Source organism: Mytilus californianus, unplaced genomic scaffold (assembly GCF_021869535.1).
Source record: "Mytilus californianus isolate M0D057914Y unplaced genomic scaffold, xbMytCali1.0.p SCAF_5, whole genome shotgun sequence".
NCBI lineage: Eukaryota > Metazoa > Mollusca > Bivalvia > Mytilida > Mytilidae > Mytilus > Mytilus californianus.
The window spans coordinates 4,252,785-4,521,535 of record NW_026262701.1 but is presented as its reverse complement, the minus strand read 5'-3'; the positions used below and the strand labels follow the sequence as shown (position 1 = coordinate 4,521,535).

The window sequence follows — 268,751 nt, the reverse complement described above, 5'->3', positions numbered from 1 at the left end:
ATCGTCCAAAAAAAGGTGGGGTTCCAACCCCCGGACCCCCCCTGGATCCGCCACTGCTATAACATCGGCCATGTTCAGTCAGGGTGTGAACATTTTTTCTTTAATTATAAATTCACCCAATTAGTCGACCTTTACTTTGTTTTTCTATATGCATGTTTCTGTTTACCATTTGATCGTTAAAGTATTATTTTGATAATAAGGGGACTTTAGGGTGAATAAAAACGATATGCACAAAAAAGTAAGGTAGGCCCTATACGTCCATGAACCCGCAAATTTTCTAATTTATTGTTTAAAGCGAGAATAACATGGTAAGGTAATTTTTCTTCATTGCAATTCTGTTCAGTATGATTTGGAAATTTCACACGATCATATCTTGACGTTATTGCATGAAATTAATTAATGACAACATGGTTTCATATAAAAAAGTTAAGGAGGTGTATAGCGGTTTGTTGTGTCCGTCTGTTCGTCTTGTGTCCCACTTTCGTGTCCGCTACTGCATCTGGACCGCCTGGCAATATTTTCATAAACTTTCACAAAATATCACTTACATGATTCTTTAATTATACTATCCGAATGTTATAAGTTTTTAATTTGGCATAACTTGGACTGTTGTTTTGTTTTAAAAAAATAATTATTATGAATATTTATTGCTAAACTGTTATGAACAGTCATGGTCCTACATTCTATCGAAACTATGAACGTATATTTTGGCATTGAAACAATGTCATACTTTCCCCTGACTGTTTATGACGTATTTGCACTAAATTTAATGGATGTGTACTGATTGATACTTTTATCTTGGAGAACATAATTGATATATTAGTTCGTAGTATTTGGTGTTGAACTAACTTTTAGTAACTGTAAGTACTCTTAGATGAGTACTTTATATGAATTTGTCTATTTTTTAATTATTTGTTTTGCTTGTTCCAATCTAATGAGTCAAGCTTCTTTCATCTAATTTGTTAACAGTTTGTTCTTATGTTGTGTTTTTACACCATTGTCACATGCAGGTTAGATTAGGGCTGAGTGCTCACAAACACGTTTAACATCCCACATTCTTTATGTGTCTGTCCAAGGTCAGGAGCATTCAATTCAGTGCTTCTATGTAATTTGGTCTCAGGTGGAGAGTTGTCTCACTGGCAATCATGCCACATCTTCTTATTTTTATATTTGTCGGTTGTTGCATGCCATATTAGTTTTTCGTTAATTGTTTTGTCATAAATCAGGCTGTTGGGTTTTTCGTTTGAATTGTTTCACGTTTTTCATGTCGGAGCCTTGTATAGCTGACTGTACAGCAAGGGCTTTGCCCATTGTTGAAGGCCTTGTGATCTATGGTTGTTTACATCCACGTCATTTTAACGGTGATAGATAGTTATCTCCTTGGCAATCATACCATATTCTTATTTGTATATCATATCCGCACACTACAGTTTTTGTACCCACTTCTCCTTCTTAAATCATACTAAAACATTATAGGAAAACTTTCTCAAAATCTTCACCATATAATTCAATTGTGCACTTTCAATTTTGTAATTTGATCCGAATTATTTTGTAGGGTTTCCCTTAGCAAATCATGATCCTTAAATTGCTATTGCCTGACAGATTTACACATGTTCTAGCTGTGAAATAGAACCACCTTTAAACCTAGATACACGCGCAAAATTAAATATATTCTCAATCTTTTCAATTTTATTCACGTTTAGAAACTCAAAATATAAACCCTTTTTTTAAATGAGCCCATAAACTTGTCTTAGGTAGGAAAATTTAGAAGGACTTTACACATGGTATTGTACCTTACTGGTATTTCAGAATTACAAATTACAGATTTTGATATCGGGGCAAGTAATATAAATACAATCATGATGTAATGAATGTTTTAGAGAAAAGAATAAATTACTTGAATGAAAATAAAAACATTTATTTACATAAAGTCATCGCGATAAACTTGAATTGTAAATATTTTACCAAGATCACAATAGTTTTAAAATTGTTGAAAAAATATTGGAGAGAGTGAACACACTCTTTTAAAAGAAAAGGGCAGACATTTAAGATCCCTAGTGATCAGAGATGGGAGACAAAAACATTTCTTCCTATATTGCAAAACATAAAGAAAATCGAGAGAACTTTTTAAAAGATATAAAAACTATAAACAAAGTCTTTTGAAAACTTTGGAAATTTATATGACACAAATCAACTAAAATTCATTTAATAGATATAAAAACTATAAACAAAGGCTTCTGTTAACGACAAAAAGGTGAATTCTTTGGGCACCCATTTTGTATCCGCATCAACCCCAGAACAGCGTTTTTGGAACTTATTAAACTTAGCCCTACAATTAACCATTTTGCTTCCCTTATTTGTTTTTTTTTTATCTTAACTATTTTTGTGGTTTCTTTTCGCAAATGATTGTCTGTCCCATTGCATTTACATGGGTAAAAATTCTGTATTTGCAACTCATCTTAAACTCCTAAATTTTACAATACCTTAAGTGTATTATTGCTTTGCTTGTACTTGTTTTGTTATGTCAAAGAACGTCTCGTCCTTAAAAAGTTCATCGGAAGATACCAAGACCTTGTTGATAGATATTCCGTATCAACTTCACAAATACTACACGATGGTCTTCAAGTATATAGATTCTAAGTACTGTCGTTGTTTATCATTTTAATTACAGGTTATAGTTTTCTTTTTATTTGTCTTTGTATATTTTTAACATTTATATTTTAGTCCATTTTTGGTAATATATTTTTAGCGTGTCTCTGTATTTATACATCCCGCCATTGTGTTATTGCACTATGGATATTTTTGTATTCTTGTCTATGTACTTTGTCTATATGTCATTTTGTTTTTCTTTGTTGAAATAGTTATTTGTTTTATAGTGATTAAGATTATAAAACAACTGCACCCCAATTTTGACAATTTTACCTATTATGTCTGTTTGTTTTGCTCACACATTGTTGCCAATATAATGGAATTCTATGCGACTGTCATACAAGTGAGTGGGTTCGCTAGCTATAAAACCAGGTTTTAACAACCGTTTTCTACATAAGGAAATGCCTGTACCAAGTCAGGTGGCAGTTGTGTTCCATTCGTTTAATGTTTTGCCATTTGATAAAGGACTTTCCGTTTTGAATTTTCTAAGTGTTCGGTATTTTTGTAATTTTACTTTTTCTACTACACCGTTATTTTAATGTTCCAAATAGGGCATTTCACGTATTGAATTTCATTGTGCGTCTTTTTATGTACCCTTCCATTGTCCGATTGACCCAAAGATGTCCTAACTCTGAAATACTGGTAATATTTGTTAGTGAGGGAAGTATGACCCGATGTAAACCCAGTATGGAGTTTGCTAGAGGTTTTTTTAGTGTCGTTGGAATGCATTCACATTGAAAGTATACTACACACTTTTTCTTCATACAGAACAGAATCTAGACTGTTTCAAGAACGAAACTATTTCAATCATGAGCGAAATGAAAAACCAAGTTGAAATGTCATTTTCAAGCTGAAACTTTATATCTCTATTGGAAACTTTACGTCTCCAGCGAAAGACTTTGAATCATAATTCGTGGTATGACACACTTTAATTTTGAAAACCTATATATTAATATGCCTTTATAATTTTCAATGATTTTGTAAAAAGAATCATTGTAATATGAAGTCATTGTCAATCACAGGAAAGTGAAAAGCTATGATAAATTTGGGTCATTTTATAAAACTTAGATCGTTTTTCATTAAATTTTACCTATCAATTTCATAGATGATACGGACCTTATACACTGTCAACATACCTAAATAAGAGAGAGAAAAATTGAGGCCAAAAATATGCCTTAATCATTTGTATTTCGTTAAAACAACAGAATTCAAAGCACACCAAAGGATATAAATGTAACACATGTTATTGAATGCGTCATTAAATTGGTTGTTAGCAGGATTTTTTGTAAAGAATGAATATCTAAACGAACCCATATTATATCATTATTATATAAGATCCTACTATAAATTCAAATTATTTTCAGACTTGAGAACACACACCAAAGAGATGTAAAATTCAAATGTTATAAGAAATAAAATTTACACTAAAAGATTTTATAACATCTTATATGAAACTTTATTAAAGTTTACTACACTATAACAAGACAGAAATCAGCGCAAAGATGGAAAGACATGAGTCCCAAAGACAAAACATTGAGTCGAAATTACCTTGCACTTAAAAAGAGGCATCACAAAAATACAGTTAAATGAAAATGACATATGATTGAAAATATTAATCGATTGCAGCCAACATTCGACTGATATGTGTTTAGGCTTCCATTTTTTATTTTATTCACTCTTATTACTGGCAGGATACTTTTAACAGCATAAATCACGATTGTTGAAATGTTTGCTTTGGAATAAAGATATGGTAAAACTTTCATATCATCACGTAAGCACTACGAGCATACAACAAGGGGGGTAATAAAAAATATGGAGGATAAAATCCGGCCTAATGACTCAGATGCCGAGGATAATATAAACCGAGATTTGTACAGTCAATCAACAAACAATTATAACTTACAACATCAGATTGAGCACATCTTTTTATGGCATTTCAAATCACAATTATTGTTGGACGGTTTGGATATTCTGTAGATTGTTTTCCTCGGCTGTAAATGTTTTGCTTATTTCAAACTGTTCTCATGCTCAGCTTACCCAGGTTGTAGATACTTGTAAACGGAGTAAGTTTCCCACAAAATTTTCTAAAATATGGATATTAAAGACAGAGAAATGGTTGATAGGTGTATGCGAACCTTTAAAGTTGTTGATGCTTGTTGTTCTTTGAATGGACACAAATTAATCTTTTATCTGTTCGAGTTGAACACAAATTAATCTTTTATCTGTTCGAGATGAACACAAATTAATCTTTTATCTGTTCGAGTTGAACACAAATTAATCTTTTATCTGTTCGAGTTGAACACAAATTAATCTTTTATCTGTTCGAGTTGAACACAAACTAATCTTTTATCTGTTCGAGTTGAACACAAATTAATCTTTTATCTGTTCGAGTTGAACACGAATCAACCATTTTATAGGTTCGCATACATAATTTCTGGGTTCGCAAACACCAATCTCTAATTTCTGGGTTCGCACTTTTAAGTAAAATGACTTGCTTGAATAACAAAGTAAGAACATGCAGTTAACTAAAAATAAACATTTATATTACGCAATTTGCATGTTAGTAAACAAGATTAATATGCTTATATCAGTGACATTTATCAATTCTGTGACCTTTGTTTTGTTTTGCAGGTTGCATTAAGAAGAGCAGACTGTTTAAAATAGAATCTAATCAAGATGAGAAGCATGCACTCTTCAAAATAGAGGACGTCATTGTATTGTTAGTTCTGTTGTTTAAATTCTGTCCGAAGGCAAATTTACACATGTGAGGTTGTAGCTTAATTTTAAAGCTCGTTAAAGAATTTTAATTGTAAACAGATTTGACGAAGGAAAACAAAATATGAAATAATGCGTTGTTAACATACCGAATTTGCTATGTGAAAAGTACTTTTCTTATTTAACATCCTGTAGTAAGAACGATTTCAAAAACTTTGAAAAGTCAAGATGTATGAATAAGTAGGAAGCTAAACTATTGTCCCATTCGTCCTCCCTTAAAACACCTAACCAAATAAAAAAAAAATGAAATCCCCTGTGTTGAAGCTGTGCGGACGATACCCTCAAGTTTTCACACACCACCAACAGAGGTTACGACCTAGCACAAGACATTCCTTGGATAACCCAAGACGGGGTACAAACCTTTTGTATGCTAAATATATAAGACAGTCGATATTTGTGTCTTTGATATTATACACTTATAGCCTTTGCATGAGTTCGATGCGAAGATATATCGACTTGAAAGAAGTATATCGACTGAGAAATTCATTTGATTTGTTGTTACTATTGACTATTGCGTCACAAAGTATTGAGGTTTTTTATATTTCTATTTTTAGATATGTTTAACACAATTGTGGAATATCACTTTTCTATCTCCAGGTTTCAGTTTACTTTTGAAAATACAGTTAAACATGTGTTTCTATCTGAACAAACCAAATTAGTTAGCATATGCAAAATAATGATATTAAACGCTTTAACTACCCTTAAGGAAATCATTGTCATTCTGTAGATAAATCTTTTGTTGATAACAATATATACTTTTTTAGTATTAAAAAATCTTTGGAAGTCTTTTTGAAGCTTAGGAGTTTAGTGTCATTTTTCCTTAAATAAAGTTGATTTTTAGTATTGAAATATTTTGGGAAGTCTTTGATAAACGTCTTCATCTGATGATGACTTTCTTGACGCTGACAGCTTGAATGTTTCCACTATATATTACACGAAAATTGGAACATTTTCTGATAGAACACAAGACAAAAAAAAGTCAGAAGATTCAAAGATAAACAGACACTACAATGACAAAAAAGAAAACGAAAAAACACAAACATGTCTTCAAAAGCAATACACAGAAAACTAAAAGATTGAACAGTAAAAAACCCACCAAAAAACCGTAGGCGAACTCTAAAGCTTCGACAGGGTGAGTAGATCTTATGGCACCCGCCCCTGTTGCTCATGGCAAATAAAAAAGTCGATAATAAGTTGCATTCGGAAAAGAGAACGGGATTGTAGTTAAGAAAGTTTGAACATACCCGTGGTAATCTTTGAGATAGATATTCCAGAATCTTTCTGAAAAGAAACGGAAAGTTCACAATTGGAAAGCTTAAACTATCCTTTTATCGTCATGTTTAGTTCTCAACTGACCTTCATTATCAATTTCGAAATGTACGTCAAAATATAGAGACGTAACTGAGTTTGTGATATCTTTGATTTCAACTTGAAGTATACGTTGGTATCATCAAATGATTGGTGTTCCGATGAAAATTTAGAAACTTATTCAGATTCTCTTAAAGTTGTTTTTTACTGTTTTGAAAACCAATCCAAAAATTTTAAATGAACGAATATTCCTGGTGTATTTCGATGAGACAGCAACCATGTACTTGCTTACAGTAATAAACTGTCCTAATCACGGGGAATTAACGTATATATGTACCATGAAAATTACTGTAAGGTCAAAAGAACCCTGTCAGACGGACGCTCACTTTGAAAGAATTCCATACACCAAACTTATCAAGAAAACTTAACGATGAACAATGAAGCCTGAAAATGAAGTAAAGGTTAGATGAACCATTTCCGACAGACACATACACCTCGCAAACATTCTGTTATATGCAAAAAATCAGCATCTCCGCTGTTGCATGATAAGTATCCCATAATGCTATAAAAAGCTTACGTCGCCGCGCCGAATTAGTACCCCTTCTATAAAGCATAAACCGCGTCCTGGCATTATGCTAATTGATTTATTACTATTACATTTTAAATGTATATCTGATATGAAAGACCACTCTTGAAGTAAACATTTCTTTTTAAAGACATCAATAATGAACTTGATCTTTTCTCTTGAAAAATATCAAATCGTCAACCGAAGAATACGTTAAGTAGTTACAGCGGCTTATTTATTGGACCTGTCTATTTTTACCCATATACTATCAGGAACTGGAACGAGTGGGAACTATTTAGAGCCTGAAATTTGTATAGAGACCTGTAATGTTGAACAATGTTTGTTGACCTCTAGATGTTGTATGAATTGTTTGTGTTGTATGGTAGTATATGTTGTTTGTGTTGTATGGTAGTATGTGTTGTTTGTGTTGTATGGTAGTATGTGTTGTATGGTGGTATGTGTTGTATGGTAGTATATGTTGTATGTGTTGTTTGGTAGTATATGTTGTTTGTGTTGTATGGTGGTATGTGTTGTATGGTATTATGTGTTGTATGGTGGTATATGTTGTTTGTGGTGTATGGTGGAATGTGTTGTTTGTGTTGTATGGAAGTATGTGTTGTTTGTGTTGTATGGTAGTATGTGTTGTATGGTGGTATGTGTTGTATGGTAGTATATGTTGTTTGTGTTGTATGGTGGTATGTGTTGTTATGGTAGTATGTGTTGTAAGGTAGTATGTGTTGTATGGTGGTATATGTTGTTTGTGTTGTATTGTGGTATGTGTTGTATGGTAGTATGTGTTGTTTGTGTTGTATGGTAGTATGTGTTGTATGGTGGTATGTTTTGTTTGTGTTGTATGGTGGTATGTGTTGTTTGTGTTGTATGGTAGTATGTGTTGTATGGTAGTATATGTTGTTTGTGTTGTATGGAAGTATGTGTTGTTTGTGTTGTATGGTAGTATGTGTTGTGTGTGTGTTGTATGGTGGTATGTGTTGTTTGTGTTGTATGGTAGTATGTGTTGTGTATGTTGTATAGTGATATGTGTTGTTTGTAAATGTTGCATCAGAGAAAATAATGGTTAACATTATAGATTACATTTGATGATTTATAGTTTGTGTTTATGTGCGTATTTATATTAAAATATTTTATTCTCGAGTAAAGTTTTAGAAGTGTCACGATATTCTAATGTTAAGTACAATCTTTATAGACATATAGATGTAAGGTTATACTATATGTCAAAGCAAGGTCAAGGATTAGCCCGTCAACTCCGTTTTTTTCTTTTCGCCTTTCATATAATATATATTTCAATCAAATTATATCCAGTATTTACAGAATTCTGAGAATATGATTAAAATGCATGACGATAAAATCATAACATTCTACTTTTCTGGTCGATGTTTAAAAGGTTTATCGATGCTTTTATTTTTTTACGCATACCTTCCTTGTTTTATTATTTGAAATTTTATCTATAAAGCAGCACCGAATATCTGACTCCAGGACGAAAATGAACACACATTTACTGGTGCATACGATCATTCTAAGACATAATATTGACTCCATGTTAGTAAACTAAAAATAACACCGAGTCAATATCATTTTCAAACACTATTTAAATATGTAATATAGCAAGCTGTGATGACATTGTTTAGTATGGTATCATTTAGTATAGCATGCAGCTATATCTTGTGGTTTTTAATTACGTCATTATTACTGATCAAATTGAAAATAGAGACGGGGAATGTGTCAAAGAGACAACAACCCGCCCAAAGAGCAGACAACAGCCCAAAGCCACCAATGGGTCTTCAACACAGCGTGAAAATCCCGCACCCGGAGGCGGGCTTCAGCTGGCCCCTAAACAAACATGTATACTAGTTCTGCGAAAATGGACGTCACACTAAACTCCGAAACATATAAATGAACCAAAAAAAACATACATACAAGACATGACAAAGAAAGGCCAGATGTTCCCTACTTAGGACAGGCACACAAATGCGATGGGGTTAACATGTTTTGTGAGATCTCAACCCTCCCCCTATACCCCTAGGCAATGTAGAATAAACAAACACACAGCAAGTGTTTAGATTTTTTTACTGCTTGTTTGTCTCTTTTTCTTTTGCTGTTACATCAAAGAAAGTGGAGGAGTTCATGTACTCAGAATATGTTTAACAAATTCATCAACTCACTGTGTCATTCCCAAGTCAAGAAGCTCGCGAGTAGTTACTTAGAGTACATTGTCTATTTACGGATTTGTTGATAGTTGCTGCTTAAATAGTTCAAAGACCAACAGACTACGATGAAAGCAACTACAGGTCAATGGATGACCTTCAATAATGATCTTGTTGATATTGTTTTTATTTTGTTATGTTGTGTCACATGCTATAAATGTATATGTGTAATGACAATACAAATTTGAACTGAATTGAAATTATAACACGTTTATTAGGACGAAACTCAGAAACTTCAATAGCGTTTTAATAATTTACAATGTGCTTGCCTTCCAAAAATAGTGATATATACGATGTCTGTATTCATAAGCAATTAATCCCGTTTTTGAATCGTCTACAAGTGTATGTCGGTATGTGGGAATCGGCAGTTGATACCATAAAACATCCAAGAACCATGAAATAGTGATGCCATAAATCTTTGAAATAACCAGAGTTTTTGCCTGAAGCGAAATGTGTAAGATATTATTGTGGTACATATAGAAATACCTTTACCCTACAAACACAAGGACAACTAATAAAAATAAATAGACAGAGGATTTAAACAGTCGCATGTTTGAATGAAGTTGATATTATGAATACATTAAATATGATATGTATCAAGTCCAAGGTTAAAATATTTCAAAAACAAAAACAACCAAAAAACAAAATAAAAACATATTAAATTATCATGATAAAGGAAAATGGTCATTATATGTTATCGTTTAGCGAACAATTTGTTTTAGATATTTCACCAAACTGATCAACATGTAAATAAAAGTAATTATAACACAAAGTAAAATACATATTCGTTTAAGATTAAGTTCATTAGGATGAAAAATTTTGTCCTGCATTTTTTTAAGTTGTAATCTCTGTCCTGCCTTTTTATTTTTCACTCTATTCGGTCCTGCCTTTTTTTTTTTAAAGTTTATCCTATCTTTTTTTTACCTAAATTGTCATCCTGACCTTTTTTTTTTTTGCAAGTGTCTCATCCTGCCTTTTTTTTTACTCAAAACTCCTGTCCTGCATATTTTTTTCAAATTTCATGTCCTAGCCCCCCATAAAAATCAAATGGTAGCTCCCTAAGAACATGGCTAGAGGTTATTGAATAAAAATTCTTTTGTTTTGTAGTATTAAAGATATATAAAGCACTGTTCATTGTGAAGTTGTTAGGCCACGGTGGGGGGTCTCAACAGCCAAATTTGGGTACAGACGTACGACAAACTGGGATTTAAAAAAATACCCCGTTCATATATTGATTTACGCGAAAATCCCTACCCATTCATAATCACAACCCATCAATATATGATATTTCCCAGCTATCATGACATCTTATTTAGACGTTAACCACATGGGGTCATTCATTATTATTAGATAAAAGAATCAGAACACAGATTTAACACACATCTTAACTGAACATGCATTTTTATGACCCATTGACATCTAAATTCATACCCATTGATATATTACCCCGTTGATATATTTGAAATTCCAAAAATTTGGCACATACCAGCGGCACGTCTGTGTAAACCTTTATATAGGAAGAGACCCCCATGTGTGTAAGGCATTTGAATCAAAGTTGTTTGGAAGAACCGGGACTTTGCAAATGTCCGTGTAAATACTGACCACCTGTTTTAATCAAAATTAATTTCAATTTCAATAATGACCAATTGTATTGAACAAAGAAAAAGGTGTCAGATCTCAACTGTATCGAAACTGTGGTGAATTGAGCGGAATCACAATTGTGGTGTAATGAACTATTTGTTTGAATGTTAATTGAAGAATGGTTAACAATTGTATTTGAGGAAAAAAAAAATATATATCCGAACCTACACTCGAACGAACCTAGGAGTTCTTTTATCATCTATGGTATTATCTCCAACAATTATACGACAGATCGATTTGTTTTTAGCTTATTATACGACAGATACTAAACAACCATTTGTTATCAGTAAGTTACACAATAGATGCGATACATTGATTTGTAACAATTCATTACACCACAATACTAAACAACAATTTTTTATCAGTAAGTTACACATCGATTTGTTATTTGTTCATTACACCACAGATACGAGTTACTGATTTGTAACAGTTCATTACACCACAGATACTATACAACAATTTGTTATCAGTAAGTTACACTTTAGATGCGATGCACTAATTTGTAATAGTTCATAACACCACAGATACTATACAACAATTTGTTATCAGTAACTTACACAACAGATGCGATACACTACTTTGTAACAGTTTATTACACCACAGATACTAAACAACAATTTGTTATCAGTAACTTACACAACAGATGCGATACATTGATTTGTAACAGTTCATTACACCACAATACTAAACAACAATTTGTTATCAGTAAGTTACACATCGATTTGTTATTTGTTCATTACACCACAGATACGATTTACTGATTTGTAACAGTTCATTACACCACAGATACTATACAACAATTTGTTATCAGTAAGTTACACAACAGATGCGATACACTAATTTGTAATAGCCCATTACACACAGATACTATACAACACTTTGTTATCAGTAACTTACACAACAGATGAGATACACTGATTTGTAACAGTTTATTACACCACAGATACTAAACAACAATTTGTTATCAGTAAGTTACACAACAGATGCGATACACTTATTTGTAACAGTTCATTACACCACAGATACTATACAACAATTTATATAGGAAGAGACCCCCATGTGTGTAAGGCATTTGAATCAAAGTTGTTTGGAAGAACCGGGACTTTGCAAATGACCGTATAAATACTGACCACCTTTTTTAATCAAAATTAATTTCAGTTTCAATAATTACCTATTGTATTGATCATAGAAAAAGGTGTCAGATCTCAACTGTATCGAAACTGTGGTGAATTGAGCGGAATCACAATTGTGGTGTAATGAACTATTTGTTTGAATGTTAATTGAAGAATGGTTAACAATTGTATTTGAGGAAGAAACATATATCCGAACCTACACTCGTAAGGAACCTACGAGTTCTTTTATCATCTATGGTATTATCTCCAACAATTATACGACAGAATGATTTATTTTCAGCTTATTATACAACAGATACTAAACAACAATTTGTTATCAGTAAGTTACACAACAGTAGCGATACACTGATTTGTAACAGTTCATTACACCACAGATACTTAACAACAATTTGTTATCAGTAAGTTACACATCGATTTGTTATTTGTTCATTACACCACAGATACGATTTACTGATTTGTAACAGTTCATTACACCACAGATACTATACAACAATTTGTTATCAGTAAGTAACACAACAGATGAGATACACTAATTTGTAACAGTTCATTACACCACATATACTTTACAACAATTTGTTATCAGTAAGTTACACAACAGATTTGATGCACTGATTTGTAACAGTTCATTACATCACAGATACTATACAACAATTTGTAATCAGTAACTTACACAACAGATGCGATACACTGATTTGTTATGAGTTCATTACACCACAGATACGAGACACCGATTCGTTATTGGTTCATTACATCACTCGTACGATACACCGATTTGTTATGAGTACATTACACCACAGATACGAGACACCGATTCGTTATAAGTATATTACACCATAGATACGATACACCGATTTGGCACAGTTCATTACACCATAGATACTATACAACAATTTGTAATCAGTAACTTACACAACAGATGCGATACACTGATTTGTAACAGTTCATTACACCACTGATACTAAAAAACAATTTGTAATCAGTAACTTACACCACAGATGCGATACACTGACTTGTAACAGTTCATTACACCACAGATACTATACAAAAATTTGTTATCAGTAACTTACACAACAGATGCGTTACACTGATTTGTAACAGTTCATTACACCACAGATACTATACAACAATTTGTTATCAGTAAGTTACACATCGATTTTTAATTTGTTCATTACACCACAGATACGATTTACTGATTTGTTATTAGTTCATTACGCAACAGATACGATACACCGATTTGTAACAGTTCATTACGCCACAGATACGATTTACTGATTTGTTATTAGTTCATTACGCAACAGATACGAGACACCGATTCGTTATTGGTTCATTACATCACTCGTACGATACACCGATTTGTTATGAGTACATTACACCACAGATACGAGACACCGATTCGTTATAAGTATATTACACCACAGATACGATACACCGATTTGGCACAGTTCATTACACCATAGATAAGATACACCGATTCGTTATAAGCTCATTACACTACAGTTTCGAAACTCTGGTTTGTTATCAATTCATTACACCACACATGCGATACATCGACTTGTTATTGGTTCGTTACACCACAGATACGATACACCGATTTGTAACAGTTCATTTAACCACAGATTCGATATACCGATTAGTTATCAGTTCATTACACCACATATGCGATACACCGATTTGTTATTAGTTCATTACACCACATATACGATACACCGATTTGTAACAGCTCATTACACCATCGATACGATACACCGATTTGTAACAGTTCATTACACCACATATACCATACACTGATTCGTTATTTGTTCATTACACCACAGATACGATACACCGATTTGTAACAGTTCAATATACCACAGATGCGATACACCGATTTGCTTTTAGTTCACTATAACACAAATGCGATACGCCGATTAGTTACTAGTTCATTACAGCACAGTTTGGAGACACCGATTCATTATTAGTTTATTTCATTGTTGATACGATACATCGATTTCTTAAAACTAACTTGTATATGTTTCAGCAAAGTCGATCGATCCACTTCCACTTCCGTTTTATCCTTCTTTCATTCAATTGTTTGAGTCTTAAAATCTCAGAAATCTATCAGTCTATAGCTTTTATTTGAAAATGTTATTGAATTCCCCTTTTGGTAAACTGTTTGATAAAGTTTATTTTGTCCTTGGAGCGTTTGATTAGTCATCTAATTTAAAACATTTTACAACAGATGTTGCATCGAATTATCAAGATAACGGTCACCAACAGATTACGTGAATGAATCATTTCAACAAGAGTTAAATTAAACATGTTTTAAAAGGTAAATTTACGTTGAATCCACATAATTAATTGTTTAGAAAGAAGAAAAAACAATAAAAAGGGTGGCGGGGGATGGCAAATTACAAAATGATACCGAAGAGTTTTAAGCTATATAAAGAGTGCTGTCTAACGAACTGAAACAAGTTAAAGAACTTTGTTCTTATGTTGTGTTGTTATGTTTTATTTTAAATTGTGAAACAGAAACAGTCACTGTTTAAAAATAAATCAAAAATTACATAAACGTAAGCTTTCTTTTTCATTGAGCAAGACATTTGTTTCTGGTAAACTATCAAATGGCACCTTAAAAAAAAGATGTTGAAAGCCAAATGAATAAATCACTGAACCACTCATAAAAACCATTTAACCCCAAAAGCTTAAACAGAGCAGCCTAAATTTTGTAAGGGAAACTTTCTCAAAAGAAGTTGCAACATTGGCCTTATTATAATTACATAATTTATAAACTGAAAATCGTATTTAAAGTTAAGGCAAATCATGAAAAAGAAAGAACTTTCAAAAACACCGTCTTAGTAATCTGGTCTGTTAAGTGCGTGGACAGATTTTGCATCATGAATTTATATGCCGTATCAATGCATGAATTAAAATCATCACAGAACATTGTTTATTTCTGGCATTAGGCTTAAATAATAATAAAACAAGATATGATTTGCATGCGCACAACAGTTGTTTCTGTGTTTATATTGAATAGTCACAGTCACAAAGATTCGATAATCATCATAGTTTTTTAACGACATATCAATCCCCACCACCACCACCACCACTACAACCACCACCAAGATGCAGGCATATTTGAAAACACGAAGTCATTCTAGAACATCATTTGTTACATAATTAACCACAAATATATCAGTGTTATTTGGTGCAGACTAATAACCATAAATTCTGTTCATTAAGTGTGTCGAACCATGTTTACCTTTTGCACATTTAAAGAAACATAATTTTCACAACTGATTGAACAAAGAAAGTAAAATATATTTTCTGTTTTGTTAGGACTTTGTTTAAATGTTTTCTTTTTAAAAATATGCTACGGGGAAACGGTTTTAACCAGCATGGATCTAAATTGCATAATTTAGTTTAAAGTTAACAGAGTACAAATATGAAAACTTGTAATCGTCTACGGAAGATAAACATCTATAAGCCATCCAACAACATAATTAAAACAACAAAAAAAAAAAAGATCATCTAAGGCTACATACACGTAGATAAATATAGATTGATCATTAGCCTGGCATGTCTATAAGGACCGGAATGCTGTCGTCAATCCAGTCATAATGAATCAAAGAAAGTATGTACAGATATACCTATGACCACAACCTTACCACTTGAGCGTGGAAATGACATCAAGGTCAGATGAGAATGATTAACTTATGAAACATAAGCTGATCACTTGGGCGTGGAAAGTAGATCAAGGTCAGATGAGAATGATTATCTTATAAAACATAAGCTGACCACTTGAGCGTGGAAATGAGATCTAGGTCAGATAAGAATGATTATCTTATGAAACATAAGCTGACCTCCTGAGCGTGGAAATGAGATCAAGGTCAGATGAGAATGATTATCTTATGGAACATAAACTGACCACTTGAGCACGGAAATGAGATCAAGGTCAGATGAGAATGATTAACCTAAAAAACATAAGCTGACCACCCGATATCGTTTGAAGTTGTTGATATTTCCGCAAAATTGCAGTCTTCCCATATTGGCTGATTTTTTATAATTGCAGGTAAAACGGTAGAAAATCAAGAAAGTTTATGTTGGACAATCAGGAAAACTACCTATTAATTGTGTTTGCTTATATCCATTTTTTATAGATATTTTATGATGCTCACCGTTAAGTTTTCGAAAGCATATAATTGCTGTCTTGTCAGTCTTTGTATCCGAAACACTTCTCTTTATGTATCTGTTTTTTTTTAAGATATTATGCAAAAACGCAAAAAATGGTAAAAATAGACTTGAAAGGGTTACAGCTCCAATAAGAAGTTGTCAATCAATTTCTTCAACCATGTTGACTTATTTGTAGTCTTGTCTTGCTGATCATTTTTGCTTATTAAAGTTTCTATATATCTATAATAATTTTTCAGACATTGAGCAATGACGACAAAACATTTTCATTGAAGGGCAATTACTCTAATAAGGAGTCTTCTAACGATTTCAAGAATGTTGATTTATTTATACATCTTATTTTGTTATTAAAGTTTCTCTCTTTCTATTATGATTATCAAGACAATGGGTAAACTTGAAAAACAAATTGGTAAAAATCGGCATTAAAGGGCAATAACTCTTGTAAGAAGTAGTCTTACAGTTTTGATGTAAACAAACAATAGGTAGATTTCATCATTCTGAACATTTCTGACCCTGTCAGTTCTTCCCTTTTTATAGCAGTTTTCACAATAATAGCCAAAACTTGCAATTTTACCCGTTTGTTCTATTTTTATCTACATCATCCATGTTGGTTGACAGCGGGGCCATCGTGTCCATTTTTTAAACTGCATACTCTTTTGACGATTTTGGCCAAGTTTGGTTGAATTTGGCTTCGTAGTTTCAGAGAAGAAAATTTTTGTAAAAGTTAACGACGACGGACGACAGATGTCAAGTGATGAGAAAAGCTCACTTGGCCCTATGAGCACAGTGAGCTAAAAAGAAATACAAAAGATGGTTACTTGAGATACCACCGGTTAAATAGAAAATAAACTTATAAAAAGATGGAAGATATATGGATATGGAAGAAGCCTAAAATTGTTTGGTTCAATAGGTAAAAGTTCAAGGTCATTGTTACAAAAATATTTTTTTTAGTGAAAATGATGTCCATATGGTTATTTGAGTTTTCCTTGTTTTATTGGAAATGGTATCTGTATGTCGAGGCTTTGAATGAAGTAATAATTACAAATAACAGCCATAAAAAAGATTGAATTAGAATCTTGAATAAAACAATATCAATGGACATAAAGTTTTTCCCAAACCACTATCACTTTATTTTTCTAGTTTTCCACGAAAAATCCTTAATTCTTGACAATTTTATTAAGTACGTTTCTCTTTCATTCAAATTCAACAGGGAATTGTTCTGATATTCTGAAACACTTTCCTTTAGATTGAGTCTTATGATTTTCAATTGGAACAATATTATAAATACGATACATAAATAAAATAAGACTCCGTAAAATCAAATTAATTTTAAAAAATCATATATACAAAAAAAAAAAAAAAAAAATAAACGTAATTTTCAGTACTGCTGTTTTAACATTTTAGATATAATAATAAGTTGTAAACGTTGTTTATGATCGGTCTCATATTTTGTAAGGTCCAGAATGAAAATGTGTAAAAGTGTATAAGTATAAATGTGTAAAAGTGTATAAGTATAAATGTGTAAAAGTGTATAAGTATAAATGATTTCGTTGCTTCTTTACTAGTATGGTGTATATTTGAGCAATGTATAAATGTGAATATGAATCAACTATAATAATAGGTGTTATGTAAATGTATTTAATCATATATATGATTTTTAATGTGTCTTCATATACAAGTTCATGCAGAGTTCAAGACTATTCGTCATTATATGAATGCAATTTACTGTTATAGATGATTTTAATGTTTGACTCTACTATTGTTAATTTGATACTTTTATGTTGATCTCAATGTAGACAGATATCAATAAATAAACAAACAATCATTGAAGAAATAATGTTAAGCCTATCATTGAAACTTGCCGCCGAACGAAAACATGCACTAAAGATCCATATGAGTCGTTTGATATGAATAGATAGAAATTTGGACAAGTGAGACACAACCTAACGATAAAAGGACCAAGCATACACTAAGAAGTCACATACAGTATTGTCTTTATGTTACATCAACCCTAAATTATGCTTTTAAATATTCAAAGGGCTGCATTTAACTTCTTTACATATATATTTTACGAAGATATGTTTTTAAAATTTAATATTTTGAAGGCTTTAGAATATAAGAAGTTTAAAAGGTTCTTTTTAAATTCTTGATTTGCTGCTTTTCTCTTTTATCTATTTGAACGATTATTCATATTTGTTTTTTGGGGAGGGTATCTATATGCCAATGAAAACCCTAAATATATATTTTTAATTTCCGTGTTAGTAAAAATACCGAATCATTCAAGCTGACAATGAGGTACAATTTTCAATTATCAACTGATACTTTATTCCCCCTTTCGTTTAGTTGCAATATTAAGTGGAATTTATCAAATTACACCTATCTTTCAATATCAAAATTAATAATCACATCACAAATATATGCCAATTTATACAGCTAAAATATATTTTTATCATACCCTTCCATCCGGTCTTCTTTTGTTGTTGTTGTTCGTGTTTTTAAATGATTATTATTAGTGAAGGGGTATAAACATAAATTTGCTTCATATTCATTTCTTTTGTTCAAATAATAAAAAAAAGAGAGAAATACTGATTGTTTACCTTCCTTTAGACCATGACTATACCATACATAGATACACCGATTTTGCCGATGAATTAAGACTTATACACACCTTTGGTTAATATATGCATTGATAAATACATTACTTTGAGGCAAACTAGAACAGGTGTTTGTACAGACTGTACTTTTAAAAGTCCATTGATGAAAAATATACTGATCAAATAAGTCACGGAGTCGCGACAACATAAAAAAATAATATAAACTACAACCGATAAGAAGATCAAGGATAAACGAAGTTTACAAAACGTAGTAACCCAATCCCCGAGAAATCAGCTTATATCAGTAGTTAACACGGGTACAGGTATACCAGAGAAGTTCCGTTTTCTCTGTATTGTTTTAGTGGGTTTTACTGTCATCGTTATTTGTTTTGATGAAGGCGTTGCCTTTGTACTTTTTATGGTTGTAGTTGCTCCATTAGTGTTGTCACTTCTCTCTGTTCTACTGCATTGTTATCCCTTTTGCTTATGTAAATTATCCCGTATTCATGCATATTTACATTCATAGACCTAATATTAGGCTGACGTAGATTCTGGAAACGGAAATTGCGTTTAATAAAAAGGCTGGCGTAACAGCAATGGTTTAATTAATGTAAATTTTAAAAACAGGTAAATATTTCAAACAGGAATATGTGTATCAAACTGAATAATATGGACTATACTCTCTGAAAACAATCTGTATGTTAGCACAATAGAAGGTATAGGTGACCTACATGTTGACTCGGAAGATGTAAAATCTGAAAAAACGGATGATAACAAACAAAAAGCTGAAATATTATCAGAGTATTTTATTAGTGTATTTACAAATGAACCCCAAGGCAATATCCCGGAACCTAAACATATCACAATACAATACAAAATACAGGAATTAAATATTGGCACTGATTTAGTATTGAAGCACCTTCAGAAAATAAAAACAGATAAATCTCCATGCCCTGATAACCTACACCCCAGACTGTTGTTTGAAGTCAAGGAAGGTATAGCTGAACCACTAGGCATAATTTTTAGCCAATCATTAACCCCAAAAGTAGTCCCAAAGGATTGGAAAAACGCCCTAGTGAGTGCAGTCTTCAAAAAAGGGAATAAACCACAAGCAAAAAACTACCGACCAGTAAGCCTTACATCAGTGGCTAGCAAAATTATGAAGAAAATTATAAGAGAACATATTATTAGCTATATGAAAGAAATAAATTATTTTCAAATAAACAATACGGTTTTATTTCTGGAAGATCAACAACACTACAACTACTAGAGGTAATAGATAAATGGACAGAAGCTATATATAATGGCCATGAGGTTGATTGCATATACACTGATTTCATGAAAGCCTTTGATAAAGTACCACACAGGCGACTCGTAAAGAAAATTGAGAAATTTGGGATAATAAATCCAATCTTAGACTGGATAACAGATTTTCTGTCATATAGAAAACAAAGAGTTTCAGTGAATGGGGAAACATCAGAGTGGAAAGATGTAACATTTGGAATACCCCAAGGCTCAGTACTAGGCCCCCTGTTATTTGTTCTATACATAAATGACTTGCCAGATTGCGTCACATCGGATGCCTACTTATTTGAGGACGACACTAAAATCTTTAAAATCATTGAAAACAAAGCAGACCAAGCTATACTGCAAAACGACTTAAAAAATTTAGAACAATGGAGTAATACATGGCTCTTGAAATTCCAAGCAGAAAAATGTAAACATATAAATATAAGCAGAGGGGTAAGAGATGACAGCACAACTTACAATCTATTAGGTCATGATATTATCAAATGCAGTGAAGAGAAGGATATTGGAGTAGTTATAGACGAAGATTTAACCTTTGAAAAACACATATGCGAAAAAGTGAACAAAGCTAACTCAATCTTTGCGGCAATTAGAAGAACATTTAAAAATTTAAATGCAAAGATCTTCATACCACTATACAAAACATTAGTGAGAACACACTTAGACTTTGCTAGTTCAGTATGGGCACCTTTCAAAAAGAAACTCATTGACAAAATCGAAAATGTAGAAAAAGGGCGACACGCCAGATACCTGGATTCAACAAATCAGGTTATCCAGAAAGACTGAAAAAACTTAAGCTGCCAAACATTGTTATATAGAAGGGTCCGAGGAGACATGATTGAGACATACAAGATACTAAACGGAAAATATGATCCAGAAACTAGTACATTTCTCAAACTAATTTCAAACACCGAAAATAGGCATAGCACAAGAGTTAATAGTAACAAAATTATTCACCAACGATTTAAAACAAGTCTGAGGAACAATAGCTTTACAGTAAGAATTGCCATAATTATGGAATAAATTACCAGATAAAATAACAAAAGCTCCATCTATAAATTCGTTTATAAATAGATTAGATAATTACTGGGAATCCGAAGAAATCTATTATTCTGATTATCGAGCTGAAATAACCGGAAGCAGCAACAGAAATAATAGAGATAATAATTCAATATATGAGTCTGGTGAAAAAGAACCTGTACCGGAAAACGTCATTAAGTATCATTAAGTAAGTACAATGAAAAATGAGATTCGGTACTATTACCTATGAGACGACTATCCACCAGTTAAAATGATGTGGTTGTTAGAAATTACTAGTATAGCTTGGCGTTGACAATACAGTTTGTTTAACATTTTATGAAAATGGGTTCTTCAGAAATCATTATCAATATGAATTGGCTTCTTAATGTATATGGTGACTTAATAAAATATTTGTAAATAGTTTTTAGTACATATATGAATTAATTTCAAGTCAGTTAAGTGCATAAAGGAAACGATTGACTTAAGACACCGCTAAACGTGTTTATTGGTTGTCTTTTAGTTATTCACCAAACTAACCAAGTCAGTAGCATGTATGTCCGTAGTTGTCGTTTGCTGATGTATATCATATTTTTTTTTGTTCATTTTTTGTAAATAAATCAGGCATTTATTTTTCTCGTTTGAATTATTTGTTATTTCGGGGCCTTTTATAGCCGACTATTTGGTATGGGTTTTGCTCTTTGTTGAAGGTCGTACGGTGGCCTATAGTTGTTAACTTTTATGTCATGTGGTCTCTATTTGAAACGTTTGGGCCCGCTGCGTTTGTTTGCGCCTGTCCTGGTCCAGGAACCTGATGTTCAGTGGTTGTCGTTTGTTGATGTGGTTCATAAGTGTTTCTTGTTTCTCGTTTTTTATATAGATTAGACCGTTGGTTTTCCTGTTTGAATGGTTTTACACTAGTAATTTTTGTGGCCCTTTATAGCTTGCTGTTCGGTGTGAGCCAAGGCCGTACTTTTACCTTTAATAGTTTACTTTTACAAATCGTGACTTGGATGGAGAGTTGTCTCATTTGCACTCATACCACATCTTCTTATATATATATTTACTGCAGGGTTTGTTACTCGTGCTGTGTGGATACAGTAGAATGTGTCCCCGTGCTTGTGGTGTATGCCCTTATATTTTACAATTATGGGTTGTTTGCCTGTTAGAGAGCTTTCATATGTTTATTATATCTTTGTTCTTAATTGTTAATTAAATATTATAGTGTTTGGATGTATAAATACTCATCCACGCTTGCTATTTCTATTATTGCCCCCTGCTATGGTTTTACTTAGATTTCTGACGATCTCTGTTTTTGTCCTGTGTTTGTTATATGTCTGTTTTGTATTACTTAAGTCTTTACGTCGGGCTTTTTATAACAGTTTTTGTAAGAGTTCTTTTACTGCTTTGCCAATTATTTCTTATTCCGTGAGTGTGATCCTTATTCTATGTTACAACCTCCGGTCTTTTATATTTTGCCTATACCCGTATTTAAATTATCACGATTTTACGTAATGGAAAGAAATTAAATAACAACATAACTTCTAGGATATCCACGTGATTAAACAAACGTATTTGTAATGCCTCTGCAGCCAGATTGTTAAAAAAAATTTCCCCGTGCAATGCCAAAAAATTACTTACCTGTTTTAGATAAACTTCACAAAATACTGTTAGGTCAACTGTGAACGGGAGAGCTTTTTCACTCTCCTTTTCCTGTGACATTACCTGAAAAACTCAAAACCTTATATATGTGGTAACTTGAACCCAGCCTAAGTGTGGTATTCAATATGTGGGACAGACGGGACGAGAATATTACAGAAGTTTGATAAACCAACATTTAGATAAGCATAATCATAATCTAAAATTTATAAAATTCCAACCACGTTCAGAAACAACCAGGACAATCACACAAGCAATTTGATTCGCGAACTATTTTGGATAAAAAGACTTCAAACAGTTTATCCTCTCGGTCTCAATGACAAAATATTGGGACAGGGGAACATATCTAAAACTTCTGTCGATGTCATTAATATTGTCGATAAACGACTAAGAAATAATAGGTCTCATGGTAAACGCAAAAACCGTAATCAACGCATTAAACATCGTATAAATTATACACTTGCTGATCTGTTATCTATATAAAAAATAATGGTAGACATCAAGTATTATGCAAACTGGAGTAAATTATATGCTATTTTTCAGGAGTGGGATAAAATTTCATTTTTTTGCCCGTTGTATGAATACACCCGTATTATTACAGCCTTTGTTCATCACAGGCTGTTTCCTATGATCGATAAACCTGAAAATCACAAACGGCATTTTCTTAAATTAAAATATATAAATAGAGGACCAGACTCAAGCTTGCGAACAATAAGCCAGCGAACAATAGGGTGTAGCAAGCTAGCGAACAATAAGCCAGCGAACAATAAGAAATACGCGCTAAACTGATCACGCCTAAACACCGAAGACTTATATTAACATGAAACGTCCTTTGCAAATCTGATGACAAACATTTCCAGTAGGAAGACGAAATGCTACACATTTTCACGACGAAATTGATTTTTGATTGGAAAGGGGTATGTTACTGATGAAATTTGGAAAGTTGAAATCAACACGTTTATCATATATTCTAGTTTGAAGTCGTCCTCCGTCTGTGTCATTATCGTAGAAAAGGTCAATGTATGAATTAGACCTTCTGCTTTCGGTAGTATCCTCAATCTCAAGTTCTTTTGAAAGTATGAGATGTAAGCACTCATGTGAAAACACATGTAATTGTAAAAGAAATTGCTTTAATATATGATTTTAGGAGAAAATTATAATCAAAGTGCCAGAGTGTAATTCGAAATGATTGGCTGATTTAGAACTTGCATTAAAAGGTTATCCGAAAATGAACACATTATTTGGGGTATATTCATATCTTACACGAGCGAAAAACAAATCAAACGGAGCAAAATCAAAGATCTGATTTTAATCAGATTGAGTCTTACTTGTCTTGTTATCATGGACAGTTTCATCTTTTTCTCCATGTTGTCGTCGGAGGGAATGACGCGAGAAGAGAACCAACACATTTTGCTCGTGACAGTCTTTGTCACTTTCTTGACGGCGACTGATCGTAGCGCTGCATTAATGTCGGAAAAGTGCACGAAAGTCAGTTTATGCTTTGACCCATAATCAGTCCTAAGATGGTAGTAGCAACAAATGGTAGAGCATAAATGCTGTTCAGGCAGTTTTTAGTCGATGCTTTTGAGTAATTACAATATACCATTGTTCATGAGTGTCGCTTAATCTGCATCAGCATGCGCCATCTCGTCGTTCTTCTGAATTCGACCATCTACAATGATATAACTATCTGACGAACAGTCTTGCGTATCGATGCTGTTTCGTATCTCCACATCAGAACTAGAACTGGTAACGGGATTACCGGATAGAGGCTCGTATAGGTATACATCGTCCCCCTGAAAACATTCGATAGATGATTAACTTTCTGTGATCATAAATAAATAAGTAGCTGAATCCATCTCAGTCAGATTTGCATACAATGTATTTAGTGTTTTAATTTTGATTTTCAAGTTTGACCCCTGTGGTCCTGTGCTCTGCGTCGTTAACCAGTCCCGTACTACCATGCGGGTTCAAACAAAAATGCATGAAGTTTTCAAATATGTAAGACATCATCACGTCGACTCTAGATAAGGTTGTGATAGTTTTAAACTCGAACATGTCAAGTACTTTATAAGCATGTTTTTCGTTTGGTTTTTGTAGTGTTCACCATACATCTTCACATATTTTAACTGATCCTTTGCCAACTTCTTTGTCAGTTTCCAGCGAGTTCACCATTAACTTGAACGAATGATGCATCTCATATGTAGTCCCCACTATAACGAGAAGACGATGTACTTGGCATTTGCAATTTGATATGCAGTTGAGGTTTCCTTCAAATAACCTCAATATGTCCCATCATGACAAGTGCCGGTTCTTTAAGAACAGATATATGCATCGAACCCGCTCTACTAGAAAAATTAAAGACGATGGGCACAAATCTCAGGAGGTGATACTCTAAATTACGATTGTTCAGTGGATCCCGAAATATTTTTTCAGTAAGATGATCGTGATCACGACGGTGTTATTTTTAAATGGTTTTCGGTAAATGTGACAGTCTATTCTAGAGTCTAATCGTTTCTTGTCTCATTGGTTATAATTCATATGTATTTCTGGGTGCGGTAAATCTTCTAGATGTTGGATCGTTCGAACTCATTCTGTTGATAACACCCTTTGACATTTGACGTTATAGCAGAGGCGCGAAGGTGTGTGATGTTTGTACTGCATTGTTTGGTAAAAATTGACATTTGACAATCTTCCACAAAGGATTTGAGCCCGTGTAAGAGTGAAATGGACCCTTATTGATCGATGATTGTCATGTTTATGATTGTTTATGTCCATCCCGTCTACAACTTGATGTGTTCTGCTATTTGCGATGTTTAGAGACGTGATAAGTATTTCACACCCAGCAGTAATCAGTTTTGGGCGTTTGTCAGAATTATGCGGTCCGCATGCCTTGTACTCACATTCCTTGATATCCTCGAAGGATACACTATAACTGTTGTCTTCACCTGTGTAAAAGAATACTTTAAAATTGATATATCCGTTCAATACATCACCTTCAGTGAGACTGGTAACATCGAACTTAAACTCGTTCTCCCTTTTCTTGTACTTGTCATTTCGGTTAATCAACTTCTGATCCAAATCTTCATGATGATTAACTGATATAAAGTAATCCGGATCCTTGTTCACGTTGAAAATTGATCCTCTTGTGTGAGTTGTTGTAGAAGTGCAATGGAGACTTCATGCTAGCAATTTAAAATTGTTCAGTTGAATCTCTAGATACTTATCATTTCCGAACATCTCCAACTGCCTTTGCGTTGGAATTTTCGGACGTTCTCTTTAACCCTTCTGTCCAATAAACGCCAATCTCATTTAAAAATATACCTTATGGATATCATTTGATCACAAGATGTTCTTCAATCAATATAGGATATCCATCATTAAATTGATAAAAACTACGTAAAAGTTGCTTTGTCAACATCGATTACAGACAGACTTACAACTGTAGAGCTTTTCTTTGGGATATCAATAAAGAATTAAAGGATATTATACAATCAAAATGTAATACCCTAATCTGTTTGAATTAGGATATCATTAATGATAAAAAATATCTAAAAATATTTAAAGTTGAAAAAATAAATTTTCATTTAAGGATTTACAGTACTCATCTACCATCTAAAATATTTTTTGAAAATGAATAATCATAAACCCTATTGAAGATAATTATGAATATGCTGTAATGGAATAATGAACACATTATGTGATTTAAGGATATTCCTATTTCCTTACAGGATTTATTAATTTTTAGAATACACTAAATCAATGCACGATATCCTTTAATTTTTTCAGGATATCACAAATTCCTGATTAGGTACTATCCGTTCTCCTTAATTTGTGGGTATTATTATATTATATAAAGCTATCTTTAAATGATGAAGTGACTTGTGGATATCCTTTATTCGTTTTAGGATACCAATAAATAATTTAAAAAAAAATAATTATACACTTAAAGATATACCTACACACACATAATTCCGTAAAGGATACAATAAATCATTGAAGGATATCCATACATAATTCAGGATATCCTTTTACTATTTCAGGATATCGCAAATTCTTGCTGAATCAATTTCCTTAATTCATATCCGTGTTCGTATTCATTTGAGGATATCAATACATCATTTAAGGAATAAAATTATACATGTATATTAATTGATATACCTAAATGCAACAATACTCCATTTAAGTATATCAATATATGATTTAAAATATCTTTAAAGAATGCATTTATTGAAATCCCATAATGCAACATCATTGTTATTATTGACATCCTTTAATGAATTAGTGATATTCGTAATTCGTTTAATGTCAACCTTAATTTCGTTGAAGATAACCTTGATTCGTTTGGAAATATCCTTTATTCATAAAAAAATATATCATTAAATCATTTAAGGGTCTCCAAATTAATTGTAATTAAATTTAAGCGAGGGTAGTCTGACCAGAACCAAAAATTTTGACCTCTGGTGTAGGCCTAACCGAATAGGACCTTCAGGTCCGGGCAGCCTTAGTCCATTGCATAGTTTTTTGTATATGATGTTGACAAAATTTTTGTCGTAAGCATTTTTTTATCAAATGAACTTGAAAGGGGATAGTCAAAAGAGAAGTTATTTCACCAAACTTAGCCTTTTGTCTAGCCAAACTGAAACCATAGCTTATGGTTGTTATCTAGTCTGGACATCTTCATTGTTTTGCCTATCATTTGTTCATGGTATGGACAAAAGCGTTGTCATACGGAATATTTTACGAATTAAAGTTACGAAGGGGTATGGTCTCCATACCCACACATTGGAACTCTGGTAAAGAAGTTCCGTGAATTTACCCACCTGGGCCATGTAGTCCGGGCAACTTCAGGGCCTTGCCTATCACTTGTACCTAGTATGGACAAAAGCTTTGTCGTAAGGATTTTTTCATGAATTAAAGTAGGGAGGGGGTTGGGTCACCCTACCCTAACTTTGGACCTCAGTTATGGACGATCCGTAACTTTACCCACCTGGGTCTTTGGGTCCAGGCAACCTTAGGCAATTGTCTATCATTTGTACCTAGTGTGGACAAAAGCTTTGCCTTAGGGACTTTTTTTTACGAATTAAAGTAGGGAGGGGGTCGGGTCACCATAACCCAACTTTGGACCTCATCTGTGGACGATCCGTAACTTAAAACACCTGGGTCATTGGGTCCAGGCAACCTTAGGCAATTGCCTATCATTTGTATCTAGTGTGGACAAAAGCTTTGCCGTAAGGACTTTTTTTATGAATTAAAGAAGGGAGGGGGTCGGGTCACCATACCCCAACTTTGGACCTCAGATGTGGACGATCCGTAACTTTACCCACCTGGCTCTTTGGGTCCAGGCAACCTTAATAATTATCAAAGATACCAGGATTTTAATTTAATACGCCAGACGCGCGTTTCGTCTTCCTAAGACTCATCAGAGACGCTCGGAGGACCCAAAATTCCAAAAAGTTGTGCCAAATACGACTTAGGTAATCTATTCCTGGGATAAGAAAATCCTTAGTTTTACGAAAAATTTAATGTTTTGTCAACGGGAAATTTACTAAAATTACCATATAACTGATATTCATGTCAACACCGAAGTGCTGACTACTAGGCTGGTGATACCCTCGGGGACGAAACGTCCACCAGCAGTGGCATCGACCCTGTGGTATAAATAGTTATCAAAGGTACCAGGATTATAATTTAATACGCCAGACGCGCGTTTCGTCTTTCTAAGACTCATCAGTGACGCTCGGATCTAAATAGTTATAAAGCCAAACCAGTACAAAATTGAAGAGCATTGAGGACCCAAAATTCCAAAAAGTTGTGCCAAATACGGCTAAGGTAATCTATGCCTGGGATAAGAAAATCCTTAGTTTTTCAAAAAAAATATAATTTTGTGTACAGGAAATTTATAAAAATGACCATATAATTGCTATTCATGTCAATACCCATCTTTGGACCTCAATTGTGGACGATCTTTAAATTTACTCACCTGGGTCTTTGGGTCCAGACAATCTTAGGCAATTGCCTATCATTTGTACCTAGTGTGGACAACAGCTTTGCCGTAGGGACTTTTTTATGAATTAAAGTAGGGAGGGGGTCGGGTCACCATACCCCGACTTTGGACCTCAGTTGTGGAAGATCCGTAGCTTTAACCACCTGGCTCTTTGGGTCCAGGCAACCTTAGGCAATTGCCTATCATTTGTACCTAGTGTGGACAAAAGCTTTGTCGTAGGGACTTTTTTTTATGAATTAAAGTAGGGAGGGGGTCGGGTCACCATAACCCAACTTTGGACCTCATCTGTGGACGATCCGTAACTTAAAACACCTGGGTCATTGGGTCCAGGCAACCTTTGGCAATTGCCTATCATTTGTATCTAGTGTGGACAAAAGCTTTGCCGTAAGGACTTTTTTTATGAATTAAAGAAGGGAGGGGGTCGGGTCACCATACCCCAACTTTGGACCTCAGATGTGGACGATCCGTAACTTTACCCACCTGGCTCTTTGGGTCCAGGCAACCTTAATAATTATCAAAGATACCAGGATTTTAATTTAATACGCCAGACGCGCGTTTCGTCTTCCTAAGACTCATCAGAGACGCTCGGATCTAAATAGTTATAAATCCAAACCCGTACAATGATGAAGAGCATTGAGGACCCAAAATTCCAAAAAGTTGTGCCAAATACGACTTAGGTAATCTATTCCTGGGATAAGAAAATCCTTAGTTTTACGAAAAATTTAATGTTTTGTCAACGGGAAATTTACTAAAATTACCATATAACTGATATTCATGTCAACACCGAAGTGCTGACTACTAGGCTGGTGATACCCTCGGGGACGAAACGTCCACCAGCAGTGGCATCGACCCTGTGGTATAAATAGTTATCAAAGGTACCAGGATTATAATTTAATACGCCAGACGCGCGTTTCGTCTTTCTAAGACTCATCAGTGACGCTCGGATCTAAATAGTTATAAAGCCAAACCAGTACAAAATTGAAGAGCATTGAGGACCCAAAATTCCAAAAAGTTGTGCCTAATACGGCTAAGGTAATCTATGCCTGGGATAAGAAAATCCTTAGTTTTTCAAAAAAAATATAATTTTGTGAACAGGAAATTTATAAAAATGACCATATAATTGCTATTCATGTCAATACCCATCTTTGGACCTCAGTTGTGGACGATCTTAAACTTTACTCACCTGCGTCTTTGGGTCCAGACAATCTTAGGCAATTGCCTATCATTTGTACCTAGTGTGGACAACAGCTTTGCCGTAGGGACTTTTTTATGAATTAAAGTAGGGAGGGGGTCGGGTCACCATACCCCGACTTTGGATCTCAGTTGTGGAAGATCCGTAGCTTTAACCACCTGGCTCTTTGGGTCCAGGCAACCTTAGGCAATTGCCTATCATTTGTACCTAGTGTGGACAAAAGCTTTGTCGTAGGGACTTTTTTATGAATTAAAGTAGGGAGGGGTCGGGTCACCATACCCATCTTTGGACCTCAGTTGTGGAAGATCCGTAGCTTTAACCACCTGGTTCTTTGGATCCAGGCAACCTTAGGCAATTGCCTATCATTTGTACCTAGTGTGGACAAAAGCTTTGACGTATGAACTTTTTTACGAATTAAAGTTAGGAAGGGGTATGGTCTCCATACCCACACTTTGGAACTCTGGTAAAGAAGTTCCGTGAATTTACCCACCAGGGCCTTGTAGTCCGGGCAACTTCAGGGCCTTGTCTATCACTTGTACCTAGTATGGACAAAAGCTTTGTCGTGAGGATTTTTTATGAATAAAAGTAGGGAGGGGGTTGGGTCACCCTACCCTAACTTTGGACCTCAGTTATGGACGATTCGTAACTTTACCCACCTGGGTCTTTGGTTCCATACAACCTTAGGCAATTACCTATCATTTGTACCTAGTGTGGACAAAAGCTTTGCCGTAAGGACTTTTTTATGAATTAAAGTAGGGAGGGGGTCGGGTCATCATACCCCGACTTTGGACCTCAGTTGTGGAAGATCCGTAGCTTTAACCACCTGGCTCTTTGGATCAAGGCAACCTTAGGCAATTGCCTATCATTTGTACCTAGTGTGGACAAAAGCTTTGACGTATGAACTTTTTTACGAATTAAAGTTAGGGAGGGTATGGTCTCCATACCCACACTTTGGAACTCTGGTAAAGAAGTTCCGTGAATTTACCCACCTGGGCCATGTAGTCCGGGCAACTTCAGGGCCTTGTCTATCACTTGTACCTAGTATAGACAAAAGCTTTGTCGTGAGGATTTTTTATGAATAAAAGTAGGTAGGGGGTTGGGTCACCCTACCCTAACTTTGGACCTCAGTTATGGACGATTCGCAACTTTACCCACCTGGGTCTTTGGTTCCATACAACCTTAGGCAATTGCCTATCATTTGTATCTAGTGTGGACAAAAGCTTTGCCGTAAGGACTTTTTTATGAATTAAAGTAGGGAGGGGGTCGGGTCATCATACCCCAACTTTGGACCTCAGTTGTGGACGATCCGTAACTTTACCCACCTGAGTCTTTGGGTCAAGGCAACTTTAGGCAATTGCCTATCATTTGTATTTAGTGTGGACAAAAGCTTTGCCGTAAGGACTTTATTTTATAAATTAAAGTAGGAAAAGGTCGGGTCACCATACCCTAACTTTGGACCTCAGTTATGGACGATCTGTGACTGTACCCACCTGGGTCTTTGGGTCTAGGCAACCCTAGGCAAATGCCTATCATTTGTATCAAGTGTGGACAAAAGTTTTGCCGTAGAGACTTTTTTTTATGAATTAAAGTAGGGAGGGGGTCGGGTAACCATACCCCAATTTTGGACCGTTCCCCGATAATTGTTCAAATGTGAAACTGAAATAGTTCGTATTGTTGTGATTCCAACCTTTTCTTGTTAATTCGAATCAGTGCAAGGGACTTGCCTTTTTGGAAAAGCTGTAATAATCTTGGATTTGAAGATTTTGTCGGTTAAATTAGCTAATATCTTCATCAATTCATATATCGTGCTACTTGTGTGTCACTGTCACATAAAACACATTTCCTATTGAAATGTAATAAATAAATTGTTCAATCGTACCAAAACGAACACTGTGGAGATTTATTAGCTTTTACTTCAACTAATAATTCTGGATGCAAAATTCTGTACTTGACGTTCCAAAAACGGTATATATCAGTATGTGGATTTAATTTCATCTTTACACTAGATAAGTATGGTCTACTTTTATCATGTTTTTCATTATTATAAAGACAGACGTTTGTAATCAAAGGTAATCAAAAGGGAGAGGAGTAGCTACATTGTAAAATTAATTTTGAAAATCCTATAAGAGATGCTCGGCTGTTAAGAAAAATTATGTTGTTTTAAATATCTATATAAATAAAAAAATCAATTTTGTCTTTGTGAAAATGTATAGCATTTCGTCTTCCTACTGGAAATGATTGTCATCAGATTTCAAAGGATGTTTTATGTTAAAATAAGTCTTCGGTGTTTAGGCGTGATCAGTTTGGCGCGTATTTCTTATTGTTCGCTGGCTTATTGTTCGCTAGCTTCAGTCTGGTAAATAGAGGTATTGATTTTATTAACTTATCTAATATATTCAATGACTCTACCATCCAAAGTCAAATACCTCCATATTTTGATAATACAGAACCACCTATTATTTCGTATTCTTATAAAAAAAAAACCAGCAGAAGTTTGATTTTTAATTATACGTCAGTTACAACAGACGTCAATATAGAAAATAATGCTTCTTCCACTTGAGACTGTGAAACATCTAGTTTTAGATATGTTCCCTATGGTCATGTCATTACAGGAGACCTCAACATTGTCGAAGACCGTGAGGTCAAAACTTTTCTTAAGAAAGGACCTAAATATCGTCTTCCATCTTTGATAGATTGGAAACAGTGTCGTCAGGTCATTAAAGACGCTTTGTCTGCCTACTGTAAAAATTGGTGTAAACGTGAAAAACCTGATAAAAAATCTCAAGACAGTTATTTGAATAAAATTATGAATACTGTTGATATTCGTAAATCTCATTTTGAAAATTCTGAAATTAATAATTGGGACCATGATATGTCTATTTCTAGCATAAAAAATAAACTCCAAGTACTCGCAAAGCGGTTTGTGGTCGTACCGGCAGACAAAGCAGCCAATAATGTAGTGGTGATGTGACGCATATACTACACGGAAGTTCTCCAAAACTAAATTATCAATTCGTCTACATTCAGGTCGGTACGCTCCACAGAGAGTCAAATTGTAAACAAGCATAGCACTGCCACTACCCAACTTAAAGCCTCTTCCGAACATTTGAAAGTCCCGACTATGTACTGGTTACCTAGATTACACAAACAACCATTTAAATTCCGTTTCATCTCCGTATCTTATAAGTGTTCTACTACTAATCTGTCAGTGCTTCTAACTACCTCCTTTACTACTATCAAAGGACTTGTTAATAACTTTTGGTATCAATTATTTTTGGAGTGTTAGAAATTCATTAGAGGTTTTAGATAAAATACGTGCTTTTGATGGTCCTTTTAATTCTGTTGACAGTTATGATTTTTCTACTCTCTACACTTCACTTCCACACAATCTTATCAAGAAAAAGTTTTCATATTTTTTTAATTAAATGGTCTTTTGAAAAATCTCATTGCAAATTTATTTGTTGTAACGAAAAAGGAAAGTATGCTAGATACACTTACTGGAAATGTGAAGATATGACTGAACCTTTAAATTTTCTCCTGGACAACATATATGTACGTTTCGGCGATAAAATGTATCGACAGGTAGTAGGTATTCCTATGGGCACTAACTGCGCCCCTTTAATAGCAGATTTATTCCTGTATTGCTATGAATCTCAGTTTATGACCAAACTCAGTAAAGACGTCATTGTTACATTTGGTTGATACATTCAACAATACCTACCGTTATCTTGATAATATTTTTTCGTTAAATAATCCAGAGCTCTCTAAATATACTACCAAAATGTATCCAAAGGAACTTACTTTAAATAAATCTAACGTAAACAGCAGTAGTTGTCCTTTTCTAGATTTAGACATTTCAATTTTTAAAGGGAAACCCCATACTAAAATTTACGTCAAAAGAGACGATTTTTCATTCCCTATTGTTAATTTTCCTTTTTTAGACGGCGATGTTTCTTTGGCTCCATCATACGGTGTTTATATATCCCAACTCGTTCGTTATGCCCGTGTGTGTAGTGATGTCATAGATTTTAACGAACGTAATCAATTCATCACTGGTAAATTATTAAGTCAGGGATTTTGTTACCATAAATTACTAAAAACTTTTACTAAATTCTTTATACAAAGATTTGATTAGTAAATTTGGCTGTACCTGTAGAAAACTTATTAAAAACGGTATTTCACATCCTAAATTTTACGGTAATATTGTACTAAAAGCGCGGAAATCACTATGTGATCCGTGTAAACTCATCGAACCTTTAAACAAACTTATTATTAAAGGTTATCTTACCAATGTTGTAATTAGATCTTTGAATATAGTTTACATTGGCACAAATATCGATTTGGTCGTCAGCAAATTAAAACATAACTAAACTTGTATTCTTTTCAAAGGTTTTTTTTGGGATGTATAAATACACATCCACGTTCATTTTCTATATAGAGATTACTCTATCTATATATTACATTATACATATTTATTAACAGATTAACTACTAACTATCCTACTGCCTGTCGATACTTTTATTTTGGCATTGCATAAGTCATGTTTTCTTTGACTGTCCATGACGTTAAAACACTAAATCCCTGGGATGTGTTTTAGTTGATTTTAGTCTCTGATGCATGATTTTTTATTATTAATTGTTTTTGGCTTTTAACTAGCTTTCAGTAACTGCGAGTACTCTCAAATCGTACTTTCATGTTAATTTGACCTGTTGATGCAATTTGTAATGTATTTTTGTTATTAAATGTTTACTTATTCAGTGTTGTATCTAGTCTCACTATTTTTAATATATACTACCTTTGATACGTGTTTAGTATGACGATGAATATTCATTTTTGTTCTCGTACTAGGAACAACAAAATTATTTATTTTGTAAAAATTATCTCCGTACTCCATGTATACCTTACAACAAAATTATTTTTATTTACCTGTGTACGTTGTTTTATTTGGTGGCATTTTGTCCAAGGTTATGGGTGTCTTTCTGATATTGTTTTACATTTAACCCTAATTTTGTATTTACATTGTGTCATAGATCAAATTTATGTATGTTCACTTGTTTTGTTAATATGTCTTTTGATTGAGTTAAGCCATTTCAATTGATATTTTATAGTGGCTCTTTCTGTGTTGTGGTGTTGCACTATTGTTTCAGGTGGGGTGAAGGTTGGCGCCTATTTTAAATATCTATAACATATTCAGAAAAGGTATACATAGAGTACGGAAATAATTTTTACAAAATAAATAATTTTGTTGTTCCTAGTACGAGAACCAAAGTTCATTTGTATTTGTTTTAACCTTTCGCATTCATTGAATCAAGTGTGAACTACCCTTAATGTATCACTTAGGATTTCCCAAGACACAATCAATCAATAACTATCTGGTTTAGTTTGTACTATTTATGAAGTAAGTTTATATGTGGGAATAAGAAGCATTTTCAATGTTCAAGGTGTCTATCTAAGGAAACAAGAAGCCCTTTTGAGGCTAAATTTAGATGGAATTCATATTCGCCTGTGTAAATTTAGTAGTGTTCACCTTCTTGCCAGTTCATGCATCAACATTTCAATAGTGCTTCATTTTATAGTTTCTATCTTTTATTATATTAAATATATTTAATTTTCCATTTTCTGTTCGAAAGGACTATTTGTGGAAATGACTCCTCACAAGTGACATAGGTCACTTTTTTAATAGATGAATGCAACTTTACAGCTGTGGTTTTTACATATTTAATGTCCGAAGTGTCCAATATCTTTGCCTTCATCATCTGAAGAAAGTATTTTGACTTTGTAACTAGCTGTAATATTTGAATTAATATATGGCATTGCATGGAGATTAGTATGGACAATCCGGATTTTGTGGTTTGTACAAAATGAATACTAATTGAAAGCAACAGTCATTTTTATTAGTTTAAATGGTACTTTTTACTATTCTTCAAGAATGAGATATGAAATTATTGGATACAGGTAGTTTATGCAAAACCACAGATGCGATACACCGAATCGTTATTACTAGCATTTCATTATACTGTAACCGGAGAGCATGATTCTACTTGCAAAATCGTATGTCTCCACCGGGACTCGAACCCGGGACCTCTGTGTTACAAGGCAGCGCGTATACCGACTGAGCTAAAGAAGTACTTCCTTAGCTCAACCGCTTACGGCTGACTAAGTATCTACTAATGAAGGGAAGCAATCCCGTCACACTTCTCCCACCTCAAGAGTCATCATACCATTATGACTCTCACACACATACCCTAACTAGAAATCCTCTCTAACTACCATGGGTTTTTATTGTTGGGCGCCAATGTAACCGGAGAGCATGATTCTACTTGCAAAATCGTATGTCTCCACCGGGACTCGAACCCGGGACCTCTGTGTTACAAGGCAGCGCGTATACCGACTGAGCTAAAGAAGTACTTCCTTAGCTCAACCGCTTACGGCTGACTAAGTATCTACTAATGAAGGGAAGCAATCCCGTCACAATACAACAGATTCTATACACCTGTTTGTGAGCAGCTCCTTACACCACAGTTTCGATACACCGATTCGTTATTGGTTCCCTTCACCATAACTACGATACACCGAATCCTTATAAGTTAATTTCACCACAAATACGATAAAAAGATTAGTTATAAATTCATTTTACCGTTAATAAGATACAACGATTGGTTAAAACTATCTCGAATACGTTTCAGCAAGGTTGATCGATCCACTTTCACTTTCAAGTTACCCTTCTTTCATTTAATCGATTGAGTCTTAAAATCTCGGAAATCAGTGTATAGCTTTGAATGGAAAATGTTTATTAATTTCCCTTTTTGTTAACTGTTTGATAAAGTTAGTTTTTTTTCCTTGGAGCGTATTATTAGTCATCTAATTTAAAAATAACATTTTCAACAGATGTTACATCGAATTATTTACGTAATACGTAAATGGTCACCAAAAGGTAATGGGAATGAATCATTTTAACAAGATTTAACCAAAACATGTTTTAAAAGTTAAATTTCAGTTACTGCGAAAACATTTGATTAACGTTGAATCCACTTCATTAATGATTTATTAAAAAAAAAAAAAATGAAAACGAAAAGAAAAAAAAACCCAATAAAAAGGATGACAGGAGATGATCAATTACAAAAGGATACCAAAACGTTTTGAGCTAAATAATGAGTTATATCTTACGTACTGAGACTAATTTAAGAAATGTGTTATTACGTTGTGCTGTTACACCATTGTCAGCGGTCTCAAACATAAAAACATTTTACATTTGATTTGCCTGTCCCAAGTTAGCAACTTGTTATTCATTTATCATCGTTGGTTGCTGTCTGTAATATTGGTTTCTCTTTTTTGGTGTAATAATAAAGCAGACTGTTGTTTTTTTTTTTTCGTTTAAAATTCTTTTTTTATGTTGAAGCCTTTAATAGCTGACTACTACGGTGGATAGTTTTCTATCTGGTTATTCTTTTTGTTTTTTACATATGCATGTTTTAAAAGAGATATCCTCCATCTAACAAACAATCTGGCAATCAAACAGAGAAATGACAATGTGTTGCATTTAATTATCATAGATTGTTCTCTTGCGTATTATTTTGTTAATTAGTCATTATATCATGAAACATGGTAATATTCTGATACAAAAAAATTGCAGTCCATTACCTTATTTAATAACACAAATGAACGATAGTTACCTCATCATTCTAAAAATTTCTGACCCTGTCAGGTTTTCCTATCTATAACGGTTGTCAAGATAATAGACAAAACTCGCATTCTTACCCGTATATTTTATTTCTAACAGTTTCTCTGTGCTGATTGTTCTTGCGTTTGTTTGTACTGTATATAGTGTTGTCATTTTGGCGATATTTTTCAACATTGCCAAGTGATGAGAAAAGCTCACTTGGGCCAGGTGAGCTAAAAAGAAGAAAAAAATGATTTCCAGATGATAACTTGAGAGACCACCGCTTAATAAGAAAACAAAACTTACAAAGATGGAAGATAAACGAAAATGAATTGGTGAAAGTTCAACGTCAGTTTTACAAAAATATATATAATTTTGTGAAAATGCTTTCAATTTGGTTATTTGAGTTTTCCTTGGCTAATTGGAAAAGGTTTCTGTTAATCGAGGCTTTGATTGAAGTAGTTCTTACAGATAACTATAAAAGGAATGAAATAGAATCTTAAATAAAAAATATCAATAGGCATAAAGTTGTTCAAAACCACTATCACTTTACCTTTCTTTTATCTAGTTTTCTCCAAAAATCATTAATTCTTGACAATTTTGCAAAATGCATTTCTCTTTCATTCAAATTCAATAGGGTTTTTTTTTTATATCTTGAAACAATTTTCTTCAGATTGAATTTTATGATTTTCAACTAGATAAATATTATAAAATTAAGATATATAAATCAGAATCCTTAAAATCATGATAATTATTTTTTTAATCATATATACTAATAAATAAACTTTATTTGCTGTTATAACATTTTAGATATAATAATAAGTTGTAAACGTTGTTTAGGATCGATCTCATATTTTGTGGGGTCAAGAATGAAAATGTGTAAAAGTATAAATGATTTCTTTGCTTCCTTACTGGTATGGTGGGTATGAGGAATGTATAAATGTGAATATAGAGATCAAGATTAAATATAGAGTAATATGTATCTAAATATATATATATTATTTTTAATTCATCTTTATATACAAGTTCACGCTGAGTTCAAGACTATTCGTCATCATATGAATGCAATCTATTGTTTTGGAAATTTTGAATGCTTCACTTTACTATTGTTAACATTTACCGTATACTTTTTATGCTGATCTCACTTAAGTCAGATATGAATGAATAAACAATACTATTTCACTGAAGAAATGTAAAGCTTACAACCAAAAGGTGTCAACGACAGTCGATAATGAATACATGCGCTTAAGATCCGTATGACTTGTTTGATACGGATAGATATATGTAAGTGAGACAGCAAATCAATGACACAAAGGACCCAAATACACTTAGATGTCATATACAGTTTTATCTTTACGTTCAGTCACACCTGAAGTCCAGAATTTTTTTTTATCAGATATTCTCGTAGATCAGTCTTCAACACAGTTTGACATTATTTGTTACATTAGATTCATGAACTCATTCACTTTCAATAGGCACTGCGTTATAAAATAATTTTTAGTATAAGACAACTATCCACAGACCAAAGGAAAAGATGTGAATTATAAAAGGCATTCAACAATGCCGTATAGTAAGCTATACAAGTCCCTGTATGACAAAAAATTCAACATTTGAAAGAGAAAAACAACGGCCTGATTTATACTTACAACATAGAAAGAAAAATAATTATGACATACAGCAACTAACGTTAAACACTGGATTGCAGGTTCCCTGTTAGGGACACATACACACAGAATGTAGTATTTATGGCAAATAAGATGCGTTTCAACAAATCTTTACAGTATGATTTCTGAGCAGCCGATTACGTGAATTAGAAAAAAAAATCCATCACTAAAATAACTAGATCGCAAATTTGCTCATTGGTACTTAATGCACATATATAAATTTAATGATATATTTTTTAACAGAAGAAGTTTATAAGGTTCTTCTTAAATTCTTATTTTGCTCCTTTTTCTCTTTTTTCTTTTTAATTTATTTAAAAAAAAAAAAAATTCTCGGGGAGGCGGTAGTTATCTGTCAATGAAAACACCATATTTCGCGAGATATAGTTAAAATCTCCATGTTCCTTGTTAGTAAGGAATACTGAATCATTCAAACTGATACTAAGATAGCTACAATTTAAGTATCAACTCATATGTTGTTCCTCCTTTCGTTTTAGAGTACAGTTTTATCAAAATTCATTTATTCTTCAATATAAAATAATCACATTACAAACAAACAAACAAACAAACAAACAAACAAATATTTTATTTGCTAATCACGGCGCCCAAAATTAGCAGAATAATTACAATATAATTTCAAACATAATATAAAAGTAAAGTAAATTATATAACATGATTAATTTTGATTTAATTGATTAATATACAATATCAAAGTAACTGAAATAAGTAATTTGTAATAATATAATATGACCCATTGTTTGTTATTTTGGACCCTTTATTTGACAGCACACCTCATAGCATACTAATTATTAATTAGATGTAAATAATAACTATCGTAAATGCATATATGATCATATATATCTATAACTCTATATAAAGTTATCTAATTTAATATTGTATTCCTATTTTTATTTAAAACCTCTAATAATTGACAAATTATTATCAAAATGTTTTTATCTTCATTTACCATTAACCAAATAAAAAGAGATTTGTTATCAATTTTTGAAATATTTTCACTAAATATTTTGCTAAGAAAGGGATTTCTAACATAAACCAAAGCTTTACATGTTAAAAGAAAATGCATCTCATCTTCTATTTCCTCATTACAGAGTTTGCATATTCTATTTTCTAGTTTTATATTAAAGTAACGACCTTTTTCTATTTCAAGTCTGTGAGCTCCAATTCTAAATCTTGTTAAAACACATCTCTGAAGATATGGTAATTTCAATAAGTATGGCTCAAAACTCTGTAATGAGGAAATAGAAGATGAGATGCATTTTCTGTTAACATGTAAAGCTTTGGTTTATGTTAGAAATCCCTTTCTTAGCAAAATTTGGTTTAAATAATCGATAAATTCTAAGTTTATTTCCAGAGGTCTTATTTTGTCTTTTATCATTGGATAATTCTTTTTTCCATATGTAACAATATTTTAAATATAATTTCTTTTTCACCATATTCTTAATGTTAGTTTTAGATGAGAGTACTTGATACTCTTACAAATCAAGCAATTTCAGGATAGCATGAATACAACTAGTCCAAGAATTCTTCCCAGCTTTTGATAATGTATTTGAGAGAGAGTATGCATTTGTTAATAAAATATTATTTGAAATATGAATTCTTTTCCAATATTTGATCATGTTTGTTAAAATATCTAACATTAGAGGATAACGACCTAATTCACCAAATATGACCAAATTTGTTGCGTGCTTATTCACTCCTAATGTAAATCTGCAGAATTTAAGATGCACTTTCTCGTTTTTTTTTTTTTAGATCTTTACAAAGTCTATAGAAATAATTTAGTTCTTCTGTATCATTCTTTAACTTCTTCGAATTAAAACAACCCCATATTTCTGAACCATATAATAAGACGGATTTCACTGTGTGATCAAAAATGTACATAAGAGTGGAGATATTAGGTTTATAATTAGTAAAATATTTAGTATATATAAAGAAAGCTTTTAAACCCTTTTTTATATAACATATTGTGGCTTCTGAAAAGCTGCCAGAAGCACTAAAAGTTACGCCAAGATAAGTATAATGATGGGTATTTTGGATGTATTTGTCTTTATGTGAAAGCTGTGCATCTTTAATACGGCCAGATGTATTAAAAACTATAGATTTCGTTTTTATCAAATTAACTTCTAAACCCCAATTTTCACAATAGATTTCCAGCTTATTTAATACAGTCTGTAAGCCTTTTTCAGATTCAGAAAGCAGTACAAGATCATCAGCATAAAGAAGACAATTTAGTGAAATATTTGATAGCAATACTGGGTCACAGGTTTCATCTAATAAAGATTTAGAATCATTAAACAACATTTTAAAGAGACTAGGGCTCAGATCATCTCCTTGTCTTACTCCAATACATGATCTAAGGTCAGCTGTTAACATGTTTCGTGTTTTTATACATAGTATGTTATTAGAATACATACTGTTGATTATATTATAAAAACGGGTTCCTACTCCAATTTTACTAAGTTTATAAAACAGTCCTGTTTGATTAACAGTATCAAAAGCTCTTCTAAAGTCAACAAAGCCTTTTTGTGTGTGTTTCTTTATTAGAGTTTTTAAGACAAAAAGATGGTCACTTGTCATTTTACCTTTAGAGAAACCAATTTGTTCTTAAATCGTAGGAAAAATTCCACAAGTAAGGACATTATTAAATATTTTCAAAAGGGTTGGAAGAAATGTAGAAAAGCATATTTTAACATCTCATTTGATATTTGGTCAAATCCGCAGGCTATTTTATTTTTCAAAGATTTCAGTGCATCAAGAACCTCGTTTTCAGAAGTTTTAAAATAAAGCTCATTAAATTGTATACATTTCTCTGCTTCAGCTAGTAATTTATCTAGATCCTGGTTATTTATGTTTTTTTCATTATTTAATTCCCTGAAATAGTTCAACCATTCTTCAGCTGATATATTGTCTTCTGACTGTCTTCTAGAATCTCCACCATCACTTAACAATTTATTCAGAAGTTTCCAATAAGCTTTTGGATATTATCTTTTAAAGTATCAAGCTGATTTACTAGATTTTGTCTATAGAGTCGTATCGTGGTTTTCATAAATTTTCTATAATGCTTTAAAGCACTAAAATAAGATGATCTTATATATGGATCTTTATTGATTTTTTCAAACAAATTTTCTTTATCAATAAGTTGCTTTTTAAGGACTGATAGAGATTGATTTTCCCAATTAGGTTTTTTCTTTTTCTTATTAGATTTTTTCAAACTATGACGTTTCTTTCTTAGACTTTTGTTTGCTACATCATAAATTACCTGATTAAAGTTATTAATTAAAGAATTCCTGATTCTGTTTGATCAACATGTAATTTCATGAAATTGGACAGATCATTCTGAATTTCTAATGAAGACAACACATTTTGGAATTCAGCAGAAGAGTTATCTGTCCATATATACGAAAGTGGAAGAGGTTCAAGAGGACAGCCACCAAGGTCACAATCATATTTGACAGAGTATTTCAATTTAACATCATAGATATTTGACAATGGTCAGACTTGGTTCCAATAAAATCATGTACATGAATTAATGAAACATATTTTACTAAATATTCAGATACAATGAGATAATCTATGACACTACTACCAGTAGGTTGATGTGAGGTGTACTGTCCAAAAGTATCTCCGAATGTTCTACCATTTAGAATTCTTATTTTATCTTGAATACATAAATCAATTAAATATTTTAACCTTTGAGAAAGTATATTATCTTGACTACTTCTAGAGGGTAAATCTAAATCGGGGCTGTATGAATTAAAAAGGGGTGTGTGATTTGAACTACCCCCTTAAATTAGGACAGATACATCTCTGGTCCTGGCATTAAAATCCACAGACAATATTATATCCCCATCTTTGGAGTGTTTTGAAATAACTTTCTCAATTAGTGAGAGAATGTCAGCATCTAATTGGCGACTATAAGTTGATTCCGCTGGTGGGTCATATAAGAAACATATATAAATATATCTTGATATTCCAAATTTTTTTTTATCTAATTTTAACCAGATGTAATCACTGGTTTCATGTTCAAGGAATTTTACCCTTTTTCGAATATCTTTTTTGATATAAATAGATAATCCTCCAGATCGCTTTCTACTTCTTGGAGATTTAGGCCTAATTAAGTTAAATTAAGTAATCACATCAAATTCGAGTATTTTTAGGCAATTTTGCAAATCACAATGAGTTTCCATTAGACAGAATATATCCTTACCAGAGACCAGACTAACAAACTCTGGGTCTTCAAACTTAATAGAATCTTTTGATGTATACCCATTGATATTCCAACTAGCAATATGAATTGATGTTTTTTTTCCATTTAATTTATATTATATCTAAATGTATGTGTTTTACCAGAAAAGATAATTAGTTAGTAGATTAGAGCTGTGTTGAAAGTTAAACATTGAAATAACTAAAAAATTTTGTAATATCTGCATTTGAATAAATGAATGTTCGATTTCTTAAGAAAACTTTTTTCCCCTTTCTTTCTTTCTTTTCTATCTTTCTTTTGTTTACCCTTTAATGATCTAGAATGGAAATCACCACTGAATTCAGTTTAATATAAACATGTTTTTGAAATAAAATAAAGGAATGTTAACAATACAAACTTTTCTATAACTTCAATAATAACCATCAGTAAAGACTCTAGCTTTACTACATGTACAAATGTATATATAAATAGATATAAGACGATGTGGTATGAGTGCCAATAAGACAACTCTCCATCCAAGTCAAAATTTGTAAAAGTAAACCATTATAGGTAAAATTACGGCCTTCAACACGGAACCTTGGCTCACACCGAACAGCAAGCTATAAAGGGTCACAAAAATGACTAGTGTAAAACCATTCAATCAGAAAAACCAACAGTCTAATCTATATAAAAAACGAGAAACGAGAAACACTTATGAACCACATCAACAAACGACAACCACTGAACATCAGGTTCCTGAAATAGGACAGGTGCAAACAAATGCAGCGGGTTCAAACGTTTTAATAGGCGCCAACCTTCACCCTACCTGAAACAATAGTGTAACATCACAACGTAGAAAGACACACTATAAAATATCAATTGAAATGGCTTAACTCAATCAAAAGACATATTAACAAAAACATGTGAACATAAACTGGACGAATAAAGGAGTAAGTTCGATGAGGGCCATATTTGGCCCCATTTATTAAGTTCAATGTTACAAGATAAAAAATGTTTTAAGTTGACTAAAAGACATGTGAGAAAGTTATAAAGAAATATTTCTGTCAAAGTTCTTTTCTAAGGCGTTCATTTTTACATCCCAATTAGGTCTAAATAAGGGATTTGACGAAATTTGACAAAATCAGCCAGATTTCAGCTAAATTTAGGACATGGAAACATACAGCGCAGGAGTCGACAAACTAAATATTCAAGTTAGACATGTAAAATGTCATTACAAACATTGTTTTCAAAGATCTTTTTTGTCGACATATGCGCTCTATGTTTCCTGTCCAATACTCAACGGAAATTTAGCCATTTTCATTGATTTTTCGTGGAGAATCAAAACGAGTACTATTTGTGACGTCTTGAATAAAACGCAGGAACGTTAATTGTCAAACAATAGTCTTATTTCCTATCTAGTCACTGTATTAGCTATGATTCATTGTAATATTGGTCAATAAATTCTAATTTTAAATTTAAGCTAAATAAAGGGGCCATTTTAGGGCCTTATCGAACCTTTTACTTTGATCTATGACAAAATGTAAATACAAAATTAATAAAACAAGGGATTTAGATGTAAAACAATATCAGAAAGACAACATAACCTTGGACAAAATGCCGCCAAATGAAATAACGTACACAGGTAAATAAAAATAATTTTGTTGTAAGGTATACATGGAGTACGGTAATAATTTTTACAAAATAAATAATTTTGTTGTTCCTAGTACGGGAACAAAAGTGAAAATTTATCGTCATACTAAACACTTATCAAAGGTGGTATATATTAAACATAGTGAGTCTAGATATAACACTGAATAAGTAAACATTAAAACACAAAAATACATTACAAATTGTATCAACAGGTCAAAATAACACGAAAGTACGATTTGAGAGTACTCGCAGTTATATATAAAGTCAAGCAATCTTATTATTTGTACATGTATTGGTATTCTTATTTCTATATAAGTATTTACAAATATTTGCCAAATCCTTGTCCTGATAAACTTTATTGTTGTTGTTCGTGTTTAGAAATTATTATTATCAGTGAAGAGGTTTTAACCTAAATTCACTTCATTTTTATTTCAAATTTGGAGGCACCTAATTCATAAAGGGAGAAATACAGATTGTTGACCCTCCTCTAGATCATGTTCATGCTATACATAGATACACCGATTTTCTAATGAATTAAGACTGACAAACACCTTTGATTAATATATGCACTGTAAAATAAGCTACTTTGAGGCTAACTAAAACATGTGCTTGTACAGACTGCTCTTTTAAAAGTCCATTGATAATAAATATATAGATCAGGTAAGTCACAGAATCACGACAAAACCAATTCATAAAATTATATAAATTACAACAGATAAGTAGTTCAAGGATAAACAAATTTAACAAAACGTAGTACTTCAATCCCTGACGAATCAACTATTATCGGCGGTTAATTAATAGGGGTACAGTTGTAACATACTCGGCGAACTTTAGTTTTCTTTTTAAAGTTCTACTGGGTTGTTCTTTAAACAGCGTTAGGATGGTGATAACGAACCATCCTATTTATTATTGTTGAACTGCGTTGCTCGATTGTAATTGCCACTCTGCTCTTCATTTCAGCATTTGTAGTCTTTTCTGTGTAATTAGATTTATATAATTTTCATTTAATTATATCTCTTTTGTTGACTTAACCCCGTTTAGATCAAAATATATATGATACCACAAAACAAGAAGTCTATGGTTATGGAACATGACAGTGACTTTCTTCGCTTTACACATGTACATACTGGAAATAAAAAAAAATGTGGTACGATTGCCAATGAGACAATTCTCCACAAGAGACCAACTGACATAGAAATTAACAACTATAGGTCACCGTAAAGGTTTGTGTAACAGTGGGAAATCTAGTGACAAAATATTACCTCCCCTGTAAACACTGAAAACTAGATCTTTTCAATGTTTGTCCCAATTTAGTAAAGACGCTATCAATTATAAATTCACGAGAAAACGTTCTGGTAAATAATAAAAATAGAAATAATGTGAAATAAAATCAAAATTTCCATTTAATGTTATTTCCCTCCTGAAATAGAAAACGACGAGTACAGCAGACCAAAGGAGCTTGGTGTAAAATTGGATTAAAATTTTGATATGCGAATAAATTCCTGGAGTATCAACTTCAATTTATTTTTTTACTGGCTGTATACCTCTCTGGAACATGTTTATTGTGATACTTAACCCCTAACGGGAAGGATTGTACTTGATTTTCATATGATGAAGACATAATCTTTCAATCAGTTTAATTGAGGTTTGGAGCTGGCATGTCAGTACCTGCTAGTAGTCCTTTGTTCATTTATGTATCATTGTCATTTTGCTTAATTTCTTTTGTTACATATTCTGACATCGGACTCGGACTTCTTTTGAACTTAGTTTTACTGTGCGTATTGCTGTGTTTCTTTTTTCTACATTGACTAGAGGTATAGGGGAGGGTTGAGATCTCACAAAACATGTTTAACCCCGCCGCATTTTTGCGCCTGTCCCAAGTCAGGAGCCTCTGGCCTTTGTTAGTCTTTAATGTTTTTTAATTTTAGTTCATTTATATGTTTTGGAGTTTAGTGTGACGTTCATTTTCACTGAACTCAGGGTTTAAGCTAGGATTTTGAGGGCTTTAGTCACTTTTGCGCAAGATAAAAATCAACATTATTTTGGGTAACAGCAAGGGACCAAGGATGTATTCATATTACTAGCTATACATCTTTGTCAGACTTTGAAAGACTAAGGCATCAATTTACTAGGCAATAATTGCATGATTTGACTGATGTGTCACTAAAATATGAAGATTAGAATACAAGATCTGAAAATCTAGTTCAAAATTATACTGCAATTAGTTTCAGGGGGAATTCCTGATCAACAAAAGTTTGGGTTCCTTTTCTTAAAACCAGGAATCACAGTATAAATGAACTTGTTGAACTTTGTAAGACTATTACACTGCATAATCATTATCCTTATAAAACGTTAAAATCGATATTTTGGATTAATTTCTATAAAGTTGGGACCATGGATTTGTACAAATTCACATGGAACGATTCTAATAACTGTAAATTAATCGAGAATAAATCACGTTTACTTTCGATTTTCAAATGAAATGTAACCGGAAGTGACAAGTAGATAATAAATTCAGAATGAATCCGGATTCATCTACGGATTGGTTCGTGTTTAAAAGAACTTTAGAAGGCAGGAAATTATCATTTTCTTATTTCAATTTGCTTAGTAAGAACTATATTTGTCTCTCTCATTTATTTTGGCACTAAATCTATTTGGAAGTTTTTAACGTGAAAACATTTCTGAACGTTTTGAATAAAGTTCTATCTTTTTAATCGAAATTGAAAGTTTTATAAAAAATGACGAAAATACGACCATTTGACGAAACTACGTATTGAAATTAAAAAGCGAACTGTCCGGGGGAAAACAGTTTTGTTCAAATGACGAAACTACGACAAACGAACTGCAAATTGTGGTCGTTGGCCTTGAGAAATATTGAAATTAAAATGCAGACTGACTAACTTTACTGGGGAAAATAATTAACCGGATTAGTGACTAATCCGATGCCGATAAGCGGATTAGCTGTAATCACAACTTTATAACACCTGTTGTAAATGTTAATTAGCTGAGGGCCATAAACTTGTCAGAAACATGTAGACAGGTAGAATTATAGCATTTTCATGCGAAAATATTTTTACACTTTCCAAATTTAAGTGACGAAATTGATTTGAAATACTTTCGTCATTTTGAAAACAGTTTCGTAAATTACGAAAGTGACGAGCGCTAGCAAAATCACTGCACTGAACTAGCACACAATTTTATTTAGGGGCCAGCTGAGGACCACCTCCGGGTGCGGGATTTTCTCGCTGCATTGAAGACCCATTGGTGGCCTTCGGCTGTTGTCTGCTCTTGGTCGGGTTGTTGTCTCTTTGACATATTCCCCATTTCCATTCTCAATTTTATTATTATCCGTAAATATATTCAGCTAGATCAGAGAAATTCAGGAAAAATTCAGGAATCGATTGATATGCAGCAAAGATTTACACTTTTAAAATTAATTTAATAAGCAAATTCAAACGGAACGTTTCCCGATGTAAACATTGTGAATAGATCGAGAAGACCATTTTGACTATATCTTTTCATTGCCATATACAGCAGGCACATACTAGTCTAATGCTTTTATTTTCAATTCTTTCGCTTCTATAGTTTTGTTTTCAGTCTGTAGTTTATCTATTGTACCCTGAAATTCGTTTTGATTATTTACTTCACTCGCAGTCGTTTTTGAACATGTCGATTTAAATGAATATAGACCGTTGGTTTTCCTGTTTTAAATGTTTCACACTAGTCATTTTGGGACCCTTTATAGCTTGCTGGTCGGTGTGCGCTATGGCTCCATGTTGAAAGCCGTACTCTGACCTATAATTGTTAACTTTTTATACATTGTGACTTGGATGGAGAGTTGTCTCATTGGCACTCATACCACATCTCCTTATTTATACTGTATGCAGTTTAGTTGTATTAAAACTAAAATGCCTGTTATCTGTTGGCAACACTTTTTAAAATATTTGAAGAAATAAAATCGAAATAGTTGTAACTTACATTATATATCATTTTTTTGTGTTCTTGCAAAGTATTGCGTACCTCTCAATAACTTTTTTTCTGTACTGACACCAAATCTATAAAATATTATTTTCAGGTTTTAGTACTAGTTGTTGGACTTTTAACAGTCAATTTTGACGCAATATTTATTTGTATATTGATATCCTCATGACACAGCAATGTTACTAAATTGTTATTAGATGCATAAATATTTCAGATCTTCTTACAATAATTTTAATGCACAATTCAGGGGTATCATTAAGGGTTGACGTAGCTGGTCTTTTTATATATCATTTTGCTTTATAACATGGAATACACGTATTCTGGCAATTTTCTAGAAGATCACTGGCAGTATATGTATTTTAAGATGAGAACTCAGAAACTTGTTTATCTTTGTCCCCCATTTAAGTTATCAACAGGAATTTACTTGACATTATATAACAAGGTAAACTAGTAAGGCAAAAATATTCATCGATAGGGTATCAGATCGGACCATGAATACACATACTGTAACTGTCCGTATTTAATATCTTCTCCTGTCCTAGACATTTTACGAATATAGTTCCTTTTAATTAGAGTGTATGTTTTCTTATTTTTTTTTCTTTCCCTTCCTCACTCATTTCTTAGTTTTTTGGGTGGAAATGAAAGAAGAGAGGTGAAATAAACATTTGGATGTTGTATTTTAACTGATTTTGATATGGAAAGAGTGATTAGGCCAGGTGCAAAAAGGTGATATTTACAGTTTTCAGAACATCTAATGACTTGTCCATAGGGGTATAGATGTGTATTGGCTAAATTTGTAAGAGTGATTGGTTCAATCTTTCTGAATTCTGGATATATTTTTAGACTAGTACTATACATTACACACACAAAAGATTTGACAAAAATGCATGGTGCATTTTTTTTTAATGAAACAAAACGTTGTAAAGAACTAATAGAGGAATTTAATTGTGGTCTGTGGCCAATAGAATCTTTCCCTCCATGATCAACAGGCAACCAATGAGAACCGATATGTGTTTAGTAATTATTTTCAAGATGGCGTGAATATCGTATGAAACTAATAGCTTCGCACCGTGATGCGAAGCAATGGTGCGAAGCAATTATAAAGAAGTAGAACCAAACTTCCCTGATTATATTTTACATCAGTGCTATGTTTTTAAAACAAGAGGCAGAAGATACCATAATTGACATTCAAAACTCAATAGTCGAGACAAACTGACAACGTCATGGCAACAAACTAAAGACGACGAAAAGACAAACAAGATTAATTAAAAAAACACTACATAAAAAAAGACATATTTACTCGGCAACACCAACCCAACCAAAACTGATAGTTTGCCCCGGAAGGGTAAGGAAAGAATGTCTTTTAATGAACTTGAAAATAGGTTATAAATGCTTAAAGTTGGCAGCTTTGGACGATTTTAGCAAACAAAAACCGTAAAATCGGAAATCAATAGACGTCATATTTATCTGCTCTAAGGAGACCGGGAAGGCTCATGCAATGGATAGTCTGTTCAACATGTTTGCCAACTTAGCTTGGCGATAGATTAAACTTAAAATGTGTTTATCCTGATGAATTAAGAAACACGAAGGGAGGCAACTATTAACTATAGTAAAGCTAGACAAAATGATAAGAGAGAAGAATTTAGTTAAAAATTTAGAAAACAAAATTAAATATCTTAATTAAATCTGTGATAATGAATTAAATTCACAAAAAGTAAAATTGACACAAATTGAAGATACAGAAAAAGTCTTGAAAAAATCTATGCAGAAAAAAGTAAGGGAGCCCAAATAAGATCAAGAATTAAATGGATTGAAGAGGGAGAAGAGTTCAACATACCTTCTTGGTTTGGAAAAATGTAGACAAATACGCAAAAATATTACATCTCTAAAAGATAACCAAGGCAAAATAACAGATGATCAGGATAAAATATTAGAAATAGAAAGAGAATATAATCAAAATTTATATACATCCAAGAAACAAGATGTAAAAGATATACAAAGGTATGTTGAGGAAACTAAAAATGATTACACTCTATCTCATGAAGAAAGTAATGATTTAGAAGGAAAGCTATCAATAGATGAATGTACAAAATCAGTTTTCAATATGAAATTAAACAAATCTCCAGGAATAGATGGATTAACAGAAGAGTTTTATAGGACATTTTGGTCATATATAAAAATGTTTGCAGTTTTTGTGTTTAATGAATGCTATGAAAAAAAAAAGAACTCACACACAATCAAAAGATAGGACTTAAAAATATTATTCATAAAAAAAAATGATCCACGTAATTTGAAGATTACATACAAATTACTTTGCTAAATGTAGATCCTAAAATAATAGCTGATTCATTAGCTCAAAGCTTAAATAAGTACTTCACAAAATTATTCACAGTGACCAAAATGGCTATGTGAAAAATAGATATATAGGGTTTGAAATCAGACAGATTCAAGATATGACTATTCTGATAAATTTAATTTAGATGGAGCAATCTTTTTTCTCGACTTTTCAAAAGCGTTCGATTCCTTAGAATGGAAGTTTATGTACTGTGCATTAAGACAATTTGGTCTACAAAATTCTATTAAAAATTGGATACAGACTTTATACAAATATTAAAGGATGTGTAAAAAAATTATGGCTGAATCTCTGCGCCTTTTGACATTCATATCGGAATTAGACAATGCTGTCCGGTCAGCTCGATTATATTCATGATGGCTGTAGAAATCTTAGCATGTAGATTGAGACAAGACAACAATATAAAAGGCATACAAATTAGATAATAAAACACATAGTTTAAAATTAAGTCAGCTACCAGATGATACAGCAATTTTTGTTAAATCTTAGCAAGAAATTAAAGTAGCCCTAAATATAATAGAGATATTTTGTTCTTTATCTGGTCTTAAACTGAATAGAGAAAAAGTAAAATCACAAAAATACTGAACTCCGAGGAAAATTCAAAAAGGAAAGTCCCCAATCAAATGGCAAAATCAAAAAAACAAACACATCAAACGAATGGATTACAACTGTCATATTCCTGACTTGGTACAGGCATTTTCTTATGTAGAAAATGGTGGATTGAACCTGGTTTTATAGCTAGCTAAACCTCTCACGTGTATGACAGTCGCATCAAATTCCATTATATTGACAACGATGCGTGAACAAAACAAACGGACACAATAGGTAAAAATGTCAAAAATAGGGGTACAACAGTCAACATTGTGTTATCATCTTAATCACTATAAAAACAAACAAATGTAACGAAGAAGCACAAAAAGGCATACATCAAATTTAACATCCTCATTTTGCTAATATTATACGATTTTATTTATCTATGTAAAATCCATCCATAAAGGATGGAAGGTTTTAAGTACTGGCGTAAAATCGCGCGTTTGAAATTCGCACAGGTAGACATAAAATAATTTTGTCGTTCAAAGTATGACAGGATACAAAAATACAGAGTCACGTAAAATGGATATAACAAAAAACAGACTTAACAGTAAAAATAATATTAATAAATAAAATAAAATAATTGTGTGGTACAAAGTATGACGATATACATAAGTACAGAGTCACGTCAAATGTAAATCACAAAAAACAGACTCAACAGTAAAAGTAATATTAATAAATAAAATAATTTTGTCGTTCAAAGTATGACGGGATACATAAGCACAGAGTCACGTCAAATGGATATCTCAAAAAACAGACTTAACAGTAAAAGTAATATTGATAAAGATAAATAAAAGAATACTATAACACATTATTAAGATGATAAACAACGTCAGTACGCAAAATCTATACTTCAAGACCATCGTGTATTATTTGTGAAGTTGATACGGAATATTTATCAACAAGTTCTTGGTACCTTCCGATGAACTTTTTAGAAAAAGGACGAGACGTTCTTTGACATGCCCCTGGTTCATCAACTTTCTGCTCAGACACTGGTGACGTTTTACAAAGTCTGAGTAGGAGCTGCAAGCTCTTGAATACCGAATAAGTTGGGAAATGTATATCCCATATGCAGGTGAAGTTGGTATATTGCTACTAAGGTGGGGGAAATTGATAATTTCAAAATTAAAATCGTCTCATTTGTCATAGATTCTGGTACTGAGATGACTGTGTATGTCAAATTCGAGGTATAAGTCTAAAAATGAGGCGGAGGAAGCCATGTCTGTTGTTTCTTTAATTTCTAGTTCTGGTGGATATATTAATGGAACCCAATCAGAAAAGTTCGGATTGTTAATGGAAAGAACTTCATCAATATATCTGAAAGTGAAATTAAATAACCTGGCTTCTTTGATCTTCTTGTTTTTGACAAGTGTCTGAAGGAACTCCGATTCATATGAAAATAAGAAGAGGTCGACAAGGAGAGGCGCACAGTTCGTTCCAATAGGAATGCCGACAATTTGTTGAAAAAGTCTACCTCCAAATTCAACAAATATGTTGTCAATAAGAAACTCCATCATACTGATCACTTGTTCCTCTGTGTAGCATGTTTTACCCTTTTGTTCACTATTAACAAAATATGCCTTATGGTATCCCAAAGTAATAAATTTATAGCGTATGCTACCATTTTTATGATGAAAAGCATTGTGGATTATTTCTTTTAGACGGTTTTTCAATTTCACTTGGGGAATGGTGATATACAAGGTTGAAAAATCAAAAGTTTTGATAGAACTAATTTCAGAAAAAGACCGAGATTTAAAATTATCCAGAAGTTCATTAGAGTTTTTAAGAATCCACATATGGTTAATACCACTACGCGAGTAAACAGTTTCACAGTATTTCTGGAGACCCTCTTTCATGCGGACAGAATTTTAGTCAATCTAATGGACAATTCTTTAGTGGAACATGCAGTTGAGCCGGCAATGTACCGTTGTTTGTACGGAATTTTGTGAAGTTAAGGTATTCAATACAAACAAGGTAAGTCCTTTGATTTGTTGTTCAATGCAATGTTCATTGAAGCCATGAAGGACTTATGATTCTCCAAAATCTCATCCTTGTCAAATGATATGTTTTTGTATGTGGGATTACCTGAGTGCTCATTTATTCCTAATTCTTTTACAAGACACTCGTAGTAATACGATTTACATATAAAGACAATGTTATTTGAAGCTTTGTCCGCAGGAACAACAACATTCTTATCTTGAAGAGATGATAGACATTTCACAGCCTCTTTGTCTCTGAAAACGGACTTTGGTCGATCATTCACACAGTTTTTCAACTTATGAATGCGAAATTTATCAGAGACCTGATTGTTTTGAGATAAAACAGAAGGTATTTGGCTAGGAAATCTGAAAATAAGTAAAGATAAATATCAAAATATAAGCTTGTCAACAAAGCCAATAAAATGCTTGGGAGTATACTTTGGACATAACATGATTGAATGTGAAAAACTAAACTTAGAAAAACAACTAACTAAATGAGAGAAAATTATCAAAGATATGTCTAAAAGACAACTTACTATCTTAGGCAGAATAACTGTTGTAAAGTCTTTAATAGTTCCAAACTTAACCTTCTTAGCATCAGTAATCAATATTAATAAAGACTACATATCAAAGTTTAAAAAATAATATATAACTTTTCTGGGATAATAAAAAGAGAAAAGGTTAAAAAATCTGTTGTTTGTACAAACTATGCTAACGGAGGATTAAACATGATTCATATACATAAATATATTGAATCATTAGAAATATATTGGATTAAAAGATTAGTTAACAAATTGAATGATGATATGTTACCGAACTGGAAAGTTATTACTCATTTCTACTTTCATAAACTAGGAAACAATTACTTTAATTTTTTATATGAACATAGATAAAATACAAGATATAGAGAATTTGGAAAATAATGTTACACCCTTTTACTTAGAAATGATTAAAGCTTGGGTGAAATTATAAAACAGTAGAACAGAAAATATTCCAAAAATTTTATTCAAATAAGAAAACAAATAATAGTAAGTAGTAAGTAAGTAAGTAAGTAAATTATTATAGTTTATTATAGTGACTTGTGACAATGTATCCATAAATATAACACAATCACAGATAAAATTGAGAATGGAAATGGGGAATATGTCAAAGAGACAACAACCCGACCAAAGAGCAGACAACAGTCCACCAATGGGTCTTCAATGCAGCGAGAAAATCAAGCCCCTAAATAAAATTGTGTGCTAGTTCAGTGAAAATGGACGTCACACTAAACTCCAAAACATATAAATGAACTAAAATTAAAAAACATACAAGACTAACAAAGGCCAGAGGCTCCTGACTTGGGACAGGCGCAAAAATGCGGCGGAGTTAAACATGTTTTGTGAGATCTCAACCCTCCCCCTATACCTCTAGCCAATGTAGAAAAAAGAAACACATAGCAATACGCACAGTAAAACTCAGTTTAAAAGAAGTCCGAGTCCGATGTCAGAATAGGTAACAAAAGAAACTAAGCAAAATGACAATGATACATAAATGAACAAATGACTACTAGCAGTTACTGACATGCCAGGTCCAGACCTCAACTAAACTGATTGAAAGATTGTCTTCATCATATGAAAATCGCTGGAGTCTGACGCATCTGGAAAAACCACGGTCTCAACTGTGGCCTGAAGTTGTATTCCATCGCTGCAACTCTGTTACATGTATATGTACGTCTCTTGGGAACTGGTAACTCGCTTGCTGCTTTGAGGTATCAGGAAAGCATGTTGAGCTAAAGAGTCAACACGACCCGGACCTGGCACCAAATGTCACAACTATAAACTCGGTGTTTCTTGTGACTGGGTGATGTGTGTTGGCCTGCAACCACACACACACAATAGACAATAAGAAGAGTCTGCACGAACTCTGACTCTGGGACTTACTCTTGCAACAAATGACGACTCTAGTTTCCGCGATATATGATTTAATAGTTCAGCATGGAATACAATTATACAGAGCTGGAACTGCTCAGCGTAATACTAAATCCAATCTGCCTTATCGAAATAATAAAACAGTTTATATAACAAACCAAACATTACTTGAATAGACTTGACAAATATTTCTCTAAATGAGTGACAAATACAATTAACGGATTATAGAAAAATTAGCACATAGCAAATGATTAACAATAGAACATACAGACTTATTAATCGAATTAAATAGATACAAGAATACTTGGCAAAATTGACGTAAATGCCGCTAAATGAGAAGCAAATTGAAACGTGAAATTAGATTAGCTTAATCTTCTAAACTTGACATATACTTCTCACAATAAAAATAACAAAATCCCTTAGTGAAATATTGCAAATATAAGAAAAACAGTGATTTTACAAAATCTTTTACAAAATGTCCGTAAGGTCTCAAAATCAAATTTTGTCCATTTTTCCACTGTGACAATAGTATGTAAAAATCATATAACGTATGAGTTACAAAAAGTAACAACAGAAGATATATATAATATACTCATACAACCTAACATAGAAACACCAAAAGGTTTTGTAAAGTGGAAAATATTTTGCAAGTTGAAGATATTTATTTGAAAATAAAACACAAATAGGTGGAAATTGTTACATTGGATACTGCCCTGTAAACAAATATTAGAAACTTGGAAAATAGTAGATACTCCTTTATGTAATATATGCAATGTTAAAGAGAATTATGAACATTTCTTTATCACCTTCAAATGTTTTAAAACTTTTTGGGAAAGTATTAGATTAATTATTAATAAACCCAAAATTGGATATCAGATCATAGGCTTAGAAAACCTAATACTTGGATATAAAATAATTGACGAAAACTCGAGGATGAAAAGTATTGAAATTATTTTGTTTATAACAATAGTATTATTTAGTATAAATACTACTTATCAAATAGAAAAGACAAAGAAGTAAATGTGTTCAATATTTTAAGTATGAATTTCTGTCAAGAGTAAACCACTACAAAGCAATGAAACAACAAGTTAGCTTTACGCTACAGCAAATTACAAGTATTTTAAAAAATGTCCTTTTCATTCTTAGCTAACACTTGTATAACTGTTAATACCACATGTTTCATTGACACTAAACAGCAAAAGTCAAAATCAATAATTATATATTAAAAAAAATGTAAAACTAAATCGCAACAGCATGTTTTTAGGTGGCACGGTAGTATTTACAATAAGGATAGTATGATTGGACAAAAAAGACAGTATATTCTGAACATACTTTCCCAAACTGAGGGATGAATCAGGTGTAGAAAAATGTGAAACAATTTTATATACAGGTGAAAATGATTTTTTTTAGAATTTTTTTTAATTTTGTATTCACTGCATGATAAAAGACCTAAAAGCACTACTGGCCTTAGGTTTATAAAGATAGCAAAAAAAGTAAACATATTTAAATTGATTTTTGAATATTATAATGAAAGTACTTTAAACTTAGAAATATTATATAGGACGATTTATTAGTAAATTAAAATATACGGAAACATCCTTATATTTCCGGAAATTGTAAATTGTAATTTATACTTATGTTTATAGTATTAGTATCAATAGGTAACCCTTAACCTATTATTTACAGTATATAGAGCTTCTAAGGAGAAAGCTGTATCCTTAAAAGATTTTTACACAGCTTTAAAGAAATAAAGTATTATAAATATGTTTTAAAAAAGAAAAAAGAAAAGAAAAGAAACACGAGCTTATACAAATTGTTTAAAACTTGATAAAAGTGAAGATAAATTGTATTCTGTTTTGTTCTCATTTTTAGGTGGATTATATTGCCTCAATAGAACACGGGTGTCATTCGGTTTATCGAGAGAAATGATCGTGAAAGAATACCTAACGGTGGTCAAGTATTGCGATTGGATCGTGAAAGTTCTTGTATAGGATCGTGAAGGAAATCTAATCGAGAAGACCTATGAAAGGTCAATAAATAATCTAATTTAAATAACTACACGGACAAATCTACAACGAAATAAAACTGTCTGTCAAAATGGTTCAACATTATGATTAGTATGTGAGAAAATCCAGGTTTAAAAGTACATCGTATCTACAAAACTACAAAAGGCAGATTGCTCCTCGACATTTCAATAACATGTTTTTTTTCATAATTCGAATGACTAAACTACTTTTCTCCAAAAAAGGTCATTCCATTTGAATGAATCAAATAGTTCTCAAAGTTATTTTGTGTAAGCATAATCAGAAACTTTTTAAAAAAAGAAATATTTACACAAAATTAATATTTCTGATCGTGAAAGATCACGTACCGCTTTTTGAAGATCGTGAAAAGGATCGTGAAAGATCTGATGCTACGAAGACGTTCAAATCATTCTTCAATTATATGATAATCTTTATTTGTTATCGGTATAGAAAAAACTAGATTTGCATGACTGGTCCGGGTCTCTTTTGTTGGCGAATAGGGCTATAATCGTGTAATGCCATTGAATCTAATTATCTTATAATACCACACAGACTAGGTGAATTATAGCAATATCAGTCTATCTGTCCGTTCTTCATAAATTGTCTATGTTGAAATGATAAAATGTTCAAAATCAATATTACCTGTAATGATGATTTGGTGCCACGCAACTTTCGATATCACTGTAGGACATAGTGCAGTTGCCAAAAAAAGTAAAAACCGGTACATGCACGGTAGGAACTATATTCATATTAAAGGCATTGTGTATTAGTTTTTTGAGTAGTTGGTTTACCGGAATTTAATGAGCAAATGAAACTTATACCCAAACAAAATGCGTGCTATTTTATGAAATTTATGCACTCGGGGTGAACCAAAAAAAGTATATTATATACAATATGTGTACATTGTCGGAAAATATAAAATTTATTTGTACGAGCTTTAGAAACAATACGAAAAGCGAGGCTCGCCGAGCTTTTCTCATGTTTCATAGCGAGTACAATTAAATTTTATATTATGCACCAATGTATGTATATTGTTCTTATCCTGAAATTTACACCCGGCCCTTGAAACTTTAGTTGTTAAAATCCAAATTATTATCTCTTATTTTTCAAAGAAATCGACATAGTTTAAACGTGGACCGCGAGGACCCCAAAATAAATTGTTACGCAAAAAGAAATATCCACATTATCGCTTGCTCAAGATATAAGCGGGGTAACAGGAGATGTAATTTGTACAAGTACAAATAATGCAAAAATTTATTTGTGAACATGTTATTTGTATTGTAGTAGTTGGCTGATAGCAGGATAAAGATTTCTATTGTCATGTTAACTACTCACTTATCCCGAGTTATGGGATAACTATATATGGGATCCTATAATCTACATGTCCGTCAGACAGGATTCACCTGTCCTCGACTGTGCCTCATTTCATGGATCAATGTTTAGTTTTGTGTATAGTCAAGTCCGTATCGCGGATTCGTTAAGCTATATGGTAACTGTATTTGATGTAAGTTATGATTGTAAGATGTACATTTTCGACTAGAAAGGTTCCAACTAACCTTGACCTCATTATCATGCATCACTTGGCAATGTTTATTTTATGTGGTTTGGTCTTTTGCTTATATACCTGTATGCTATAGGGCCAATGTATTTGGTGTATGTTGTACATGTCTGTCTGCATGTTTCATATAAGACGTTGACCTCATTTTCATGGTTCATTGGTCTTTGTTAAGTTTTCATGGTTTTGTCAGTTTATCAGATACTAAAAGCAATATAGTTCAATTGTATTTGATATATTGAATGATAGTAAGATGTCTATGTCTGGCTGTCGGTCAGGATTCATATACTTTCGACTTTATCTTCCGAATTCATTGGCCAAACATAACTTTTAGTTTTGTCAGTTTCTAAGGTACTGTAAGCATCAGAACCACTATATTTGGTGTACGGGATGTTTGTACCGGTCTGTATGGCATGGTTCATCTGACCTTGACCTCTTTTTTTATGAATCATTGATAATCTTAAGCGTATGTGACACTTCTAGCAAAACCCTTAATATCACAGACGTTCAACATATATACTATCATATGTAAAGCAGCCGAGACATTTCAGCATTTGCGCTCTGGTATTTTTTAGTCTGTAATATAAAGTTATCTCATTGGCAATCATTCCACATCTGCTACGTTGTATATAAAGATACATAGATTATGTTTATGTATTTATTCATTTATGTATCATTGTCATTTTGCTTAGTTTCTTTTGTTACCTATTCTGACATCGGACTCGGACTTCTTTTAAACTGAGATTTACTGTGCGTATTGCTATGTGTTTCTTTATTCTACATTGGCTAGAGGTATAGGGGGAGGGTTGAGATCTCACAAAACATGTTTAACTCCGCCGCATTTTTGCGCCTGTCCCAAGTCAGGAGCCTCTGGCCTTTGTTAGTCTAGTATGTGTTTTAATTTTAGTTCATTTATATGTTTATGAGTTTAGTGTGACGTCCATTTTCACTGAACTAGCACACAATTTTATTTAGGGGCCAGCTGAGGACCACCTCCGGGTGCTTGATTTTCTCGCTGCATTGGAGACCCATTGGTGGCCTTCGGCTGTTGTCTGCTCTTATGTCGGGTTGTTGTCTCTTTGACGTATTCCCCATTCTATTCTCAATTTTATAGAACTTAAGAAAGTACTGTTACACAAACGGTTGGTTATCGTTCAATCTCAAATTGTTAATGAAAGATGCTGTTTTCGCTATTAGATACGGTACATGGTTAACTGTTTGGTTGAAACGTTGCATACCCATATTATTGGCTAAATAGTAGCGGTAAGAAAATAGTTCTGCCTGAATTGTACTAGACCGATTCTCAGAGCTGAAATTTTCACACGCGAACTGAAAAAGGTATGATATCGCTAGACATGCCAATGCAGATTCAGTAGAAGTTGTAACGATTGAGAAAAGTACTTAAATGGTTAATTACAGTTCAAGCTGGGCATCCCAGTCGAAGTACGTTGGACGATAAGTTGGGTACAATGACGTATAGATATTGTGAAAAGACTCAACAAATAATTAATTAGAAATAATTTATCTTTGTACTTTTTTAGTTTTGTCAGCGCAGCCACGAAGTAACAATAAAGTCAATAGTATCATACTATGTATGCACGATCGACACTCCACACAACCCGTACAAAAAAAATGCGTACGCATGCATAGATTTGCAAGGATGGTGCATTTAAAGATACATATATACCTTTAATTTTTGACAAAGAACGCTCCTGGGGGTCCTTCTATTTTGGAAATCAACTGATCTAGACACGTGTTTAGTTATTTTTTTAACTTTCGAGGTAAAGTGATGAATCTAAAAAAAAATATGATAGCTTTAATGTTCGTTCTTATCAAAATAGTTACATGTTTTAACCAGTTGCAAGTATATCAAGTGTTAAAAAATAATGATTTCTGATTATTAAGTCTGGTCACGCATTGTCTTTCACTAACAAAATAATGCGTTGCCTGATCTTTCACGATCAAGTTTGATGAAAAATCAACAAAATTCAAGGTTTTCATAAACTAATGAACGGTTTCAAGGGAAGAGCATACTTTTATTTTACTGTACTATCGGACACACCAAAGACTAAGTTTCAAATACATCATGATATATTGAAATATGACCATTATAGGTACAAAAAGCATGTTTTTTTAATGAATCCAATAGACATGTATTGCGCCTTATGTGTTTTCTCATTAAGTACTGCATATTTTGTTTATCTTATTGCACAGTAATGATGAGAAAGTTGAATCATTTTGACAGACATATTTTTTTGTTCGGATTTGTTCCGCGTTTTAAAAATTTAGCGATTTTTTCACTGATTTTGAAGTAGAATTTACATTTAATTACATTCACGGTCCGATACAAGATTTTTCACGATCCAATCGCAATGTTTGACGACCGTTAGGTATTCTTTCACGATAATTTCTCTCGATAAACCGAATGATACCCGTGTAGAAGCTACACCACCACAGCCTTTATTAAGTATTATTTTCATTTGAAATGTGATTTTCACAATGTTCGTCCTTGTTTTCGATATTCTTATGTGAAATATTCTGTAAAAATTGGATCTTATTGCATATTGAAAATATGTCATCTCCTTTATCTCTAATAACCCCATCACACTAGGACACGATCCCGCTACGGCCTCAGAAATTATGATTTTTTTTGGAAGTCGTAGTATGATGGTGGTGGTCGTGGTAAGGTCGTAGTTAGGACGTGCCAAGTCTTCATGATAGATGAGGTCCACGTCCAACTTTGAACATACTCAAAACATTCGTAGTGCAGTTGTTACCAAAACTAGTCGTAGTAAGGACGTAGAAAAATCGGGATAGGCGTATATAGAAGCACCGTATTGGAAACGATGATGGTGCAATCGGGGAAGCCAATAGAAAATATTTCGCTGCGACCTTACTACGATTTCACTGAGACTATATCCCGATTTCACTACGTCTGTATTACGCTTCCACTACGATATTGATACGATTATACTATGATGAGGAATACAATAATACGCTGCTACTCAGTACGACCTCACTAGCCACGACAATTGCACGGTCTCATTCTGTTGATACCTCTACTTATAGCACCACGATCAAATAGTTTTTTTGAACCTTAAGTGGCATGTTTTCTCAAGGAAACTGGTGTTTACAATGGGAAAGTCAAGATATTTCTACGGGGACTAAGAGCATAGTGACAACGTAGTGGAGTCGTGGTTTGATCGTAGTAGACTCGTATTTAGATCGTAATGCGATCAGAAAGGTCTTGGTAGAAGCGTACAGAGATCGTGCAAGTCGTGGTAAGGTCTTATAAGACGTAGCAAGAGCGTGACAAGATCATGAGTAGTGTCCCTTGATATGTCAAGACGTATCGCACAATACTCCGTCTAAAAAGCGATAAAATTCGTTGTTTGAACTGAAAATGAATGCAGAAGTGGAAGCATTGTGTAAGAAAATGACCCAGGATCGCCTTCTGAGGCTTTTAGAAGGTCTACAAGGTACAGAACCATATATAGTTAACAAAGAAGCGACGGTTCATCAAGATGGTAAACAATGAAAAAATGGCGACCTACGCCGAAGTTACTTCAGATACACATTTAAGTCAGGGTAACACACAATCTGAACAATCCTACATTAAAAAAAACACTAATTATAGTAAACAAAATGAACCAAGTGACCCAAGTGATTATGTAAAGCCAATTTTCTTGAAAGATCAAGATGTTCATGGCTCGGTCAAACCGCCTCGGGCGCAATGGCTAACAAATGTTGAAATCTTCAAATCAATTGGTGCCAAAGTCCCTTCACAGTGTATAAAAGGAATACAGAGAATCAGAGAGATGTGGCGAATTTATATGGACAATGAGGGTGATAGACTGTCTTTGTTGGTGCAGGGGGTAAACTTACGTGGCAGGTAAGTACCCCTTCACTCACAAAACCCTCACAACCCATCTACGCTGCAAAAAGACACAATACGCATAAAGGTGAAGAACATCCCCCTTTCTGCGGATGATGGGCAGATACACCGAGCCCTAACCCTTCAAGGCTGTGAAATTCAAGATTTATTTAGAGAGAAACTAAGAATAGATGGTAAGATGACAAATTGTGAAACAGGAGATAGGCTTGTTATTAGCAAGACTCTAGATAAACCGATCCCCAGAAATCTTCCGATTGGAAAATATTTTGGGAGAATTTTTCATGCTGGCCAACCAGAATTCCAAAACAACAACACTGGGGTAATGGAAGAGAGAACATGTCACAAATGCCTTAAACCTGGTCACATGTTTTTCCAATGTCCCAATGACTGGGTGTGCAAAATATGTAAAGAAAGCGGGCACAAAATGATAGACTGCCAAAATAATTTTCAGGATGTTGATGAAACTAGGCAGCAAGCCGAGAATGACAGCAATACATCTATTGACAACAAAAATCAGGATGAAAATGTAGAGTATACTGAATTAGAAGCTCCTACAAAACCACCTACTAAAAAAAAATCCGAAAAAAGAAACAATAACAGCAAAACATCTACTAACAAGACAGTAGCACCAAAAAATGGTAAGGATGGAAACAGTGACAATGTTGACAAAGCACAACCACCAATAGACAGGTTCGTTAGAACACCACATAGGAGAACAGTAAATGCAAGTGACAGATCACCTCCAACACCTACAGAAGCTCTACATGACAAAACTAGTGGAAGTATTGGAACAAAAAACTAAAGCATAAGTCAAATGTTTACAAATCACAAAACAATGACAATGATTGTACAATAGTTTTATCATACAAAATTTACTAAAAAAAATAAAAATGACAAATAAATTACAGCTCATATCAAGAGTTTACCAATCAAATAGACAAAACATATATTGTAACTGTTGCTTAATCTGTTTCAGTCTTGTTTTTGTTTTGCTGAAATTTTATCTTATTTTGATTTCATATAAAAAAATAATAAAAATATATAACAGTTTAAAGCTCTTTAAAAGAGTTAAAAGTTGCTATGAAGAAGTATTTTTCAAATGTGAAGTTGTACTAAAATGTGAAGTATGTAACCTATTTGTGAAAATGTCAAATGTAGTGTGTATATGTTGTATAACTATGATCAGCTGTTCAATGTTTACATTATAAACATAGGAAATCGGTTTTTACCTATGCTATATATAGTAACACGATTTACACTATCAATTAACGATAAACAGAACAAGACACTTTTCTGTCTAAACCATGTAAACATTACATCGCCGATGAGGTACATGAAAATCAATAAACCATATAATAGTAATACGATAGAACAAAATAACTACTTACCTGTAGAGTACGTAAATAGTCCAACAGTATGTATTTGTCCACAACAGTATACTTTTCATTCAGAAAAAAAATGCACAAAGTATAAACCAAGTACAGATATATACAATATAACACCTGACTATTTCCATTGTATTGAATTGAAAAACCATGCTAGTAGCGTAAATCAGAAGAAATTCTCCACGGTTCAGAATATATCGAAGCAAATCCACATTGTTATATGTTTTATGTCTGGTTCATGCAGAGTTCTATATCCAAAAAAGAAACTTCTGTACAATCAAACAGGTAACGAACAAGTTACGCTTAACCGTAAGAAGTTAAAGAACACGAACGGCATTAAATTTTCCACCTTTCAATCGAATCGAGTACATGCTGTCAATTTAACAGATATTTACATGATAGTATTTTTCATTCAAACACAGATATCTAATTCTGAATTATTCAACTATCATACGTTAATTACTACACCATCAAACGATCCAAAAATAATTACACTGTGTTTTAAAATACACAAAACTTACACGAGGTTCAATAGCGGAACAATTGGTTTAAAGTCACACCAGGTGAAAAGTAATTATTATATAGGTTGTAAAAATATGTGTAACAACTATGTATTAACTAAAGTAATGAATATGTATCTCAATTGTGTATCAATTAAGTGTTACAGAGACATAATTGTATTAAATGTCGCTGAGTGTTATAAAATTTTAACTTTGTGTTGTGTGTTGAAACTTGAATATAATTATAATTCATATATTATTAACTATGACATTTACAAATACAATTAATCTATGTAGTCTCAATGTTAACGGAATTAGTTCAAGGGAAAAAAGAAATAGAGTTATAGAATGGGTTACGGCTCAAAAAAGCGTTATAAGTTTTTTACAAGAAACACATTTTGATGAAATTATTGAAAGGGAAATAAATAATAAAACGGAATATGATACTTATTGTAGTCATGGTACTACGGCTAGTAGGGGGTGTAGCTATTTTAATTAAAAAATCACTAAGCTACGAACTTATAAATAAATTTATTGATAGTGACGGAAGATTAGTACTTATCAACGTGCAGATAAATAACTCAATTTTTACATTTATTAGTGTATATGCACCTAACTGTAAATCATCTAGAAATTCTTTTTTCAAAAAGGTCAGTGAAAATTTGAAGGAACACGGTCTAGGAATACCAATACTTGGGGGCGATTTTAATGAGACAATTAAACCAATTGATAGAAAATCTATACGTCCATGTAAATTTACTCAACCCGTAAACGGTTTAAAAAACTTGATTAAATCTAAGTATATGTAAGAGAATGATAATCCCTTTCTTCATGAATAAGTACGAGCGTTAGCGAGTACTTATCATGAAGTAAGGGATTATCATTCTCTTACAAACTTAGAATATTGTAAAGTGCTCCTCAAGGCTCAAATGATATCAATTAGTTTCATTGTCAGTACAATGTTTATAATTGATGCATGACTTCCCTTTTCGGCATGTCATTTATGGATTAGTTTTAGTGATGTGAGGACTTTCTTATCATTTGGGAAATATTTAAAAAAAAATGCGTTATAGATATTAGGTGACACAAAAGTAGAAAGAAAAGGTAGGAATTGTATGTTTCCTGATTGTGAGTATGAATGTAAATCATGTAATATTTTAGTGAGGAATTATCCTTTTTTTATTTACAGTTTAAATCAATTTATACATTTGAGTTACAACTAAATTTTATTTCACAACCAATAATTTGGTCCGGCTTTTTACATCAAATACTGTTTCATTATGTCAGGGAAATGTTCAAAAATAATGCACTTAAAAGTTTTTAATATGTTCAAAACTAAATTCCTGTTTTTTTTTTTTATCGGAATACATGTATTGGAAATAACTATTCTCCCCAACCGCTGATCAAGTAATCAAAGTTTTGGAAAGCTAAAGATTTAGGTTATTTTTTATCTGAAAGATTTTTTTCCTATTTTTTTGCATTGCTTTGGTATTGTTTAATTTTATAGTAATTTGAAGTTATTGATATTTTCATAATAACATTCACGGTACCAATTTTACTGCACCAGTAAACTTCAACTTATTTTGAGATTTTTGTTTGTTTCACAATTCAACTTTTAGTCAGTTTTAATCACTCTGTGATAAATCCTTTCAATCTGATAAATGTGCTTCGGGGCAGTTGTAACTCATTTATAGAAACTCTTTGTTTTGAACTGTAAATAGACCCAAATAATAGGATAATCCCTTACTAAGAATATGATTTACATTCATTCTTCACAATTAAGAGGCATCCAATCCTACAATTTCATTGGTCGAGAGTACTTTGCTATATTCTAACAAACTGTCAGATGTTTGGAGAAACTTAAATGAAAGTAAACAGCAATTCACATGGAGAAGAAGAGATAGGTCACAAGCTAGTAGGATTGACATGATTTTTATGGGGTCAGATTTTTTACCTCTTGTAGAATTTTGTAAAATCAAACCGGCTGTTATTCGGTCTACTGACCACCAAAGTGTATTTCTAAAATTTAAGCCAGGGGTATCAGAAAGGGGCAATGGGTATTGGAAAATAAATAATTCAGTTTTGCAAGACAAAGATTACCAAGAACTGATTAATAATTTGATAGATAAATATATTTTCGAAAAGGAAACACTAGATTGTAGATTATTATGGGATGGTTTTAAAATTGCGGTAAGGGAAGTAACCACAAATTATTGTAAAAATAAAGCAAAGTTAACCAAGGGGCGAAGATGTACTTTGGAAAAGACTTGGAAGAAAAAATTAAATTAATGGACGAGACGACTATAGATGACAATGAAATAGAAAAAGAAATAAATGATATTGAAGAAGAGCTAAATAAGATATATGAAGAAAAAGCGAAAGGAGCTCAAGTGAGATCTAGAGAAAAATGGGTAGAGTTTGGTGAAAAAAATAATTCTTATTTTCTTGGGTTAGAAAAAAAAAGACAAGTAAAAAAATCGATAAGTAAGCTAATGGGAGATAAGGGGGAAATAATTTCGGATCAAGAGAAACTTTTAAACAAAATAAAAGATTATTATGAAAACTTGTATAATAAAAAAAGTTTAAACAAAGATTTAACAGAACAATATATCAGCGATACAAAATTAGAAAATAAAGTGGATGAAAATGATAAACTAATATGCGATGGGAAAATTACAGTAGAGGAATGCACACATGGTATCTTTAAAATGAAATTAAATAAATCTCCAGGTCTTGATGGACTTACGGTAGAATTTTATAGATTCTATAGACATGGTAAATTTGCCAACTGGAAGCTTATACATTTTAAATATCTAAAGGTGTCTAATAATATTTTATTTATATTTAATATGAATTTAGATGATATAAAACATTTAGAATATTTTAAATGTGTTCCAGAATTTTATAGAGAAGTAATATAGTCCTGGATTTTGACTGGGGGTGGGCAAACAAAACAACCAGATACATATTTTGATATAAGAAAGCAGACAATATGGGGGAATAAATTTATTACATTTCATAATAAACCAATTTTCTTTGAAAACTGGATTAAGAGTGGTATGATATACTTAAATGACATTTTAGATGACACTATGTCATTATCAGAAAAATATATTTTGAACAAATTAAAGTGTAAGGTAAACTGGATTGCAGAATTTCATATATTGAAACATGCTATTCCACAAAATTGGATTCACATAGTTAAACAAGAAAATTCTGTTCAAAGTACAGTTAATGTCAAGAGAAATAAGATCACATGGAAAGATCGTTATTTTGAGACTACATGTTTTTCAAATAAAATGTTATATGATTCGCTAGTGAATAGTAAAAAAGAACCGTCAGTAGGGATAAACAGGTGGCTTAAAATTCTACCAATGCAAGAAGCTCCAAATATGAATTCACTATATACTTTATTTTTAAATATTTAACTGAAAATAAATTAAAAATATTCAGATGGAAATTACTACAGTTTATTGTACCAACAAAAAAGCTTTTATTACAATGGAAAATAACTAATAATGATATGTGTAATTTTTGTAACATAGAAGAAGATTACAGTGATCACTATTTTTTCAATTGTTCTTATTTGACAAGATTTTGGCAGCAAATATACGATCTCTTAAAAAGGAGTAATATAGATTTTTTAATAAAACTACAACACCTGATATTTGGATACAAAATCACAGACAACAAGTATTACTCAATAAATTTTTTAATTACAATACTTAGTTTTTCAATATATAAGTCATACTATGTATCTGAGCAGAAAACAAAAAACATAGACGTCTACAGAATTTTTGTCAATGAATACACTAAGAGAGTAGACACCAATATTAATGGACATAAGACAATAAGTCCAATGTTACTAACAATTAAAAGGAACATAATCAGTGAATAATGTTTCTAGTATTGTTATTATAATGTTTTGTAAACAAAATGTATGTCAATTAATCTAATCAGCTGACTATTCCCTGGGTAGTCAGTGGATCATAACAGGGTACGTCAAGAGAAGCTTGGAATCTTGATGATTTATGTAACAAGCAATATTTGATGAATAAAATAATTATGTTGTTAAAAAAAAAAAAAAAGAGCATGACAAGATCGTAACTAGAACGTGTTACTGTCGTAGCGGAATCGTAGCAGGTTCTCATCATAGCAAGGTTGTAGTATGAACGTGAAAACTATAAATATTAAATATTCATGCCGACCATACCACGATCTCACCGCTATCTTATTTTTATAGATCGAAGTGGGATCTTCATGGTCTTGGTCTAGTGTGATGGGGGCTTAAATATGAAGATAGAATAACACATTATCAAACACGATGCATTTTGATATGCAATTTTGAAATAGTTCTATTTACATAGAAAAAAGACGATAATGCACATTGTATTTTTTAATTCTGCTCAATGATAACATAACTAAATTTTTTGTTGCTAATTCATAACACAATTTCTATGAGAAAAATTAATATAATCTACAGTATAAATATCAAGAAATATATTTTCTATCACAGTCTAGATACATCTTGCTATGTGGTATGGGTTTTGTCAGCCATGCGGTGACTTATTATATCTGGCTATCATAACACATCACCTTATCTGTACAAAGCTATAGTTAGTATGCTTCTTTTATGAATATGGGATTTATCACCATGATCATATTGATCTTTTATGGCTTTGGCATAAATGAGAGAAGTTCAACTGTTAGTGAAGGATTTGGCCACCACCCCTAACGATACGTATTTGTTCGTAAAAGACATCGAACATTATCAAATATAACGGTCAGAAAAGAGATGTTGAATATATCATTGTCAAGGGGAGACAAATGCAATACATTAAAACAAAAATAAAAAGCATATATATATATATGCATATAACATATACTATCACTAATATTTTTTGGGATAATTATTTTCGAGTTACATAACTAATTCGAATCGGAGTAACTGTTTTTTGCAGATGATATTAATAAATGTTTAGTTCATGTATAAGATAAGATATTTTATTTCCAATTATGGGCCCCAAAGGGCATAAACATTACAACATCAATAATAAGATATTGATCATCATTGGTTTCTGTGTTTCACCGTTCCTGTTGACGGTTGTCATTAATAAAACATTAACTGTGTACCCTTTGCAACCCTTGAGGATACTAGTATACCAAGTTCATGTTGTTCAATCTTTAGATTCTTCTGTATTGCTTTGTTGACGGCTGTTTTTAGTTTCGTGTTTTATTCTTGTTTTTATGTAAACTGTTTTTTTTTCTTTAATTGTTTGATTTTGAGTGCATTCTTAGTATCTTCTTTAGTTTTTAATAACATTTTAAATACCATTGAAATGTATCGGTGATGTAACAAAATATGTACCTAGTTTTACAAAGTGTAGACACTTTAGTCATTATTCCGTAGCATATAATAGCACGATACTGCAAAAAGAGGAAATCATGAACAAGCATAGGTCTGTTCTATGTTCCTTCGAAATTTCAACCGGAGACGAAAAACTTGACCTTGCTTTACTGTACTGGATACAAAAATTACATAAGTGTCCTTAATAACGTCATATCTAATCAATGGTTCGAAATAGTAAAGTTTAAGTCATTCCTTTAAAAAAATACGGAAGCCAACACGAGTCGGTTTACCGTTATTGAATATCTGTTTCTCAGAAATTGTCGTTGCTGCAATCCCGGAATCAGGAAATCACCGAAATTGCACTTTCCATGAATAATATGACGGGTGTAATTACTAGATTTGGAGCAGATTCTGCTTAACCTTCCAAAGATAAAAGAGGTTCCACAAGGTCTGGGGGTAGCGTTTTTTATGTGTTTTAGTGTTGAGACATTTCTAGTTTTTTGCTTTTGTCGTAATAGAATTTCAAAATTTGATCGTTGGTACAAAGGTAGTAAACATCTTTCTTTTCAAAATCTGTCAAATACTCATTCACATCTTTTCGTCTCGCAATACCACAGCAATCAACTTATACAAAGTTATTTTCTGGATCTTCTGTATCTTCCGATTCAACTATGTCTGTTCAGAAAATAGAATATAAAAGAAATTAAATCAAAGTAATTAGAACCAAGTACCTCTTTTAAACATTACTTTCCACTGTATTTTTTACTTTTTAGTTGAACCTTGTCATGCGATGTGGTAGTTTTATTTTATCAGGAACAAAACGCTTTATTTTCTTGTAATACGATAGGGAAAATACTAACATTCGATTTCCAAGTTCTGATTCGTTACCTCTAATGTTTTATTTAAAATGTATCTTGCACTTCATGGTTTAGTAATCATATTTCTATTTTTGGGCTTTCATTTTAAAAAAAATATTTTGGGGAACGGAAGAAATAATTGGCTTTTATATTCATTCGAAGTTTTTTCTATAGAATATATAGATAAATTACTGGATTTTCTACTGAATATTAATGTCAACTAAGTGTTTTCTCTCGTTTGATGTGTTATCCTTGGGGAAATCATAAACTATATTGATTTATTGTTCTTATACATTTGAAAAAGAAAGCAATACGTTACAAAGGGGAAATTAAAATGCAAAAGAAATACAGACACCATTATGAAATAAAAATACGAAAACACAAATAACAGTCGACACAATCCAATATAAAAAAAACCTTCAAATTGAGCACCAAGCAAACGAGAAAACTGGGCTGAACTTATGTGTTTCGGAAATGAAGCAATTACTGATTGACTAGTGTTTCTCGTCGTTTTAACTGATAACAACCAACACGGTAACCTGGAAAAATGGAATATGTAGTGACTTCGGTACTTTGGACAATATAGATACGGCAGCAATACACAGTTAGGATTGTGGTTTCGCAGTTTGGCCATGGCGAATTTTTCAAATATGAAAGTTATTGTGCAATAAAATTCAGTTTTAGACAGCTGATGACTAATTAAGCCGTTAAAGTGGATTTATAGGAACATCAATATTATTTTTTAAATGTTTTATGGGCTACTTTTTGTTTGATTGTCCGTATTTTCATATCCCGACCGCCGATAGGTCCAGAAATTGTTGTTATGTTTACAAACCCTTTTTTTTCACACGAACTTTTTGTCCCAATTTTACAAAAAAATAAAACGGAAGAGGTATGATTTTTATTTGATCTCTTGGTAGATCTATGTACACAGTTTCAGAAAAGGTATCAATTCAAGGGATTGAGATTCTACTTGTAAACAAATTTTGGGGACATATGTGACATCTTCGCACCCCCTTTTGCAATACTTTATTGCAAATAAAACCAGCTTGTTGCCATGGATACACCATTTAAACTACTGGGAATTAAATATGTGGAATACCATGATTACATACCTATGCACATATATGACACACATAGTAAGCGTGAGGCGAAAGATGCTCCGAATGGGAAAGCTGTTCCAGATATACTAATAGCATAAGTAGCAGCTTAACTGACCCACAAGTAGCAAAAGAGATGAATAGATACAAGATTGAAATTCTAGGACTAAGCGAAGTTAGATGGAACACATCAGGCATGACAAATTTGAATACAGGCCACACAATTATATATTCCGGAAACACCAAACAAAATGACCCACATGAAAAGGGAGTTGGATTTCTAATAACAAAAAGATCTAAAACAGCTCTGATAGAGTGGAATCCCATCTCACCAAGAATTATCACAGCACGCTTTAACTCACGTTTCCAAAAAACCACCGTGATACAAGTATACGCCCCAACCAATGGTGCAGATGACTGTGAAAAGGAAGACTTCTACCACTCATTACAAACAACTATAGAAAAAGTACCAAAAAGGGACCTATTGGTACTTATGGGTGACCTAAATGCTAAGGTTGGATCAGAAAGAAAGGGATGGGAGAGAGAAATCGGTCCTCATGGGATAGGAAAAATGAACGAAAATGGTGAACTATTTGCAGACCTCTGTGCTACCAACAACCTTGTCATAGGAGGAACACTCTTCAAACACAAGAATTGCCATAAGGTAACCTGGGTGTCACCAGCAGGAAATGCAGAAAACCAAATAGACCACATAACTATTTCTCAGAGATGGAGGTCATCACTGCAAGATGTAAGGGTAAAAAGAGGAGCAGATGCAGCATCAGACCATCATCTAGTTATAGGGTCAATAAAGATGAAACTTTTAGCCCAAAAAAAAACAGTTGTCAAAAGAAGAAAGTTTAACGTTGGGAAGCTTAAAATACCAAACATAAGAGAAGAATTTCAAATATCTCTTCAAAACAGATTCTCAGCTATAAGTGACCTTGATATAGAGAACAATGATATTAACAACACATGGGAGCAGACAAAAAATGTAATTCTAGAAACATGCGAGGAAACATTAGGATATATGCAGTATAAACGCAAAAACTGGATGTCACATAATACATGGGTTAAGGTTGAAGAAAGGAGAAAAGCCAAAGAAAAAGTCTTAAATACCACCACAAGACAACAGAAAAGACAAACACAAGACCTTTATAGAGAGAAAGACAAAGAAGTGAAGAACTGTAAACATGACAAAAGAGACTATGTTGAACAACTAGCACAAGAAGCAGAAATTGCGTGTAGCAAAGGAGACATAAAATCTCTCTACAACACAACTAAACAACTAAGTGGCAGAAGATCCAACTCAAACGCTACAGTAAAAGATAAAAATGGCAATGTTATTACCAAAATTAAAGAACAATAAAAACGATGGAAAGATCATTTTGAAGAAGTGCTAAACAGACCCCCTCCAATTGACCCACCTGACATAAAAGGGAGACAGGTCCTGAATATCAAGACAGGAGATATAACTAAAGCAGAGGTAAATGCTGCAATAAAACAACTAAAGAATGGAAAAGCAGGAGGAATTGACAACATACCCCCTGAAGCTATAAAGGCAATGGATAACATCTGTATTGATAAACTTCATCAACTACTAAACAAAATATGGAATGACGAACATATACCTGATGACTGGCGTAAAGGAATCCTTATTAAACTACCAAAGAAAGGTGACAAATCAATCTGTAGCAACTGGAGAGGTATTATTTTGCTTTCCATTCCTAGCAAAGTCCTATGTCACATCATCCTACAGAGGTTAAAGAAAGAAGTTGATAAGTTACTGAGAGATGAACAGGCCGGTTTCAGACAAGAGAGATCATGTATTGACCAAATTGCCACATTAAGAATCATCATTGAGCAAACCATTGAGTGGCAGACATCCCTATACCTAACATTTGTAGATTTCGAGAGGGCCTTTGATAGTATAGACCATCAAGTACTGTGGAACATCCTTAGATATTATGGAATACCTGAAAAAATCATATCCGTCATCCAACAGCTCTATGACGGTTTTACATGTCAAGTGAGCCATGCAGAGACTCTGACAGATCCATTTCCTGTATCAACCGGTGTCAGACAAGGATGTTTACTTTCCCCTCTCCTTTTTCTGATAGTTATAGATTGGGTGAGTCGGAAATCATACAACACTCCTCTAGGTATTAAATGGACATTACAGTCATGCCTCGAAGACCTTGACTTTGCAGACGATATCTGCCAGCTTTCCCATCGCCTTGAAGACTCACAAAACCAAGCAACCAACCTTGAAACAACGGCAAAACAAGTAGGACTATACATCAATTCGAAAAAGACAAAATCTATGAGGGTAAACGCAAACCAACTTAACAAAACCAAAGTGAGAGATGCTGAAATTGAAGATGTCCGAGAGTTTACATATCTTGGAAGTGTCATCAGTACATCAGGAGGGACAGATGAAGACATCCAATCAAGAAAAAGAAAAGCTCAACAAGCCTTTGCTATCCTTAAACCAGTCTGGAGGAGCAAAGCACTTAGAACAAACACCAAAATCAGGATCTTCAACTCAAATGTAAAATCTATACTTCTCTATGGGTCAGAAACTTGGAGACTAACAGCTGCATCTACAAAAACATTACAAGTTTTCATAAACAGGTGTCTAAGAAACATCATTGGAATCAAGTGGCCAAACACCATTAGCAACAAAGAATTGTGGAAAAGGACAAGACAAGAACCAATAGAAAGAACGATAACAACACGCAGATGGAAATGGATTGGACACACTTTACGTAAAAACAACACAAATGTAACTAGACAGGCGTTAGATTGGAATCCTCAGGGTCATCGTAAAAGAGGGCGACCAAAATCCACCTGGCGCAGAGATCTTACATCTGATCTACAGAAAATTGGGAAAACATGGGGTGAAGCAAAGAAACTAGCCAAGGACAGGAAAAGATGGAAAGCTACTGTGGTCGCCCTATGTCCCCCATGGGACGAAGTGGATTAAGTCAAGTAAGTAAGTAAGTAACTGACCCTCCCCCAGTATGACGTTAATCCTGTGTATTAAAGCTACAATGTATCAAGCAAAATGGCATGTCTAAAATGAGGGGGCAATAACTGATAACACTTTTTCCTTAAAAAAATGAAAAAATAATTATTTGGATAAGAAAATAACCCAGATATTTAGATATATTAGAATAAAAATATTTTTTTTAATTTTTTAAAAATCATTTAATATTCATCGGTTTATGATTAAATGTAAAATATAGAAAATTGTTAAGTGCTGAATAATTTCAACTACCATTGAGATCGTTTTTTTTTCAAATCTTCTTATCAAATTAGAAATGCATTTTAAAAAACCTTGGTATATCTTTTACAGTTTGGAATTGGAATTGGAATTAAAAAATGCATTTCCCAAAGAGTTTCAGGTAAAACCCCGAGAATCTCACCTCCTAGAAATTTGAAGTGCCAGGATGTTTGAAAATATGTATGAATTTTATTACATACTTGAAATTGTATAAGGAATATAATAGATTCAGTATGTTTACTGTACAAACAAACAACAGACACCAAGTGATGGATACAATTGTGGCTTATATTGTTTAATTCATTTTTACTGAGAGCAAAATTTGATTGATTGATTATTCAGTGGTTGTTTAAACGTCCAGTGGCAAAAATTTCATGCATATTCAGGACGAAAAGTCGTTTCAGAAGTATATTATGAAGTATTTGGTATTACAAATGTTTAAATTTTCTCATTATTTGGTAAATTTCATTTTCTTAGCTAATTAATTTGTACGAATCAGATTTTTCTGACAAATTATATATTTTGCTCAAAATTAACTCATACGATTCTGATAATATAAGGAACATTGTAACTTAAGTAAAAAAAAAAGATATTATGATTGTTTAATCAGTTGTTATGTAAGTTCGCTCGTGTCAGTCGGATCACTGATTTTCGGCAATATCAAGGAAAAACCGGCACGTTCCAAATATTGTTCAACTACTCATTTAATGGTGATTCTTTTTCTTTAAAAATTGGAATTTATGTAATAAAAATCTATCTATCTCTACCATAGTATGAAAACAGAGTACAAGTAACACGTCCTTTCTAGTCCTTAGTGGCATATTATAAGTCCTTAGCAGTGTTTAGACGTACAGGCAGAAAACAGTCGAAGGCCACCAATGGGTAGAAAATCCCGCACCGAAGGCGTTTTTCAGCTGGTCCCTAAACAAAAATGAATTTTAGTTCAGTGATAATGGACATCATACTAAACTTCGAAACATACAAATATTTCCTAAATTTCGGAACGTAAACATATGATAATTAATTAGTTAAGGTTACAAATTTAGGCAGATAAAAAGAAGGGGGTCAATGCATTTGAATGGGAACATATGGTTAAAACCACCCCTTTTATCCTGGGTTGAGAACCCTCTTTTTAAAAATGGCTGGAATCGCCGCTCTTTAAAACGTAGCAATTTATAAATTATTTATATTAAGTAGAATTATAAAATCGATGAGTTTTATAATTTGACAACACTCATTGATATTGGAAATACTATACTACAATTAATTTATTTAATACATGGAGTCTTTAGTAAAACTGTCGACCAATCAACACAGAAAGCGAGATATCTAAAATTTGTATACCCTTATAGATTTTCATTATCATACATCAATTTTAAATGCAATTCCAAATAAAATGGCTTTGAGAACCGTGTATTAAGCGCTTATCGTTCATTCGTCAATGAACCATTCACCGTGCTTGTATCGTGCGTGTATCGTGTGTTCATCATTCATCGTGCATCGTGCGTGTATCGTGCGTTCATCATTCATCATTCATTTTTCGTTAATCCTCCGTGTAACGCTCATCGCTCATCGTGCGTGTATCGTGTATCGTGCATTCACCGTGCGTGTATCGTGCATTCACCGTGCGTGTATCGTGCGTGCGTGTATCGTGCGTGTGGTCAGTTTGAATTTAGAAGGTCTGTAATGTATCTAAAATCATAACTTAATTTAATTTCATATATATATATATATATATATATATATATATATATATATATATATATATATATAGACCCCTCTAACAAGAAATTTGTTTTGCATGCACACGTATAAAAATTGCGGTTTTTATCCAACGCAATCATAGGTTTGAACGTTGTTTTCAATTTAAACTTGTTTATATATATATATAAGTTAAAGCTAAAGTACGATGGTCTGTGTTATTAAATGGAAGACGCTAAAGTCCGATGGCTCAATACCCGACAACAATGGAAATCAACAAAAATGAAAAAGCGGATTACCTTAATAGTGACGATGTGTATGAAACACTTTGAAAACCATATTTTTCAGTAGTTCGGTAAAATTAATTGATAAAGTAATATAAACTTATTGTTGCTTGTTGAACGTAAAGTGGCAAATATCACATGCATATACAGGACGACCATATGCATGATCATTTGATCATTTATTCTGAAATAATTTTAGTATTTCTACTATTCATGTTAAGGTTACAAAATATAATTTAACGTAAGAGGAAAAGGAGATTCTGGAGATGGCTCACTTGGATGTTGAGGAATTAAATTCGTTCAATTTTAATTTAGCAGCTTCTATGTTTGTAATCAGAACTGATGTTATGAACTTGCGTGAAATAAAGTCTTCTTTTTACTTTCTAATGGAATCATTCTATAAAACATTTTTTACAATATGGTTCGTTATTTCTGTTAAAGGTATAGATATACGTCAACTAGACAGTAACCTAACGACTAGATAGACCAAATGTCATTAATGTAAGCAACTATAGGTTACCGCATGGCCTTAAACGCGGAACATTGGATATCATCGCAATGTACCCATTACACTTTTTTTGACAACTATCGTACTTTGAATAAAAAAATGAGACACATATATACTTAAGACCAAATGTCGTTTATATATGCAACTAATAACTACGGCCTTTAACATGGAGCCTTAGCCTACGCCGCATAGCAAACTATTTATTATATATACATAGGGCCACACAATGTCCAGTGTAAACCAAATAAAAAGAGAAAGACAACGGCTTGATGAATAAACATAATAATAAACGAAAAACTACAATAGTAGGAACACAGAAACAAACGAAAACCATTGCCTGAACCCCATTCCTGTTACACCATCGCGTGCACTTTAGCGTGCTATACCATCGCACTTTAGCGTGTCATACCATCGCACTTTAGCGTTTGACAACATCGCACTTTAGCGTATACCATCGCACTTTAGCGTGACCATCGCACTTTAGAGTACCATCGCACATTAGAGTCCTACATATATATATATATATATATATATATATATATAATTATTCTAAATATCAGCACAACAATGTTAAATCTACAAATTTGCGGAAGCAAATTTTTGTTCTTCCCTCGCCGGGATTCGAACTCATGCTATTAGGATGTCGAAACAACACCGTCTGCACTGTGTCCATCGCTCTAGACCACTCGGTCACCTATACTAAACTAATAATTCAGCTTTCGGTGGCCTAGTGTTACCTTTCCTCGTCAGTAGAATCTAGAGTTGTAACACAGTACATGATATATTTGGCATGAAGATGGAATTGATTGCAGATTAGCTAAATATCTATCGTAAAGGATCGTAAGATACAGTCACAGAAATAATTATTTTGATAAGTACGTCTAAACACTTAACTCTACGACAGATCCATCCATCCATCGGATCACCAGTGAAGGTGATACACGGCTGAAAACACATATTATATTCATAATTATTCTATATATATATGAGTTATAAAAACTACAAGTAGATTGGAAGAACGCCAAATTATCTATCCTTGCATGATGTCTATACAAATTTCGGATACACTCAAATTTGATGAAGAATAAACAGATGTAATCTAAGAAGCAACACTAGTTCACGGACCTCAAAACTCTAAAATCCATTTTGAATGCCCAAACCAAGGGAATAAATGAGGAAACTGCAGGTGCTCAAACGGAGCGAGACCAGATGCGTCGACAGGGCTAATATCACCTGCTTTACGTTTGTAATTCGATATACTACTACAAACTATTTACAAATACGATGATATGGAATAAGACAAAAAACGTGCAAATACGAAGTTTTTTTTAGGCATTGTAAGTAAAAAATGTCTTTCATTCAAACACACACACATCGTATCGAACATTAATACTTGATGGTGACCATGCATGGAACTGATTAAGTTGTAGAATTAAGTATAAAAGAAAAAGGGGAAATACATAAAAGTTGAAAAATTAAACGTTATTAACCAACGGAACGAGTGAAAAACAACTGTCATATTCCAGACTTAGTACAGACATTTTCCAAATATAGTTTGAAACTATTAAGCGGTTAATAGTCTTTTTCAGACAATTTCGTAAATAGTTAATGTATTCGTCTATAATTTTATAAAGAAAATACATACTGAGGTATAATAACACATCCTAATTTTTACCGAGATAGGGTTTAACTAGCACGGAAATTTAGATACGATCCGGGTAAACTTATCGATCCTTTAAATAAACTTATGCTAAAAGGTAACATATCATTGAACACTGTAATTAGAGCTTTAAATATTGTTTTTATTGGTATAAATGTTGAGTTTGTTATCATTAAATCAAAACAAACTAAATATTATTGTTATATACATATGCACATTCACGGTTCTACAATAAGTCAATACCTGTAATTTGGCATTGCACAAGGTCATGTTTTTCTTTGACTGTTAATGACGTCTTTACACTAAATCCATTGGATGTTGGATGTGTACTGATTGATATTTTAGTCTTAGATACATAATTTTTTTTATCAGTTTTTTGTCTTTGAAATAGCTATAAGTAACTTCGAGTACTCCAAGGTCTTTATTTAGTGTCTTTTTTGTTGTGGGGATTTATAAATACCCTACCCCGTCCGTTCTGTGCTTTTGTTTCTTGTTTTATTGCTTTGTATCAATCTGATGAGTTTAACCCTTTTTCAACTGATTTTTATGGTGTGTTCATAAGTTGTGCAGTTAAACTACTGTCCCAGGTTATTGAGAGTGTTGGGCGCCCACAAACATGTTTAACACCGCCACATTATGTATTTGGCTGTCCAAAGTCAGGAGCCTGTAATTCAGTGGTTGTTGTTGGTTCATGTCTGTCATACTTGTTTTTCGTAAATTATTTTGTTATAAATTATGCCGTTTGTTTTCTCAATTGAATTGTTATATATTTTTCAAGTCGGGTCCATTTACAGTCGTTTATACGGTATGGGTTTTTCTCATTGTTTAAGGCCGTACAGTATCCTATAATTGCTTACATCCACATCATTTGAACCTTGGTGGATAGTTGTCTCATTGGCAATCCTACCACTTCTCCTTATTTCTATTTTTATATAAGCAACCCAAACTGATAGAACAGATTAATGTGACAATAATTATGATCCAGCAGTCAAAACTGTGTAAAGATAGATCACAGACATACAACACAACTGACTAAAAATTCAAACAAGCATACAAATAAATCTACCAAAGACGTCAACAAACAAAATGTGTTGTAGTTGATAGTAAAATTGACAAAGACACAACAATATTTTTGTAGTTGATAGTAAATTGACAATGATGCCGATACAAAGTTTTTGAAGTTTATAGTACATGTTGTATATAGTATTCACTTTCTCGATAAATTACACATTAAGTAAAATATAAATACATAAAAAAGACGTACACTTGAGACCCAAGCATTGATAAAAACAGATACAAATTGTACTAAAAAGACGTACACTCGAAACCCAAGCATTGATAAAAACCGATACTAAAAAGACGTACACTCAAGACCCAAGCATTGATAAAAACAGATACTAAAAAGACGTACACTCGAGACCAAAGCATTGATAAAAACAGATACTAAAAAGACGTACACTCGATACCCAAAAATTGGAAAACCAAATATAGTTACTCTTGAGAAAATCAAAACCGAAATCGGATCCACTGAACAGCTATACCCTTAACAATGCATATTGGCATGACAACCTGCAACTACAATATTCATTAACTAAACATTTAGTCACAATTTATCATTTAAATACGTATTATATCATGATATATATAAATTATATCAAGTAGGTCCTTTAAAGCATAAGTTGAAGAAAGACATACAAAGCGATGGCCAGAAAAAAAAACCCACAAAGACAAACAATAATTTGCCAAAATCCTGCTCATAAAAACAGAGTGAGAAAAACTTCAAACACAAAAAACAAAATAGGAAAAGTCGGACTGAAAGTAAGTGCTCGAATAATCTAAGCTGTTTATTCATGTTTGACAAATTCCATCCTTAATATAAACAAAAAACAAAAAACAAAACAAACTAGCAACAAAAGTTTTTGAATCGTCGGTCAATGTTAGATTAGGCAACTGTAGTTTACCGATGTTCAATAATTATGAATCGATTAAAAAGATACAAATCAAGGTGACACACAAAATCTGCGGGAATCTTATTAACTCCAAAATGAGCGTGAACCATTGGGTATACAGAGCAAACGTATCCTGCTAACCCTGCGTAGGATACAATACTTAATCGGTAAAACTACAGATCAAGCAATTGATCTGCTATCTGAAAAACCAAAGATATCTAAAGTGTCCTTCGACTTTTAGACAAGCTGTTAGGATGTGTACCTGTTCATTTACAAACAGTATATTGTCTTTAGAAAATGAAAAATAATTGATTTTAGGTTGTAGATTATATTTGTAAACTTACTTTCTGCTGATGTAGAATTTTCTTTTTTGTCTTTGCAACATTTATCTGAAATAATTATAAGTTGCATTCTGTTTCTGCTTTTCATAAAGAAACAAATTATCGCTTGACAATGAATAATTATAATAACATTCCCCTCCCACACACAAACACACACAAATAAGGGTCAAGTAACATTATCACAAAAGCCTACGCTATGAGACATACACGAGGTTAAATATTCATGAAGAATGTTGTTAACCTAGACATACATTCTGTTAATTCGACAAGGACACCCACAACAGTGGGACAAAATATGTAGTGTGTGCGGGTATATATGTGAGGTAGAATGTTATGTTCGCGAATATAATGTTATATAATTACAAAGATCGCCTCGATTAAAAAATAGATCGATTGAACTCGAATGATAATGACATCGTATGACTTTTCTATCTAGCTTGTTTTTTTCCTGCCGGATTGGAACATTTCAGATTATAATACAGTTGTGTCACAGTCTATCCTTCTGGTAATATGAGAATTGAACTCGGATTTTAATATCAACAATGAAGTTTAATACTATATCACTGAACATGGAAAAAGGATGATTTTGTTTTCATCTTATCATAGCTTATTAGTTATTCCCATAAGTTTAACTCGCCAAATAATGTTAACACTCAGTTTCTGAGCAGAGGGGATCGCCGAAGCTACAAATGTACTCCTATTGTTCTCCTCAATGCAATTAAACAAACAAAAATGGTCTCAGTAGATAAAAACATGGAGTTTTTAAGCTTTAATGTTTTAAATGCAGAATGTTAGATTATTTACAGACTTTCTCACATAATAGTTGTGGGAAATAAGGTACGACTAAACCTAAACCCAAATCTTTGATATCTCAACCATTGTCCAACACAAATTATTCATATCAAATAACTATTACCTTGTAATAATTTAAAGCCACCAGCAATTATGACACCTACAAGACCAACAAGTATGCACCATTTTCCTAAAAATATAAAAGGGTTTATGAAAAATGACTCAATTAATCCACCATTTTCTAAATGCCTGTACCACAACAGAAATATGTTTTCTATTCGATTGATGTGTTTGAGCTTTTGATTTTGCGATTTGATAAGGGACTTTTCGTTTTGAATTTTCCTTGGAGTTTGGTATTTTTCGTTATTTCATTTTTTTAAGGTCTGCAGTCACATTGATTTATATAATGAACATTAATTTAAATTTTAAACGATAAAGTGAAAATATTAAAAGTTAAATATCTTTCAATATATATTTTCTACTAGGATTGAATGTTTATGGTGAAAATAAACATATTGGGAGAAATGAAGTGTTATTATTTTAATTTTTCATTATTTAAAGATAAAAAAAAATTAAAAAAAACAAAATGTGTAACTCAAATCTTCATCCATAGGATCGAGATTGAAATCACTTATAATTTTTTCTCATTATTTTCAGTAAAACTAATATTAAGAGTTGCATAAAATTTAATGCCTTCTATCTCTGAAATCAAACAGAAAACTGTTTTACGTAAATATACATGACGGAATTCAATCGTTGTTAGATAATGTTGAATTTTTTGTGCATTTAAGATATCAATTTATTTTAAAAGTACCAAGGTATTTGAAATAACAAACATTTAATGAGAAAAATTATTACAAAATTGTTAATAGAAGTTTATAGAATTGAAAAGATGATTAACACAAAGTATCATTTGAGAGAAAAGATGAATATTCAATAACTGATAAAAAAATCAATTAAAAATTGAAAAAAAGAACATTTAAATCAATACATCGAAATCAAACTTCCTTTTCTTACTCTTGATTATTTGTGAAAATAACCTGGGATTTGACAAGAAAACATGCTTCCTGAGATAAAATAGCAGAAAAAACGTTTTCACCAGTTACTATTGTGGCTAACGATAGCTTGATGAATTTCAATGACATTCGATTCTTTTTTACATTATTTAAAGTGTGTTTGAATTGTCTCTGATTGTACAGAATTTCTCACTGTTTAATAAGTTCTCATTTACTGTTTCACGAATGACGACGGATATGTTCCAATCGTCGTTACCACAATCCCGTCCTTATTTCCTCGAATGTGACCTTCCAAATTAAGACTTATCACCAGGTTTGTACTTACATGAGCAACACGACGAGTGCCGCATGTGGAGCAGGATATTCTTACCCTTCTGGAGCACCTGAGATCACCCCGGTGTTTAATGGGGTTCGTGTTGCTCAGTTTTTAGTTTTCTATGTTGTGATTTGTGTACTGTTGTTTGTGTTTTCGTCGTTTTTCGTTTTTTGCCATGGTGTTGTCAGTCTGTCATCGACGTATGAGTTTGAATATCCCTTTGGTATCTTCGCCTCTCTTTTACTTGGCTGTGTTATTATTTCGAAACAGACATTACGTTAACATTAATGTTCATTTTAACACATTGTAACCTTGTAGTTCTATTTTTCAGTTTTTTCATCTTTCAGAGTAGTTGTTATAAAAGTCATCTAATTTTTATCTATACATTGAATTTTGAATTTTTATGTATTAAAATCATACGATTTGAATTTCTGATAATAACGAAATGGTCGGAGTCTTCAATTTTCCAATCCATAAAAGCATTTTATTAAATTATTCTGCTATAATCTTATTTCAGAATAAATGATCGAGTTTGACTTTCGTCCTTCCTATGTAAAAACAAAGCAATTTTTAAAGGATACCAATACCTTTGCATATACCCGGAATATTCATCAGGAGAAGCGGTAGTATGAGAAAGATAGCAAACGGTATTACAGATTGAAGACGGGTTAATTTTATTTCTCTCGTCAAGACATTTTTACAACCTGAAAGAAAAAAAAATGAATAGATTGTAACACGCTTTATACGGAAAAAAGAAGATCGTCATAGTATCCTTAAATACTTACATCATAACTTCCCCACAAAAACATTGTGAAAATAAGTTAAACAATGGAAATTCAACCAATTTTCATTTTGGAGTACGAACAAAGAAATTACCCACAATCTATTAGATTCTGAAACAGCGAATTGTTTTGATAGGCTTAGCGTAAATGCAATGAGTAGGACTTTAGCATAATATTTTATCAAGTTTCTAACGGTACCAACACAGCTCCTCTTATAGCAGACTGGTTACTATATTCATTTAATCCAGTTGTCATACGAGACTTTCTAATGAAGAATATAAGGATGCTTGAAATGTCGTTATTACGCTATGAAGATGGTGTCTCTCGTAAGATATTAAAAATACTGCTACTTTTCTGATCGTATCTATCCAATTGGACATGAAATAAATAATACTACAGATTAAGTTATGTCTACTTTATATTTTTCCTAAACAACTCGGGACAGTGGTTTAACAGCTAACCAGTATAGATTATTTTAGCTTGTTTTTTGTGAACTTTCTATATCTATGTAGTAAGGTTCAATCTTTAATTTTACTGTATATGTAATGTTTTGCAGACTTGTTTGTCTTTTTGTCGTTTTTTGTTTGCCATAGGGTTGTTGGTTTTTCTTCGATATAGATTTGTTTTTGCCCTTTTGTATCTGCTGCCCCCTTTTTAACGTTAAAGTTTTTCATTACACTAGTTTCTTTCTTTCTTCGACTAATTGTATTTTCCACTAATATCTTAAAGAAACGGTTGCAAATTTTTTTTGAACAACATGGTATATTGATCTGTCATTCAAAGTACCGGTCACAACGTTATAACCATCTCCTGTTGCTGACGAAAATAATCGCTGCACGTTTCAGTTGCAGATATTTTTTGTGGATGGATATAAGAAAATTTAAATATTCATTCTGTATTCCTACAAAACAGTTTATTTGAAGGAACATTGAACGTCAGTTATTCTCTGTTCACAGTTAAGACTTCTGTGCTTCACCACTACATAACTTAATAAAACAAGTTCCCTATTAAAGGAACTTTTAATAAATATTCAAAGTCGAATATCTGGAAGCCAAGGATGTATAAGAACCGAAGCATCTGATGACCTATATGATCAAAAAGAACGTAAAGTAATAGCAAAATCCATCTCAGGTCAACTTTGCCTGAGGGAGTTAAAACCGAAACCTTAGTTTCTATATAATTTCTAAATAAATTTATAAAGGACACTTTTAGAAAGGTTTGTTATACTACTGAGCTGATGATTCCCTCGAGGGACTGACATTCCATAAACAGCTATTTCACACCATTTTTTGTCGCTAAAAAGGGACATTCATAAATATAATAAATAACAACAGACAACACCATTGCAAAAATTCAAAAAGACGAAAAGGCAAACAACAATAACTGATCATTACACAGAAACATAAAGATTGAGCAACACGATTCCCGCCAACAGATGGTGAACATAGGGCATGCATGCCCCTCAATGATAATCATTTCCTGGTCCGCATGTGATACCCTTTGTGTTGCACATGGAAGTAAACATCTAGTAAATTGCACGGTCCGGAGAAAAGAGAACGGGATTGCGGTTAAGACAAGTCGACGATATTTGTCGTCATCTTAGGTCAACCAAATCATGATGGAGTCCATAGAACTTTCGAAGGTAAGATTATTCATAAAGTTTAGGAATAATCTTTAAATCATACCCCAAATCTAATAAACTGATTCAATACTTTAATAATTATTCTATAATGGCTCAGTCTTTGTGTCTGGAATTTTTTTTATGAACATCAAGTTTGTTGTAGGCTTTTTCAGTTTCTTCTCTTCCAGTACTTTTTATGACGTTGCTCTATGAAATCTTCTTTAAAGTATAACCATCGATGTAAGAGAGTAAGACGGTATGAACCAATATGATCAGGATCGGTGCTTTCGGTATATTCGATCATTCTTTGATACAGTATTTGTTTTTATTAATGTTTTCTTTACACTTGTTGTTTCAATATTTATTAACTCCTTATTGTACAGTTAAGACCTTATTCTGGGCTGAAAGATTTGTATGCTTATTTAATAAATTTTGTAGGTCCACTTATATAGATAAAAATAGGGATTATCCGGATTGAAAATGATTCGAAAAATATTTGAACGTTTGTCACAGATCATAGTTTGAAGTCGTGCCAATACCAAGAAAACGACCCAGATAATAAATCCCCCCCCCCAAAAAAAAGTTCCTATTAGTTTTTAAGAAAGTAATGTATTTTCTTATATGATATTAAACAACATGGTATCATTAATAATGTTTAAGCTTATAAGCTTATATATGACTATGATGTACTCTTATAATAAATAAAAACCCAAAACATATCACCAAAACCGAAGAACACTGAAATTAAACAGCAACAAATCAACAAAACAGAAAATTGTAAATAACAGAACTCATTGAAAGTTAAGGCTTTAACAGCCAGCTTATGACTCACTTGTAACAAGTCGGTGTTCGCGCTGATGCATTAACAAATAAATGCAAAGAAAGGCATGCGATAGACATTGATATCAACAGAATACATGAAAACAATATTGTGTAAATTTGGTGAATCCGAATCGCTGTTTTGCATTTGCTTAATAGGGAAGGCTTAAAGCTGAAATAAATGCAGAAATCAACTCACAAACTACTACTTGAAAAAATATTTGGTTCAATGGTATTCTGAAAGACCAAAGCATCTTGCATTAGTATATAATTTAACTTAATTAATGAATGAAAGGAACAATATTGCACTGCATCAGATGTTACAATTATGCCAATAGTGGTATTAATATCTAGCATAATCATATATCACTAAAATACATACAAACATTAACATGATGTTGTCCTGTCACGTTCTGCCTTTCTTTATAGAATGAATAGATCAGGATCATTATATGTGATGCGGCATATCCAATCCATAAAGGTATTGATGTGCATATGTACCCTTGATAGATGGAAACAGTGACATGTTCTTTTGATCCTGTAACATGCAATTGTTAAACAGTTTAGACAAGAATAAACCAATGTTTATTGTTTATATTTTTCTTACAAAAGTTGGTGGTAAGTATTTTCCAACAGTTTAGCCAAAGTATAATCATTTAACAGTTGGAAAGCAAGTCCTTGGAAACGTCCGTTGTCGTCAAGCTCTATCAGCAACAATAGCAGGGGGAATTAATTAGGTGGCGCTACAGTTGTCGGTGACGTTAAAAAGTCCGCGAAATTAATCGGCTAAAAAATCGACGTTTAAACTATTTTTTTCAACTTGTCATGCTTTTATGATAATTGATTTTTAAAGTTTGTAGGTTTTGTGAGCAATATTTCTTTATCTTGACCGTTCTAAAAATTATCAGCCATCTTTTTTGTTCGCCAAAAACATCGAATTTAAATAACTTGACGTTTGCGTATCCAAAGACGGAAAAGAACGGTAAAAATCTTAAATGAAATTGGGTAACCTATTTCAAATGTCTACACAATTATGAAGCCATCATTGTTTACTGTAATACAACAATTTTAGTGACCACCAGTCATGTCAATTTGTAGCTGGTTTTGGCTGCGTTTCTAGTTTAAAACAGTGAATGTTCAACTTCTTTTCATTGTACCTGTTATCAAAGTTCTCTAAAATACTGATCTTTTTAGAGATATGAATGAAATTGTGATTAAAAATTGTTGTTTTTCACAATTCCATACGATACTTCCATTTCAAAGTAACTAAAACCCTTCTTGATCCCCTACACACATTGACAGTGACATTGTTTTCTTTTTTCAACATACGTCATATAACGTTAACAAAATATGTGTCAGGGTTATGTGCATATTGAAAATTTACACATTGGAAAAGTGAAACAAAGATCATCTTTATTGCGTTTAAAACTGTACCTCTTAGAAAATTTCATTCATACTGGAAACAAATCTGACAAATCAATGATAGCCTATGGGTGGACAAAAACACAAAAAATAGCAATAGAAAATTTCTGGATGAAAAAAACATATGAAAAAAGGAAATAAAGGTCAGTTAATTATACTTATAAGTTAAAAACCTTGCTTATCTTATTATCTCTTTACTAAATAAGCAACAGTAATAAGTGCAAAAACTAGCTTATCAAGTCAAACAAGAAATTTAATTCATGGAGATGTTTTCTTACAAAATTAAATTTATTCAAATGGCAAAATCTTGTCAAATTTAACAATCCATTGATCATTAAGTAAAAGCAGTGTGTGAAACATCCGCTCGCCAACTCGCCAAATGCGAGTAAGAATCGTATTTGGCGAGTCCAGATTCAATAGAGCTCGCCCTTGTGGCGAGTGACTCTTCTGTGGCGACTTTGAATCAAGCCAGCAAAAAGATCGTTTCCCTGTAAAATCTATACTGTTATCCATGACTTCTGTTTAAACAGGAACACAGATGATACATATTATGTTCAAGTGTTCTGATTGACTAGATGACAGTTGTACAGTCTTCACGCTTAACCACAAGTCCTACAGCATTGGCTTGTAAAATTGCTTTCAGGCTTGTAAATTTTTTCTCTACAAGCCAACAGAATCCAACTAAAATTTTCGAAAAACTGAGCTTCGGGCTTGTGGACTCAAAAGTTTATCGTGAAGGCTGGTTGTATGAAAAACTTAAACCAATCAAAACGTGTTTTATAGATATATAAATTTACTTTCACTTTCCTTTTGGCATTGTAATTTTAAAATATGTTTTGAAGATTGAATCAAGAGTAAATTTCCAATAATCTGTAAATTAAAAACTTAATTCTAATAATGGATATTTAATAGACCAGCATGGAAAAATAAGATGATTATTAATTCAGCTTTTAAATAACAGGAAAGGAAGGAAAAGGTCACCAAAATAATCTTTACATTGTACATTGCTTATTAATATTAATTCAGCTTTTAAATAACACGAAAGGAAGGAAAAGGTCACCAAAATAATCTGAACAGTGTACATTGCAGAACAATTTTTTTTTTGTTTTTCTTAAAGCATAAATATTGACAAGCTGCATTAATTATGGTCAACAGAAGATGGCGAGTTCAAAATTTTAGAAACTCGCCAAGCTGGCAAGTGGGATTTCAATTTGGCGACTTGAAATGAAAAGCTGCTCGCCAATTTGGCGAGTTCCAAGAAAAAAAGGTTTCACACACTATAAAAGGCACAATATTTGTCCCACCAACTTTCATTTGTGATATAAATATCCAATAATTAAGGTAAAATATACAATACTTTGTTCATAAATATTTATACCAGCTGATACAGCAACCTGAAGAGAAGAAGTCCCATTTTGTTTTTTTTTCAAAAAGTTTACTTTCATAATCTATAAAATACCCTGAGAAATTTGGCAAGGGCTAATAGCTGTGCTAGGTAATCTAATAATTGAATTTTACAATAATAATGATTTTAAAATTCAAAATTATATCACTTATAATTTTAAGTATTAATTTTTACAGAATTTCTGCCAATTTTTTTGGTGAACTTATCCTTTTTCTGAAGGATCTTTTCTAGGCAGTACTGTACTGTTCAACTAAGAAACATAGGCTTGAGTTAAAAAGGCTTTTTTACTTTGAAGAAACTAATGTGACTCTTGGTCCCACTTTTTAGAATATAAATATATGTAGAAATGATCAGTACTATTTATTATTTTTATTTCAGAAAGCTTATTTAAATTGTATAAAGCATGTTTTATTGCATTAAACATTGTTAGAAGTATAATATTTAGAAAAAAAAATTCTACTAGGAGTAATCCCATATCCCATTTTAAAAATTACAAAGAAAATTTCATCAGCCAGAGCTAATTTACATCAATTCAAGTATGTTTCTAGGTGACATTTCTTAATTTTTACCAATTTTTTATCTTTTAATTTTTACCTCTAATCCTTCTATGAAAAGTAGAGAAGTATCTCTTCTTAATATTATAATGTCATTGTTGTAAATCGAATTTCAATTATTTTCTTCTTGATTTTTGTAGAGTAAACTCCTTTTTATTCATTTTGCTGGGTTTTTATTTTTGACTTGTGATATCAAGGGGAGATAACCACTTGCACAAATCGGCAAAATAAAAAAAACACCGCTTCGTGTTGAAAATAACTTGACGTTTGCGTATCCAAAACTCTATTGCCTAGATATTCATATCGAGTGTTTTTCTTAATGTGATGCTTTATTAAATTTAAATTCAGCCCATCATTTTTCGTTTCCTCGAAAATATTTAGATTTTTCGATCAGGAGACTTGACAATTTTCACACAAACTACAAGTTTGAAGATAAAATGAAGAATAAAGGACTTTGTTTTGGTGTTTAGTTTTGACGAGTTAAAACTACGTATATTCAAGATTATTTTGACCAATAAGTTTTTATCATGATAGTGGTATTTTAGTAAGTAAAAATGAGGTTTGTCTCATCCGTAGTTTTACTGAATTTTCAAGGTCACGTGACTCTATTGTTGTTGATAGACTTGGGGTCAAACCGTGACCTGCTTTCCAACTGTTAAGCAAGGATTTGTATAGTGTACACTATACAAATCCTTGTGTTAAGCAACAGATTTTTATCCATTTTTACATGTCCTAGTTTATCAAATCCGATTTTTGCGACAAAGAATTAATCCAAATTATATTTATTAACAACAAATAATTGAAGCATACATTTCAATGTTAAAAAAGAAAGGTTATATTAAAGTGTAAAAATCTATACAATAATAACGCTTAACCAAAATATATATCTTTAGTACTTTATTTTTTGTTCATGTTTGTGTCTAAGCATCTGTAATTTATTATTTAAAATTTTTTTTTTTTAACAACATAATAATATTTATTCACCAAATCTTGATTGTTACAAATCTCACCAAGAGTCCAAGCTTCTCTTGATTTACCCTGTTACACTCCACTGATTATCCAGGGAAATAAACAGCTGATTCAACTTATTAACAATTGTCCTATACAAAGACTAATTATTGCTGAAATTCATTTTAATTGACAATAACATTGGACATGTTGATTTATATCTATCTGTGTCTACTCTCTTATTAAATTCGTTTTCAAAAATACTATAGACATCAACAATTTTTGTTCTCTGCTCGGATACATAATATAACTTATAGATAGAAAAACTAAGTATCGTTATTAGATAATTCAAAAAGTAATATTTACTATCTGTGATTTTATATCCAAATATAAGATGTTGTAATTTAATAACAAAATCTATTTTATTTCTTTTAAAGAGGTCATAGATCTTTTGCCAAAATCTAGTCAAATATGAATAATATAGAAAATTGTGTGCATAATCTTCTTCTTGGTTACAAAAATTACACTTATCTGATAGTTATTTTCCACTGCAGTAAATTTTTTTTCGTTGGAACAATATATTGTAATAATTTCCATCTAAAATTTTTTAATTAATTTTCAGTCAGACATTAACAAATAATTTGGTACAATGAATTCATATTTAGAGTTTCTTGTATTTCTTAATTTATTATTTTTTTAATGCCCGTGTAGTATCTTTTATATATACTTTTCATCATACCATTCAATTTGAATAATCGAATCCAAATATCCTTAATCAATTTCAAATTGACCTTAAGGGGAACACATGTTACCGGAAATAGGCTGCACTTGAATGTCATCGGTTCGTTTATTTAACATTTATTTTGTCAATTTTTATGGACTTCCCCTTTTTGAAGTTACATTGGACTTCGGTATTTTTGTTATACTGTTTTAATTCTCAAACCGCGCTCTGATATACTTAAAAAAGCAACCATGACAGATCTTTGTAAGATCTTTCCTGAATCATTTCTCTTAATAGACCTCAGACAATTTAGACGTTAATACTTCATAGATATCAGTCTGTTGAAGACTGAATGTTGACCTCTAGAAATTGTATTGGATTTTAAATCGTATGTTGATTTCTCGTCAACGAATACCCCATCTCTCTTTTAACTAACATAACATACGTGTTTAATTTTTGGAATAACGTATATATATATTTACTTACGTTACTTACCTCCCGGCTTTTGTTTGGTAGAATCAACTGACACTGATACTGATGTTGTTGCATATTCGTTTGTGTTTTCTCCATGAGAACATTTCCACAGACCGTTTTCACAATCAACTCTATCAATAGTCAATACCGTAGTTTCGTTGTAAATATTTTGTTTCAAATGTGAATCACAGTGACCAGGTACTGTATGTGGTATTGGTGCAGTGCAATGCCCTCTGGTATTTCCATGAGGATCTTCAAACGACACTCCTAATGATAAGTTCTGAACATCACAAACAAAACACAGATGATTTCCATTTCTTCTCCAGGACAGAGAAACTTTGTCCGAAGTTTTACACCACAAAACTAAATAATAATAAAAAAAAATCTGTCATTACTAGTACATGCATAAAGAAAAAACTTTATTTATTTCAATGAAGATAGAAAATGTTTTGCCTCCACAGAGCTTAAACGTGTAGAGTTATACTAAACAATAAATAAAAACAAAAGAAAAAGAAGAGCCAGTAATCCCAACAAATGGCCCTGTAAAGGTGTATTTTTTAAATTTCATATGTTTGAGTTAATCTAATATGCATGCATTGATTGATTGTTGGTTGCTTAACGTATAGTGGCAAATATTTCCTGCATGTTCAGGACGAGAACAAATTAACAATAAATACAATAGGTAGGTCCTGTAATAAAGGCCATCAGGGATGAAGGTCGGGGAAATTTGGGGAAAATGAGGGTATATTGAATAGGGACAGAAATTTAGCCTTGAAATAGGCCACCTACGGATCCCTCAAAGAGTTGTTGCAAGGGTTCTTAACGTGCAAAGAGTCTCTCTTTACACGAGGCATCGGATTCAACGGTCCCATTCTGACCGGACGTGGCTGCGAACTTGTACATTCCGCACAGCCAAACGAACGCCCCACTTTGCGAGGGTTTTACTGCCCCTGTTATATAGCAATTTTTTTCCCATGCCAGTATTTCCCCCGGGGGAAAAACTGGCATGATCCAATTTTTCCCCCGGGGAAATTTTGGATCATTGCCATTCTTCCCCCGCGGAAAGTTGACAATACGTAAACATATAACCACTTTTCCCCCATGCCCATATTTCCCCCACAATATGGTTTTCACTTTATATATACATCAAAATTGCACGACCATTTATTGCATATATTTTCCGTATTTTCTTGGTCTCTTGAATGCTAAAATAATCTGTTTTTCGAGAAGAAATGTTTGATACAAATTTTGTTGGTTTTGTCGACACGCATCTCACTTAAACGGTATAGGGTCATGGAGTGGGGATTGGGCCCTATATTTTGTTACAGGGATGCTGTTTGCATTAAAAAACTCTGTCTTAAAATCCGACCTATTCGTATGGCTGACATGAAAATGTGTTCCTATTCATATTTACTGTGGTAGATAAAATGCTACTGTGAAAATTGGAGATTAACACTTTCACCGCAGGAATAAATTTATTTAATATTCATAAAGATATTTTGACCCATTAATATATGATTGTTTAATAAAATTGCCACCCATTGACATATGATAGGCTGAAATTGTATCCATTCATTTATTAAACATCCTGAAAAACGGACATCGGTATAAAACTTATTTATAGAAAGTGACCCCCGTTGTTGCAACAACACTCATTACGCGGGGCACACATTGTATTTGCTGAATATTTAGTTACACGTTTATATAGGGCATGCCAAAGAAAATCCTCATTGGTGAGATTTAATTCTTATTTGATTTTTCTCAACTTAGAAGTATTTTCACACTTTTATTTCGAATTTCTGCGGGTCAAATGTGAAATGGATGTATATGGGGCCATGATACGAAGACAGCACAAAATTACCCAATGCAACACGTAAACCGGCAAGACCTCAATTGATTTCATTATATCCATTGCGATGGGACCCTCCTATTATAAGCAGTCATCTCCAGGCGGTCCCAAACAATATATAAAGAAATCATATCGAAGGACTCATCATATATTTCAAACATTTCTACAACAACTGCTACCATCCGACCAAATTACCCCTTCATGTGGGTTTCAACAGAACATGGATTTGACCATTGGGACTTTCGACCTACTATAGAAAGTCACGTAACACATACCAAGGGTTCACAGAGGAGAATGGTTAATTGATAATTTAAAATTTCCAACTGACATCGCCGACGTTACTACAAGAGGGGAAAAATGAGCTTCTCGTTCTACAAGAGGGGAAATATAGGCCTGATCCCTGTTTTCCCTCTATCACAGTTAGGGGGAAAACTGGGATCATGCCAATTTTTCCGGGGGGAAATGTTTAAAAAAACTGCCATAAATTTTGCCAAAATATGCAAAAATCAGGTTTTAACGAAATTCACCTACATGTATGACGTCAAAAATACATCATTTAATATGACGAAATTGGTTAAAATATTCTTTAACTGAAACAATTGGACATTCTGATAAATGCCTTCATCAAATTTTCACAAAATTTTTGAAGTTAAAGAAAAATCAGATTTTTAGGGCCAAAATTATGAGTTAGTGAACCAATTCCTTTACAACAACTAAAAAAGTCAAGGATGTATTGATATTACGGAAAGTTTCAAGAACATTTTTTTCATGGAATAACGTTGTTACATGTAGCAGTTTTAGGAATAGCCGACATTACAATGTAAGATTTCATGATTTCTTGATCATCAGATTTAGTACTTTGATATGGAAAGTAGAACATGTGGTATAATTGCTAAAAGAGACAACTATCCACCAAAATCCAAAAGGACGAAGATGTAAGCAACTATATGACTTCATTTTAGATGTCTTTAGGGTTTTAGTGTTGTTGGGTTTCTATCTCATTGACTTTTATCCAACATCTCTTTTTATTTATATTCACTCAATTAAAGAATTGTATTCCACATCTCTTTTTATTCAAATTCACTCAATTGAAAGAATTGCACTTTATGCGGATTGACATACAGTGTAATAAAGTCTTGCCATCGTGTATTCAATGATACTTATATAGAATTGTTTCCATTTATGATTTTCATTTTATTGAAATCATTTTATACTAACAATCTAAGGTACAGGATATATTTAATTCACCTTGTCCGTCCATTTTTCCGTTCATCCGTCCAACACGTATTTTCTTACCATGTTAAAGCTAGCGAACAATAAGCCAGCGAACAATAAAACGATATATCTCAATCCGAAAAATTGCAACAGACGTTCGAATAAAAAAGCTAGCGAACAATATCTAGCGAAAAATAATGCAATATATCTATCAACCGAAAAATTGTAACAAACAGCAACGGTCGTTCGAAAAAAATATTTAAAATGGCAGAAGATTCCGTCCAGAAATTGCAAATTACAGCTCTGTCTTAAAATTTGATTTACCCAATCTATTTATAAAACAAGACCCATCCCTTTTCAGAGTAACAATCAATATCACGATAAATCAGCACCTGTCATCGGATTGTCTGTAGGTGGAAGACCACCAATTCACCCACTTCAATTGAGAACGTAAAAGTAGCCCTTCCCTGAGAAAAAATACTGCCTTTTATTTCATTGTTTAATTGAACTAAGAAACATATTTGCAAAAATGAAACTTTTGGTGAAGGATAAATGTTATGAAGACGATTTGGAGCCTAAATTTACTTGCCCTTGATTGGTCTATACCAGGGCCTCTAGATAAAAATAATGTGGGATGTCACGGGGTATTGCTATATAGGTCTTGTAGATGAGTTACAGGCGCATCGTTTGCGCAAGGTTTCGAGAGGCGCTATGTTCCAAAATCGGAAACTAAGGCGCGAAATTTGAAAAATTCAAACAAAACAGGGGGTTGGCCTATACCAGGGCTTCCTTAGAAAAATAATGGGGATGTCACGGTGTATGGCTATATAGGTCTTGTAAAGGAGATACAGGCGCATCATTTTCGCAATGCTTCGAGAGGTGCTATGTTCCGAAACTAGGGCTCGAAATTTGAAAAAAATTCAAACAAAAACAGGGGGTTGGCTTATACTAGGGCTTCTAGAGAAAAAAAAATGAGGGGTGTCATGGGGTATGGATATATATGTCTTGTAGAGGAGATACAGGCATATTATTTGCGCAAGGTATTGAGAGGCGCTATGTTCCAAAATCTGAAACTGGAGCTCGAAATTTGTAAAGTTCAAACCAAACAGGGGGGTCGGCCGTTACCTGGGCTTCTAGAGAAAAATAATGGTGGATTTCACGGGGTACGGCTTTATAGGTTTTGTAGAGGAGATACTGGTGCATCGTTTGCACAAGGTTTTGAGAGGCGCTATCTTTTTAAAATCTGAAACTAGGGCTCGAAATTTGTACAATTCAAACACAATACAGGGGGGTTGGACTTTACGGCCTTTACCAGGGCTTCTAGGAAAAAATAATGGGGGGAGGGAGTCACAAAGTATGGCTATATAGGTCTTGTAGAGGAGATACAAGCGCATCGTTTACGCAAGGTTTCGAGAGGCGCTATGTTCCAAAATCTGCAACTACGGCTCGAAATTTGAAAAATTCAAACAAAAACAGGGGGGTTGGCCTATACCAGTGCTTCTAGAGAAAAATAATGGGGGATTTCACGGAGTATGGCTATATAGGTTTTGTAGAGTAGATACAGGCACATCGTTTGCGCAAGGTTTCGAGAGGCGCTATGTTCCAAAATCTGAAACTGGTGCACGAAATTTGAAAAATTCAAACAAAACAGGGGGGTTGGCCTATACCTGGACTTCTAGAGAAAAATAATGGGGGGTGTCACGGAGTATGGCTTTATAGGTCTTGTAGAGGAGATACTGGTGCATCGTTTGCGCAAGGTTTTGAGAGGTGCTTTGTTGTTAAAGTCTGAAACTAGGGCTCGAAGTTTGTACAATTCAAACAGGTCTTGTAGAGTAGATACAGGCACATCGTTTGTGTAAGGTTTCGAGAGGCGCTATGTTCCAAAATCTGAAACTGGTGCACGAAATTTGAAAACTCAAACAAAACAGGGGGGTTGGCCTTTACCAGGGCTTCTAGAGAAAATAAATGGGGGGGAGGGGGTCACAGAGTACGGCTATATATGTCTTGTAGAAGAGATACAGGTGCATCGTTCGCGGAAGGTTTCGAAAGGCGCTATGTTCCAAAATCTGAAACTAGGGCTCGAAATTTGAAAAATTCAAACAAAAACAGGAGGAGTTGGATATACCAGGGCTTCTAGAGAAAAAAATGGGGTGGGATGCTATGGGATATGGCTATATGGTTATTAGTAGCCTTCACATTATCATAACCTTAAAAGTAATTTTTGGCAATTCGCTAAGACTATAAGGCTTCCTAATAGGCTGACTGTAAGTGTAACTCCATGTCTAATTGTTTGTTCCAAGAATTGAATGACTCAGGTTACCCTCTCAATTTCACAAAGAGCTCATTTACACCACACCGGTTTCGCCATCGCCATATCTTTTTGATGCGGTACACGTCTTGGTCGGTCTTCTGACGTTCGGGTTCGTAAAAGGAACACTGTATCTTCTCATCGTTGAAATCCTTGAGATGGCACCATGCAGGTGGGGGTTGAGTGTTTAACCCTTGGGAATCGGTACACTCTTCTTCTGTCCACCTAGGTGTTTATGCCTTATCAAAGGTATCCCTCTTCTTGGTGATGCAAACCTTGTCACCCACGCAGTTCCAGTACACCTTAATTTCATATTCCTTATAAACTGCAGCCACATAAGTCATTTTGATCGATCTGTGTTTGGTGGTGTTGTACTGGTTAACGAGGTCATCCAAAACATCAATGCATGTGCGCGTAGAGTTGTCTTAAAAGTATTTGAACATCTTCTCCTTCATGGTGCAGTTCCAGCGTTCGACAAAACTCAACTCTTCTTCATTCTTGGTAAAGAAAAGTTCAATGTCGTGCATAGTTTATTGGGAATGTATGACTTAAATACAAGCCTTCAACAATATAGAAGATGTAATCCATCAAAAATAACACTGAAAAATTATTTAAATCGTGATATTAAGAAAGCCCCTTCATATTATAATACTGGTTGTAGAAAAGGCCAAGTACTTCACTCCAGACTCCGGTTGAAACTGGCGATCTTACCGCTACCTGCAATTCCTCCAATACCTCGATTAGCAGATCCATTACCATTCGAACAAGCTCAAGGTGCTACTCTTGGGCATCGTGCACAGGAGTACATACAACTCAGTATGAAGAATGATGCAGACCACAAATTTGGACCAAGATCTGAAAACAATGGTATTTACATAGGAAATGCACCAGTTTTATTTGACGGAAATGATATTTTTTCTGGATTTAATACGATAAAAAGGAACACTTTGATTGTGTCAACTCATGGTCAAGAAACTTCATGAAACATTTTAACTCTTAGGTATCTCCTTTAGACTTTAAATGAATAGATGAAGTATACTTCGGAAAGCAATCGTACCGAAAGGCCCGAATCCAATCCGTCGAATAAGAGCTAGATGCAGAGATTCATCTTAACGCTAAGGAATTAAAAACCTACAGTATACTGAACAAGGTGTTTTCCACTGCATTAGGATCCTGTTCTGTTTTACACGTCAATTGCACAACCGGTACACTCAGCACAGCTGCAACAGGAATAGACGCCATCGCATGCATACCTTTGAGTTCGTTAACTGTCCTCAACTTTATCAGAATGGTGGCGTTAACGAATCGACAAGAAACAAAAAAAAAAACCCATAAAAATACTTTTTATCTTAATTGTCAAAACCTACAGATCTAAGATCGGAGATAGAGTCAGCAAGTATTTGGATGATAACGACATGAACGAAACAGAATTAGCAGGCGTTGTCAAATGTTTGAACTTTTACTATGTAACTATTGTGACTATTTAGCGAGGATCTTAATGCGCATGGAACATAGTCCTCCATTCAACACACCATTCCCCTACACTTCGCGCTTAGTATTGCTTGACACTTCAGATTGATTTTCAGTCCAGCATCCTGAATAAAAAATTAACTTGTTTTCTCTTATTTCTTGTCAGGGTAAGAAGACAAGTGCAAGGTTCACTACTGATTCAGGGTTCACACCAACTCATAGTCGTAGAAATCATACCCCCTTTCTACCAGCACTAAATTCTATAGTTAACAACCTTATACTGCCGGTGTAGGTTCGATTTCTCTAACCGCACGATCTCTTTGCTCAGCTGACTGCATAACCAAATATAATCTTCTCCCCTTCCCGGTTCAAAATCAACATTCTACTCTCCCTATACTTTCCATGGTACACTTTCATGTCCTCGATTTCATATTTCCGGCCGACTGGTAGCTCTTTCCACTTCAATGCATCGTCACCGCCGCCTTTTACTCTTCTTTCCATATCACGCTTCTCTTCTTCCGTAGGAGCTGATATATTGTTATTTATAAATATTCCGTTTTCTTTCAGTTATTTCACCCTCAACCCCCTCAACCCTCTATCATCCTCAAGAGAGATCCCCCTTGGCATCATTAGAAAAACAGAGATTCCCTTTGGGCATCATTATAAACATTCATTATGTTAAGAGATATTCCCCTTGGACATCATTAGAAAAAGAGAGATTCCCCCTGAACATCATTAGAAAAAGAGAGATTCCTCCTGGGTATCATTATTAACAGACATTATGTTAAGAGGTATTCCCCTTGGGCATCATTAGAAAAGAGAGACTCCCCGGACATCATTAGAAAATAGAAATTCACCGGACATCATTAGAAAAGAGAGATTTCCCGGACATCATTAGAAAAGAGAGATTCCCCGGACATCATTAGAAAAGAGAGATTCCCCGGACATCATTAGAAAAAGAGAGATTACTACTAGGCATCATTATTAACAGACATTATGTTAAGAGGTATTCCCCTTGGGCATTAGAAAAAGAGAGATTCTCCTTGGGCATCATCATAAACAGACATTATGTTAAGAGATATTCCTTTTTTCCTCCATTCGAAAAAGAGCGATTTTCTTGTGCATTACTATACTTATAAACAGACATTGTGTTGTTACGGCCAGAAAATCACATTTAAATTGTAGCCAACAAAAGACACAAAGCAATAATAAAATTTAACAAGATTTATTATACACAAGTTTACAAGAAGTATTACACAAATATAGATGTCAACTTTACTGTCAAAATATATGTCCGATCTTTTGTCTTTTCTTTATCCGGAATTCTTCTCGGGAATCCAAACAGAATATTACGTCCAATAGGTCACAATCTAGTATAATACTCGTAAATAAAAGTGTCAATCCAATTGAGAATCCAATGTCTATGTCTGAAAGTTTAACTTTAGTGTCTGTATATATTTAGTTGTCACGAAAATTTCTAGAACACTATAGAAAGGAAACTCCTAGAAAACTTTGGAACGGAAACTTCTAGAACAATATAAGAAGTTTAAATTACACATCTTTTATTATGATCATTGTGGAATCATTATGTAAGTCAAATAGAAAGTTCTAATCATTCCATCAGTCTCTATGATTGTTCCAGTGATTTCTAAACTAAAGTTACAATATCATTTTGTAAACAAGTACAAATATGTAATCATATCATAAGGCCACACAAAACAAATTAGGCCAACTGAATAAATATGATAGTTACAATATCATAACACCTCCCCCTTAAAAAAAAGTTTGAGTGTAACAAGAACTTTTCATGAACAATATATACAAAAATACATAGTATGTATACAATGTTTCAATAAGATCTAGATACCACATCTGCTATTACATTATCTTTACCTTTAATATGTTTTACAATAACATCATATTCTTGTAACAATAAACTCCACCAAGTCAACCTCTGGTTCTTGTTTCTCATTTTATGTATGAAGGTGAGAGGATTATAATCAGTATAAACCAAAATAGGATGCATAGTGGGATTTAGATATACATCAAAATTTTGAAAAGCAGACAACAGTGCAAAACACTCTTTTTCAAAAGTTGAATAATTTTTCTGATGTTTATCTAATTTCTTAGAAAAATATGATATAGGTTTCTCAACATTATTATCTGTTTCTTGATATAAAACAGCTCCAACTCCTACATCACTTGCGTCAACGGCAAGTTTGAATTATTTTTCAAAGTCTGGAGTGATCAGAACTGGACTGTTAATTAAAAGTGACTTGCTATTTTCAAAAGCGTTTTGACAATTATCACTCCAGATAAATTTAGAATCTTTCCGTAAAAGATGAGTCAATGGTTTAACAACAGTAGCAAAATTTGAACATAATTTCCTGTAAAATCCAATCATGCCTAAATATCTCATAAGGTGTTTTTTATTTGTAGGAGGAGGAAATTTGGTAATTGCATCCACTTTAGTCATAAAACATAATATGTTTCACTTGACCTTGGCCAACTGTATGCCCTAAATAATCAACAGTGGCTTGACAAAATTCACTTTTACCAAGATTTACAGTCAAACTTGATTGTGACAATCTATCAAAAGTATCATATAAATGTGTCAAATGCTCTTCCCAGCTATCAATACATACAATAAGATCATCAATATTAGCATGACAACAGTCTTAATCTTTTATAACATTATTGATCATTCTTTGAAATGTAGCTGGAGCACTTTTCATGCCAAACGGCATTACAGTATACTGAAATAAGCCGTTTGGTGTGACAAAAGCTGATATTTCACGAGCTCTCTGTGTCAATAGTACTTACCAGTAACCTTTCAATAAATCAAATTTGCCCACAAATTTGGCTTGTCCAATATTATCAATGCAGTCGTCTATCCTGGAATTGGAATCGGATAGGAATCAGATTTTGAAACTGAATTTACTTTTCTGAAATCAGTCACGAAACGAAAGGTTTTAACTGATTTGGTCACAAGGAGACAAGGAGAGCTCCATTCACTGTTACTCGGCTCAATAATATCATTGTCAAGCATATATTTAATTTCTTGTCTCATGAATTCAAGTTTGAGTGGATTGAGCCGGTAAGGATGTTGCTTAATTGGAGAAGCATCACCTACATCGACATCATGACAAACAGCAGTGGTTTTGTTTGGCAGATCTGGAAAAAGATTTTTGAAAGAAAATACCAAAATATTCAATTTTTCTCTACGATCAAAAGTCAGATGTGCAAGTTTGGAGTCTAAATTTGACAAAATTTCTGCATTTTTCAATCTAACAGTTTGTTCCATAGTTTTAAAATCAAAAGGTGGTTCAATTATATCTGGTTTGTCATGATTGTTCTCCAATTTAACCATGGCTAAAGTGGCAACTGGTTTACTCTCACCTTCATTAGTACGCTCAAAATATGGTTTTAACATATTAATGTGACACACTCTATTTTGTTTACGCCGACCTGGTGTTTTTACAATATAATTCAAATCATTAATTTTGCTCTCTATGGTATAAGGACCACAATATTTAGCCTGTAAAGGATGTCCATGGACTGGCAAAGATACAAGTATCTTATCACCAGGCTAAAAAAATCTGTCTCTGGCATCTTTATCATACCATATTTTCATCTTATTCTGAACATTTTTTAAATCGCTCTGAGCAATTTGACAAGCAGTATACAATTTTTCTTTAAATCTAGATACATAGTCTAGAAGATTCAAGTCAGTGTGTTCAGTAAGCCATTTTTCCTTAACCAATTTCAAAGGTCCCCTTACAGTATGACCAAACACCAACTCAAAGGGACTAAAACCAAGGGATTCCTTAACAGCTTCTCGGACCAGAAAAGGTAAAAAGTGAACACCATCATCCCAGTCCCTGTCAAATTGAAGACAAAAAAATCTAATCTTCAATGTTCGATAAAAACGTTCTAAGGCACCTTGAGATCTGGATGATGAGCACTTGACCTATACTGGGCAATCCCTCACTGGTAAACGACCTGCTGAAATAAACCTGACATGAAATTTGAACACTGGTCGGACTGTATAGACTAAGGAAGTCCTACTAACGTGAAAAATTTGATAAGAGCTTTGACAATAGTTGGTGTCTTGATATTCCTTAATGAAATAGCCTCAGGATAGCGAGCGGATGTACACATGATCGTCAATAAATACGCATTTCCAGTCTTGGTCTTTGGTAAAGGTCCAACGCAATCAATTAGTACTCGACTGAAAGGTTCTTCATAGGCTGGAATTGGCAGAAGTGGTGCTGGTGGTATTTTCTGGCTAGGCTTACCAACAACTTGGCATATATGGCATGATTTGCAGTATTCTGCGACATCATTTCTAAGTCTGGGCCTGTAGAAATGCTGCAAGATCTTAAGGCAAGTCTTCCTTATACCTAAGTGTCCGTCCAGCCAAGGGGGTGTCATGGGCAAGACCAATAATGTCTTGCTTATAAACTTTAGGCACCACCACTTGGTATACCACTCTTCATTCCTCCTCTGGGGTGGCTTCAGGGGGTCTCCACTTCCTCATTGAAATGCCGTCTTGGTGGTAGTAGCTTTCGGCCACTTTGTCTTCTTCCTCCTGTGGTTGGGCCCTCTTGCGGAGCTGAAGAACCTCAGGGTCATTATTTTCCTTCGGTCTAATGATTGGCTGTTAACATCTGGCCATGGCATAATGACATTCTTGTTAGTACTAGGTGGTCTTACTATGGTCTTCTCTGAGCTACCGGGACCTTCAATGGCGGCAAAGAAAGTGTCAGAAAGGTCCATGTATTCAAACTGGTCTTCTTGCAAATCCTCATTTTGTTGTTTTCTTGCCATCGCCTTAGTAACAACACAAGCTGGATACAGTTCAGCACCATCTTCAGGTGATTTAACATCCATCACCGGTTCACTGGTAACAATGGGTTCAGCAACCACTTTGTTCCTAGCTAGATAATTTCCTAGCAATAATGTAACACCCTCAACAGGGAGATTAGGACGAACACACACAACAACAACCTAACCCCACACCTTGTAACAAAACGGAGGCACCAACAGAAGTCTCCTCGGACAAAGGCAACACACCGTCTAACAATAAAGTCTGAGAAGTTCCAGTGTCCCGTAAAATCTTAATAGGCTAAGGAGTAGTATTATCAACAATAGAAACAAACCCATCAGACATAAAGGGTTTATAATCCTCCATGTAATCACAAAAATTGGAATTAAAAGCCTTACTCGCAGGACATTCCAACGTACTGGTAACACGGGGTGTCGTACAAGCACTGGTCTTGGGCTTATTATCTCTTTCATTCTTCTTCTGGAGTCTAAAACAATCAGCTATCAGGTGACCATTCTTCTTACAATAAGCACAAGTCAGTGACTTCATCTAAAAAGTATCAAATGTTGGACTAGACATATCATAACTAGACTGACTCTTATTCTGTGCAGTGCAACATGTTTACTATTAGTACGCTCAGTACTTTGATTCTTGTAATTTCCACTCGAAGTATTAAAATTTTGACCTTTGAAACTTCTTTTATGTGAAAGGGTATAATTATCGGAAATAACAGCTGCATCTTGCAATGTCTCAACAGTCTAAATGACCACACTGCTTGAACTCTTCTAATAACATCAATTGTCTTATTTTATCAAAATTGTTATCCATTTTCTTTGACGTAAGCCATTTATCAAATAGATCTTCTTTTTCCCTAGCAAATTCAACATAGGTTTGTGAATCAAACTTTTTATAAGATCTAAATTTCTGTCTATATGCTTCTGGTTCTAGCTCATAAGCTTTCAAAACTTCCTGTTTTACAGTGTCATAATCAGAACTTTTTTCTGATGAAAGTGCTGAGTAAATATAGCGGCCTCGCCCTCAAAATCACTTTGCAACATTGAAGTCCAATAAGACTTTTTGTAAGACAATTATTATGATCATTGTGGAATCGTTATGTAAGTCAAATAGAAAGTTCTAATCATTCCATCAGTCTCTATGATTGTTCCAGTGATTTCTAAACTGCACAGTTACAATATCATTTTGTAAACAAGTACAAATATGTAAACATATCATAAGAACACACAAAACAAATTAGGCCAACTAAATAAATATGATAGTTACAATATCATAACAGTGTTAAGAGATATTCCTTTTGGGCATCATTCGAAAAAGAGAGATTCCAATTGGGCATCATTTTAAACAGACATTATGTAAAAAGATATTACTTTATACACACATTAATAAAGGCAACAGTTGTATACCGCTGTTCAAAAGTCATAAATCGATTGAGAGAAAATAAATCCGGGCTACAAACTAAAACCGAGGGAACCAACACATCAACAATTAGAGGAAAACAATGAAATAACAGAACACAGAAGTGCAACAAAAACAAACAACAATGCAACATTCATAGAAACGAACTATTAAATAACAACTGCCATATTCCTGACTTGGTACAGGACATTTTAAGAAAAAATGGTGGGTTGAACCTGGTTTTGTGGCTAGCCAAACCTCCGCGCTTTATGGCAATGTTAAATATACCGCTAAAATGACAACATTACATGACCGGAGCAGAGTACAAATAAATGCAAAAACACCAAAGACAGAGAAATACATAAATAAATAATAAAATAGTACATTTTGACATGTTAAACACAGAATAACAACAAATAACTAAAATAATCTAGGACAGTACACAAAAACAGCTTTATAGAATTACGAAGTGTGTGTCTGTAACACGAATGGATCAACGCCACAAAAAGTAACGTCACAGGTAAATTTCTAAAAATTAGATATACATCAAGATTAGGTTTCTAATTATGTTATTCGATGTATTTTATAACAATTACAAGAATATTAATATAGAATTGTGTTAGTAATAGCGCAACTAACTATGTCGGCCTTTCTTCCATATCAAACTGTGTAAAACAAATAAATCATGTGCACATAGTTGCTTTAAACTAAAATCATACAAATGAACTGGGTGATTAACTATCTTTACTTTTACATACGAATAGACAATAAAAGATAGAATCACAACTACAAACGATAAAACACAAAACAATATCCGATCAGAATTACAAATAAAACTTCGTAACTAAATACATGAACGCTGGATAAACAAATACCGAGACACGTCTTAAAGCAATGTGAATTAACACTCAGTAAAACAGTCATATTCGGGAATAGGTCACGTTCGGTACTTAAAAGACCAGACGACGTAAATGGTAAACCATAATCTAAGACGTGGAAAACATGTCTTTAGTTAGTTTAGACACAGACACATCGTATGGATCAACCAATTCGTGATGGTGTCCATAAAATTTACGGAGTGTCATTTTTAATCTTTCCTCCTCATAACTTTGTTAGAGGAATTAATATTTCTTTTAGAGAAATCCCCTGGGGCATCTTGTTTTATAGACATGTAAAAGATCCACTTGGTGCATGCTTACATGCAGACATCATGAACATACTTTCTGTTAGGCATCACAATGCGAATAGACATATCCATTGGGCATCATTATATACAGGAATTATTGAAAAGAGATTCCACTTGGGCATCATTAATATAAAGAATATGTTAAGATATTTACGTCGGTATCAATATATAAAGACGTTCATCATTATATACAGATATTATGTTGAGAGAGATTCTCCTAAGGCATCACTAACATAAAGATTATGTAAAGAAAATTCCCATGAGCATCATAATATAAAGACACCCCTTGGGCATCATTTTATACAGATATTATACTGAGAAAGATTACTCTTTGGCAGATGTATATACAGACAAAATGTTGAGTGATTCCAATTTGGAATCATTTTATACAGACATTATGTAAATTCTCATTTCTCTTTGGGTTATCCGTCTTTACAGACATTCTCCTGGGCATCACTATATACAGACAAAACAAACAGACATTCCTCTGGACATCATTGTATACAGAACAAAAAGAAAGGCAAAAGATACCAAAGGACATTCAAACTCACAAGTCGAAAACAATCCGACAACGCCTTGGCAAAAAATGAAAAAAAGATCAAATGACAAACAACAGTACACAAAAGACATCATAAAAACAAACTAACGGCTGAGCAAGACGAACCCCACCAAAAACTATGCTCCGGAAGGGTTAGCTGATCCTGCTCCGAATGTGACATCCGTCGTGTTACTCATATATAATAATATCAAATGATTAGGCATCACACAATAGCGGTAATAGATTCTTATCTAACACTAAGATCACCAATTTCGTAAAACATCGATCATGTAGGTTTTCTAACCCTGAAACTTGACTGAGTGTGAATTATTAAATTGAAACGTTTTTCATGACAAATTATAGGGTAAGACTTGTATCGGTATAAATAACACAGACATAGAAACATTAAAAAGCACTAAGATCAACACTTAAAACTAAATCAAGAGCAACCCGAATCCCTTTTAAACAAAACTATTGGAACATATCCGTCGTCATCAGTGAAACAGATATTCCATAACAGTCAAACAACTCGTGATGGCGTCCGTAAATTTTTCACCACTTGGAACTCTTGTTATAATATTTGGATAAAGATTCCCTCCCTTTGGTCGTCATTACTATACAGATATTATGTTGAGAGAGATTCCCCTAGGGCATCATTTATAATGTTTTATTACGCAAGCAAATGCACTACTTCTTGGTTCCCAAGGGGCACTATCTAGAGTATAATCATATCACATAAACGTTTTCTCATCCTAACTATGCATTTAATTTTGCCGCTGTGCATTAAACAGCCATTCATCTTCATCAGTATGTATTATAACAATCTATTTTGAATTTTCTTATTATTTGATTTAAAGTTTCATTTTAACTTTACAAGAAATAAGATGCTTTAATTCATAGAGTTAACAAAAAAAAAATATTTTATAGATACATTTATAATAAATTGAATGAAAATATGAATTTATAGATTTATCTTATACACACAGAGGCGTAGCACTGTAACAGTTATTAGTACGGCGAAATCATATGCGTACACACCTCCAAAGAAAATTTTGAAAATGTCTGCGAATACGTGCTATCTGAGATTTGTTACTGTAATTGAGAACATTAAAAGGACAGTATGCAATATTTTCATATGTTCAGGGGTATATGATGGTCATTATTGGTACCTTAATGACGAATATTGTTAAAAATTAAGTTACCGAAATTTTTTATCTGTATTTGACGTTAACGATAAATTTTGAGTCGTGACGATATCGAATATCAGTGTGAAATAATTTCAAGGTAACAATATGGAAAGTATACACTGAAATATATGGCAGATTCGTTTACCTTTTAACTACAGAGCAAAATAATACTTCTTTTTTCTACTAAATTGGAAACAGTGGAGAAATTTGTCTATTTAGCTGGATCGTCCGATATATATAATCTTATGATGATTAACAACGATACTATTGCTGTCGAGATTTATTACTTGTAAGGTCGTGCATAATTCCTGTAAGGCTAGATGCATTTATGACATTTCAATTTGTGAGCACTCTTGTGAAACGTTGCTTCAGCCTGGGACTATTATACTAACAATAGTTAGTATTATAGTCCTAGCTTTATCACAATATTATTTTCCTTCTCGCCGTTTTATCTTCGTCACATTAAGTTACATATTTCAAATTTGCTATAAAGAGAATCGTGATACTTATTCTAGTGGCAAAGGTAGGATGAAAAGCTTGAACTGGTACTCTACTGCCGTGTCTTTAGTAACGTTTTAAATTTCGATCAACGTAAACAACGTATAACTGGTATATTATTAAGTCAAGGACCTCGTTATCACAAATTACTTTACAACACCTTTACCTAATTCTTTTTTAGATACTAACATTTTGTTTGGTAGATTAGCTGTGCCTGTAGAAACCTTATTACAAACGAGGTCTCACCCTAATTTTTACGCTGATGTTGTTTATGGAGCCCGTAAATGTAGATACTATTTATGTAAACTTATTGATCCTATAAATAAAACTTTATTCTTAAAGGTATTAAATTTAACACTGTAATACGGTCTTTGAAAATTTCATTATCGGTACTATGATCATGATCATTGATTGTGTTTTTAATAGATTAAAACATAACTAAAAATATGTATTGCTGTAGTAATGCACACTTATGGTCCTACATCCTATCGATATTATTAACTTTGCGTTGCACAAGGACACATGCATGTTTTCTTATAAAAATAAGAAGATGTGGTATGATTGCCAATGAGACAACTCTTCACAAGAGACCAAATGACACAGAAACTAACAACTATAGGTCACGGTACGGCATTTAAAAATGAGTAAAATCCACACCGCATAGTCAATTATAAAAGACACCAAAATGACAAATGTAAAACAATTCAAACGAGAAAACTAACGACCTGATTCATGTACAAAAAAATGAACGAAAAACAAATATGATATTCAGCAACAAACGACAACCACTGAATTACAGGCTCCTGACAGGCACATACAGAATGTGGCGGGGTTAAACTAGTTTGAAGGCGCCAACCCTTCCCCTTACCTGGGACAGTGGTGTAACAGTAAAACATACGAACAAACTTAAACTAGGTTTGATGTCCATACACTAAATCCATTGGATTTGAACAGATATTTATGTCTTAGAAAACATGATTTATCTATTAGTAGTAATTGGCTTTGAATTAGCTTTCAATAACTGAGAGTACTCTTATATCGGAATTTTGTGTCTTTTGTCTTTTAGCTTTTTTGTGTGCTTTGTGCCGATCTGATGAGTCAAGACTTTCCAATTGAATTGCATAGTTTGTTCTTATGTTGTGCTATTACATTTACACCACTGTCCTAGGTAAGAGGAGGGTCGAGCGCCCGCTAACGTGTTTAACCCCACCATATTCTATATGTGACTGTCCAAAGTCAGAAGCCGTAATACAGTGGATGCGGTAGTTGAAGTCAGTCATATTTGTTTTTCGTTTATTGTTTTATCAAAATGATGTCGTTGGTTTCCACGTTTAAATCGTTAACATTTTGTCATGTCGGAACCTTTTATAACTAGCAATACGGCATCGGTTTTGATAATTGTTGAGGGCCTAGTGCTAACTTTTAGTTGCTTACGTCCACGCATTTGGTCTCAATTGGATAGTTGTCTCATTGGGAATATTTTATAACATCTGCTTATTTTCATATTGATAGGAGCCATTAAAATTTTGGTCCCTGTAATTATCATTCACGAAGCACACAAAAAAAAAAAAAAATAAAAGACAAAAGACACAAAATTCCGATCTAAGAGTACTCTCAATTAGTGCAAAAATATAGTTATAGAAGAAGAGCCAATCCTTTCAATTATGTTTCAATTTGGTTAAATTCATCCGTCTTGTCTAAGTAAAACGGATAATATCATACAATGTTTTCTTTTTAATTATTTTTATCGTACCTATGATGATTTACACAGATGTTGTCATTTGGAAAGAAGGTCTCGGTTTGACCCCAAGTCTATCAGCAACAATAGAGTCACGTGACCGTGAAAATTCAGTAAAACTATGGATGAGACAAACCTCATTTTTACTCACTAAAATACCACTGTCACGATAAAAACTTATTGATCAAAATAATCTTGAATATACATAGTTTAAACGCGTCAAAAATTGCACGTCAACACAAAGTCCTTCATTCTTCATTTTATCTTCAAACTTGAAGTTTGTGTGAACATTGTCAAGTCTCCTGATCGAAAAATCTAAATATTTCCGAGGAAACTAAAAATGATGGGCTGAATTTAAATTTGATAAAGCATCTCATTAAGACAAACACTCGATATGAATATCTAGGCAATAGAGTTTTGGATACGCAAACGTCAAGTTATTTTCAACACGAAGCGGTGGTTATCTCCCCATGATATCACAAGTCAAAAATAAAAACCCAGCAAAATGAATAAACAGAAGTTTACTTTACAAAAATCAAGAAGAAAATAAATGAAATTCGAATTACAACTATGTTATTATAATATTAAGAAGAGATACTTCCCTACTTTTCAGATAAGGATTAGAGATAAAAATTAAAAGACAAAAAATTGGTAAAAATTAAGAAATGTCACCTAGAAACTTAGCTTAATTGATATAAATTAGCTCTGGCTGATGAAATTTAATTTGTAATTTTTATAATGATACATGGAATCACTCCTAGTAGAAATTTTTATAAATACTTCTAACAATGTTTAATGCAATAAAACATATTTTATACAATTTAAATAATCTTTCTGAAATAAAAATAATAAATAGTACTGATCATATCTATTTCATATTCTAAAAAGTGGGACCAAGAGTCACAATAAGTTTCTTCAAAGTAAAAAAGACTTTTAACTCAAGCATATATTTCTTAGTTGAACAATACAGTACTGACTAGATAATATCCTACAAAAAAAGGATAAGTATACCAAAAATATTGACAGAAATTCTGTAAAAATTATACTTAAAATTATAAGTGACATAATTTTGAATTTTAAAATCATATTATTGTAAAATTCAATTATTAGATTATATAGCACAGCTAGTAGCCCTTGTCAAATTTTTCAAGGTATTTTATAGATTATGAAAGTAAACTTTTTTGAAGAAAAAAACAAAATGGGGCTTAATTCTACTCTTCAAGTTGCTGTATCAGCTGATATACATATTTATAAACAAAGTATTGTATATTGTACCTTAATAATTGGATATTTATATCAGAAATGAAAGTTGGTGGGACAAATCTTGTGCCATTTACTTAATGATCAATGCCAATGGATTGTTAAATCTATCAAGAATTTGCCATTTGAATAAATTCAATTTTGTAAGAAAACATCTCTATGAATTTTTTTTCTTTGACTTGATAAGCTTGTTTTTGCACTTATTACTGTAGCTCATTTAGTAAAGAGATAATCAAATAAGCAAGGTTTTTAACTTATAGATATAATTAACTGACCTTCATTTCCTTTTTCATGTTTTTTTCCCATAAATTTTCTTTACAAGGCATTTTCTATTGCTATTTTTTGTGCTTTTGTCCATCCATGAGGGGCCTGATGGGTTATTTTCGTTCTTCGTGATCGGCGCATTTTCGCTATCGTGATCCGTTTTTCTACAGATTTTTTTTTTTTTATATTTTCGTGATCCGTGATTATGGAAATTTATTTTCTGTGAATCGTGATTGACAAAAAAATCAACTCGTGAATCGTGATGAGACCCCCCCCCCCCCCATCAGGCTCCTCATCCATAGGCTAGCATTAATTTGTCTGATTTGTATCCAGTATGAATGAAATTTTCTTAGACGTACAGTTTCAAACGCAATACAGATGATCTTTGTTTCACTTTTCCAATGTGTAAATTTTCACTATGCACATGACCCTGACACATATTTTGTTAACGTTATATGTTGAAAAAAGATAACAATGTCACCGTCAATTTGTGTAGGGGATCAAGAAGGGTTTTAGCTACTTTTAAATGGAGGTATCGTATGGAATTCTGAAAAACAACAATTTTCAATCATAATTTTATTCATATCTCTAATAAAATCAGTATTTTAGAGTACTTTGGAAACAGGTACAATTAAAAGAAGTTGAATATTCGCTGTTTTAAACAAGAAACGCAGCCAAAACCAGCCACAAATTGACATGACTGGTGGTCACTAAAATTGATGTATTACAGTAAAAAATGATGGCTTCATAATTGTATAGAAATTTGAAATAGGTTACCCGGTTTCATTTAAGATTTTTATCGTTCTTTTCCGTATTTGGATACGCAAACGTCAAGTTATTTAAATTCGATGTTTTTGGCGAACAAAAAAGATAGCGGATAATTTTTAGAACGGACAGGATAAAGAAAAAGCAAATAAAAGTTATTTTGGACAATGTTTCTATTTCTTATTGAAACTGTATTGCTCACAAAGCCTACAAACTTTAAAAATCAATTATAATAAAAACATGACAAGTTGAAAAAATTAGTTTGTAACGTCGATTTTTTAGCCGATTGATTTGGCGGACTTTTTGACGTCACCGACAACAGTAGCGCCACCTAATTAATTCCCCCTACTATTGTTGCTGATAGAGCTTGACGACAACGGACGTTTCTAAGGACTTGCTTTCCAACTGTTGTTGAGAAACACACGACGTACGGATGTCGTCAGGGAACTTCTATTGTAACGTCATTCTATTATGAAGTTGTTACTCTATACCTCAATGTGGCTCCTACAATACAAATATACAGCTTACAACTTTTGTTTCCTTCACAATATTATCCTGGTCACGGCACCATAATATTGTGAAGGAAACAGGAAAACTGTATATTTGTATTGTAGGAGCAACTTTGAGGTATAGAGTAACAACTACATAATAGAATGATGTTACAACAGAAGTTCCCTAACGACGTCCGCACAACGTCAGGTAAAAGTTCGTGTATTTCTCAACCTTCTCCGGGGCCGCAGAAAGTGGCTCAATATACTGAAGTAACTGAATAAAATTGTCCTTGAACTGAATGAAACTTCACAAATAAATGAAATGAAATATTTCGTTTAAATTAATGTCTCTCATATAAATTAAAATAATTTAACTTTACTGTCACTTCACTCAAATATTATTGAAATATTTTCACTTTAACCACTTTCTGATTTTATCTATTGCATCTGTCTTGCAATTGGCTCTTCGCTGACATCTTTGCGTCTGGGTAATAATTGAATCAGATTTACAAATCTCCAAAGGATATAACTTAACAATTGGTCGGTAAGTTTAGAGTTAGATGTTCGGACCGTCGCAGATCGTATAAGGTTATCGTTTCCATAGGTAAGTTCTTCAATTACACCGAGTTTCCATGTTGTACATGGAGAATTATCAGCAACAATAGAGTCACGTGACCGTGAAAATTCAGTAAAACTATGGATGAGACAAACCTCATTTTTACTCACTAAAATACCACTGTCACGATAAAAACTTATTGATCAAAATAATCTTGAATATACATAGTTTAAACGCGTCAAAAATTGCACGTCAACACAAAGTCCTTCATTCTTCATTTTATCTTCAAACTTGAAGTTTGTGTGAACATTGTCAAGTCTCCTGATCGAAAAATCTAAATATTTCCGAGGAAACTAAAAATGATGGGCTGAATTTAAATTTGATAAAGCATCTCATTAAGACAAACACTCGATATGAATATCTAGGCAATAGAGTTTTGGATACGCAAACGTCAAGTTATTTTCAACACGAAGCGGTGGTTATCTCCCCATGATATCACAAGTCAAAAATAAAAACCCAGCAAAATGAATAAACAGAAGTTTACTTTACAAAAATCAAGAAGAAAATAAATGAAATTCGAATTACAACTATGTTATTATAATATTAAGAAGAGATACTTCCCTACTTTTCAGATAAGGATTAGAGATAAAAATTAAAAGACAAAAAATTGGTAAAAATTAAGAAATGTCACCTAGAAACTTAGCTTAATTGATATAAATTAGCTCTGGCTGATGAAATTTAATTTGTAATTTTTATAATGATACATGGAATCACTCCTAGTAGAAATTTTTATAAATACTTCTAACAATGTTTAATGCAATAAAACATATTTTATACAATTTAAATAATCTTTCTGAAATAAAAATAATAAATAGTACTGATCATATCTATTTCATATTCTAAAAAGTGGGACCAAGAGTCACAATAAGTTTCTTCAAAGTAAAAAAGACTTTTAACTCAAGCATATATTTCTTAGTTGAACAATACAGTACTGACTAGATAATATCCTACAAAAAAAGGATAAGTATACCAAAAATATTGACAGAAATTCTGTAAAAATTATACTTAAAATTATAAGTGACATAATTTTGAATTTTAAAATCATATTATTGTAAAATTCAATTATTAGATTATATAGCACAGCTAGTAGCCCTTGTCAAATTTTTCAAGGTATTTTATAGATTATGAAAGTAAACTTTTTTGAAGAAAAAAACAAAATGGGGCTTAATTCTACTCTTCAAGTTGCTGTATCAGCTGATATACATATTTATAAACAAAGTATTGTATATTGTACCTTAATAATTGGATATTTATATCAGAAATGAAAGTTGGTGGGACAAATCTTGTGCCATTTACTTAATGATCAATGCCAATGGATTGTTAAATCTATCAAGAATTTGCCATTTGAATAAATTCAATTTTGTAAGAAAACATCTCTATGAATTTTTTTTCTTTGACTTGATAAGCTTGTTTTTGCACTTATTACTGTAGCTCATTTAGTAAAGAGATAATCAAATAAGCAAGGTTTTTAACTTATAGATATAATTAACTGACCTTCATTTCCTTTTTCATGTTTTTTTCCCATAAATTTTCTTTACAAGGCATTTTCTATTGCTATTTTTTGTGCTTTTGTCCATCCATGAGGGGCCTGATGGGTTATTTTCGTTCTTCGTGATCGGCGCATTTTCGCTATCGTGATCCGTTTTTCTACAGATTTTTTTTTTTTTATATTTTCGTGATCCGTGATTATGGAAATTTATTTTCTGTGAATCGTGATTGACAAAAAAATCAACTCGTGAATCGTGATGAGACCCCCCCCCCCCCCATCAGGCTCCTCATCCATAGGCTAGCATTAATTTGTCTGATTTGTATCCAGTATGAATGAAATTTTCTTAGACGTACAGTTTCAAACGCAATACAGATGATCTTTGTTTCACTTTTCCAATGTGTAAATTTTCACTATGCACATGACCCTGACACATATTTTGTTAACGTTATATGTTGAAAAAAGATTTTTTAGCCGATTGATTTGGCGGACTTTTTGACGTCACCGACAACAGTAGCGCCACCTAATTAATTCCCCCTACTATTGTTGCTGATAGAGCTTGACGACAACGGACGTTTCTAAGGACTTGCTTTCCAACTGTTGTTGAGAAACACACGACGTACGGATGTCGTCAGGGAACTTCTATTGTAACGTCATTCTATTATGAAGTTGTTACTCTATACCTCAATGTGGCTCCTACAATACAAATATACAGCTTACAACTTTTGTTTCCTTCACAATATTATCCTGGTCACGGCACCATAATATTGTGAAGGAAACAGGAAAACTGTATATTTGTATTGTAGGAGCAACTTTGAGGTATAGAGTAACAACTACATAATAGAATGATGTTACAACAGAAGTTCCCTAACGACGTCCGCACAACGTCAGGTAAAAGTTCGTGTATTTCTCAACCTTCTCCGGGGCCGCAGAAAGTGGCTCAATATACTGAAGTAACTGAATAAAATTGTCCTTGAACTGAATGAAACTTCACAAATAAATGAAATGAAATATTTCGTTTAAATTAATGTCTCTCATATAAATTAAAATAATTTAACTTTACTGTCACTTCACTCAAATATTATTGAAATATTTTCACTTTAACCACTTTCTGATTTTATCTATTGCATCTGTCTTGCAATTGGCTCTTCGCTGACATCTTTGCGTCTGGGTAATAATTGAATCAGATTTACAAATCTCCAAAGGATATAACTTAACAATTGGTCGGTAAGTTTAGAGTTAGATGTTCGGACCGTCGCAGATCGTATAAGGTTATCGTTTCCATAGGTAAGTTCTTCAATTACACCGAGTTTCCATGTTGTACATGGAGAATTATCATTGTATATTTGAACTACATCTCCTAGTTTTACACTTTGATTGTTATTTCTCGACACTCGTTGAAATTCTCGTAAAGATGTCAAATATTCGTGTTTCCATCTTGCTAAGAATTGTTCAATAAGACGGAATCTCCTTTTCACTTGGTCGTTCATTGTTCCATGATTGTTTGTAAAATCGGCACTATAACAATCTCTATCATCTGTATGTAACGGATACGGGAAAGATTTAATCTGCCTTCCGTATAATAGATGCGACGGGGTAAGCGGCTCTGGATCGGCAATGTCCGATGATATATAGGTAAGCGGTATATTGTTAAGGTTAGCTTCAATTTCCACAACTAATGTCTGTAACAGCGGTAAATCTATACATGCGCGTCCAAGAATCTTTTTCAGACAATTCTTAGTGAGTCCAACCAGTCTTTCTCAAAATCCGCCGTACCATGGGGGCACGTTTTGGTATGAATTTCCATGTGGTTCCAAATTTGCTTAATTTGTCATGAAAAATTTAGTGTCCGTTAACTTCTGTATTTCCTCCGCGGCGGCAACAAATGTTGAAGCATTGTCTGATATCATAACTCTGGGTATCAATTTCCTGCATATGAATCTACGAAATGCTAGCATGAACGATTTTTCAGTCATATCTGGAACTATTTCAAGATGAATAGCTCGAGTATTAGCACACGTAAACAAGCATATATACACTTTCCGAAGTAGTCCATTGTATTCTTTGGTGTTTAGTGCACTGCTGAAATCGACGCCTGATACAGTAAATGGTTCTTCGGACGATAGTCTATCTTTTGGTAGAGGTGGAGGATCTGATTCTTTGTAGTCAACTTCTGTTACTTTTCGACATCTTACACATTTTCGAATTACGCATCCAACTTCTTGTCGTGCTGACGGTATCCAATATTTCTGCCTCAAATAAGTTACGGTAGCTCCTATGCCGGAATGCAAATTTTCAACGTGAATGTCATTTATCAGTAACTTTGTAAGTCTATGCTTTGTTGGAATTAAGTACGATAATTTCGCATTCTCTGGAAGCGGTGTGTTATTAATGCGTCCACCACATCGTATTAATCAGTCTTTGTCCAGATATAATCGTAATTGACGTATCAAGCTATGCTTTGACTTTGAGCATAAGCTTTCAAAACATCACTATATCTTTGGTGTTGCACAGCTTCAATCAACTTCATTGTTGCATTATTTATCTCATTTGGTGTCAGATATGTTGTGGTCCGTCTACTAGTATCAGAAACTCGATTACGGCAGTTAGCTAGAAATTTCTGTATGTAAGCTAAGATACGCGCAGTTTTGTTGAATGAGTTGTATCTATCGACATCGATTACGTTCAATACGTTGTATTTCGTTCGTCCTTATAAAGTCATCTGGCGTTTCTTGATTTTCATCGTACTTACTAATTGTGGTCATAACTTTACTGTCAATTTCAAATTCATTCGGCCATTGTTTCTCATCTTTCAACCAGTGCGGACCATGCATCCATAGTTTACTATTTTTTATATTGTTCATACGATATGCCACGTGACAATAAATCAGCAGGGTTGTGTTGTGTAGGGCAATATTTCCAGCTAAGTTCACCTGTGAGCTCTTTGATTTCCGTAACTCTATTTGCTATAATGGTTTTAAGTTGCTTCGTTGAAGATATCCAGTGTAGAATTATTTGACTGTCGCTCCATAGTACACACGTTTTAACAACTTTTGCTTCCTTCACAATAGATGTATGTTATAAATGTAGTCAATAATGCGTTGGCAAATTTTTATCAAATTTTTATAAAAGATAATATTTTTTTCATTTAAAAATCAATTGTATCATTATAAGTGGTCATGTGTTTAACCGCAATTCGGATCAGTTTATATCCGTGTACTTTAAAATGCCAATGCAAGCAAACAGGATGTAGGCCAATAATGATAAATTACTAATGAAATATTTCATCGTATGAAAAATGGTTTGTTGTGCTATGAATTTAAAAAAAATTGGGCTCACAGACATCCGTGTACTTTATCTTTTTAAAAGATATACTTTGAGTGATAAGAAACATACAAACGAAACAGTTTTGGTCTTTACTTTGAAATGTTCGAATTTATTACAAATTTAATATCTATATATAATGCAACTTCAGTTACTTATATTTACAAAAAAATGTAGAGACGATACCAAAGGGGCAATCGAAAACTACAAGTCGAAGAAAAAGACCATGGCCGAACGAAAAACAAAGAAAAGACAAACATTAAATATTTCATCAAAACATCAAACGGAAAATATTTGGTATTATCCCAGGTGCTCTGTACGAGTGAAAAGTTCTTGCTCCACTAATAGCAATCGTTGTCTAGCTCATGTAATCGTCATACAAATGATATAACCTCAAACGTCTCTATGATTACAAAAATTGTTTTTTGTTCCATTGATGTCTCGACGTCCCTACTTACACCATATGACTACGCTGAAATATATATACCTTGGTAGTATTCTGGGGGGTATACGGTAAGCACGAATAGTAGTAATAAATGAACATTAAACATGATCTGGTAAAATAAAATCACCAAAATGTGTGTTGCGTTTTTAAAGTCCGTCAGTATAGTATCAACTGAAATGAGGGAAATATGATTTTTCGAGGGTGAGCAAATCTTCATATCTCCCGAGGCAAAGGGAAATGAATGTTTTATTCCACTGCCTATGCTTTGTTTACTATCAATACATTAATTATTATTTTGAATATTTTTTTTTCTTATCCGCTTGTTTTTATAAGTTAAACTTAACATGACATACACATTAATAAACAGTACGGATCAAAAGTTCATTATTAGTCTTTTTGTTTTATCGTCTGAAATAAATTTGAACATGATAATGATTTTTGCTATCACTATTTTAAGAAGAATAAGAAGTTCAAAACTTTATGTACATTAACCGTGCGTAACGTTGCACGATGTAATCCCGACATTTCAGAGGGAAATATGATCCTCAGAAGGGAATATGAAGATTTGTTCAATGACACGTTGGATAGTCTCAACCAATCAAATATGTAAAAACAGTGGAATAAAATTTATGATCTACTTACACATGGAGTTGGGAACAAATTATGTCGTCTTCTCTCTCTCGGAGATAGATGGGATAAAAGGACTGGGAGATGGGAAAAGGAGTCTTTATGATTACTGTAATTGATTTTGTCATTTCTGTTTTAGTAAACAGTCGCAACCCCTTCGGAATGAAATCAAATCACGGGTTTATTTCATGCGTTGCTACGAAGAGCTGCATTATTTATAAAGACAATGCCCTTTACATGTGGTCTTCACAGCTATAGAATTCATCCGATACTTGTACGAAGACCATGTGGTCCAGGACTAACGCTAAATAAACCTACAGATGGTGATTTCTATGAGTTGCTGATCATTGTGACTTTTCCTGCTAGCTATATCTAGCTTGAAATCTTCCATGATCAGAATATATACTTTAAGTCCTTGGTACCACGCCAGTAGCATGGTTATATTATTGTAATGCAATTAAAATTAGCAGCAGTTGAAGTTCTAGAACACTTCATATTTTCATGTACTGCGCATTACACATGCACATTAAAAGTATCACCAGAAAATAAAGACAAACCTAGACAACTAAAAGACTTGTTGACTGTGACATGCTTATATAAATGATGATGGTCTGTACACAAAAAAGCACAAACTATTGACACCGTATGAAACAACAACACTACACATTGTTAGTGGATATGAGATTTTATTGGGCGACGGTGGTCATAGCGCATTAGCAATTCTACTATGAAGGTCTTGATGGGGAGTCCAAAATTTCAGTTTTCTTTAAATTTTTAGGGAATTTTTCTTTATATTTAAAAATAACGTTCAATCTGTAAAACTCTCATTGAAAAGATTTTACTTCTACAATTTTCTGTAATTAAATGATTTCTTTATTATGTACATCGTTCATTTCTGGAATTAGTATTGCATCCAATTATTTAAGATATAATTCCTTCATGTCATGCTCTATACTCATTTTAACATAGATAGGCATTATATTTGACCATATTTTACAATATCGACCAATATAATGACTAATGTTAAAATAAGAATAGCGCATGACATGAAGAAATTATATAGATTCTAATAGGACAAATTTGGTATATTTATAGGTCGAAGCGTACGAAAATACATCGGGAATGTTTTGCTGTTCCCGTTTCCTCCCCATGAAGTATGTACATTACATTTTCATATCAATAATTTTAAAAACTAATAGTACCGTAAATATATGATGTTTTAATAACAATATATAATACAATTTTATGTAAGCAGTTGAAATATATGTATTTTATTAGGACAGAAATGATAATAACGAGAATGTAAACAGTCAGTTGTTGCGCATGTGTCTTGTGGCGATTTAGCCTAGTAGAAGAGGATTGATTATGTTATGATTATGAATTAATTGAAGTCTATGCCGTATCGATTAAAATCCGGTAAGACGCGTATATAGTACGATTAATCGTATAGTCTAGAAGCCTGAATATAACTTTCATTACCATATGCGGTGAAATGTGGAAACATGGTTCTACTTTTGTTGTAATGGAAGGTATTTCCATTTTTATTTTGGTAACACGGCATGCCGTACGCATGGAAAATATTTGTATGGCGACGGCCGTGCCTGCCGTGCCGACTGCTACGCCCCTGACACATAAGAAAACTTGTATTCTTGGTTGCTTCAACTGTTTCATGCACTGTTCATTACATAAATGTATCGACGAAGGATGAAAAACAATTAAATAATAAACACTGTTAATACCATATATTGATAATTTTAAGGAAATTTGTTAGTTATTGTTTTTTTTCTTGTATGTTAATATAGACAAAAATAAGCTGTATTTACAGCAAAAATGTTCAGCTAAGTAAGATTGGCAAATGATCCAAATTATTATTGACCCCTTAAGGAGTTAATGCCCTTTAAAGACAATTTTACACAATTTGTTCATTATGTTGTTTAACCTTCAAAAATCTTCTCCAGAAAAAATAAGAAGTGAATCGATTTTAGCCAAACTTGAGCAAAATAATCTTTAGGGTATCTAAACAACTTAGGTCCTATGATAAATATTGTGTCTGCTCTATAACTTGAGAATTATGGTTTGAAGTTAAGTGAAGATACTTGGCATTGTTATTCACCACTTTCAAATCTTTTGGTTAAAGGTAAAGGTTAATAACTGAGGTCAAATGTGAGAATCCCATGCTCTTTGGTAAAGATTTTGTCTGCTATATAAAATGAGAATGGTTTGAAGTTCAATGATGATACATGGCATGATCATGCATCACCTTCAGGGGGTGTGTCTCAACTGATTTTTAAGGTCAAAGTAAAATATCTTATATCAAAGGTGCAGGGTACCCCATGGATGTCTTCGTTGTAATCATTAAAATGCTGATTCAATAAAATAAACTAGCAACAATTCCTTGAAATCTATAAAATAATGAATTGTCCAAATCTATAATGTTGTTTTTTAACTTGAAAAGAAGTGAGAAAAAAGTGAACAGTTAAAAAATTAACAATGCAAGATATAAAATGGAAATTTAACATTGCATTTCAAAATATTGTCCCTGTTATGTTTTTATAAAATAGTCTGTGTTTAAAGATTAAAAAGAAATAAGGAAATTAAAACAAACTGACCGACAGAAATGATGAATTATGCAAGGCTTATATTGAAACTTTAATGATACTCTGAAATGTTGTATTCCCTATCTACTTGATATCTTGAATTCATCTCTGCCAAAAAAAAGGAGGTGCACAATGGCATTATATGATTAAAAATCTGAGAAAGATTCATTAAATTAAGTGGTTATAATGAAATGGGTACCTCGATTATAAGTCAATGGCAATTCCATGTTTTAGAAAAAAGAAACCCCAAAAAAGATTTTGACTAAAAAAATATAGGAGACCGTGCACAATTTCATTATATGATAAAGAATCTGAGAAAGTTTCATTAAATAAGTGGTTTAGGAGTATTTGTGGATACAAAATAGGTACCCCGATTATAAGTCAACGGCAAAGTCCATGTTTTGGAAAAAGAAACCCAAAAAAAAATTTGACCATAAAAAAAAATAGGAGGTGCACAATGGCATTATATGATAAAGAATCTGAGAAAGATTAATTAAATTATGATAAGTGGTTATGATAAAATGGGTACCTCGATTATAATTCAATGGAAAAGTCCATGCTTTGGAAAAAGAAACCCCAAAAAAAGATTTTGACTAAAAAAAATATAGGAGACCGAGCACAATTTGATTATATGATGAAGAATCTGAGAAAGTTTCATTAAATAAGTGGTTTAGGAGAATTTGTGGATTCAAAATAGGTACACCGATTAGAAGTCAACGGCAAAGTCCATGTTTTGGAAAAAGAAACACCAAAAAGATTTTGACAATAAAAAATATAGGAGGTGCACAATTTCATTATATGATAAAGAATCTGAGAAAGTTTCATTACATTAGGATAAGTTGTTTAGGAGGAGTTGCGGAATGGGTACCCCCATATAAGGTAATATGTCAAGGAATCTGATGATACTGTATTATAAACAGCCATACATAGACAACTGATACCAGATACCTGTAATATGTCAAGGAATCTGATGTTACTGTGTTATAAACAGCCATACATTGACAACTGACACCAGATTCATGTAATATGTCAAGGAATCTAATGTCATAAAGCTATACACATCTACATATATACATATGACACCAGAGTCTTGTATATAATCAAGGAATCTGATGTCATGAAGCTATATACATCTACATATATATATATGACACCAGATTCCTGTATATAATCAAGGAATCTGATGTCATAGATATATACACAATTACAGATATATATATGACACCAGATTCCGGTATATAATCAAGGAATCTGAATTCATAGAGCTGTATATATATATATATATATATATTCAAGAGTCTATCCTAAATTGAGCTAAATTATATGGCCTTCCAAATACCGTTTCGATTCCTAACATCACTGAAGAGACATTAATTGTCGAAATCCGGATATGGTGTACAAATCTTTGCACCTCAGGTATGCGGTATACCATCTGGCAGTCAGCATTGCGTTGGATAAAAACCGCATTTTTTTTATACGTGTGCATGCAAAAGAAAATTCTTGTTAGAGGGGTCTAAATACAGCACAAACAACATTTTCCAAAAGACCAAAACAGTGAAAAAGTATATTTTAACAAAACGCATTTGATTAACAGGTCGAACAACAAATGTTCTTAAACCCTGCTGACTGCCATTGGCGATTTCCAAATAAACGGACCACAAGGTGTAATAAATGGATCTTAATTATAAATTTAATACCAAACAGAAAACAATAAACTTGCGGCAAAGATAGTATACCGCAAACAAAGGTGCAAAGATTTTTGTACACCATATCCGGATTTCGACAATTAATGTCTCTTCAGTGATGTTAGGAATCGAAACGGTATTTGGAAGGCCATATAATTTACCTCAATTTAGGATAGACTCTTGATTTTTGAGGAGTCAAAATAGGATGAACGGATCATATAAACCCGAAGGCAAATATAATACAAGCCCAAACGAAAAAATATAAACAAGTCTAAATTGAAAACAACGTTCATATATATATAACAAGTCTAAAAGGGTACAAACATCACCAAAAAATAATAATAATAAAATGAACAAATGTTAAATATTTCGGATAACAGATATCCTTCATCAGTATTATCACGATGTAAAATGAATTATATCAATCTAGTCTGATTATAAAACTATAACAATCTTGAAATTTATACAATAAAACAGTCAAAACTGAACGTCATAGACACGCTTGTACAATTCTAAATTTTTTTTAAACATGACGTAGGTTATGTAGCTATTTACAACAGAGACTGCAAAGATCTGCTTCAAATAAAAATAGTAATGTGCGATATGAACTGGTACAACTCTAAACGGTAGAGTAATTAAAACAGAGGCTGCGTATTTAAACATCCCAAATAGATAGCAGTTTGATAATTATTAAAAAAATAATAATAAATTTTGACTAAGGTTAAATAATTGAACGTGACTGGGTACTTATACATCCCTCCCAAATGAATAGAACCCTGTAATTTAAACTGGTATAATTAAAAAATTCCTTAAAACTGTAAGAGTCCAGTACGGAAGCCTGAGTTACTGGAAACAAGTGATAGTAGGAAAAATGAGTGACTCATTCTATGTTTTTTTCATTTATGCCCTCTGGGGAAACTGTCCTTAGCTTTGTTATCCAAAACCTTTCCCGAGCGAATCTGTCGGCCCTTGACCTCTCGTTGTGGTCTATGATTGTGATGGTAAGGTTTTTGAGATCAGCTTGGGCGTGCCCATGTGATCTCAAATGACGACTTACTAGGAGGTCGGGCTTGCAGGTGTAGTCACTTTGATGGCCATTCATGCGTTTGTTGAATGGCTGTTCTGTCTCGCCAACGTACTGCATGCCACATCGACACTGAAGAAGGTATACAACATTCTGGGTTTTGCAAGTTTTCCCTCGTGTAGTCGAAAGACATTTCCTGATGGTGATTTAGATGACATATTATTGTGTATTTAATTACTTTGCTATTTGCTTTTATCTGTTTTGGTTACTTTAAGAATATAAATTTTTTTTTTTTAAATTCAAAGGACCTACAGCTCATAGTTATTGGTTTTTTTTCGTAAGAAAATTGAGCTGTGTTGAATGTTTCATAGCCATAAGGACCAATGAAAATTAATTATGGCTAAATATCATACGAAAATTTATACTCGGGCTAACAACGGGTTCATAATATTATATATGTAGTTTACTGTCAATAGGAATGCGGTATATTCCACTTATGATTTCGGGGTAATGTTCTTTTTCAAATATTTTTGCTTCTTTAACTTCTTTCTACATTCCATACCAAAAATTCAAAAATTGCATATAACATGTATAATTTATAAAGTTTACTAACGGTCTATGTCTCATAGTTGCTTTCACTTGCTCCGGTGTGCTACTGATGTTTTTATCCACATTATTAAAACAAACACTTTTTTTAAAGGAAAGAGGATGAACAGGAACAAGTGGCTGCATTTACTGCTAAGCCAAACGATCTTCAGTTGTCGTGTTCTCGCATTGTTGTTATGTCAGAGAATTATTGAAGTATATTTTTCTACTTGTCGCAGACTGTGAATGAATTCTTTTTGAGCCCTTTACAGCTTGCTGTTCGGTGTGAGCCAAGAATCCGTGTTGAAGGCCGTACTTTGACTTATAATGGTTTACTTATACAAATTGTGGCTTGGATGGAGAGTTGTCTCATTGGCACTCATACCACATCTTCTTATATCTATGAAGTCATGCGACTATGTATAATTTGTCTCATTGATCTTGTTAAACATCACACACACAATGAAAGCTTGACAACTGTCTCATTGCGACTTGAAATTGATAATATGATTGATTGAGAAGTGTCCAGGTAAAAGATTCCTGCCTATCTCGTATTTGATTACGCCAATTCCGGATCTTGATTTGTCTGATTTTCGAAATTTAACATCCGAAAACTACGGTCGTCTCAATTTAAGCCTATTTCTGGCTGAGTCCTCAACAATATCCTTCAATAACCTAAGTCACAAAGTTTCATCGTATTATATATAACCCATTAATTGATAAGCTATCAAAGCTGTAAAAGCTACATGTTGAACAGACTGGGTTAAGTTGGTACTCTCCTTGACAAATGATATTAGAACAATTATAATACAAAACACCAAACAACTTTGAATCTTAAACTATATCAACTTACGAGAAGAAAATGGGAATAATAACAACCAATAAAGTAAAATTCGTACTCCTTTTGTTCCAAAAAGCATATTCAATCAATTTGTCACCTGAAAAAGAAAGAAATACTAGAACTTTGATTAAAATTACCCGTTGATATATGAAGAAATCATTAACAAAATAAGGTTTCTACTCCATTAGGCAATTGATCTTGGATGAATTTGGCAATTCTTTGTGTGTCCTATATTGATACATATATTATTAGTTACATGGTGTGTGAGTGACCTAATACGATATATATGGGGTCAGTACATTCCATATGGGGTGAGAGCTAGGCACACCGTATAACGAATTTATCTAACCGACTATCTTCACATGTGGTATTTAGACTAGCGGCCTATCAAAGTGATTAAGTCTTCAATACTTAGTATTAAGAACCTACTTCCATTTGTCTATACAAAAAACAAATGCAAACAATAACAACTTAGCTTTAAATTTGTGTTATGAATTTATTTCAATCGTTCATTATCAATTTCTTCGTCTGTTGAAACATTTCAGATTTCTTTTTTGTTTTGAAAGGGAAGTAATTCCTTACTAACCCCATATGGTAACTAACGTTATATGGTAACTAACCCTATATTTTTTAGGACACCCTATAGCAAATATATGTAGTCACCACGTGTAGTCCTTTAACCAATCATATCCACATAAATCTATAGGAGGTAAGATAAATAAATGTATATATATATATTATATATAAGTACGTCTAAACAAGTGACAACTCCATCCATTGGATCACCAGTGAAGGTGATACACGGCTGAAAACACATATTATATTCATAATTACTCTAAATATCAGCACAACAATGTTAAATCTGCAAATTTGCGGAAGCAAATGTTTGTTCTTCTCTCGCCGGGATTCGAACTCATGCTATTGGGATATCGTGACAACACCGCCTGCACTGTGTCCAGCGCTCTAGACCACTCGGCCACCTAGACTGAACTTAAAATTCAGCTTTCGGGGGCCTAGTGTTACCTTTCCTCGTCAGTAGAATCTAGAGTTGTAACACAGTACATGATATATTAGGCATGAAGATGGAATTGATTGCAGATTAGCAAAATTATCTGTCGTAAAGGATCGTAAGATGCAGTATATATATTCAAAATAATATAGTAAGCAAATGCTCTACATATTTATCATATATATATTCATACAGACGTAATGTATACATGGAAAGCGTGTCATGTTCGTCAGTGACATTGCCTGTATTCCAGATGTAACAATCACCCAAGTGGCCATTGCATCTGTATTGAAATGATTTGAATTACACATTTGTATATACATTTCATGTCAAATAACGTGTAGTTGTGTTAAACCTATAGTTGCGACAACCGCCAGCAATGTTGATTTTTTTTTAATATTCTATTTCGTCCTTTTTCTGTTTAATGCTCTCAATGTGTCCTACTTGTGTTCCTTTTCAAACTTGTTGTCACCAGAGTACCCGATTAAGGCTTTTACAGAAATATATTTTGTGAATATGGAAATGAAATCCATATTTTGTTACTACAAGTAGTTTGGTACCCCTGTGGAATGATCATGCGTTTTCAAGAACACATTCCGTTTAATAGACAGGGTGTTTGTGTTGTTTTCATTAAAACACACTGGTCTAAAATTTCTAGTTAATAGAATTGTTTTATTTGACTATTCCATCAGACTACCATATAGAAATAAAGAGATGTGGTATAACTGCCAATGAGAAAACTATCCACCAAAATTCAAATGAGTGGATGGAAGCAGTTATAGGTAACCGTAAGTCATTCAACAACGAGAAAAACCCATACCGCATAATAAGCTTTAAAAATCCCCGACATGAAAAATGTGAAACGATTCAATTGAGAAAACTAACGGCTTAATATATAACAAATAAATTTACGAAAATATGACAGACATTAAACAACGACAACCACTGAACTAAAGGCTCCTGGCTTGGTACAGGCACATTAGAGATGTGGCGCGCAACCTTACCCTAACCTGGGACAGTGGTGTTACAGCACAACATAAGAACAAACCTATAGACAAGAAGCTCCGAAATAAGAGTACTTGCAGTTTCTGTAAGCTATTTCAAAACCAATTACGACTGATAAATAAATCATATTATCCCAAACTTAAGTATCAATCACTACACATTCAGCGGTTTTAGTGTAAAAATGTCATAAACAGCCTGCAAAATGTATGACCTTGTCCAATGCCAAAATATAAGTAAACCGTATAGACAGCTGTTCTCTTATTAATTAATTGCTCGCAGAAGTCTTTTCTGTTTTGATTTTCAAACTTTTTTTAAATGTTGAAGTTATTCAAGAAACACATGTTGCGCGCACTTAAATCATAATATTTGTGTTAAATGCCACCTGCTCGCATCTACTTCAGACTATTTCTAAGTAAGCATAAATAGTATAAACAAAAATACAGAATTCTAAGGAAAACTCATTAAGGGGGAAGTACACAAAACCTGACAAAATCAAACGCCCGACTATATTAACGAGCGAAACGAATGGAAAAAAAGCAGCCATATAAGACAGAATTTAGTATTCTTTTTAGAAGGTTTTTAAATTTTCATGCTTTCAAATAATATTTATATTTTGGTTTCAAAACTTTTGGTTAGGGGCGTATTACAAAAACCTGTTTAAATAGCTATATCAATAGAGATATTAGTTTATGAAATAACCACTGAAAATCGGCATCTTAACCTAATCAGCGATCTTCTAATTGTATATTATCACGATCAAGATTTCAATTTGAGCAGAAACATAACGACTCACTCCGTACGAAATGGATAATTCGAGAAAAAGCTGACAAAAAATCCTTAGATTTTTGTTTTTAATTCAGTAATATAATGAACATAGTTGATACTCGTATTAAAATTTTATAGAACATTTTACTCCTAACAACAACCATAATAGCCCTATTTCTCGTATCAAACATATGCTAAAAGAACTCGCTGAGGAATTTGTTTCTGTCCAGGCTGATAAGGCTGCCAATAATATCATTATTGTTTGACGTAATATTTACATTGAGGTTCTGCAAAAGGAAATCACGAATTCACCAACATTCCAACTGACTCCATTTTCGGAAAATGACATCTGTAACAAACATAAACGTTTAGCTACCTCATTACAAGCAGAACCGAATAACATGACTGTTCCAACTATGTACTGGCTTCCGAAGCTGCACAAAACAGCTTACAAATATAGATTTATTTCGTCTTCAAGCCATTGTTCGATTACTAAACTGTCTATTCTACTTACTGGTACACTTGGTACAATCAAAAACCTGGTAATAAATTTTTCAAATAAGGCCTTTGAAAATAGTGGAATTAATTACTTTTGGAGTGTCAAAAATTCGTTGGAAGTACTTGATAAATTGCATGATAATATTGGTGATTTCGAATCTGTTCAAAGTTTTGATTTTTCTACCCTATATACCACTTTGCCTCATAATCTCATTAAGAAAAAAATCACAAACCTAATTAAATGGGCATTTAAAAAGTCAGAATGCGAATATTTATATGTTCAAACTCTTTTAGGTCATTTTTTAGTAACAACAAACAAAATAACTATGTCAATTGGACCTGCTTTGTTACGATAACTGTACTTGAAATTTTACTAGATTACTTTTTTATTCGCTGTGGAGATTCCCTATATCGTCAAGTTATCGGGATTCCAATGGAGACTAACTGTGCACCACTTATTGCTGACCTGTTTCTGTATTGTTACGAGTTACAATTTATGATAAAATCAGCAAAGACCCACCGAAACAACATCTGATACAAAAATTTAATAACACTTTTAGATATTTGGATGATAGATTGGCTCTCAATAATGATGACTTCAGTATGTACACTGAAGAGATTTATCCTGCTGAACTGACTTTAAATAAAGCTAATACTAACAATGAACACTCCTCTTTCATGGATCTTGATATCTATATCTCTAACGGGAAGCTTTTTCATTTCCTATTGTTAATTATCCATTTTTAGATGGTGACGTTCCTTTGTCACCATCTTATGGTGTTTATATATCTCAACTTGTTCGATTCGCTCGTGTATGTAACAACGTATTTGATTTTAACGAACGAAATCTCTGTATTACTGAAAAATTATTACACCAGGATTTTCGATATCACAAACTCATCAAAACGTTTACTAAATTTTATCATCGATACAAGGACATCATTCGTAAATATAAATCAACGTTCTGACATCTTATACGTTCAGGTATTTCACATCCAATCTTTTATGGTAATATTCTATACAAAGCACAAATATGTCGTCATTCACCTCTAAAGCTAACCAAACCTTTAAACAGACTTATTCAGAAGGGACATAATTACGATACCCTTGTCAGGTCATTAACGATGACATTTTTAGGAATTAATATTGATTCACTCATAGGGTCTTTGCATTGGAAATAAACACATTTATTCTAAAACCAGTTGTTGGCATGATACGGGTTATATTCTTCTCGTATATTTTATGATGGTATGATACTTAACACCTAACGGGATGGATTTTGCTTGATTTTCATATGACGAAGACATAATCTTTCAATCAGTTTAATTGAAGTCTGGAGCTGGCATGTCAGTAACTGCTAGTAGTCCTTTGTTAATTTGTGTAGCATTGTCATTTTGCCTAGTTTCTTCTGTTGACTATTCTAATGTCGGACTCGGACTTCTTTAACACTGAGTTTTACTTTACGTATTGTTGTGTGCTTGTTTATTCTACATTGGCTAAAAGTATAGGGGGAGGGTTGAGATCTCACAAAACATGTTTAACCCCTGCCTGTCCCAAGTCAGGAACCTCTGGTCTTTGTTAATCTTCTATGTTTTTTTTAATTTTGGTTCGTTTATATGTTTCGGAGTGTAGTGTGGCGTCCATTTTCGCTGAACTAGTACACATTTTTGTTTAGGGGCTAGCTGAAGCCCGCCTCCGTGTGCGGGATTTTCTCGCTGAGTTTAAGACCCATTGGTGGCCTTGGGCTGTTTTCTACTTTTTGCTCTCTTTGCCATATTCCCCATTTCATTTCTCAATTTTATTTTAAACGTATCAAACTTTCACATACAAAAAAATTGGGACAATAAGATGTTATAGCAAAAACACCCAGCGTGTCAAAAAGACAAGTCAGTGTATGCTTGCAAAAAAGTAAATATATATTTGATGGTATCCGGTGAACATTTACCTTTGTTCGGATGAGAACAAAATTTTACTATATAAGAAATGATTTTAGCTTCAGTATTGTGAGCTTTATATTTCTTTGTACCAACATTCCAGAAGCACAAGCATATGGAGTACATATCTCCCATTTGATACGGTATCCAGATCACTCATTAGTATTTTTTATGTTTTGGTTTGTAGACTGTTGTTTGTCTTTTTGTCGTTTTTCGTTTTTTGCCATGTTATCGTCAGTTCTTTTTTGACTGGTGAGTTTGCATACGCAGCTATACAAGTCACAATAAGGGTCGATAACTCTGTCGGTACAGATCGGCTGGTAAAGGGTCGATACGTTCTTACATTTACTTATGCGCACTTTATCTCTACATTAGGTCAAATTTCGGTAAATATTTTGTCAAATAAAATTACAAAAAAAAAAAAAAGAAGAAAAATCAAATCATTAGCATTGTGTTAAGGCTTAATTTTTTTTCTTATCAAATGACACATTTTACAAACATAAAAAAAAAAAAAAAACCGATGCATTTTACAATTGATATATAATTAATAAAAAAATTACAATGTTAAAACATTAAGAAGCTGAAAATATAAATATTGATTTGTTTTTCAGTGTTGTGATAAAATTTGATGTTTGGAAGAATTTTCCGTGGGAAAAATATGTCGTACATTACATTAAAACTTTGGAAATAACTTTGTACAGGGGATGATTATAACAAGTATTGGTAATTTGGTTTTGCATACGTTTCCTGTGTACTACCTGAATAATTGTGTATTACAGACTTTATCTGCCTGTCTGTAACTTGTCAGGCTTATCTGTTGTTTTGCCTTTCTCAGAGACAAAAATACACATGTAGATATACGTCTTTGCCTTTCTATATTTTAATGTGATAATATGTATGGACTTTCACAAAAGATTTGTTTTTCATCGAAAAAACTACTTTTTAAAAAATCATGGACAAAACATGCCACCTTCAAAAATACGCCAAATAAATAATGAGAAAGGCAAATTTATCTGAAGTATGAACACGACAAATGACACAGACGGCATTTTGAAAAATCCCGTCATCGTCGAAAAATTTATGGTTTTAAATCGATTAGGGACGTAATTTGCCAACGAATTAAACTAGACGTACATGTATATTTTCAGATGTTACAATATAGGTGCAAAGTTATACATTTGTTTAAGGAATTTGTGAAATTGATATATAAGAATACGAGGGTTTGTTAGTTTTACAATACAGTCAACGGGTAGAGGAGGAGAAAACGAGCAATATTGATCAGGGACGTAATTTCATTAAAATTTAAACTGTCAGGGTCAACATTTTAAGAAAGATTTGTATTCGATGGCAAAGGAAAGATGTGCAAAAGTTAGAATACGGGTCGGATTAACGAAAAATTAAATTTTATTGAAAGGCCTATGCAATTTCTATGAGACAAATTTACTAAAGATGGCGGATAGCTACGTCATCGAAGTCACTTGATGTTTTACTTAGTTGGATATGTCTATCTGTTTAGTATTTTAAACAAATACGAACCGTACGTTAGGTATCTATTGATGTACACTTTTAAATAAATTAATCTGGTCTTTTGTACTTCACTTATCAAATTCCACTAAATGAATATATTGCAATACGTTATATAACCAGCATGATATAATTGTATGATATTATTTAACGTCGTAATGAAATGATAACAGAGTAAATATATACAGCCAATGCATTACATTGCTACACAGAAAATATTATAAAACGGTTTTTTTTGTGATGTGAAAGGAGTTTAAATCTGTGTGAATTGAAACCGTGCAACTATTTTTTCTTGTAAACAGTTTAGATTTCAGAAACAAGTTTACTTTTGTGCATCCCTGATAATTGGTGCCCATAGAGTTGCAAATAATTTTCAGAATTACATTGACTATTAACACGCAATATTTAATATTTATTTTTTGTGAATACTTACTTGGTTTTTTACTTTCAATAAACCCCCTCAGTTGGTGGTATCCATAAATGAAATATAAATACTTTTCACAGCTATCACTACTTTTCATTATTTTTTACTTTCAATCTATGAGTATGATCAAAGTTTTATTGTTCCAATAAACACAATATCAGCAAACTCGTCATTTTTAATTATCTTTTTACTTTCCTATCGATAATAAAGTTTTAATGTGGCATTCTAATCAAATTATGTGTTAAACTATTACACAACGCGTATAAAGGTCGTCGCTAAGAGATGTATAATTGTGTGACCGTTGTATTTAATGTTTTTGAGTTTAAATAAACATTTACCTCGAAATGCAAATGAACTGTCAATAAGTAATTACAATTGGTATCAAGTAATGAAAAATGTAATATATAGTAACCAGTAGATGATTTGTAAGTAATGTTATTGTCAAATTAAAAAAAGAGTTTTCGTGAAAAAAAAGCACTGTTGAACTGTCTTTTCTATCTTTTAATTTATTCGGGAACTGTGATTAGTAGGCAGACGCTGCGAGAACAGCAGTAAATACATACAGTTTTATTATCTATCTACATCAGTATAAGATACCACAGTTCCAGATGAAACTGCATACTAGCTTACATTTTATTTATTCATTTGATTTTTCAGTACATTTATAGCCAAATGTTGTGTAGTATATTGTATTGCAAGTATTAACCCATCTTTTTGTCTTTTTTTAATAATTTGTTTCTAGAATTAATAAAAGACATTCCAATAGAAAAATTTCATGCATTGTTTGTTCTCATTATCAATATGGTTGGTGAGAAATGTCTATAGTTTTGCCATGTTGCTCTAAAAAAAATAATTCCTAAAGTGCAAAAAGATGCGGAAAAAATCAAGGGGATCATCAAACTCATAATTCGAAGAGAACGCCATGGAAAATCTTAAATGTTATTTGATGTAAAACAGTGTTTTGGGTTTATTTAACATATGTTTAGGCGACAAAATATTTTGAATATTGTGAATGTTTATTTTACGTCAGTTTCAGCTGTCAAAAGTGATTTTTGTCATAAGTTGGTTGAAACTATATGTTTCTCTTACGGTTGTTGTTTCCTTATTTTTTACAGGCAATTGACATAACAAATAAAACAATATAAAAAATAGGTTCCTCTATGATAATCATAATATCTGTAAAAGTAAAGCATAATACGACTTGAATCAATTTGTAATTTTGATGCAATTAGCAATTCATAAAACAATTTGGCTTTTCTTTTTTGAGGTTTTGAAAATTTAGTTGCAATTCCTAAATAAAATAAAATCAATTCTATAGAAAACCATATTTAGTACAATATTCTTATAAAATATTTTTTATTTTAATTCCTATGCACTAAAATGTTGTTCTTACCTGAAATCGATTCAATCTTTTGGTAAAGATGTTTAAACAGCTATATACTGTGTTCTATCTATAGGAACAGAATTATTAGTTCTATTTTTTTTAAAATAAAAAGTATTTGCATATTTGAATTTAAAGTTCGTTTCGCACGACTGCTTTGTATGTTCTTTTGAATTTGACTATTTCTAACATACGTATTCGGTAAAATACTTATACAATAATGTTAAATGACTAGGTTAGGCTATTAGACAACACAAATTGGAACGGAAAAACATTTCGTCAGTAGAATTTTTGTTTAAAAGTTTATAGCTTGATATTTCATCGAATATATATGGAATTCAATTCTGTTACTATTGAATTAGATTGGTGAGAAGAACAGATATATAATAAATTTGTTGAAACCAAATGAAAAGGTAATGTACTTTAGTATTTATATGTTTCAAATTCTCTTTTATGGATAAATTTGTATAGGAAAATTATTTCCCCTTATCATTTTAGATAAAACTCGGAGTTACTGATCAATTTTAAAGATACATTTAGTAAGACAAACAAATAAATAAAGGAATGATTATTTTTTTGAAAACACGCGAACAGCTTTATAACCAAAAGAGACCTTAAAATAATAGCCAAATCCATCTTAAGTCAACTTTGGTCAACTAAGGTCAGTTTTGTTTTCGACTTATGAGTTTGAATATCCCTTAAGTATCTTCCGCCTCTCTTTTGCCTGAGAGAGTTGGAACTTTAGTTTCTTAAATCATTTTAAGGTAGTTCAGGGGTATAGAAAATAATGACAGAATTTTCTCATACTTTGTGAACTTAAAGTTTGTTGCACGGTTATTAAAAAAATACAATAACATTTGGGGTTCATCGGCCATCCAATGGAGATTTTTCGACTTGTGAAAATGGTTGCTAATAGGCTAATTTCTCAATGGATATATAGGGAAAATGGACATAAAACCTCTTTGATTGAATATTCACAGGAAAACAAATGAGAGAAGTTGCTCATTTTTTCATACTGAAAAGCTTGACGTCTCTATTTTATAAAATTGGATTAAAATTTTGGGGTCACCGGCAATATTAGAAAACTAATCTACTTATTATGACTGGCTTACCATGGAAACAGACTTAAAGTAACAATTCAGAAATAAAAGCAATTTTTATGAATGGAGAAGTTTGGTATCAACATCTCTTTAAAAGTTTCCATGGGACTTCAATAAATAAAGAGCATGCTCGCTCTGAGGGATACGATCTCGCCATTGTTTCCATTGATATTAGTATTCTTTCTCAAAAATAATTCAACTGCACACGTATTCCCTATTTGATTCAATCTGAAGATAGTTTTTCAACTTAAAAAACAGCCAATCTCTGATACAAATGTATATGTATACATGAACAGTATATTGTGTTTTAATTTTTGCTCTACATTTGCTTCATTCTTAGAAATTCAAACCCACTCAATTTGAAAATATTCCTTCTGAATGTTATCAATCCCACATACTCAGTGCCAAAATATACATTTGTACAAGCATAAAAAAGGTCAATATGTTCTTTCTTTGGCTTTAGGGTTCATATGGCCAAAAATGTTAAAGTCCTAGACGTCTTCCAAAACTGCAAAAATTTAAATGACGTTCGTGGTCAAGATTAAATTCTAAAATGCATGAAAGCTTTTGGGAAAATGGTTTCTCGAGATACAATTTTGTACTTGTTTGGCACAGACAGAAAGACTATGTCCTTAGAGACACATGTGGCAGTGGTCATTAAAACTTATTCATAACCTTAAAACGAATATTCCTGCCACCTTTTTGAAATTAACCAGGTTTTCACCTGGACTGTGCATGGAAAAAAATAAAGTGCGATTAATTGCAACATTTTTGCAAGTATAATTTCTTTTAGAATTTGTGTCATAGTTGTATACTTTTTTTTTTCTGTTGGTATACACTGTTCATGAACGTTGATGAGCCTTTCTTTTATATATATTTTATTCCTATTTCAAGCCATTGAGTTTAAAAAAAATAGATAACCTCCAAAGATATTGACCGTTGACATATATTGATGTATTTAAACACATATACCTGGTACTTAAAAGAAATTTTTAGACAACGATTGGCACAATTCAATTTAACCAAAAAAGTCAAAGGGTTAAACTAAACCCTATTTTTTTATGTTCTCCAACTTTTTATTTGATTTGGCTTTCTTATACTTTTGATTCATGTGCCACTGATGAGTCTTATGAAGCCAAAACGCATTTCTAGCGTACCAAATTATAAGTTCGTAGATGAGTTTGTTCTATTCTTCAATCAACCTTTTTAACCTTTTTTCAGATGCAATTCTTGATCATGTCCAATGTTCATTACATTGAATGAAAGTTTGATGAAGATATTAATACTTACAATTTACTGATGTCTAAATAACTTTAACCTTTAACTTTCTAAACGTAAACTGCAAACAATCAACTGAGTACATTAATCAGTAAAATACTAAAAAACATACCATTAAAAAACAAATAATTTAAAAATTTAGCTTTTATACTGTCTTTTGATCATGAAGAACAGATTTATTTTTTCCCACTCCAGGTAGTTTTGCAAAATTCCATGAAATTTGGAAAAGTCATATTGATATTTCAAAAAAATTTAAATTTAGACTTAAAGTTAACAGCAAAAAAACCCAACCATTGCTCTGGACACTGTCTTTTGGTTATTACAAGTCTTCTATGCCATGAAGTTAAACAGATTTTAACCCCTGACTTGAATGGAATAGTCTCTCCACAAGTATACCCCTGACTTGAATGGAATAGTCTATTCACAGGTAATCTATTAATGGCCGAGTTCATTATTAATCTACTCAGATTTTTAACAAAAAATAAACACATCTGATGATTACTTACATATTATATAGTCTTTTTATGTTAATCGATAAATTACTGCAAGTGTCTTGTAAAAAAATTAGGAATAAATGAGCACTCAGGTAATCCCACATACAAAAACATATCATTTGACAAGGACGAGATTTTGGCGAATCATAAGTCCTTCATGGCTTCAATGAACATTACATTGAACAGCAAATCTGAGGACGTACCTTGTTTGTATTGGATACTTAGGCTTCACAAAATTCCGTACAAACAACGGTACATTGCCGGCTCATCTGCATGTTCTACAAAGGAATTGTCCATTAGATTTACAAAAATTCTGTCCGCAGGGAAAGAGGGTCTTCAGAAATACTGTGAAACTGTTTACTCGCGTAGTGGTATTAACCATATGTGGTTTCTAAAAAACTCTAAGGAACTTCTGGATAATTTTAAATCTCGATCTTTCTCTGAAATTGACTCTTTCAAAACTTTTGATTTTTCAACCCTGTATACCACCATTCCCCAGGTGAAATTGATAAATAGTCTAAAAGAAATAATCCACAATGCTTTTCAATATAAAAATGGTAGCATACGCTATACAGTTTTTATTTTGGGATACCATACGGCATATTTTGTTAATAGTGAACAAAAGGGTAAAACACGCTACACAGAGGAACAAGTGATCCGTATGCTGGAGTTTCTTATTGACAACATATTTATTGAATTTGGTGGTAGACTTTTTCAACAAATTGTCGGCATTGCTATGGGAACGAACTGTGCGCCTCTCCTTGCCGACCTCTTCTTATTTTCATATTAGTCGGAGTTCCTACAGACACTTGTCAAAAACAAGAAGATCAAAGACGCAAGATCATTTAATTTCACATTCAGATATATTCTTTCCATTTACAATTCGAACTTTTCTGATTGGGTTCCATTAATATATCCTCCAGAACTAGAAATTAAAGAAACAAAAGACACGGCTTCCTCCGCCTCATTTTTAGACTTATACCTCGAATTTGACATAAGCGGTCATCTCAGTACCAGAATCTATGACAAACGAGACGATATTAATTTTGAAGTTACCAATTTTCCTCACCTAAGTAGCAATATGAATCATGAATAAATAATTTATTAAAGTGCAACCTGAATTGACATAATATAATATACATATGTTATGCTCATTTATATTTTCAGCCAGCCTTATAGGCTTATGATGCACTGTCATTTTAAAACATAATCATACAATATACCAACTTGACCTTTATATGGGATATTCATTTTCCAACTCATTCGGTATTCAAGAGCTTGCAGCTGCTATTCAGACTTTATAAAACGTCACCAGTGTCTTAGCAGAAATTGACGAACCAGGATTATGTCAAAGAACGTTTCTTCCTTTTTATAAAAAAAGTTCATCGGAAGATACCAAGACCTTGTTGATAAATATTCTGTATCAACTTCACAAATAATACATGATGGTCTTAAAGTATAGATTCTAGGTACTGACGTTGTTTATCATCTTAATTAAGTGTTATAGTGTTCTTTTATTTGTCTTTGTAAATTATTAACCTTTACTGTTTAGTTCTTTTTTGGTAATATCCTTTATGCGTTGTTCGGTACTTATGCATCCCGCCAATGTTTTGTTGTGCTGTGGTCATTTTTTGTATTCTTGTCTTTCATTTTTGCATATGTGCTTTGTCTATTTGGCATTTTGTTTTTCTTTGTTGACACATTTGTTTGATTTTAGTGATTAAGATTATAACACAATGTTGACTGCTGTACCCCTATTTTTGACATTTTTACCTATTATGTCTGTTTGTTTTGTTCACACATTGTTGTCAATATTATGAAATTTTATACAACTGTCATACAAGTGAGAGGTTTAGCTAGCTATAAAACCAGGTTTAATCCACCATTTTCTACATAAGGAAATGCCTGTACCAAGTCAGGAATATGACAGTTGTTTTCCATTCGTTTGATGTGTTTGAGCTTTTGATTTTGCCATTTGATAAGGGACTTTCCGATTTGAATTTTCCTTGGAGTTCGGTATTTTTGTTATTTTACTTTTTACATATTAAAACATGTTAAATGAATTTGACTTTTTTTAAAACATTTGATCAACAATGAGCAACAAGTGGCATGTAGTTTCTTAATAGCGTTGATAATATGGAAGACTCCATTTGGACTGAGGGGGTGTTCTGCAATCAATCAATAAAGAGAGGAATCCAGAGCAACCATATAGTCTGTTGCCCCTCCAGGTCAAGAAAACTACGCATGCACTTAATTACATAAACAAACCGTAAGAATTATGTTTTGATTGAGGACAACATGTCAATTCAATTGTGGTTCTACATTTCTTTATGGAAGTTCAATATCAAAGTTTCATAAAAATAAAATAAAAGGATCAGCACAAATTCAGTACTTATCTGACGGAAATAGTTTTAGTTCGGAACAACTCTCTCATTTTAACAAAAATAAATCTCCTTTTTGAGGAGCACCACCATGAGATATGGTGTAAATAAGACATTTAGCAAACGGAACAGGCATAGATTAATGTGAGCATTTGCCTATCGAGTTCCCTAGTTTGGCTGTGATAGTTCTTTCTGCAACAAGGTTAACAACCTTCCAATTCTGTTTTGAACTTTTGGTACGGATTAGCAGCCGCGACATCCAGCACCCTACCCTTTTCATATAATTTGAATTTAAAAAAACTTATCCTATCAAAAATGTTTGCCTAAAAGTATAGCTTTCATGAATATGTTATTTCCTTTTTTTTTTTTTTTTATAAATAAATCTTTTATTGCACATTTCTCTGCTGTTTTTACAACTTACACGACTCACAGCATTCAGTCGGGTATCCCTGTAGATTAGTTACTGTTTAACCAGGGAGATTATACAGTAAAATTTATATCTATTAATTATGGTTAGTTATACAATGAATACATTGATTTTAACAATTTGTTTTTGAAGTCTTTATTATATCAGAGACGTCTCTGATTATATTAAGTAATTACGGAAGTTGTACTATCTATTGTCCGATATTGTTTATAGTTTAATCGTTGACCTTAACCTTGATCAAAATATTTCACGTGAAAGTTGAGATGATCGGATGATTAAAGAATACCACGGCATGGGTATAATTTGATGATGAGAGCAGAAGGATCTTATCTAAGTATTTCTAATGGTGAGTTTTGGAAATATTTCCATCGCTTTTAAATAGATTTATAGAAAGAATCATAATTTATTCTTAAATATCAAGGATTTTTCCGGTCAGTAGACAGTACAGGGTCAATGTTCAATAAGTTTGTTGTACAGGTAAACATTGATCATTTATCACATTTTTAAAAACACACACATGAAACTTAAAATTTCGCAGTTGTTTACATTTCATATAGGTTATTCTACGTAATATCAGAGACATATATACACAGTTGCCAATCTCTGTGTATATATGTCTCGTGTAATATACAGTATATAATGATACTGAAAAAAAAAGAACATATACACATGATACAATATAAAGATGGTTATTATATATTTTTATAAACATCATTCAAAAATCTACTTGTTTTTTTATCAAGAAGTTTCATACTTTCAAAGTATTGTTTAAATTCTAACTTAAAAATTCTATAGACATCAACACTATTTTGTTTATACTCTGATGCATATGTAGATTTATGAATAGAGAACATTAATACAGTGAGAAACAGATTTATGTCATAGTATGTTTTATCATATATTTTGTAGCCAAGTATTAGATTTTTATAGGTGATTATCTGTGTCCCCATTTTTATTTTATTAAGGAGTACTTTGACCTTTTTCCAAAAATTTTGAAAGTATTTGCAAGTAATGAAAAAGTGTTCATAGTTTTCTAATTGATTGCAAATATGGCACTGGTCATCGTTTTTCAGTTTCCAGATATACAATAGCTGTTTACAAGGAAGGATATAGTGAAGTAACTTCCACCTGAATACTTTTAATTTATTAACTTGTAAGCTATAAAATATAAAGTTAAGCATTTTGTATAGATAACTTGACGAATCCAATTTAAATTGTGTTTTCCATTTTAGAAAGCCAATTGGTGTTTCTTCCTCTATATTACATGAATTAATGCTTTTATATATTTCTTTTGATGGAAGGTTTTCAATGCAGATCAGTTTTGTACTATTTTGTGTTTTTAAGTATATCTTTTTATTCGTTTTAACTTGAGTGTAGCACGATTTATCTGATTTCATTTCCAACTGCCACTTTTTTGGTATTGCATGTTTTAATTTAGATATTTCTGATATCCAATTAGATTTAATGGTCAATTTATCTAATATTATCTTTTGTGAAATTTTTCCTGCTTTGTCGATTATATCATTAATAAATAGTATCCGGTTTGTTATCCAATGTGAAAATATTAAGCATTTGTTTTGAAATTTTATATGTTTATTGCCCCAAATGTATTGTTGTCTTATATTAACAAAAGTTGTACTGTTATTTTTGTTTGAGATATTTTTTAATTTAAACCAACTTTTAACTATTTCTAAGTAGAACAGAGGGAGTGATTTACTAAGGTTTGGGATTGCTTTTATGCTACCTGGATTCATGTTGAATAAAGAAAAGTTTTCTCCAAATGTATTAAAAAAGAAAAGGGGAATAACTTTCCAGTTTGCAAAGTGTTTTGATGTTAATCGTTTGACCCAGGATAATTGTATAGCTGATAGGAAATTGTCAATATTAATCATTTTAAGGCCTCCTTCCAAGTAATCTTTACATAAAGTTATACGTTTAACTTTTTCTTTTTTATTACCCCAAATGAAGTTGTAAATCAGTTTTTTAAATTTATTCAAAAATTCTTTGGATATAGTTGTAACTGATGCCAAGAAAGTTAAGTTTGGTAGGATAAGAGATTTAATTACTGTTATTCTACCTATCATTGTGAGATTTCTTCTGTTCCAGTTATTGATTGCATCTTGAGATTTTTTTTAAATTCTTTCTGTATTTAATCTGTCACATTCATCTTTGTTAAGTCCGAAATATACCCCTAGGCTTTTAATAGGTTCTTTATTCCAGTTTATATTTTCATATTTATCTTTGCAACTTTTTAGTTTGCCTAGCCATATGCCTTCTGTTTTCGATCGGTTAAGTTTAAGACCTGAGAGTGTTCCAAATATTTCAATCAAGTTTAAAGCATAGCTTATTTTCTGCTTGCATTTTAAAAAAAGAGTAGTGTCATCTGCTAATTGTGAGATTTTCAAACTATGTGTTTTAGAGTCTAATTTGATTTGAAATCCCTTAATACCAGTATCTTGCCTTATTCTGCATGCAAGAATTTCTACTGCTATAGTGAAAATTAGAGAACTGCATGGGCATCCTTGTCGTATCCCACGAGATACATTATAAGTTTCTGAAATCCAACCGTTATTTAGCATACAGCCTTTAATATTCTTATATAATGTTTTAACCCATTTAATGAATGAGTTTGGGAGACCAAATTTTATAAGGGCTTCATACATAAAGCTCCATTCTAATGAATCAAAAGCTTTTGAAAAATCAATAAAAAGTAATGCACCATCAATATGAAATGTTTCAGCATAATCTATAATGTCTTGGATTTGGCGTATATTAAAACCAATATATCTATTTTTGATATAACCATTTTGATCGCTGTGAATTATTTTCAACAGTACTGGTTTTAAACGTTGGGCTATTGCATATGCAATGAGTTTTGTATCTACATTTAATAGCGTAATTGGTCTATAGTTATCTAGTGACAAAGGGTCTTTTTTTTTGTAAATTAAGGATATTATACCTATCTTTTGTATGGTTGTTAGTTCTCCTTCTTCATAGCATTTATTAAAAACTTCAACTGTAAATTCTTTTAAATTACTCCAAAAAGTGCGATAAAATTCTACACTTAGCCCATCTATTCCTGGCGATTTATTTAATTTCATTTTAAATATTGCCTTAGTGCATTCATCTACTGTTAATGGGCCTCCCAAGGAATCACTTTCTATTTCAGATAGTTTGTGATCAATGTTGGTCTCATTTATATAATTTTTAATATCTTTTAAATTTGGAGAAGTGCTTTTATATAAATTTTCATAGTATAATTTTTCTATGTTTAAAATTTCTGCGTGTTCTGTAACTATTTTCCCATGTTTATCTTTTAGCGCTGTAATGCTCTTTTTTGTTTGTCTTGATTTTTCAAGGCCCAGGAAGAATTTAGTATTTTTCTCTCCTTCTTCTAACCATTGTACTCGAGATCTTATTTGTGCACCTTTAACTTTATTTGAATAGAGGTGTTCAAGTTCATTTTCAATGGTTTTAATTTCTTTTTTCATAATTGGGCTTGCATTTGTTTTTTCATTTAATTTTCTTAATTTTATTTCTAAATTTTTTATATCATTTTTATTTTCAGATGATCTTTGTTTGCAGTAAGTAAGAGTTGCGGTTCTTACCTCTGATTTAAACATATCCCACAGTGTTTTTAAATTTTTGGTGAGTATTTGTTTTTTATAGTTTTCGATTAATTTATTTATGAGGTCAATATAATTTTGCTCTTTAAGTATACTATTGTTTATTTTGAAAAATCCCCTGCCTCTTTCTTCTGAATTTTGTCTAATATGTTATTTCCTAGAGAGATAAATATATTTGACATACATGTATATCTGATCATGATGCATTCACACAGTGGTTTTTTTCTATGTATTATGAAACTTGAAATATTTACAAATTCCACAGACTCCTCCAGAAATTTTTTTTTTTTAACTTGTTTTGTAAAGATATATAGGGGCAATTACTCCTTTTTCTCTACCAGTCATATAGGAAGAACTGAATGATAGACATTTCTCATTTATAGATATGAAGTAACACAATTTTAAGTTTTAAAAACCGTAGCCATAGAAACATGTGCATTAGCAATATCTCAGATGCTAAATTCTCCAAAAGGGTATACTTGTATTATGTGAATTTTTGTTTCAAATATTTGCTTTAAAGAAATGTATTTTTATATATATATTTATTCGTCTTCGTAACTGTTAAAGTTTTTGAAATGACTCACATTGTATCATGCACAGGCCTTTTTAGCTAATTTTACAATACGGACATTAATAATTGTTGAAGGATTAAGGATGACTTGCAGTTTATGACATCATTGTTCTTTAGTCTCTGGTGGATAGTTAAAAGTAAACAGGTAAAAAATAAAAGAAAATTTTCAACACTTTTTACATTTAAGAGAACATGGCAGATATTTAGGTCAACTCATCGAGATATTTAAGTTTATTTGTCAGATATTTCAGTCGATATTTCATATAAACCTTGGGATCTAATTTAGTTTTTTGGGAGAATTTAGATACCAGTTTTTCTATTGTTTAATATACTTTAAACATCAATCTATCAAAATATAATGATACATGTAAGTTATGGCCCATACAGTTTGTTTTTGCTAAATTAGTGACAAAAGGATCCTACATTATGCAGATCTATTTAAATGTAGAAATAGCACAAGCTTTCACTTCCCATGATGTATGTTGATATATGATTTCAATATTTTTATGAATTCTGTATAATGGCCTTTATTGACTGGTTCACAACATAATTTTTAAGTTACTACATGCTCAAATTGGCTATTTTGTATGTTAAAAGTACATTCATTGTATGAAGAAGAAATATTTGTACCAAATACGTTAGCCATTTAGGGTAAAAATATAACTTTAATTGTATAAGGACTATATGTCAATCTGAACTGTTTTAGCATAGCCTGATTTGAATTTCATGTAGACTTTTTAATTCTGTCCATGAAAATTGTAGAGTGCTGGTAAAACACACACTGGTATAACTTCATCAATCATAATGAATTCTGCAAAGTGAATAAAATTAAAATAGGAGGGTTTGGATGGGTTTTAAAGAATAGAGAATAATGTGCACAATAACTAAAGAAAATAGACAAATAGACAAACTAATAAAGAATAATGGGGTGTTACATTATAATAAATACTGAAAAATGGGATAAACAAATAAAGAATAGAAAAAAATGGTATGAAGCATTTAAACAGAAAAAAATTAAGAACTGTCAATCCAGACTTCAGATAGGGAAGGTAGTTTTGTGAAATGATTTATTTCAAAAAAAAAATTTGTACAGCCAGCATGTATATAGGGAAACATTCTAAACTTTAACGCTGTGCATGCTTAACCAAAATGGGACTAGTATACTAACATATTCTGTCCAAGGAGGGAGGGGGTCACTGTTTTTTTGTTCACGGATTTTGCTGTGAAATCATTTCCACTAATTTTACGCTTGCAAATGATTTTTTGAGCTCATGGTTCGCTCTATTAAGCACTTGTATTCATTAGCAGACGATGATAAAAACCTACTTTACAGTAATTCACCTTTTGTTTACATCCATCTTTCTCGTATTTGCCAGACCATTTCTAGTGCAAGACAAGGGTGAAACTGCTTCACAAGCTACCAAAATGAAGATTGTTATCTAAAATTTTCGATATGCATTACAGTATTCATGAAAAGTAGTTCATGTGTTCGATAATAATGAATTATCTTGTCTTTCTCTTTTCTCTGACGTCAAGAACATGCTCCATATTTCCAAAACGGAAGTACATTTGCAACAATGAAAATCGCAACAATAAACCTTATGTAGTTATGAAATTGCAGTTTTCAATTATTCAACTCTTCCTAAATGTATTTAGATAAAATTGATTATTTCAATAATCAAATTTTATTGTTATGGCAAATTACAACAATAAGCATGGCTTACGATATCATTGCGTAACCACCTATGCAGACCGCGCAAAAATTCAAACCCCCCTAACTACCTTAAACATATCAACGGACAAATTTTAAAGGTATATTATAAATCATGTCAGAAATGAAGCTCTGACTTCTGAGCTGATGATACACTCTGGCACTAATATCAAAATCCCAAAACCATAGATAGATAGATAGATAGGTAGAAAGAAAAAAATATGTACAAAAAAGACCAACCAGAAGATTAAATATGTACTGGACCGTCTAGATTAGGAAATACTGCGAATACAGAGGCTAAGCAAATTAAAAAAAAAATGTTTTATTTTTTTAAAAATATATAAATTTTTAAGATTTGTTTTAGCGGTACTGATATTAGATAGCAATATACAATTGAATACGATTTTATTATGCCACCTTCGTATGCGCAAATTTTAAGAATTTATGTATATATAAAACAAAATTAGAAAAAAGAAAAAATTGCTTTTATAAATCCAACATTGTTAAGGCAACTGCGCATTGCTAGGCAGTGCTGTCGTGGAAGTGTGAAGTAAAAGTACAGGTTCAAGCCCCAGTTGGGCATAAGGTAAAGAATCAGATATACTATAACATTGTTAGGTGATTTTCTTGGCACTTTAAAAATAATTCTAATGTCTGGTATTTCTTAATTATAAGAAATACAATGGACAAGTCGTAACTATACAAAGGCAGATATATGTATACATATTCATAAAAATCAGGTAAATAAAAAAATAATATATTAGCATCATTGTTCTAACGTTTCATCCTTCACGGGACTTTTCAAGATATGTAACTAAGTAACGTTACCACGGGGGTAGTGTGACTTACGTTATATTGTTGTGCATAAATTGCGTACTTCCTGTACACATTTAGCTTTGCTAATATTTTATTTTCTACTTACCTGATTTTTGTGTGTTTTTCTATGAATGCTTTGAATCAGTACACGACTTGATTTAACATTTTATTAATATATATATATAAATATATATATATATATAAGTGCCTATAAATAGCAGCACATGACATACAAATCTATGGGAGTGTGGATTAATCAGTACAGAGATTAATTCAATTACACAAATAAAATTATAGATTGCCTAACAATGTAATTTTAACACACTACTTAGTATGTAAATATAAGAATGTTTAAAATATTTACAAAATGATAAAAATAAACGCAATATTTCGCTAGACTAACTAGCTTTATCAAGAAAGTAACTTTATTTGGAAAGTAACATTATCAAAAGAATGTTTCGTTGAAACTGTCCTCTCACAAGGCATCTTCGTTCAACGAAACATTCCTTTGATAATGTTACTTTCCAAATCATAGAAGTCAACACCGAGTGGGACACCACGGCGAGAAGGAGAAGAGAAAATATTTGGATCCACCAACTCCACACTTTAGAACCTGATGGTCTTAACGAAAAAGATGAGAAAAGATACAGGAAAGATAAAGAATAATTTAGTACACAGCATCGTCCTTTTTATCCTGTAATATTGGCCAATGGACGTTGCTAACTTCAACTACCAATTTTGTAAAAATCTTGAACTTCATCCATATTATGTATTATTTTCAAGGCAGCTAAATTCAAGTGCAACATATACATTGAGCTGCAAAAGTTTCTTATCATCTACATCCGATTTCACCTGGATAGATGCACGCTTGATAAAGCTAGTTAGTCTAGCGAAATATTGCGTTTATTTTCATCATTTTGTAAATATTTTAAACATTCTTATATTTACATACTAAATAGTGTGTTAAAATTACATTGTTAGGCAATCTCTCTCTCTCTCTCTCTCTCTCTCTCTCTCTCTCTCTCTCTCTTTATGACAGACATTCTCCATCGGATAATACGTGGTTATACAGGGCTAACACCATATATATATATATAATTCGTCTTAAATTTAGCCTAACAATGTTAGATTTTTTTGTTCTTTCCTCAGCGGGATCGAAACCCTTGCGTCTTTGACATCGTGGCAACACCGCCTGCACCGTGTCCAGCGCCCTAGACCACTCGACCACCAAGGCTACATAAAAAATAAAGCTTTCGGTGGTCACATCGACCACCGAAAGCTATATTTCTATGCCTTTCCTCTATGCTTTATCTAGGGTTGTAACACAGTACATGATGTATAGTGGCAAGTAGATGGTGTACCTTTCAGATCAGCTATTTTGTCTGTCGTAAAGGATGATAATGTTAATTACCATGCCGCCACATCAAATTTTAATTTTATTATGCACGTCTAAACATGTGACAACTTTATGACAGACGTTCTCCATCGGATAACGCGTGGCTATGCAGAGCTAACACCATATATATATAATTTGTCTCAAATTTAGCCCAACAATGTTAGATCTTCAAATTTGCGTTAGCAAATTTTTGTTCTTCCCTCAGCGGGATTCGAACCCTTGCGTCTTTGGCATCGTGGCAACACCACCTGTCCTGTGTCCAGCGCCCTAGACCACTCGACCACCAAGGCTTCATAAAAATATAGCTTTCGGTGGTCGATTTAATGCCTTTCCTTGTCGGCTTTATCTAGGGTTGTAACACAGTACATGATGTATAGTGGCAAGTGGATGGTTTTCCTTTGTGATCAGCTAATGTGTCTGTCGTAAAGGAAGATAATGTTACTTTCCTTGCCGCGACAACAAATTTAAATTTTATAATAACCGTCTTAACATGGGACAACTTTATGACAGGCATTCTACATCGGATAACACGTGGTTATACAGGGCTAACACAATAACATATATATATATATATAATTTGTCTCAAATTTCGCCCAACAATGTAAGATCTACATATCTGCATTTGCAAATATTTATATAAATGTAGGGTATATGAATAAATCAATCTATGTGATTTGAACTACAGAAGTTTCCCCCAAAAAATGATCTATAAAGTCCAAATGTATAGCAAACTGTATGTGTTCCAGACATATATTTAATTACGGTATATTTTTTTAAGAAATATGTTTTAACATTTTAGAGTGTTAAATAATAACAGTATTTAAAACGCGTGATAATTTTAATGTTTTTAAGTTACCGATGGTTTTCTGGGGAAGCATCCGATGATTGATTAATTGTTTGTTTTGAGTCTTCTGGAAAATGATTCATGCATGGTAAAGAAAAACAAATTAACAATATATACAATAAGTAAGTTCAAATACCATACGAACATAATAGATATAAGAAGATGTGGAATGAGTGCCAATGAGACAACTCTCCATCCAAGTAAAAATTTATAAAAGTAAACCATTATAGGTCACAGTACGGTCTTCAACACGGAGCCTTGGCTCACACCGAACAGTAAGCTATAAAGGGCCCCAAAAAATTACTAGTGTAAAACCATTCAAACGGGAAAACCAACGGTCTAATCTATATAAAAAACGAGAAAATAGAAACACTTATGAACCACATCAACAAACTACAACTACTGAACATCATATTCCTGACTTAGGACAGGTGCAAACAAATGCAGCGGGTTTAAACGTTTTAATGGTACCAAACCTTCACCCTTTTTCTGAAACAATAGTGTAACATCACAACATAGAAAGACACACTATAAAATATCAACTGAAATAGCGTAACTCAATCAAAGGACATATTAACACCATTGAACATACACTGAACAAATAAATTTGACCTGTGACACAATGTAAATACAAAATAAATAAACTAAGGAAGAATAATAAAAGTAACATGTTATATCGGTAAGAAATGTTAAACAATTAAAGAAAAACAATATGCTCGAACAAAAATACCATCCATTTGCAATAACTTTAAACACAGGTAAATGAAAATAATTTTGTTGTTAGGTATACCTGTACAGTACCAATAGAGAAAGGAAATATTTTTACAAAATAAATAATTTTGAATACAAAATAAATAAACTAAGGGAAGAATAATAAAAGTAACATGATATATCGGTAAGAAATGTTAAACAATTAAAGAAAAACAATATGCTCGAACAAAAATACCATCCATTTGCAATAACTTTAAACACAGGTAAATGAAAATAATTTTGTTGTCAGGTATACGTGTACAGTACCAATAGAGAAAAGGAAATATTATTACAAAATAAATAATTTTGATGTTCATAGTACGAAGTGAAAATTTATAGTTATACCAAACACTTATAAAAGCTGGTATTTAGACCAGATATAACCCTGAATAACATTAAATAACAAAAAGGCAATACAATTAGTATCAACAGGTCAAATAAACAAGAAAGTACGATTTGAGAGTACTCGCAGTTACGCACAGCTAGTTAAAAGCCAAAACAATTAATAATAAAAAATCATGCATCAGAGACTAAAATCAACTAAAACACATCCCAGGGATTTAGTATTTTAACGTCATGGACAGTCAAAGAAGACATGACTAGTGCAATGCCAAAAATAAATGTATCGACAGACAGTAGGATAGTTAGGAGTTTAACCTCTTTATAGATCTAAACGAACGTGGGTGTGTCTTTATACATCCCACTTGAAAAAAATACAAATTTAGTAGGCTATATTGAATAGGAACAGAAATTTATCCTAACAACAGACCACCTACGGACCCGTCAGACAGTAACTGCAATGGTTCATAAGGGGACATACTCTCAACTCCAGGCTTCGAATTTAACGTCTCCATTCTGATCGGCTGTCACTTGAAAAATCAATGTTTATGAAAGGGTATCATGAGAAAAAAAAAACACATGACTGTAGTATATGCGACCGTCATACAAATGAGAGCTTTAGCTAGCTATACAACCATATTTAATCCACCATTTTCTACACAAGGAAATGCTTGTACCAAGTCAGGAATATGACAGTTGTTTTCTTTTCGTTAGATGTGCTTGAGCTTTTGATTTTGCCATTTCTTAAGGGACTTTCCGTTTTGAATTGTCCTTAGAGTTCGGTATTTTTACTATTTTACTTTTTTCTTTATTGCGTCATTATTATCCTTTATGAATATTACGATTTTTGAAAGACTTCCCAAACAAAAAAATCTTTCTAAAAATCACACGGGACACTTTTTAAACCCAGTTAGAGCTCGTTGATTCATAAGTGAATAGTATTGGCATTACATGATCACTTAAATAACTGTTTTAAGTATTGATGCTTTTGAAGAAAAAGAAAGTTACAAAAGGAATGATAATTTGATATTTGAAAAAATATGAGTTTAGGAAAAGTAAATGTACAGTCATTTTAAAAAAGTATATACTTTGTGTATCTCAGTTTATTGTAATCAACTTATGTTTGTTTGATTTCTATTTAGGTGCATGTAACCCATAGTATAAAATCTTTGCATGATTTTTTTAGTTTCATAATGTCTTTTTATGCTTTCCTCCTGCAACCCAAACAAACCATCTGAGGTTTAACATTCACTAGTATGAGTCAGCAAGTAGCTCATGTATTTTACATTCTATTGGGCAATGCATAAATGAAAAGAGAAACAAGAAGGTGAATTGCGAAATTTTTACTTATTCAGAGTATAAACTTTTCTCATATAAAAATAAATAATATATACATTGTACATATACATTTGTACAACAAGATAATAACGAATGAAAAACATGAAACGATAAAAAATAACACAGAATACAATAGCTTGGCCTCGGAAGGGGTCAACTAAGCCATATAAAGTATTGAAATGCTAAGTGTAACACCTGCAACATAAACATTCAGAAATGAAGATGCTCACAACCTAAAATTGGTATATCTACAAAAATACATTTGTGATGGACCACAAATATAGATGAACATCTAACAAACATCAAAATAAACAAAAAAAGCTTATGGTGGTGAAAGAGGACGGAGGGAGGGAGAATAAAATCCCAAATAAAAATCTTGTTTACAAAATATCGATCTGTAGATCAGCAAGAATGTGTTATTAGATACATTGTGTAGAAACTGACCAATGGTCATCCAGCCAAAAGATCGTAAAGCAGGGGTTCCCCAAAGGGGGTTAGGAAAATGTAAATTTCCTAACAAATTAATGGTCCTTCGTCTGCATAACAATAGTTATTAAAATAACTTGCCTTTATGCTTTCCTCCTACAACCCAAACAAACCACCAGAGGTTTAATATTCACTAGTATGAGTCAGCAAGTAGCTCATGTATTATACATTCTATTGGGCAATGCATAAATGAAAAGAGAAACAAGAAGGTTAATTGCGAAATTTTTACTTATTCAAAGTAAAAATTGTTCTCATATAAAAATAAATAATATATACATTGTACATATACATTTGTACAACAAGATAATAACGAATGAAAAACATGAAACGATAATACAATACTACAGAATACAATAGCTTGGCCTCGGAAGGGGTCAACTAAGCCACCAGGAAAGATGTAATGAAATAAATCTTTCCTACCCCTGTTTCCAAAACAAATGTTTATAATCATCCTTTCTTCTGTAAACCCAATCCAGACCCTCATACATGTCTTGGATAAAATCAATTATAAAACACAAAATTACCTTTAATTGTACCATTTATCTTATTAAATGATACAAAGCAACGCTACAAAAATAGGTACCAGTTGGTAAAAGAAGGATTGGTAGAAGTACGAGTTTGTAAAAGTACGAGTTGGTTGAGTACGAGTTGTCGACGGTACCAGTCGTCGTATACCCATACAAACAACAACATTTACAACATTATGATTCCTTTGAAAAAATCAGATCAAATCAACACTATAGCATGATACTGTATCTGGTTTTAAGCTTCCATCACACAGGTCTTTTCAACCCGGTTGCAGATCCAGGATTTTGAAAAAAAGGTGGATAGGGTCCACTGGCAAGCCACCGTTTGGATTGTTACTTGTACAAAAGCCCATTAATTTGTCATATGCGTAGCTCCATCAGGGGATTGGACTCCTTGTTTCCCTTAAACGCCTTTGCATCATATTTGAACAATTATCACCGAGAGCTAAAACTGTAAAATGAATGTGGGTATTTAAATCTCGTGCTGCATTGTTTTGCAATGTGTCCACTGTGCCTCCACCCATGCCATTACAACTCACACTATATTGCGCTAAATTAATCCCGGTTGTAACATTATGTCGTTTGTAAAAGGTCGAGTGAGACTTGAAATACAGCTGTGTCCTAGTTTCGAAACCTGATAAGTACATGTAAACATGTAAAAAATGTCAATATGTAGTACGATGAGAACGAACAATCGAAACAACTTCCGGTGAAGCTTGTATAAATTCCGACATTCGACAGTTATGGATTAGTTCTCCTCTTATATTTGATGTGTTTCCCTCAGTTAGTTTGTAACCCGGATTTGTTTTTTTCTCAATCGATTTATGAATTTCGAACAGCGGTATACTACTGTTGCCTTTATTTATAGTTAAAACACAAACGATGTTTAAAAAAAGTATAAATAGAAATAATCGTAAACGCTTTTGTTGCGGAATACACTGCTACATAATGTTCCTATAATGTTTGCGATATATTTTTTATATTCAATGTTCGTGTACATATATACCCAAGATGGCGATAGAGCTCCAATTATCATCAATATTTCATCAGTTCAAACAATTATGCAAGAACGAACACATGAATAGAAATAATCTAGAGCCTTCCTCAAATATATCCAATCATTTTGACTGTGTAAAAGTCCAAATGACGAATAAAAATTTATAAAATCCCAAATAAAAATCTTGTTTACAAAATATCGATCTGTAGATCAGCAAGAATGTGTAATTAGATACATTGTGTAGAAACTGACCAATGGTCATCCAGCCAAAAGATCGTAAAGCAGGGGTTCCCCAAAGGGGGTTAGGAAAATGTAAATTTCCATAAAAAATTAATGGTTTCCTTCGTCTGCATAAAAATAGTTATTAAAATAACTTGCCAATATTGGAAATTTCTAATTACATTTAAATATAAAAGAGAGAAGATGTGGTATGATTGCCAATTTAAAGTCCATTTAAAGTATTGAATTACGTTTTTGATAAACTATAAATCAAGTTTTACCTTGCAGGTTTATACCAGTCTTATTAATACATTCATTGTAATTTTGTGTAGAAAATAGTTAAAAGGTAAACGTTAAAATAAATAAGAAGATGCGGTATGAGTGCCAATTAGACAACTCTCCATTCATGATGAATTATTAGTGATCACGATAAACGCGATCTGTTTTCCGACTTTTGCGTGTTATTAAATAATTTTTGAATTTGATTTGTCAAACATAACTTTAAATCGTCAGAGATATTTAACATAATAATAGAAGGTTCGAATCTGTAAACGATATTACTATACAGACTTCCGTAAAAGTTATGGGCCCCTTATGACTCCAACAGATTTATCAAGAAAGAACAGTTGAAATCGACGTGATATGATTTTTGCGGGTACCACCAGAAATTTGTTGACTGATACGATATATCGGAGTCTCATCTTAATAGTGACATGTTTTCGTTGTCTCAGTTGTTTGCTTGAGCGAGGATTCACATGTCGCTTGATGCATGCACAAAGTAGACAACACGATTTCACCTTTTTTTTTACAGTTTAAGTAATTCTAACAGTTCTTGTTTGTTTTCTTTGAACATCGATAAAATGCTGTCGACTTAGTTAACCTTGCTTGATCTTAATCGATGAAATACTAAGGATTTTCTACCCCAGGAATAGATTACCTTAGCTGTATTTGGCAAAACTTTTAAGAATTTGGGGTCCTAAATGCTCTTCAAATTCGTACTTTATTAGGCCTTTTTGAAATTTTTTATTTGAACGTCACTGATGAGTCTTTTGTAGACGAAACGCAACTCTGGCGTACAAAATTTCAATCCTGGTATCTCTGATGAGTTTATATATAGAATTTAAAGAACGGTAGATTATTATGACCGTAATTCATTAGTCATTATTTTGGTAATCAGTTGGCCAATGTATTACGTTTTCCTCAAAAAATGTATTTTAAAAGCACAATATTTAGTCTGAATATACACGAGTTAATAAGTTGATGAATAAAGGCAACAGTAGTATACCGCTGTTCAAAAGTCATAAATCGATTAAGAGAAAACAATTCCGGGTAACAAACTGAAACCGAGGGAAACACATCAACTATAAGAGGAAAACAACGGAAATAAAGAAACACTGAACTGCAACAAAAACAAACGCCAACATACATAGAAACGGACTATTTGATAACAACTGCCATATTCCTGACTTGGTACAGGACATTTTAAGAACCAATGGTGGATTAAACCTGGTTTTATGGCTAGCCAAACCTCCCGCTTATATGGCAATGTTAAAAATACCACTAAAATGACAGGAATACAGTACAAACAGCAAACAAACGCAAGAACACTCAGCACAGAGAAATACATAAATAAATAATATAATAGTACATTACAACATGTAAACCGCAGAATAACAACGGACACCTTCCATGAATTTACGACAGCATATGACATCACAACGAAGTAAAAACTGCATCACATTAATGAATCAACGCCACAAAAAGTGACGTAATTTTGTGACGTCACAGGTAAATTTTTAAAAATGAAATAGATTGGTTGTATTCATAACGTACACGTACAAGAATAGTATATTAGGATAGTGTTAGTAATGGTGTTATTTTATGTATAATCTAACCATGACAAGAATATTGAAATGGAATTGTGTTTGTAATGGTGTTATTATTTGTATTTTCCTACCATGTCGGTTTTCCTTCTAAATCAAAACAGTATATAAGCAAATAAATCTTGTGCATATAGTTGCTTTAAACTTAAAATCATATCAATAAAATATGGCTTACACTACTGCAAATTTTACATAGAAATATTTATTATTATACAGAAACTAAGGTTTCAACTCCCTCAGGCAAGGTTGACCTTATAAAAAAAAAGAACTTTCGCAATAGGACATGAACATTGTCAAATGTAAAAAAGTAATGTGTATATGTTTCTTTTGTTTCTGTACAGACGATGCACCATTCTATTTCTCTATATTTACATTTCATAAGTAAAGTATTTATTCCTAGAATTGAATGGATTAATTAAGTCGCCGAAACGGAGTTTTGGAGACTTTATGTTTTTGTCCCGTTTCTTCTTTATTATTATTATTATCATTATCATTATTATTATTATTATTATTATTATTATTAGTAGTAGTATAAGTAGTAGTATTCTTAACCTTAAACCTGTCCAACCATTTTCTTCCAAGCCTTAAATGATGGAAACTTTATATTTGGTATGATGTTGGGGTAGTATCCCTAGCATCCTACATTTTTTTTAATTTAACTATTTTCTTTTAAGTTCACTATAATTGTATTTTATTAGATCGTGAATTTGCAGAAATAAAGATATAATAAAATATAATAAAAAGTCAATGTGAAAATGTTGAATAGCTTATGAGTGACAAAAGACATAATACCCATAGTGTTTCTTGTTCGTTTAGATTAATTTTAGGCTGACCACAGTTACAAATATGACCATATGGAATTCGGTTTTAAACAGTTTTACATCAATTTGATGAAATATTTTTTTGTAGTGCTTCTCTTTTGTATACTTATTTTCAAAACGGAAGAGTATGATTACGTTATGGGTTTAAGTCTTATTGTTTTTTTAAACCGTTGTCGTATATTGTCTTTTGTAGTTTAAATTATTTCACCTTCGATTCCATTCTTTATATCTGCACAGTGTTACTCTGGTAACTTTTAACGAATTTCTGAACAGATTCTTTTTGTTAAACTTTTGAAGGTTTGTATAGGTCCTCGATTTAATTAATTATCTCACCAACAGGAGTTTAATTTTTTATTGAAATTTGTTTTAGGATCCAGTCAGTTTATAACATGGCACAGGTCACTGCATGGTCAGTTATTATTTTTATAATCAGTTCAATAATATATGCAAGAGGACAAAAAAGTGAGTATACGTTTTATTCAAACTAATGTATTTGCTTTGTAATGATAGAATATCTGTTGAAAATAAAATTTGGAAATGAATAGTGAAAATTGCAAATGAATTCAAGAATTCAAGGTCACTGTTAAAAACAACAAAAATAAGAATTAAATTAAGGCACGCGCAATCATATACAAAAATGAAGTATTATATATATGTTACAATCGACAACATATGAAATGTGCTCAGAACTCATTAAAGATACCCGGATTATAAGTTTGCACGCTAGACACATGATTTGTATATAAAAAATCATCAAAACAGTTGGAAGGTCAAATCAAATACAAAGCTGAACAACATTAAAAACTAAAAAATCCAAAAGGTTGTGCCGAATACACCTAAGGTGATGTATGCTTTGGGGTTGAAAAACCTTTTTTAAAATTTCTAGAATCATTCAAAGAAAATACAAACACTAACGAAAACCGACCGTCTGCGAGTGGTTATAGGCAAAGTAGGATGTCTTGGTCGGAAATGTTTAACATTGAATTCAGTGGGATAATGTGAACCACTTCCTACGTATGTTTCGTATGATTATGAAATTCCAAAATTCCAAACTGCATGCTTAAAATCATAAATCCTTTATAATCAATGATATTACTACCTGATCGAAAGTTATTCTAATGACAGAACATTATAATCATTAGAAACACAAATAACTGGAACTGTTCAATGATGTCACGCTCCCCACGAGGACGCTGTCAAGTGTTAGCTCGCAAGAAAACGTACTGGTGAATAGTTTCAAACAGACAAAACTAAAATTAAAAAGAAAATTTACCATATCATTTTAATATTTCTTTCCCAAAAAGCAAGAGTTGGCATAAGCAAGCTATAGGTGTTTCGTGTTAAATTAGTTTTTAATGTTGCTATGTGAATTCCTCGCCTATACAGCTTTTTTTTCTACTGGCTCTATACGTCAATAGAATCCACCAATTTATCGTACATTTCTGCAGCTGCTCCAAAAAACGGTTTTTGAAAGAATTGGAAGGAAATCTTTTTAGTCAATAAAAACAATACGGTTTGGGGCACATTTTAAAATTTATGATTTCATAAAAACTGTTAGAGTAGACTTTCAGTACCTAATATTTCACAACCATACAGTGAGATGTAACTAGTGACAAACATGTTGAACAAGCAATCAAGACTTATACTTTTTCGACACATACTGAATATATCATTTCTAATTCTATTCTTAATATAAGATCCATGATTTGTTAAGAGTATTCCCAAACATGTAAATCATTTATGTATCAATCCTTGTTTATCAATTTGTTTTATATTTTTGTTAAATAATAGTTTGTTTTTGAAGAATTGATTTCAAAATTCTACGTTTCTAATACAAGTTCATAACGTTCAGTGCTGCTTGTAATTCGACCTTATATTCTGTAAGAATTTCAATTCATTTAAATACGATACGTTCTTACCGATGTACATAATTGTTGATTTCGCTACCGTTATCATAAGCCGAGTTAATTTGCTTTTATTCTCGCTTTTCCATTTCACAAGCACGGTAGTAATTGATATTGAAAAAAAACCTGTATGCGTGGATTTCTTTCATGATTATGTTTTATCGAAAAGTCACTGTAACGTAAAGAGTTTCTGGAAACGATAATTAGTTGCGAATGGTTTGATCTAAATAAACTTGCTATTACCCCCTCCTGCATATTCTCATTGTCAGGATTTGGTTTGTCTCCTTGGTGCTTTCCAGGTCTATTGGTTCTTCAGAGTTTGTTTCGCGTTTTTTTATTTCAATTACGTTATTTCTCAAGCATCGCTGAAGAGACATTTATTATCAACTTGCGCATCTGGTGCATTAAAAAAAAAAACACCGTTTATGTAATTAAAGTTTACTTAGACGATTCAAAGACACTTCTATTTTAAAAAGAAAAAAAAGTAAAATTATAGATATGATAAAGATATATGACAATGAATAATAGATATTAACCACGGTTTGTTGTAGGGTTCGTGTTGCTGATTCTTTATTTTTGTGGACATTAGCTTTTCCCATAATGTTGTCAGTTTATCTTTGAGTTTTTAATTGTATATATGGCCTCTTTTGTTTTGAAAGGTCACCTTTTGCCAATGGATTAGTTCAAAATTTTTGGTTTTGGGTTTATCCTTTTTATTTCCCGCCTATTTTGATATCCTTGGCAATGAAAACATCATGAAAAAAGCATATTTTGATGTACGTAGTCAATTATGAATTTTAATTACATAATCACTTAGTTTTTGCAATAATTTGATACCATCAATGTGAAAAGCACTAACACAGTCATATAGCACACTAAACACAGTGGTTCGTTTACTAGCTTTGTATAGGGCAGAAATACAGTTTGTTCTACATACCATGTAGGAGCTGTTACCCTATTGTTCAACTAAAATTTCCTAGATGTTCACTATACAGTCTGATAGATACTCTCAGCATAGATACAAGGATTCAAAATTTGTACACCCGACGTGCGTTTCGTTTACAAAAAACTCATCTATTACGCTCAAATAAAAAAAGTTGAAAAGCCAAATAACGTTCGAAGTTGAAGGGTATCGAGGACCCAAAAGTCCGAAAGGTTTAGCTAAATACAGCTAAGGTAGCTATTCCTGGGGTGGAAAATCCTTAGTTTTTAGAAAAATTCTAAATTTGTAAAGAGTAAATTATATCTGTAAAGATATTTTTGTCTAGCTAATTGAAATTGTGCCGTTAAATTATTATCTTGTTAAGAAGAAAAAAAAACCCAAAAATCCAAGTTTTCCACATCCTGTCATTAACATTAAGAACATATGTTGCAGGCATGTGTAACAAATGCCAGGAGTTTTTAAACCATTAATTTGAAGTAATCTGGTATTGTTTACTGTACATTCTTTTTGTGGAAAATATTGCTAGTATGAATAGCATCCAAACCCTAATTAACAAACTCTACATTAAAATGACTGGTTTTTTTCATTATCTTTGGCAGTAATTGTCATGGGTTGTAATATCCTGAGATTAGCAATTTCCATAAACATGACTTATTTTGATAGCACAAAATGGGTTCATTAATGAATTTTGTTTTTATTTGCATTTAATGTGGATGATGTTTCCGCAAATCCTTCACTTCTCAAAACAAACCAAAATAACAAATTCATATTTTGAAATCAACATTCCAAAAAAAGATACATTTTTATGTCAAATGAAAAAAGTCAAATACTATCAGATAATTTTTAAATGGGCAAATGGACAAATTACCAATTGTTGAATTGAAACTAATGTTTATTTAAACATATTTATCATTTTATTATTTATTTTTTCAAGATTATTACTTTTATCATGCGTTATGAATTTTCTTTTTATTTTATTAACTCAACCTTTACACTAATTTCCCCCATATAAACAGATGTACTAAAATGTGAGAAAATGATTTCTTATGGAGGTTGCTAAAATTGCTCAAGATATTTTCTTTAATAAAAAGTACATGGCTAATGAAAACAGAAGAAAACTATACATTTTTCATTTGTCGAGACTGTGTTGGAAAAATCAAAGAAAGGAAAGTATATGCTCTCTGTTTAATTTCTAAATGAAAGAAATGCGTTATTTTTTGTCTTATTCTATGGTTTAGTCTGAGGGGATTGAAGACGTGGTAAAGTTTAGACAATTGCATATTGTAAAAACTTCTATGTTGACCTTCAGATGTGTTTCGGTGTTTTTGTCGTGACACTTATTTCCTGTTTTATACATTAAATCTTTTAGCAGAAATTAAAATGTGTGAGCAAATTTTACCTAAAGTCTCAAAGGAAAAACGTACAAAAAAAAAAATAATAATTATTCTGTAAGGACAACAACTAGATCCTATAAGGAGTAGACAAACGATTTTAATAATCACGGCTTATCTTGAAACAGATACTATGTAAACATTAGTGTTACGGTCACCATCACCAATTATTTACCGATACGATATATTGGTATCTCAACTACAAGCAATACCGATTGTGTCCTATAACCGATTGTGACATGTACACTGAGTGTTGATTCACCCGGTGGGGGATACTTGGATAGAAGGGGATGCTTACTCTTTCGACGCACCCGGTCACGCTCCTTTTGGAGTTCATGCTATTACATTGATTTGTCTTCGTAATCGATTTATTATTTTTGATATTAGTACTGTAGTCGATATCTTTGAAGATCTAGTCCTCTTTTGCATGTTTGCTGTTTACGGTTTCACTTCATCTACCATAGCTTTCTTGAAAAATTAAACCAAATATATATATAAATATAAATAGCACCATTAAAGAGCAGTAGCTTGAAGATTCAGCCATGTGATATAATATATTAGTAAACTAGTTCGGCTGATACATTTTGCTATATGCTGTTTGTTTTTACATATATAACACATTTTCCGTAAAAACACAACACTTGCTAAAAATTGTCTTTGGCTCTGATAAAGACTAAAATGACAATTTCGGCCATATTGACTTGTTATTAGATCTTTTCCTTATTGCTCAATATCGCTTCATACAGTTTATCTGGATCTACTCTTTTAGTGTTCCATTTAGTAATCTGTGAAATGTTTGTTTATTGCTTTGAGATTATTTTTTTTTGGGCTGTTATGGTTTTTATTTCGACTTATGCTTTTTGATCCATTGTACATTATAAATGTCTTCGATTTTTGATCTCTTTTACCTTATAACTGTCTTTCTTTTAATAAATGTCTGGACGTTGATTGTAGGGTGTTGTTAACAATACAAAATAGTTATCTTTATATATTCGTTAACTTACCAGAAATTCTATATTAAATGAAAACAAATAAAAAATTTTCGTTTCGTACATTGGTAAATTCGTTACCTTTTTTAGAAGTTAACACAAGTGTTCTTTTAGAATAGTGCCAGTTTAAAAAGAGAGAGTGAGAATGATTTGATATAGACTTTCAACATGACCTATACATATACATATACAGACGTATAATGTTCCGCAATTGGCCCGAAAACACAGTTATTTCTTAGTGCATTTCTTTAAGACAATAAATTCAAATTAAAAAAAAATCACATCTGCTGTATCTCAATAAAAAATTAACAGAGTAGATCACTACTTTTGGGACAACTTATACCAAATTAAAGAAACATCTACCAGCTCTAACTCAAAATATGGAAAATTATATGTTAAGAAGGTCTATAAATCAGGTTGACACCTTCAGGTTTACTTTCTTTTTCTTTTTACCTGAAACAAATCACTACTTTACCTAAAAATTCACAACCCCATTTATTTTAACATTTTACTATATCTCCCTCCTTAATATTTCCTGCCTAAATTATAAATTTGAAAAGTGTATGAATAAATTTTCAAGTAAAACACTGTCCACACTAGGGACTATATTTTTAGACAACGAAAACCAAAAGGACAATAACTGTGTCATAGACCAATTGGCTATTGAACATGTTTCCAATTGGATTACTCTTATTTTTGTCCCATTTCCCAGAAATAATCTCAATAAAAAATAACTAAACATTAAATATGCATTATATATATTAAAGATATGTCAGATACTCAAGAAAATTATACGATAATTTTGCTATTTGCAGTTTGTTTATACAAAGTATACGAAATATTGTCCGGTCCAATTGGCGATTGAACATGATTTCAATTGGATTACTCTTATTTTTTTCCCATTTACCAGAAATAATCTCAAATAGAAATAAATAAACATTAAATATGCATTATATTTATTAAAGATTTGTCAGATACTTAAGAAAAGTATTTGATAATTTTCTATTTGCAGTTAGTTTATACAACGAATACGATATATTGTCCGAACTTCTTCTATTTGTAGTAGCATCTTAATAAATACTTTGATTATATTCAGTGAGAAACTATCCCAGCTAGTTTTTAAAACTAATTGAATATTAACGAGAATAGATTTGTCAATGTAAAGAAACCGTATTTTATTTCGCACTTCTTGCAATCATAATTGGTGCTTTATATTCACAGAAAAAAACGTTGTGTGTGTTTTTTTTTTGCACAAAAATGAAATTGATAGCATCCCCACTCAAAGAAATATAAAATTCTCCGAAACAGACAACATAAAATCATTGGAACACTTTTATAATAATAGAAATTAACAATCAATTTCAGCAATAAAATATGTTTGTATAATTTCACTGTTCAGTGTTTTCTTGGCAAAATTTAAATATCGATTGAAAATATAAATAATTTTATTCAAAATTTATTTCAACTTGAAATACACTATTTGGTTGTTAAAGGGGCATTATCTACGATTTTGACAAAAATCTGAAAAACGATTATATTAAAAAAAAACGGAATTTTGAAATAATATTTCGTTAAAAGTAGTCAGTGTGGTACAAATTTTGTCAAATATACTCAAAAGCATCGCTGATGCATTATTGACTTGCAAGTCAACAATTTAACCTCATTGAATCCGTATTCATGTGATCTTCAATTTAATCCTCAAAAAAGAGATTGGTTACGCATGTACTAGGCGTGTTTAGCTATTAAAAGGAAAAGAACGTAAACTTTGAAAGTAAAACAAAGGTTAACCATTTGATTGACTGATTCGATCCAAACAAATCATTCTTATACAGCTATAAAAACGATGATTAACATATTTCTGAAACCTATAATAGGAAAACAAAAGGACCTAGAAACTCCAATTGCACGTGCTCGCTATCTGTTCATATTTATGTTTATAACAGTTTATACGATCGTTGGCAGTTTTCAGAGATCTTTAGGTAATTAGATGGCGACTAGACTACAATGCACACGAAATGCTGATACATATGATCGAGTCCATGCATTGATAATTGTTTATTTTAGACGTTTAGTTTGTTATAAATCTAATACGAGTATTTGAGTTAAATCTCTGAACATGAATTTGACAGCGAAGTCACCATTCAACTACTGCAGTGTCGTATTTCTAATCTATATTAAATGCAATTTGACAATTTCTCTATTATGACGTAGTGTCATTTGCACCTAAAATGACATTCTTATTTTCTATATCTGAATCCACAGTTTCCGGTTTATGTCCTGTACCAAGTCAGGAATATGGCAGTTGTTATCAAATAGTCCGTTTCTATGTATTTTGCCGTTTGTTTTTGTAGAAGTTCAGTGTTTATGTTGTTCCGTTGTTTTCCTCTTATAGTTGATGTGTTTCCCTCGGTTTTGGTTTGTGACCCGGATTTGTTTCAGTTAAATTGATTTATGACTATTGAACAGCGGTATACTACTGTTGCCTTTATTTATAGCAGCTAATAAACTTGCTCAGTCCATAGATTTATGTGCAGTGTTTTTTGACAGCTTTTTGTCTTTGAATATTGTTTTTCCCTGACTTAAATGCTTGATATCTTCTTTAATTTATAAACAACATTTACAATTTGAATAGAATGTATCTGTACCATGTAACATGAACTTATCTTTACAGAATATAGAATGTTTTCTTCAAAATATTGTAAATGTATACATACAGACACATAGGGGAAATCATGTGACTCTGTAAATACTAACGGAAATTTATATATTTGAAAGTCAGATCTTTTTTTTTTGTATTGGGCAAATATATAATGATAAACTATCAGATGAAAAAAGAAGATGAATAACTAAAAGTTAAGCACATTTGGCCATTTGAATACAGACGAAAATAATGTCCTCATAATATTAAGCCTTAAAATAAGATATGTAGTATTTATATGCCTAGCAGTCAGTGTTTCGCCACTAACATGATTTATAATCAACAGCTCCTAAATTTTCTTTCACCCATTTGGAAATTATAATGAAAGCAAGGTTCCAACTTCCTCGGACAAACGTTGACTTTATATGATTTCAGCTATTCTTTTAAAGGCCCTTATGGTATAATAGCTCCTTAACGCCCTTTTCCGGTATGGTTATTATGTTAAGTGTAATTTTATCAAATGGATATTCAATGTGCAAATATGCTATCAAAATCTGAAACTCCCCGACAAGGCCGCAATGACATTGACAAATAAATGCCATACCAGCAGTCATATATAGACATTCTAAATAGAGTATTTATAGTATGGAGAGCTGGAAATTCATTCATTCATTGTGCAATTGTCTTGCAATCATACCGCATCTTATTATTATACTCATTATATATTTGATCGATTTGAAATGATTGAAATGATTGAAAGTGGAACAAGGTATGCTAGGCTTCATCTAGAAACTTGCTATATAGTTTGCAGAAATAGATTTGTTTGTACATTATAACTGACATATGCAGTCCTTATAATGTGTAAGTGTTAACAAAATGTCTTCCTGCTGGCTATAGTACCTTGTGCGCTAGCATTTTAAACACTCGACTCACCTTGTCGGTCTAGTCAAAGCTGTAATATTCGCTTTACATTGACATATTCTTGTCTTGAATATGCGTTTGATAAATGCAGTTGGGCGTTAAACAGCCGTCAATGAATCAATCATTCAAATTTAGGGACATTTTTCAGTCTTTCGGTTAATTTTAAGATTTATCTGCTGCTGTAGATTCAGTGCTGTTCAGACAATTCGCTTGCGATCCATTAAGATCTGTTCAGTCTATGTTCAGACTTTTAAGTAGTTGCATTCCTTTTTACCTGTAAACATCCACATCGTACTTAAAGGCTACTAAATAGTACTGAATTGACTGGACTGCGAAAAAATCGACTGAACAGTCTTGAGTTTACAGCAGTTGATAGGTATGAAAATAACCTGAAAGACTTATTAGGATTGAAAAATCAATTGTTCAGAAAATTTTGAATGATGTTAAGATCAAAAGGACCGAAACAAACTAAAATTCATTTACTATTGTAGTAGATTGATATTGAGAGTTCTGCCCGATTTCAATTTCCCCTTAATTTGAAAGGAATTCGACACAATATTGGAAATACGTTAAATTAGCACGACAGTTTTCATATATATAGTCCAGATTGAAGTTAAAACACGAAACCGTATCAAGAATTCTGCCCGACTTCAATTTTCCCTTAATTTAAAGAGAATTCGAAAAAAAACATTGGAAAAACTTTAAATTAGCACGACCGTTTTCATATATATTGTCCAGATCGAAGTTAAAACACGAAGCCGTAGGATGTTATAAAGTGATGTCTTTTAAAGTATATAGAATAAAGCAATTAACCTTCAGAAATTAAATGACGACAAGCAGAAACAACACAGACAGGGGAGAAGGAAACAAAATGTAAAGAAAAGAAGTGTGTAAGTTGGTTGGAACTAGATTGGAAAACAATTGTTATTTATTAAGAAAAATTTGAATTTATTCAAATTGGAAAGTAGCAATATGATGTAATAAAGATACTTCTAGACAATTCCATAGCTAATTGCATGGTTCATCCTTTAGATGGTACAAGGACGACAACATTATGTGACCTTGAGGACAAAGTGAAAATTGATACAGCGTTACAAATCAATAGTCCAATCAAAATCAATTAAAATATTAATGAAACATATAATATATCATATTTTCTAATTCTTTTTATCATTTTCCTGACCTGTTGATAATTTTTCTTTAATCAACGTGTGGTTCTTTTTATCTCAGTTCTTGATTGGTTTAAATTCTATTATTACGTCAAATTTCTTGCTTTCCTCTGAATTTCCTATTGTGACGCCATGAAAAGAGGCGACCATGCCTGATGACGTCACATAGAAAGAACTAATCTTTTTGAAGGCAACATTTTTAGCTTGAATACAATTAGTGCTTAAAAGTTAATGAACATTTTGGAAAGTCAGGAAATATCAAATATCACATCTTATCATATAAACACTACTAAACAAATAGTTATCAAAGGTACCAGGCTTATAATTTGAATCGACAGACGCGCGTTTCGTCTACATAAGACTCATCAGTGACGCTCAGATCAATAGACTTTTAAAAGCCGAACAAGTTTAAAGTTGAAGAGCATTGAGGACTAAATTCCAAAAAAGTGGTGCCAAATACGGCTAAGGTAATCTATGCCTGGGATAAGAAAATCCTTAGTATTTCGAATAATTCATACTTTTGTAAACAGTAAATTTATAAAAATGACCATATAATTGATATTCATGTCAACATCGAAGTGCTGACTACTGGGCTTGTGATACCCTCGGGGACGAAACGTCCAAAATCGATAATTTAATTCCAGTTAAACTGCCTAAGTAATTTTGTTATATATTATTTTTAATAGCAGACTTTTATGGAATTTTACCGTTTGAAATAATCAAAGTCTTTAAACAATTAGACTTACAGACAAAAAAAAAAGAAAACTTTTATATGGAATTCAGATTACCCTCATTAATCCTTATACAGTCTCTTTTGGTAGTATGTTTTGTGTAAGTCTTAATAACGCAAGTGTATAGTGAAAATATGTGATGTTCATAAAGGAATGATTGTCTTTGAAAAGAATTGACAGGTTGTTTTCCTTCCCAAAGACTAACAATTCCTTTTACAATAATGACATATTCAAATCTATATCTCCCAGCCGAAACAGATAATCTTTCACGATCGTCCTATAATATCTTCCAGCTTAAACAGACATTCCATCAACATTTCATTAATTATAGTTGTAAACATAAACGTGTACTCAGTAAGTTCTTCAAATCATATCTTTTACAATATTGCAGTGTGTATCTGAAGACCAGTGAAATACAAATTAGATACAGCTTACGAATTATGATTGAAAAAATTGTACCCTCATAAATCTATTAACGTTTGTTACGAGTTAAGTATACCCAAAACTTTTCAAAATCTTTATGATGTCAAAAGTATTTTTCAAACTCACTTATAGCACATTTTGAAGAAGAATTTTTCAAACTCTTATAGCACATTTTGAAGAAGAACTTCAATTTAGATATATTTATTTTTGAATACACTGCTTTCATTTAATGCTTGGTATAGTCACACTTATTCTATTCCCTTTGTGGATGATGCAGCATCCTCACTATCAAATTCAAGCTACATTTGTAAAATAGAGGGAAAAGATTTTCGGTATAAAAAAATCAAGCACTGGGAAGTGGTGAAATGAAATGCAGTGCCCCTTAAATTATCCTGGACGTCTGGTAAATTCGGAATGCTCAAAGTCAATGTTTTGATAGTTTAATGTCTAAATGCGTGAGCATGCAAATTTTCATTTTCAAAAAGAATATTTGTGGAAATATATGATATTGTTGGTCTTTTTATTTTAATGCCAATTTACCTTTTTTGAACTTTAATTATCTTTGCAGTTTTTTTTTTATTACACAACTTAAATTCTTCTTTTTAAATTTGCCTTGTTAAAATCACCGTTTACAATGATTTTGCGTTGTTAATATAGTAAGTAAAAGGAGTAATTAGTTTATTGTAGTGTCAAAATATACATCAATTTTCATTGCGAGCAAGATTTATAAATACAGAAAACACAACAAAGAATAAGAAACTTGGGCTAATTATTTTGAAACGTGCAATTACGTTAAAAAAAAAAATTGAAAGGCAATATATTTAAATTACATTGAATAATCTATATATTTCTACATATGATATTTGGTCTTTATAAATTTTACGATTTTTGTAATCTAAATGGAGTTGAATCGATTAAGTTTTCATATTAAAAAAGAATAATCTAAATTTTGTCGACGCCAGAAAGTCTATCTTTTTGATGTTATGAACCGGGAGACCTCCATTTCAATATCGTGAAGACTTTAAATTATTAATGTTTTTAATAATTTACACCTATTCAGTTCACTTGAATACTTTTATTAGGAAAACATTTCTTTTTTGAAATTGTTTTGCAAACTTATTTATAGTATATTCTTTAAAACCTTTCAATAAACGGTTTTGTATGGCGTTAATTTATTCGTTGAGGAAGACTTTTTTTTAGAGAACGATGAGACGTTATACATTTCATCACAGGACAAAAACTCTATTTGTTGAGAAAGATTTGAAATGTTTCCAAAAGGTTAATAAACACGGGTCAAATTTGTGATCATATGCAATGGGGCTCGTCAGTAGGCTTTGCATATGAGTTATCCTGCCAAAAGGATATTTCAAGAGCGAATGCTGTTTTGTTTATTTAGGTGAATAGGTATACATCTTTAAAGGTATAAAATGAAATCGTATCCAAGCTGCTAGAACTAAAGAAATAAAAATGAATTGAAAAGATTGCTGTTGCATTTGATAAATTTAGATAAGAAAAAAGCATTATTTTATATTAATATACCACGAAAGATTGAATTTTAGGTTTCATACTTTCAATTTTGGTTATTGCCACTCTGAAGCAAAAATGCAACACACATGTGTAAATTCACAAAAAACAAATTCATATTAAGTTAAATGGAATTCAAGCAAAATTATGTAGTCTGAGTACCAGAACCAGGCTCTTGAATATCGTATGAGTTGAGAAATGTAAACTCCATACGCGGTTGCTGATAAAAGTAGATGTAAAAGTAATATATTTATAGATTATAACCTGTCCTTTTCCATATGGGCCCTGGTATCTTCCCGAGACTCCCATTTTAGCCCAAGGCGCATATCCGAGGGCTCATATGGGTCGAGGGATGATTCCAGGGCCCATATGGAAAAGGACAATGTTATAATCTATTTATCACATATTATACAAATGTTTAAAAAACAAAAATAGAAAGAACGTTATTATTCCGTCTGGCAAGATCATACATTTTTTGTCCACTATTGATATAACTTCATTATTACGAAGCTTCCCAACCGTTCAAAGCTATAGTCCTTGAATATTATAAAGTCAGTGTCAGATTTTATTTTAGTGTCATCGTTCTTTAATTCTTGAAAAAATATATTCCACTGTCATTTTCATCGACGTTCCCCGTGCGTCATTGTTGTTGGGAACTCCTATGACGTCACAACAGGGCATATGCAAAAACCACTGTTTTCGTAACAAATATGTGATAAATATATATACACTACAAACCAGTAAAAGTCTGAAATGGCCTATATCTGTACTCGACTGTACTGATTTTTACTCGACCAGTCTGAATTGGTCTGAATTTTACTCGACATTACTCGACCCCAGTCTTAACCATACTCGACCGTACTGATTTGTACTTGACTCTTATCTTTGCCACTGAAAATAGTCTGAACTATTACTCGACCAGTCTAAAACAGTCTTAACCCATTCTCGACCTGTACTTGACCATTGTTTTCAGTCTAAACCATACTCGACCAAAGGTCTGAACAATAATCGACCAGTCTGAACCATACTTGACCAAAAAACCTATATTTTTTTTTAATTTTAGCTGTTAAAATTAATTTCTTTTTTTCTGACATTACAACAGCCACAATAAAATAAAGATATATATAAAAAATATATTTTTACATCCTTACATGATTCTCAGATTTATCAAATAGAGATAGTTAAATTAAATTATCTTATATAATAATTTAATTATATTAATTTTAAAGTTTTAGAGTTTTGTTAAAAAAAGATTTTCTTTTAACTAAAAACCACACCTTTACTGAGGGTAATAAAACCTTATTAAGGTGCTTCTTGTTTGGCATGTGTGTTTTTTTTTCTTTTTTAGACTTAATTTTCCTAAATTCCTAAAGAAAAACTATATAGGTTTCATGGTTACATACAATAGTTATATAATTATCTTTTTAATGAGGTAACAACAGCCAAAAAATCACTGAAATTGTTTAACCTTATATTAGAAGTATATCTATTCTTATTATAATTTGGGATATATAATATATATCAAAAGGGGATAAAAAAATTAAAGAAATAGATAAAATTTTTCTTCTGATTAGTGGTAAAGTATAAAGTAATACCTCCTTCTTGGGGCAAACTCATTAAAAAGATCACACCTGGTCAGAGAGTATTAATTTCTAATTAACATTCATTAAAAATTGCAACATCCTGTAAAACTTAAATCGCAAGGCCTTTTGAATTCACTAGATAAGTAATACACGAGTTTAAGAAAAAAGGGCTTTCTTTGTACCTGTAAAACACACATGTACTGAGGTAAATAAACCTTATTAAAGTGCTTCTTGTATGCCATGTCTTTAATTTTGCCAAAAGTTATTTAAATTTAATTGAAATAATTTTTTTCTGCAACTTTGGAACACATTTCCTTTTTAAATGGTTATCAAGGACTGCTATGGAAGTTCTATTATCATGATTATATTAAATTCTTGGTTTTACAAAACAAAGGTGTTATTTTTAAAATTTATTAAGTTGCTTTATATACTATTTCAAATATATTTTAATAAACAAAATGTTCACTGCATTATTAACTAAACTCAACTGACACCATAAATCTATACAATGTTTAAGTAAATGGTGAAAATTGTCCAGTAACCATAAAATATATCTGAAACATTCCAAAAAATTTGAATAACATTGAAAATATTAGTCACAATTCAGTTTTGAGATTATTTGATCAGTTTGTTTTATTTTCATTTTAAAGGTGATATATATATGTAAGTGCTGATAAATATGGTGTTGAATTTATATTATGTTTATTGTAAAGACCAATTCAGACTGGTCGAGTAAAAATCAGTACAGTCGAGTACAAATATAGGCCATTTCAGACTTTTACTGGTTTGTAGTGATATATATATATATATATTAATTGTATAAACATCTTTTATTAAAACATTATTTTATATTTTCTATTAATACTTAATATGATATAAAAAATCATGAAATTAACTGACTTTGTAATAAGATAGAATACTAAATTACTATTTTAAAATTTTTTAGATTTCATTATACTTTATTGAAAATGTTAACATTTGTTAGTTACATACAGAAAGTACCGGTACCTTATCCCGGCATCGTTAAACATTAGATTGTATATTTAATAGAACTAGTTAGTAATTGTTAGTATTCTAAATTCTGAAACATACATTACTATATTATTATGTATCCATTATTTCCATAGTATATTGTTCAAAAAAGGAAAGAACTATATTTTAGAGAAAAAGAAAAGACAGAAGAGAAAATAACAAATAAATAAAAACAAAAACAAAAGAAAAATATAAAAAAAAAGATGGCAAGGATGGTTTACTTTTGTAAAAATTCATACAAGCACAAATAGTTATTTTAAACATACATGTGGTTATAAGCACAAACAAGAACAAAAAACAATAAACAGCAGATAACTATATAATACATAAAACATATATGGTGGTGTGGAGAAGGCTAGACAATATACACAGTAACATTACAATAGGTAATGCTAAGTTGTTTTAGTATAAATTATTCTAGTAATAGAAGCCAGGGGTACCAGCAAAGATTGGCATTGTGAAGAGGCGTAATTTTAGAAAATATATTCTTTTCTAGCATTAGATTTTCTTTGAGATAATTTTTGAGCCCTGTAAAATTTACTTGATTTTCAAACAGTTTTGTTTAATAAGAGTATTATTAATCTTTATAAAACGCAAGGACCAATTATTCCAAATAATATAAGAATATTCTTTTTATCAAAATAGGTTTAAATAAGTTTTTTTTTTCATTATTTCCTGTTTTTTTCTAAATTTCCAAATAAAATTATATCAATATTAAACGGAATTATTATTTGTGCTTGGTTATAAATCCAGTCACCGAGACTAATCCACAGATCTGCTAATTTATGTCATTTCCAAAATATGTGTTCAATATTTTCAATAGCTTCATTGCAGAGAGTACATTTATCGCATTTTTTAATTTTAATTTTAAATTAAAAAAATATTTGTGCCTAAGATTCTGTGTATTATTCTATATTGGAACCAATGAAGTTTTGAGCTTTTTGTGGAGTAAAAAGACACATTATGCACAGTTTTCCAATCAAAATTTTTGTTCAGTCTTAAGGACCATTTGTCTTCACAGCTAAGTTTAGTACTATTTTTTTTCTAATAAAACATTATACATGTCTTTCGAGCCTTTGTTTGATAAAAAGAATATTCTTATATTATTTGGAATAATTGGTCCTTGTGTTTTATAAAGATTGTTTATGGATATATCGTTATTGAGAGCTTTTTTATATGATTTTATTGATGAAATTACCCCATTATAAGTAAGGAAGTTTGACTTGTTTTTATAAATATCATCTAATAGATCATGAATAAACAAGATCCCTTTATCTACATAGTATTTATAGAAATTGATGTTGTTCCTATTTTAATATATTCCAGAGCGAGTCTGATACAAACTCTTCTTCATTTTTTGGTATACATTTATTTTGTAAATCTGTCCAAGCTTTAAAGACCTCTTCCCAAAAAGGGTTTTTACATCTTTCGTTGGGCCTAAATATACTAGGCTTTCAATAATGATTTTTTCAGTACTTTCTAATAGCTTATTTAGTTTTGGGTTGTTTTTTAACAATCGTCAAATCCATGTTACTTTCAATCCTTTAATATATTTGTCAATATCTAGCATTTTCAGTCCTCCTTGCTTATGTTCAAAACATAATATTTCTCTTTTTATCTTGTCAGGTTTGTTTTCCCAAATAAATGAATAAATTCTATCAATTAGTTGTTTAAGGTTTTTTTCATGGTGCTTAAAATGTTAAAACCTGATGGTCTAATTTTGAAATTATTAGTGTCTTGATGATAGTTATTTTTACAACTGGTGTTAATGTTTGTTTAGACCAAATTTTTATTATATTTTCAATTTCTTTTATTCTTGGACCATAGTTCAACAATTTCATTTAATGCAAATTGACAGAAAATTTTATGCCAAGTAATGTAAACCTACTGGAACCCCATTCCAATCCCCATTTTACATACATGGTGTCTTGACTATATTTATTTTTGCCTATCCACACCACCTTTGTTTTGTCCAGGTTCATATGGAGACCAGACATTTCAGCATATTTTTGCAGTAAGCGAAGAACCGTTAAGTATTATTGATTTTTCATCTGCGTATTTGGAGATTAGATATTCTGTTTCATCAATTTTAATTCCTTTAATTTGTTTGTTCATTCTTATAAAAATTCCTAGAATTTCAGCACACAAAAGAAAGGTGTAAGGTTATAAAGGATCCTCTTTGAAGAAATCTGAGAGAAAACAATTTTGAGATACTGATGAACTTATATTTGTGAAAAAGGTGTATCGCCTTTTGGTGAACAAGTAATAATACCATGTTTTTGAGTTATTGACAATTCCCCTTTTATAACCATAAGTTATAGATCTGAAAACAAATTTTCCTACATTTATCCAAAAGAATTTAAAAAAATCATTTGAAAAGCCATCCGACCCCGGGCTTTTCTCATTTTTCATTCCTCGCAAAGCTGTTGTCAATTCATTGTAAGTTATCTCACCCTCCAAAAATTCTTTCAAAGTATCATTTAACTTTTCAATATCAGAATCAGGAATTTCGCTGTTAAGATTTACATTACTCAAGCTCTCTGTTTTAGTATACAATTTTTTTATAGTTATTTTTGGCCTCTTTTAATATTTTATCTTGTTTACAATGTGTTTCCCCTTTTTTGTTAACTAGTTTGAGAATGGTTTTACTTATAGAAGTGGGACATTTAAAGACGTATCGTATCCGTATCTGATACGTTGACGTATCTGCATGTATTATGTTTACATACTTGCTTCTTGTATGTCAAAATTCTGTCTAAATCACATTTATTGCCCCTAAAGTGATGTATCTACGATATATATTTACAGTACCTATAATACAATTATAAAAACATTACATGGACGACACCAGAAGCTAACATTTACACACATTTAACAATCACGTGATTTTCGTGTCAATCTGTATACTTGTATAAATTTTAGCACTCGATATTTGAATCATTAGAACTACCCAAGCGTGAAGTTCAATTACAAAATAAATAAAGTTAAGGATTGTGTACCCTTTTGTTGTTTCAATGCTAAACATATGGACATTTTATAGAAATCCACAGCCTTTCACCTTGTCCTCAGGCTCTTATATTTGACAATTCGGTGCGTGTTATATAGAGGATTATTACATGTCGTGCTAGCAATGGTTTTTTTTAAACAAGTTTATCAATAAAGATATTGGTTAAAACAAATAAAAATATGGACCAAATCAAGTACAACTCCTGTAGGGTGCGCTCGACTTTAGTGACTCAGCACGATGAGTTTTGGAATATAAAGGTTGTTTATGATTTTTTGTTAAAAACAAACGCTAGCACATCATGGACAAACAAGTAAGTAATCTACGTTTATAATTTTATAACGAAAATCTCTGTATTGAAGTCTGTAGGTTTTCTGCAAAAATCTTTGCTTTATTTGCTACAAAATCACTATTTTCTATAAAATACAATAAAACATAGATAATATTTCTTTGACTCAATTTCCTATTGGTATATGTACGAAATGACAGATCTCTTTTATTCGTTATCTTCGCTGTTTTGCTATTATTTCATCTTATACATTTCGTACTACACAGGACTACAGAAGCGATTATAAACCGTACGTGAACAATATTTATACACATACTTTATTGCTTGTAAATGAGGATTGTGTCGGATTTATTACTTATACCAATAATAATAAATTTTTAAATTGGCAGGCAATACTTTTTTTCCCAAATATTTAAACTGAAAGAGACCGAAAAAATCATTTGCATTATTATTAAAATTCACGCCTGAAAATGATGACGGTTTATATATCTTTTGTTTAGATATATACGATTAGTCATAAAAAGAGTGTATTAATGACCGAAAGATATCTAACATAGAAAAACACATATACATGTACTATTTAAACACGTAAATGATCATTTAAACAATAACCCATAGATACGTTCAGATACGTCAACGTATCAGATACGGATACGATACGTCTTTAAATGTCCCACTTCTTATAACATGTTTAGTTTCCATATTCAAGAAAAAACTAAATGGCTTTTCCCCTTCTTCAATCCATTGAATTTTTTATCTGATATAGTACCCCTCATTTTGTCTTGCCTTATTATTTTAAGATCTGATTTATGTTTTTCAATTTCTGTTAAGATGCTTTCTTCTAATTTCTAAATTTCTTCTGATAACATATTTTCCTGTTTATATCTTTCCTTCTTTTTATAAGATGCATATGAAATAGTTTTCTCTCTGATTTCAGTAAGTATTATTTCTAAAAAGAATTGGTCGTTTGTCGTAAAGTGATATCTAAATCATTTATTTGTTCTACGGTTTCTCTATAATATGCTAATGATGCATATTGGTCTTTTACTTTATGTATAAAGTCTTTTATAGTATTGGAATATTCAATATCGTGTAAAAGTGAATTGTTAAATTTTCATAATCCTCTTCCAATTATGAAATCATTCATCTTCAGATTTAATATTATTGGGAAATGATCAAATCTATGACTGTTGTGAATTTGTTCATCATATACATTTTTAAAAGGTCTTGGGATATTAAAAGGAAATCCAATCTTGCTTGTTTTATGGGATTAGCTTTTCTCAAAGTGATTTTTTTAAGTCCGGGTAACTTTCCCAAAATAAGTCTGTTAATTTATAAAATTGTATTAAGTCTAGAACTTTCTCCTTTACTTTTGAGTTGTTAATATTTTGACAATTATGTGTATCAAGACTTTGGTTTTGTACTAAATTATAATCTCCAGTTATAGTAACTGACTGTCTGTTTAAGATTTCTATCATTTCACTTTATTTTATATACAATTCTGGTGTATCTTTGTTTGGACCATATAAGGTTATTAGGGTCATTCTTATCCTTCGATTTCCATATCAATTCCTAACAAATTTCCTTGTTAATCTTTTTTTCTTTATGTATCTTATACTCAAAGTTTGTTGTCAATAAAATTGCTCCCCCTCTTTGATTTGTTTCAAATTAGTTAAAAATGCATTCTCCTCCCCATAGATTTTTTATTGATATTTCATCACTTTCTGAAAAATGTGTATCTTGTAAGCAATATATATTACAGTTTTTGATTTAAGATAGTCAAAACCATCTCTTCGCTTCTCTTTTGAATTAAGACCTTGACAGTTGTATGAGAAAATTTGTATATTATTCTTACTCATTTTCAAGTAATATTTCTATTTTATAATAAAAAACAATAATCTGAAATTTTGGTAAATGCAGCAAAAATCAATTGACCCATACAACTGTGTACTTAAGTGTCAAATTCTCCTTGAGATGTCTGATCTCACCTGCCATGTTTGTGTGAAATTCTAATTGTAACTGGAGTACACCAAAGATGCTGTATAATATAAAAAGAGAAAAAGACATGCATCTTGTAAAATGTAAAAATAGAAAGAAGAAAAAGATGAGATCAAAATGTAAAGCAAAAAATTAAAAAATTAAAAACAAATTATGTTGTCCTTAAAAAAAATATATCCACTGCTATTCTTATTTTTCAAGTACAGAAATATTGTGCTCTATGAGTGATTTCTCTATCGTAAAACTGAAGGTGATTATCTTCCTTACATCATCAATCAATAGAAGTGTATGATTCTGAAAGTCAATGATAGTTTAGTCATTAATTTATGTGTGACATTTGATTAAAGTCATATATTTTTTTTAATGTTCTCTTATAATTATTCATCCAATATACCCAAATAATTAGATTTTTTCTCAAAGGTAATATAATAAAGTTTGTTTTTATTTCTAGATCAGCTGTACATGTATATACACAGATTTCACGCTTTTGCCAAGCTGTATATTTTGGAAAAAATATGATACTATATGCATTCAAGTCTCATAGCTTGTTTAGTTTTTTTTTTTAAACTTATAGTTCTTTTACTTTATACAAATGGTCATGTAAGCATTTATGCTATATTGCAATGTAAGATTAGGCATTCATGAGGAAAGTACTTCTCCACAAAGCAGTATATTTTTTTAAATGTTAATCTGATAATAGATAGTAAAGATTAACAAAACTAGCAAAGTAAAGGCTAATGTCATTCAAACATTAAACATGATTATAGGAAAAGCACAAATAGTTAAAATAAAAGCTAAACAACAGCAAAAAGAGGCATTCAAGTATGTTAGAGCAATGAATATATTAAAAATCCTGTTAAAACGTAAAAATCAAACAGTATCTTTTAAGATGTAGATGGAGAAGCATGGTTGGTGCATAAAGGGTTTCAAGTATTCTGTAATCTTTATTTTAATAAAAAAAAAAGATGCAGTTAATGATGTAAAACATACCAGGTAATGAAAGATATTCTATATTATAGTTTGTGATTTAAAGTTTTTAGTATCAACAATTTAATACCAAAAAAAAAATACCCTTTGAGAGCCCAACACCAGATGTTTACCACCACATGTTACTTTGCCTCAAGGCGTGTTGTTGATTATTGTCGCACTAATACAAATCTCACAGGTCTTTTTGATCATATGAACAGCACTTTATTAGTTCGCTGAAATATTAAGGTGAGGAGATAATTTGTTTACTGGAAGATAATTTTTATGTAATTTAAAAATTTTTCCATATTCATATACAGACTAAACAAATCTGTGTTTTTATGAATAACTCCTTGCGCAAACATTTTCTTTTAAGAATATTAGGTTATCCCTGTATGTACAACTGAATGATGATAAACAAACATTTTTTTTTGGCCACAACGAAAAAAAAACTAAAGATAAAATAATAAGACTATGAACTAAGATGCAGCCTATCTATATCCTATTTAATTGCAACTACAACAAAAGCATAAAAAGAAGAAACACACAAGCAAAAAAAATTAACACAGCAGTAAACTAACTGACAAGCTAGTCCTAAAAGATTGAACATTATAATATATTAAAGTTGTATAATAAGTTTTTCAGTCACAGCAAAAAAACGACTAAGATCACCTCAGTCTGAATTTACAATTTGTGAAGTCACAGTCATTCATGTACATGTACTTGTAACACAATTTATTGTTTTGCGCATATTCCACACATCTTTTGAGTTATAGCGTGTTTCTAGGACCAGGACTATGCCTCTTACTTTTATTCTGGTTTGTAGTTTCTCATCAGTTCTTATTTTATACGCAATTTTTGCAAGATCATTTTATGCCTCTTTCATTATAACTGGTAAATCATCTACTACTCTGATTTTTTTATTTGCAACTTTGTATGCATGTTCCATTACTAATTGTTTGTAACAATAATGCATAAATCTCACAATTATAGCATCTGGTCGTTTTTTGCCAACAACTGGGGCTCTTGAAGGGATCCTGTGAGCATTTGCAGTGGGGAAACTGTCTGCTTAAAATTTTTCTATCCCCAGTTTCTTCACAAAGAAATTGTCTAACACTTCCCATATAACCTCATTTTCAATTTGTTTTATACCGTAAATGAGAATATAGTATTTACGCTTATGTTTCGCTAGAAAAAGTTGATTTTCTTTCAATGCAAATAGTTTATCGTCAAAGCTTTTTTTCAGAGATTCCATTTTTCCATTTCTAGAGTATTGAGTTGTGACTGTATATGTCCTATACCTCTCTCTAGCTCGTTATGATCTTGTATAAGTTTTTCCAACTCAGTTTTTGTAGTCCTTAGATCTGACTTTACTTGCACAACTTCTGACTTGACCTCAGTAATTGAATGCGTAAAGTTTTTTTTCAACAGAGTCTAGCCTTGATGTAAAACGTGTTACCTTTGAATCAATGCCCATGATAACAGATCGGCAATAGCTTGTATTGTCTCCATATTTTGAGTATATACATGAAAAGTCCTGATGTAAACAAACACATCTCACGTTGATCATGTAATCATAAAATGACTGTTATTTACACAACATTCTGAATTAAAGCAGAAGTAATTTTTAAAGTTGTTAACTATTTACATTGTTTTTTCCCGACAAATTACCTTTTCTTAATAGACATAAGTCTTTGTTTTCTTTAGCTAATTTTCGTGGGTGCAGCCATGACAGGGGTAGATAACTCTTTTAACCTAGTTCCAAAGTTGTTTGATACATAATGTTCATGAAAAGGGTGGTCACGTCAATTCGTTTTTAGGCAGGGTGAGCAATAGACCTATACATCTAGATTTGTTACACTTTTTCACGGAGATTATTTCAGATACTTGTATCATATAATAAAGCTATTTCATGCCCCCACCCCAAGAAACTTTGAACCTTATCACTAAAATTTTCAATAAAAAAACAAGTGTTGTAGGATTTCAATATTGACGCCTGAACCTCCTGATTGCACCTGTGCTAGGTCCAGATTCATATATAATCCAGCTGGCCACTTTATTACTGGTGACCTAAACATTGTCAATATATTAGGGTGCCCAATGTTCAAAAAGTCCTCTAGTTAACGAGTTTAAGTTAGCGGATAACACACGGCTGATATTTTTTCACATTATAGGAAAATCATTATAGTTTACAATTATGATTGTCGCCGTGGGTTCCCGTGGTCACGATTTTCTAAATTTCGTGTTTTTACAGGGTACCACCAGATACCGTATTGTACGGTGAATCTTTAACATGAAAAATAAAATTATTGCGTTCTTTTTTGGTAGTTAAAACAGTAACTATAATATAGTTTATATATTAAAAATATATCATATAACGAAATCGGAAAGTATTTAAGTGATTTTGATATAAGTATTTCAGCATTTTAGAAAGAGTAAAATTTTACCCGAAATTTGACCTATTTTCATCGAAAGCAAAATTATTACGTGTATCATCACAATATTTTTTACTCTGATTTAAGCAATAAGACACAGTGCATGTGTGTGCCAAATTGCATGCGTGAAATAAAAATCGTTTTGAAAAAATTAGCAATTAAAAACACAAATTAAGTCAACATTTTGGTATTGATTAAACACGGATTATCTCGTGCCATTAATCATTTTGTTGCTTACACTATAAGGTCATTAACAAGGACAGAGGTCACTCAAAACATTTCTCTTTTTTGCTTGGTGTGTGGTTGATTTATTTGTTGTGAATAGCCAACTAACTTTGTAGATTGTCACTTTGTTCGGAGAAATCTGTTTTGTGTCTGTTTTTCAAAACTTTAAAATTTTATTGAAAAAATATCTTGTTATAATTGTAGTATAAGAATCAAATCGGTCGGTTTTGTTTCACACCCGGAATATGGCACATCAAAAGTCTTGTATGACGTTTTCGACCTAAATCCCTCTCGGTGGGAACGACAACAAAAATATACCACCGTTCCTGCAACAAAAAAAACCCAGACACAACAGACAGCAACCAACGACAACCACTTAATTGCAGGCTCCTGATATTGGACAGGCATATACAGAATTTGTAGGGGCTAAACATGTTAGTGATCCTTCAACCCTCCCATGACCTGAACAAAGGTATAACATTAAAACATAAAAAAAAATCTGCTGAAAAAACAGTTTGAAATGGCTTGACTTATCAAATCGGCATGAAGCACAAAAACAACTAACATGAAGACAAAAAACACAAAGTACCGATATAATAGTACTCGCCGTTAGGGTAGAACATTTCATATTCTGAAGAAAGGGATGGGGCTGGCGGCGCGAAAATTTATTTTCACTTTTGTACACATTGATATCCTCAACTATCCTGCATTTCATGTTGAAGAGTGTCCATTCTCATCCTGTCTTGTGAAAGTCAATTATTTCAGTTCATACCAGGCCTAGTAATGCATTTTCAAAATCCTCATTTCCTCCCTGTTTTCGAAATCAAATGGGTGTTCCCTTACTGAAAACTAATGAAAGGACGTCATCAATAGTCTGAGAAAAGTATGATCATAAGCATCATTACCGTCTTTCATTTTTTTCATAACTGGCATTTTTATAGCCGACCATACGGTATGAGTTTTTCACATTGTCGAAGGCCTTACGGTTGCCTATAATTGCTTGCTTCCACATCCCCTAATTTTTATATTATACAACAAGTATTACATAAAATTAACACTATCAATGTTCCATGTAAATGAGGTAAGGTCAGATGAACTCTGCCACAAAATCATGTACACCTTATTTCCATTCCTTACACCAAATATATTTAACCCACTACTATCTGAGACTGTACGGACTTTACCACTGAAACTTAACATTGTTCATTGATCCGTGAAATTAGGTCGAGGTCACGTGAATCATTTCTGACGGTCATGTAGACCTTGCAAGGATACCATATATTAGTAACCAAATATAGTTTTTTAGCAGTCACTTAACCATGAATATGAGGTCAAGGATAATGATTATATGACGGAAACTTCGTAACACAATGGCTCTATATACAAAGAATGAATCATCCAGTTCCTCTGCCTTCTGAAATATAAAGATATACAAATAGTTTACGGTGTTGCAGCCACCACCATCAGATTTTATTCTGTATGCCTAGAAAATTGGATATTTACCCAGAAAATCATGACGAACATCTTCTATCAAAAGACGGAAAAAATAATATTTTGGGAGGGCAACTTATAAATGTTTATATCTAAAAAAACATCTCTAAAGATCACTTGTATCGAATCTTATGTAAAAATTCCGATTTTAGAACTTTTAAAAGGTCATGGTCACTGTTATTTAACAGCTGAATGAAAATTGTAAATGTGCACCCTATAAGTACAAATGTCAATCTCGAACCATATTTGGCAATAACATTATCAAATTAGTCCTAAATATTGAAACTATAGTTATACTCCTTTGAATTATTCGAATTTATTTTGCTATAAACGCAAATATATAGAGTTAAGTCTGCCTTATATCTTGACTTACATCTAGAAACTGACAATGGAGGTAGGTTGAGAACAACATTTTACGACAAATTCTGAATATATCATTAGCTGTCACATTATTACGACGAATCAGTCTGAACCAAATCATCAATCATAATTTCAGTCCGTTTGTTTTTCTGTTTTGAATTGTTTCCAACTATGTCATTTTCGGGCCTTTTTTTGAAGCATATACAATATGGGTATTCGTCATTTTGAAGACTGAACTGTACAGTAGCTTATAGTTACTTGCATCAATGTCATTAGGACTCTGCTGGTTAGTTATCTCATTACAATTGGCAATTATACCACATCTCCCTCCTTATTCTTATATGAATAAATGTTCTGATTCCCAACTTTGAAAAAAAAAAAATTATCAGGAAGAAGAGAAACAAATCTGTTTGATAGCATTTTTGTTGAAATTTAATGTTAATTTAAAAAAATCCCACTTTGCATGACAAAATAAATAAATAACTTGATGCTTGCATTTTTCGAAATAAATTTTCAGAATGAAGACCTTATGAGTGAATCAATATCAATTCCAAAATATGCCATCTTTAATGACCTGACAACAGAATCGTAACTTTATCCGTTCTGAATAAGTCTGTTTAAAGGTTTGGTGAGCTTTTGAGGTGAATGACATTTTTGTGCTTTATACAGAATATTACCATAAAAGATGGGATGTGAAATACCTAAACGTATAAGATGTCTGCACGTTGATTTATATTTACGAATGATGTCCTTGAACTGATGATAAAATTTAGTAAATAAGTTTGTGACATCGAAAACCCTGGTGTAATAATTTTTCAGTAATACTTTCCTTAAACTCAAATACGTTGTTACAAACACGAGCGAATCGAACAAGTTGAGATATATAAGCACCATAAGATAGTGCCAAGGGAAAATGGTTAATCAACAATAGGAAATGAAAGATCATCTCTTTTATCGTATGATTGATTGATTGATTGTTGCTTGCTTAACGTCCAGTGGCAAATATTCCATGCATGTTCAGGACGACAAAAAATTAACAATGAATACAATAGGTAGATCTTGTAATTAAGGCCGTCAGTGGTAAGGTCAGGAAATTTGAGCTGCCACTGGAAAACGAGGGTATATTGGATAGGGACAGACATTTGGCCTTGCAACAGGTCACCTACGGACCCCTCGAAGAGTTGTTGCAAGGGTCCTTAACGTGCAGAGAGCGTGGTACTCTCTCTACACGAGGCATTGGATTTAATGTCCCCATTCTGACCGGACGTGGCTGCGTACTTGATACATCCCGCACAGCCAAACGAACGCCCCATTTCGGCGAGGGTTTTACTGCCGGTCGGAAGAAGACCTGTAATGACCATATTTCTATTCCCCAGTCACCCTTGGGGGGTCTTTTATCGTAAATTGTAGTATTAAGCTTTCCGTTAAAGATATAGATATCAAGATCAAGAAAAGGGCAGTGTTCATTGTTAGTATTAGCTTTATTTAAAGTCAGTTCAGCAGGAGAAATCTAATAAGTATACATACTGAAGTCGTCATTATTAGAGCCAATATATCATCCAAATATCTAAAATTGTTATTAAATTTTTGTATAAGATGTTGTTTCGATGAGTCTTTGCTGATTTTAATCATACATTGTAACTCGTAACAATACAGAAACTGGTCCGCAATTAGTGGTGTACAGTTAGTTCCCATTGGAATTCCGATAATCTTGACGATATACGGAATCTGCATAGCAAACAAAAATGTTATCGAGTAAATATTCAAGTGCAGTTATCATAGCACGTCCTATTGACATAGTTCTTTTGTTTGTTGTTACTAAAAATGACATTAAGAGATTGAACATACATATTTGCATCTTGACTTTTAAAATGCCCATATAATTAGGTATGTGATTTGTTTCTTTATGAGATCATGAGGCAAAATGGTATATAGGGTAGAAAATCAAAACTTTGAACAGATTCAAAATCACCAATATAAGCATGCAATTTATCAAGTACTTCCAACGAGTTTTTGACACTCTAATAGCAAACGCCAACATACAAAGAAACGGACTGTAGATAACAACTGCCATATTCCTGACTTGGTAAAAATGAAATAAAAAATCTTTGCAAGATGCTTTTTTCTTTTTGTCTTGAAGAGGTTCTGCACGAATTTATTTTACATTTATACAAAAATTGGCAAAGTGGGCTGCACAATAAGTACCCAATGACTACGGGCGATCTTTTGAAACATCAATCTGCCAAACTCAGCAACCTTGTTAAAGTATAAAATACGTATGAGGTCCATATCATTCGAATAAAATGTTTACGAAGCCATATCATTAGTATGAAAAAAAAATAAAAACAAGGAATGCATTCAACGACTGATATTGTCAATATCTATAAATTATACAAATTCTTTATCATTCCACTACCAAATCCATCTGACTGATTAGTTTAGTATATTTTACAACTTTTCCACCTTAAAGACATATCAGCGGGCATTGATTATTTTCCATACTCGCCATGCATCATCTACACTTCCTAATTGTCATGTGACTTCTCTGTGAACTGATTCTCGCTTCCAATGCTTCTAAAAAAAATCCGATCGTACTTGCTATATCCCTATTGCGCCTACCAGTGAGTATTACACTCATATGTGAACCAAAATGACGATTGCAATGATATTGGATATGTTGCTATATTTTCAATTAAGGATGTTCGCTCCTCTGTTTCAAATAACAAGCTTTTTAAAAGACTGTTAAAAATTGGAAGTATATAAATAAAGAAACTAAAAAAGCAGATAAAATGATGAATCCGTGTGCTTGTTTTCCAGACAAAAGTCATTGAAAATTTGGCGGGAAATAATGTTCTCTAGATTTTACATACATTTAACATTGGCACGTTTTTTTCTTTCAAAAACGATGAAAAAATAACAAGGATTTTATAAGATTTTTAAAGATGACATTTCAAACTATACGTAATCAAATTATGGAAAAAAAAGTAGGGGTTTGTGGGCAAAATTTTTAACTAAATTGGCACTACATGGATAAAACCAGAGGATTCCGAATATCTGGCACTAAGTGGACTTAGTCTACGCAAACTCTTGTTATTAACCAGGCGAAACAGAGTTTCAGGGGAAGTGCTTGGGATTCGATCGTGCAAACTCTTTATTAAAAATATTAATAAAACTATCTTCTTGATCTAAAGTTAAATAGCTATGGTTGGACTCAAATCGTTCATTTGATTTGCTATTTTATGTAAATGGAAGTATGGTTTGGTATAGGTCATCGTGCGGCCTGACATTGAGCACACCCCATAACTATATTGTCTGTCTGAAAAAAAATGCCTTATTATAAGGCTGTCTGTTCAACTGCAGTTCATAAAGTGTGTCCTGCTCACAAAGACAGGGTAGACGTTACCACCGATGATTTTAGATATAACCGACCAAACACTTAATTCCTGGTACTTTGATTTTTAAATACGGTGTACTTGTTAACGGCTCTTTTGTGATCATTGTAAGTCCGCAGTATTACTATTTGTTTCAGTAAAATTGTTATAATTACCGAATTGTTTACTTTTAATTGTCACCGAACATTTTTGTGACTTGTTGTCTAAGATAGGATTTTATATAACTGTTATCATGCTAGAGAACTAGGGGCCTCGGTGGACGAGTGGTCTAAGAAGTCGAACTACTGTATCGCTAGCCAGTCAACACTGAGATTGTTAGTTCGAATCCCGCACGGGGCAGGTGCACTCGACTCTAATCTAAATTAAGTAGGATTGTTAGTTTTCCTACCGAAGGTCGGTGGTTCTCTCCAGGCACTCCGGCTTCCTCCACCAATAAAAACTGACCGCCACAAAATAGCACAATAGTGTTGAAAGTGGCGTTAAACACCAATCAATCAATCAATCAATCCTAGAGAACTTTGGTACATTTTTGACATTAGCATTTGCTTTACGACTCTACAAGAGGATGATTGCATTCGTAAATAGGACAATTTCCAATAGTCTTTTTCTCTTCGGTTTGCCAAATATTGTCGGAATAGCACCGACCTCAAGCCATGATCAACTTTCCGATTAGTATTTGTTTTTCTAAAACTTGTCGTATCAGAGTCAATGTATATCATTTGAGACAGCAGAATCGTTCTTGACAGAAATTTCTCGGCTGTAGAGCACGATAGCAAAGAGGGCGGACACGGTACGCTGTATGTCATTTTATATTGCAATATAAGAGTTGTAAACTTCTCTTGTTTACTGAAATATAATATTGCAACCCTTTTATTGAAAATATATCAGAGGAAGAGTTAAAATGTGCCACTAAAATTTAAAAGTTCTTGTCCTGGTTTTAAGATCCAATGAACACAAGAATGTTAAATAGTTCAACGAGTAAACTATAATCCTTGATAACCAACTGATAGAAATTCGGATTTTTTGTTTTTATTGGCGCCTCAATTCATTTAACGTGTACCTTAGCTTTCATCGATGCGCCATTGTACAAGACGAAGTTAAATACTGGGAATTTTCACATTTGATGTACATTTATTTTTGCAACACTTAGTAGATTCCTGTCCGAGCAAACGAGCAAAACCTAAAAAAAACCGCCGCATTTATGCGCCTGTCCGACGTCAAGAACCTCAACCTTTTGTAAGTGTTGTGTTTTATTTTTTTTTATTTTAGTTCATTTATACAGGCAACAGTAGTATACTGCTGTTCCCTTTTTATGACTGTTATTTGGTTAGAGAAAATTTAGAGCGTGACATGTTTCAGAGTTTAGTGAAGCTCGCCTCCGGGTGCGGGATTTTTCTCGTTTCGTTGAAGACCCATTGGTGGCCTTGGGCTGTTTTTCTGCTCTTTTGTCAGGGTTGTTGTCTCTTTAACACATATCCCCGTTTCCATTCTCAGTTCTATCTTGAACCAACTGTTACTTTGGAAAAGTATTGAAATATGAGATATCCAGAATTGAAGACAAGACATTATCAAATTTGATATTTGTATATATAGTTGTATATCACTAAACACAGCTTTGTATATTTATTCCTTTGAGTGACTCTGTTATTTGGTCAGAGTAAATTTAGAGCGTGACATTTGATATGGCGATTGTGTATCACAGATGACCGTGTATTGTAAAATTTACGTCTTCTTGGTTACGATATAGTAATGTATATATAATGTTCATGGGTATGTCCTAAGGGAACTATATGACATGTAGAGTTTTATAAAAAATAAATGAAAACCAAAAAAAAAGCAAAAACTGCACTAACAAAGTTATAAAAGGAACAAACTGAAAGTGATACTTTATTAGGTTAACCCTCCCTATCACGATTTTATTGACCGATATGATGTGTAGCGAAACGTTTTGGTGGTCTTCGGAAAAATGAAATCACTTCATAAATTTAATGCATTCGAAGCTCTTTTTTAAAAGCCAAGGATGTTTATGACCGAAACAGTTGAACAGCTACATGACTAAAATAGACCTAAAAATAATAGTCACATCCATCTAAGGTCCACTTTGTATTAGATATCTGAAACCCAAGTTCCTAAAAAATTCCTAAATATATAAACGGACAAGTTGAGAAAGCTTTGTTATAAATTTAGTAGTATCATAGTACTGACTACTAAGCTGATGAAACCATCACGGACTGATAGTTCACCAGCAGCGGTATCGAACCAATGCTGTTAAAATATTAAAACAAAATTTCAGAAAAATGTATAGCCAGTAACCCCAATAAGGCTGTTTCTTTTAAACTTCAATGTTTCGAGTAAATTTTTGTGTATGTATTGTTAAATGTAATATTTTTTAAGGTAGTATTTTTTAGACAAATTGTATATTTTGTTCATATGTGATAAAAATATCATTGTTTCTAGAAAGTCTTCATTTTTTCAACATTCTTTTATGATTTTATATATTGCTACCCATCGCTTTTTGAAATTTTTGTTGAAGAGAACAGTATATGGTATATCTAAAATACTTCGGTAAATTCTTTGTGGGTCTAAGGTTGGCACCACTGTAAATTTTACAGAAAACTGTCATAAATTTTCCAAAACTATGCAAAAAAATCAGACGTTAACATATTTACCTTACATTCATGACGTCAAACATACAACACTAGTAATGACACAATTTGTTATAATAACAATGTGACATTTTAATACATGTTGTCATAAAAATATTACTACATCATCGCAGTTTATTCAGAAATAAAATAGTGAGTTAGTGCGCTTTTATGGATTTACAGAGCAATACACTATTACAATATCTACAATATCATTGGTAGACATAAAACAGTTTCGGTTGAATATTCCTACAAGCTCTGTATTCATGAAACCAATTGATTTGAAGAATCTAGTTTATCGAAAAAGTCTGAAGAATAAGATTTACACTATCTTCATACTAATTATAGATGAATGTTTCATAAATTGTGAAACATCTCATCTCACTGACTCTAGAAGTTGCAGTTTTGTTATAAAAATAATTCTATTCTGATTTCTTAATCTTGGGCTTTTATAGTATATACACTAGACAGCAAATTTAATTCATTTTTAATTGATAAATTATAATATAGCACAATAATTTATGCGTAAATATATTTTGTATTGAGTACCAGTTAGTGTCTTCTTTGAGGGAAGAAAAAGTGGAAATACAGTTATATTCAACTGCAGCATCGGAATGGCTCCTCCGTCTACAACTATTCAGTTTTTAGTTGATTCCGTATCAGCAAACGATATTCGTCTGTACGATGGAAAGTGTTACTTAACCCACACAGGTAGTCCTTGCAATATACATCAATGTCAATGTTCTCCTGATGGGAAACGTTATTATTGGATCTACAACGAACCGAAAGAAAAATTTACCGCCACCTGCAAAGCCAAATTTCATAAATACTGCAGTGCATATGCGAATATTCAATTCACAGCATCCGGTAAGTATCATAATTGTTTAAGCTCATCTGACCAAAGAACTGGTGATACCATCAGTTAGAGCTATATGTTAACTGTTCACATGTCCATCCTAACGACACTTGATTCAAACCTTTACAATGTCAGTCTGTTCCAAATCCCATGGAGTTCAGTGTTTTTGTTATACTTTTTCCCTTTATTGTTTAAAAGTACTTCATGATGCTTACAAAATTTTCTACATTATTTATTTTATTTACATTGTGCACTGTCACTGATATTAAAATGTGAGATTGCCTGATTGCCTATCAACAAGTTACGTAACTTGCTTTCAGTAACTGTATGCGTTCTTAAATATATTTTTCTCGTACTTGTGTTTCTATTTCAATGTTTATTGTTTACAGTAAAGTGTTTTGGCATTTAGGAAAACATGATTAACACTGAGAGGGTCATTTCATGAGCTTGACTATATCTATTTCACCTTTTCACAATGTTATTTAATTAAGTTGAAGAAATCTTAAATATTTTTTTTTGTTAAAGCTAAAATAATTTAAGTACTGTTGAATTTTCAGTTGCCAAATCTTATTGGCTCTTTTCACACTTTCTCCTTAATTTGATTAATTCTATAATCAAACTGTGTTTGCAAATTCAGATGAAAAAGAATTTAATAATTTAATCCTATTTATGCAGCAGTGCCTTTCCTAGACGATCCAATTCTTAGATATGTGACAACTCTACCACCTACTTTCTACACATCAAATTACATATATTTCGTTTGAAATTTAGCCTAACACGTCAGATAGATTGAACAGTGATATATATCTATGTATATATATTACAGTATTTAGAGATATGTTTAATCGAACCCGGCTGTACATTTTTCATTTTAAGGACTTATCAAAATTTTATCTGTTGATTAGTTTAAAAATTAAAATAAGAAGATGTGGTTAGGTAATATAATATGAAATACAGAAAAATGTTCATCTACTATTGTTTTGTTTGCATTTGTTTTTGTTACCACCTGTCCTTGTTTTTGCATTTTTCGCCGATTTTGATTTTTTAATGTTTTTTTTTAACATATATTGTCTTGGCAAATTGTTTTTGCACAATTTTCCTGAATTTACGGTTATGATACTTTTCAGCTTCGTTATATTTACTTTGGTTGTGCCAATAGTTTGAATCGAGCGCCAATTATAAGTTGTATGCACGTATGGAGCAGGATCTAAATACCCTTCCGCAGCACCCAAAAGCATCGCTAGTTTTTTAATGTGGTTTGTGTTGCTCAAACTTTAGTTTTCTATGTTGTGTTTTGTGTATACTGTTGTTTTTCTTTTGGTTGTTCTTTTATTGCTATGGCATTGACAGTTCTTTGTCGACTTGTGAGTTTGATTATCCCTTTGGTATCTTGTGTCTCTCTTTTATGTAGACAAAATATAAGCCTGAACTCTTTTATATTTCTTTCTTGAGTGAAACATAAACATTCGACCTTCCTAATATGTTGTTCTGCTGAGTGTAGTTTCTGACGGTTGTTTAATATAACACTTGTATTTACCAAAATAAACAATAATTGAAGAACATCTTGTATTAACTTCAATAAAGATAATTTAAACACACAGGAAGGTCTTCTCTATACCTCTGTACTTAAAACCGGAGTACATTCCATAACTTAATTGATAAAACAAATAACTCAATTACAACCTAAGTTTGTTGACTAGCTCATTGCTTGTATTCTATTCTTAGCAGGTCATTTTATTACAACATACAGAAATAACTATGTAATAAACGTACAAAGTTCTATATTATATCATATATTAAAAAGTCATATTCGAAACAAAATACTCTTTTGTGGTCGATCTGAAAAAAAAATAGATTTGGAAACCTGCGTCCTTTTTCATTGCCAATCGAAACATAAGTGTACTACCTCACTTGAAGACATTACATGCAAAGAAATGCTTAATATTACTTACAATATGAACACAGAAAGTTTACTACTAAGACAACGACTATAAAACAAATTCTGATAGCACAAATTTCTAAACCAATTCCGATTACGGTTATATAGCCATGGCACATATGAAACAAGGCAGTGACAAATAGACATTTGAACATTCCTTTTGCCGATAAAAAATTGATGTACACATTTCGAAATCAAGGCTACATTTGATCATTAAACAACCTACTTGCCACTATATATTTTGGCACTACAAATGCTTAAAGGGGCACTAGCTGTCAAATTCATGTTCACCGATTTGACTCAAATACTCATATTTGATTTATAAAATGTAAAACATTTATCCAAACTATTAAAAGTCTAAAATAAACAATTTACAGAGCATGGGCTCGATAATATGTAGCTTCGTTTCGTGTGTATTTTAGTCTAGACGCCATCTAATTAACTATCGAGTTGACCTCCGAAGTCGTCCGATGACCATATAAGCGATGTAAACATAAATATAGATATAAATAGATTAAGCGAACTAGTGCAATGGGATTTTTCTATGTCTTTTTAAATTAAAGATTAAAAATATATGTTTATCATCGTTTTAACCTGTATAAGAATGATTTTTGTGGATCGAACCAGTCCATCAAATGATTTACGTTTGTTTCACTTTCAATGTTGACATTCTTTTCCTTTAAATAACTTTACACGAATAATTCATGCGATATCCATCTCTAGCTAAGGGGTTAAATGAAGTTCACATGAATACGGATTCAATGAGATCGAATTATTCACTTGCAATAATAATTCGTCATCAATGTTTCTTAGCTTATTTTGACAAAATTAAACTGGCTGCTAAAAGCGAATAATTATTTCACTATTTCACTTTCATTAATGATTGAAAAAAAATCCTATTTTAAATTTTTTATATATCTCGTAGCTAGTGCTCTTTTAAGCATCGTAAATACTTCACCGAGAAGATACTAAATTCCCGTTATACTACGTGTCGTGGGAAGTATCTAATAATTCAATCTAAAATAACGAAAGTCCAATGAAGAAGTATAATTGAATAACTCAGTAATGTGTAAGTGCAAAATTCGATCAGGGGGAAAATGGAAAATTCTTTCAATAATTTTAATGACAACATTTTTTTTTTGAAACACACATTCACTTTTATTTTGTTCCCTGTAGTACCGATACAAACCGTATTACGCTAACTAAACAATACTTTAGTGTTACATGATTATGATAAAAAATGAACGGTGCTACTGAAAATCAGAATTTATCTTTTTATGTTTAGATTTGACACCTCATGGACACAGAACAACGACCTGCACTACAAGCAATGCAAAGCACTACGTCAGAGGTAAGAAGAATCTTATTCTTTTTTTGCGATATAAGTTTTAGTCTTGATAATTGACTTCACGTAAAAGATTTTGAAAATTGTCATTTGAAAAATATCACTAAAAAAACAACACTACGTGACAGGAATACAGTACAAACAAACGCAAGAACACTCAGCACAGAGAAATACATAATTAAATAATATAATAATACATTACAACATGTAAACCACAGTATAACAACGGACACCTCCCATGAATTTACGACAGCACACCAGCTTAACCCTCTTGCAGCCGAAGGGACACATGTTTCCACACCGGCTGTGACGGAGGGACACATATGTCCAAGTTTTAATTAATGCCAGCTTCTCATCATTACTGTATTTCTTTCAAATAAAATACCGAAGATTAAACAATGTAATATTTTCTTCAATTGGTCCCAATTGTAACGTTGTTAGGGCGTGATCTCATATATAGAATGACGTCATTGTTGGGTATGTGACGTTACAGACGTCAAGCTGCCGTATTTTCTGGCAAACGAAATGCAACTATATAAAACTGTTTGCAGCAAGAGGGTTAAACGATTTCTAATAGCATAATTAGACATGTCAGGATAAAGTTAAATGATCATAAAACGTGTAAGTGTTTATATGATACTGTCGGAAAAAGAAATAACACTGTCCAATGAAAGAGGTAGAATGTGTATCACTTCTATCAAGTATTTAAATTAAAAATGAATAGTTTAAAACTATCACACTTTTAATTTGTATACTTACTTACTGATTACTGAAAAAGATTAGTCATTTGTCTTTTATTAGAAAAGAAAATAGGCTTTCAACAAATTCCTATCATTGTTTGATTATCATTTTTGACAATTTCACCTTCGTGCAATTCCCGTACAATGCTTATGTCACAGTAAGAGTTGGTCGTTTAATGACGTCATATATATCGACTGACCTCGGGTAACTCCTTCGTAAAAAAAACCACATGACGTGGGAGTATGATTAAAACAGCATAAAAAAATCATGACGTTGCAGATCAGCTGACATACACTATATTTGTATTTCACAACGGGTGTGTACTCCAAGCGTTTACAGAACGCCGTATTAGAGATTTCCAATAAAATGACAAACGTACGTAACTTGAATTACGAATCTAAAGGGACTGGTTATTGCCAATCACTGAATTTGATTAAATACGTCGCTCAAGTTTAAGCAAATTATTCCAAGACTTTTAAAATTTTACACTGTTATTATTTTTGTCTATAACAGATAATTTTAACATGATGGAAAATGAAATGTCATTCTTTTTTATTTATTAAGTGGTTCGCAAGATTCCGCCTTAATTTTCAATGAGATAAGATCACGTATAAACAAACATATCCCTTACTTATCATACGACCGATTTGAGTTATCTTTCATGCATGGTTTTGATTATGACAATTAGTTTGCAATAAACTATACAGATCAACGCTCGATTATTCTATCTTTTACATGATTTTTCTTTCGTTATCATGAATGATTGGTTTTATTCTCATGACTTAGTTATAGAGACAATAAGATTATACAACAATATAATGTACAGTGCATGTGTGAAAGAATGATATGCATTTTCCAGGAGGAGAGACTTTCACATTAACAGCTTCAATTTATCGACATATTCTTTTCTAAAACTGATGTTTCTTTTTTTTATAAATATATATATGTATAAAGTAAAATAACAAAAATACCGAAATCCAAGGAAAATTCAAAACGTAAAGTCCCTTATCAAATGGCAACGAAAATGATCAAAACCTCAAACACATCAAACGAATGAAAAACAACTGTCATATTCTATTATATAAAATATATTTTATTTTTGTGGGGAAATCATTTTGAGAATTTCTAGGATAATTTTCTGACAATTTCAGAAAGGTCAAAATCAATGTATGTCAGAATTTGTCTCTTTATTATAGTTGAAAATGGATATAAAACTATCGCTTCCATTTATTTTCTAAATAAAAGTATTTTCCATTTATCATAAAATGTATGGATAAAAAAATTCCCTATATAGGTTGTATTTTAGAAGGTGGGCTCATTAAAGATTGTTCTGTGTAGTTGTGCTATGAGTATAAATACAAAAGACATTTCCAGGAAAAATATTTAAATACCTTAACTTATAGTATCTTATCCATTTTATTAATAAGCAAATTATAGGGGTTACCGAGTTTGATTTACTGCTTAAATCATTGAAATAAATGTGACTGGTAAGAAATATATAAAAAGCATCAGATAATAAGATTACGATGTCCAATGCGGATCCGGATCCAGGATTTCGAAAAAGAGAGAGGAAAAGGGGGGGGGGACTACGCAACGTTAGGAGTGGAACATGTAAAAATGTCATGCATTAACCATATATGAAGCTCCATAAAGAGGAACCGTGCCCCCCTCCCCCCCCCCCCCCCCCCCCCCCCCATAAATCCGCCTTTGGATCGATGCGCTATGCAGTCAAAATGGGACTCTTTTGTTTTCCTTTTCGATGTTTTATTCCTAGTGCAGTGCATAAGACCACAATTTTGCGCAACTCTAAAAAATAAGTATCAACAGGATGTAGGATCACATATATAAGTGTTTATTCATCATGTTGTTTTACTATAGAAAAAAGAAGATGTGGTATAATTGCCTACGAGAAAACTCTCCACAAGAGACCAAATGACACAGAAATTAACAACTATAGGTCATTGGATGGCCTTCAACAATGAGCAAAACTCATACCGCATAGTCAGCTATAAAAGGCCCCGAAATGACAAATGTAAAACAATTAAAACGATAAAAACTAACAGCCTAATTTATGTACAAAATAATGAATGAAAAACAAAAATAATACACAGAAACAAACGATAACCACTGAATACTATACATATCCAAGACGAGAAGATAGATATGAATCCGACTTTGGACTAGACCGACACGCTGATTCAAATTTGTTAACGTGCAACTTCACAAGGTCCGCAGGAAGACATGTCATCCTACCCGGACACATTATTTTGACCAAATGTTTGGCCATTGAAAAAGAGAGATACAGATAAAATATAATTATGATATACCGTGTATTTCATAGTAAACGGTTCGAATGTTGACTTCTTAAACCTTTACACTCTCATTCCTCATTGTTACCTTAAACATGTTATAAGTCAAAGTTTCTTTCATAAAATGAACAAGGAAGATACAACGATCTTTTTTTAAGAAACAGACAAAGTATATCTTGTAAAAACTGATTAAAAAAAAGACATCGTAACTGTAAAACTGACATGATGCTCGTTTTTTCTTCTTTTCAACGAACTTGTAACTTAAGGTGGATGTAGTTTTAAAAAGACACTTGACATTCCTATGGGTCAGACTAGGGTCCTCTTCCTAATGACATGTACCTTTATTTAAAAAAGCAAGACCACATTGTTTACAAAGTTATTATAATCCATGCATTTTGTCAAAAGCCCCTAAACGTATGAAGTTACACGTCATAGTGGATATCAAACTTAAATATCACAAAATCTGTACAAAAGCATTCTAGAGAGGTCATACATTTAATTCTGTCAGTTAGTTTTGTTTTGATTAGGACCTGTCTGTAATTGAATACTGAGAACTAAACATGTAACCAGCAGATTCACGGAAATGTATGGTTTAAATGCGCACTGGAAATATTATTATTTCGTTTAGCATTGAGGGATGTACCCGTATGTACTCTATTTACAAGACCATGTTCAACAGTATAATCAATACTTAGAATAGTTGTCCGTTTGGTTGTCCGGGATAAATAAATACGCAGCTACGTCCAGGTGAAATGGGGACGTTCATTCAAATGTAGAGAAAGTGCAATCAGTAGCTCTACACCAAACAGAACCCATAAAACATGGCTCCTGTCTAAAAGCTCTCCTTTTACAGTTGTGAACTTCCAATTTCTATGTAGGAACAATCCAGCAGCACCTGCATATGGAGTATATATCTCCCAGTTGATACGATATTCCCGGGCTTGTATTTTTTATCATGATTTCCTTGATAGACGGTTACTGCTCACAAGGAATATATTAAACCATGAGTTCCAAATGGTGAAGCTGAAATCGCCCTTCGTATATTTTACGAGTTGGTTGACCGTTATGGAAAATCCGTTTCACAGATGACAACGACAACGAATTATTCCAAATGTCGTAACTACAATCCCGTCCCCTTATTCCCGAATGTGACCTACCGATTCAGACTTATCACCGGGTTTGTACTAACATAAGCAACACGACAGGTGCCACATGTGAAGCAGGATCTGCTTACCCTTTCGGAGCACCTGAGATCACCACCAGTTTCTGGTGGGGTTCGTGTTGCTCAGTCTTTAGTTTTCTATGTTGTGTTTTGTGTAATGTTGTTTGTTTGTCTTTTCCTTTTTAGCCATGGCGTTGCCAGATTATTTTCGACTTGTAAGTTTGAATGTCCCTTTGATATCCTTCGCCTCTCTTTTGCAGTTGTAATTCATGCTGTTATTTTCGACCCACTCTTCGTATCTATTAAATTATTTTGTTTTATTTGTCTTAAATATGCATACAATTTTGTCACTTGATGTTAGGTAACAACAATAAATAAATCAATCAAAGCTGTTTAGAACTCGTAATTTGTAATTTTTGATATCTGATTTGCCATCAATTGTCCACTCCCTATTGTCATTGCGTTCTTTTAACAAAATTGAGGCTTTGACTGCCCAGATTCAAAATTGTTTGCTTCACTAGAATGAGTCTTGTTACGCTAGTATCGAGGCGAGCACGGTACATCAAGACCAAAGAGGCGGTAATGAATATGAAATATACATATACATGTACATTCAAAACATTTGAAACAAGAATATGTGGCCTCAAGAAACCATGCCCCTTTATATTATCACGTTTCAATGTTCAGTGAACCACCATATCCGGGTCAAACTCTGATTTGGATTACAATTTGAAACGTTTTATATTTTGAACGGGACGGACGAACGGAAGGACACACAGACCAGAAAATAATATATCCCCATTGCATTGTGTTGGTTATAAAACTAATAGGATTAACTTACTTAACAAAACTGCATTTAAATATTCCATACATGTCCGTTTTTTATACGCATTTGTATAAGACAAACGTCAAACATTTCATAAAAACATTGTTTGAGCAATTACTCATTCATGTGTACAGACTCTTTCTAGAACCCGTTGAATCATTATAATCAAAAACAAAAGAGGTAAACAAATAACTGATTTAGTAAAGTGTTGTCATTTATTTTTCCTTGAAGATGCATCTTCATAAATCAAATTGGATAAGATTCTATGGAAAGATGGCAAAGTAAAATCAGATAGATACATCAGTGATTTGAATTTCTACCTCTGACAAAAGTATCTTGAAATAAATTATCGAAGTATGCTACAAATAAAAAGAAGTACGCCGTGTACACCTTTTACATTCCGGTGTGTTTAGAATTTCTGTTTTAACCTTATAACTTATAAATTAAAATTGAGAATATCATATCGCTTCAGATTTCATTATTTTCATTTTTTCAAACTTAGTTTTGATCTAGTAGTTTTAATTATTCACCTCGGTGCATTTCATTACCAGAAAGCCGATAAATTATTCCCTTAAATAAACTCATCATGGATACCAGGATTCAAGTTTTGTATACCAGATGCACGTTTTGTCTACAAAAGACATTGGCGCTCGAATAGATTAAAGTTAAAAAAGACCAAATAAAGTACGAAGTTGTTCTAAAATCATACCTATTTTATTAACAAAATGTGTAAAAAATTAGAATAGCAGATTGGGTTAATTTTTAAATGGCATATATTCCAACCAAGTATGTGTATTCAACGAACTAAAGATTCATGCAGTATATGCTCCCCTCCGTCATGTGCATGTTTCACTGCAATAGGCCGAGATACGTTCAGATAGGTAGGTTATGTCGAGTAATGTCATTTTAAATTAAACAATAGACACAATACACCGATATAATAGTACAAGTAATACTAATTGCTGAAAGCTAGTTCAAAGCCAATCACAACTAATGAATAAATCATGTTAATAATCAATCTGGACACATCTAACGGATTTAGTGTTAAAACGTCATAAACAGTCTGAAGAAACAACCAGTCCCGACAGTTATGTAGGATTATAAGTATTTATAGCTATACATACATAACAAAATTTATTTCGTTACGTTTAATTTTTTTTTTTCAAAAACAAAATAAATGACTGATGCATGTGTAGATTTTAAAGTTTATATGTGTGTATTGGCCCTGTGAATTGTTTTGTCTTAGATATACTGTATTGTCATGTGTTTTTGATTGAAAACCTCCTCAATACTTTGTTGTTTTAAAATGCTGGACATCAACTTTAAACAAAAAAAAATTAAACTTAAAAAGGGAATTTGGGTAGGGTGGAAATTCAAAAGGGGGGAACTATATCAAAAGTCCCGAATTGCTTCCAGGTCTAGTTTGATCTTTCTATACATTATTTAAAGATTCTAATAGTAACAAATTATTTAATAACTGTAACTGACTAGTTTAATAATGTGTGCTCTAAACTGTAAGTGTCTGTAAGAGAAGTCAGAAGAAGGGACCACCTTTCAAAATGTCATAAAAATACAATATAATTATATTAACAAATTGCAATTGTACTTAAGAGTGGGACATAGTGGGTACATAAGAGGGCTATAAGGCATAATTAAGTTCTTGTCCCAGAAATCAAGATGGTAGCAATATCATTAAAAGAAAGTTTTACATTTATAACTCATTACGAAATAGAACACAAGGAAGGCACGTTTATTATTCAAAAGATAGCTATTCAAGATTATCAAATTTCTCTTGTAGCAATATAAAAATCAAGACTTAGATAAAGACCATTCAAATAAGAGTGTAAAACAGTATAAAAGCATATGATAAAATTTTAGATATGAGAGAGAATTTGGACCTTGTAAATATATGGAAAGCAACAATTCATGATACTAACATATTTTCATACCAGAGTCGCCAAGATTACTTTTAAATTTCTACTGATTTTAAATCAATTTTTCAAAAATGTAGATATGGATAAAAGTTAAAGATTCGACCATTCACAAATGTACATGACAATGTCTTACAAAATAAAGAGGTAACGTCACATTGGAACAAAAAAATAGCTTATAACACTATACGGCACATGTTACTGAAATAAACAAAAATGAAGAAGGGAAACAATAAATCAATACTCTTTGGTCTGTGACTACATAGGTAACGAACTATCCATAAACCAACACATGTTTTGGAACTTGTAAAATATATGATTCTAAGAGAAACAATAGCATATGCAGGTCATATAAACAAAGACAGAAACACTGAAACTGATCCCAAAAGTAAGGTAACTAAATTACGCGCAAGTTATTAAACATATCCTTCAAATTCACTAAATTTAGAAACTAATATGCTACATGTAGAAAAGAACCTGTAGAACAAAGGGAGACAAAAGGAACAGTTAAAATGACCAGAGCAAAGTCAAGATTTGTAGAGACAGGTGATAAATGAACGAACTGTTTTCGTTATCTAGGAAAAAAATATAAGTTATAGATATAATTTTAATATTTTAAGGTGTTTCTTGTCGTATAACACACCGAGGGGTGTCAGGATTAATCAAATGAAAGACCGACCGTAGTATATACCGTCATAAAATAGTATTTTCTGCAAAGATTTCCAGGAATTGTATCCTATTTTAGCGATCACATTGAAGTGGGATATTCTTTTCCTAAACGTTTAGGTAAAACAACGCCCAACGGCTCACTTTTGATGTGAAATAACCCTCACTAATGAATCTCGATATAAACGTTAAAAATTACTGTCCATTTTCAATATATATGTTATAGTAATACCATGAAGCAAGAAGCAACTGAGTTGTTAAGACGTACGAAAAAAACCGGTCACTTTGTGAATTATTTATCGTATAATCTATATAAAAGGAGGTGCTATTTTTTTTCTCTTGTTTCATGACATTATTATCGTGGACAAGCATATTATTTTTTTCACAATTTTGAAAGAACTTTTCAGAATAATTATTTTTTCTCTATTTTGTCTGGCAATACGTTTCTTTCTTCTTCAAAACATGAGAATCAGGAAAAATATTATAGCCCCTCCCCTTTTTTTTTAAAGAACGTTGCTGTTTCCCTGTGGAAAATAGGATTTTTTTGTCATTTCATAGAGTAAATGGTATGTATTTGAGCCTAATACACGGAGGAGAGAATAGCTTCTGCCTAAACTTTTTAAAAGTGTTAAAGATAGAAAATTGTACAATAAAACCCAATTTGCAACAATACACGGATTGAATGTTTTAGTACTCTGCAGTTTGCATTTTAATCAGGGAAAACAATGACCTGACGCAGGTCAAAATTTAATGCCTTGAAGCACATTACATTGAAACTTGGTATCGTCCAGGTTGTTTTTTCAAAAGAATGACCTGTCGTTCTGAAAGGAAATAACTCCATATACTAGGTATATAATGAGAAAATAATTCTATGAGTTTTTGATAATTGGTATATTATTCTTAATTGACATGCCAATTTAAAAGAGCATCAATCATTTGATGAAAGCATTGAACTCTTAAACCAATATAATTTTGCAGCATAAACATACAAAAAATTTACATACAAACTACTATATCCCCAATTTGACGGGAATGAGCAATCTGTAGAAATATTTTTAGAAATTATCTTAGTGTATGGATTAAGGGATAAAAAAATGATATAGATACCAAAGGGACATTCAAAACTCATGATGCATTTTATCAGTAAGTATTTAGCAAATAAATTTAGTGATCCTTTTTGGCTATTTTATAATCATTAACTTACATCCTTATTTAAAAAGGCACAAAATACAAAGTGGACATTCAAATTTCATAAGTCGAAAAAAACGCCAGGGCAAAAATGTAAAACAACAAAAAGACGAACAAGTCCATAAAACATTACATAGGAAACTAAAGATCTTTAAAACACGTTACCCACTAACACAGAGGTGAATTCATGTGCCCTGGCAAATGAATTCCATGCAAGTAGAAATCCAGTTATAAATCTTATTCGATTATGTCACAATCGAGGGACAGATATTTCACAGCGATTAACCAACTCATGATGGTTTCCGGAAATGTTTGAAGGTATGCTCAACTTTACTTTTGTAGCCCTTTCATTTATTAGCTTCCCTAAAACAGCATCCATCTTTATATGGTAACTTAGATAAAACTGAAGCCATATGGATTTGTTTACACAGTTTTGGCTGCTGAATCCTAACTATTGTTGCATTAACCAATTATGTCTGTCTCGGTTGCTTACCAAATTTTGTCAATATAACTGAACTTTAAACCACTGTCATACAAGTGTGAGGTTAAGCTAGCTATAAAACAAGCTTTAACCCGCCATTTTCTTTCTTCGGAAATGCCTGTACCAAGTCAGTATTATGATAGTTGTTTTCAACTAGTTTTGTTTGTTGATAACGTTTAATTTTGAATTTGTCATGGACTTTGGTATTTTTGTTATACTTTTTTAATTGGAACTGCTCGTGGAAAAAAAACCCGATTTCTACATGATTGAATAGACATTTAGCTTTACTGGAATATCCTTAATATTGTCACTAGGTATACTGCTGCAAGGATCATTAAATATTCGTAATGGCTTAACAATAATATGAAATAACTAATGAAACTCTCTTCAACCAGAATTGGTAGGAATCAAGCTTGTTCTTTATTAATCAATTCCTTAAAAAGAACGGTGAATTATTGACTGCTTGAATTCTAGGGAAAAAAGAACATTCAAAATAATTTCCTTTTGTAAAATTCCATAACACATATGATACAGAGAGATCTGATCACTGTTTCAGAGAAAAAAAAATCCTGGTACCTTTAATTGGGTTTTACAACTAATGGGTCAATGACACTGTTGGTGGAAAAATCGTCTCCGAGGGTACCACCAAGCCAGAAGTTAGAAATGTTTACTTGAAATGTCATTAACACGTTTATATTATGTAAAAATTGTTTATTGATTCGAAACACTAAGGTTTAAAGATGAAAAGTAGGAGTAAAACCATAATAACACATTAAATATGGATGTTTTGTTAGAAATAAGCGCTATAGAATGTAGGGAGTAGCTCTATTTACATCAAATCTTGAGAGGTTTGAGATAATTAAGCTATAAACAAGTAGATAAAACATAGAAATTAATCTAGGTATGAGTAGTTTGCTTTACCTACAGCGTACCTTTCTGTCTTTTGTTTCAAATATGCATATACACACGAATATTGTTTAGATATAATATAAATAACCATCCAAGTACTAAGCATTAATGACGAATCTTTTTCTATATCACAAAGGAAATTCATAGATAGTATTGAATGTTACTGTTGATTCATTTATTTTCGTGAGTACCAATTTTTATGGATTAAGGAAAACTTACATGTTCATGGATATTTGATTTCGTGGTTTTGCCGATGTCTGCATACAAGCCTATAGCAAATTTGTCATTCGTTGAACATTTAATTTTGTGGTTCACCTGTACCCACGAAATCCACGAAAATTGGTTTCCAACAAATAATAATGAATCCAAAGGACTACACTATGGCAATGTTTTTGGCGCTCGTAGTACTTGTGGGTCAGTTGCGACTTAAGGAAAGCAACTTATGTTGAAGATGTGTACGATTATGTGAGATTGATCCGTATCCATCAAAGGGCAAAATAATGATATAAGCCAGGATATTTTTCTTTAGATTTATCACATATTACAATAAAAATATTTGTATTGTCAGTTTGTTTTCGACTTATGTGTTTGAATTTCCCTTTTTTCGTATCTTTCGCCTCTCTTTTCTAAAATGGTAGTGTTGAATTTGAGAATGCAATACAGATTAATAAAAATGATAAAAGCCTTTTTACTTGATATTTTCTTGTCATTTTTCTTCAGATTTTGAAGGTTTTTCTTTCTAATTGTAGGTAAAACTTCAACTCTCTTGACTTGCATAGTGATATTAATAACAATGATGATTGGGTAAGTACTTTTCAAAAGTAGTGTTTACTGATATGCTAACTGATTTTTTTTTCGAAAGCATAATTTTAAGTAATTAAAACAGACCAATTTCAGACCAGTCACATATTTTCTGATACAAAATGCAATTGTTTGTCCTTATTCAAGAATTCCAAGTTGACTGAAAGTTCTGAATTGTTAAGAAGTATTAGAATTCAAAATCCAGTATAGATTAATAAAAAAAAACTTTTATTGATATAGTAATACGATCAAAGTATTTTTATAACAAATTCTGACATAATTTTTTTTTTGTTGGAAGCAGAGTTTCAGGTAGTTTTATTAAAGGGAAAAATTGATATTATGTTCATTACGTATAAAAAAGCACAAATTCATAAATATTAATGTTTTATTCTGCTAGATAAGAGATCACCATCGATTTTAAATTGAGAGAATCAATTCTCTACATGTATCCATCTTGACAGCTTCCCGATTTAAGAAACCACGTGATATCTATAAAACACAAAGGACCAAAACAAGCAGAAACTAACGTAGTCGTAATTGAGTGTCTTGTCAAGCGTACGGTTGTTTTATCCGACAAGGAAATGACAAATTAAAAGCATAAACAGTTTCCCGGGTCACAAAAATTATTATATCAGACATGGTTGTGCACCCTTCCCTAAATAGCTTGATACGGAAAAATATTGAATATAAAGGTTTAAGAGTCGGAAAAGTCGGCCGATTGGATATCTATTTTTTTTTAAATAACTATGGTCTGTCGTTTTTAAATTGGTTTTTTACTAGGTATATAAAAAAGTAAATATATAGGGGAATTAGTTAAGGTCAATTACGTTTACGGATTCTCTCAAAGTTCAAAATTATAATTAAGTCTACCTTGTAAAATTTTTTTCGAAAATCAAATTTGTTCATAATTCTTTTATGTAATAAACTTATTCAAATAAATTCGGACATTCCCTTATTTGATCACCAGCATGGCTAAAGGAATTATTCCTCGAGGTATTGTGAGGTGACACGTCCAGGTATCCAAGCGATTTACTGTCGGGCTTGACAACTCTTATTACACAATTACATAATGCAGGTTCATGCATCGCTTCACTTCTGAGGGTATCAGTGTATACGGCCGGTAACTTGTAACTTTTCATTTAAAAACTATCAGGTGTAATATACATCATGTGTACATATTGTTTGTCTTGAGTCAGACAGTGATATACTAGTCATTACTAAACTCTTACGTGTATACACATTTGTTTATAAATAACATTTCTGATGTAAAGAATGATATTTATGAAAATCTAAATAATTCCAGCAAAAGATTTGATGAAATTAAAATCTAATTACATATTTTCCAAGGGTAAAATTGGGAAAAATGTAAAATGTATACTCGTTGTCAATAAGTATGGACATTTTGAAACATACAAATATTAATTTCACAAAAAATGTACGCACATTTGGTTTATACAGCTAGATGAAAAGTTACGGAACTATACTATTAGATAGTCGCAATTTAAAATATATACGTTGAATATAAGAGAGAAACATCTAGAACCAATCTAATTTAAATTCAGATCAATATCTAACTTGCTTTGGTTGGTCGAAGTTATGAACATAGTAAAATCACAGATTTATATTTCAATTAGATTGTTCTCGTACAGTTTAAGAAATTCGTCATCACAATTGTTAGCTATTATGTATAATAATGTGAACATGGTTCTAATAATACCTATTGTCAATCTTCCTGTTCCGACATGCATGTTATATATGCCACTGGACGTACAAAAACCTATTTGAAGAAATAAATAAACTTCACTTCAGATAGACTGATAGTAGTTGTAATAACGTCTGATCACCTAGAGGGTTGATTAATTTATTTGGTTAGCTTGTGGGGGAATAAACCATTCCCAATATTGCACTTATGCATTAAATATTAAATGAGAGAATAAGAAAAATATAAATACTAAAAGTCGAACATCTGGTAGAAAAAGTCTCAATAACTTCATGATTTCACGTACAATTGTCATTCTTATTCGAAATGACGGACAGAGTCAATAAAATACGTGCATGTACGCTGCGATAAGAAGGGGTTATTCAACTCCCTAGAAAATGTGTATGTACCACAGTTGATAGTATTCATCATTAATCTATTTCAAGTTTATATTTTCCTGTCATTTTTATAAGTTAACGCAAAGACATGTATACATCTCTACATTTAACGACAATCAACTATTTAGATATCTGAATCTGATGTGACTTACCGTTCATCTCTTCCTTTTTTCTTCTTTTTTTGTTGGTTGGTTGGTTGGTTTGGGATGGGGGGGGGGGGGGTTAAATGATTTACCTTGACATTTCCGGGTATTAGAGCTACATGTATATTACCTGTATGTGGTTAGGTGACGTCCCATGAGGTCTTACATATATAGGTTCACATTTATAATGGTGTTCATTACATATTTCTGATATAACAAGGTTTTATGACATTCACACTTCTGCATGTTCTGTATATCAAATTCATATCTTATTTTCAGACCGAATGAGGATGAGAATATTTTCCAGGAAACATATTGAGTATTAAATTAAATTCGGTATTTTTTTCTTTCTTGGTATTAAATCACAGAAATTTAAAGAATATACTGCTTGTCCGCTTTAGGAGTATTCTTGTCAGTTTAGACAGAGACATATATGTGTGTATATACGTCTCTGGTTTAGAGTGGGTTTATGAATGAATGATAAGTCTTGCAAAGGTACAAGATATAAAGCACATTAAAAATCTTATTCCTCCGGTCTGTCTCCATTCTAATAAGGAAAAGAGGACGTTAATTTCATTCTGTTAATTTTTTAAACATCTTTGGTCAAATTATAGCTAAAGTATTTATACGTTGTGAGATTTAAAATATTCTAATAAGGGCATTCCCGATTAGGTAAATGAAAATCGCTTTGGACGGACCAAAATATATTAATGCAACTGATAATTTTCTCTGCACATTTAAATATTCAAGGTAACCGATGATAATTTATAATAGTACGTTTTTTGGTTTATACGCTCGTTTTTGGAGGCCATTTTTATTTCATTGTTACAACATATCATTCACCTAGTATTTATTTAAAACTGAGGTAAACAAAATATAAAAAAATATACCACGGCGATTCAGGTATTTGCCACCATATTCCTCCCCCAAACATTTTGTTTTCTGTCTCAAACTCGCACTTCTCTTTTATCATCCATACGAGATGTTGTTCACACCTGAAACGGTGAACCCTTGAGGCAAAAATACACTCCAGTGAAGATCAAAAGATCAGAATTACATAATGCTAATCTTATTGTGAATTTAACCACGCCTTTACCAGGTAGTGTCAGAGTATAATACACATTGTATTTACACAGTACCAACGGGAAATGTTTGCTAGACTGAATTGAGAAACATGCATGCATTTTTATTACATTATCAGTTATATGTGTTTGTTCAAGAAATCCGTCGGATAAAAAAAATCGCAAAAATATTTTATCGTATGATTTACTTTTATTACTATAATCATATCTGAAATCCATAAAATATAAATCGTACATTTCAATTTAAAAAGTTGCACGGCTGATCACTTTACTTTCTTAATTATTAGTTGGTTAATAGCTACGCAGAATAGTCATCGAGGCGCTTTAAATCGCGTTATTAGATGATTAACGAACAAGACTTAAAATAAGATTAATTTCACTCCCGACATGCAATTAGTCTAAAAGTACATCACAGTAGACAGGAAGTTCGAATAAATAAAATTAATAATTTCCAATGTTCTTCTTTATTAGTGTTCATTTCCAGATAAAACTTGGTGAATATGTTTTTTATGTTATTATGAACATGATAAGATGATAAGTACAAAATCGCGAATTTTTCCTTTAGGCCAACAGTTGTTAAACGATATTCAAATCTCAAAAATTGATTACAACAAGACTAATCAAGGCAACAATCACACATTGAGGAATCAAATAGACTCCAATAGGAGCGAGACACGATGCTTGGAGAGGATAAGCGTCTCCTGCAATGCGTGCTTTACTCGCCATGCAAATTCAAACTCAGGCAATATTCACATTATTCGGCAATAGAATACAACCAGTGCAATTACAGATCAGAAGACTTTACTGTTATCTAAAGATAAAAGATCACTAAAATATTCCGCTAGGGAGTTGAAAACCGACATATCGAATCAGTCAACCGATTCGTGATGATGACCGTAAAACTTAAGGACTGTCGATTTCAGCCGTTCGTCCTCATAACTCTTTTCTGACTGTTTTCTATTTGTGCAAAAAGCACAACCCTTATAATAACGTATGTATAGTGCGAACATACACACGAGCATAACGTATTCATCGAGATACGATAAACGTAGTACGATGGATCAGAGGGTATGTTTCTGCTGAGAAAAGGGATATTGACAATTGGAAATGTGAACTCATCCCGTTTGTCATATATTCTGGTTTGAACTCGTCTATCAGTGTTAATAACGAAGTTACGATCATGGTATGAAGCAGGCATACTTTCGATAGTATCCTTAATCTGAAGTTCACTTGGATATATGAGATGTAAGCTCTCATTGAAATATGAGCTATTGACTGACAGAATTGATTGATTGAGTGTTGATGTTTAACGCAACTTTTGGTAAGTTTTTATTGAGGAAGTAAGCCAGTCTGCCCAGAGAGAACAACAGACCTTTGATTTTAGCGTGCCAGAACATTAGTAGTGAAAAAATAAAGAACTTTGGGGCTATTGCGGTTTTCTTTGAGAAAATTATTTGTGAATTTTCTTCAAATGAGTACAAAAAAGCCGACTAGTAGTGGCGTACAATTAATAACCATCGAAATACAGACTGTCTACTGAAATATCGATACACTAAACTCAACAAATATGTTGTCAATCATAATTTTAACATGTTTAATGAAATAATCTGTTTCTTTGTTGTGGGAATCCGTGTGGTTCTTTTGAATGCCATAAATCGAGGAATAATGAACACGTATCTATGTTTCCCCTTTTTGTAGAAAATACTTTGGACTTCTTTCTAGTACAATTTGTATCCGTTTGTCCTATTTCAGCAAAAAAGATGAAGTGACTGAAAGTTCCGAATAGTTTCTGAATAACACATAATTGAGGGATAACATATGAAAAAAATAATAGATGAAATTAAAACAAGACATTTAAACAGACATAGACAGCTCAAATGTTAGTTTCACTCCTAGACAGAGATGTCTAAGATCATAATATTTCAGGTCAGCGTAAATCGCAGATGCAGGTGTTGCAGCTAATAATTACTTTCAATATTCTTAAATTTATTTCTTAAAATCCAGATGCAAATACTTCAGGCCAACCAGGATGAAGGCCTGTAAATGTAAACTACCACTTTGCATTTAAATAAGGTAGAGTTTAAACGTTCATTTTGAATACATTACACCTTACAAAAAACGAACATTACAACTGAAAACTCGTGAGTATCACCAGCACAGTAGTCAGCACTTCTGTGTTGAAATGAATTGTCAGTGATACGGTAAAAAGAATGAATAAACTGGCAACAAAAACTTTAAATTTTTCGAAATACTAAGGATTTTTTTTTATCCCATGAATAGATTACCTTAGCTGTATATGGCAAAACCTTTGGATCATCACTTCTCTTCATATTCGTACTCTATTTGGCCCTTTAACTTTTTTGATTCAAGCGGCCCTGATTTGTCTTTTGAAGACGAAACCCGCGTCTGGCGAACAAAAATGTTAATCCTGGTATCATTTCATAGAAATTTGTTCAATATCCACCCATTTAGGTGCGAATCATATATATGGCCTTACATTGATACTATGCTATGTACGGAATGTTTCGGTTTTTCTCTCTCGGAATTATGCTTATTCCAGGGAAAACCTTCATCAGAGACCACTCCTTTTGTTTTTGTTTTTGTTTTTGTTTTTGATTTATTTATTTTTTATTTCTGTTTTAATTTTTTTATCTTATATTACAGTTTTCATTTTTAATTTTCAATTTTTTTTTATTTATCAATTATGATATTTTAATTTGTTAATTTGAATATGAATTTAGATTTTTTTTTTCAAACTATTGCAACCTATTTCAATAAATGTTGAATTAAGTGTTTCATGGTAAGAAAGTTTTGTCATAAGAATGTCAGTTTACATGTGTTGTTTACATGATGGTCATTAATTAGTTCTGCACAGTTAAATATTTAGTAGGAGCTGTGAGGCTTATAAAAATCATTTTATAGCTTGTTTCACTTATTCGCCAATGTTTCTATTTCTTTTGAATCCTATTGATAGGTTTTTGTGGAATTTGACACCTATTGTAGAATCTGTTTTAATAAGATGCCAGTATTTCCTGAATACTTTTTGAAGTTTTTTCAGCTTGAGGATGATAATTTGTAATGCATGATACATTACATTTATTTTCAACTTTGTTCTTTTTCTTTAATTTATCTTGTCTTTCTTGGAATTTGATTTGTGATAGAATTTGTTTTACCAATTTCAGTTTATATCCTCTAACTAATAATTTCAATAAAGAGGTTTTTTCTTGTTTGAAATTCACTTTCAGTGTTGGTGTTTCTAAGTTTACGAATACCTTCGCCTTGAATAAAGGATTTAAAGTTTGAAATGGGATGGTTTGAGTTTTTATGAAAAAAGTTAAATAACAAAAATACCGAACTCCAAGGGAAATTCAAAGCGGAAAGTCCTTTATAAATGGCAAAATCAAAAGCTCAAACACATCAAACGAATGGAAAACAACTGCCATATTCCTGACTTGGTACAGGCATTTCCTTATGTAGAAAATGGTGAATTAAACCTGGTTTTATAGCTAGCTAAACCTCTCACTTGTATGACAGTCGCATAGAATTCCATTATATTGACAACAATGTGAGAGCAAAACAAACAGACATAATAGGTAAAAACGTCAAAAATTGGGGTACAGCAACATTGTAATGTAATCTTAATCACTATAAAAACAAATAACTGTTTCAACAAAGAAACACAAAATGGCATATAGACAAATTACATAAGCAAAAATGAAAGACAAGAACTCAAAATTGACCATAGCACAATATTAATGGCGGGATGTATAAGTACCGATCCACGTCATAAGTATATAATCAAAAATGGATAAACAGTAAAGGACAAATAAGGCTGGACTTTAACACGTAATTAATATGATAAACAACGTCAGTACCTAGAATCTATTCTTCAAGACAATCATGTATTTTTTGTGAAGTTGATACGGAATATTTATCAACAAGGTCTTGGTATCTTCCAATGAACTTTTTTAGAAACAGGACGAGACGTTCTTTGACATAACCTTGGCTCATCAACTTTCTGCTCAGACACTGGTGGTGTTTTATAAAGTCTGAGTAGCAGCTGCAAGCTCTTGAATACCGAATGAGTTGGGAAATGTTTATCCCATATACAGGTGAAGTTGGTATATTGCTGCTATGGTGGGAAAAAAATCGTCCCGCTAATCATAGATTCTGGTATTGAGATGACCACTTGTGTCAAATTCGAGGTTTAAGTCTAAAAATGAGGCAGAGGAAGCCGTGTCTGTTGTTTCTTTAATTTCTAGTTCTGGAGGATATATTAATTGAACCCCAAAAAAAAAGTTTGGATTGTTAATGGAAAGAACATCTTCAATATATCTGAAAGTAAAACTAAATGATCAAGCTTCTTCGATTTTCTTGTTTTTGACAAGTGTCTGAAGGAACTCAGAATCATATGAAAATAAGAAGAGGCGCACAGTTCGTTCCCATAGGAATGCCGACAACTTGCTGAAAAAGTTTACCTCCAAATTCAACAAATATATTGTCTGTGTGAAATTTCCGCATACTGATCACTTGTTCCTCTGTGTAGCGTGATTTTTTTGTTCACTATTAACAAAATATGCCGTATGGTATCCCAAAGCAATACATTTATAGCGTATGCTGCCATTTTTATTTTGAAAAGCATTGTGGATTATTTCTTTTAGACGATTTTTCAATTTCACATGAGGAATGGTGCTATACAGGGTTCAAAAATCAAAAGTTTTGGTAGAATTAATTTAAGAGAAAGATCAAGATTTAAAATTATCAAGAAGTTCTTAAGATTTTTTAGAATCCACATATGGTTATTACCACTACGCGAGTAAACAGTTTCACAGTATTTCTGGAGACCCTCTTTCACTGCGGCCAGAATGTTTGTCAATCTAATGGACAATTCCTTTGTAGAACATGCAGATGAGCCGGCAATGTACCTTTGTTTGTACGGAATTTTGTGTATCTTAGGTATCCAATACAATCAAGGTAAGTCCTCAGATTTGCTGTTCAATGTAATGTTCATTGATGCCATGAAGGACTTATGATTCGCCAAAATCTCATCCTTGTCAAATGAAATATGTTTGTATGTGGGATATCCTGAGTGCTAATTTGTTCCTAATTCATTTACAAGACACTCATAGTAGTACGATTTACTTACAAAACAATATTATCTGAAGCTTTGTCCGCAGGAACAACAAAATATTTATCGCGAAGAGATGATAGACATTTCACAGCTTCTTTGTCTCTGAAAACGGACTTTGGTCGATCATTCACACAGTTTTTCAACTTATGAATTCGACGTTTTATCAGAGACCTGCTTGTTTGTCCCATTCTGACAATGTGTCCAGTTCAACTTCTTAACGTTTAGCCCATGCTCTGGCGTAGTCCTCAGTGGAATCCATAATTATTTTGAAGTTATGGTTCCAATTGATGTGTTAGGGTTCTCTAAACTTAGGACCATGAGATATCACCTTTCGGAGATGTTCATGTTGAATTATGTTTAGATCCCCAGTAATAACATGGCCATAGGGGCTGTAAATAAAAGGCGAGTGGGAACAGTCACATGTCGGAGGTTTTTTTTTAGGTATTTTTCTAAATCAAGGTCCTAAAATGCTTGCTTATAGTTAAATACTTTAGGTGCAATGGTTTTGGTGTAATTGTAGGATACAATAGGAACAGACTGATTTTGAAAAAGATATCGGTATTTTTCGGTTTTCTTTGTAAAGCATTTCAGGTCTAAAACACCAGTATTTTTGAAGCGTTCGCCTTTGAAGCTTTCAAGGTCTAGAAATTTTATGGAATGATTATTGCATTCATAAGTGAACTTTAACAGGTTGTGTTGTTTATTTGCATTTTCAAACAGGAAATCAATTTCAGACACTTTTGCTTTTACAACCAGTAGTCCGTCATCTTTCATTCTTTTATGAAAAATAATTTTTTCAGAAGTTGGAGAGTTTTCAAGGATTGAGTTTATGTGATTGTAAATAGCAATGTCACATATTTCAGTGGAAACTGTTGCTCCCATTGATGCTCCAATAATTTGTCGATATGAATTTCCATGAAAGGTAAATTCAGCTTTGTTATTTCAACCAGAAATTTATTGGTAGGTTTTGTTATAGGATATTCAATTTCTTCATTTTTATCAAGTGCTTTTTGTAAAGCTTGTGTGATTTCCTCAAATCTGAGATTGGTATATAGTGATGTTAGATCATATGTATCAAGTAGTACATTATTATCAAATGTACAGTTTTCAATATTTCTGATTAAGTCACCTGTGTCAGAAATGTACGTTTTTTCTGTTTTTACTAATGAAGTAAGAAATATCTTCCTATTCTTTCAAGTGTTCCGTTACTCTGTGATATAATTCGTCTACCAGGGACATTTATAGTTGTTATTTGATTGTTTTCTTTTTCACTGTCCAGTTTGTGAACTTTAGGGAGGAAGTATGCAAAAGGTGTTTTTACATAATTTTGTTCATTTTTAATGTATTCGAAAGATATTTCATCAATACAGTTTTCTTCTATCATTTTGTAAATTACTTCATATACTTTTTTCTGAGTGTTTCTAAGATTGTATTTGTTCATAATGTATGTTATCATTCAATTGTTTTTCACCTTCTTTGAGATAGTCGGAGAGATTTTGAATGACTGTTACATTGTTTTTATCCGCTTTGGGAATGATGACATTTTCATCGTAGGCAGTTCCTATCTTGTAGTGAAAGGTTAAATTCTTTTTTCGGTTATATATCTAGATAATTCCAGAAGATATCCTCTATTGACCATGAAAACTTAGAGGATATCTTCTCTTATTCAGTTCTGTTATATTTTGCACTCCCTCTTCAGCTAATTCGATTTCAGCATGAGGTTTTTGACTGTAAGGGATTTGACCGCATGGTATGGTATAGCCATCGTTTAAGTCCAAGTTTTCATCAGAGTACAGATTTTCTGTGGAAATACAAAAATCCATATTTTCAGCCATGGTTTCTTGCTTTGAGTTGGTTATAACTGTACTAGGGAAATTTTCAATAGTTTCATAGAAATTGATCCAATATCAATCATTAAGGTGCGAATCATATCTCTGGCCTTACATTGATACTGTGCTATGTACGCAATGTTTCGGGTTTTTCGGAACTGTGTTTATTCTTTTTAACTTTTTTTATTTGAGCGTCCCTAATTTGTCTTTTGAAGACGAAACCCGCGTCTGGCGAACAAAAATGCTAATCCTTGTATCTATAATGAGTTTACATATATAGATTATCAATGAACAGGCGGAACTTCATAGTAAGCGACCAACAAAACTAAATAAAAGAATGTTAACGATAATCTAAGGTTTTGTTTTAGTTAAATCATATAGAATTAACCTTACAAACATGCATATGTTTTAGTATACAGGCCACTAATAGATAATTAACTCATCATATATATCAGGATTACAATTTCGTACGCCAGACGTGCGTTTCATTCTTCAACCTACGGATTTAAACCCCGGTAGGAGAAAAATGTCGGGAAATATAGTCATTTAAAATTTGAATTCTAGTACATATATTGTTTTCTTTCCAAACTGTGGTCAATCAGTTCCGTAGTCCACTTATGGCTCAATGGTAAAACAATTCTTCCGTCGAACTAAACTTAAGATCACTATTGCATTTGGCAAATCACTCTTTATACGCTTTTGCTGATCTGTTAATGACTTTGGTTGTTATTCTTTGACATCTTTTATCTGTTTTTCTTAACAAAATCCATGAAGATTATTCTAGAAACACGTGGCATGTATACAAAACCATTATCATACGTTTATGAATTGCACTGGGTTGATATCTCTGTTGGGAAACAAGTCGAACTCGATGGTATCTTCCGCCTTAGAGCCACCATTTAAATGATATAAATTGTCTAAATTTGGAGCTCCCCATGCCGAATTTGATAGTACTAAAACAAAGGTTGCAGTGGACATGGCTGAAGATGGCCTTTAACGGTTTTTTTAGGTATTATGTGAATGCTCCTCTTATCTTAATCTTCTATCATTAGAATTCCACATATCTATATTTGAGTCGTTAAAATGAGGGTTATCTAACACGTGCGTGTCGTAAACTAATAAATCGCAATCAAATGTTTTTTTTCAAACCACAAATATCTTTTTCAGATGACTAAAAGTGATGTTAGCGCATGGAGTATTGATTACAATGTATCTGGTTATACAATACAGAACACATGGATTCATGACTAATTTGGTCTAGGTTGCAGTGTGTTACTTACAAAATTTTGTTAATTTTATCATTATAAAATTTTGTCACTTTTATCATTACTTTATTATATATCTTTTTTTTCTACATTCAATTTGTATTAAACCTTATTTTATAACAATCATACTAATACATTATTAACCAGTTATTTTGTTATTTTATTTAGTTAAAATATCATGTTGTGGTGTATACTTTGTTTTGTAATTACGATGATTATTTTGCTCAGTAATGGGCGCCATGATTGGCACAATAGTATATCTTGTATCTTGTATTGATGTGGTCATTATACTAACCTGACCAGGCAAAATATAAATTTATCTACCAAAATTCTGGATCATTATAGAGAAGGATGCATTGTTCGTGATTCGTTTGAAAGATTCGAACAACAATTCTATTAAAGTTTTTATCATTTCAAAATTATCAAATCTGTTATCGCTTTTATTTGGTATTTTGCGATATTACTAGTTTTCCAAATAACACATTTATTTTGTTATTAGAAGCACTGTATTTATAATTAGAAAACGCATATCATAATCATTTGGATGTTTGTCAAGTTTGATTCTCAATTTTGTACAAAATTCGCATGTTTTCTCAAAAATGTCACGCCAGACTCCTTCCAACATTTTACTGTGAACAAAAAGACGATCGTGCGAAACACTGATGTTTTTTCATTACAAAAGAGAACATCTCCGTTTGAAAGATTTATCTATTGTACTCTTTCTTCTTTGTAAATCATGTTACATGTATGCAGTAGTTTTCATTGAAGTTATTTTGCTTTTCTGTTCGCGAAATTCTTATTTGATTTGTCCCAAATACATCCAATGGTAGTTTTACCCAAAATGTAAATCCCACATAATCTGGCTATTATTTTCATAAAAGTACTGAATATATTTAAGGCACAACTCCTTATTTTCAACTTGATATGAATTGATACCTTGGTCCATCAGATTACCTTGAACGAAATTGTCGATGTGTAAATAACAATTGGGGTTAATGAAGCATTAATTCAGGTTTAAAGTGGTATCAAGTTGCTTTTCATACCTTTTTTTCCACGAAACCTATACTTTTCATACGAAATGATTTTTAAGATTTGCCTCTCGTACACAACAAATTAAATTATTTTAGCCTGTTTCAAAATTCACTGAAAGAAAATTTCAGTTTTTTTCTCCCTTCTAAGTCAGTAACTTTTTTTTTAATTCATTGGTGTAAAAGTAAATTTGTGGAATGAATATGCTTATTTAAATTGTTAAACTTGTGTTTCATCATTTTGTTATGCAATATTTCTAAAATAAAATTGTTCATATCTAAAATTACTGAAGCAGATTTCAGTAACGACTGCGTTTTAAGTTTATATCTGCCAGTTGATAAGCTGATACTATATTCCAGATCTTGTGTTTTCTGTCATATTTTCCTTGATACAAGATTGTTGCTCGCAGGGAAGCTATTGAAGGAACTTGTCAATTTGTGTAATATTGACAAGATGGCGAACAAAAATTGATTGAATGACTGTTGGTGTTTAACCCCACTTTAAGCACTGCTGTCTAAATCGTGGGACAAGTTTCCCTAGTGGAGGAAGATGGAGTGCCATGGGAGAATTACCGACCTTCGACAGGATACCTGACAATAGTAGTCATTAAGTATTGGAGTCGAATGCATCTGCCACATGCGAGGTTCGAACTTAAAACCTCAGCGTTGACTAGCTAGTGATTCATCAGATGAACTACTTAGACCACATGGCCACCGAGGACCTCACAAACATAGTAACAATTACTTTGATTAAGACAGGGATGAACAATACTTTATTACATAAAGAGATGTGGTATGATTGCAAAAGATACAACGAGACAAAACATAAACAAATGGTGTAGATGTTAGCAACTATAGGTTAACAATGAGCAAAACCACTATTGCATAGTTAGCGATAAAAGGCCTCGACATGACAAAATGTAGAAAACAACATACGAAAAACTAATGTTATATACATTAAAAAAAATGGAGAACAACTAAAAAACAAGCTCTTGATTTGTAAACAAAAATCCTTGACAGATGCTTGACAATTGGCAACCATCTGGAAAACTAGTATGTTCATCTTCTTGTTCACTTATTCCTATGTGGCAGACGTCATACGGAAGCTTCTAAGGGAAATTGATATCAGCTAGCATTAAACTTTAATATCAAATTCCGTTATAAAGATAATGTCGTTTCATTCTCAAAGTTAAGGACTGGTGACTATTTTGAACGCATCTATTGCATCTAAATTGAAATAAAGATATCCAAAATACGGTGAAATCCTTAACAATGAGGTTCGGTTGAGTACAATATGACAAAAATTGTTTCAGTTTCCCAAAAGTTTTTTTCTGATGGTACCAACATTTCAGCAGCGCCTGCATATGCAGTATATATCTCTCCATTGATATGATATTCCAAGCCTTGAATTTACTATCATGATTTCTTTTATAAAGATGCTATTGAACCAAGGATTCGAGTGGAGGAGTGGAAGTAATCCCTTTTGAAAGTTTAACGGACTACATTATTAGATCGTTGACAGTTATGGAATATGGATGTCACAGTTGACAATGGATTTATTTCAATTGTCGTAACCACCACTCCATTCTCGTATTGTCCATTTGGAATCTTTTTGTTCAACTAAAACAAAAATTTCAAATGGTAAAGTTTAAGTAATTTTTGAATGTTTTCAGGACTCAATCATGATTTGATTGGTTATTGAAGTATATCTGTGTAACAAATGACGAAAAATAAACCTTCCGGAATATTGATTCCACAAAGTCTTGATATTTATACAAAACGCGTCCGGCGTACAAAGTATAAGCAGGGTGTCTTTGATAAGTTTTTCTCATTCGATAAAGGAAGAATCGAGACGACTTGTCTTCGACTTTGACATTACTGACTACTCCTTAAAACCGATGATTTTTACTAAAATTAGTATCAAGACAGATCCAACTAGTGGATTAGGTATTGCTTACAAATACGGAATCAACTGAGATCAACCAGTATTTTGATGAATTCGAATTGTCCAGTCTTTAGCTTTCTGTGCTGTGTTTTGTAAAATCAGGCGTTTTGGTAGATGTATGTTTAACAGAAGAGGCTTCCCCGGTAATGCTTTTTTTGTGGCTTACTATCTTTTTTAGTTGTTTACCCTGATTTTCATCGTCGTAAAGGATTTATGAGATTTCCGTCGTTACATTTGTTTTGGCCATGATGTTATCCGTTGGTTTCCTAGCACTGATTGCATATAATTTACCTCTTCGTATCTTTCCATCTCAGATTTTCTCCTCCGTCGAAACAGTTTGATAAATATTTGGTATGTAGTTGTACCAATGGAAGTAACAGGTCAAGCGTGAGTTCCATTCTGGTTGACTTATTGTTGCATCAGTTACAACTAGTGCTTCTCCTATATTAGTGTAAACGCATTCAATCGAGGCATTACAGCCGGTAGGTGGCATTATATTGAATGTGTGAATACAACTATGATTGCTTGTTTGCTTTTATAAAGTGCTGTTCTCTTCATTTCATTAAGAAGAAATGAAATGCTATATAAAAAATGAATAAATAAATATAATATGATAGCAATAATTCTTTTTTAAATGTTACAATTTATCAAAGCATAAAGCAACGGCGTTGCGGAAAAACAGTCAATAGTTCAGTTTGGTGGGTAGACCTTGGTGACTTTTTTCCAAATGCGTAACCCATGATTTTAAACTACATCTAGTTAAAGATAGTGTGCAACAACCTTTCTTCTAGATGTTTCTCTACACCTTTTATTAACCAGGATAATAGAGTACAGTCAACTCTTTTGTTTAAATGTTTTATTAAATGAATGAAATTATTTTTGAAAATGGTTTTAAAATAAAAGTGGATTTCTTTACTTATTTTGTATTTTTTTTTTTGTTCGCAGTATATACGCATTATTCTGCTAAATATATTTGTTATCATATCACAATCAATGAATATAGCAGTAAATAAAGAAAATATACCATGAACTCTATTGTTAACGCTGCAGTATAATAAAATGATTTTATCATGACCTTGTGATTTTTTACAAATGCATTTACTTAACCAAACTTAATCATCGTTTAAACTTAATGCAAAAAAGTAATGTATGCATACACTTTGGCTTTGTATCTGAAGTATCCTTTATTGTGCCCCTCTTCTTGCCGACTTGTTTCTTTATTATTATGAGGCTGACTTCATACAGGAACTTCTTTGGAAGAAAGATAAGAAGTTAGCAATATCCTTTAACTTTACGTTCCGCTATATAGATGATGTTCTCTCACTAAATAATACAACATTTGGTGACTATGTTGAACAAATCTATCCCATCGAACTAGAGATAAAGGATGCTACAGATACAGTTAAGTCTGCCTCATACCTTGACTTACATCTGGAAATTGACAATGAGGGTCGGTTCAAACCAAAACTTTACGACAAAAGAGATGATTTCAGCTTCCCAATTGTGAACTTTTCATTTATATGTAGCAACATTCCAGCAGCGCCTGCATACGGAGTATATATCTCCCAATTGATACGATATTCCCGGGCTTGTATTTCCTATCATGATTTCCTTGATAGAGGATTGCTGCTCACAAGGAAGCTATTAAACCAAGAGTTCCAAATGGTGAAGTTGAAATCATCCCTTCGTATATTTTACGGACGCCATCACGAGTTGGTTGACTGTTATGGAATAACCGTTTCACAGATGATATCGGATATGTTCTTTATGTCGTAACTACAATACCCTTCCCTGAGATCACCCACCAGTTTTTGGTGGGGTTCGTGTTGCTTAGTCTTTAGTTTTCTATGTTGTGTCGTCTGTACTATTATTTGTCTGTTTGTCTTTTTATTTTTGGCCATGGCGTTGTCAGTTTGTTTTCGATCTATGAGTTTGACTGTCCCTCTGGTATCTTTCGTCCCTCTTTTATCTCCAGTTCGATGGGATAGATTCGTTCAACATAGTCAGCAAATTTTGATAATGTCAGTTTCAGAGAATTTTTTGTTTGAATCAGAGTGATTCTTTACAAAGTAGGATTTATCCCTCCCCAAGACAAGATACTTGTATCTACGTTCGCCATTCTTTTTAATGAAACAAAGTAATACCAACTCTTTCAATTTGTCTTTTAGTTTGGAATTGGGAGTACTTGTGTAAAGTGTAGAAAAGTCAAATGTTTTAATACTATTGCAAGATGAAAGAGTCTTAGATTGTATGTACTCTAAAAGATCTTTGGATTTTTTTATTATCCACATCTGATTCACGCCACCTCTAGAATAGGCAGTTTCACAATAACTTTGGAGCCCGGCTTTGATTGCTGATAAAATAGATGTTAATAATTAAGAAAGAGGTTTCGTGGGGCACTTGGAAGACCCAGCAATATACCGTTGTTTGTAAGGACATTTATGTAGTTTAGGTATCCAATACATTGATGGAAAATCCAGTTCTTCATCTTTGGTTGAAATTCCAAAGGAACATAGAACAGACCTATGATTATCCAAGATTTCCTTTTTTGTAAATGTCGTGAGGGTATATGTTGAGTTTCCAAGTGAATTGTCAATACCTAATTCATTTACCAAGCAGTTTATGTAATGTTATTTACACACAAAAACGATGTTGTTTGGGGCTTTATCTGCGGGGACAACAACGTACATATTTGTCATGGAGGAAGGACAAGTGTTTTGCAACATTCGGGTCTTTAAAAATTGACGTAGCGTGGGTATTGATGGGTATTTCATTGTAAGTTGAGTATATGCGTTTTTCTCAATAGAATTGAAATATAAACAGATAATTAACTAAAGGTATATATATTTATGTTTTAATGCACTTTGTTTAACCAAACATAAAGTATTTATGTGCTAAAAAGCTCCATCTATTTTTAACATATGTTTACATAATTGAGCACATGCAATTATATACACTTCAACATTAGCCTTTACTTTCTAAATACAATAGAACAAACACCAGTTTGGATACTGAATGGCGCAGTGACCACCTTAAATTTTCTTTAGTTTAATACAACATGCATCTGATCTGGTTAAAAGTCCACCAAACTACAAAAATTAAGTCCATCAAAAACACAAGATAAACTGCCTGGCAGAATCTTTAACAATATCACGTTCTGTAACAAAATAATCTACAAAATAAATACAACAGATTTAAATACTGTACTATATAAAAACTTGAATACAAATATTTTTGTATAAAAAAAAAATAAAATATAAACTTCTACCTATATATATTACGTGCGATTGTGTGGTCACTACCCAGTCCTCGATAACTAAAAACCCGTGCAATTAACTTATATACTGACCGCCAAACCGGTTAACGTCAATAGTTATACAACTTATACAAAATCCCCATTATAAAATTAATGCGCAATCTTTCAAATTCATTCCGCATACCTCACATAAATTCATATATATGTATATTTATCAGAAATAAAGAAGTACCTATTTTGAAGTAGATATACACATAAGATGTTATTATGTTACAATGTGTAACGCATAACAAACTTGAAACAGTTTAGAACCATGAAATAATGTTAATTATAACTATATGTCAAGCACAACTTTAACAATTAGAGATATAACCTTTGTCGGTGTGTATATCGGGTACAGACGGAACGCCAAAGGCAAATGATCTATATAGTACAGCTTTTGACAGGTAATCAAATTTGCGATATATGTATTTTGACATCCTTTATTTCAAGTATACTATGTTGTTCTCTTTGAGATTATTATTACGCCTTGGAAGTTTAAGACTGCACTTGCAAGTAAACTAAGTCGATAAGATATGTTTATAACACTCGAGCTATTAATACTATTTACCTGCTCAAGTAACACAGTTTAAGCCTTAACAATATAATCAATTTGACAGTGATAACAATGACACCTTCGTTACCTGAATCTATTTTATTTATCTCGATAATTCCATTTTTAATATGATTTTTATGTGCGCAATGTTTTCCTTGTATTGTAGCATATATCTTTTTTTGTTGGTTTTTTGTCAATTCCGTAATTTCGTCCAGTCAGAGTAAAGATTGGTTACATCAAGCATGCCGTTACCATAGTTAAGCGTCATTAAGGCCAAATGTAACAAACCAAAACTATTACTGGCTGCATCAGTAAAAATGTTATTTTATTTGTTAAGGAATAAAGGATAAAAAATGACGTTTTATCCATATGAGGTTAATTTAGACAAGGATAAAGTAAGTGATCAATCTTTCTCAATAACTTATGCCAGCACAATTTGTAATATAATGTAAAGGAAACTTTAATGATTTGTTTTAAATAAACAAAAACAAATTTATAGATACTCGTTACATGTATGTGAGGTTTTTCATTCTTTGTACGACGGTGGCACCGATATTTTCAGGAAGTCAACAACTGAGTTATTAAAGTCATTGTCTGTTTCTAGAAATATTGCTCTGACTTGGGGATCGAAGTTAGGGGACCACCATTTTTTTTTTTTTATCCATTGATATTCTAAGTGGGAGTATTTTTTACGGATTGACTTTTCATTTTCAACTGTTGCTCAGCATGTTTATTTTTCCAACGGCTTGGCCGCGCGAAAATTTAATTTAACTTTTGTACACAACTGTTACCTGCATTTTATGTTGCAAAATATTTATTTTCATTTAATTTAACTTCACGTAAAAATGCCAGAGTTTGATTGGTTGATACGAAGGAGATAAATTACTCTATCCCATGGCAAAACAATCTATTACCCTTCACGGAGACCCTTGATCAAGTATGTGCTTTATTAAATACGGATAGTTGTTATGTACCTGACGTCACTGATTACTTCTTTGAATTTTAAATTTAATAAACAGTAATAACAGAACATTCAGTACAATAAATTAAATAACACATAACTGAGAGGGTGAGAGAGCAGATTGTTAACCATTGAAAAGACACCGTCAACCCTGTCTTCGCCTCGGTTGACAATGTTTTTCTGCTCTCAACTCTCGGCTTTGCGTTATCTATATACTGTCTTATGTAGTGTTATTCGTTTTCAGCTCTTACCAGGACAGGAAATTCATTTTCAAAATCATCCCCTCTCTAGAAAATCACGTATCCTTGCAAAGACAAGGCATTGTCATTTCAGGGCTTTTTATAGCTGACTATGCGGTATGGGCTTTGCTCATTGTTGAAGGCCGTACGGTGACCTATAGTTGTTCTGTGTCATATGGTCTCTTGTGGAGAGTTGTCTCATTGGCAATCATACCACATCTTCTTTTTATATGTAATTTGGGATAGAAGTATATTTTAATTCAATGCAAACAAATTTTATTCTGAAATAACTTAAATGGGTGCAATAGCAGGCTAAAACCTATATACATATTCTCCAATACAAAGCAACAAGCAACAAGTAACATGGCAAATATACATATGTACAAAGAAAAATACACTCTAAGGGAAATATCTCAAATTGAAAATATCAATATCAATATCACAAACAATTATCAACAATGGTCATAATATAATAATTATGGCGAAAGTAACGACGATAGCTGAGATGCTAACCATATGAAATTAACATTGTTCGAAAGTCTAATTACCTTGGTTGAGCAATATTTAGGTATAAAAAATTTTTCGTGAAATGAAAATATACAAAGTGAAAAAGAAATACAAATAAACATATCAAATAAATATATATTTGAAGGTTTATCAATAACAGTGAGAATGTGCTGTACTTTCTCTTATCTTTTCAAAATCGGTTGCTTTTTTTTATAAAAGTTTGAACATCAAGTACTTATTTTACATATTGTTTACAATCCATAACTTCACTACCATAAACAATAGTTTACACATCAAAACATTTTGAAGTGCTTGTCTATGAATATCACAAGCTCGGCATAACATAAAAAAATGACTTGAATCTTACATTTAATAACGGCAGTGTGGGAACTGTGATCTGTCAGACAAGTTATGAAGCTGCAAGTGTAAATTCAAGTTGCAGGCTCTATATCTCTTCTGACAGATTATGATGTTCTCTTTCCTATTGCCTATGTTGAAATATCCAGGTGTCTTTTGTAAGTCAGAATTCAATTTCCGTTTCAATATATCAACAGATGGACTCGATTTTGCCGATGAAGGTAACGCATTTCATATCTTATAATTTGTGTAAGCAATATATGCAATCCAAATTCCCTTTGTTCGTCTTGCTTCTCTATTATATTTACAATGTGATTTTTATTCAAGCTAAGACTTGATGGTTTAGTACTATACTGTATGAAAGTAACGTCAAGCTTTCATTGCATTCAATTTAACAATTCCCTCTCTCACTCTCTCTCTCTCTCTCTCTGGCAAGACATGTTCATTCTCCTCTGATAAAGAAAACAACTATAAAAGGAGATCAATGTCCATCATTGCACTACGTCTTTGGAGTAACATCACCTTGACCCTGCAATTGCAATAGGGTTTAAAGGCTTCAAAATGATAACGTCATTATTTGTTTTTTACGATTCCAGATAGCAAGAATGTCTCGTATCAATCCACCTGTAAAGAAAAACAAATATTAACATAGGAATCATCCAATTTTTCAAAATTTCAAAAATAAGCATATATTTGATAAACGTAAAGCGTCCATAAAATAAATAAAGGGCAACGACATGTGTTTCTGGAATAACCTTCATTTTTTGTCATCGTGCTTACTGATTTTGTGTCATGGATGGATTCCCCATATCCTTTGTTTTTTCTATTATACAAAGGTTGCAACTCAGTATTTATTTGATCTTGAACTGTTATGATTTGATAACCGCCTACTGCAGACAAAATGTGCGTAAAGCACATGAAGCATACTGAGTTATAAGCCCGAAATTTTCGACAAGTTTGTTCTAATTTATACCTTTTGGCCTCTGTACCTCAAAAGGTATAAATTATGTCCTTCATAACTTACACTTTTATTTTAATACGATTACAAAATTTATGAAATGAATTTATACAGACAAAATGCATTTTTTTACGGCTGTCACTAGTTAGACAGAAACTGATGCCCCTTCTTGAACCACAGAGGTAATCGCCGTTTTTATGTTGGGATTCGAGATATTCAATTGTATAGAAGCTCTTGTTTAAAGACGGGAGGCGATGTCGAACCAGTAGTATTTCAAACGTAAGATATAAATGTATGTGTGCACAGTAACGTTTTTTGAATTATTCTATCGTGAGCAAAAGAAAAATACTCCATAGTGTAGAATTTTCATTTATCTTTCGAAAATGCAACATTGAAAAAGTGTTCCCATCTGCATTATATTCTTTGTTTTAGTATATAAAACAAAAATTAGATTTGTTACAATGTTGGTCTTTCAATTTTCAAGTTGTCAACAATTAATTGATATTCTTTAAATTCTCCATTTTTTGCTTTTTTATTTTATTTCTTTAGGTAAACTATTTTTGAATGACGTTTTAGGGATGTATACGTATGCACCTGTACACTTTTAAACTGTTAATTAGATGAAATATTGAATGAAAAGTAAATCTTTAAACCATTTTTCAATATCGATGTGAAAATTAGAGAATGAAAAATCATCGATGCATTTTTTATTTTGTCATTTATAAGCATTTTCATGTTCGTGATTTTTTTGGGAAAAAATGAAAAATCAACAATAATGTAACATTATTTATTTTTATCGAGATATTTACAAATTAAAAAAACTGTTGTACTTGTAAGTCTTTTGATTTTTGATTTTAAAGTTTCCATTTATAAAGAAAAACGAAAATGCTATAATGATGAGGAATTGATTTTTGTCACTTTCTGTGAAGAAAAATGGAGAAAAAGCCGAATAAATTTGCATTGCTTTCATTTGCATTTACTATAGAAAAACAATGTACTGTTAAATTTTCCTTTATTTGTTTTTCTTCAATTTTTGTATCAATGTTCGAAAATGCGTTTGATTTACAACAAGAACATGTTTACTTCTTTTCGAATTTTCTAGCAATAAAAGAAAATTCATGTTTTTCCATCATCCAGATAATATTCATATAATAAAAATTTAGTGTTTTTCTACTGTTCTTTTTTTTACGAAAACTTGAAATTAAATTTCAATTTCGACAAACAAAATGGCATATGTTTTGCATAAATATATACGGTCTATATCTGCTACCTTTTCGTAGCTATCTCTGTTTTCTATTGAATTGGTCTCGATAGTTGAACTGTGAACTTCCTCATATTGTGAAGCTGTACTGTAGTCGTGAGAAGGTCTGTCTTCATTCAACTCTTCATACACAGCGTTGGGAATCTCGTACGTGTGCGGCTCATCTCTGTCAGCGGAGAAGGGTTGGTATCTAAAAAAAAGAAGATGCTGTATGATTTCCAATGAGACAACTCTCCACCAGAGACCAAATTTAGCAACTATAGTTCACCACACGGTCTTCAACTATGAGAAAAACCCATACAGGGTAGCCAGCTATAAAAGGCCAAGAAATGACAAATGTAAGATTAGAAAAGAAACGGCCTGATTTATGCATAAAAAAATAAATGAAAAACAATTATGATATAGAGCAACAGACGACAACCACTGAAATACATGCTCCTGACTTGGGACAGGCACAAATAGAATGTGCATCAATGAATTTAATGTGAAAGAGAGTTTTCCTTGATTTAAGACCGTTATAACATAAAATAGCATTCTCAGGCTATATTCTTAATATTTATCTATTTTTGAATATTTCGCACTCACTAGATCATTAATTTTAGCCAACATTTAACTCACCTATATTTAAACATGCACAGCTTAATTATTTCCCCTTATTTGCGAGTCCAAAATTTCTTCATATACTAGGTAAGTGACTGGTTTACATACTTGAAAAAGTTTGAATGAGCTCTACAAGACTCGTAGTGATTTTTACAAATAGATGTTTATCAATCTGACAAAAATGTTACTAACTTTTTGCTTGAAAAATTTCATATGGCCTAGCAGAAAATTCATTTCTTTAATCGCTACTTTCAATTTTAAATTCTGGTATTTCTTGTGGTTAAAAAGTGAATTTATGTATCGTTTCCAACTAAGGTAACATCCAAAAGGGGATTTTAGGCGAACAATAAAATAAAACATAGGTAATAAAAAAAAACCTTGACCAAAAGAAAAACGACGAAAAACTAACCGATAATCAATAAAACAATGCATAGAAAACGTGAGCAACACGTATCCAACAAACATTCAAGCGTTTACTCAGATGTTATATAACGGTAAAACGTTCATGCATGCTATAGTCACGATAAACTCCAACCTCTCCTAAAATCTAGCCGAAACTGTCAGTTGGAATAGTAATAAGAACAGTTCTCCTGACACTTTTACAAACATTTTTCGTATAAGTGGTTCTATCGTATAACAGCTTGGGAAGTTATATCACAGAACAGTTTTTAAAAGTTTTAACCTTGAACATATTCCGGTAGTTCTACCCTAGAAAAGTCTTGTACAGTTCTATCCGAGAGCATATTCGAACAGTTCTACCCTAGAACAGATCCTAACAGTTTTACACGTTTTACTCTAGAACCTTCATGAGATCCAGATAGTTCTATCTTAATAATCTTTTTAGTCCGTCTCTATCTACCTAAAATGTTAATAATTTTATATTTATATTCATATAGTTTATCTCACTAATCATATTTGTGTACGTCATTGTTTTATTTCTGTTTTATGAAGGAAAAAAAGAAGACGTGGTATGAATGCCAATGAGACAACTCTCTTCCAGGGACCATATGACGTAAATATTAACAGCTATAGGTCGCCGTACGGCCTTCAACAATGAGAAAAACCCATACTGCATATCCAGCTTGAAAAGGCCCCGAAATGGTAAATGTAAAACAATTCAAACGCGCAAACTAACTATCTTATTTATGAGCAAAACAAAAAACAAAAAGAAATATGATAAACAGCAGTAAACGACAACCACTGAATCACAGGCTCCTGACTTCAGGCTCCTGACTTGACTTGGGACACGGACATACATAGGCGGGATTTAACATGTTTGGTGGCTCCAAACCCTCCCTTAACCTTGGACAGTAGTGTAATAGAACAACATAAGTACAAATTATAAAAATCGGTTGAAAAGGACTTGACATATCAGATAGATACAAAACACACAAAAAATCACAAACACTCAAAAAACTACAAACACTAAAAAAAAAACAAGTACAGATGTGAGATATTTTCATATCAGTATTCAAAAGACTAACAGGAAGCCAGTTACTTATAAACTGTCTGTCTTTTCCCTCTTTAGGAATGGAAGTTATTACACTTTGATACTGAAATTCGGAAAATTTTCCACCCTCATATCCAAAGTGAAGAGACCGAAAGAGAAAAGAATCGATATCTTTCCAGAAAATATTATAAAAATCTACAGTGTACCCATCAGAACCTGGACTTTTACCATTTTTCATCAATTTTAACCAATCAGCACATTCTTTAAAAGTTAAATTTCCTTCACAAAAGTCACATTGTTCTTCTGTAAGCTTAATGTTATAATTGAAAAATGATGTATTATTGCAATCTAATTTTTTGCTTGAGTACAATTTTTTATAAAAATTTTGTTGTTCTATCAGAATTTTTGATTGCTCTGAAAGATGTTGACCTTTTTCATTTATTAGTTCTGTTATAGTTTTCTTAATGAATTTTTTATTTTCTAATTTACGAAATAATTTGAACACTTTTCACCATTCTCATGCCAGTTAGCACGGGATCTAAAATAAAGATTTTTGAACTTCATCATTTGGAGAATGATTCATAATACATTCTAAATTTACTTGTTTATATTTAGTGAAATAAGCTTCCTTTTGTTTTTTTTATAAATTTCTGATATGATTTTGTAGAGTTATGGAACATTATTTGTTAAAAAATCGTATCAAACTCTCTATTTTTCACACATTGGACGGTTATAGATTTTTGTTCGTTCAAAAATCTAGGCCACAACCTTAGTAAAACTTAAGGTAGCTTAAGTAGTGCCAAAATTGTTTTGTTTTGTGTCAATGGGTACCACTGTGTGTGCATGTCTTTTTTATTGGGGGGAGGGGGGATCTATTTGAGCAGTGCTCACAGTATTTCTAGTTGATCATACAAGCATAAAGAAGAGCTAAAAGCTAAATTGTTTATATAATTTTCATATACGATGATCTAGGATTGTGTTTTTACTTTTCATGATTAAGTATTTTGTATGTTCAGTCTTTAGATTGTTATTTTTTTTTGTCTTATGAACAATTAAAATTGTTGACATTAGCACGTGCCAAAATTTACCAATACTACTTAAGCAAATTTATATAAAAAAAATAATATCTTCTCTGTGTAATCAAAATATTTTACTGGGATAAACACCTTAAAAGTTTTTCTAACGAGAATGCATAACAATATTTTTATTATACTATATTTCGTTACTGCTTTGGCATGATTATCTTTAAATAAAACATTCTTTACTAAAAATAAATTATATGCGTGAAGAAATTAAGTATTATACATACATCAAAGAATGTTATTATTTTTACTAGTTATCTTTTGTATCTAACATTTGACTGACAACGACAGTCAATTTAACAGCCCCTAGTTGTTCTTAATCACGATAAAAGAGCTACTATAAAAAAACGAGCTTATAACTGTTCTTTCACAGAATAGATTCTTACAGTTCTATAACCTAGTTTGAATTATCTGGACAGATTCTTTACATTACTATTTGATCGATAACATATTTGATACTCAAGTTTTCACAAATGATTGTACTCACTGGTTAGCCTGCTGAGTGTCTACTAGTTGATAAACAGGGTTTGTGGTATTTTCTATCGAAATAGAACTCCCTGCAATGAGAACAATCCAGTACATGAAAAGTCATTAATTATTCTATCGGAAGTTACAAGTTATTCTAAAACGATTTGTAAAATATTTTTGAAATGCTCTGATTAATAATTATTTACATGAATATTTTGACGAAACACATTAAGTCTTAGGCGGTCATTCTGATCTTTACATCATCTGAACAGTCTGAAACTTAGAAAGTTAAAATCTTTTGTAACGAGTTTCTTATAATTATAATGTTTAGGAAATTATTGAACCAATGCATGCATATATACTATGAACGTTTTTTTTATATTCATTACGAATCTATAACGTATTATCGACAAATTATATTTCATTCAGTGATTGATAATCGCAAGCTAATTAACTTTCGAGATTATTCCAGACTCGTGACAATGATAAACCATCAACACAAAATCATGGAGCACGCGACAAATAAGTGCATTGATAGATATATGCTAATTTTGTTTAATTTTCCATGCGTTCCCTTTTGTTAATTAAGAGAGGCGAAAGATACCAAAGAGATATTCAAACATAAGTTAAAAATAAAATGACAACGCCATGACAAAAAAAAAAAGAAAAAGAAAAACAACAGTATACAAAACACAACATAGAAACTGAAGACTAAGCAACACGAACCCCAGCACAACCGGGGGTGATCTCAGGTGCTCCTGACGGATAAGCAGATCCTGTTCCACATATGGCATCTATCGTGTTACTCTTGTAGGTACAAACCCGGTGATAAGTCTTATTCGGTAGGTCATATTCGGGGAAAAGAATGACGGGATTGTGGTTACGACGATTGGCACATATATGTCGCCATCTGTGAGTTAGAAGGTTCTATGTGAATTCTGCTTCATATGAGTACAAAAACAAGTCTACCAGGAGTGTGATTTGACTTTTGGATCTTAATGTAATATTTGAACAGTGTAATGTAGTTTGAAGATGGTATGCTGAACGGGCATCAATTACTGCGACCATCAACTCTAGTTGTGATAAAGTTTTTTTAAGGTGCTCGTGTAAACACACAACTGCTCAATAAGCTTTCATACTTGTGTCCACAAATCCATGCATTACTTTCTGATTCTTCGGTACTCTCATCGTGTTTAAGAAAAGAAATTGTTGTAGCAATTTCTGTCTTGCGCTAAAATAGATAACAAACCATCTAACCATCTAACGGTTTAGTAAGATTTCTTTTCTTCATATTTGTGCATTTTATCCGTCTATTATTGTAACCGTTTTCGATGTATAACAAATAATATCGTCGTATATCTCTTGTATCTATTTAACTGGTTGGGAGGTTTTATAATGATTGACTGATATTTGTTACGATGACATTCGTATTCAATACTTTGTTCACTTAAAGTAAATATTACTTATTATCTCACAGTTTGGAAACAAAAACTATCGTTCATTCAAAATATTTCCTCGTTTGAAATGAAAGCTATTGCACATACATGACCTTCCTGTAAAATTTAAATGTTAATGATTTAAAGTCTAATATGGGTTATAACTCAAATACAGATTTACTCGATATCAAATATTGTTTCAATTAGTTGCAAATCGATACCTGAACGCTTTCGGAAAAACAATAACCCCAAACCAACAGCACATAATATAACTACAACAACTGCTATTATCCAGATTATGTGGAAGGTTTGCTGCATTTCTTTTTCTGAAATAAACAATCTAATTATATATTATAAGCAGAAGATGTTGATAGGTGTGTATCTAATTTAATATGTTAAGTGAAAATGAAAGAGGTGAAAGATACCAAAGTGACATTCAAACTCACTAATCGAAAATAAAATGACAGTGGCATGGCAGAAAATGAAAACGATCAAAGACAAACAACAGTATGCAAAACACAACATAAAAAAACAAAAGACTAAGCAACACGAACCCTATAAAAAAAAACCGGGAGGGATTCTCCAGCGGGGTACGCAGATCCTGCTCTACATGTGGCATGTCTTCACAAGGTTGTTACGACTGAGAGAAACAAATCAAACCCGATGGCATATGATGATTTAAATTTTAAAAATGTTTCAATATTATTTAAATCTTTAATTCTATGATTGTTATATAACAAAAGCTCTGTACTTTACTAGTAATAAGCTACCAATCAAAAGTTCACAGAAAAAAAACTTGTCATATTGCCTTGCAAAAATGTCACCATTGTTGGCATTGGTGGCATCCTGGACCACTTAAGCAATCAAAGAAATTTTCAAAGAATGAGACGGTAGATAATGCAACAGTACTTTAACGATGTTCAAAAATAGAGGCGACAGATACCAAAGAGACATTCAAACTCAGAAGTCGAAAATAATCTGACAACGCCATGGCAAAAGAATAAAGACAAAAAGAAAAAACAGTACACAATTCACAACATAGAAAACTAAAGACTGAGCAACACACACCCAACATAAAATCGGGGGTGATCTCTGGTGCTCCGGAAGGGTAAGCAGAGCCTGCTCAACATGTGGCACCATCACAAAAATCCATTAAGAAAAAAGGGGTAAGATACCAAAGGGACTTCAACCTATTACCTCAAATACTTTTATTTTCATTATGCATACAATAATGTAACAGGAAAACGCGAACAGAAAAAAAAAAAGTATCACATATGTACCCATTTTGAAACATAAAATTAAGTCTTAACTACACTTCAATAACAACTAACAAAATGAATGCATTTAGCCATGCAGACTGACTGAGTCGGCGTTTAATATATATTTTATATATCAATACATATATAAAGTACATGCGAATATGTTTATAGAATAAATAAACATATGAACAATGACAACCATGAAGCACAAAATGCCCTTATCTCTATAAGTTCATGTAAATATCTGTCTTTAGCGTAATTTCGATGCCTTGGAAAAACCACAACAACTTTACTAAAGAAAATTGATATGGAAACCTGTGTTACGGAGCATGTGCAAGGCACGTCTCGGGACATTGATGCCGAATCTCATAAAAAAACAAATATCAAAAATGTTTCACTTGCCCACTACAATAAGGGAACTAATTGAAGAAAACTCCACCGTGCAAAAATATAGATAAATTTGATTTGATTTACCTTCTGACTCAAGATATCTATAACAAGATATGCCATACTTATTTTTCACACATATCTTAATATTGTACAGATGATGCTCTTTTGCATTTCCTAAGACAAGATAACTCTGAAATCCGTCTACTGATACATTTTTACCACGAACTAGAAAATGAAGAGTTGTCGGTTTCGTTGTCTGTACTTGCTTTGTTGAATTAACCAGTCGTATCCACTGTCTGTACCATGTTATTATATTTGATTCTTCACTTGAATAGAAAGTCAAGGAGAACACGACATCATTTCTGAGGTATACAACCTCATTTTGTAAGAGTTCTGGGCGACCTGAAAATACAGGTTAAAATGAAAGTTAAAACAACATGATAAAGGTATAAAACGGTATTAATTATTAAACTAGAGACTTAAATATCTCGTATCTCATTTCTAATATCAATTATTAAATGTTACTATGTCGAAACGATTTACATTGGAATTATCTCACAGAATACGTGTAATGTAACAAAAGTCTTTGTTGGATCTGGTTTGTATTCCAGATTAAAAGGTTACATATTTAAAACTTGTCTTTAGACATCGAATTTCTCCAATGGAAAAAGTACATGGTACACAATTAAAACGAAATGCATATGTAGCAAAATAGGTATTAAAAGCCAACAAACTGTCTAATATTTATACATTTCAAAACTTATGAATCTTGATAAAGGAGATGATGCGTAAATGAAAATGCAACCCAAAACATGAAAAGCAAACGAATGCATTGACCATACCTTGTTTATCATCAAAATATTTAATTGTAATGGAAAAGAAAGAAAAAAAAGTAAGGTGGTGTGTTTGTTGCTTACATTGGTTGCTTCTACTTTAAAGAAAATTTCATTGATTTTTCATTTAATTTTATAATTATAATTTAGGATAGTATGTAAACAACACAATGTCTCTTTCGGATCATTACGGTTTTCTTTTAAACCTATAAGCATCATATCTTCTTATTTATATATCTGAGCCAGTCAAAATTTTTCATGTCTAAATCCTTTCTGATGACTGATTCAAGGCAAATCTCGTACATTTCATAATAACATGCACATATGCTTCCGTTGGTCTTTTATTGATATTTGTATAATTGACAATCATACGGCCTTTTTTATAAATGATTCAGTAGACTGGTTGGTTTGGTTGTAACATTTTAAACACAAATAGAAATTGTAAACGTTTAAAAGTAACTTAATAGTGGTTATAGCAAATACAGGTAACCAAGATGGTTTCAAGATTAAACATAATTTCACCGACTGCAAATTTCTAAATTGATATTAATCGTAACGGTAATTTACTTGCCTGTTATTCGAAGGAAAATTATTTTCCTTTGCTCTAGCATTTCTGGAAAACTTAGGTCAGTCTCTGCTTCGTTTACAATGCAACTATATACACCCATATCTTGCAGGGTGCAAGACTTGATGAACAAATCCAATCGTAGTTTAGGATCATTTGATGGTATTGACCTAATAAATGTTGAGTTTATTTGATGTCTCCAATAGGCATTACTGTCTTGTGTTGCTAAATTACCACATGTTAGTTTGATCGGTGTTGATATATTACAAAATAAAGATTCATGTGGACTAGTATCTGTAATCCAAAAGGATAAGAAGTTTTATTTTTTTTAATATATAAAACGACTCCAAATATTTCCCAAATCCCAACAAAATGATTTGTACAGGCATCAAATTGCTTACAAGAAAAATGCTTCTTGATCGATCAACATATGGAGCGATAGATCAGAACAATTATCACAAATTTATAAATGATATGAATAGAAAGGATTGATTGAGACATCGCTTTTACTCTATTGTTGAATAATATAGTAATCAAAGATACCAGGCTTATATTTTTACGCCAGACGCTCCTCGTTTCGTCTATAAAAGACTCTTCAGTGACGCTCGAATCAAAAAGGTTAAAAAACCAACAACAACAAAAAAAAAACAAGGTTAAAGAGCAATCAGGACCAAAATTCCGAAAGTATGATGTGCTTGTACGTAAATTCCGAAAAGATAATGTTCTTGTACAAAAATTAATTCCGTAAAAATAAGAGCATGTATTGCTAAAAATATTCAATTTTAAGTTTTTAATTATTCATCAGGATATACATGAAGGGTTAAATTTATCCATTCCAATGATATTTCATCATTGAATACACATACCCTGCACAGTTAAGCACATTAATGGTCACCAAAAACTATGCTTAAGTTTTAGGTTTCGGTCTATATCTAGTGTACTATACATCACATCCTAATGAAACGTCTTTAATGAATGCATCTTGGATAATGAAGAGCGTTCACACAACGACCTACATTTTTAGCGTGACTGACTGGTTACGTTTTCACATCAGTTTATGTTTAAATCCAAACACTTTATACAAAATAACATTCTCGGCATCTGTAAATTTAAACATATTTTCTCTGATTTCTTATTAAAAAGTACTTATTTCTGTTTATTTTAATTTGCATTTTAATAAAAATGAATTACATGGTAGAATCATATGCACAATCCTTATTATGCAGGCGTTACACTGTCCCGAAATTGACACCAGATGGCCATACGAATATGGAATTTTGAATTTAGCGCGAAGAATGTCAGAACTTTGTCAACAGCCAATTATCAGCCGAAGCAAGTTAGATGCTCACAGAAGGTCACACGATGGCACCCAAACCATACACTAAGGCAGCACGAATATGTGAATTTTTATAACGATGTTTACCCGCAGGACACACGAAGGCTATACGATGTTGTATTGAGAGTACGATGTATTCGAACTTGGTCACGAAGGCGTCGACGAGACCTCCAGATGGTATAACACATTCGGCCGACCGTGGGAAATGTCAACTGATAGTTAAGTCGTTACAAAAAATATAAGATGGGTATTTCAAAGGAGACAACATATTTTCTTCTTGATATTTTTTAGCAACGAAGTGTACATACTGTTTCGAAAACGCGCAACGAATATGGGATATTATTGGTTGCAAAAATTTGATATTTTTCATTTAAATGCAATATTTTTTTATTTAATTGATATATTTTTTTATTTGAATGGTATATTTTTCATTTAAATGGTATATTTTTTCATTTAAATGCAATATTTTTTCATTTAAATGCAATATTTTTTTTATTTAAATGCAATATTTTTTTCATTTAAATGGTATATTTTTTCATTTAAATGCAATATTTTTTATTCAAATGGTATGATTTGTCATTCAAATGCAATATTTTTTATTCAATTGGTATAACTTGTCATTTTAATGCAATATTTTTTATTCAATTGGTATAGTAGTTTTTTATTTATATGCAATAATTGCATTATGGGAAATTCTTTGACGTCATAAGGTCAAATTTGCAACAACGTTTGTGATTGGTCGGTAATTGTTTGGATTTCTCCCCTTTCTTTCTACACATAAGTGACCAAGAATTAAAAAAACGCGTCAGAATATCGCCCCTCGAACTAAATCTGGCGTTCGTGCGAGTCCTGCACTGGCCTGCATCTTCTGGTCCTAACTATTATTTCTATTGCAAAATTTCGATTGTCAAAACGTTCGGACCACAACTTTTCAAAAACTTTCATTGTATATGGATCTATATCCAAGTATATCGTGTTTTTTTTAAATAGATTAGACGGCACCGTTGGTTTTCCCGTTTGAATGGTTTTACACTAGTCATTTTTGGGGGGCCCTTTATAGCTTGCTATTCGGTGTGAGCCAAGGCTCCGTGTTGAAAACCGTACTTTGACCTATAATGGTTTACAAATTATGACTTGGGTGGAGAGTTGTCTCATTGGCACTCATACCACATCTTCTTATATCTATATACAACGTAAACCAGACGTTTCTCAGACTGTTTTCTTTTTTAATAAATCCTTTGCCGCGCTTTGTGTACTGATTGATACTTCAGTCTGGGAGAACAAGATTTATTTCAGTACTAGTTGTTATTAGCTTTGAGCAAACTTCCACTGAGTAATTGAAAATACTCTCATGTCGGTGCTTTGTGTCTATTGTCTTAATGTTGGGTTTTTTGTGTGTCTCGTACCGATCTTTTGATTAATTGCAACTGATTAGTGCAGGTTGTTCTTTTATTGTACTGTTACACCACTGTCCCAGCTTCGGGATGGGTTGAGTGCTCATAAACATGTTGTTGTACTGTTACACCACTGTCCCAGGTTAGGGGGAGGATTGGGATCCCGCTAACATGTTTAACCCTGCCACATTCTGTATGTATGTGCTTGACCCAAGTCAGGAGCCTGTAATTCAGAGGTTGCCGTTTGTTGCTGCGTTATACATATTTGTGTTTCGTTCATTTTTTGTAAATTAATTCGGCCGTTAGTTTTCTCGTTTGAATTGTTTTACATTTGTGATTTCGGGGCCTTTTATAGCTGACTATGCGGTGTAGGCTTTGCTAATTGTCGAAGGCCGTACGGTGACTTATAGCTGTTGATTTCTGTGTAATATGGTCTCTTGTGGAGAGTTGTCTCATTTGCAATCATACCACTTCTTCGTTTTTATATCAACCCTACCATATTCTTTATTTGCTTGTCCCAGGTCAGGAGCCTGTAATTTAGTGGTTGTCGTTGGTTCATGTCTCGACTCATATTTGTAAACTGTTTTGTTATGTATAATTAGGCCATTAGTTTTTTCGTTTGAATTGTTCACTCTTTTCATATCGGGCCTTTTATAGGTTGCAATTCTGTGAATACAGACAATGCAATTTCCCATAGGAACTCCCTTTGCGGCTAAAACTGCGACAATTTTACTATGAAGTTTCGTAAAAAAATAATATCCCAGAACGGAAAGTTTATATGCACTACTATTTTATTCAAAGGTCAAGATATAGGGCTGTGCGGCATATTTTCAACATTTATATGCCCTGAACTTCTAAGAGTTTAAACTTATACTAAAATTCTATACTACCCTTACCTCCATTTTTGGACCTCCTAAGAATTAAAATTTAGCCGCTACCATGTTTTTCTATACTGGTTACATTCCCAAGTGATGTCTCTATGAGATGAAACACAGAGATCATCATTGGGAACCAGTACGTTAACAAATTAACATACCTATGAATATTAAATATCTTCCCAAAAGAGGCGTGGTTTGAGAAACAGCTGTATTTACAAAGTGCAACCTATACAAACATTTAATCAAATAGAAAACTCTCTAAAAACACTTTTTCTCACAACAATACTTATTTATCAGAATTATAGCCTTAAAGAAATCACTGCATATACTATAAGTTTCCTTTTACAGTACATTTTATATCCCTACCCCTGATTCAATTTTTTAAAGATTTTGAATACAAGACTCTAATTATTGCCAGCTTACCCTATGTGCATGTTTTCTGACATGAACTGTCTAAAACCTGTTTGAAACTATTCTGATAACAAATTGAAAGCATTTTAGAATACTATAAATGTATTGTTTAGTAGTTAAGCATTCCAACATTCAAGATTATACAAAGTATCCAATCCTGCCTGTGTCTCCAGTCCACATCTTACTGTATGCCTATTTGTCAATGAAAGTTCACAATTTCTACCTCAAATGGTCAGTTTAGAATTCTTGTCACAACAGTATTATCCCTTACCACATATCTAACATAAGTTAGTTAATATATGAACTAGAAGTGTTTAAACAAAGCCACATTTGCAAGTTGTATTTATGAAGATATCAGTCTGGTGCATAAATCCACTAAAAGTTTAATTGAAATGACTGCTTACATCTGATTTTTGCATAACTTCCTAGTACAGTTATTGTTTACTTTACAAAAGACCTTAAAAATAAAAAAATCATAGCATTTACAAGTTAAATTATCTGTTTTATGACTCAGGGGTAGGCATTTTTCTCTGTTTTTGCCCCTGGGGCCTCACATTTCCTATTTTTTTCCCTGTTTCTAGCAATGTGGAATATTTACTACATATTTAGGATAGAACACACTATTGTAAGTTTTATTGAGGTCTTTTTGTAATTTTAGCTTGTACTTTTTTATGCCGCGGTCACAAAAAAGCACATTTAGGCTTTACGGCTTACTTTTGGGTTATCGACAGAACAAAAACACCACACCAAAAATATTTAGGAAGGATCAATGAGTTGCAATTACTGCGAAGAGTAAATATAAGCACTTCTAAACAATTTAAATTACAAATAGGCATATATTATGAATTTATTTTGAATTCAGTGCTTTAAGTAAACCATGCATACTGCAAACTGTGAATTTATGCTGAGTCATCATAGTTAAGGTTCTCAATCTTCATGAAGTATTTATAAAACTTCATATTTGAGTTAAATTCTTTAAAATCTCTGAGATAAACCAGATTTTGTGAAATTCTGTATGTTCTATTTTTTAACCCTATATAGACGACTTTACAGTATCAGGTTTTTGTCATTGTTGAAGGCCTTACGAGTGTCTGTAATTGCTTACATCCACTTCATATTTGAACTCCGGTGGATAGTTGCCTTATTAGCAATCATATCCCATCCCATCTCTTTTTATATTATATACCTGACTTCTAAATTCGTGTTTTCCTGAACAAGCATGAAATATTTGTCACTGGGCGTTAAAAATTAGCAACAAACAATCAATCAATTTAAAATTGTGTTAAATAAGTGGAAAACCATTTGATATTTATCTATTTGTTGGGGTGGGGGACAGAAGGATTTCATATATGAATATGGTTGCCTGGTAAGAGCTGAAAAACAGGCGTGATTAGCGACAGATTAAAATGAATAATAATACCCTCTCTTCCCTTCCCCATCCTTCATCTATAAATTTAAACTGACCACCACGGAATAGCCCAATAGTGTTCAAAGTAGCGTTAAACACCAATCAATCAAAATTCCTTCCCTAGAATATCAAATAATCGTCCCATAACTGTTATTGTCCGACGGTGTAGTTCTTATATTTAACCAGCTTATCGTCCTACAGGGATGTCCTACTAAGGCTGTCATACCATAAAAACGTTTATAACACAGCTCACATTCTAATATATCTGCATTCATAAATTTATTAGTCATTTAGACTAAACGACGCCATATGTTTGCTATGTGCCTCTGCCGTCTAAACAACCTATCAAAAAAGAATAGGTGGAAGAGAGCCAGAAGATCTTCCCAATGCAAAAAAAAAAAAAACAGAAATAGACTTCTTCTGGCTCATTACCGAAGAACAAAAAAACGTGCCCCATTAATATGTTTTAAAAACGCCTTGTCCCTACCCTTTTTTCCCAAAAATTGGCATTGTTAAATATATATACTTATATATAATCTTCATTACAATTCTATTGTATTTTTATAAGACCTACTTTATTACATGATCTGGGACTAATGACATCTATCTATAAGTCCAAGCATACAGTAAATTATTATAATATGAATATGTTTCTTGTTTTAATAACCACATATGATGCTATGCATGAGTCATTATTTATCAGGACAGGAATTGGGTTTACATAGAGAGAATAATGTGCAAAAAATAGATAAGGGGCGGGACCAAACCTATAGATAACATAATAAAGAAATGATGAAATATAAAGAATACGTTGATTGTTTTTTGGTTGCCTTATGTCCAGTGGCAAATATTTCACGCATGTTTAGGACAAATATAATAGAAATCAAAGGATGAAGAAAAGAGTGAAATGGTAAAAACTAAAAGATTTAGAATTATAGAAACGATCTTTGATCTGAACCCCCTACCCCTCCCCTCACACACACACCATAACCATTAGTGCCAATACTCGCATATATACATCTCTATACAAATGTCTAAATCTGAACCCCCTCCCCCCTAGACACCGTGGTTCTGGATCCGCCCCTGTTAAATGTATCTTATTATATACATTTTGTACGGGTCTAGATAATAGCTTAACGTACAATCCTACAATTTCTTGGATACAAATCATTAGAGATTTGTATCTAATTATATTATATACTGTGTCACAAAATAAATTTACTTGTATACCCCCCCCCCCCCCCCCCTTTCCCAATGCAGTATTGAAAAGTAAATCAATTAAAAGTCCTGAAGAAAAAATATGTTTTGAAATATGCCCTGCATACTTATTTATGCAAAGACATATAGTAGTTATTGAACTACTGCGGGGCTTGAAAAAAATTCTATTTAAGGGATTCGGAGATGGGAACAGTAAAACAAGCTCAGCAACGAATCCTAAATGTAAAATGATATGCGGTATAAGACATGAGAGCACATGTTATAGATAGTCCAAAATATGAAGTTCACGCCTTCATATACAGTGTACGTCCTATGTCATAGGACTATTGTTGTAATATGGGTTAGTAACTGGTTCCAATTTAACCCGAATTGTCTTTATTAAAGAATTAGTTCCAGAGTATCACAGCTCAGGTCTCATCTTGTGGGTCTCTGTGATCTGGTTCTGCTGTCGTAATTAGGTGATTTTTTTTTCTACATGTAGCAAAAAAGAGGGGACTTAGTCCAAATAATTATAACGTCCTGGAAGGCTTTTTATTCTTTTTTATGTTTGCCTTCCTGCAATATCTCTGAGGATCAAGAAAAGTAAAAAATGATATAGAATCAGAGAATGTCATGATTACACGTATCTGGACTTAGAGGGGGAAGGGAGTGGGGCTAGCTATGTATTTTTTTTTTATTTCAATGTGTAGACTGTAGGGGAGTTTCTTCAGAAAGGGTTTTCATTGGAGGCGTTTTTGCCATGCACGCAGGTATCTGTTTCTATCCATGAACAGGTTGAGTGTCAAATTAATTATTATTACTTGTCACTCGCATGTTTTGCTCGACCTGGTCATTATTGGCATTAACAGCCAGTGCACGAACTCGAACAACCGCCAGATTTAGTTAGAGGGGTGATATTCCGACGCGTTTTTTTAATTTTTGGTCACTCATGTTTAGAAAGAAAGGGAAGAAATCCAAACAATTACCGACCAATCACAAACGTTGTTGCAAATTTGACCTTGTGACGTCAAAGAATTTCCCATAATGCAATTATTGCATATAAATAAAAAAAACTACTATACCAATTGAATAAAAAATATTGCATTAAAATGACAAGTTATACCAACTGAATAAAAAATATTGCATTTGAATGACAAATTATACCATTTGAATAAAAAATATTGCATTTAAATGAAAAAATATACCATTTAAATGAAAAATTATACCATTTGAATAAATAATATTGCATTTAAATGAAGAAATATACCATTTAAATAAAAAAAAATATTGCATTTAAATGAAGAAATATACCAATTAAATAAAAAATATTGCATTTAAATGAAAAATATCAAATTTTTGCAACCAATACCATGCCATAAACGAACGGTACAGTATGTACAATTTCATAAACTGATGACTATTATTTTGAAAATTATAATAATTACAATGAACTAGGTATGTGAGGTATATTCTGGAGGAAGATACGCTCACTAACCTGTACATATATCAGTTGTTATTTAAAGTTATTTAATGTTTGCATTTTTGAAGCATTTTTAAGCGTTTGTTTGTGACCAAGGTTTGTAAACATAACATTCAGTAAGTACAGTTCGAGTTTAAATTCGAATTCTATAATAAATGTTGATGACGTAACATGCATACAACGTGAATAATATATTTGTGTACACGAACTGTGTACATAACTCAGAATATTTTTGATATCATATATCGGCTACACTCAGCTTATTTATGTATACCTTAAAACGCACAACGTCCGCAATCAACTGTTCAGTGGTTAAGCTTGTACGATAAGTTTGGATTTTAAATTGTTAATATCATCAAGCATCAAATGAATATTGTTAGTTTTTGCATGTCCAATTATCACATAAATCCACAATGAAAATGCATCGCACCTAAAAAAATCCATATCAGAAATGATCGCGCACTAAATGTCAAAATGAATCGCTTTCAATAACTTTATTCTAAATTCTGTTGCTCTAATGATATATTTTTGAACTTCAAACATATTATTGTACATTGTAAAGTCATATTCTAATAAAATTGTATTAAAAAATACATTTAAATCAATCATTTTGTAATTTCAAAAGTAAACAAACACAGTTTTTCCCATCGTCCTTTATTCTACAATAGTAATACTTGCATATGACAGTGAAAATGAATTATCTGGATTCGCACTTTATATACACTGATGCCTTGGCATATTGAAAAATTCATGTGATACTGATCCGTGTTTCTAGAGTCCACACATAACCACTTTCACATTTTCATTGTTAATCAAACAAACAATACTCTTTTGCGTGCAAACATATAGCTGATGTTTATTAAATAAATCATATTACAAAAATAGGGACTAGCAATGAATACAAATGAATAAAAGTTAATAAGTTAATATATATTACCTCTATATCCAAGACGAATGGTAGTCGATGCAGTGTAATTCAAATTATGGAGGGACACGCTGCAGAAACAGAGTGATGTTGCCTTCTTTTGGGATAATTCGAAACTTACAACAGACCATGAAGTTGATGTATTGTGCAATGATTCAGACATTATTGATTCATTTTCACAACTCCACTTAAAAACTGTGGTAATGTCAATGAAAATGATAGAACATGTCAGGTTTATCAGATAATCATATTTTTCTGTTCTTATTAAGGGTGTTGGCTCTGCAAAAGAAAATAATTAAGTAACTATTTAAGCACCTTTCACATCAATGACAAAAGACATTTTTTCCTACATTTTCAATAGAAATTTCGGTTTACAAAGGAATCAATGTGATGATAAATCTTTGTGTAGAGTTGATTTGAGATGTATAGGCTCGTTGATTATAAATAGTCAAAGAAATATTAGATGGATAATTTGCAAATCTTATATCTATCTTTGATAATTTATTTAATTTTAATTACTCAACAATGAATTTCTAAAAAGCATTGTTTATCTTTTTTTTTCTGGAAAACACTTTATGGATGCTTAAAGCCCATTTAAGAAAAAACCCAGACTGAAGCACTTTTTTTATTCTATCAACAAAACGTTGTTCTGTGTGATTTTGAAGATCTGTGCGTATTTACGACACAATAGTCCATTGATAAGTAAGTTACGTAAACATTTTGCATGATAGACCATGCTGTATTTTTCAGAGCCAACCACTTTACTCAACCTCGGCTAGTGTTCAATTCGTAACCTTATTCAAGATTGATGCAAAACTGATGTTTACCGTATTTATCTATGATGTAGCTGAAATATTATTCAGAAAACTATGGAATTTGCGCTAGATTTTGTGGGGTCATTAAAGATCTTCATTATGTTAGCTTGCTGATCACTGGAGACAAAGCGGCTGCCTCACAAGTTTGTTTAGGTTTACTTTCTATCCTAATTAATTTTGTCACAAAATATTCTTTAGTACTCAATCTGAGGGTTACGTATAATGATAATATCCTTAAACAAATTGAGTAAATAAATGAATGAATTTTTCTTTGTTTAAAGTCATAGTTAATTTGTGTTAACTTCTTTACGAAGAAATACGCCAAATAACTCTACTGTAGCTACTTTCGTGTATTTGTAGTAAGAAGTGCGTTGAGCTATTGTTGCTTACTTCCTCGTCATTTTGTCTCTGGTGGATAGTTGTCTCGTTGCCAATCATACAACGTCTCCTTATTTTAATTCATGTTAATATGATATATATATTCACAAATCTAATACGAAAGAAGACATACCAATTACATTCGTCACTATGTTATATGTTCCGAATTGTCCAGCCTCGCTTGACATATTGGAAGAAAATTTCATTCTGCAAGAAAAATTGCATTCCCCTGTTTCGTTCGGAATATAGTAGAAAACAAACGTCCGACCATCATCAGAACACTGACACACACCAGGAACACATTCTAACACATCCACAGTTCTGAAGCATTTTGTCTGATGGAGTCGCACATTATTAACAGATTTACCATTTATCAGAAATTCAGCAGTGTTTCCTTCTGGAACAGTATCAGACGAACAATTTAGTTTAATAGATCTGTCTTTAATTCCATATTTCGGGCCATAAAGCTGCACTTTTTGCATTTCGATGTGACCTAAAATATAATAATTTTCTCAGAGTCATGTTGATTGTCCGACTACATTCTCTAAATAACTTCCAAATACAAATGAGATAAATCCTAAAGCTTTTTTTTAACTTTGCTTGTCAACTTGCTGGCAAGTTAACTGATAATGGCAATTTTTTATTGGCTTGGATAATTGTATTCTCAATTTTTCCTGAATCGCTGCAATTTCACAATTTCAATTTAGAGTTTAACATATTTTACAGGCTCGTGTCTTTTTTTTAAGAACAAATGATAGCAAAGGGATGTATAGATATATAACTGCGTCAGGTCGGAGTTGAGATGTTTAATACAATGCATCAAGTAAGTTGAGTGTCACACCTTCTGTACGTTAAAGAGTCCGTGAGGGGTCTATAGGTGGACTGTTGCAAGACAACTTTGGCCCCTATCTTACATACCTTCATTTTCTAGTGACAGTTCAAATTTTTTGTACCTTTGTCTCAGTTGACAAATCTTACAAACATATTTTCATCTGGCAAATGCATTAACTATTTGCCACTGGACGTAAAATATGCAATAGTCAATCAAGCTTTTTAATTGGATAATTTTGAAGCAAATCCCTCAATCCATAGTAGCAGGTGCACGACATGTATATTTCAAAATTTACAGATGAACAGACAACGGACGTTGGGAAAACGGTAAAGCATAACTTTTCCGTTGATGACGGGCATACAACACTTACAGCCATTAGTCCACAGAGAATCATGAGTATTGCTGTAGACACTTTTGTTTGTGAAAAAACATTGACTCAGTAAGGCAAATTCAGAAGTTTTTACCTTTAAATCACCTGACCTTAAATATTAGGCATTAGTCTTCGGCATGTGCTCTCGGCAGGGAGAGAATCCCAGATACAAATTTTGAGGAACCTGTAAGAGACGTATCACATTGTCCAAAACACATCGCTGATGTATTAATGGATTGCAAGTCAATAAAATCAACCTCATTTGAATACGTAATTTTTGTTACCTTTAATTTGACCTTCAGTAGAGATGGGTTGCGCATGTGTTCAGTATTCATTCATTAAAAAGAAAGCAATGTCAACGTTGAAAGTGAAACAAGGGAAACACAAGGAATAACCATGTCGTTGACTGATACGGTCCTCAAAAATCATTCATAAACAGGTAAAACGATGATTTACATACATTTTTAATCTTTTAACAAGAAATCAAACTGGCTTTGAAAATTATACGATTGCACATGCTTGTCTGTTTATGTATATTCATGTTTATGATTATATCGGGTTATATAACGGGATGTATAAAGACACACCCACGTTTATTTTGATCTATAAAGAGGTTAAACTCCTAACTATCCTACTGTCTGTCGATACATTTATTTTTGGCATTGCACAAGTCACTAAATAATACAAAATTTGGTGACTACGTTGAACGAATCTATCCCATCGAACTAGAGATAAAGGATACTACAGATACAGTTAAGTCTGCCTCATATCTTGACTTACATCTAGAAATTGACAATGAGGGTCGGTTGAAAACAAAACTTTACGACAAAAGAGATGATTTCAGCTTCCCAATTGTGAACTTTCCATTTCTATGTAGCAACATTCCAGCAGCGCCTGCATACGGAGTATATATCTCCCAATTGATACGATATTCCCGGGCTTGTGTTTCCTATCATGATTTCCTTGATAGATGATTGCTGCTCACAAGGAAGCTATTAAATCAAGAGTTCCAAATGGTGAAGTTGAAGTCATCCCTTCGTAAGTTTTACGGACGCCATCACGAGTTGGTTGACCGTTATGGAATAACCGTTTCACAGATGATATCGGATATGATCCTTATGTCGTAACTACAATTCCCTCCCTTTTCACGAATGTGACTTACCGAATTAGACTATTTACCGGATTTGTAATAACATAAGCAACAATACGGGTGCCACATGTAGAGCAGGATCTGCTTACCCTTCCGGAGCACCTGGGATCACCCCCAGTTTTTGGTGGGGTTCGTGTTGCTTAGTCTTTGGTTTTCTATGTTGTGTCATCTGTACTATTATTTGTCTGTTTGTCTTTTTATTTTTGGCCATGGCGTTGTCAGTTTGTTTTCTATCTATGAGTTTGACTGTCCCTCTGGTATCTTTCGTCCCTCTTTCATGTCTTCTTTGACTGTCCATGACGTTAAAATACTAAATCCCTGGGATGTGTTTTAGTTGATTTTAGTCTCTGATGCATGATTTTTTATTATTCATTGTTTTGGCTTTTAACTAGCTGTCAGTAACTGCGAGTACTCTCAAATCGTACTTTCTTGTTTATTTGACCTGTTGATGCTAATTGTAATGTTTTTTTGTTATTTAATGTTATTCAGGGTTATATCTGGTCTATATACCAGCTTTGATAAGTGTTTGGTATTACTATAAATTTTCACTTCGTACTATGAACATCAAAATTATTTATTTTGTAAAAATATTTTTTTTCTCTATTTGAACTGTACACGTATACCTAACAACAAAATTATTTTCATTTACCTGTGTTTAAAGTAATTGCAAATGGCTGATATTTTTGTTCGAGCATATTGTTTTTCTTAAATTGTTTAACATATCATACCGATATAACATGTTACTTTTAGTATTCTTCCCTTAGTTTATTTATTTTGTATTTACATTGTATCATAGGTCAAATTTATTTGTTCAGTGTATGTTCACTGGTGTTAATATGTCCTTTGATTGAGTTAAGCTATTTCAGTTGATATTTTATAGTGTGTCTTTCTATGTTGTGATGTTACACTATTGTTTGCAGAAAAAAAGGGTGAAGGTTTGGTACCATTAAAACGTTTAACCCCGATGCATTTGTTTGCACCTGTCCTAAATTAGGAATCTGATGTTCAGTAGTTGTCGGTTGTTGATGTGGTTCATAAGTGTTTCTCGTTTCTCGTTTTTTTTATATAGATTAGACCGTTGGTTTTCCCGTTTGAATGGTTTTACACTAGTAATTTTTGGGGCCCTTTATAGCTTACTGTTCGGTGTGAGCCAAGGCTCCGTGTTGAAGACCGTACTTTGACCTATAATGGTTTATTTGTATAAATTTTGACTTGGATGGAGAGTTGTCACATTGGCACTTATACCACATCTTCTTATATCTATTTATATGACCGTTGGCAGTTTTCGGAGGGAATCTTGATGGAGAAATAAATTACGTCTAGTCTAAAATACACTAGTTCATGCTTTGTTAATTGTTTCTTTTGTACTCTTTGTAATTTGGATGTACGCTTTAGTATGCTATCAATCAAATATGATAATTTGGGTCAAATCAGTGAACATGAATTTGACAACTTATGCTCCTTAAACCCCATTCCCACTCTTTACTGAACAACAAACCTGCCTGGTCTAAATAGCTGAGTATTTTCCTCATCTTTAATATGCATGAATAAAGGCAACAGTAGTATACCGCTATTCGAAATTCATAAATCGATTTCGAAAAAAACAAATCCGGGTTACAAACTAAAACTGAGAGAAACACATCAAATAAAAGAGGAGAACAACGACACAACAGAGACACAACACTAAAATGCTAAAGTTATATGCATGGGATAAGAAAATCCTTGACATAGTTGCAGTAAGGGTCCAATGTGGAACTTAATTTAAAGGTTTTGTTGGAACTAAAAATCTCTGGAAATAGTCCTTGTTTTGAATTTGGTTGTAAATTGAACTAATGCTAAATTTGAAGTTTTGTAAAGAACGCTGATACGCAATGATTTATTCCAAAAGTCATACTTTTATCTATTCATTGTTGTAACTATAATACATCGTGATAATGACAAATAAGTACTAACAAATTAGAGTATAATTTATATAATAGGTCACAAATTGAATCAGCATTATTTCGTTTCGTTGACGAGACACCAAATTTACTTTGAAAAGAAGTATCGGGATTAATCCATCATTTTTTCATTATCGCAAATGACTGCAATTGATCGGTCGAAGATTTTGCTAAAAGAGCAAATACTGTTGCAAAAATGCATTTATTCATGGAAATATTCATTCCTTGGAAAAGGAATAAGATTTTCACTTATTAAAAATACATATATATACAGAAAATGTTCTGATTGATTCATAAACTTAACTTTGCATTTATATATATGAGAATATTATCTAAATGATTTAATTTGTACTTGTATATACTGTAAACCAACTTATTTTCGCTTATACTTCATTTCGCGTTTAGCTCTTTCTAGCCTACTTCGCGATTTTCAAATTTTCGTGATGTATTTAAATTAGAAAGATCCAAGTTTTAAATATTTGCGTTATTTTTCTACTCGCGAAAGTCACGATACATAAATCTCTAGCAAAAATTAGTTGGATTACAGTAATAAGGATATGTGGTATGATTGCCAATGAGACAACTATCCACCAAAGTTCAAATTAAGTGGATGTAAATAGATATAGGAAGATGTGGTATGAGTGCCAATGAGACAATTCTCCATCCAAGCAACAATTTATAAAAGTAAACCATTATAGGTCAAGGTACGGCCTTCAACAGGGAGCATTGGCTCACACCGAACAGCAGGCTATAAAGGGCCCCAAAAATTACTAGTGTAAAACCATTCAAACGGGAAAACCAACGGTCTAATCTATTTAAAAACGAGAAACGAGAAACATGAACTACATAAACAGACGACAACTACTGTACATCAGATTCCTGACTTAGGACAGGTGCAAACATTTGCAGCGGGTTTAAACGTTTTAATGGTAAGCATTTATAGTCAACACCATTAGCGATAGTTTTGTTACTAGATTTAACACTGTCCAATATGTAGTTCAATCCTCAATTAATATCAGCGTTAATTAAAATAGTGTTGCGAGGCAATAAATAAAAACGTTTCCGTTTAACGCGGATGTGATTAAAAAACTTAATACAACTTTTCCACCTATTTTTTTCGTGGTTCATTTCGGTTATAACAGCTTGTATAAGGTTTTGAATTTTCAGATTTTTAAGTTAAGAGCAACACCGAAGAGACAATAATTATCGAAATATGCATCTACATGTAGTATAATTTGGACCGTTAATTTTACTGCAAGTAAAAACTCACTGAGCAGGAAGTCAGCATACAAAGTTCTTCTAGAAGAGCAATGCTACATGTATGGTGATTAAATATGTATACTAAAAGTAGTCGCTGAATATTTGTTTTGATTAATTGCTTAGTGTTTGATGTATACCCAGTAGCGAATATTTCATGCATGATCTAGACAAAAACAAATTAACAATAAGTACAGCAGGTATGTTCTGCAAGGTAGGGGTCGAAAGCTATGAAGAGCAGAACACTTGTACTGTCACTGAAAATAAGGGTAATTATATTGCATAGGGACAAATGTTTTGTCAAGCATCAGGTGCAAAGGGTTCTTCAACGTGCAGAGAGTGTGACTATAGGATTTAACATCCCCATTCTGACCAGATGTGGCTGTGTATTTATACATACCTGTATAGACATTAAATGTGAAAATGCACATCTGGTTAAATTGGAACGGTTAATGTTACTGAAGCTGAACCGTCACTTAACAAGAAGTCAACATATAAAGCTCTTTTAGAAGAGTAATGCTACATGTATGTTAATCAAAAGTATTAAATTTGAGCAAGTTCTTCAGCTAAATAATTGTCTTGATACTGTAATGTAAATTGCTGTTTTTACACCTTTGTAGTGGTAAAATGTAATGGTTATCTTGAATATAATAATATATTTGCATGCTGATATGTTGTTTCAAGAACAGATGTAACCCAAATAATTCATTTGTAACAATCGATGCTCTACGATGGCTAGGAGAGATCTATGACGGCGATGTCCTGTAGATTAGGACAGATGCAAAACAACAATTATTTAAAGTCGAATAGGAAAATCCTAGAAGCATCAAAGATCTACCAGCCTGGTTGCAACCAAAGTATTATCAAAATAATCTTAAGCATAATTCATGTGCAACCACCGAGTTCCTAAAATATAACTCGGATTCCTAGTAGTTACGTCCATTCTTATATGCATGTTGGGTCGCAAACATAAGTTGCGTAACATGAATATCTTATCTATGATTATTCCTTTATATATAATATGATGCGCTCATAACAATATTATTGAATAATATATAGAACATTAACATCTTCATATAGATAATAATAAGCTTTAATATCTCCCTAAGTTAACATTCATCTATAAAAAAAAAATGTCCATTGACCTAATATTACCACAGAAGATCATTAATTTCTGTAGAAATCAAGAAGATAAATAACAAGAAATGAGAAATACAGAAACGACAAGTTGTTGATATTTGTTAATTTTATATCCTACCTTGAATTAAACAGAAAATGTACCATTTCATAATAGCTTTCATTGTGTGAAAAAAACTGTTGTGGATGAAACAGGAAAGTTACAGGAAATAATGAAAAACTATAATAATTTGTATCACCAAATATATATTGTTCATGTTATTGAAATAAATTCTCTCGAGTAATATTTCCTGGTTGCTGTGTTATTAGAATATTTGTTAATACACGTAGCAGATGAATACAGTGTGTTTACTCTGCATTTTTTATTGTTCAAATTCCATCGTGACCATTTAACGTGAATTACTTAATGAAACTAACATAATATAAAAGAATGAATAAGGAGTATCAATTCATGTCACACAAGCATTACAAGCACATCCATGAAATAAAACTAATAGCATAGGAATAGCGCTTTTATTGCTTTTATTCACTTCAAAGTCGCAGTGATGCCATCAACGTTGGATCAAAAACTTGAAAAAAATAAGAAAAAAGAAAAGAAAGAAGGTGAGAACACTTATTTTCACCGATTCTCATTGATGCATCGATGAACGTTTACAAAGACTTTATATTTTTGCTCCACATAGCTACTAACAAGTTCAACCGTGTGCTGAAAAAAGTAATCCCAGATTAAAAAAAAAAAGGTTTCTACTGACCCCTTAAGGAGAAACAAAACAAATTCAACAGCCGCTTTGTATCAATATACCATTTTCTGTCCACATCCATATTATCAAAAAACCTATGATTTATAAGATCTTTCATTTCGTACAATTGATGAGTGGATGACGGCTAAACACCAAGCAGCAAATATCACATATACATTCAGGACGAAATCAAAATTCAGTTGAGTATATATGTTTTAGACATAATATCTGTTGTTGGAGGCCCTGACTGGGTTTGACAAAAGTGTCAATCAATGATAACAGTCATTTAGATTTGAAAGGTTAATCAAGAAATTAACAAATACAACAGATTTAATTAGTATTCAAATTGAAAAGATTGGTTTTTTCATGTCGTTTAGTTTCTGACTCTGTCTTCATCGGAACTCTATAAATTGTACTAGATATACACAAAACTATTATACAGTATTATATTGTAATGAACAGTAAAATTGATAAGTTATACTTAAAAAACAAATCAGTACAACATCCACATCGGGCAGTAGTCAGAGATTGCTCTGATGTCTGACGGCCTTTGCTGAAACTTGCTAGACCGTTGGGTCACGACCCAATCTAGTACAAACAAATACCGTCAGACGTCGGTGCGATATCGGACTTATCAATCAGTAGTGGCTCACGGGCGAGGTACCAATGAACAATGGTCTAGGGTGACACGTTCTGGGAAAGCATAGAGCGCGGAAGCGGGCACACGAGTCAGCAGTCAAGAGCACAGCGGTAACCAGACAAATGCTCGCTTTGGTTAGAGGAAATAATTTCACAACTTCAACATTTTGCAGTCTGCGGAGTACAAATTAATATTGTCTTGGTTGTGGCGCGGATGATACGGTACATCTTTGTTTTTGTATTTGTATTTTTGTGTTTGATTTAAATGTTAAGAGTAAAATAACAAAAATAACGAACTCCAAGGAAAATTCAAAACGGAAAGTACCTTATCAAATGGCAAAATCAAAAGCTCAAACACATCAAACGAATGGAAAACAACTGTCATATTCCTAACTTAGTACAGGAATTTCCTTATGTAGAAAAAAAATGGTGGTTTATAGATATAAGAAGATGTCGTATGAGTGCCAATGAGACAACTCTCCATCCAAGTCAAAATTTATAAAAGTAAACCATTATAGGTCACAGTACGGTCTTCAACACGGAGCCTTGGCTCACACCGAACAGTAAGCTATAAAGGGCCCCAAAAAATTATTAGTGTAAAACCATTCAAACGGGAAAACCAACGGTCTAATCTATAAAAAACGAGAAACGAGAAACACTTATGAACCACATCAACAAACGACAACTACTGAACATCAGATTCCTGACTTAGGACAGGTGCAAACAAATGCAGCGGGTTTAAACGTTTTAATGGTACCAAACCTTCACCCTTTTTCTGAAACAATAGTGTAACATCACAACATAAAAAGACACACTATAAAATATCAACTGAAATAGCTTAACTCAATCAAAGGACATATTAACACCATTGAACATACACTGAACAAATAAATTTGACCTATGACACAATGTAAATACAAAATAAATAAACTAAGGGTAGAATAATAAAAGTAACATGTTATATCGGTAAGAAATGTTAAACAATTAAAGAAAAACAATATGCTCGAACAAAAGTATCAGCCATTTGCAATAACTTTAAACACAGGTAAATGAAAATAATTTTGTTGTTAGGTATAAGTGTACAGTACCAATAGAGAAAGGAAATATTTTTACAAAATAAATAATTTTAATGTTCATAGTACGAAGTGAATATTTATAGTTATAACCTAGTTTTGTAGCTAGCTAAACCTCTCATATGTTGTGAATCAAAAGTTAGGCATATTTATAATTTCAGTTTTAGTGTACTTTCTTTTTTAATCGGAGTGCATCTTGACAAAATAAGTATTTTCTCTAGCAATAAACAAATACTGATATCTGCGTTGCCCATTTACCTTACAAAAACATTGTTGAATCAAATATTTAAGGCAAGAGATTAGTTTAGAATGATGAATAGTAGCCAAAAGCGAAGAAAAATCAAAACATTTTGATGCTATTACAGGAAGAAAGACATAACGGCACTTTATGCAATTTTGGTATCCAATACAAGGAAGGAAGATCCAAATCATCTTCTGCTGTAGAAGTACCAAAAGAGATGAGGACTGGTTTGTGGGTTTGAAGGATGTGTTCCTTTGTAAACGAGGTTGGTGCATTAGTTTGGTTACCCTATGATTTGTAAATACATGTACATGAACCAAGTTCCTTCCTCAACCCGTTAAACTTGTTGACTGAAGGTTTGTTTATTTAAGACGTTCTTTTTAGCTTGACAGCAAGATACGATGTGCGGAACTGCTAGTGCGAAGCTGTATTTGTACTTGACAGTGAGATACATGCGGAACTCACTGAACTGAAAATCTACTATAACTTAAAAATGATAACGAAAATTCAGGCTCATGGCACAAAATGCCGTTATAAATCAATAAATCTGTGAAAGTTTGCCCTGATTTCCAAAAGACTAGTGAAAAAAAACCAGTTCAAAGTCTCTTTGGGGCTGAAATCTTGATCTTTAGTCTTATCTTTAGTCTTCTAATAGAGTTGTTGATTTCATCTTCAGTTAATTTTCAGAGTTACCAGATTGTTTGTTGTTAAATTTCTATTTCTCCTTCTTTGAATCCTCGGATAGGCGTAACGGAATACGTCCGAAGAGCTTTACCAGGTTGTTTGGTGTTTCTAATTTTGTTGCTGCTTCAAACATTGTAACCCATTGTTCCCTATTGATGGCCTTTAAAACTTGGTAATTGGCCAACCGCGCCTTTATGATTTTGTCTACACCAGGCTTGCTAACTACAGATGTCCCTGGCAAGACAAGCATACCATATGTGTCCAACATATTTCTTTCTTCCGTTACGGTATCCTCGCCAAGGTCATGGCTGCAAAACGGCAAGCGGTCAACTTCTGATCGGCTGTCAACTTCTGATCGGCTGTCAACTCCCTCCTAATTTTAGGCGGCTAGAACATTGGTGTTGGTTTACTTGATAACTGGAACCTCTCTTCCGACCACTGTCTCCTCCCTGGTGGAAGTAGGGGCATTCCTCCTGCTTTCAATAACCATTTTGATAGCTCTCTCTACTAGTGAGTCCTTAATATTATCATCTTCGTCGTCTCTATATCGTACAACTGCAAAACTGAGAGTGTATTTTGTTTTCAAAACACAAAGTTGTTAAAGTTGGCAATTTTCAAGTCATTTTCATTAATCATATTATTCTGTTTTGAAAAAAGTTGAGCCGAATTATAGGAAGATTTTTATCTCAGTAAATTATTGTCAATAATATTTTACAAAAAAGTGAACACAATTCTGAAGTTCATGGTCGATGTCAATCATTAAATCAATGTCGTGACGTCAGCGTATTCATTTATCGTGTTTCTTTTTTTAGAATATAGCAAAGTGCTCTCGACCAATGAAATTGTAGGATTTCATGCTTCTTTATTGTGAAGAATGAATGTAAATCATGTTCTTAGTAAGGGATTATCCTATTGTTTATGCATATTTACAGTTCAAAACAAAGAGTTTCTATAAATGCGTTACAACTGCCCCGAAGCACATTGATCAGCTTGAAAGGATTTGTGATTGAAACTGACCAATAGAACTTTAATTTTGAAGCAAACAAAAAAAAAAAATATTTAGCTAAAATGCTTGCCAAAACTCAGATTTCAGGATCCAAAAAGCAGGCAATAATTAAATTGCAGTTGCAGCTGTACATGTCTTGAAATTTATTTTCTTTTTCACAGTAAAACTAAAGCTACAATAAATTGGAAACATATAGATAATATGCAGTGGCAGATCCAAGGGTGTGTGTGTGTGTGTGTGTGTGTGTGGGGGGGGGGGGGGGGGGGGGTTCGGAGGGTTAAAAAAAACCATTTTTGGACGATCAATGCTTTTGAATGGGGACATATGGTTGGAACCCCCCCCCCCCCCCTTTATCTTGGGTTGGAACCCACCTTTTAAAAATGGCTGGAGCCGCCCCTGGTATGTCCCCATAGATAGTCTTAGCGGATAGTCATTAAAAAGCAACTACCAATATATCAAAGATACTAGGGTTTATGTTTTTTTTTTTTTTTATTGCAAAGTAAAAACTAAAAGATGTATCAGAACATGTATATATATATATATATATATATATAGGTGGCACATTCTATTCAGACATTATTACGGTTTTTCAATTCATGACATCGTCCTGAACTTGCATGAAATATTTGCCACTGGACATTAAGCAACCAATAATCAATCAATCAATTCATGACGAAATAGATCAAGTTGCCTTAATTTCCCTTCACAAGGTTTCATAGTACACTTTTTTGTGTACAAAGTAATTGCATGGATGATAAATTATCACAATTTTAAGATGGCGTTGTACTCTAATCAAGGTATAAAGAACCATATTTGTTACTCTTTATTTAAATGAAAGAAACTTGACAATTGTCAAAAACATTTTTTAGATCGAAAGATTTTAATAGTAGGATATTTAAAAATCAATGTGAAAACTATATTACAAACTATTTAATTTAATTTGGAACACAGCATTTTATTTCAAAATAGCCAGTGGCAATTTTTGTTTTAATATCTTGATTACGATACAATGAAATCTTACCCTTGTGGTCATTCATGCGTAGTTACTTAGTACACGGAAAAAGTATATACTATGAAAATTAAAAGGCAAATTCTAGCAATTTGATTGGACGAGAAGTTGTAAGTATGTGCTAATACTTAGAATGAACGCTTCCTAAATCTTTTGCTGAAATGGACTCACCAAATTACAATATTCAATTGTTTTCTTTGTGTGCTTAATTTCATTAAGTTTGAATTGGCTTATTTACTGATTTCTGTTCATTAATGGAATTAATTTAAAAACTTAGTACCTTTAACTAACATATACTTACACCCCAGTTCTATTGTTATACTTCATAGTTTCCATTTCTGAAACAAGTGTAAATTGAATAGATCTATTGTTACGAATAACAATGGATTTTATCCACAGGGTGTGACGAGCGGGGTTTCGGGAAACCCCTGCTTCTACATCCCGCAAACAAAGTCCATTGTTATTCGTAACAATAGAAATCGATTATTTTTTAAATAGCATGAACATAAGAAATTACTAATAGTGTTCACTACAAATTGTTTCATGATATTAAAAAAAAACACATTTTAGGAAATTCCAATAAGCATCTATATGGAATACAAAAATAATCCTTTAAATACTCTTTTGCTCGAAGGTAATTTTTTTTTATCCCAGTCACATGTCTCTATTCTAAAGCATTGATCTTTAAAAAAAAATTGGGATTCTAACTCCCGGACCCCCACCCCTGGTTACCCAGTGGCCGATCCGGGGTTGGGGGTTCCGCGGGTTGGACCCGACTTTTATTTTAAAGATCAATGCATTTGAATGGTTGGAACCCCCACCCCCTTTTTCTCTGGAGTTGGGAACCCCCGGCTGGATCAGCCCCTGATTGCCCTTAAAGGGAGTTCCTCTATATTAAATATTGTATGTTGAGCGTGTCTGGTAGTCGGGTTTCTAATGCAGACACACATATCCCTTAGTATGTTCGAATATGAATGTTTGCTTATTCTCGAGAAGAGGGGGGGGGGGGGCTTTTGTTTTTGATAAAATCGTAAAATATAAAATACAGTTATGATTACCTTTATTAAACTGATACAGGTAAGTACTTTGGGTTATACCATTGCCTTTATCTGTAGTCTCTTCTACCAAATCCAACGCTTGACTCAAAATGTCGTCCGTCTTATACCCGTCCATATTGACAACTGTATAACAGGAGCATGATGTATTTTTTTGTTTGTAATAAGGATACATGAAACAGTCAACCTTGACCTGCTGATCCATATTAGCACATGGATTTAACGGGAATATGCAAAACAACTTTGACATTTGTAAAATATACTCACTTGTCAAAGTTTGAACGAAGATACCCAAAGAAAGGTTACTAGTGGGGTTTCATGTAAAAAAAAAATGTTTTTCTTATAAATCATGGTTTGATATTGTCAATAAATATGCTATCGTGTTTTTTTCATTTAATAATCAATGTTAACAAATATAGTTTAGAATGGGGTGTAAGTTAGTTATACACTTCGGGATACGGCGTGTCTGGATAAGAAACCCCTCCGGCCTCCGGCCGACGGGGTTTCTTATCCAGACACACCTATCCCTCGGTGTATAACTATGTCTAGGTTAGTCTATGGAAAGGTATATACTATGAAATTTAGAGCGAGGGGCTTGCCCCGAGCTCTTAATTTCATAGTATATACCTTTCCATAGACTATCCAATTTAGCACATACTTACAACTCGAGTAATCTTTTAATTGGTCTATTGATAGTTTATTTTGGCTGACTACTTGTATCACAGGTGTTTGTAAAACGGAGCTCATTAACGAATTTTGTAAATCTACTCACTAGTATCATTGTAAAATATGTGATTTCAAAAGGCCCTTCACTCCAGAATGAAAAGATGGTAGCTGCTGGTGTAAGTATGTATACTGATATAAAGCGGTGTTTTACTATACATGTTCTTCTTACAAGGTAAGATGACAAAATAAATTGACCAAAAGCAGGCCATTATTAAATTGCAGTGGAAGCTTTACATGTTTTGAAAACATTTTTTTAATTTCACAGTTAAACTAAAGCTATAATAAATTTGAAACATATAGATAGTTTGTCCCCAAAGATATAGTCTAGCAGATAGGCATTAAAAAGCAACTATAAATAGATCAGAGATTATAGGTTTTGTGTTTTTTTTTTATTAGTTCAAAGTAAAAACAAAGATTTATCAGAATATGTTTATATATATAAATAATATAGGTGGCACATTATCTTCAGACATAATCACAGTTTTTCAATTCATGACATCGTCCTGAACATGCATGAAATATTTGCCACTGGACATTAAGCAACCAATAATCAATAAATCAATCAATTCATGACGAAATAGATCACTTTCCTTAAGAAAGTTTAAAAAATTATCACCAAGGTGCTTTAATTTGCCTTCACAAGGTTTCATAGTACACACTTTTCTGTGTACAAAGTAATTGCATGGATGATACTTTATCATAATTTTAAGATATCGTTGTACTCTAATCAAGGTATAAAGAACCATATGTATTACCCTTTATTTAAATGATAAAATTTGCAATTGTCAAAAACATTTTTTAGATCCAAAGATTTTAATAGCAGGATATTTAAAAATCAATGTGAAAACTAATTACAAACTATTTATTTTAATTTGGAACACAGCATTTTATTTCAAAATAGCCAATGGCAATTTTTGTTTTAAATATCTTGATTACGATACAATGAAATCTACCCTTGTGGTCATTCATGCGTAGTTACTTAGTACACAGGAAAAGTATGTACTATGAAAATTAGAAGGCAAATATAAGCAATTTGATTGGACGAGAAGTTGTAAGTATGTGCTAATACTTAGAATGAACGCTTCCTAAATCTTTTGCTGAAATGGACTCACCAAATTACAATATTCAATTGTTTTCTTTGTGTGCTTAATTTCATTAAGTTTGAATTGGCTTATTTACTGATTTCTGTTCATTAATGGAATTAATTTAAAAACTTAGTACCTTTAACTTTTGTAATTTTTATATGCCTTCAGTGGGAATCGGACTCCTCCTTGACGTCTGTTATGTATGACTGACATCAATATATCGACGAAATTACTCGGCTACCAATGGGTTACAATTTAGATGTCTATGTTATATATATCAATGAACATATGACACACAGCGGTACAACGGACACCCAGGGCTTGTACCTTTTTATATACATAATAGACAATCGTATAGTATAAGTTGGTAGCCGCGAGGTTTAGATGAATGAGTTGTAGAGTCAAGTTAGAAGTAGAGATTTTTGGTTGAGGTTCGAATCCCTGTTTTCTCTTTGTCGTCCCTTTCCTTTAGTTTTTCCATTTTTCTTATTTTGTATGTTATTGTGGATATTTTTGTAATGATAGCGGGTTTTCTTTTATTTTTCCTTCATTAATATTTAGGACAACGTGAATGGTTTAAACTATATGTTAAGATATTTTTATGACAGCTGTTTTAAAATAGTATCTTATAATACAACAATACATAAACTCACTGTATCACAGTTTAAATTGTGCAGTTTTAGATTCTTTTTGAACTGACTCAAAGATGATTGATAACTACGATTTTGAAAGATCATGTAAATATTTGAGTTGCGCTGACTACTGGGCTGGTGAACCCTATGCTTGATTGTTTGATTGATTGGGGTTTTACGCCACTTTCAACACCATTGGCTATTTTTTGGCGGTCAGTTTTTATTGGTGGGAGAATCCGGAGTGCCCGGAGAGAACCATCGACCTTCGGTAGGAAAACATACAATCAAAAGCCGAGTTCACTTGATACTCTAGAATCGACTTCAGAGTTTCAAGAGTATCACGTGAACGCACTAGAGTTGCTATTCGGAAGAACTCTAAGTAACTCTAGGGTAAGGCCCTGACCAAGCATAAAAAATGAAATAATCTCATTGGTTTGACGTCATTCAAGGGTTTCTCGAGTTTAACCCTGGCTCGGTGAGGGTTAGAACCAGGGTACGAGGGGTTAACTTGAGTGGATTCAAGTAAACACGGATTGTTGAAACCCGAGTAAGTAAAGTTAACTCGAGAGGTTCATGTGAACTCTGCCAAAGTCAATTAAGATTGGAGTCGAGCGCACCGGCCACGTTCGGGATTCGAACTCATAACCTTAGTGTTTACAGGCTAGTGATGCAGTAGCTAGACTACTTACACACTCGGCTAACGAGGCTCCTGAAAGTCTATGAGAGGATATTGGAGCTTGTTGCCAAATGAATTAAAGATCGACAAAAATATTTAATCTGTTCAATCTGATGTTAAAGATTTTCTGTCAGAAAAAGAAAGCAACGATTTTGATAGCAGATCTTTATTTTGTTTGATGCTTGTATGGTCTAGACAATGTCATCGTTATTTGTTTTAAACATAAGTTAAAAACATGCCACAGATTTTTCATACTTATTTTTTTTTAACAATTTCAAGACTGTAACATAAATGAACCTCATTGGAAAAAGGCGTAACGATTTTATTTGTAATTCAGATTCAGAATCAACATTTGTTTTATAATTTTATGATTTTAAAAAGTTTACAAAAAGTCTGCTATTGTTTTATATTATTTTAATTGTAATATGTTTATGCAGTTATTTGATCGATTAAAATCGTGCGCATTACATTTGCGCAAATTTTTACAAAATGCAATCTTTCATTTGCGCCACAAGATTATATTTCATTTGCGCCACAAGATTATATTTCATTTGCGCCAAAAATGAATACGAAATTTGCGCCATCATGCAGGTAAGATGTAACGGAAAATTTAAATATTTTTTGTATCCTGAATAAGAACCCACACCCCTCCCCCCCCCCCCCCCCCCCCCCCCCTTTATGCATGCCTTTTAAGATTAAAATTGTTGATGACATTATGAATGAATCTACGTCAGATAATAGATGCATGAAGTTTGTTGACTATGTTTTGGAAACATATGTGTATGTAACCCCTGAATCAAGATATCCACCACCATTTTGTGCCGCTGGACCAACTGAGAATTTCACGATAACTAACAACGAAGCAAACTCGTTCCATGCATATTTTAACGAACAGTTTTATTCAAAACATTCACACATTTTCATTTATGTGGACGTAGTAAGGAAGATTCAGACAACAAAGTACACAGAAAATGAGATCCATAGACACACCGGGTGTAGTTAGACGATAGGAGAATGAAAAAAACGGGACTATAAATATTGTTTAGAGAATTATTATATGCACCTTAGAAGGCGAAATTTTCCGACATGAGTACATCCGGACAGTTGCTTACAAGTTTTTTTCCAGTACAGTCTTATAATTTTATTTCAGTGCATAGTGCCAAAGAACAGACTTATGATTCTAGTTTTTGTTTTATGATCCCTGTGATTTATAATCAAACTCTGTTTTAACATTATAATTATCAAAAGTCTCTTTTTAAGTGTATAGTGCTTTCATTGTGGTTTTAGGATGATTGATTTCTGATAATATAAAAAGAAGATGTGGTATGATTGCCAATGAGACAACTGTCCACAAGAGACCAAACGACACAGAAATTAACAACTATAGGTCACCGTACGGCCTTCAATAATGAGCAAAGCCCATAGCGCATAGTCCGCTATAAAAGGCCCCGAAATGACAAATGTAAAACAATTCAAACGAGAAAACTAACGGCCTAATTTATGTACAAAATAATGAACGAAACAAAAAATATGTAACACAGCAACAAAAGACAACCACTGAATTACAGGCTCCTGGCTTCGGACAGGCACATACAGAATGTGGCGGGGTTAAACATGTAAGCGGGCGCCTAACCCTCCCCTAACCTGGGACAGTGATGTAACAGTACAACATAAGAACAAACTATGTTTTACTATGCTAACAAAAACTGTATTTTAAAGTTATTATCAAAAGTCTCTTTTGAATAAATACATTATTTATACATGTACTATTTACCCGTATTTTTGGCGCAAATATAATGTTTCATTTTGGCGCAAATGAAATAGGGTTTGTGGCGCAAATGAAATGTCGATTGGCGCAAAAGCAAAGCACCTTTAAAATCTTTCTATCTATAAAACATGTAAATATTTAGTTACGACATAGACATATCGCATCGGTCGACAAATGTGTGATAGTGACTGTAAAACATGTGAAAATTATATTATGTCGTTTTGAGTCATTCGTGTTCAGAACTTTGTTGGGACAGTTTTTGTGTATTGAGCATGAAATGAAGTCAGTATATAAGGGTCTGAATGGGGTTTACAGAATAGAGAAAAATGGCCAAAGAACAATAAATAGAGAGGGAAAAAATAATAAAAAAAACGGAGAACAACGGGTTATCCGTTAGATCGCGAGCAGCTGTTTTGCATTTTATGTTTACATCTTGTATTCTCATTAATCGTGTTTCAAGCTAATAAGGAAATACATTCATTATTAAGTTGAACAAAGTAAGTGATTTCTTTTCTTGAGTCAAATGCTTTAGTCTTAGAAACGCTATCGCCTCGGACCTTGACCTGACTACTCGTGCAGAAAAACTATCCGGCAACGGTTGTTACCGGCCTGTTTCTTTGTTACCTTTGTATTGTATCTAATACGTATATTTAGAATCTTTCCTAGCTCCGTATGACAGAGAAAAGCGTGACGAATCTAATAACTGATATATAGAATACAACGAAATATATCGAGCGAACAAAAAAAAAGAAGATTCTTGCATAACAGAGAAAATGAAGTCAGGCTTACCACTGTATATTGGTTTCGAATAATACCTTGCGGTCGGCGGCAGTGGCATAAGAGTAAGGGGTTTATCTTGGATTGTTTTATAAATGAATAGTTTCTATATATATATATATCATTTCTATTATTTTAGGATGTAAGAACATTGGTCATTGGATAGGATTATACAACAACGAATGGGTAACTGGTGAATCTTACGATATTCCTTACGATCGTATAAAGTTGAAAACCAAAGAGATGAGCGGTCGCGTGCGCATCAATTTGCAGTTAAACATGTTGGAAAGTCGAGCCTTTGACAGAACGAAACCATGTGTACGTGAGATACAAGTTATTTAAACAAACACGTGTGTATTTAATTGAGTGTATTGATTGATTGCTGGTTGCTTAACGTTCAGTGGCAAATATTTCATGCATGTTCAGGACGTAATTGATTGTAATTACAAACATTATTTTCAAACTTTAATAAACGTATGTTTTTTTAAAGGGAATATTCACAAAAAAGGAAGAAAATATGATATTATTTTCCTTTTGTATAAATAAACATCAAATCAATAATATAAACGTTTTAATTCTGTTGAATAAGTGAGCAAATGGAGTTTTAATATAAGGATTCCTCCATTTTATAATTGACATCGAATTTAATTCAAGAAATCCTTGATTGACAAAAAAGTATCTAGATATGTCATTAAACATTTTCCTCCGCGATGACAGGCATTTAACGGTGCAATTAATATCTAATCTTTTTCCCCCCTAAACACGGATTTGTATAGTAAGATCCGTTACTATTCATATTATTGTTCAAAATGCTTTCAGTCACACAATATATAACACGTCCTTATATGAGTAGTCAGATTTTCAAAAGACATATGAATGAATTGAGAAGAAGAACCATTTAAAATGTATCATATTTGTTTCCTTTTAGTTTGTTTGATTTGTTGTAACAAGTCCAGTTAGGTCTCCATTTCATTTTCGAATGAAAATATTTTGTTAAATGCTTTTTCATTCATGTAACAAATATTTTTGTGATTTCTAAAATATCTTTACTTTGTTTTAACATAAACAAGGGGCCTCGAGGCCGAGTGGTCTAAATAGTCGAACTACTGCATAATAAGCCTGTCAACACTGCGGTTGTTAGTTCGAATGGCAGGTGCGCTCGACTCCAATCTTAATTGACCAAGGGCGTGTTTTATTGGTCTATTCTGTACATTTCCAGAATGTCTTCTGATGAAGAGTATAAACAAATGAATCTAGACCTTTTCTGGAGATATTCTGTTGAAGAAGCAATAAAACACAAATTCAATTTGCCATCAAGTATAGCAGAATATTTTATGTTGGATTACATAAATGAAGTTTACGATGATTTATTAGAAAATTTAGTTACGTCAGTTCATTCCTGTAATAGTGTGCTATGTTTTGGAAGTGTAAAAACAAAGAAAATTGTGTGGAAGAAATCGCTGTGTTCGCGACATTTTTTCTATATGCTTTACTAACTAAATTTAGCTAAAAGAATTCGACTGAAAGCTCCGACCATTTGATTTTCAGAAATAATCTTAAACTGCACAAGAATTTGTCAATGTTTGTCTAGTATATGAACGAAAATGACATCTTGTCTATCTTTTAAAATAACCAAACTGGATTATCTTTGTATATAAAAGAGTTCTCAACATCTTGTTTTTCCTGGTGGTCCTTGAAAAAAATCTGCTGGTTCTAACTATTATTTCTTTTGCAAAATACCAAAATTGTGCCGATCCTTGATAACTCGAATAATTTTGTGCCCTCTAGCGGCCTATAGTTAATGTAGCAATCGGAGATTAGTCGAAGATCGACGGAATATAACGACTGACATTATTCAGATTAGGTCCTTGCAAAATTTCGGCTGTCAAAACATTCGGACTACCACTTTTCGAGAACCTTAATTGAATATGTATACAGACTGTTTATGACTAAATCCGTTGGTTGTGTACTGATTGATACTTGAGTCAGGGAGAACATGATTTATTTGTTAACTGTAATTGGATTCCTATATCTATTTGAACAAGATTTCAGAAACTACAAAAAATCTTATTTCGATGTTTTGTGTCTATTGTCTTAATGTTAACTGTTTTCGTGTCTCGTACCAATCTTTTTAAGGTCACCCAATTGTACCTGATTTTTACAGTTTATTCTTTAGTTGTACTGTTACATCGCTGTCCCAGTTTAGGGGAGGGTTGAGAACTCACAAACATGGTTAACACTGTCATATGCTTTATGTGCCTGTCCCAAGTCAGTAGCCTGTAGTTCAGTGGTTGCCGTTGGTTCATGTCTTTATGTGCCTGTCCCAAGTCAGTTGCCTGTAGTTCAGTGGTTGCCGTTGGTTCATGTCTTTATGTGCCTGTCCCAAGTCAGGAGCCTGTAGTTCAGTGGTTGCCGTTGGTTCATGTCTTTATGTGCCTGTCCTAAGTCAGGAGCCTGTAGTTCAGTGGTTGCCGTTGGTTCATGTCTGTATGTGCCTGTCCCAAGTCAGTAGCCTGTAGTTCAGTGGTTGCCGTTGGTTCATGTCTTTATGTGCCTGTCCTAAGTCAGGAGCCTGTAGTTCAGTGGTTGCCGTTGGTTCATGTCTTTATGTGCCTGTCCTAAGTCAGGAGCCTGTAGTTCAGTGGTTGCCGTTGGTTCATGTCTTTATGTGCCTATCCCAAGTCAGGAGCCTGTAGTTCAGTGGTTGCCGTTGGTTCATGTCTTTATGTGCCTGTCCTAAGTCAGGAGCCTGTAGTTCAGTGGTTGCCGTTGGTTCATGTCTTTATGTGCCTGTCCCAAGTCAGTAGCCTGTAGTTCAGTGGTTGCCGTTGGTTCATGTCTGTCGACTCATATTTGATTGTTTGTAAACTGTTTTGTTATATATTATTAGGCCGTTAGTTTTTGTTTGAACTGTTTGACTATATTCATGTCGGGGTCTTTTATAGCCGAATATACGGTATAGGTTTTTTCCATTGCTGAAGGCTGTATGGTTGTCTATAACTGCTTACATCCACTTCATTTGAACTCTGATGAATAGTTGCCTCATTGGCAATCATACACCATCTCCATTTCATTACATACCTGACTTTTGAACTCGTATTGTACAGAACATGCATGAAATATGTGTCACTAGACGTTAAAAATAAGCAACTACCAATCAATCAATTTAAACTTGTGTTAAATAAGGAGGGTTTTTGGGGGGGGGGGGGGGGGGGGGAGGGGATGGTTGACATGAGGATTTTTGAATATATGAATACGGTGGGCATAGCGATAGATTGAAATGAATAATAAATCCGCAAAAAATCCACTTGACCTTCCTCCTTCTCTAAAATATTCCCTTACTGTTATTGTCCGTGTAGTTGTCATATTTATCCAGCTTATCGTCCGTACAGGGATGTCATACTAAGGCTGCCATACAATAAAAACGTTTACCACACAGCTCACATTCTATTATATCTGCATTCATAAATTTATTAATGTCATTACCTCTAAACGACGTCATGCTTGTTATGTTCC

General features: G+C 32.4%; 2 protein-coding genes and 1 long non-coding RNA gene across 5 annotated transcripts; 1 reads left to right on the top strand and 2 right to left on the bottom strand.

The window, feature by feature from the left end:
- Positions 1-69,036: 69,036 nt before the first annotated feature.
- LOC127702535 (uncharacterized) lies at positions 69,037-136,346 on the bottom strand. Its single transcript, XM_052206779.1, has 8 exons — positions 136,281-136,346; positions 127,741-127,825; positions 93,510-93,851; positions 88,347-88,502; positions 85,330-85,446; positions 83,535-83,600; positions 82,622-82,666; positions 69,037-71,607 (listed from the first exon to the last, which is right to left on the bottom strand). Exons 2-8 carry the CDS (start codon positions 127,805-127,807, stop codon positions 71,558-71,560), a joined length of 843 nt encoding a protein of 280 aa, XP_052062739.1. The 5' UTR covers positions 127,808-127,825; positions 136,281-136,346; the 3' UTR covers positions 69,037-71,557.
- Positions 136,347-136,464: 118 nt separating this feature from the next.
- On the top strand, positions 136,465-218,338 carry LOC127700345 (uncharacterized). Of its 3 annotated transcripts, XM_052203767.1 has the most exons (7): positions 141,890-142,294; positions 145,517-145,596; positions 158,643-158,734; positions 190,872-191,192; positions 194,406-194,471; positions 205,428-205,482; positions 216,929-218,338. In XM_052203767.1, the coding sequence occupies exons 3-7, from the start codon at positions 158,662-158,664 to the stop codon at positions 216,930-216,932; spliced, it is 519 nt and encodes a 172-aa protein (XP_052059727.1). In that variant the 5' UTR covers positions 141,890-142,294; positions 145,517-145,596; positions 158,643-158,661; the 3' UTR covers positions 216,933-218,338. The 3 variants fall into 3 exon arrangements, with proteins under 3 accessions (XP_052059725.1, XP_052059726.1, XP_052059727.1); XM_052203765.1 differs by lacking the exons at positions 141,890-142,294; positions 145,517-145,596 and adding an exon at positions 136,465-136,681; XM_052203766.1 differs by lacking the exons at positions 141,890-142,294; positions 145,517-145,596 and adding an exon at positions 136,466-136,681 and having other exon boundaries at positions 190,878-191,192.
- A 6,765-nt stretch (positions 218,339-225,103) lies between these two features.
- On the bottom strand, positions 225,104-235,217 carry LOC127701042 (uncharacterized). Its single transcript, XR_007981807.1, has 5 exons — positions 234,903-235,217; positions 233,391-233,495; positions 231,753-231,822; positions 228,143-228,323; positions 225,104-226,538 (listed from the first exon to the last, which is right to left on the bottom strand). It is a non-coding gene; the product is annotated as an uncharacterized LOC127701042 (long non-coding RNA).
- Positions 235,218-268,751: the final 33,534 nt, after the last annotated feature.

Coding starts and splice junctions, on each gene's coding strand:
- LOC127700345 (XM_052203765.1), top strand. Junction 158,735..190,871: donor ATATGCAAGAGGACAAAAAA/GTGAGTATACGT, acceptor TTTTGTATTGAG/TACCAGTTAGTGTCTTCTTT. Junction 194,472..205,427: donor TGCAAAGCACTACGTCAGAG/GTAAGAAGAATC, acceptor TTCTAATTGTAG/GTAAAACTTCAACTCTCTTG.
- LOC127702535 (XM_052206779.1), bottom strand. CDS start 127,807: ATGCTTTTTGGAACAAAAGGAGTACGAATTTTACTTTATTGGTTGTTA. Junction 93,852..127,740: donor ATTATTCCCATTTTCTTCTC/GTAAGTTGATAT, acceptor ATTATTATTTAG/TTTTGTGGTGTAAAACTTCG. Junction 71,608..82,621: donor AAATTCTACATCAGCAGAAA/GTAAGTTTACAA, acceptor TTTTCTGAACAG/ACATAGTTGAATCGGAAGAT.